The sequence below is a fragment of the Diabrotica undecimpunctata genome, chromosome 1 (assembly GCF_040954645.1).
Source record: "Diabrotica undecimpunctata isolate CICGRU chromosome 1, icDiaUnde3, whole genome shotgun sequence".
Classification (NCBI taxonomy): Eukaryota; Metazoa; Arthropoda; class Insecta; order Coleoptera; family Chrysomelidae; genus Diabrotica; species Diabrotica undecimpunctata.
This window is the reverse complement of record NC_092803.1, coordinates 187,807,923-188,096,280: the sequence shown is the minus strand read 5'-3', so window position 1 is coordinate 188,096,280 and position 288,358 is coordinate 187,807,923. Positions and strand designations below refer to the sequence as shown.

Sequence of the window (288,358 nt, the reverse complement as noted above, 5' to 3'; positions counted from 1 at the left end):
TTTTCGGGTGTTCAAAAATTCTATATAGTTGACATAAATTCTCCTTTTGATGGAATACTTGGTTATGATTTTTTAGAAAAGGATAAATGTGTTATTGACTTTGGTTTAAATACTTTATTTGCTAATCGCGAGGAAATCCCATTGTTTCAATCTGATCAGGAACATAATATACTTAGTGTAAATAATATACACGAACATCAAGTCCGAAGTAATAATGTTATTGACGTAACTGAAAAAATCGATACTATTGTAAGTAAACTAAAATTAGAAGCTCTGCCAAGAATTCGATTAAACCATGTCCATCAAAAACAAAATGAATATACCGAATTTGAGAATATTAAAACTAACTTAAATTTAAATAATTTCTCCTACTCTAATGAGCAAATCTTAGACGTTAACAATAAGAATATTTTATATCTATACGATGAGAATGACAGAAATGTATATCATTTCGAAAATTTCATTTTAATAATGTAAAACCATTTTATGATGCGATTAACTAAACGAAGTTGAAGTGTAACACGACAAGTAGTAGATATGAGCTTTAATTATCCATATTATAAAGGAATTTTAATTAATAATGACTGCAATATATAATTCGATTACCTTGTGGTACACTTCATCTACGGCTTTCTCATAACAATAAAAGTAGAATAAGTTATTGCCGGTTGGTTTTTTTGTTCCATGTGGACCTACCTGCCCTGTACGGAGTATGAGAGGCTCTTCACTACAAGTCAAAACTTCGAAGCTGCAAAAGAAGCCCTTCTTGGACACCCCAGCTTCGGTCTTCAGGAGGGAGGTGTTATGGCGAGCACGCCACTGTGTGTGTGTGTGTTTTATCTCAATATTCAGACTACTTAGAAGATGATAAACATCCACGCTGAGTATCTCGAGGTGTTTACGATATTATCAAGAACTATGAGAGGTTTTTAGGATAGTTTGTAATTCTTAAGTTAGTATAGTCTTATACCCTAAACTGTTAACATCTAAATAAATTTGTGCATTTCATTCAGAGTTACGTTATTTAATTCTCCAACGAACACATATCATTTTATAGAGAATAAAAGTTATCTTTCCTTTTAGCCCTTCCCCGATTTTTCGATCACAAAGTACCCCGCTGATTCGCTTCCAGTTAAACTAACCAGCCTGTATCCTGTGGGAAATTTCTCGATGTAGTGTCCTATTTTCCGTTATGCAAGAGCCAAGGTATTTAAATTCTCCAACTTTTCCTAGTTTTCTCCAAGCAATTCTTTTCGACCTGCCAATTCTTAGATTGAAAAAAATAAGCTTGAACACGTTCTCAACAGAGACTAACTTTATTCATGAAACAGTAAATATGGTTACCAACCTTTACAGATGAATAATACCAACCATTCAATATAATATTTTTAGATATTCCAACACTCCCACTATCACAAAATATTATCAATTAAAAATAAACAAAATATCAATTTAATTTCACTATACCTAACTGGTCTAAGAATTTATAATGTTTTATAGAGTTCAGACCTTTAATCACTAAACGCGCACGATATCGCTCTTTGTTTTCACTGTCACATTTCCTTTTCAACACCCACTTGCACTCAACAATTGTATTTCCTTCTGGAGTTCCACCAGCTTCCAATCATCATTTTCTTGAAAGGACTGAACTCTTTCATGACATGTCTCCTCTTCTCCCTATCAGGTGATGACAAAACATTTTTTACTCTGGTTGGGTTGTCCCCAAAGCTAATATTTTCAAAACAAGGGTACGTAACAAAGTTACATACTCAAACTATTTAGGTTTTGTGACTCTTTCTGATGTTCTTAATTATTCGATTTCTACTTCTGGATTTGGCACAATATCACTATCAGTTAACATTTCCTCGATTGTATTACCTCCGTGTGTTTCTTACTGAATCCATACTTACTTCATTAAAATCCGTTATTACTTTTTTATTATCAGTTCCTTCTACGTTACTGTTTATCTTAGCATACTTATTTGGTTCAATATTTTCCATCACAATTATATCACGGCTTGTTGTTACTGTTTTATTTCTAGGATTGTATACTCTATAGACTTTTATATTCTTGCTATAGATTACCAACATTTGTTTCTCAGACTTCTTGTCCCATTTAAGCATCTTTTCCTTTGAACCGTGCATCATTTCTGTGCTTCCAAATATTCGTAGATGGATTAGGTTGGGATTTTTTAACTGTTCAAATTTCATCATCATCATCATTTTGGCTTTATAACCCTGCCTAGGTCCTAGCCTCCTCAAGAATTTCTCTCCAGTCGTCTGTCGTCTCTTCGCCAAGCACATATTCTCATATTTCTTATGTCCTCATCGATGTTATCAAGGAACTTTGTTCTGGGTCTTCCTCTTCTTCTCTGACCAATGGGTCTATCAAGGAGCATTTTTCTAGCTTTGTTATTTTGTTCCATCTGCATTACATGCCCTATCCACCTCAGACGTCCTATTTTAATATGTTTTACGATATCTGGTTGTATCGTCTTCTCCATACTCCATTGTAATTCACTGCTCCATAGCTTCGCCTTTCACCAAATTCCATATATTGTCATTTTTATCCCTCCAGCAATAGACATATTTCTCAAATATAACGCAGTATTCACACCTTTTGCCCAGAACTGTTTATCAAGTTTAGCATCATAAAGTAAACATTTCGCTACTTCTACAATACTGCGATTAAGTCATTTACATATACCATTTTGTTGGGGCGTATATGAGTTTGTTTTCTGCTGAATTATTTCCATTTTTCCATGGTTCAGAAAATTTTTGAATTCATTATTACAAAATTCACCTCCATTATCTGTATCTAAGTATTTTTATTTTTGAATCAATTTGGTTTTCAACTAAGCTTTTGAATTCTTTATAATAAGTGGATAAAATCCTCTAATTTGAGGTCAAATGCTTTTTTAAGATTCACGATGTGGCGGTTTATTGTATTCTATTGATTTCTCTTGCACTTCTTCTTCTTCTTCTACGGCACTACAGCCCAAAATGAGCCTTGGCCTCCTTTATTTTTTGCCTCCACCCTTGTCTGTCTGTGGCTGCTCTTCTCCATACACGGACTCCTAAAAGTGCTTGTGCATCGCTGCTTACTGTGTCTTCCCAGCGCTTTCTTGGCTTTCCAACTGGTCTCTTTCCCTGCATTCTGGCGTTCAGTGCTCGTTTTGGTAGCCTATCCTCTCCCATTCGTATCACATGTCCGGCCCATTGCAATCTTTGTATTCTAATGAAGTCTGACAGGGGTGTTTCCTTATACAGTTGATAGAGCTCGTTGTTATATCGAATTCTGAAGATTCCGTTTTCCCTCACAGGTCCTAGTATTCTCCTCAGTACTTTTCTTTCGAATGTGTCGAGTTTGTTTTTGGATGTTTCTTTCAGGACCCATGCTTCGCTGCCATAACATGCTATTGGCCGAATTAAAGTTTTATAGATTCTCATCTTTGTATTTCGGTGGACACTTTTAGACCGAAATATATGGGAGAGGGCAAAATAAGCTTTGTTTGCCTGCGTTATCCTTTTTCGTATTTCTCCATCCTCTGCTCCATCGGCATATATTTCTACTCCCAGGTATGTAAACTTTCCAACCGTTTCAATGTCATCTTCATGCATAATGATTTGTGGGATTATATTTCTTCTCGTCTGTACCATTATTTTTGTTTTTTCTGTGTTAATTTCCAGACCTAGCCTTTTCGTTTGTGTTTTTAACTCTGCGTATGCTTCCTGTGCTCCTGTTGATGTTCTACTCATAATATTAATATCATCGGCGTAGGCAGCCAGTTGAACCGTTTTATTGGTCAGTAGGTTTTCTCGTCCAGTTTGCATTTGCCTAACCGCATACTCCAGTGCCAGGTTAAACAATGTTGGTGCCAGCCCATCTCCCTGCTTTAGTCCCTGCCAGATTTTGAAAAAGTCTGTCCGGTTGTTTTGTATTCGTACACATGCCTGAGTTTCATCCATTGTGGCTTTAATGAGTCTAATCAGCTTATGTGGTATTGCTAATTCTGCCAATATATAGTATAGTCTGTCCCTTTTGACTGAATCGTATGCCTGTTTGAAGTCTACAAACACGTTGTGAACATCAATGTCGTGTTCCCACGATTTGCTCAAGACCTGCTTGACTGTAAATATTTGATCCATTGTCGATCTTCCCCGTCTGAAGCCCGTCTGATATTCTCCAATAATATTTTCTGCTAGTGGTTGGAGTCGCTGGTTTATAATATACGTGAGGACTTTATACGCTGTACATAGTAGAGAAATTCCACGGTAGTTTTTGCACTGGAGTTTGTCTCCTTTTTTATAGATTGGGCATACTATACTTTTCTTCCATTCGTCGGGTATTTTCTCTTCTTGCCATATTTCTTTGATAAGCGCGTGGATATGACTTGATAGGTGGTTGCCACCTACCTTATACAGTTCTGCTGGAATCTCGTCAACTCCCGGGGCTTTATTGTTTTTCTGGGCCTTAATAGCTTCGAGAACTTCCTCTATAGTTGGAGCTTCTACTTCAACTTCGTTCTCTTCTACATGGTTCGTACCCATTCTCTTGCACTAGCTCATTATAAATATAGCTAACATATCAAAAAAGAAAACCGTATTGTTTAGAGAGGAAGTGAAGACAAAATGTGAAGAAAAGAAGAAAGCATTAAGAAATACTAGTTAGTGTTTCAATACATTTCTTCTTAAAAAAAATCCCATAAATATTTTGTGCTAAAACTTTTAAGACATACGTTAAAAATATGAAACTCTCTAGAGCGGCCCTGGATGGCAATGTACTAATAATGGAGGTTCTAATATAGTACAGAATATCAGAACTTCAGACAGAACTATAATAAGTAAAAAATTTATATTCATTATTAATTAATTTTACATTTCTATATTATGCAATTCTGTAATCAATCTAATAACAGGTGATAATCAGTTCCCAGACCTTATCTCTCACACATAATCCCACTCACCTTAGTCGATTTTTTGCCTTGCTGTTAATTTATCTTTTCCTTTCACAATTGATCCAGTTCCTTTATTTTTATTGCGCGATAGTTGGCCGAGCCAGCAATTTTCCTGTTTCATTCATAAATTCACGTCGTGATTATATACAGGATGTTAGGATTATTATCAGCCGTTTATCTGTAGTCAACGGAAAGGAAAATGGTATAATTGAAAATATTGACGAGGACATCAAATGGACTTTAGTTATTTTTAGATGATTGTTTTGGCATAGTATTGATATTATTTGTTTGTACTGGATTTTTTTTCTATTAACTGTTCTCCCTGCAGCAAGGCATTAAGTAGTCGTTCAAGTTTAGCTCTTGTGAATGTTCATGTTTGACATCTATATGTCAGGATCGGAAGAATACACTGGTTGAATAGAATATGTTTCTTGTGTTTAATATTTTATTCATGAACATATTCAAAACTTGTAATTATTCAACAGTTTTTGACTGTGAACAATTATTTCGACTGTAATATCATCTCTTCATAAGAATTTGTTGAACTTCATTTTTCTAAAAGTATTTTTTATTTTTTACTTACTAACCTCTGGATTTAGCTCAGAATTCCCAGTTATGGTTTAGTATCAAAATCACATCAAAGAGTGAAAATATATATCAGAAAGAATAGTAACAGCAAAGATAAGAATGGAGAAGGAAGACCTAAACATCATCGGAGTATAACGATTTTAACGCTCGAATAAGCAATCAAGTAATACCCGGCATTAAACAAAAACATAACGAGAATGTTAAATACGAAAATGGAGAACTGATGATCAATTTCTGCACGAATAACGAACTAAGAATAAACAACACATTTTTTGAGCACAAAGACCAACACAATAAAAACGAAACACATTCAGAGGGAAACATGGGTAGACTACTTTCGATTCCTATTTGCTAAAGCTGACGATAATGAACCACCAACACCAGAACCACCAAACGAAGAAATAAATATTGAGGAGGAAGAGGTTAAGGAAGCATTAAGGAAATTAAAAAATAGAAAATCACCAGGAGAGGACAGAATACCGAACGAACTTCTACAGTACGGAGGACCAGATCTGACCAAACAACTACTAAAACTAATCCAAAAAATAATAGAACAAAACAGAATTCCTCAAGAATGGAGATCAAGCATCCTAATACCTCTCTTCAAAAAGGGAGACAAATCGTATACGGAAAATTACAGAGGAATTAATTTATTATAACACTAGCAGAAGAATTAATTTATATTTAAATGGGAATAAGCCACAATTAAAGGTTAAAATACGTTTATTGACGTTTCAATTTCCACTTCGGAAATCGTTCTCAAAATACAAACATTAGTAAATTAAACAAATTTTGTTTTTTGTTACTTAGTGAAAAATTCTTCTAATAATTTAATTTTATCTGACTCATCTATATTGACAATTCAGACATACCTTATACATTTTAAAGTAGACGACTTTAAAATGATATTGCCAATATTGTTGAGTTGCGTTCCTGGGACGACTTTACTTATAAGATAGTTCATTCGATTACATGAAATCAACTTTAACTTGAGAATATCCGTCAGAAAAGATCATAACATGTAATTCGTCTTTAAAAAGACAAATACATGCCATGATGACAGTAAAATTCTCCTGTTAGTGATTCCATAGTAAATTATGAGGGAAAAACCAGGAAAAAAAAACCTCATAATACTATCCCGACATGGTAAGTATTTGATCGTGCATTTAGTTTACCTTCAATAAACACCAAATTCCGATTTTATATGTTTGTTATTTAAAAAACATATATGATGTATTCTCTATATGTTACTGACTTACCAATACTGGTATTTTCCTTTTAATAACTTCCTCTTTTAATATGGGTAACCAGATCCTACTACATTCTGCCGAGGAATTCGCGACACAATTGGTCTCATTTAGCATAATTAGAGCCGCTTCTTTGATTTTTCTCTTTTTACCATCCGTTTATTTTAGGACTATATTTGAATCATTCCATTGAACCCTATGTTCATTATCCCATGCGTGTTTACAGATTTGAGATCTATCAAATTCTCTATTTTTAATATAGGATTGATGTTCACTTATTCTAACATTTAATGGTCTGTAATGGCAAGTATTTGTCTTTTTAAAGACGAATTACATGTTATGATCTTTTCTGACGGATATTCTCAAGTTAAAGTTGATTTCATGTAATCGAATGAACTATCTTATAAGTAAAGTCGTCCCAGGAACGCAACTCAACAATATTGGCAATATCATTTTAAAGTCGTCTACTTTAAAATGTATAAGGTATGTCTGAATTGTCAATATAGATGAGTCAGATAAAATTAAATTATTAGAAGAATTTTTCACTAAGTAACAAAAAACAAAATTTGTTTAATTTACTAATGTTTGTATTTTGAGAACGATTTCCGAAGTGGAAATTGAAACGTCAATAAACGTATTTTAACCTTTAATTGTGGCTTATTCCCATTTAAATATAAATTAATTTAAAATGCCACAAGAAAATAGCTTCAGAACAATACTAGCAGAAGAACAACAAGGAGGGAAGGTCATGCACCGACGCTTTATTTATAATGAGGCAAGTGCAAGAGAAATCATTAGAATACAACAAACCGGCGTATCTATGTTTCGTGGACCTTAAGAAGGTATTTGACAGGATCAAATTAAAAGACGCTATCCACTTACTGTATGCAAGAGAGATACCTCTAGGAATAATCAAAACGATGGAAAATATCTACCAAAACAACACAAAAAAGGTAAAAGTAGAAGAAGAACTAGCCGACCCTATTGAAGCTGGCAATGGGATAAGACAGGGAGATTCCCTGAGTCCTCTATTGTTCAACCTGATTATGGAAGAAATAATAAAAAAAGTAAGAACTAAAAAAGGATACCAAATGGGAGAAAAACAACTTAAAATAATCTGCTATGCAAACGACGCAATACTACTATCTCAAAGTGAAGATGATTTACAACGTATGCTGCACCAATTTAATATAACCGCCAGAAAATTTAACGTGTTAACTTCCCCAAAAAAATGCATGGTTACAACAGCAACATTACTAAGATGTAAATTGGAGCTGGAAGGTCAGATAATAGAACAAGTGATGGAGTTTAAATATCTAGGCATCACAATATCTAGCTACGGAAAGCTCGAAACCGAAGTGGAAGATCAAGTGAATAAAGCAAACAAAACCGCAGGCTGCCTAAATGAAACAATATGGAGAAATAAAAATATCGGGAAAGAAACGAAAGGCAGAATTTACAAAACAGTCATCAGACCAATAATGACATACGCGGCAGAAATAAGTCCTGACACAGAGAGGACAAAAAAGATGTTAGAAACAGCAAAGATGAAAACACTTAGAAAAATTGATGCTAAGACACTATGGGGCAGAGCTAGAAGTACAGATATACGACGTAGATCTAAGGTGGAGAACATCAAGAACTGGGTAAGAAATGAGTAGAATGGAACGTTCATATAAGCCGTATGACAACAAATAAAATAGTAAAGACGGCAAGAGATTTCCCAATAGAAAGACGATTAGTAGGAAGACCATGAAAACGAGGAAACGACAACTTACTGGAGGCACATTGAAAAACAGACAGAGTCATGTCTATATAAAAAGAAGAAGTAGAAGGTTTAGTACTCAATTTTTAACGAATTTCTTTATTTCTTACGATGCGATGGTGCTTGTTTTTCTTGATATATATTTAAATAATATCGTTGTGTTATTGCTATTATGTCATTTATTTTTGAAATAGTTACAATAAAGTTCATTATTGCGACATACTAGTTCACCAAGTGATTATAGAACAAAATATAGTATTATGATCAAAAATTGATATTATAGTTGTATAATTTATAACCATTCATTATATACACTTGCAATTTATCGTTCCTCTGTTTGGCAGCCTTACTTAAGCTAATATTCTAAATGATTATTAAACACAATGAAATTCAAAATATATAATGATGCTTGTTATAAAAACAATTAGTAATTAGCTGTGAGAAAATAGAAAAATATGCAATTCTTATAATACTTATTTCATCAGTTCATTGCTAATCCGTTTTTCTTTTCATGAATGAATGCAAAGTGACGTAACACTTAAGTTTGATGGACTTTGTTTTTAGTTCAGTCACATACGCTTATCGTTTCGATAATTTCTTTTCTAGTAAAATCTGTTAGTCACAGTTAAATAAAAGTCATCGCTTTTTTATCTGTTTTATATAAATTCCAAGCCAAAAAAAGAATTGCACATGGTAAATAGTGACAAGGTCCGTATCTAATATCTAAAATGTTGGTAAACTTATTACAATCTCAGTAAGTATATTTAGATTTTTTTAATATGTAAAAACATCAAATGCTTTTTGTTTATATAACAGTTTACTTATAATAAAACCGTATACAATATATTCAATTAAACCAACCGTATTAAAGAAAGTAGCAAAGAGGTTATTACAATCTTCTGTTTGTTACGTAAAAATACTCTTGGAGTTTCAGAAGACCAGACTCAGGGTAAAAAAGCGTAAATTGGGCAAAATGGACGTGTATTTTGTGAAAATGTAGAAAAAACGGCAGAACATCGTCTACAACTGTTAGTCCAGTAACTCGGGCAAAAAATAGGACACCTCCTAATTCTGTTGGACTGCATGGATTAGTTGAAAATTTAAATTTAAGCTTGTCTTACCCTCCTTTGCAAAATTTATATATGGGCGAAGTGTGCCTTTAGTTTTTAAGGGGTTAAAACTACCCCTAAGTGGAAAAAATAGGAAAACACGTATTTAAGCGTTTTATGCATTAAAATCTGATTAAATTAAGTAAAATAAATATATATAATGATAACGTACTTTACTTGTACTTTAATACAAATTTTCAACCCTTAAAAACCATTGCTTATGATGTAAATAAAGTTAAAAATAATTTCTTACGATGTAAAATGCTTAATTTAACCCTATTTCTTTATGTGATCCAATGTTATCCCCAACACTAGAATGGGACGTTATCCCGTACCTATACGGAAGTGACCACTATCCCATTAAAATTACGTTTCCACAACAAAAAAATAACAATATTACCACAACCCCATCGAAATGGAATACAAAAAATGCAGACTGGGAGAACTTTACAAAATACATACAAAATGAAATAAACAACATAAAAGATATTACTCTTAATGACATAGATAAAGACCTAAAAACCTTCATATCAATAATTAAAAAAGCAGCAGAAAATCATATTGGAAAAACAAAAACACTAAAATATCATAAACCTTTACCATGGTGGACCACAGAATGCAAAGAAGCCGTAAAAACGTATAAAAGAGCCTTCAATAGGTATAATCATCACAAAACTAGTGAAAATATGGTAGAATACAAAAAACGTCGAGCAGAAGCTAGATTTATTCTCAAAAAATGCAGGAAAACATCATGGCAAAAATCCGTTGCAAGTATAAATAGTTCTACCCAAGCAAGTAAAGTGTGGCAAAATATAAGGAAAATATCTGGAAAAAAATGTTCAAATAAAATACCTTTCCTGGCAAAAGATAACAAAATTATAAGCGACCGAAAAGAAATTGCGGAGCTATTCGCCGGTGAATTTGAGTCAAATTCAAGTAACGATAACTATTCACCGGAATTTAAGCTCAAGAAACAAAGCATAGAAAAAACGAAGTTGGAATACTACTCTCAAGATGATAATATACTAAATGTGCCAATTACAATGCAAGAACTAAGGGATGCCCTAATGTCAACTAAAAACTCCGCTCCAGGTCCAGACGGCATACCATTAATTTTTTTGTTAAACCTACCAGAAAGTGGAATGTCTTGGCTGCTAAAATTATACAATTTTATATGGACAAATCAGGTCTTTCCATCTGTATGGTCGGACAGCATTATAATTCCTCTGCTCAAGCCCAACAAAGACAGAACAAAGGTAGACTCGTACCGTCCTATATCACTCACTAATGTATCCTGCAAAGTTCTAGAAAAAATTATAAACAAAAGACTATTGTGGTACTTAGAACAAGAAAAACATTTAATTCCACAGCAAAGTGGCTTCCGTCAAAATAGATCATGCGTAGATAATCTATTAGATTTAGAATCAGAGATACACGAGGGTTTTGCAACTAATCAAGAAACCATCGCAGTGTTTTTCGATATTACCAAGGCGTACGATACAGTTTGGAGGTTTAACATTATATCAAAATTACACAAATGGGGAATCAGGGGTAATATGCTAAGATTCATAGAAAACTTTCTTCAGTCAAGAGCTTTTTCTGTGCGCGCCGATAATTCCACTTCAACAAAAAGAATTCAGGAAAACGGAAAACTTCAGGGATCAGTTATGAGCCCAACTCTCTTTCTTGACGCTATCAACGATATACTGGATCATTGCTCCCCGCTAGTTAAGGGAAGACTATATGCCGATGAGCTGGTTCTATTTGCAAAGGGCAAGAATATAAAAATGTTTCAAAAACACTTACAAGAATCCATTTACAAACTAGAGATATGGTCTACATCAGTAGGTGTACAATTCTCCACACTAAAAACAAGATGCATGATTTTCTCAAGAAGGCACCGGATGCAAAGAACTACACTAAAGCTGTGTGGCAAGCCGCTGGCATTCTCAGACAAAATTAATTTTCTCGGAATGGTATTCGACCAAAAACTAACATGGAAACATCATATTTCAGAAATAAAAAACTCTTGCCAAAGTGGATTAAACGTAATGAAAACATTATCAAATAAAAAATGGGGAACCGACGAAACCACATTATTAAATATTTATAAGTCACTTGTTAGATCAAAAATAGATTATGGGGCTATTGTATATGACTCGGCTAAAAAACACGTTACCAATCAACTTGAAATCATTCAAAACACAGCACTTCGGATCGCCACAGGTGCATTTAGAACCACACCCGTTAAGAATCTCCAATGTCTTACAGGAGAACCACCTCTTACCCTACGAAGGAAGTATCTAAGCCTTTCGTATGCATCTTCAGTTGCCAGTAACAAATTCCACCCAGTGTTTCGAAATACATTTACGGACCGGTATCTAGAAGCTTATAAAAAAAGTAAGTTCGATCCACCTTTCTATGAAAGAGTCCGAAGAAATTTAAAAGATCTGCAACTGCAAATTCCTGACCTCTATCCTTCAAATCTAAAAACTCCCCCTCCCTGGTTAATCATGATTCCCGAGATCAATACGACACTACTCCAATATCACAAATCAGAGACATCACCAAATGTAATCAGACAGTCATTTTTAAAAGAACTCGAGACTTGCGGGGAAAGTTTTTGCATTTATACAGATGCCTCCAAATCTGCAAACGACGTAGGAGCAGCATTTGTCACTCCACATGCATCCTTCCAATTTAAATTAAGGTCGGCCACCTCTATATACTCAGCAGAGTTATATGCAATATTACAAGCCCTCATTCATATCAAAAGTACAAAACAGTCTTCCTCCGTCATTATCTCAGATTCTCTAAACTCGTTAACAACAATTGATCAACTATTCACTAAGAACCCTATAGCCTTACTTATCAAGAAAGAAGTTGCAGCCTTACAAGAAACTGGTTCCGAAGTCAAATTTATATGGGTTCCATCTCACATGGGAATACAAGGTAATGAAAAAGCAGACCTCCAAGCAAGGGAAGCTTACAAAAACGATCATGCTACAATAGTGTCAAAGACTATTTCCAGTGATATAAAACAGTTCGTCAAAGAAAAAGTGATCAGTGCGTGGCAAAATGAGTGGAATTTATCGGAATCTAAACTAAAAGAAATTAAATCGACAGTGAGCCCGTGGCGCCTAGTGAACTTAAAAAGAGCTGATCAAGTCAAAATCTCTCGACTTCGATTAGGTCATACCAACATTACACATAAGTACCTAATGAATAAGGAAGACATTCCAGTGTGTGAATACTGTCAAATCAACATTACTGTTAAACACCTCCTAACAGAATGTGGAAAATATACAGTCAACAGACAAAGTAACAATATTTCCAACAATTTAAAAACAGTATTAGGTGAACATTTAAACATCAAAGACATTTTCTTAAAGATACATCTTTATATAATTTAATCTAATGTAAAAACTAATGTCGCTAATGACCCAAGTGGTTGAAGCGACTATTTTCTTTGTAAATAAAAAAAAAACCCTATTTCTTTGGTTTAAACTGTTCAACACCTAAAAATCACACCTAAAATTTTAAACTTATTTTAAATCAATAAAAAATTGTTCCTTGCTTAGGAAACATTATTTCTTTGGTTGCAACTTTTTTAACCCATAGAAACTACCCCCTATGTTAATAACACTGCAAAGCACTCAAAAAGTCCGTAGAACTTATGGTAAAGTACGTAAAAAATAGTACAAAAATCAGACCTACCACTATCACTTGATACACCTTCATGGACACCATCTTCTCTTCTTCAATAATTGGAGAATGGTATTGGTAATACAGTAAAACCTCCTTTAACCGAAATAATTGGGGGGGAGGCCGTTTCGGATAACAAGAATTTCGGTTAAAAATAACATTGTTTTTTATAATATTCTTGATCAAAGTATTGGTATTAAAAAATACTATGAGTTGATTTCGTAATGTTTTCTAATAAGTAAATCCAAAATAAAGTAATAAAATTAAGGAAAATGAACAAGTTTAACATGCTTTTTTAAAGAAATCTGATATTTTTTTTGCGTTTCCTTTGACAACGATGTTTCTCTCTCCCTCCATCGTTAATTTGCAGAACGTCATGAGTTTGCCTCATTCGATTGTTCAACGAAACGTAAAGCAATCTGAAAAGGACAAAACATTATGTAATGACAACAAAAATTAAGAATTTAGTCGTGTACCTAACTAATTAGGCCTACTGTATAAAATTCTTTCATCTAAAGCATTGAAAATCTCGTCGACGGTGTTGTGCTGCCTGTTGCCTCTTAGGTCGTCATCTTCGTCATCTGATATGCTCAGGTTGTCTTGATAAAGAACCATATCAATGATGTCCTGGTCGATGAATTCACGTTCTGAGTCATCAGCTGCTAATCAGTCACGTATCTCTTCATAGTTAATTCCGTCATGTCCCGGCAAATTTTTAATGAAAGGTTTAATTTCTTCTGTCGTTTTCTTACCATTTTCTTCTTCAGGATCGTCAATCAAAATCTTATCAAAAAGTTTGTTCCAGCATTTTTCCAAAGTTGAAGATTTGATCTTGGCCCACGACTCAGCTCACCAATAAAAATGTTTTATTGTTAAAGATTTGAGAATTTCGGGAACACTTTTGGATTAATTCGTCTCCTGTAATAACAGATGTCTTAAGAATGCTTCTCTATAATGTCTCTTGAATGTCTCTATGACTCCCTGGTCTAACGGCTGGATTAAGCTTGTGACATTCGGTGGCAAAAATCTGACAATTGTCACCATTTTGTAGATTTTGAGTATTATAAAATAAAACTAGCCTCTTACAACCACACGAAGATCTGCAATCTTTTGTGCAATTACAAAAAATCATCTTCAACAGGAAAACTTTGCATTCTTACTGATTGTTGAGATTCTTCATTTTTGAACTATCCCCAATCAATTATATTTTTTTCTTATTTCCCAGCCATAACTGGGTTTGTAAGTATCTTCTTTTAATGTGCTCATTAAGAGCACCAACTGTGGTTACAATCGAAGATAATTTCACAGCAGTATCCTTTCTAGTGCCTTTTATAAATGACTCGCATAACATTTGCTGTAGAAACAATGTACGTTGGTACGTGCCCTTCCAAGCACGGTGAACGGCTCGTATCATTTCTAGATGTCGAATAAAAACGTCCAGTGGCGCACCGAGGGGGGGGGTTGGGGGGTTAAACCCCCCCCCCCCCAGGACCCTATTCCGACACTGTTACTTACACATTTTAAGGACTCAAAAGCGAAGTAACATCATAAAAAAAATTTTGGTGACCAACCAAACCCCCCCCCAAGAGGCAAATCCTAGGTGCGCTACTGAAAACGTCGTTGTTGGTGCCGAGACATTCATCTACAAAACTATTCCAAAGTACGTACATTTTTCTCGCTCCAAAATGTTCATTGGTTTTTTTTCAACCAGTTAGTTAATTTTCAAGTTTTGATATATGTATACAAAACCAATTTGAGTTAACTCAAATTGGGATCAAGCAAAGGAAATACGTATAAGAGTAGAAAAGGCAAGAGCATCGTTCACTAGCATGAAGCAAATTTTCACCTCTAAAAGCCTCACCCTACCTCTCAAAATTCGACTTCTGAAATGTTATGTATTCCCGGTTTTGTTATATGGAATGGAGGCGTGGACAATAACCGCAACAATGATAAAAAAAGTAGAGGCCTTCGAAATGTGGGCTTACCGACGTATATTACGTATATCCTGGACTGAGCACGTGACCAACGAAGAGGTACTACGCCGGATAGGTAAAGAGAGAGAGGTAGGAATAAGTATAAAGAAAAGAAAGTTGGAATACTTGGGTCACGTTATGAGACATAATAAATATAGAGTACTACAGCTGATCATTCAAGGGAAAATAGACAGCAGAAGGGGTCCAGGGAGGAGAAGACACTCGTGGCTCCAAAACTTGCGGCAATGGTTCGGATTGTCATCTGCTGAACTATTCAGATCTGCCGTAAACAAAGTCAGAATAGCCATGTTGATTGCCAACGTTCGGAACGGACAAGGCACATGAAGAAGATACAAAACCATTTGAAAGGGTATTTCAAGGACTACAATTTTGAAAAATTAAGATTTGAAGTACTCGAAACTGGGGGTGTTCACACCAAGACATCTTATATACTAAAACGCTAAGCCCTTTTCTTGTCCACCACTTTACTCAAAAACCATATTAGATAATTAAAATATTTTTTCGGAATATTATTAGTATTACGTATGAGATTGTCAAGATATACTTTTAGTACAAAAATTCACTTCCGGTTTTGAGATGACCGGAAGTTAAAATAAGTTTTAGACCCCACAATGTATATATGGATCGAAAGGTCTCGTCGAGACGAATCTAAATATGTACTTCCGGTTGCGATCCGACACCGGAAGTGACCCGAAACGCGCATAAAACGTCAAGATAGAGCAAATCTGACACCTAATTCGTGATCAGCATGCAAAATTAACTACTAAATGATAACATTGTAACAAAAAACATTGTTTTCGACGAAATATTTCGTGTTATTTAATACACTTTTTACTTGCATTATTATTATTGATGAAGTAAGTAAGTAAGTAAGTATTATTGATGAATGTTATGTATATTCTTGCTTATATTGTTTGTATTGATCTCTTAATTTTTCTCACAAAATAAAAATTTCATTTAAAAAACTCGATGTCGAGTTGTTCCGCTAGTACATTTTAATCGGTGATATCTCCATTTTTTACGGTTTAGAAGTTTATAAAAAACGAGAATATTAACTGAAAAAAGAACTTCATTTTTGTACTGTATTATTTTTTACATATATATTATATTTTTTGAAAATTTTTATGTTATTTTGAAAAAAAGAATAATTTTTTAGAAATTTTCAAAAGAGACTATACAATTTCCGCGTTTGATTGAAATATAGAATTTCTGGCATACCTTCCACTATATTCTGTAGCCGCTTTGTAAGTCTTCATCCACTCGGCTCCTTCATGTTAGTCTAGACTGAGAACTGAGAAGTTAGTACGTTAACTTATTTCCAAATTATAAGCAAATGCGGATTGAGAGTCCGCGCGCGTGTACTGGTGTAACTGACATAGGTTTTATATTTATTGGAGTATTTAACTAACAAAAGGTAAGAACATATTTTTTTCAACTTATATTATTCTAGTTAGTATGTGAGCATATATTACCATAATATTCATCTGTAAATTAATCATTTTTCTGCATAATCTTATAATCAAAATCAATTCTTTTTATAAACAAATATAATCTTTGCAAGTAATTAGAAAGTAACACAATTTTTGACTAAGTTTATTTTTTCCAGATGGCGTCTTACGAATCAGAACAGAACCGTCTTCAAAAGTTGATGGAGGAATCATTATTAGATAATAAGGAAGAAGAACCTTTCTATGATGATGATGATCACCCAGAAAAAGATTTTGTAGAAGAAAGTAATGATAATTCAGAGAGCGAACAGGAGATTTCGGATATTAAAGTGGAAGCATCTCCTGCCACAGAAGCATTTTTTATTGGCAAAAACAAATCTACTAAGTGGAAAAAAGATACACCATCACAGATTGTTAAAAACCAGATCTGTAAATTTATTGAAACATTTACCTGGTCCGAAAACTATAACTAAAATATTGAAAGATCCACTTGAAATCTGGAAATAAATTTGTTAATACAGATATGTTAAAAATTATTGTCGAATATACAAATCAGCATATTGCTTCAACTGCAGCCAATTATTATCGTTAAAGAGATACATCAACTACGGACATGTGCGAGCTTCAAGCACTCTTTGGATTGTTGTACTTAGCCGGCGTCTTAAAATCAAGCTTAAATTTACGAGACTTATACAATACCCAAGGAACAACAAGGAGTTATTTCAACGGGTGATGTCTCTAACCAGGTTTCAATTTCTTTTACGGCACTTAAGATTCGACATTTTTGAAACTCGCGAAGAACGCAACAAGCTGGACAAGTTAGCACCCATACGGAAAATATTTGATGCCTTCGTTAGCAACTACAAAACTGCTTGTAGTCCTTTTCATTAAATTTGATAACAGTGGATGAAAAACTGTAAGCGTTTCGGGGAGTTGCTCATTTGGGCGGCAATATATTCCAAATAAACCCAATAAATATGGGATTAAAATTTTCGCTCTAGTTGATGCCAAGTGTTACTTTACTTCAAATATTGAAGTCGATGTAGGGCAGCAATCTAATGGCCCTTATCCTGTGAGCAACTCTCCCAATGCGGTAGTCTTGAGATTATGTGAACCCATATATGGATCAGGAAGGAATATTACTACCGATAACTGGTTCACAAGTATAGATCTGTTAGTGTCGTTGTACGCGAAAAGCTGACGTTAGTTGTTACAATTCGTAAAAACAAAACAGAATTAGCACCTGAGTTTGTCAACACCCCGAAGCCACGGTTAGTGAGCAGCAGTTTATTTGGCATTCGACAAAATGCCACTCTTGTGTCCTACAAACCCAAGCAAAATAAAAACGTCCTACTGGTATCCAGTCTTCATTACTTCATAATAAAATACACTGCTCCAAGAAATTAACGCACCACTTTAAAACTTACCATATAACTGGAAAATATTAACCGAAATGAAAAGCATTTTATTTCGTCGTATTACTTTACTTTGTAAAACGAACACATTTAGTGATGTTGTCACTAACCGTCTTCAATATTCATAAACTTAACACAATCTTAAAACAATTAACAACAAAATCTCTAATTCTAAAAATAGAAATTGTTCAATTTTTTTTGCCTAATAAGACGTATTTCCACCCCTGCTAGAATCGACGATTCATACTTAAAATAAACGGTCTTAAGTTCCTGCAGAGTGTTTGGTTGATTAGGAAAATTCCGTAGACGTCTACCAAACAAGTCTTAAACATTCTCTATAGGATTGAGATGGGCACTATTCGCTGGTCATTCCATAACGTCGATTCCAACTTCCTCTAGATAATTTTGCACTATATTTGCGTGGTCTTGAAGAACGTCAACGATATATCGGTGAGCGTTGATGGTACCGTTATTCAACACCACCAAGTCTGTAAGACCCGTAAAACGCCACCCCAGAACATAACCGACCCTCCACCGAAGAACGTCGTTCCTCGCATATTACAATGTGCATACCGTTCGTTCTGATGTCGGTACACGCGAATACGCCTATCACAACTGTATAGACAGAATCTGCTCTCATCTGTAAACAGAACGCTATTCCAATCAGCCTTCAACCATTGGATATGATTTCGTGCAAATTCTAATCGCGTTCTGGCTACGGTCAAAGCTGGCCCTCTGGCAGGTGTACGATTCACCAAATTACCTTCCTTGAGACGTTGGCCACCAGTTTCACAGCTGATTTGAACATTATGAACATCTTCACGTTGGGATTGTAAGCTTCTGGTAGTTACAAATCATTGTCTTAGCGTGCGAAGTCGTAAAAAACGGTCTTGAACGGACGTTGTTACACGATGTCGACCTTGTCCTAGACGCCAAAAGTGACTACCGGTCTGTCTGTACCGTTCCATCATTTGTGAGACCGATGTATGGTGTACGCCGAACCGTTCCCCTAAATGTCTGTAACTCCAACCTTCTTCGTGCAAAACCACTATTTGAGCACACTCTTCATTAGTCAAATTTCTCGATTCGCGTTGCATTTTGATTAAATTAATAGCAAAATGTTTCCAAAAAACAGCAATAGTTCACACAACGACTGAAAAATGACACTAACCTCTTATCGACATTAACAAATTTACAGCATCTATGTTTTGTGTTCCTTAGAAACTGGTTGAAACAAAAAAACAATACAAGTAACCTGACAAAAACATACCAAATACATGGTATATTCCATACAAAAATAAATACAATTAAATTTAAAACACCAATGTATCGCTTTTTTGTTTTTGTAAATGGTGCGTTAATTTCTTGGAGTAGTGTAGATGAAGTAACAGGTAAACCCGAAATTATAATGGATTATAACAATACTAAATGGGGTGTTGATACCGTGGACAACCTGTGTGCTGCCTGTAACCCTGCAAGAAATACCAGTTTAGCTATTTGTATTATTTAATTAGTTGATAATCACCTTCGTGCTCGTGCTACTCTTTCTTGTTTGCCATCATTAATGAAATTAAGAAATGGTTGAATCTAGATCCAGTACCGCCTCCAGCTGCTAATATTGGCCAAAAAAGAGGACGCTGCAGTTACTGCGACAGAAAAAAGAGTCTTCCGACCAAGTATTCATGTGTTAAATGTGGAAAATATATGTGTTTACAACATTGCACAAATATTTGTAATGAATGTGTGTAACATTAGTTCATTTTATTTTATCAGAAGAATTTTTAGTCCATCTCATACTTGCTATTTCAATATGCGGACTCACAGTCCGCCTCGTGTACTGATGCAACTTTTTGCGGCGCATGTACTGAAATGTTAAGAGTACTAAAATCAAAGAAGGAAAACGATTAATTTTGATTCTGGTGGATATTAGGTATAGGATAAGAGATAAAACGTAGAATCGAGATAGCCCGCACGACATTTTTAAAAATGAAGTCATTCTTCTGTAATGATAACTTGCAACTTCAACTTCGAAAGCGCATGGTTAAATGCTACATTTGGCCAGTCCTCTTATACGGTGTCGAAGCATGGACATTAAAAATATCCACCATTAATCGTCTGGAGGCCTTTGAAATGTGGCTGCACAGACGTATACTAAAAATTCCATGGACGGCTATGCTGACAAATGTGGCAGTCCTTGAGAGAGCAAATGCTGCTCGCGAGCTGCTTGATAACATCAAATGTAGAAAGATGGCCTATTTTGGACACGTAGTAAGGGGAGACCGATATAATATTCTTCAACTTATTATGATGGGTAAAATCGAAGGACGCACAGGAATTGGTAGAAAGCAGGCCTCTTGGTTGAAAAATATCAGGGAGTGGACAGGAATGAGGAAAGCTGAGCAACTCTTTAGAATAGCTCAAGACAGAGACAGTTTCGCCATGTTAATGGCCAACGTCAAGGGGACTTGATAGGGCACGTTAAGAAGAAGGATATTAGGTTAATTATACTCCCCTTTTTTCCTTAAAATATTCGAATAGTCCATTTTTCACGAGCTGTAACTTAATCAGTTCATATACAAATGACTTTTTGTAGTGCTTATTTTAGAGATGTTTTCATGGACTATAAAGAACTTTATAGTCTTCATAACCCCCGAAAAAAACCCTTTTCTTGCCATTTAACGTTGAATACATTGATTCAAATATTCGTAAAAAACCTCTCAAATAATTTTTACCACAAAAAGTACTAATAATTTTTGTGAATAAAAAACATTTACTTGGTTTGTTACGTTTATTTGATCTAAATATAACATTTTTTATGGCAAATGTTTTATATGAATACCAATACATATTAACATTTTAGGAGCAGTTTATTGGTTAGAATATAGAAATGTAACACCTTCCAACTCTACCATATGTGATATTTGGTCATTTATGATACACATAGATTACAACTACAACTGACTATATTTTTATTCTGTTATTAAACTGTGGACCTTCTAACGGACGGCAACAAGTTTTTGCATGCCACCATCGTTTTATCGCAAGCAATATCGATTAAAAATAATACAAAACAACCCCTGATTCAAAACCAGATCACGCATTGACAAAAAATGAAAGAAAATTTACATTCGCTTCGTATGCAAAAGTACTAACCCCATCAAATAACGGCGTAATAGTCGTTATAATTATCATTACAATGGAATTTTAGGGGTAGTATAATTCTTGTTAACCTCGAACTTTGACACGGATAGTAAAAACATTACGTTTTATGACCCATGAATGGCTATGGATGGTTTATAATACGTTTCAAACTAGAAATGCCCTCTTAAGATGGGGAAAATAGGAAAGAATATATACTAAGGGTGAAATAAAGAATCAAGAATAGTGTACAGTTTTTATATTGCTTTATGAGTAGTATTTTACCGATAAAAACATGACTATTAAGAAAAGTGAAATATTTCTCTTGATACCGCTTGCTAGCGATCAGTTTTGAGAACTACATTGGATTAAATCGTTTAGTATAAAATACGAGTATATTATATTTTGCTTGGGCTATAAAAGTACTTCATTTGATTGATATGAAGTCTTTATTATTATAAATTGTAATATAACTTGGCCTGGAAGGGATATTGGTGATTTAAAGAGAAATGAAGAAATCCAGGTTCAAGTATGTTCACTTTGCAAAATGGCACAGGTGTTTTGAAGAACACATCGGACTCGGGCGAAGCTTTTTAATTGGGTCTATATATCTAGCATGGGGAGTATTTATATCAAAAAAGTTGGAAATTGAAACGTACCAACTAAAATGGAAATACCCAAATAAAATTTGGTACAAAAAGAAAGGGAAAAATACAGGGCGCCACCGTATCTTTTTAGAGAGACAAGGAAAACTCGACACTTGGGACATGTGAGAAGATTGCTTTAAGAATTATATGTCCCAAGTACTGCACCTTGCGGCCCTTCACGATGTTGACCAAGTCGGCGGTTGTGTTCATCCTCTGTAGTTTTCTTCATTGGTGACTTCGTCTGTCCATCGTAGCTTCAGGATCCTTCTGTGTAGCCAGAGCTCAAAAGCCTGAAGTTCTGATAGAGTTTCCGCCATCAATGTCCACGTTTATACTCCGTATAGAAGCACTGAGTACACGTAACATTTAAGGAACCTTATTTTTGTTTCTAGGCTGAGGTCATGGCTCTTGAACACAAAGCTCATAGTCAAGAATGCGCTTTTTGCCTTTCCGATGCGACATTTAATCTCTTGTGTATTGTCCCACGATTCATTGATTATAGTTCCCAAGTAGTTGTACTGTGAGACACGTTCAATTCTCATTTGGTTCACATACAGATTTGCTCGAGTTATGTTTTCCTTACTGATGATCATTAGCTTGGTTTTGCTGATCCATATGCTCTACTTGTTTCCGTTATTTTGTTCAATGGTATTGGAAAACACTATTATATCATCTGCATACCGCAGGTTATTGAGCTTGACTCCATTTATTGAGATGCTCTAATCAATATCTTTTAGAGCCTCTTCAAAAATGTGCTCCGAGTACAGATTGAATATCAGCGGTGAAATTATGCGCCCCTTAAGATTTTGACCTGATTTGTATATTCTCCATCTATTCGGAGCACCGCTGATTGATTCCAATACAGGTTAAATATTATTTTTAGGTATCTTCCGTCAATCCCTGTCCTCTTCAGCACTTTAATCATTTGTTCATGCCTATCGAAACCCTTCTTGCAGTCAATCAGGGATGCAAAAACATAACAGCTGGCATCTCTACATTTCTGAAACAATACCTGCACGCTAAACATAGCTTAGCTCGTACCAACGGCGTTCACAAGTCCAAACTGATTGGGCGCAATTTGTTCCTTGCATTTTCGGTAAATTTTTGTGGATGACTTTTAAAAACAGCTTCAGCAGATAGCTAGCTCGTTAGGTTTATGCTCCTATACTCTTCACAAACTTTTGCTCCTGTTTTTTTTTGGGCAATGGTACGAACTCCGAATTTCATCAAGTTCCGCTGCCTTTCCATCCTTCTTTTGTCGGACGGCTACCGTTATTTCTTCTGGTAGGATTTCGGGACCTGAATTTTCTTCAATGGTGGGTTCTTGTATTGTTCTAAGGTCGTGGAAAAGTTTCTCGAAGTATTCTTCCCATACTTTCTTTTTATATTCTTTGGTTATGGCAAGATTGCCTTCATCATCTGTTATTTTTCCGCTGTTGCGTTTTCGGAACTTTCCAGCTATTTCCTTCACCTTTCGATGGACATTGAAGTTATCATATCGACTCTGATACTCATCTATTTCTTGACATTGTTCTGTTCTTTGTTTCTGTTTGGCTTCTCTTATCTTTCTTCTGACGATGGTATGTATTCTATTATATTCTTGGAGATTTTCTTTATATTTTTTCTCTGATCCATAAGTTTAAGTATTTCATCGGTCATCCACGATTTCCGTTTCTCTGTATTTTCCTTCAGGTGTTGTTTTTTATTTCTCTCACTGTTTCTTGTATGATGGTCAGATTTTCCTCTGCATTTTATCACCTTCGTATTGAGGTTTTCAGATGTACAGCTGTTCCTATACCTCTTATTTACTAGCGTGTAACCAATCTGATTTCTTACAATCCTTCCCACAGAATCCTGTAGAGATTTCCAGGTGTACAATTTCCTTGGGTGTAGCTTAAACCAGATGTTATGTCGGGGAGAATGTATCTCCCCGATCGTTCCGGTTTCCTAGTACAAATGGTCCAACTGCAGATGATGTTTTTCAACCTTTTCACGACTTGATTATTGCTATGGTATAGTTCTTTTACCTCTTCTTATGTTTCATCTGTTGTACTGGTATACACTTAAATTACATTGATGTCGATTGGTCTTGCTTTCAGTTACGATAGATACGATATTAGAATATTATTGTTATATTATGAGTATATTACGAGTATATTATTAAGTATTAGTTTAACCGTACATATGATTAACACAAATAACTTAAAAGAATTCGTAAACACACAGTTTTTTGCAAAAATGGAGTAACTAACCTCTTTTTGCACCAGTATCTTCAATAGAATTTATAAGGAATTTTTACACATGATGGAAATATGTTTAACAAATAGGTACGATTGCGGTTGTGGCAGTTCAGGTAAATTATTAATCTAATATTAAAACTATTATTAAAACAACTCTAATTAAAAATTAAAAATTTACTGTAACATAATATAAGCTTTATTACATATGTATCTCCGGTGGAGATAGAGTCTCATTATTAGGGTCATGTTTTAATTCTGAAATGTTTAAAAGGGAATTTGGAAGTGATGGGTCTGATGATATTGTCGAAATATGTAAGCTAGAATGGTTAATGGAGGTGGAAGGAATTATACTAAACAATGGATTTGTCATTTCTTCGATAAGAATATTTTGAAATTTACTTCTTATACGTAGTTTTTGAATTGGATTCAATTTTTTTATGTAAGGAAGTAATGATTTAAAAAACATGAGATCATCATCTTCTTGTTTGTCCAAATTTGGTGGCTCCTTCGATTCAGTTTCTAGCATTTGATGCTCAATAAAATGTTCTGGACTTCCATTTTTCTTTCGTTTCGAGCAGCAAGGTGCCTGCATTGCTTGTGGAGAGAAGAAATTGGAAGAAACGGTCGATTCAGCTGTTACATCTAATGATAAAGACTGATCGTCGTGATCATCACTCAGCATTTCACCGTTTCTATCCAAGTCAAAGTCTTCGATATCTTCTTTTTGGACAATTGGTTCTTGAGGCTCTGGTATATTGCTTTTTGCGTCTCTATGTGAAACGGAATCTCTTAAAAACAAAAGAGATGTAAAATATTGCCATTTACCTTGATAGTGGAAAAGTTCACCTGATTCGCTTTTGGGTAATTTTTTCAGCTCTTTTGCAAACTGATCACGTAAACTTCTCCATTTCTTTCTAGCTTCTTCTTCTAAAACAAAATTTTGTTTTTAGATGATTTTAAAGCTTTTTGAATTGATATAAATAGTGTAAATAAAAGCTAATTTTGGGCAGGTCTAAGAAAATATTTCATTAAGTAAAATTTGAATTTCTAGGATCATTTGATATTAAGTGGCCTAATGATAGATACAGTAGATACAGCTAATACAATAAAATGTGCCTTAGCATTTTGTAAAATCATCTTTTAATAGATTAAATATGGCAGTACAAAGATTTGCAATGTAAAAAAACGTTAAGAGCATTTCATTTGAAAGAAACACTAACTGAAATCAAAACATAATATAATAATAATATAATTTATTGACCTTTTGAACCACACAAGTATGAAGGTAAGTTATAAAAAATAAAATAGGTAAATTATACACTTATGCACATGTACGAATATAGAGGACAAACAAGTCATCACATCAGTAACTGTAACTATCCAGTAGCCTCGTGCAAAAATTCCTCTGCGGAGTACAACGTTTTATCCAATAAATATTTTTTGAAGTGTTTTTGAAAATGTTTTTCATTATTATTATTATTATTTTTTTAATGATGACGGTAAATTATTATATAGAAAGGGGCCAGCATAGTAAAGGGTCTTGGTAGACCATGTAAAATTTTTTTCGGTCCTACATATTTCAGTTTATGCTAATAAAGACATTAAGAGAAATTCGCCTATGATGGCATAGGCGGGCATATGGGCATATGGTATGATGCCATAGCGGGGGTATTTCAGAACGCAGCCCATTTATTCTAACAACTGATCTGTTAGTATACAGTACCGTATATTTTGAAAAAACTATAAAGGTCAATTTACATCATTTAGTAGGAAATATTTTGTCCCAGATAAAGCTTCTGACAGTTCCCAGATATCCTTTCATATCGAAACCAAACCTGAATGACCGCTTGTATCATTTTTATTTTTGTATTACAGTCGATTTTGCGCAGTCTAGCTTTGCAAATGGCCTATAAATTTTCAATAGGGTTGAGGTCTGGCGAATTACTGGGTCAATCTAAAACATTAATGTTCTTATTTTTGAAAAATGCCATCATTTGCTTTGGCTTGTGATAGGAACTGTTGAAGAATCGCTCCTCGTTGGGGCTGATATTTTTTGATTTCTGTGTCCAAACGCTGTTCCAATATGGATTTGTATTTTTGGCTGTTCATCATGCCTTCGATTTGTAGCAAAGATCCAACGGATGTTTTACGGTTTGATCAATATGAGATGGTGTAAGGTTTTCATTGTCAGAATTCCTGTCAGAATTCGACCGCTGCTCTGAACTATAAAGTGAGTTTCATCTGTAAATAGGATTTACAGATGAAACTTTTCTCCAGTCGTCTACAGTCTAATTAGAGTATTCTTTGGCCCAAAATAACCTTTGTTTGCTCATTCGTTCAGTTAGAAGCTGTTTTTTCTGTGGACGCATTGCCCTTCTGCCATTCTCCATAAGTCTTTTCCAAACAGTTGAGTCATAAATCACTACACTTGATGCTGCTAGATCTTGTTGGAGATCTTGGCTTGTTTTCCTTGGGTCTACTTTGCTCTTTCGAAGTGAAAATATTTCATCTGCAGGTGTTGTTTTTCTCTTTCTTCTACATGTTCCTAATATTTTCACATTCATTGATCCCGTTTCTCGTTTACGCTTCAAAATCTTGCTTACTGCCCCGTGACTCACTGCACACGTTCCTGCGATTTCTCTTTGTGACATGGGAGTGTGTTCACTTAACGTCATAATCTTTTCACGCTTCCTAGGCGTAATATCGGCAAAACAAACTCACTAATTACCGATACAATACAACATATTCAACGAATACAACACAAAATAGTACAAAATAACACAAACTGAGTGGGAAATGTCCTGAGTCCTAAAACACCCTCAAATAAAAGGCAGATAAAAGTAAGGTTATGTAAACTTTTCTACTACCAGTTTTTATTTTCTCCAAAAAGCGATCCAAAATTGAACTTATTGACAATTCACTACCTAGAAGCAAAGCATTTTGCAAAGAAAAAGGATAGATGACGAGTGAGTTATTTTTAAACTGGATTGAGCACTTCTCATTATACCAAGCCGTCTCTTGATAATCCAATTCTGTTGCTGTTAGATGTTCATGACAGTCACAAAAGTTGAAGGGTTTTGCAATTTACCAAAAATGTCGGCATTGTGTTATTTTGCTTTCCTGCTCATTGTACACCCCGTGTACAACTATTAGACGTAGGGTTCTTTGAACCCTTACAAACATATTATGACCAATACATTCAGTTATGGCTAAAGCAAAATTCAGGCAAAATCGTAACCGATTTTCAAATAGCTGGTCTTTTTAAGAATGCGTTTTTAAAGAGCGATACACCATCCAGTGCTATTAACTCGTTTGCCAAAACAGGAATAGTGCCATACAATCCAGAGGTTTTCGAGGACTGGATGTTTGCTCCAGCATTAATCACAGAGAGAATTTAGGCTCAAGAGAGACTTGATGAGAAGGTAAAGGAATGTACAGAAGAAGAGCGCTTAGAAGCATCCATTATTCACTCAGAAAATACTAATAATGAAATCTCTTCGAAATCTGACATTAAAATGCCAGAAGCTAATGTGCCTGGACCTTCATTTATATAAAAAATAAGGACCAGTATTGTAGAATGGTCACCGCTTTCAGTAAGCTCCCGTAAACCAGAAAATGAAAAAAAGCGAAAACGTGGAACGACCGGTGTGATCACTTCTAATCCACAACTGATTGAGCTCAGAGAGAAGGAAGAAGAAAAAGCAATTAAAGAAAGAAAAAACTGGCAAGAAGGATCAAGAAGACAGTTTTAGTGGAAAAAAATAGCAGTGACGAAGAAAAAGAACAAGAAGCAGAATTCTAGATCTTAAAGATGACAACTCTGATGTCGGTTGTTTGTATTGTAATGAAATGTACTCCCAATTTAAATCAAAATAAATATGGACGACATGCCATTCATGGCACGTAAAACAGTTTATATGCGAATGGTGATAAACAATAGTATTTGCTTAATAACCTTTTAGTTAAGTTAGTAGAATATTTTAATGCATTTATTTTTTAATTTTTGTTTTATTGTCATAAAACATAAAATATTAAGTTCTTTTATTTTAAAATAAAAAAAATTAAATTAAATTATATTAAAATGTAGCTTAAGTTAGAATCACTTGGCACTATAAAAATTCCTCTAAAATATTAAATAAACATAAAAAATTGAGTTAAAATTAGGTGTGCCATCACAGGCGACTTTCTCAAATATGTTTTCATAGTTTTATTTTTTTTACAAAAATTCGGCCACAATATATATAACAAACCCAGTAATCATAAATAAAATATATATCACATATGATATGTATATAATACCCATTAATATAGAGATGATTTAAATTTTTATATAAGTTTTAAAATCAAAGGAAATCTAAAAAAATAAGTAGGTATAATTAAAGAAAAAAATTTAAGATTGGCAACATCGCGCGACCGCGTGTACGCGGATTTCAGAATCATTTTCAGTGGTGAATGCACCTAAATTATCCAGTTGTGACAAATTTACTTACTTGTAAATCCTGTGCTTTCAGCAATATACCCCCATTCTTTGTCTGCATAAATTCGATCTTTATAACGAATGTTTCGCTGATTCCACAACATATTTCGTTTTTTAATTTCTGAAATTAGCAATTCCATCTATGAGAACAACTTAAAAAACACTCGAAATAGACTACGTGCGATGCGACATCGCAGAATCGTGCGGACTAAACGTCTTTCTAGGACGATAGGACGACAGCTTTGTTTGTTTCTGTAGATTCTACTTGTTCGGATTGTTACATCGCAACGCACGCATCGCATGAACGTAGAGAATAGCTTTACGTTATTGAGGGAATTGTTGGTTGCCGAGATTCAAACACAAAAGACTTTGTTAACAGAAATTCTTCAGGATTAAGTTGCCGTGAATGGAGAATGGAATGGCTCGATGAATACACTTTAAAAAATTCAGTTTGCAATTTTTTGTTATATACATTATGGAAAATTTATATAAATGTGTACAAGCAGGAAACCTACTACCGGTAAACAAATTGAATTTAAGGAATCCTATAATTATCCCTAATATACAATTTTAATGTAGAGAAAATCATTAAATTATTTACCAAGAGCACAAGATCACGTCAGCGAAATCATCCCAGATTTCGATGCTCCCTATGTTGTTTGATGTGATACAGGCAGATGACACATTAGAGCTAAAATTCACAAGGAATTGTCCTGGGACTAATTTTGTACGTAATGGATAGGTAAGCAATAGAAGTGGCGAGGAATATTATACGATCAGCACGTCTTTAAACCAAAGAGGCCGATGTACCGACCAATTAAAGAGAGACCAGAACTTAAACAATTTGGAAGAAATGGAAACAATATTGCCCTAGAAGATAAAATATTCTTGCTAGAATAGAATGTTATTGAAAGCATTTCTAAAGAACGCTCATATTAAAATATGATGTAACACTATTAGTGAAGATGGTATACTAAAGATATGTCTAAACCAAGTAAGAAGTACTATTGGTATAGTTCTACCAGAGATCTAAGAGAGTCCAGAGAATTCATCGCCAAGAAAAAAAATCTTTAGCCGGGCAACAATATTTGTTCCAAAAAAGAAGTAATGAAATGGAAACAATGGTGAAGACTTTATATGAACTCTCGCTGTTATTAGCACGCAAGAAAAAGCCATATTCCGACGGAGACGAGGTAATTAAAAATAGTTTACTAATATTCGCTCAAAATGTCAGTGATTCAAACATTAAACATATGGTGGACCAAATCGCTTTGTCCAGAAACACCGTCATGCGCCGAATTGATGATATGGGCCAGGATGTTGAAACACAAATTATCGCCGGACTACGAGACTGCAAATATTTTTCACTAGCTTTGGAAAATGCAAATGAGGGCATAAAAATAAACGGCGAGTTAACAAACAATATAAGATATGCCGACGACACGGTGATCCTTGCCAGTACCATAGACGAATTACAGCAGGTAATGGAAAGAGTTTATTCAGTTAGTGAGGAATACGACCTGAGCCTCAACTTCAAGAAGACAAAGTGGATGCTGATAAGCAGGAAGCAACAGCCTGCTCGACAGTTACGGATAAGTAACATACTAATTGACCATGTAGAATCTTATGTGTACCTTGGCACCAACGTAAATGCAAAATGGGAACAGGCCACAGAAATTAAGGCGAGAATAGAACGAGCTAGAGCAGCATTTAGCAATATGAAAAAGCTCCTCATAAGCAGGGATTTGTCTCTTCCCCTAAAACTACGTCTAGTTAAATGCTACATTTTTCCGATCTTACTGTATGGTGTGGAGGCCTGGACGCTGACGGAGACGCTCACGAGAAAACTAGAAGCATTCGAAATGTGGGTGTACCGACGCATTCTTCGTATATCCTGGACCGAACATGTCACCAACACAGAGGTAATCCAAAGAATCGGAAAGGAGAAAGAAATCGTGAATACAATTAAACAAAGAAAGCTTGAATATCTAGGCCACATATTGAGACACGATAAGTACCGTCTACTGCAATTGATTGTCCAGGGAAAAATAGACAGTAAGCGAGGGCCAGGCAGGAGAAGACACTCGTGGCTCCAAAATCTGAGGAAGTGGTTCGGGCTCACATCGGTCGAACTATTCAGAAGCGCCGCAAATAAGATCAGAATTGCCATGTTAATAGCCAACGTTCGCAACGGACAGGGCACTTGAAGAAGAAGAAGCTTTGGATGAAAGTTGTGACATCACAGGTAATGCGCAGTTGAGCATATTTGTACGCTTCGTGACAGATAGTTTCGATGTTGTGGGGGAGCTATTAGATTTGCGCCAACTGGTCTCCATAACAGGTCAAATGAAAAATGTTATTGAAGGTAGCAAAGTGGAGTGGTCGAAATTGGAGTCAGTTTGTACAGATGGAGAGCCTTCCATGGTTGGTCGAATCAAAGGATTTGCAACGCTACTTGAAAACTTTTTAGGAAGAAATGTTTTCAAATTCCATTGTATAATCCACCAAGAAGCGTTATGTGCCAAGGACCTCGATCTATCCTCGGTGTTTGAGCCTGTATCGCGGTGTATCAATAAAATACATGCTCGAGCTAGTAATCGACGACGATTCCGAGAACTTTTTCAGGAAGAAACGAAGGAGGCAGGTGAATTATTTCTTTATTGCAGTGTTCGATGGTTGTCCAAAGGGAATGCACTGGCAAGATTTTGGAATTTGAAAGAGTGTGTTTTGCAATTTTTGAGGGAGAATGAGAAATTGCCAAACGAGTGCTCGCTGTTGAAAAATGAATACTGCCTATGGGATTTAGCTTTCCTTGCGGACATAATGGGACATTTGAACATATTGGGAAATACGTTTCCACAGCTGATTTTAAATATCTTCACAATGTTGCTTTGCGGTATTGTTGTCGTTTTGGTTCGACGTATGTTTGTGAAGAAATGTTTTCAATTATGAATGTTATTAAATCAGAATATCGTTAAAAATTAACCAATAATCATTTGAAAAATCTAATTTTATTAGCTGTAACAAAAATTTACCCCAAAATTACAGATTTAATTAAGAAAATTCAGATTTACAGGCCACAATAACCACATCAACCATAAACATGTAGTGTACTACTAGTAATAAACAATCTCGAGTAGTTGATAATTATATTTTTTTACTATTTAAAATAAAAAAAGTCATAGAAAAAGAGCCATCATTACATGCTCGTGGAATAATATTGTAGCTACATATATTTTTTGTTATTTCATACAAATTCCACCTACCTATTGAATTTTTTGTTAGAAAATTTTTGGTGGCACGACTAACTTTTCATAAACAGATAGTGGCACACTGTTAAGAACGTTTGGCCACTCCTGCTATAATGTTTGGATAGTGAATAAAACCAAACAATATTAATTTCATTAAAATTAATTTTTAGCATAGCATAGGTATACATTTTATTATATTTTATCTTTAAGTTTCTTATGTTGTACTTAGGTAGTTTCTATATGAAGTTAAGTCTTAGCTTTTTCTTATATTGGGGAGAGGGGCCTCTTCGGTTACTTCCGTCCTGGGCCTCCTGAATTGTAGTTACGCCACTGGGGATACTACTATATTATTATGAGATTCAATATTAAGGGATATAAATATTGCATTTCAAAAATATTGTAATTAATTATAGCTATAATTAACATTGCATAACCACAATCTACTTGATGTGATATCGTTTTCCGGAAACTAATCAACTGATAATAAATCTATAAAAAGTTCTTGCAATATAAGTAATTGTTTCGTATTTATTTTCAATTTACACTTACCAGCATAAGTCATGCAGTAATTTTTCCTTTTTCTATTGGTTGTTTTTGTGAACCCGGACGCAGACATCACCAGAAAAATGTTTTAATAAATGTCAACATATCAAATCAAAGAAATTACTAGACATTACACGAAGAAACATTACACGTTGCAAAATCTGCAGATATAACTGTAATAAAATGTGGCTAAATAGTAGGACCATACTACCACATGGAATTAGTGTTCGAAATGGCAGAGGAGATCGAGATCGTCTCCTAGAATTCCGTCAAGAACATAAACTATAAGTTACTACTGGTTAAACCGATAGAGGAAGAACAGTTAGACTACAGAAAGATAGCACAGTATGACAAAAGGCTAATTGAAATATGTGAATTGAATCTGTTTAGAATAACAAACGACCAAATATATATTTATTACAAGATGAATTTATAAGAGTTTAAAGGAGATTGTACCAAAAATTACCGGAATTTGATTTCAGTATCATTTTGTGATTATAATTTAATTAGATATTTCTTTTTTCATTAACTTCCAAAGATTGTTTATGGGATTCAAGTCTGGCTAATTGCCAGATAAGTCGAGCTCCTTTATTTATTTGCCTTGTGACAAGGCGCCGAATCATGCATAAAAGTGAAACCTTTATTCGGTAACCATTTCTGGACCTAGAAAAGTATTTTTGTTTACAGTACTCTCAAACTGTCGCATTGTTCCTTACACAATGTAAAGCCTACCAGTTCCTTGACTACTTATGATGGACGACATCAGAGAAATGTTTAACCGTCCTTACAATACAATCCTCTTTGTATTGTTCACTAGGTCTTCTCACAAATTCAGCTGTATCCATGAGGTCTGTACGGTAGATTCGTCTAAAAACAAACCTGGAATATTATTATTTTAGACATTGTATTAATTTAAAACTATTCTAACCTACATAAAGAAAAATCTATTTAATTACCTGCTTCCAATCATTAATAGTCCAATCGTTGTGATATTTAGCCCATTGAAACCATTTTTTCTTCCTAACTGGTATGAGCAGCGACTTTGATGCAAGGCGATTTTGAAAACTCCAGATTCTTTATTTGCCGACGAGCTATCATTGGTGAACTGTCGACGCCAGAGTCCTGTGTTATTTTCGTTAAAATATTGCGAGGTTTTTTTTCTGTTTGTGAAAACAATATTACGAATTATTCTTTCATCTCGTTGTGTTGTATTTTTTTTTCCAAAATCCAAATCCAAAATTTCATCAAGTTTTTTGCTTATAAGGTACACAGTTGCCCTTGAAACTTTAGAAATGGATGCTATATTTCTGTTGGAATGACCAGTGTTCAATAATAAAGTGCTACAACATGATCAAATGGAAACAAACGCATGAATATATTACACCTATAGCTTAATCACATCGCCCGTATGTAAAAAAGTTGAACTTACTAGCTGGCTCTAATAAGACGAGACATGAGAAGAAATTGTTATTGAAATTTTCTTTCATGCCGTTTTTGGGGGGAGATATAATGTATGCACGTTCCCTTATCGGGAACTAGGTATTTTACATAGTTATTTTGTTAGAAAATAATTGTTTTGTGTAAATTATTTATTAATCCACTTACAATAAAAACACAACCTTACATAATCAAATTCCGTAGCTCAGCGAAACGATGGTTCTGAAACTTTGAACCAGTTTAGTAGATATAAATCGAACATCCCGAACAATCCCGGATCTGCTTAATATTTTGTATATACCTGAATGATATATCCTCGGATGATAAGTTAAAAGGGATCATCATACCTGCCCCTGATGTCATGCACGTACTAGGTTCCAACATCATAATAGGATTTCTTACGTAGTGCATTGATTAGTGATCAGCCGATACTTCGGAAGCCCTGAAGAAGACATCAGAGAGGATGTCGAAAGCTCGAGGCAGTAATAATCGACGCGGTTCAACCGGGAAGTCTGTTGAGTTTCATATTAATTCTTATCTATTATAATGCTAGATGGGCTACTATTAATGTGTCCCATTTTGAGTACTTTCTGCAGGGTATACACAGTTAAAAATTAAGAAAAAAATAGTTCATTATTTTTGACTGCGAATGTAATATCCACGTTACGCGATATAATTATTGTTCCGTGACAAGTGATATTTCTAGTTTTAACAGAAATGAAAGCAACTATTATATAGTTGCTCTATCGCTGTTTACTGTTCACTGAGGTTCCCACAATTTATGCAATGGCATTAGCTTATTATAACAAAAAACGAAAAAACGGTACAGGTTGTTGTAAACTGCTTGAAAATCTAGGTTTACATATATGTTCCGTGAAATAACTCACGGTTATTGTGTTAAACCAATAGTTTACAAAAACAATTATTCAAATTGATTGATAGGTCACAGAGGTCTATGATACACTACTCTTTTATAGTTGTCTGCTTCTATGAACTATATTTACGTAGTCTACTTAAAATTCCTGCCTTTACTATGCGATCGCTGAGTAATATTTTTCTTTCATCACAACTACTTTTACTTTTGATACTGCAGCTTTTAATAAATCAACAGAAATGCAAGTATGCATACGATTTCGTCAAATTGTTTAACCAGGAATTGCCCCTTTTTCCAATACTACTCTTTCCTTATAGGCATTTCCTAGGAATAATATCTATCTTTATTATATATGGTATTACAATTACACAGATCTACCAACACACCTAAATGTTCTTCTGATATTAATTTCTTTATTTCAGCTGGAATTATGTCAGGTCCAGCCGCGTTATTAAATTTTGCCAAGTGTATTGTATGTACTACTTCAGCCTTTATTAGATATATTTAGCCCCATATTACATTATAAAATGAATTAAAAAAAATTTCTCCTTGGCGGGAATCGCTTGAAAACTAAAAAAAAAATAAATAGACATGAAGAATAATGAAGATAGTCACGGTTTTAGTGAGGATAATCCAAAGGTGTATAATGCATATAACTGTTTTTAAGTGAAAATAAAATTGTTGTTTTTACTATTTTCCTTACAATTTAATAATTTTCTCATATTTTAAACCTTGGCTTTCTACAAATATTTCAAAATTAGCCAAATCGATCCAGTAGTTCTCGAGATGTTATAAAACAATTATAAAAAATTGAAATGACGTTTGTTAAACATCATTTTATCGTTAAAATTGTATATTATGTATGTATATTATGTTGTACTAATAAATACTGCAAGGTTGCTAGACGTGTCTCGATCACGCTAAATATTATTTTGGGTACGTTCGAAAATATACAGGCATACCGAGCGATCAAAAATATTCACTTCAAAATGTTTTGTGTCATTATTATTTGCAAATGATTGCATAATTCATGGAAGGAGAATTCATTGTATAATTCATGGTATTTGTATACAAATAGGCCTAAGTGGTGTATTCGCTTTATGAACTTTTGGTACTCCATAAAAATTGTTACATTCTAATGATAATAATAATTATTTAATCCCATAATAATTATTTAATTATTCATAAAATTTATCATTTAGGGCAATAGGAGCAATCTAATTGGATGTATAAAATAAAAGCTATATTAAAACCGTAGGTATATGCTTCTCAAAAACTCCTCTATTTTAATTTAATAGATAACATCACAAGAAACTTTATTCTCCTATAAATCACTTCTGCATTACAACACAACCCAATTTATTTCGGTTGGACCTGACTTAGTGCTTATTTAGTAAAATACTTTGTATTCCTTTCTAATGAATGATGTCTTTTATTTTTATGTAGGCAGTGGTTAACGGCTCCACTCGTATGGAATTTTTCATTTGTTTATTCATATGACAAGGAATGTGCATGAATAAACAGATGAATAACGTTTTCTTTAGGAATGCAAGTGCAACAAAATATAAAAGTATTTATCAAGTTAGTTTGCGCTTATCAGAAGAGAATGAAATTCGTTGAGATATCGTAATAATTATCGTAATCAGGATTGGAAAGATAGCTATAAGTATATTTAATTATTTAGTCTATCAATGGAATGGGCTAGCAACTGCAGATATTTGTTTGGTCTGTATCATCGAGCAAAAAGACAGAAGAGGGAATGTAAAGGTAGTGGGGGCAAAAATGTTGTTAGACAAGAAGTGCCATTTTGAGAGGCCACATTAAACAAGGAAAGAGAGACTCCGAAATCACATTTATTTGGGTTATGTTATTGTTTGTCCCAATTGTCACATGAAAACTTATTTATACCTATTGAAGTTTTTTAACAATTGTGTCACATTTTAGACTATTATCGTTATTTAATTAAAACTTTATTATGCTCTAGTGTTAAAAAAAGCATTTTAAGTGTTTGGAACATAGTGCTTTTAATAATATTGGAACATAGTCTTAAATTTGGCGCCTTTGCATTTTCGGATATGTCCGCCATATTAAGAGGCCACTTTAATGAATTTTGGTCTCCTTTTCATAACAATTAGATTTCCTCTTTTGTCTTTTTGCTCGATGGTCTGTATGTACATAATGACAGTGGCGTTCCCAGGGGGGGTTTTGGAGGTTAAATCCCACACTCTATTGACACTGTTACTCACAAATTTTAAGGACTTAAAATGGAGGTAGCATAAAAAAAATTCGGTGCCCAACCAAACCCCCCCCCCCAGGTGCGCCGCGCCACTGCATAATGATTTCTAAAACATGCCAAAACGTGGTAATTTGGAAAAAGTTAAACATCGAGTCGATTTTAACCAAAATAAAGTCTCCTACTACTATATGAAGAATTAATTCTGATTGCAACTCATGCTCATTGACTATATTATCAGAATCCGTTATACATGTCACAGAAGGATATTTGATCGTCATCTTCACTATGAGATGAAGAACTAGAAGGAAGTTTAACAGCTTCTTTTTTACTTTTACCTTAGGTTCTTTTTCTCGTCGTTGATTTTTTTTAATCGTGGTTTTTAGATTTTTTCGAGCATCTCTCCTCCTGTTTTGATAATTCACTTGTTCTTCTTTCTCTTGGCGTTGATTTTTTCTGTTTAGCAGCTCCGATATAATAGCAAGTTTCTCTGGTGTACTGGTTAAAATTCTAATTTTTCCTCCTTTACGCATTTCTATGCCTTGTAAACTTTACAGCTACAGGCTACAGGTGACGTAAATTCACTCTGTAGTGCAGCTAAAGACTGAAGTTTAATCATCAGCTTAAAAAGAAGTGAACGGACCAGGAATAGAAACGAAAGTAGGCCGGGTATATAAATGTTTAGGTAGGATTAAAGTCAAATAATTGAAAGTTTGACATGTTTCGGTAGTCATCTGAGTGGACGGCACCCGGAAGAAGCCGTCCAAAGCGATCAAAGACACACCAAACCACCGAAAAGGTTACGGCCTCTCTATTTTGGGATCCGCATAGAATTATTTTCATTGACTATTTCTAACAAGGAGAAACTATCAACAGCGACTACTATATTGATTTATTTAAGGCCTTATTTATTTGAAAACAAAATTTTTGTTTCATCAAGACAATCACTGTGTAACAAGTCGATGAAACGATGGCAAAAATGCACGAATTGGACTTTAAAACGCTTTCGCACCTACCTTGTAGTCCAGATCTGGCCCCGAACGATTACCGTCTTTATTCCGACCTAAAAAATGCTCCGTGACAAGAGATATTGCTCCGATGAGGAAGTAATTGCCGAAAATGAAGCCTATTTTAAAGACAAAAATATCATTTTATAAGGTTGTAACGAAATATTTTGCCTACCACATAGGGTATTATTATAGGTGGTTGAAAATTGGGGACAGAAGTTATTGGGGCAGAGATAGGGCAAGCAAAATAAATCGAAACTTATGCGAACGGCGCTGAGGGTTTATTTGGAGTAGCTGCGTCGTGGATAAGTTGAATGGCAAGGGGATTAGATTGGGGCAACTACAAAAAAATTAAACAAAGGGGCACTTAAATGAATCTCCTGGACAAATGGACAAAACAAAACAACAAGAAGGACCTCTAGCTATTTAAAATGGGACGCTGCTTCGAGGAAACTTCCTGCTGGAGGAAAGAAAAGGTTCTTCCGTCCTAAAAAACACAAAATAGAGGTTAGGAGACTTTTCTAAATAAATAAACAAAATGGTTTAGAGAAATAAATTAAACAGTTATGGTTGTCTCACCACAAACAGTTACAAAAATAAATGGCACAAAATACTATATAGATAGTTACAGAGATAAATACCAAAATAGCAAAGAAACACTTACTATGTCCTATACGTTTACAATATCCGTTTACAAGTGGGAGATACAACAAAACTACAATAAATTGATACTGGGCTATAATCTGTGGCAGAAATAAATTATTACAAATAAAGAATTATCTTTTTAGATGAAACTATGTAGAGAGGTTAACCTTCTTTAAAAACAAAACAAAGCTAATGTCAAAAAAATAATAAAGCTAGCTGTCATATGTCAACATTAAATTTTAAAACAGAGAACAAATAAAATGACAGCAATGGCCACACCCTAAAACATATAATTTTAATTATTACAGATTCTTAAATTTTAATGAAAGCAATTATTAAAAAAAATGACTATCTTCACTTTAAAAATTCAAACAAAACAGTTACCTGAGTTTCACTAAAATTTCTTTACTTTAAATTTCTTGTAACTGGACTTCACTGGACTTTCTGGAATTTCTGGGAGAACTGGAGTAAGCTTCACCGCTAAGCTAACAAATTCATCTCCAAATGCGATAGGACAAGACAAAATTGAGGTTGAAAGTTGGAGCACTGGAACACAAACCTTGGACTGGGCTTCTTAAAAAACAGGAAACAGGAACATGTTGTTACCCTTCAAAATTGATGCAGGCGACACAAATCTCTTAGATACTTAGAAAAATAGAAATAGTGATTACTCTTTTAAAACTGACATATTACATAGAGTATAATTCACTATTTCTTCAACAAGTTTGCCGGTTTCTTGACCAATTGAATTAAACACGACTTCTTCAATCGCCCATCTTTTCAAACCTCACTGTAACTACACATGAACTTTACACTGCTACACATTTTCCATGAAAAGGAACAAAAAACGAGAAAACATTACAAATTTGACGTAAAATTGGGACAAACGCTGAAGCCAACTGCCCTAACAGCGACCTCAGCGAGAGTGTCGCAATTATCTTTCTGGCAAAACCTTCTCAGCGATCCAAATGGATGTTTATTTGAACGCAATATCGAGCAGCTTAAATCAAAGAATATGCGTCCGTGATATAAACAAACTTAAAATGTGTTTATATCAACTCGGCGACGCAAAGAGGATTGAAAATACTTTTTGGTATTTTAACATATACGAGGGGATTTCAATATATACCAAGGAATTTTAAAATACTATAAGGACAACATCGAACAATTAAAAAAGCGTTGGAATGATTGTATCGCTCCTGAAGATTATTTTGATGAATAACGAATAATTTTTGCAAAAAAAATGTTGTTTTACTATTTAGTTAGGCCCAGGACTTATTGACACACATGTCATGAACAGGTAGTGCCAACCCTTAACACTAAAAAGTTCCAATACAGTATTGTAATACCAACAATGCATGCCTTAATTTGTAAGATAACTATAAAAAAACTGTTTATAGATAATGGTAATGGTAATGATAATTATGTTGGTTCTGCGATAAGACCTACTATCAAGCGTATTTGAAGCATGCCTGGAATATATTTATATCAACACATCATCGATCTTATTACTGATTCTTTCATCAGATGATATGTTTTAGATGTTTTATCGAATGTTCGAAGCAGGTACTAACTACTATCATATTTACTGATGAAGCAAAATGTATTAACCTCAAAAGTATCAAAGGCATGTTTCATAACTTATTTGTGAACTCATATTTCGAAAAATTATCTTAACATCCTTTCTTGGGCAAAGTTTATAGTTTCTTCAAAGTTCTCAGTATAAATGTCCTTTTTCTTCGTCAATCTTATACTTGATTCGGGTATATATATTAATTGTGCTGAATTGCTCTTATTCTAATATAGCAAATTACATGGTTAATTCCCAGTACTCATTCTAGACACAAAGTAAAAAAGAGTGTAGAGGGTTTTCTTGTTGTCGTCCTTATTTAGTCCAAAAAATGTCTGAGAGTTTACCGTCATATTTGATCTCTAAGTGATTACAGTAATAATCAATTACAAAAGTAGTGCACAAGTAATAAACTAGATTTTTTTTGACTTATTACTTTCAATTAGACATTTACCAAGTTCTTGGGAATGTGAAGAATGCAGGTACACCAAGTACCATTATTTCACGCCTTGCAGACTTCATTGATAGTCACTTCAGATAACGAGATACCAGTATCTATGCACTTTTCGCATCAAATCGACCGTATATATTAATGCCAGTTACGCAATTTCTCCAGTCTCTTGACATTTTAACATTTTAACCGGACTTACCCCACCATTTCAATTGATCAACACCTTCGTTCATTCATACTTTTACACCAAGTCTCATAATTCTATAATGACCTTCTAGGCCACCTTCACACACATTTTAAAAATTATAAATAGCTGGTTGCAGTCTCCTGGTTGCAACCTTGCGGTGTGGTGATTTCATCGCGATGATTTTTTTCTTGTTTGCAATAATGTGGCGTTTAGAATGCCGCGATTAATTGATTAATGCAACCATGTTGAATATCATTAAAGGATTTTCTGTAATTATTAGATTTGACTTACTTTTCAATGAAATTGTGCAGGTCCAGAACTAATACACGAGACCTAATAAAACTACATTATAATAAAGTTATATACATTATAATAAAGTTATATACATTATAATAAAGGCAATAACAATGAAAGTAATTATTAAAATTATATATATATATATATATATATATATATATATATATATATATATGTATATATATATATATATATATATATATATATATATATATATATATATATATATATATATATATATATATATATATATATATATATATATATATATATATATATATATATATATATATATATATATATATATATATATATATATATATATATATATATATATATATATATATATATATATATATATATATATATTTGTTTTTAGTACAATCCTGAGCCTTCGATAGTAAAACTTAAGCACAAACCTGAACCCCGTTTACGATCCTGAACCTGTATATTGGTTCAGGATTGTTTTCCTTTTATAACTGACACTGATTTAAAATTTACAAATTAAATCATTTTTTTAAATTAGCGGTGCCATCAGCGGACAAAACTGCCTAACTTTCAATTCAATATGTCATTTGGAATCCAAGAGAAACCTGTTTGTATTGTGGTTCAGGATTGCATTTTTTAGTTCAGCCATTTGCCACTTTGGCTCTGGAAACAATTTCTTGAATATACATGATTTTTATATACATTATCACAATTAGTACCTTCCTGATCCATACTATGTGGCAACATTGCTTTGTCGTTATTTTGTTTAGAGAATTGGGGAATTCTATTTTTAGCCAAGGCCAGAGAGATTTCTTTTCAATAAGTGGTATAAGATATTATTATTTAGTTGCAAGTTGCAACAGTCGTTTGTTTTGGTTCAGGAAGGTGTGTTTAAAAATGAATAATAATTATAAAGGACGTTGTAAACTGATGGTTGATATATATTTAGGGAAAGGTTAATTATACAAAAGGTATTAAACTAAATTGTCATTTTGAGCACTTTGGCTTAAAAATCTAGCTGAATTGTCCTTATTTATATAAGTTAATATTAACAGAGGTACAGGGTATCCAAGTAAAATAGTTATTCTTGATTTTAATTTATATTTACAAAAAGACTGTGACAGAGTTTATTAAAAATTATTATAGGCGATTTTCTTATCGAAAGAAGCTGATTTGCAATTTGGAATTATCATGTTATTTAAAGATATATTTAAAGATTAAATGTATAATTTTTAGACAAAAACGTAGAAAAAATACAGTTTGATTATTGCTCGAAAAATTCGAAGAGCAGCTTGTATCCAATTTCTCAGATACACGTAACAAAAGATTCAAAAGTTTAAAGTTCAAAAGAGAAAAATGGAAAGGGGAAAGACGAAGAAGAGCAACGTATGGGTAACGTTTAAATAATATTTTACTTAATAATAATGGGTCTGAAATGCTTTTTTCTAATCTATTAAGCTCGAAGAATAAAATATATTCTTTTAAATAAATTTCCTGTTCATATTTTATTCAAAAATGAATGGGTGTCAAAATAGGTTAGTTGTAAACTATTGAGTGACAAAAAATTTTAAGCTGATTTCTTCTATTCAATATGATGAAAGTGGGGATATCTCGAGAACATACAAATCTAATAACATAGGGACCCAGATCAAGCAATAAATATGGATTTTTTATCCGACGAGTATGATTCCTATGCGGAAAATAATAATGCTGTGTTTCTACAGAAAAAAAATTAATAACTCGTCTAACACATCCAAAAGCAAATTTATAAAGGATGACGACGATTCCATAAATATCCTAATTATATGCCATCAGAAGACGGCCGAGCTAAAAAAATGGGTAGCTATGTTTTTGTTTAATTGTTCTTAAATTTGGTTAAACTTTGACTCTTTCTTGCAGTTCTCAGATTTGAAAATGCCACAAAAAAGAGCCATCCACAAATCTGTGACAGCAAACAGTGTGAGAACGATTCGTTAATACTTGAAGAAGTGATTGATGGGAATGATGTTTCCTCAATTGTATTTAAAGAACCGATTGAAAGAGAGAAATGCGAGAAGGACGAATCCCTAATAATACGGAAACTCTTAAATTTCGATAATAAACAAAAAAGTGAACATCAAATGGAGAAGGAGACTGAAAAAGAGCAAAACACAAGCAGCAGTACTGTAGCTCAAAGGATATCATCTCTTGCTCTAGAAGTGAAAGTAAGGACTCGATTAAATAACCATATAAGCAGTATACGGTATTCAAAACAATTTGATACTTTACATTCCCCTAAACTCCAATAATTCTTAAATTAACAATCTGTGAGTAAGCATATAACGTACGGAAAGAGACAGAATTGATTTTAATTTATTAGATATGACATACTGTGGTAAGGTTGTTTTGTCGTTTAGGTCTCGTCAGACGGGTTTTTTTGTGGCCAATAAAACAAACCAAACTCAGCTACATGTATAAAAAAGCCTATCTGACTAGTTGTAAAGGACGAGACAACTGAGTCACAAGATGTCGTGTCTTAAGTTAAAATCAATTATGTTTCTTTTTTTTTTAATGTTACTTTACTTAAATCTTTTCTTTTTCTTTTAACGTGTTTGATTCATTCTACTTCTTTTTTCAGCCACTTGTTAAAAAAACGTTGAGAAAAAATTACAAAGATCGAAGGGATTTTTGCTTCTATTGCGAAAAGGATGTTTCCCATTTTGCTAGACATATTTCTAAATGGCACTTAGAAGAAATTGACGTAGTTAACATATTATGTCATAAGGTTTATTTAAAAGGGAGATAATTGGCTTTATGAAACTTGAAACTATGATGAGAAAAATAATAGAAGACAAACGTCCCAAAGCGACGGACAAACTACTTTGCTTCTACACCATTTTCTTAAACGTAATGATTTATTAAAATCAAAAATTTTCTTCAGAATGCGTGCAGACGACATAAATCTTATTGTTAAAAAGATCTCTCAATTTGCCAGTACGCATATTCGTACATAAAAGGCTGTCAGAGTAAAGGCAAAATTGATTTGGTAAGACAAAATATGCTAAGATTCCCAAAACTCTTAGACTTTACAAGACTACAGAATCCTGATATTAAGAAACTTATAGATATTCTTCGCCCAAAGCATTTTCAACTAATAATTTCTGGAGTTAATAAAATAGCAAAATGTAACCCAGAAACAGATAATTATGAGTCACCAACGTTGGCCATAAATTTTGGGACACTTATGAGAAAATGTTGCGACTTAGCATATATTATTCTTGTTCAGATTGAAAACACAAGCGATGAGAGAAAAGAACTTAAAATATTAAAAACTCTTTTAGAATCCCAATGGTGTAATGAAGTTTCTGCTCAAACATGTACCAATTTAAATCAAAATTAATGGAACAATGAAGAACTTTTGCTGCCTACTAACGACCTCAAGAAACTTAATATTTTTTTGCAAACAGCTGCAGAAGAATTATTTCATAAATTGAAATCAGGTGAATACGCCAAAAAATGTCAGTTGGAGAGACCTGCGAGTATAACAGCAACAAAACTTCGAAAACATTTGGCCACCATTATTCAACTTCTTCAATTTTTCAATAATGATATGAAGCAATTAAGCAAATTCATTACAAATGACACACATTACAAATGCATTGCAATTATTGTTTATTTATCGTTTGTCAAAGTATATCAAACGGCTAAAATTTCTAAACTTTTACTTTTAATGATGGAAGGCGGAGCTGAAAAATACAAAGGTAAAACATTAGACGAAACTAACATTAACTTAGCTCCTCTCTCTGATGCGGAAGAGGCAGAAATGGAAAATATCTTGGATACTCTAATCTAAACGTCGATTGTGAGATTCCATCTACTTCAGCTAACTTAGATAATAATAAAGAACCTCAAAAAAATGGGCAATTTAAAAAAGAAAATATTTATTGATAGAAGACGACCATGGACAAAACAACAAAAAAGAATTATCGCAGAATACTTTTCCGACGTTAAAAAAAGAAAGCTTTCCATTGAGGTAAAAGTGCAACACCTTATTAAAGAATATCCCGAGGTAATTAAAGAAAGAAAATGGACATGCATCAAAGCTGTAGTTTATAATATGTATACAGGAAAACTTAAACATTAAACACCCATTTTCTAATATTTTTTAGTTGGTTTTTAATTTTTTTTTCACTGTTTTGAAAGGCTTTCTTGTTTTAGTTTTGATCTGATCTGTATCACATTATTCTTATGTTTGTAGGCAAATTTAATTCCTATTACCTAAGCTATAATAAATAGTAGAGTAAAGTTAATGTACCAATGTACCTACTTTTGATAATAAATGAATGCAATACTTTCCTGATTTATTCTTTTTTTTTAATATAAATCGCCGTTAACATAAGCTCATATTTTTGACATTTATGAACTGGAACGTATGGTTTATTCTGTTAAAATAATCGGTAGACAGGACGTATTGTTTACATATTTAGGATTTAGGATATGTACAATTAAGGGAAAGTAAAAATATACTGCTTCTGACTCTCAAGCAAACACATACGAAAATTTCCCTAAGAAATCCCATTTTACTTAAAGCTGGCAACATCTCTTAGGCTCAGGTTTGTGTATATACACGTATGTTTAGGTTCAGAATTGACTGAAATAACAAGGGGATCAGGATTATGTCATTAATAAGTAAAATCCCCATTTATATATCTTTTAAAATATTAAAAATTTCTTTTGTATATATACATTTTTGAAATCCTTGCTAGAATTAATGAAGATAAGCGTGCCATAGGCAGCTCTAAATACTCTAGATATAGGAGGTTCAGGACTGTATGGTTTTTCAGATGGTTCAGGTATGGTATAAAGATGTATATATATATATATATATATATATATATATATATATATATATATATCTACGGCATAAAGTGGACTCCGCCCATGTTAAAATTCAGGTTCAAGTGAGCTCCGTGGTCAAGTGGCCACCGATATACGGAGCTCACTTGACCATTCCATAATATTGGCTCTGTCGATTCGATAACATGTATAGTTTCACAATTTTTAAAAATTTTGTGGAGCCCCTAAGTACCCCTGTATCATGAATGTATATCGCTTAGTTCACATGTATATATTATAGGGGTCGTTCAGATCTTGTTCCGTGTATATTGGAACCATACGTATATCGGTTTAAGTAAGCTCTGATAGTTTGGCAACTATGGGATTAAGCCGTTTATTTCCAGCGTATATTCTAAACGGTTCATATAGACTCCTTACTTTTGTTATCATTCATACGCATTACAGTATGTAACAGATATGTGTACTACCAAATACCTGTTTTTGGTAGGTACATGCTTTTCTAAAAATAGATTTATAGATACAACAGGATTTCATTACCAAGTTGGATGTGTTTTTTCATATGCGAAAATTTCCTAATGGTTTTTGTTAACGTGAGTATGTCTTTATACGTTTTATTTAAGAATCCGGTTAATAAGAACTTCTTTTATTTCATCTATTGTTTCATGATATCTTATATATAGCTTTTTTATTATTTTATTTATTATATTTTATTATTTTATTTTTTTCTGGATTCTATTTCTTATTATTCTATTTTTTAATTCTGGATAGAAGGTTATCTCAAAATAAATATTTATGTGCTAAAATAGGAGTAGATATTTTTTTTGTTAAAATGGGTAGTAGTGCACAAAAAAGGGAAGAATGATTAATTTTTCTAACATGAATTATACCACTTCACCAATATTACATATTTCTGAATGTTTTATCTCGTATTTAGGGGTAATATGTAATCAATATAAGTGGAGTTAGTGTCAAATTTGCAATGGTCTTTATAAGTAATAGCTTACTGACTGTACTTTACGTGTTCAGTTCACATAAATGAACCTTGTCCCTTCAAAAAGAGCGATTTGAACGGTAAAGTTAACTAAGAAAGTGTGATAAGTCTTGTACCACCCCACATGCACACAAGTTAACCGGTGTTTGCAGGCAAGAGTCCTCCTGGCAGATTTAAGGAAGATAACTACCATAAGGAAGTTCCGTTCGAGGGATCAGATGGCGAAGAGCAGCTTATTTTTGTTTGTATATCTTGCAGATGTGTTGATATAGCCAGTTTTTCCTTGATTCTAGTCATAAAATGGGCTGGTATTCGTGGAGTGGATGTCACGAATCTGGACTTTGTTTTTTTTTGCTCTCTAGCTACTTATCTTCGGATATTAGGTGGATTGATAGCTACGATATTGTAGAGCTTATGTATGGATGTGAGTCTTAATATTCCCTGAATTGGGCTGACTAATTTATAACTAAATATTTTATAAGTTATTTAAATAACTATTTAAGCGGCATTTAGATTAACAAATACCACTCCTCATACCTGATATTTTTCGTACTTCTCTTCGCTGTGTTGGGCAGGATTTAGTATTTGTGACATATATGATCTAACCTGTCATATATAGCCACTTTTGTCTTTTAATTTGAGTTTTTCTTCTATTATCGGTTTATATTAAGGATCATGTATAAAAGTATTCTGTATAGCTGACAAAATAAATAGATATATTGGCCGATAGCTTTTGTGGTCGTTGGAGTTTTTGCCAGGTTTAAGCAAGGCAACAACAACTTTGTCTTTGCTTTGCTTGTCTAAAGACTTTGGATATTAGCCATTGTTGTATTTTTTAGTTCAAATTTTATAGTTAGTTTTGTGCTCAGATCCTCAGCCAGGAGCCGTAATATTGTTCATTATATACGTGGATAGCGGATCCAAGCTCAACATCGTTGAAAGGTTCTCTCAGCTGACTGGTTTTGTTTTCTCTCATTATAAGTTTTTCTTTGCTTCTTTGCCTGCATTTAATATGTAATTTTCAGCGATTAGCTTAATACCAAATACCATAGGATTGGCCATCTATGTGCTTCCTGCATTTTGTTAAGCGCATATGTAAAGTGGAGTGTCTTTATCTCTAGATATACTCTTAATATTTTTACACATAATTAGAATAGTTGGTCCTAAAAAGGACCGATTTGACAAAAAACATATTGAACGGGTGATTTAAGAATTAACGATTACTTAATTATTCATTACCCAGGGTACGCCCGATTGCGGTGGTCTTATTAGTACTTCAATTTTCGTGAACGCTTCTACTTTAAACTTTATAAAAAATGACTAATCTTTCACTTTTCTGTTACTGTTATTTTAAGACGATATTTCGAGTCAGATTTGTATAGTAATAACTATAGTCAATATAAAATATAGTCTCTATAAGTAAATGAGTTTGTGGTATCGGTTACAACTCATATATATTGATAATGAGGAAATAAACAGGTTAAAATAGGTGTAGAAAATTTTACCTACATATATCGGCACCATTGTTCAGGAGATGGGTTTATCCCAGAGATCAAAGGTTACATACTTTTACAGGCGTATTCTAGGTTCTATTTATATATTTTTATTACTAAAAAAGTGTATTTAAAATAAAGGCCTTAAGCTATCTGTAGATTCCATGAATATTAGAATCTATGGAAATTAGCAAATTAAAAAATACAGACATAATTCTGAATGACCAACTTGAGACAAACAGTTATCCCCTCCTCAACTTATTCAGTTACAAAATATGACGTGTAAACGCATACCTGTTTAATTGTTAGATAAAATGAATTTCCATCAAGTAACGGTCGAATCTATCACTTACTAAAAGAGTACAAAAAGACCTGCTTATGTTTTAGAGTATGGGTACTTTAGTACAAAGTACCCTTTGCTTTTGCCAATTGCTTTGTCACTTTCTCAGCGATGGGTCTCTCTTTTGCTCATCAATAATGTTCCCACTCGATATAGTTATTCTAAGATATTCAGATTTCACTATATGCTCTACATTTGGTTTTATCTCCTATTAATTTACAACTACGACGAAATCTTTATAATATATCTGATGCATTGATATTAAAGTGGAGTAGAATACTTGGTAGATAATAATTATTTGTTTTGAGTATACTTATTTTACGACCTAGTACATAAAAAAATAAATACTTGTGTGCTCAGTGCTTTCTAAGTCTGTAAAACATAAACATGCTACCATATTAGATTATACATTTATTAAGAATGTCCACTCTCTGAATTGAAGTTTTTATCTTAAAATATGACTGTGTCACACAATCTTTCACAAAAGTTATTCTTTTCTGAAAATTTCTGAATAAGGTTCAATAGGTTTTTATATTTTGTTTTACGTTTTAATCTTTAAATCGGAGTTCATTTTTTGAAAAACTATAAACATGTGACAACAAATTGCTATATGAACGGCGTTATGCATCACTAGACCCAGCCCCAATTTCTTAAATTGTGGATTATGGCGTTTTCTGGTGGACAAGAGGAACAACAGGATAACATCAGATGTAGACCAAACAAAAGAAATTAGGACACGCATTGAAATAGCACGTGCAATATTTTTTAAACTTAAAAGGTTTCTTTGTTTTCGGGATATAAAGTTAGAGCCTGAGAATGCTTCGATGTTACGTGTTCTCTACTTTTCTTTATGGCTTGGAAGCGTGAACACTAAAACAAGTCCATCTGAATAAGTTGGCCGCCTTTGAATTTTGGTGTTACAGAAGAATCCTACGAATATCATGGATTCAAAGAATGTAAAACGTGGAAGTAACTAGAATGATAGGAACTGGGGCGGAAATATTATTAACTATCAAAAGACGAAAACTTGGGTACTTAGGACATGTGATGAGAGGGCAAAAATACGCATTATTACAACTTATTATGCAAGGCCAAATCCGAGGAAAGCGAAATGTGGGAAGACGAAGAATATTCTGGCTTAAATACTTAAGGGAATGGTTTGAATGCAGTAGTGCAGAACTTTATAGAGCGGCAGTCAACAGAGTCCGTATAGCCATGATGATTTCCAACCTTCGATAGAAGATGGAACTTAAAGAAGAAAATAGGAAAAAGCATAAACTATCTACGTAATAAATCCCATTAACCTGTTAGTAACGGATAACCAGATATATTTAAAAAGATTAAGTACCTTTCTTTTTATTTTGGATTTTGAATTTTGAATAACTAGAGCAAGCGACTAATTTTTGTGTATTAGTTTTGGACCAAGCGCCTCTTGCGAGCGCTTTAATGATTGTAAATCGAATATTTGGCAACATATGTACATAAACGTGGTTAACAATGGTGACGTTGGCAACTTGTTGAGGCGTTTAGGTTAAGAAGTAGTTTCAGTTATTGCTTAAATTTTTCTATAATAGTCACATTACAGAAGAGCTAACACAGAAAGAGAATACTTAACAAAAGACATAACATTAAGTAAAATGTATGAATTGTATATTGAAGAAGCAGACAATGACCTTGTTAAATTTTCGTTTTACAAAAAAATGTTTTTAACACGATTTAATCTTCAAAGAAAAAAGTTGAAAAAAGATACTTGTAGTAAATGTGATTGTTTCGAATTAGAAATTAAAAATTGCGCAGATAACGAACAATTAAGCGTTAAAAAAAGAAAAAATGTGCACTTAGAAGAAAGAAAGCTTGACATGAAGATAAGCAACGATCAACCAGAAGTGGAAACCTTTTGTTTTGATTTAAAGAAAAACTCTTCCCCTTTCGAGAATTCTAATAAATATTGTATATTATAAGCGTCAATTACGTATTTACAACCTTGGTATCCATAGCGCCAAGGATAAAAAAAGGTCATTGTTATATTTGGATAGAGGGTGAAGCTGGTCGGGGAGCCCAGGACGTAGGCATTTGTCTTAAGAAACACATTGAAGAAAATGTTACTTCTGCAAAACATGTAATTTTGTGGTCAGACTCTTGTGGCGGCCAAAACCGCAGCATTAAAATAGTTTTGATTCTGAAAATGATTTTGGAAACTAATCCTACCATTGAAAAAATTACATTACGATATTTCTTTCCTAGTCATAGCTTTTACCCAATGGTAGTGATTTTGGAGATTTTGAAAATGCCCTAAAATTTCAACAACGTTTATATACCGTTGATGATTACCTAAACGTGATGAAAAAATTCCGTAAAAAGAACCCACTAGTAGTTCACAGAATGAAAAAAGAAGAATTCGTCAAGCTAAGAAGAAATACAAGCGAATCAACAGAAGAGACCAATTACATAGATCTTGATAAAATATTAAAGTCAACAACTACAATTTCGTAAATATGGAACACTTTAAATATCTTAGATAAATAATCACGGTTAATAATAATGCCACTAAAGAAATACAGATCATAATTTAAACTTTTTACCTATTTTAATACATAGATGCTAATCATGGACAATGACTAAAACGGATAAGGAAGAACTACGAATATTTGAAAGGAAAATAATAGGAAAATTGTTTTAACCTCATTATCATATCGCTACAAATCCGTATAGAAGAAGAACACATACTGAATAAAGAAAGCTCTTATAACGATATTGTTTAGAAAAATAAATTGCTTAAGGTAGATCGTACACATGCATAGACGCCAAGATGTCAAACTTGTAAAACTGGTATGGAAGGAAGTTAGCACAGAAGAATACCACTTGGCCGTCTCAGTATGCAATGAAGAGAAAACATCCAATCATATCTCAAAAAATTAACATCGTGAAGGTTCTCCTCTGAACCCCATAACAAATGTCTAATCTTTTACTTTTCATTAAAAATTTAAATTTTAATAAGTCACGTAAATAACGTTTTAAAAGTGCCTTTCCTGAGATAACTTTTTTTAAGCCTGGTTTGTTTGATTACATGTAATTGATTTGATAGTCCCCAACAGATGAGTATTGACTATAGGTAGGATAGCAGGTAGTTGAACAGGCATGTGTTGATAAATATGATGGGTCGGTAGATTCTTCCTCCTTCATTTGTGGTCCTAAAGGCATTTTTTCTCTTGGGGCATCCTCCCAATTTAACTTGGCAATGCAGTTATTATAGAGTCTTTGGATAAAGCCAGCGCAACTTTAGCACTGAGATTTAGTTTCTTGTACGACGTTGCTATCTTTATATATGTGTTTGACCTTGGAATTAGCTCTGTTCGGTATTGGTTAGTACTCGGACCTCTGTAAGTCGAAAAATACCTCTGATGGCTTTTCTAGCAATCCTGGTCTAATTAATACGTTCTCGTCACGTATCCACACATTAGCACTGGTTTGATCACTATTTTATATATCTTGATTTTAGAGATTCGAATTAGACTTCTGGATTTAAAAGAGGGTTATATATACATAAACATCAGTTAGCTACCTAAATATTCTCTTTTATTTTTTATGTAACAACATTACCTACGACATCTAAGACGCTGCAATCTTTCAAAATTATATGGCTTTATTGTTCCGTTATGCCCTACTCTCGATCCTCTCTTTTGTATGTTAAAGAACATTTATTTGATTTTCTCATTAGTGACTATTAGACCATCAGTCAGACTATCAGTCAGTCCCACGGATTCTGGGGGGGCAAAATTCTGACATATTTTAGAAAACCATCTAACAGATATATATCTCTAAAAAGTGCAACTTTCAATGCAAGAACCCTGCTATCAGAAGAAAAATTCATAGAAATGGAATCTAAACTTAATAAAATCAATTTTGACATTGTTGGAGTCGCTGAGGTCAGAAGAAAAGAAGAAAGCCTAACCACTTTAAAATCAGGTCACATTTTCTATCATGTAGGAGAAAACGATGGGAATGGAGGCATTGGGCTCTTTATTAATAAAAAACTAGCTGAAAATATCATATCAGTAAAAGCAGTTTCCACAAGAGTTATACTTGCAAAATTACAACTAAACACCCGTTACTCCATAAAGATCATTCAAGTCTATGCACCAACATCGAGTCACGCTGACGAAGAAATAGAACAGTTCTATGATGACTTGTACACAGCTTTTTCAGAAGACCAAGAACATTTTACATGTGGCGACTTTAATGACAAAATAGGAATAAGCACTGACCCAGCTGAAAATGCCCTCGGAAATTTTGGCACACCAGGTAGAAACGAAAGGGGCGAAGTACTCTTAAATTTCCTATTAGAAAACAATCTATATTTAATGAATAGCTTCTTCTATAAGAAGATCCATAGAAGATGGACTTAGAAGAGCCCCTATGGTAAGACAAAAAATGAGATCGGCTTCATCATCACTGACAAAAAACATATAGTCAAAGATGTTACAGTCTTAAATCAATTTTCGGTTGCAAGCGATCATAGAATGGTCCGAGCAACTGTAGAAATCAATATTAAGCAAGAAAGACTGAAGATGATAAAAAGTAAAAAATTCAAACCTTGGATGCACCCAACGAATGAACTTGAGTTTGAAAAATACATCACCAGTAACTTACTCAGAAATACAACAAGAGAAGACATAAATAACCTAAACGAAGAAATAGTAGATACATTAACACAAGCTCAGGAAAAATTTGGCCCTAAACATGGAAAAGAACAAAAAAATAGTAAAGAAACGAAACAAAAAATGGAAGATCGTAGAATGCTGAGAAGTCAAGGAAATGTTGACTCACAAGATATAAACAACATAAATAAAGAAATCTCTAAAGCCATCAGACGGGATATTAGAAAATACAACAACGAGAAAATTATAAAAACTATAGAAGACAACAAAAGCATGAAAGCATTGAGGAGAAAAATAGAAAATGACAAAAAAGAAATCTTCCAACTTAAAGACAAAAATGGAAATATTATCTCAGATAGACCAAGCATATTACATAGAGTGGAAAGTTTCTATGAAACATTATATAAAAGTCAAGTTATTCCAGAGCTCATCGAACAACCAATAAAAAGGTACATAATGTAGTATCGGAGGATATACCAGATATATCACGAGAGGAAATTCAACATGCCCTCAAAAATATGAAAAATAATAGAGCTCCGGGAGAAGATGGTGTAGTCATTGAAAAAATTAAACTAGGAGGTCCACTTTTGATGTCCCGAATCCAAACACATTTAAATCTATGTCTGCATAGTGAAAACATTCCAAGTAAATGGAAGAATTCGGTTACAATCCTCCTCCACAAAAAGTGGATAAATCAGATCTCGAAAACTATAGGCCAATTAGTTTGCTTAACTACCTATACAAGCTCTTTACTCGAATACTGACAAACAGATTAGAAGCAAAACTCGATTTCTATCAATCAGAAGAACAGGCAGGATTTCGAGCGGGACACGGAACAAACGACCAGTTGCAATGCCTTAAAACTCTAGTTGAAAAGTCTATCGAATATAACAGACCCCTTGCTCTTATCTTTGTCGACTTCTAGAAAGCATTTGACACAGTCGAAACAGTTGCTATCTTAAAAGCACTATCAGAATGCAGAATAGATCACAGGTATGCAAATATTATTCGAAATATATACGAAAATGCGACAACAACCGTTAACCTACATTGCACTGAGAAGATAAAAATTGGCAGAGGGGTGCGGCAGGGAGATACCTTGTCGCCAAAACTATTTATAACAGTTATGGAGTACGCATTTAAAAGGGAATCAAAGGGTATTAGAATCGATGGAAAGATATTCAATCATCTCAGATATGCCGATGATATTGTTCTCATAACAGACAACTTAGGAGAAGCCAGAGTTATGCTACAACAACTACAGCAAGTAACCCAGAAAATCGGTTTAAAAATAAACTATGAAAAAACAAAAATGTGGAAAAATATGTGTATTTGGGTCACGAAATAAGGTTAACGCGAGATAACCAAACATGCGAGCTACTCAGAAGAATAAGTCTGGGTTGGGCTGCATTCGGAAAAATGAGAGACGTATTTAAAACAAATATACCGATCAATTTAAAAAGAAAAGCTTTTAACCAGTGCGTTCTACCAGTCCTCACATACGGAGCAGAAACCTTAACTCTCACAAAAACATCAGCTGAAAAATTGAGAAGGACACAACGAAAGATGGAGAGATCAATGCTTGGAATAAACTTAAGCAATAGAATAAGAAACGAGGAAATTTCATAATAATTGTTGGATAATGAGAAGCATGAGTGTAGCAGTTTTAATGTTTTTGGGACTGCTACCTGGTATCGGGGAGCAGAATTATCATTACCGAGTTAATGCATATAGGAATTGTTGCTTGAACTTTATTATTATTAAACAACACTATATTTCCTAGTAAAATAATCATAAATTTACAGTAAGAAAAATTTTTGAACGTTGGTTATGAAAACATCATGTACATACCACCGGGTTCACTATGTCCATACCCAGCAAAATCCTTGTAATAATGATACTGGAAACCAAAGATGAAAATATGCTCCAAGAAACTCTGTGTTATAAAACAGTCGAATAAAATACAGATTCTCGATTCCAATAATCAAAAAATTAATGAACAGCTTACTAAAATAGAAATAACGCCTATTTAAGATGTAATCCATTAACGGCCCAAGGGACAAAGCACTCCTAGCATATGCTAATGATATAGAACTCATAACTCTAATGAGAAACTCTTCCGTCCACAAACTTCAATAAAGTGAAGAGAGCACAAAAAATGTTTGACTTAAAATCAACGAAATGAAAACCAAATATGTACAAGCGAATCAACAGAAAACCAATCAACCAATTCAATAAATTTAGAAAAAACATTAAAGTCAACAACTACTATTTCGAAAGTATGGAACACTTTAAATATCTTAGGTCACTAATCACGGTTAATAATAATGCCACTATAGAAATACAGAGCATAATTCAAACTTCAGACCTATTTTAATACATGGATGTGAATCATGGAGAATGACTAAAACAAATAAGGAAGCACTCTGAATATTTGAAAGGAAAATAATCAGAAATTTTTATTTAACCCCATTATCATAACTACTATTTAAATGGGAATAAGCAACAATTAGAGGTTAAGGTTAGTTTATTGACGTTTCAATTTCCACTTCGGAAATCATTCTCACTAATGTTTGTATTTTGAGAACGATTTCCGAAGTGGAAATTGAAACGTCAATAAACTAACTTTAAGCTTTAATTGTGGCTTATTCCCATTTAAATAGTAATTACTTTAAAATGCCACAAGAAAATAGCTTCAGAACTCATTATCATATCGCTACAAATCCGTATAGAATAAGAAAACATACTGAATAAAGAAAGCTTGCATAACGATATTGTTCAGGAGAATAAATCCATTAAGGTATATCGGACACGTGCATAGACGCCAAGATGTCAAACTTGTAGAACTGGTGTGAAAGGAAGTTAGCACAGAAGAATGCCGCTTGGGCATGTCAGTATACAATGGAGAGAAAACATCCAATCATATCTCAAAAAATGAACATTTCACTTGATTGCAGATTCGTGGAAAATGGATCAACTTGGAGATAAGTTGTAATCAGCGAAGACCTACCCAGTGTTGTAGCGCTACGTATTGATAATGATAAAGAGAAAGGAGAAACAGTGACAAAAAGCAACAAAAATGGACTATGGAGCAAAGCTGCTTCAAAATCTTTGATTGGAGAGGATTTAAATGAAAGTATAAGAAATACAATGGATGATTGATGGATTCGAGAAACTTGAGACTTGAGAAAGGCACTCTCCGAAACAGCTGTAGTGATAAGATAGAAATAATTTTGTAGAAGTTTTGCTGTTTTATTGTTAAACAAAATGGAATTAACATACGACATTATATACGCTAAAATAACTAGACAACTTATATGATACGGACATATAAGGAGAAAGTTTAATGATACAATAATCTACCCAATATTTGTTATGAGTAAAAACGATATGAATAAACAAAATAAAGAAAACCATGGCAAAAGGCAAAAAGAGTAATGATTTAAAAATGAGAGAGGTATCCTGTGGATAACATGTGCTTAATTAGGAACGAATGGAGATGAAGATCAGAAAACAACAACGAACGTTTTAAATTGATAAATGTATACAATTTTTAACAATGTATATTTATAGGTCATTATTAGGGCCAATGTGCTAATTTTATGTAAAATAACACTTTTCAAGTTGGATCGGTTACAGCACGGTGGAATCAAATACACCCAAAGTTAAAAACTATCGATGTTTATATGAAAGATGAAACCTTATGGCACATGACCGTGCAATATTGACACCTACACATTATCACATAATTGTGAACGGTATATTGTACCTAATTACTAAGAAGTTTGTTATTTTATTCTAAGAATAAGTTTAATAATTTACGGGAGATTTAATGTATTTAAAATTTTACAGGATCCGGTATCGTAATAAGAAGTCAAATTTCACTACAACTCCATTAAAACGTGTTAAATTTTACTTTGGATATTCTTTTTGTGAATATAATAAGTAAAAATACAGTAAGTTTCATCTTCTTATTGTGCCGTATTCTAATTAAGGTTAGCGATTACTTCTTTAAACGCTTTCCATAAATTATTATAGTTTAAATTTAACTACTTTATGAAACAAATATTGCACGTCATAAATTGCAGGAATTGAAAAATTACAAAGATCTCCTGTTTACAGAGTTTCTTTTAATTTTATGTAGTTTATTATAATCCTACCGAAGGGCTTTTACTTTCTTAAACTGTTACACGACTACTCTACTCGATGTTAGTACATTTAGAGACTAAATGTTTAAGTGCATATATACATTTTAACAAAAAATAATAGCAAATAAAACGAAAACTAGCCATTTCCAAGTTTATAATAAATACTTTTTTAAGTTTGAAAATAATTAAAGCAAGTAATATAAATAATCACCATAAAATATTTAACTACATTAACCAAGTACCTATTTGTGAAATTTCTCGATGACTAAATTGATTGATATTTAAATAAATTTGAAGTTCCAAAACGTACCTGCTGTAAAATTTAAAAATCTACGACTAATCAAATTATTGGCAACATCGGAGGAGTTTAGTTGTGTAAGCAAAGAAATGTATACGGATCCCAAAAGTGTTTTAACCTATTACGGAGTCCACTTAATCCGACGTGTTGGTCGGAGTCCACATAAAGCGCTACCCAGATAATAATATACACGATGTATATTCGCCTGGAGTTAGTATAATACCGTTTTAGTACGGAGCCCCCATTAACCGCTAGATCTATATATATATATATATATATATATATATATATATATATATATATATATATATATATATATATACATCTAGCGGTTAATGTAAGCTCCGTTCTAAAACGGTATTATACTAACTCCAGTAGAATATACACCGTGTATTTTATTATCTGAGTAGCGCTTTATGTAGACTCCGACCAACACGTAGGATTAAGTGGACTCCACAAAAGGATAAACCATTTGTGGGATCCGTATTTACGATATTGCATATACTTCTAAACTCCTGCGATGTTGCCAATAATTGTATTAGTAGTAGATTTTCAAATTTTACAGCAGGTACATTCTGGAACTGGAAATTTATTTAAATATCCATTAATTTAATCATGGAGGAATTTGAGGACTATTTGGCTAATTTATGTAGTTAAATATAAATTGTTAACCGACATATACCTTTATTTTACTTTTTAGTTTTAATAAACAAGGCGGTAATTTATATTACTTGTTTTATATATTTTTAAACATAAGAAAGTGTCTATTATAAACGTGGAAAAGTTAAGTTTCCATTTTTATTAATTAGTATTTTTTATTAAAAGGCATTGTCACTAAAACATTTAGTTCATAAATGTACGTACATCGGATAGAGTAATCGTGTAACAGTTTATGAAAGTAGAAGCCCCTTTGGTAGGACTATAATGCTTGTTTTCCTATTAATTTAATTAAAGAAAACTCAAACAATAGGAAGATCTTTGTAATTTTTGGATTCCTGCAGTTTAAGACATGCAATGTTTGTTTTATAGCGTAGTTGAATTTAAACTACAATAATTTATAAATCTATCTTTAATAACATACTTTTTTACTGCCTAATTTCAATAGATATGTCGATTTTTAATTAAAATATTTAATGCATTAAAGTCGCGTAGAGATTTTCACTAAACATTTAATTTTAAAGCTATTATTCTAATAGTCCAAAAAAAAGTATAAAAGTCTAGGGAATTCAATATCCCACTATGGATTTGTTTTATAGATTATCGTAAAGCGTTCGACAGAGTCAAATGGATACACTTATGACTGATACTAAAAGAATTAGGTGTACAACAACACCCAATTTTGCTTATAACTGAACTGTACGAACACACTACTGGACCATTTAAACTAACATTAAAAGAAGATTGAAAATCAAAACGAAATATAAGTATCTGGGAAAAATTTCTCAAACGATATTAATATTAAAAGGGACTTTAAAGAGCATCTGATAAAGCATGCTAAACCTTAAGGCGACTAAACCACACAAAATGGTTATTTGAGAAAAATTATAGCTCGTTCCAGAAAGAATTGTAAATATAAACATTAATGTAGATTAAGAAGAAACGCTGAAGAAAAAAACAGTAGCGGTTAGCCTAAATAAAGAAAGGCAAAAAGAAGATGTAATTTGATGTTTTGAAAAAATCTGATCCGAAAACTGTATGAAAAACATCTCATAGTATAGACATAGAGCGCGGCGGTGCCTCTGCCGTTTGGCGGCCTATATCGGAAACTTTTACTACCATTTGACTATTTGTGTACAATTTTGTGTATGGTTAAGTGACACACCACAAAAAGTGTTTTTATTTTCTCTTTTGTTCAACAATTAAAATGTATTGCTATACTTCTAAATGTTCCAATACAATAAAGGATAATAAACATAAAGCACAGGGTAAAAATTTTTATTATTTTCTATGCGCTAGTTATTATAAACACATAAGCTATACTACAATTAAAAACTATGACCACTATGAAAAATATACGGTAGACTATGACTACATTTGTGCTTTAGAACTATAGTAAGAACAAGATAAAAATCTAAATTCCTTCATAATTATATTAACGAGAAGTTTATAAAACTTTTGTTCGTTATCAGTAAGAGAAAGCGCATTTCAGAATATATTATGAAAAATGTTGTTGATATTACAATATCAGATGATAGGAATACAAAAATAAAAAACAACTTACCTTTTCAAAACAACAATCAATCACTTCATTTTATCACGAAAAATTTAAAAATTGCAATGTAATTGAACCCATTTTGCGAGCTATAGTTACATTGATACTTATGTGGCAATTAGCTGTAAAGTCATTAGTCTTTCGCGTCGTATCATATTTTCCTAATATTTTTGTAGGCAAGCGGTTTAGTTTGTGTAATATAATATCCCCAATTCGTCTCATAATATTTAGTTTTCAAAACAGCTGTTAATAATTCGTTCACATTTTTTAAAGCTCTTTGCAATACATTTGAAAATAAGTCGACAGTAAGTTCTGCCATGGTATTTCATAGTTTTATTCTTATGATTATATCAGTGTTTGTTTAAAATCTATAAATAACTAATTTAATGTTTTTTTTTGTATTCCCAACATTTCTAATTAACTGCCTAATAGTCAATAATTGATTATTCACTCAATCGTTCCAGGTGTATTAGAAAAAATATTGTATATCCTAATAATTAATAGATATATAGCTTATATATAGCTTATATCGCTATAGTTTGTGCAGTACATTTTATTATCCCTTTTGTGTATGGTATGCTTTTCAGCAAGTTGGTACTTGCTCTTACTTCTAAATTGACAGATCAGCTGTTTAACTGCCTGTACTGAACTTTCTTCTTCATTTTGCAAATATATATAAAAATTAATAAAACTCTGACATACCGTTAATTAAAATATTGGATACCCTATACTATTCAATCAACGGAAATACTAAGATCACACGGGGAGAATCTGTCCCTATCTAATTAGCCCTTTTCGGTCCATCTTTGGACATAGGCCTTCCCAATCCTTTTCCATTCTTCTCTGTCTGTCGGTATAGTCATCCACCTAGAGCCCACGTGCTTCTTGATATCATCTGCCCATCTCATTTGGGGCCTTCCTCTGCTTCGTTTATATTCCCACGGTCTCCAACTTATAAGAATTTTGTTCCATCGGTCTTCTTTTTGTCTTATATTGTGCCCGGCAAATCTCCATTTCAATTTTGCAACTTCTTGTCTAACATCCCTCACTTTTGTTTTCTCTCTTATCCACTCGTTTCTCTTTTTATCCATTAGTCTTATGTGCAACATTTGTCTTTCCATTGCTCTTCGGGTTTTTATGGTTATGTCCATGTTTGCTTTTGTAAATGTCCACGTTTGAGAACCATAAGTTAGAACAGGGAGTACGCATTGATTGTATACTTTAGTCTTAAGATGCTGTGGATATCTTTTGTTTTTAAGAATGTAGCTTAGTTTGCCAAATGCCGCCCATGCCAGTCTAACTCGTCTTTTTATCTCGAAAAGCTATCTTCGAAAGCCTTTTCGAAATCTATGAACGCTATATATAGAGGAATATGGTATTCATTTGCTCGTTCTATAAGTATTTTCATACTTAGTAAATGGTCACTTTTGCTGAATCCCTTTCTAAAACCAGCTTGTTGGGTATCCATAGAATTTTGTCGTCAATCTATTGGTTAAAATTTTTGTTAGGAGTTTATACATTACATTGAGGAGTGTTATGAGACGGTAGTTTTTTATGTCTGCTTTATCCCCTTTCTTGTGTAGGATAATGGTTACGGATTCCTTCCAGTTGTTTGGGATTCTTTTTTCTTTTAATATCTTGTTAAAAAGGGAATGTAGAGTGTTAATTACCACTTTTCCACCATATTTCAGCGTATCTGCAGTTATCCCATCTTTTCCAGGCGATTTGTTGTTTTTCATTTCTTTCAATGCCTTCTTTATTTCTGATTTGCTTATTTCTGGCTATAGCTCTGAGTTGACATTTTTTACTTTAGCCTTAAGTTGGTTTTTAATTGTTTCTGGTGGTTCCTTTTTTGTTTTGTATAGTTCTGAGTAGAAATGGTGGATAATATTTATAATGTCATCTTTAATGTTTGTTTCTAGTCCGTTTTCATCTTTTATTTTGTTTATTTCACACTTACCTAATTTCGGTCTTAAGCATTTCATATTTTTGTTGTTTTGTATTACCTTTTCTATTTTTATTTCTTGTTCTTTTCTCTTATTTTCTCTTATCATTCTGCTTATTGTTTTATTGATTTCTACATATTCTATAGCGTCCTTCTTTTATCCATAAGCTTCTTTGTTTCTGTTGATATATAGTTGTTCTTTTTTAGATCCTTTTTTGCTATTTCTTTTCCTGAAGTAATCATCGTTGCTGTAAGTATGTTGTCTATTTCATCTATATCTTTGTCATCACTGTCTAATTTTTAAGTAAGTTGTTCTTTTAATAGGTCTTTGTATATCTCTTTATATTGCCCTAGTTTGTTTCTATCTACTAGATCCCAGTTTTTAATTATTTTTCTTTTCATTTCATAGTTACCGTCAATACTAAGTTTTGCTCTGACCAACCAGTGATCGCTACCTGTTGTGAATCTGTTAAGAACTGTTACATCTTTAATGATATATCGTTCCGTGGACAGTATGTAGTCGATCTCATTTTTTGTGGATCCATTAGGGCTGATCCATGTCCACTTTCGTTGGGGCTTCTTTTTGTAAAAGGAGTTCATTGCGTATAGATGCTTTTCTTCTAGGTAGTTCATCAAAGTAGCACCTCTATCATTTCTCTGACCATACCCGAAATCTCCTATTTTAGTTTCTTCCTTGTTTAGTTTTCTACCCAGTTTGGCATTGAAATCTCGAATTACTAGTATAAGACGATTTTTATGTTCTTCCATAGCCTTTGATATATCTTCATAAAATAGTTCGATATCTTGGTCATCATAAGCTGTCATGGGGGCATATACCTGGATAATTTTAATTGATGTTCTTCTTATTTTAAGTATGACATAGGCTGTATTCGGGTTTCTTCTTTTCGTCGAGTTTCTGATAGGCCTATGATATCTCATTTTATGTTTGTTAATTCTTCTTCCAATTCATGTACTTTTTCATCCGTAGACATTGATCTAATATTGTATGTCCCTATTGACAGGTTGACGGATTTTTTTTATTTATGTTGTGTTCGTCTTAGTGGGTTTTTGTTTTTATCTATCAAAAGCGAATTATTGCGTCTCCCAGATACCGCGAGGCAGACGTTTGAGGTGTGGGATAATATTATGGGTTATTTCTGGTTTCATCATAATTTACACCGAAATTACTAACAAGAGAGTTCTCTTACTTCCACATGTTCAAATTGATATATAGTACCAACAGATGCTAGTTATATACCATCAGTACTAATAAAATGAAAACTATCAAATTAATGTCAATTTCATTGAATAATCAAAACAATCGAATATATATACCAAAACAACACAATAAAAGTAAAAGTAGAAGAAGAACTAACCGACCCTATTGAAGCTGGTAATGGGATAAGACAGGGAGATTTAATGAGTTCTCTATTGTTCAACCAGATTATGGATGAAATATTAAAAAAGTAAGAAATAAAAGAGGATACCAAATGGGAGAAAAACAAATTAAAATAATCTGCTATGCAGACGACGCAATACTATTCTTTCAAAGTGAAGATGATTTACAACGTATGCTACACCAATTTCATATAACCGCCAGAAAATTTAACATGTTAATTTCCTCAAAAGAGACAAAATGCATGGTTACAACAGCAAGTTTACTAATATGTTAATTGGAGTTTTAAGGTCAGATAATAGAACAAGTGATGGAGTTTTAATATCTAGGTATCATATTATCTAGCTACGGAAAACTCGAAACTTAAGTGGAAGATCCACTGAAGAGAGCAAACAGAGCCGCAGGCTGCCCAAATGAAACAATATGAAGAAATAAAAATATCGGGAAAGAAACCAAAGGCAGAATTTACAAAACAGTTATCAGACCAATAATGACATACACAGCAGAAACAATACCTGACACAGAGAGAACAAAAAGGATGTTAGAAACAACAGAGATAAAAACACTTAGAAAAATTGATGGTAAGACACTATGGGACAGAGCTAGAAGTACAGATATAAGATGTAGATACAAGGTGAAGAACATCAAGAACTGGTTAAGAAATAGAAGAGTAGAATGGAAAGATCATATAAGCCGAATGACAACAAATGGAGTAGTAGACATGGCAAGAGACGGTTACCCAATAGGAAGACGATCAGTAAGAAGACCACGAAAACCATGGAACGGCAACTTACTGGAGACACATTGAAAAACAGACAGAGTCATGTCTATATAAAAAGAAGAAGAAGAAGAAGAAAAAGATACACAGGATTGACAGGATAAACAATAAAATAGCTGCAAGAAAGAGAAAATGAATCAGTCATATTAATGTAGAATAGCAGAGGACAGAGTATTTGTCATAGCCTTAGACAAGTGTCCAATTGAAAAAAGACCACAGGTCGTTCAAAAAAGACGGAACTCTAGAAAGAAAATAGAATAGATTTAAAAAAAAAATAAAAGCATAAACATGTCTTTTCCTACTCTTATAATATTGAAAATACGCAAATAGAACCTTGAATTAAAATGTAACCTTTGATATCTGTGATAAATTCATCACCTGAACAATGGCGCCGATGTATGAAGTTGAAATTTTTTACACCTATTTTAACTGTTTATTTTTTTATTATCTATATATGAGTTACGAGCGATATCACAAACCTATTTATTTACCACAAACAGGCTCTTTAATACCTTAAATTATTACTATACAAATCTGATTCGAAATATCGTCAAAAAGTAATACACGGCATGTAAAATTTAAATTTTCAATAAAAAGTAAAATATTAGGCATTACTTATGGGGTTCAAAGAACGAGCCTTTACGAAAATTTAAGTACTAAGAAGATCACCACAATCGGGCATACCCAGGGTAATGATTAAATAATTAATCGGCTAATTCTTCAGTCACCCCTTTAATATGATTTTGTTAAATTGGTCCTTTTTAGGACCAACTATTCTAATAACATATGTTTATAACTGTTAAGGGTATATCTAGAGATCAAGAAACTTTGCTTTACTTAAACTTATCAGACATATGCGCTAAACACGAATCTGACTTATTTATAGTGCAGGAAACACATATAGGGCCTAACGTAGGGTATTTGGTATAAAGCTTATCGCTGAAAACCACATTATAATTATAGACATGCTATCTCTGTCGGAAAAAAAGCAAAGAATAACTCAAAGTAAGAAAGGACAACACCAGTCAGCTTTCAGAGAACCTTTCAACGATGTTGAGCTTGGATCCACCATTTACATATTTAATGAAAAATAATACAACTACCGACATTGAGGATCTGAGCACAAAGCTTATTACGAAATCTAGACCAAAAACACCACAATGGCTTTTCCGGATGATGAACAACTGTATTCAAATTATGGAAACACCCAAAATCTAGAGACAAGCCAAAGTTGTTACTTCGCTTAAACCTGGCAAAAACTCCAACGAACACAAAAACTATCGGCCAATATCTTTATTTTATCAGCTATTTAAAATACTTTTGCACAAGATCGTTAATATGATTTCACCGATATTTTAAGAAAATCTCAAATTAAAAGACAAAAGTGGCTATAGATAGGGAAGATCATGTACATTACAAATGCTAAATCTTACCCAACACATCAAAGACGGGTACGAAAAATATCGGGTATCAGGGGTGGTATTTTTCAATCTAAATGCCGCTTATGACACCTTAAATTACCAAATATTTCTCGAAAAACTATATGATATTCCCTTAGATAACAAACTCACTTATATTATTTGCGTATGCCTACACAAGAGAATATTTTTTGTATCACTCAATGTTAAGAATAGCAGATGAAGAACGGTCTCGCTTGGGGTAGCATAAAAGCACCTACACTGTATAACATTTACCCAAACGATCAACTTATACCAGTAGATAATAGGACTAATATTATAAAGACGATACACCTATTATTGCACAATAAAAATAAACTATGAATCAATTTTCAGCCAAAACCCCTGAAAAACTCATGTGCGCTCCTCAATTTCCCTAACATAGACGCTTTCACAAACTGAAACATGAAATAATGTCATGAAATTGTTGAACTGTAGACTTCCTATAAATTTCTTGAAAATAGTTTGTATCCCACGGGATCAGTCACAGATCATTGTTTAAAACTAAAAGGTAAATTGAGGACCAGAAATAATATTCTTCGCAAGCTTGTCAGCTAAAAATGAGGCGTACGTCCTTCCGCCTTTAAAACATAGACGCTTGCACTATATGCTTCTGCTGCCGAATATACCTTGATAGACAAATTAACCATTTTTTCGTTTTGTGCACAACACTACTACCCATTTTAACACAAAAATATCTATTGCAGCACTTAACCATATTTATTTTGAGATAACCTTCTATCGAGATATAGTATACGAGATATCGAGTATACAAATAAGACCAGAACTAAAATAATAAAAAAGCTTTATACAAGATATCGCGGAAGAGTAGATGAAATAAAAGTAGTTTTTATTAATCGGGTGCTTACATAAAACGTACAAAGACATACTCACGTAAACAAAATACATTACGAAATTTCTGTAATAAAAAAAAACATCGAATTCGGCATTGAACTAATAAATTATATTAAATAAAAAAACAATATTTCTAAAAATGCAGAAAAAATAAAATTTTCTATGCAAGCAAACATTCCATTAAATAATAAGCCGAAATCCTTTTGTATCTATATACCTGTTTTTTAAAGAACCAGTTACCTTTTAGTACGTAGTTATACCAGGTAATAAGATATCCTCTGTTACACAGTGTAATGCATATGACATTACACTGTCTACAAATAGTAGATAAAAATAAGGAGCCCATATAAACCGTTCAGGGTATATGTTGAAAATATACGGTATAATCGCACAGTTGCCAAACTCTCAGAGCTTACTTAAACCGATAAACGTATGGTTCAAATATACAATGAAAAAGATCTGAACGACCCCTATAATATATACTCGTGAACTAAACGATATACATTTATGATACAGGGGTATTTACGGGCTCCAAAAATTTTTTATAAATTATTAAACTCTACGTGTTGATGAATCGACAGAACCAATATTATGGAATGGTCAAGTGAGCTCCGTATATCGGTATCCACTTGACCACGGAGCTCAATTAAACCTGAATTTTAACATGGGCGGAGTCCACTTTATGCCGTAGATATATATATATATATATATATATATATATATATATATATATATATATATATATATATATATATACATCTAGCGGTTAATCTGAGCTCCGTTCTAAAACGGTATCATACTAACTCCAGTAGAATATACACCGTGTATAGTATTATCTAAGTAGCGCTTTATTTAGACTCCGACCAACATGTAGGATTAAGTGGACTCCACAACAGGATAAATCATTTGTGGGATCCGTATTTACCATTTTGCGTACACTTCTAATCTCCTGAGATGTTGCCAATAATTGTATTAGTAGTAGATTTTCAAATTTTACAGCTGGTACATTTTGGAACTTGAAATTTATTTAAATATCCATCAATTTAGTCATGGAGGAATTTCAGGATTATTTGGCTAATGTAGTTAAATATAAATTGTTAACCGACACATAACTTTATTTTACTTTTTAGTTTTAATAAACAAGGCGGTAATTTATATTACTTGTTTTATATATTTTTAAACATATATAAAACATTTATCTATTATAAACGTGGAAAAGTTAAGTTTCCATTTTTATTAATTAGTATTTTTTATTAAAAGGCATTGTCACTAAAACATTTAGTTCATAAATGTACGTACATCGGATAGAGTAATCGTGTAACAGTTTATGAAAGTAGAAGCCTCTTCGGTAGGATTATAATGCTTGTTCTTCTTCTTCTTCAGCCTTCATTCATCCATTGTTGGACATAGGCCTCCTCCAATTGTTTCCACGCTTCCCTATCTTTTGCAATTCTCATCCATTGCTTTCCAGCTACAGCTGTTATATCGTCTATCCATCTCTTTTTGGGTCTTCCCACGCTTCTTTTTGTTTCTCGAGGTCTCCAGAATGTCACTTTATGAGACCATCTGTTGGTGTCTTGTCTTGCTACATGTGCTACCCATTGCCATCTCAATGTCGCTATTTTTTCCATGATGTCGGTTACTTTAGTTCTTCGACGTATTTCGGTGTTAGGAATTTTGTCTCTGAGGCTTATATTTAACATGGCCCTCTCCATGGCCCGTTGAGTTACTCTTAATTGTTCTGCCATTTTTCTTGTTATTGCCATAGTTTCCAATCCATAAGTTGCAACTGGTAGTATACAAGTGTCATAGGTTATTCGTTTTAAGTGTATTGGGATTTTTCTGTCTTTTAAAATGAAGCTCAACTTCCCAAAAGCAGCCCATGATAATTGTGTCCTTCTTTTAATTTCTAGGGTTTGATTTTCCTTTTCTTTAAGGAATTTTCTAGGTTTTTAATTGCATGTCCTAGATATATATATATATATATATATATATATATATATATTGTTCTACCTTTTCTACATTGATGTTATCTATCGTGATGTTTTCTAGGCTGTTGCTTAATATCTTTGTTTTGTCGAGATTCATTTTTAATCCTATTTGATTCGATTTGTGATTTAATGCTTGTTACCCTATTAATATAATTAAAGAAAACTCAAACAACAGGGAGATCTTTGTAATTTTTGGATTGCTGCAGTTTATGACATGCAATGTTTGTTTTATAGCGTAGTTGAATTTAAACTACAATAATTTATAAATCAATCTTTAATAACATACTTTTTTACTGTCTAATTTCAATAGATATGTCGATTTTTAATTAAAATATTTAATGCATTAAAGCATTTTAACATTTAATTTTAAAGCTATTATTATAATAGTCAAAAAAAAAGTATAAAAGTCTAGGGAATTCAATATCCCACTATGGATTTGTTTTATAGATTATCGTAAAGCGTTCGACAGAGTCAAATGGATACACTTATGACTGATACTAAAAGAATTAGGTGTACAACAACACCTAATTTTGCTTATAACTGAACTGTACGAACACACTACTAGACCATTTAAACTAACATTAAAAGAAGATTGAAAATCAAAACGAAATATAAGTATCTGGGAAAAATTTCTCAAAAGATATTAATATTAAAAGGGACTTTAAAGAGCATCTGACTAAGCATGCTAAACCTTAAGGCGACTAAACCACACAAAATGGTTATTTGAGAAAATTTATAGCTCGTTCCAGAAAGAATTGTAAATATAATAACATTAATGTAGATTAAGAAGAAACGCTGAAGAAAAAAACAGTAGCGGTTAGCCTAAATAAAGAAAGGCAAAAAGAAAATGTAATTTGATGTTTTGAAAAAATCTGATCCGAAAACTGTATGAAAAACATCTCATAGTATAGACATAGAGCGCGGCGGTGCCTCTACCGTCTGGCGGCCTATATCGGAAACTTTTACTACCATTTGACTATTTGTGTACAATTTTGTGTATGGTTAAGTGGCACACCACAAAAATGTTTTTATTTTCTCTTTTGTTCAACAATTAAAATGTATTGCTATACTTCTAGATGTTCCAATACAATAAAGGATAATAAACATAAAGCACAGGGTAAAAATTTTTATTATTTTCTCTGCACTAGTTATTATAAACACATAAGCTATACTACAATTAAAAACTATGACCACTATGAAAAAAATACGGTAGACTATGACTACATTTGTGCTTTAGCACTATAGTAAGAACAAGATAAAATTCTTAATTCCTACATAATTATATTAACGAGAAGTTAATAAAACTTTTGTTCGTTATCAGTAAGAGAAAGCGCATTTCAGAATATATTATGAAAAATGTTGTTGATATTACAATATCAGATGATAGGAATACAAAAATAAAAAACAACTTACCTTTTCAAAACAACAATCAATCACTTCATTTTATCACGAAAAATTTAAAAATTGCAATGTAATTGAACCCATTTTGCGAGCTATAGTTACATTGATACTTATGTGGCAATTAGCTGTAAAGTCATTAGTCTTTCGCGTCGTATCATATTTTCCTAATATTTTTTGTAGGCAAGCGGTTTAGTTTGTGTAATATAATATCCCCAATTCGTCTCATAATATTTAGTTTTCAAAACAGCTGTTAATAATTCGTTCACATTTTTTAAAGCTCTTTGCAGTACATTTGAAAATAAGTCGACAGTAAGATACTTTATTAATTAGTTTATTAGGTAAGCCTAGTTTTGCCATGGTATTTCATAGTTTTATTCTTATGATTATATCAGTGTTTGTTTAAAATCTATAAATAACTAGTTTAATGTTTTTTTTTGTATTCCCAACATTTCCAATTAACTGCCTAATAGTCAATAATTGATTATTCACTCAATCGTTCCAGGTGTATTAGAAAAAATATTGTATATCCTAATAATTAATAGATATATAGCTTATATATAGCTCATATCGCTATAGTTTGTGTAGTACATTTTATTATCCCTTTTGTGTATGGTATGCTTTTCAGCAAGTTGGTACTTGCTCTTACTTCTAAATTGACAGATCAGCTGTTTAACTGCCTGTGCTTAACTTTCTTCTTCATTTTGCAAATATATATAAAATTTATAAAACTCTGACATACCATTAATTAAAATATTGGATACCCTATACTATTCAATCAACGGAAATACTAAGATCACACGGGGAGAATCTGTCTCTATCTAATTAGCCTTTTTCGGTCCATCTTTGGACATAGGCCTTCCCAATCCTTTTCCATTCTTCTCTGTCTGTCGGTATAGTTATCCACCTAGAGCCCACGTGCTTCTTGATATCATCTGCCCATCTCATTTGGGACCTTCCTCTGCTTCGTTTATATTCCCACGGTCTCCAACTTATAAGAATTTTGTTCCATTGGTCTTCTTTTTGTCTTATATTGTGCCCGGCAAATCTCCATTTCAATTTTGCAACTTCTTGTCTAATATGCCTCACTTTTGTTTTCTCTCTTATCCACTTGTTTCTCTTTTTATTCATTAGTCTTATGTGCAACATTTGTCTTTCCATTGCTCTTTGGGTTTTTATGGTTATGTCCATGTTTGCTTTTGTAAATGTCCACATTTGAGAACCATAATTTAGAACAGGGAGTACGCATTGATTGTATACTTTAGTCTTAAGATGCTGTGGATATCTTTTGTTTTTAAGAATGTAGCTTAGTTTGCCAAATGCCGCCCATGCCAGTCTAACTCGTCTTTTTATCTCTGCTGTTTGGTTTTCTTTGTTACGTTTTATAGTTTGACTCAGATATATATAATCCTGAACTTGTTCTACTTCATCTTGTCCGAACCTCATTGTGATGTTTTCATCTGTATTTGTTATAATTTTGGTCTTGCTGTAATTCATAATAAGGCCTATCTTTCCAGCTTCTACGTCCAGTTCTTTCATCATTTCAAATAATTCTTCTCATTTATCTGTTATCAATGCGATGTCATCAGCGTATATTAGATAGTTCAAGTATTGTCCACAAATTTTTATACCTTTTTCTTCCCATTCTAATCTTTTAAAAATATCTTCCACAGCCTGATTGAAACGTTTCGGTGATATTGTGTCACCCTGTCTCACGCCTCTATTTATTTGTATTGATTTTGTTTATTCATATACTTTAATTGTTGTTTTGGCTTCCTTATATATATTGGCTATTAGTTCCGTATATCTGTGGTAAATTCTGCTGTTAATCAAAGAACTTTTCACTGCCCAATGTTCGACACTGTCAAAAGCCTTTTCGAAATGTATGAACGCTATATATAGAGGAATATGGTATTCATTTGCTCGTTCTATAAGTATTTTCATACTTAGTAAATGGTCGCTTTTGCTGAATCCCTTTCTAAAACCAGCTTGTTGGGTTTCCAACGAATTTTGTCGTCAATCTATTGGTTAAAATTTTTGTTGGGAGTTTATACATTACATTGAGGAGTGTTATGGGACGGTAGTTTTTTATATCTGCTTTATCCCCTTTCTTGTGTAGGATAATGGTTACGGATTCCTTCCAGTTGATTGGGATTCTTTTTTCTTTTAATATCTTGTTAAAAAGGGAATGTAGAGTGTTAATTACCACTTTTCCACCATATTTCAGCATATCTGCAGTTATTCCATCTTTTCCAGGCGATTTGTTGTTTTTCATTTCTTTCAATGCCTTCTTTATTTCTGATTTGCTTATTTCTGGCTGTAGCTCTGAGTTGATATTTTTTACTTTAGCTTTAAGTTGGTTTTTAATTGTTTCTGGTGGTTCCTTTTTTGTTTTATATAGTTCTGAGTAGAAATGGTGGATAATATTTATAATGTCATCTTTAATGTTTGTTTCTAGTCCGTTTTCATCTTTTATTTTGTTTATTTCACACTTACCTAATTTCGGTCTTAAGCATTTCATATTTTTGTTGTTTTGTATTACTTTTTCTATTTTTATTTCTTGTTCTTTTTTCTTATCATTCTGCTTATTGTTTTATTGATTTCTACATATTCTATAGCTTCCTTCTTTTATCTATAAGCTTCTTTGTTTCTGTTGATATATAGTTGTTCTTTTTTAGATCCTTTTTTGCTATTTCTTTTCCTGATGTAATCATCGTTGCTGTAAGTATGTTGTCTATTTCATCTATATCTTTGTCATCACTGTCTAATTTTTAAGTAAGTTGTTCTTTTAATAGGTCTTTGTATATCTCTTTATATTGCCCTAGTTTGTTTCTATCTACTAGATCCCAGGTTTTAATTATTTTTCTTTTCATTTCGTAGTTACCGTCAACACTAATTTTTGCTCTGACCATCCAGTGATCGCTACCTGTTGTGAATCTGTTAAGAAATATTACAACTTTAATGATATATCGTTCCGTGGACAGTATATAGTCGATCTCATTTTTTGTGGATCCATTAGGGCTGATCCATGTCCACTTTCGTTGGGGCTTCTTTTTGTAAAAGGAGTTCATTGCGTATAGATGCTTTTCTTCTAGGTAGTTCATCAAAGTAGCACCCCTATCATTTCTCTGACCATACCCGAAATCTCCTGTTTTAGTTTCTTCCTTGTTTAGTTTTCTACCCAGTTTGGCATTGAAATCTCGAATTAGTAGTATAAGACGATTTTTATGTTCTTCCATAGCCTTTGATATATCCTCATAAAATAGTTCGATATCTTCGTCATCATAAGCTGTCATGGGGACATATACCTGGATAATTTTAATTGATGTTCTTCTTATTTTAAGTATGACATAGGCTGTATTCGGGTTTCTTCTTTTCGTCGAGTTTCTGATAGGCCTATGATATCTCATTTTATGTTTGTTAATTCTTCTTCCAATTCATGTACTTTTTCATCCGTAGACATTGATCTAATATTGTATGTCCCTATTGACAGGTTGACGGATTTTTTTGATTTATGTTGTGTTCGTCTTAGTGGGTTTTTGTTTTTATCTATCAAAAGCGAATTATTGCGTCTCCCAGATACCGCGAGGCAGACCTTTGAGGTGTGGGATAATATTATGGGTTATTTCTGGTTTCGTCATAATTTACACTGAAATTACTAACAAGAGAGTGCTCTTACTTATACATGTTTAAATTGATATATAGTACCAACAGATGCTAGTTATATACCATCAGTACTAATAAAATGAAAACTATCAAATTAATGTCAATTTCATTGAATAATCAAAACAATCGAAAATATATACCAAAACAACACAATAAAAGTAAAAGTAGAAGAAGAACTAACCGACCCTATTGAAGCTGGTAATGGGATAAGACAGGGAGATTTCCTGAGTCCTCTATTGTTCAACCGGATTATGGATGAAATAATAAAAAAGTAAGAAATAAAAGAGGATACCAAATGGGAGAAAAACAAATTAAAATAATCTGCTATGCAGACGACGCAATACTATTCCTTCAAAGTGAAGATGATTTACAACGTATGCTACACCAATTTCATATAACCGCCAGAAAATTTAACATGTTAATTTCTTCAAAAGAGACAAAATGCATGGTTTCAACAGCAAGTTTACTAATATGTTAATTGGAGCTGGAAGGTCAGATAATAGAACAAGTGATGGAGTTTAAATATCTAGGTATCACATTATCTAGCTACGGAAATCTCGAAACTTAAGTGGAAGATCCACTGAATAGAGCAAACAGAGCCGCAGGCTGCTTAAATGAAACAATATGAAGAAATAAAAATATCGGGAAAGAAACCAAAGACAGAATTTACAAAACAGTTATCAGACCAATAATGACATACGCAGCAGAAACAAGACCTGACACAGAGAGGACAAAAAGGATGTTAGAAACAACAGAGATAAAAACACTTAGAAAAATTGATTTTAAGACACTATGGGACAGAGCTAGAAGTACAGATATACGATGTAGATAAATGGAGTAGTAGACATGGCAAGAGACGGTTACCCAATAGGAAGACGATCAGCAAGAAGACCACGAAAACCATGGAACGGCAACTTACTGGAGACACATTGAAAAACAGACAGAGTAATGTCTATATAAAAAGAAGAAGAAGAAGAAGAAAAAGATACACAGGATTGACAGGATAAACAATAAAATAGCTGCAAGAAAGAGAAAATGAATCAGTCATATTTATGTAGAATAGCAGAGGACAGAGTATTTGTCATAGCCTTAGACAAGTGCCCAATTGAAAAAAGACCACAGGTCGTTCAAAGAAGACGGAACTCTAGAAAGAAAATAGAATAGATTTAAAAAATAAATAAAAGCATAAACATGTCTTTTCCTACTCTTTTAATATTTAAAATACGCAAATAGAACCTTGAATTAAAATGTAACCTTTGATATCTGTGATAAACCCATCATCACCTGAACAATGGCGCCATGTATGAAGTTGAAATTTTTTACACCTATTTTAACTGTTTATTTTTTTATTATCTATATATGAGTTACGAACGATATCACAAACTTATTTATTTTCCACAAACAGGCTCTTTAATACCTTAAATTATTACTATACAAATCTGATTCGAAATATCGTCAAAAAGTAATACACGGCATGTAAAATTTAAATTTTCAATAAAAAGTAAAATATTAGGCATTACTTACGGGGTTCAAAGAACGAGCCTTTACCAAAATTTAAGTACTAAGAAGATCAGAACAATCGGGCATACCCAGGGTAATGATTAAATAATTAATCGGCTAATTCGTCAGTCACCCCTTTAATATGATTTTGTCAAATTGGTCCTTTTTAGGACCAACTATTCTAATAACATATGTATATAACTGTTAAGGGTATATCTAGAGATCAAGAAACTTTACTTTACTTAAACTTATCAGACATATGCGCTAAATACGAATCTGACTCATTTCTAGTGCAGGAAACACATATAGGGCCTAACGTAGGGTATTTGGTATAAAGCTTATCGCTGAAAACCACATTATAGATATAGACATGCTATCTCTGTCGGAAAAAAAGCAAAGAATAACTCAAAGTAAGAAAGGACAACACCAGTCAGCTTTCAGAGAACCTTTCAACGATGTTCAGCTTGGATCCACCATCTACATATTTAATGAAAAATAATACAACTACCTACATTGAGGATCTGAGCACTATTACGAAATCTGTAAACAAAAGTGGCTATAGATAGGGAAGATCATGTAGATTACAAATGCTAAATCTTACCCAACACATCAAAGACGGGTACGAAAAATATCGGGTATCAGGGGTGGTATTTTTCAATCTAAATTCCGCTTACAACACCTTAAATTACCAAATATTTCTCGAAAAACTATATGATATCCCCTTAGATAACAAACTCACTTATATTATTTGCGTATACCTACACAAGAGAATATTTTTTGTATCACTCAATGTTAAGAATAGCAGATGAAAAACGGTCTTGCTTGGGGTAGCATAAAAGCACCTACACTGTATAACATTTACCCAAACGATCAACTCATACCGGTAGATAATAGGACTAATATTATAAAGACGATACACCTATTATTGCACAATAAAAATAAACTATGAATCAATTTTCAGCCAAAACCCCTGAAAAACTCATGTGCGCTCCTCAATTTCCCTAACATAGACGCTTTCACAAACTGAACATCCAATAATGTCATGAAATTGTTGAACTGTAGACTTCCTATAAATTTCTTGAAAATAGTTTGTATCCCACGGGATCAGTCACAGATCATTGTTTAAAACTAAAAGGTAAATTGAGGACCAGAAATAATATTCTTCGCAAGCTTGTCAGCTAAAAATGAGGCGTACGTCCTTCCGCCTTTAAAACATAGACGCTTGCACTATATGCTTCTGCTGCCGAATATACCTTGATAGACAAATTAACCATTCTTTTTTTTTGTGCACACTACTACCCATTTAAACACAAAAATATCTATTGCAGCACTTAACCATATTTATTTTGAGATAACCTTCTATCGAGATATCATATGAGTATACAAATAAGATCAGAACTAAAATAATAAAAAAGCTTTATACAAGATATCGCAGAAGAGTAGATGAAATAAAAGTAGTTTTTATTAATCGGGTGTTTACATAAAACGTACAAAGACATACTCACGTAAACAAAATACATTACGAAATTTCTGTAATAAAAAAAAAACATCGAATTCGGCATTGAACTAATAAAATTATATTAAATAAAAAAACAACATTTCTAAAAATGCAGAAAAAATAAAATTTTCTATGCAAGCGAACATTCTATTAAATAATAAGCCGAAATCCTTTTGTATCTATATACCTGTTTTTTAAAGAACCAGTTACCTTTTAGTACGTAGTTATACCAGGTAATAAGATATCCTCTGTTACACAGTGTAATGCATATGACATTACACTGTCTACAAATAGTAGATAAAAATAAGGAGCCCATATAAACCGTTCAGGGTATATGTTGAAAATATACGGTATAATCGCACAGTTGCCAAACTCTCAGAGCTTACTTAAACCGATAAACGTATGGTTCAAATATACAATGAAAAAGATCTGAACGACCCCTATAATATATACACGTGAACTAAACGATATACATTTATGATACAGGGGTATTTACGGGCTCCAAAAAATTTTTATAAATTATTAAACTCTACATGTTGATGAATCGACTGAACCAATATTACGGAATTGTCAAGTGAGCTCCGTATATCGGTATCCACTTGACCACGGAGCTCAATTGAACCTGAATTTTAACATGGGCGGAGTTCACTTAATGCCGTAGATATATATATATATATATATATATATATATATATATATATATATATATATATATATATATATATATATATATATATATATATATATATATATGGTTTCAGTTGTTTTCCGGGTTTGACTCCGCGTTAAATATTTTTGGTTTTTAGAAAAACCATTGTTTTGACGACGTTTCGGCAAGGTCACACTTGCCATTGTCAAGTCAGATTCTGCTTCGTCTTGATGTTACAGGCGAACTGATTTCTCGGTCGCTGCACGCTGAGTTTAAATATCTTGTTGCGCTTCTTGTCATTGGTCCTGTGCGCAGAGTGGGCGTGGTCTTCTTCGCTATTTTAATTTTTACGTTTTTCTGCAGAATTGTTTTCCACGTATTTGGGAGTCTTTGGGCATCATCTCTGGTGTTTAAATTTTTCGGATGTTTTTCGATCTCTATCATCCGAAAAATTTAAACACCAGAGATGATGCCCAAAGACTCCCAAATACGTGGAAAACAATTCTGCAGAAAAACGTAAAAATTAAAATAGCGAAGAAGACCACGCCCACTCTGCGCACAGGACCAATGACAAGAAGCGCAACAAGATATTTAAACTCAGCGTGCAGCGACCGAGAAATCAGTTCGCCTGTAACATCAAGACGAAGCAGAATCTGACTTGACAATGGCAAGTGTGACCTTGCCGAAACGTCGTCAAAACAATGGTTTTTCTAAAAACCAAAAATATTTAACGCGGAGTCAAACCCGGAAAACAACTGAAACCACATATAGCTCCCGCGGAAATTTCAAATTCAATATATATATATATATATATATATATATATATATATATATATATATATATATATATATATATATATATATATATATATATATATATATATATATATATATATATATATATATATATATATATATAGTAAGAAAAAGTAGTCCAAAATTTTTTTGACTAGTTTGGAAAAAAAAATGTAAATACTTCATCAATGCACACAACCCTTAACTTAGCTAATATCAAAAAACTCATTTCTTTTGTTTTTGACTCTAATGTTTTTATTTTTAATGATTGTTACTACAAACAAGTCTTTACAAATACCGTTCATAAAGAGATACGTAGATGACTTAATCTTGGCACTACCTGCAGACTCTATACAATCTACGTTAAATGTTTTCAACCAACGAAACCCACACTTGCAATTCACGTGCGAGGAGGAGCGGGAGGGATCTTTGCCTTTCCTTGACATGAGATTGCATAGATGTGAGGATAATGTTGTGAAAACACAATGGTATAGAAAACCCATATGTAGCAATAGATTCATAAGCTACCATTCTTACTATCCTCCTAGGATGAAAACTAATTTAGTCCTAGCGATGAAAGAACGTGTCAAAAGGTTATCACATCCGGATTATCTCCAACATGATCTCAACCTCTTACGTAATATTTTTGTTGAAAATTCATATCCTCTAAGACTGATTAATAAATTAATTTTTAATGTTCCTTGTGTTAATAGAAATAACATTCTTACTATCGGTGCCCTCAGCACAAAATAATTCTGCTCCAACAAGTGTGTATTTTTATGCCCTTCCATATATTCCGAAACTAACCGTTGAACTCACTAAGATTTTCAAAGAATTTAAGAATATCAAAATAGCTAACAAGAACATCAAAACCATACGTCAGCTGTATAGTAAAATAAAACAACCCCTAACTACTTTAGAGACTACAGATGTTGTTTATTGCATTCAATGTACTGAATGTCCATCCACGTACATTGGTGAAACTGGAAGAAATCTGTCTAGTCGTATCATTTCTCATAAGAGTGACTGTAGATTAAACAAACCTACGTGTGCTTTGGCAGAGCATACTATCGATCTAGACCATAAGATAGATTTCAACAATGTAAAAATATTAGCCAGAGAGAAGAATAAATTTAAGAGAACTTTTTTAGAGATGGTACATATCAGCAAGAGTGATAATAACTGAATAAAAGATCTAAGATCCAGAATCTTGGCTATTTTGCATCTCAGAGTTTTCTTTTCTCTTTTTTAAAATTTCTTTATTAATTGAATTTTTTTGATCAAACTTCAGTTATTAATTCAGTTTTGTTTTGTTTGGTTGTTTTTTCTAAACCTATTTACTAAATACTATTTTCTTTTTATTGTTTATGTTATAAATAATATTTGTAATTTCCCGCTCAATTTCAAGTTGGTAATACAGTTGGTAGTACTCAAAATTTCATAAACAGTATTTTGTTAGACATTAGTTTGAAAGTTGTTTTTTGTATTTTCTTCAAACTATTAAACAATAATTGTCCTCCCACTTTCTCTTTCTGCTCGTGAAATGTGACTGAAATCAAGTTTGCAAAGACGACTGTTTTAACATGTCGTCTTTCATTTTGTTTTTTAACTTTTTAACGTATGTATTAATTTTCAAAGTGTCTTTTTAAACAGTAACATTTTTAAGGTTAGTTGTAATTTCAGTACATATCATGTTATTTACCGTTGTTATTTATGCCACGAATCTTACATTCGGGTAAGTTTTTTATAGCTTTTTTTATATAGCTTTTTTATTGCATCATTCAAATTGTTACAACATAGTAATTTTCTTTGTAGGCCTTGATAAAGGTGGCAAAAAACCACCGAAAGCTTGGATTCAGAATAAATAGTACGCCTTAGTAAAGCTCGATTTTTTATTGACTACCACACCCAAAAAGAAAAAAGTATTTAAATATATATATATATATATATATATATATATATATATATAATTTTAATAATTACTTTCATTGTTATTGCCTAACCCTAAAAGCTGTAAAATATATATATATATATAATTTTAATAATTACTTTCATTGTTATTGCCTAACCCTAAAAGCTGTAAAATGCTGTTGCAGGTGACATCTCTCCCCTTTTAATGTCTATTTTCAACCCCTGTAAAATTAGGAGGAATTTATGATGTTTAGTACATTACAACAGCATAATTACGGCGTATCCTATAAAATATTATAGATGTCAAATTCCTTGTAAAGGAAATTTATATCTGCTGTAAACATAAACCGTGTTTACGATAATGATTAGAAAATAAACTCATTTATTCTCAATCACACTCAACACTCAAACTCTCTAACATCTGAACGTAACTCTGTTACGACCGTTATCAAACTTTCCCATTAATTTCCAATATAAAGAAAATTTACCTCTTTTAGTACAAACAACCGAAATTCTCCTCAATGATTCTCGTTTTGATATGCTCCTCACTAAGTTCTGGGAAACCACTCCACTAAAAAACTGTCTAATAAGGATAAACTAGCTGGACCTAAATCCACAACTTGTCATCAAATTCTCGAAAATGGTCTCCTTCAAGTTTATTTAGCGTTGAATCCCCTCCGAACATCTTAAGCTATTTTTATTTTATGTAGAAAAGAAACGGTTTGAATTACCTGAAAGAAGATTTAACAGCAACCCTACACTCTTTAATGATTTCAAGAAATTCATCGATAAAAGAATATCTAAACTTAAACCATGCTAAATATGTACCTTTATCCCTGCACAATTTTCACTCTCTAAATAAATACTTCTTCCCACACAAAGAGAAATACCTACTCGGTACTGACGCTTTATTTAATCAAACCTATTGTAGAAAGAATGTCTTCAATTTCTTAAGAAATAAAAATAAAACACCAACATGGTTCACACAACTTTATTCCAACTTCATGTCTTAGTGTTCTTGTCGTCTGTCATCTGTGATTACACATTGACAACCTTGACAGAACATCAAATTTAAATTAAAAAAAAGCGGTAACAATAAGAAGCCTACACTATGTTGATGATGTTCTCTATAAAACCAATGATTTTTCTACTCCTAAAACCGTACACTGCACTTCTTTAAAAAAATTTTAACTAAAACTACGTTAAAACTAAACGCTCAACACCTATTTCTAATAAATATTTGCAATCTCTAAATCCATTTTTAAACGATGAAGGACTTACAAAAAATTGTAAATAGTTGCCAAATATGCTTTGCAACAAATTATGGTTGCTCTGCTCAGATTAAGAGTCACTCCTTCTCGTCCAATTACTAAATTACATTTTCTACCCCAATAGTTTTTCGATTTCTTCGAGCATCTCTCCCCCTGTTTTGATAATTCACTTTAGTTTTAGCTCTTTAGCTTTTGCAATAATATACTTTCCTTACTTAAGTGTGGGGGCCCAGTTATATTGAAACATCAACATACTTTGTTGCTAATTTAGTTTTCTTTCGTAATTAGTCAAAATTTCGCTGAGAAAAACTGTCCGCTATCGAGCGATATACACTTATTACTTTGATGTGATTTTGGTACCTTTGATGTATTAGTAAGGCTACACCTTCTTTGGCCCTGTTTTCTTTTGCTACTCCATTCCTATTCAATCAGTTGCAACATGGATTCAGACAAAGAAAGATTACTTCTCATTTTTTTATTACGTAAACGAAGGCACAGAAAACGTTGTAACGTTGTATATTGCAATCTAGAGAGCAGACTGGAATATTTTATACCCTGTATCCCCAGCTCAGAGAAGATAATAAAACGTTTTTGAATTACTTTAGGATGTATGTGTCATGTTGTGATGAATTGGTCAATATTTTAAGTGATAAAATACAACGGATGGATACCATAATAAAAAAACCATTTCACCTGAAGAACGGATTGCAGGAACGTTAAGGTAAGAAAAAACACGTTTTTACAAATTGTTTTATTTCACCCAATTACACATCGTAATATTTCAACTATTCGAAAATGCTGTGTATTGATGACTGGGACATCTCACTATCGACAGATCTAGGAGACAACAGGCTAGTCTCCACAGTTCCTGTAGTGCTAAGAGGCAGATTGGTATGTTGTATGTTCGTAGTAGTACAAGTAAGTCCTGAATCCTGAACCTAATAGATTCAGTACTGTACCCAGAAGTACTAAGACCAGTATTGTAGCCACTACTAAGATCATCATAGTGTAACAGCGAGTAGTGTGACGGTGACGGATGATTGATGAACAGCGAGAGGAACGCATGAATGGACTGGTTGGGGTGTAAATTCTTGCCCTATGATAATTCTTTGTATTTTTTTAAAACTGTTAGCATTTCTATCTTAGCATCTAATTTGTAATCATCTGAAATTTTCTTAAAATCACCATGTAATGATAAGAGAAATAATTTATCGTCATCATCTGCTTCTCTCGTTGACAGATTTTCCGTGTATTTTCTATTTAAATTGGTTGTTAATTGGTCTATTAAATTATCTTCTTTCATCGCACTGCTTCGCTTTTGGCCTCGTTGAAATGTCGACTCTTCGAAATTGGCTTTTAGTACATCATCAGTCTCAATTTCTTTTTCGAAACTATTTATAGCATCTGCTTTATCAGTTGACAATGCTAGTAAGAATGACAGCTGTTGATAGTATACATATTGGCGTTTTTTATTAGCTCCTGAGCCACTTTTTATTTTTTTTTGTATTGCTTATGTACCGATTGAATCCGTCTCTTAAAACTTTCCATTTTTTCTGTAGAACTTTTACTGAAAAAAAAAACAATAAACATGATTTTTATTTTTTTAAGATACCTGACAAGAGGGTGAACTTTTGATGAAGAGGAATGTAACTATAGAATCTCGACATCGACAATAGGGGAACTCGTCAAAGATGTATGTAAAAATATTTGGCTCTATATGACAACCACGTGTTTTGTAGATTTGACTGAAGAGAATTGGCAAAATATCAAAATTGGTTTCCAAACACGTGCTAACTTTCCAAACTGCTTGGGTACGATTGATGGTACAGACGTGAGAGTTATAAAACCGACTGATAGCGGGCCACTGTATTTTATTACAAACACTACTTTTCTTTGGTACTCATGGCCGCATGTGATAGTAATTATATATATTCAGGGATTCGACAGTATTCACTGCCTTCCCTCGCTCAACCGTTTCCATCTCTCTCTGTTGTCTCATTCTGCATCGTTTAGGCCTCTCTTACTTATGGCGTCGTCTACTTCGTTCCTCCAGGATCTTCGGGGCGTCCTCTTTTCCTCCTTCCTATGGGCCTCCATTCGGTCATTCTCTTTATCCATCTACTGTTGCTAGTTCTTTTTCTTACATGTCGATACCACTTTAGTCTTTTTTGTTCTATATAATATATTAGTATGTCTGTTTCTATTAATGTTCTTTGCTTTATTTCGCCATTACTTCTCCTATCCATTCTTGTTACTCTGCAGCATCTTTGCAGGCATTCCATCTCTGTTCAGCCCCATATGTCATAATACTTCGCACTAATGTTTTATAAATCTGTGTTTTTGTCTCCATATTTAGGTGTCTATCCCACCATACTGAGTTAAGTTGTCAGATTGCTGTTCTTGTTTGTTCAAATATTTGCTTAATTTCTTCCTCTGTTGTTGCCTTTTTCGTGATTATAAACCCCAAGTATTTGAATTTATCCTTTACTTTGATTGTTACGTTGTCGTCAATCTGTATATCTTCTTTGTAGATGGATACTCTGTTTTCGTGAGGTTAATATCTAGGCCAGCCTTGGTATATTCTTCGTGTAGCTTCTTCATCATGTAACTGAGGTCTTCTTGGTCTTGTGCAATCACTACTTGATCGTCTGCAAAGCTTAACGTATACAGGTTATCGTTTCGTACCGGTACTCCCATGCCTTCGCATTTTCTTTTCCATGTAGTCAAAGCTTTCTCAAAGAATATTTTGAATAGGGTTGGAGATGTGGAACAACCCTGCAGGAGCTCCTTTGTTCCCATTTTAATGGACACTTTATTTTCTTTATACACAGCTTTTGTAGCTTCTTTGAGTTCTGTCTGTATTTCTAATCTGTACATTGCCTCCCATAGTTCTGACCTTGGTACAGAGTCATACGCCTTTCTCAGGTCCACAAATTTCAAATGTATATCTCTATTTTTTGCTTTTTTCTTTTCCAACAGTTGTTCCAGTGTTTATATGTGGTATATGCGTGATCTTCCTGCCGTAAAGCCTGCCTGATCCTCCCCGATTTTGCCTTTTATCGCTTGCTCTATCTTTTCTTGCAGTATCTTCCCATATAATCTTTCTATTGATGATATTACGCTTATTCCTCTGTAGTTTTCGCATCGTTTTCTATCTCCTTTCTTAAATATAGATGTCATATATGCCTCCGTCCATTCCTTTGGGAGCTGTTCTCCATTTATGGCTTTCTGAAATATCCATTTTATCATCCGGTGTAATTTTTTTGAGCCGTACCTACTTTATAAGCTCAAGTAAGATGCCTCCAGGTCCCGGTGCCTTCTTATTTTTGATTGCTTTTATGGCCGTTTTTATTTCCCTATCTGTTATTTCTATTTCTTGTTGTGGGGATCTGCTTCGTCTCCGCCTGTTTTCTTTTCCAATGAATTGTGGTCTTTGTTCTGTTAACAGTTGTAATGTTGTATCTTTTCTTCGTTTTGATTTTTGATTGAGCTTTCTCTGGGTCTTCCGAAGTCTTCGTATCTGATGGGGCTCCCTCTATCAGAGGTGTGGATTTCCACCCGGGGATGTGTTTTCGTATTTGGCTTTTTCATCTTACGATTTTCATTCTTCTTACCCTTACGTTTTTCTGTGTGTTAGGTTGCTAATTCCTAACGCCACAGCCCTTGTTTGAAGGACCTTTTCTTCAGCCGCCCATTCTGGATCAGACGCTGTTGGTTCTTCCGCCCTCTCGACCATTGTGACTTTTCCAGTCATCCTCTGCTCTTGAGACCGTTGACCGGTTTTCACCTGTACCCCAGACAGGGACCTTCGCAGGGTGTTATCAGCCGGGTCAGCTGAACCCTGGTTTTTTTAGAGGTGTTACTCCTCTGTCCCTTTTTTATCCCCTCTTTTATCCGGATTTGGGGCCGGCTGCATCGGTTATAGAACTACTCAATTCACCCCATACCAATACAGGCAGAGTTGATAGTAATTATAAATTTACGTTTGTGAATATTGGGTAATATGGAAGGCATGGCGATTCAGCAGTATTTGAAGACAGTGAATTCTATAAAAAACACCTGAACATTCCCTCTCCCATGAAAATAACAACCACAAGAGCACCATTGCCAAACGCATTTGTTACCGATGAAGCATTCAGTTTACAAGAAAATATATTGCGGCCTCTTGCAGGAAAATAGTTAACTGAGAAAAAAAGAATTTTCAACTATAGGCTATCACGTGAGCGAAGATACATTGAGTGCACTTTCGGCATACTTTAAAAACAAAGAGCCATAGGCCATTAAATGTATCTGTTGATTTATCAAAATCGATAGTAAAAGAATGTTGTACTCTTCACAACTTTGTACAAGAGAGAGATGGTTATTGGTTTAAAGCATGTTTGACTGTCGCGGGTTTTGAACATCAATCATAGCAAGAACAAGTTCCACAAGGAGGGCCTGCATTGAACTCTATCAGGGACACATCGCCGACTACTTCGTAAGTGAAGGACAAATAGATTGGCAGTGGAAATTAATTTAATTTGTTCTTAATTGAACCTGTATAAAGTAAATTGAAATTAAACATTGTACGTACTTACTAATTTCGTTTTTTTCCTTTTCAGTTTTGGCATCAAAATTCGTTACAAACTTCTCACAGACAGCAGTCCAAGCACGATTTTTAACAATTCTATCGCTGTATGTTTCACATCGATAATTCCATATACATTTCTGTGATTTAATTTCATTTATAAATAAGTTATCGTCCAAATCAGCTATATTTTGCATTTTTCTTAAAATCAGGTATATCACCAAACTATAGTTTGGTAATGAATGAATGATCATGATCAAAGACCAAATCCGAAAGCGCGAGAGAGAGGAGTGAGGACGCGGCGAGCAGTCGCAGTCGAGTCGGAGCAGACAGCTATAAGCGGTTCGTGTGGGACGTGTCGAAGTCAAGCGGTCAAGCAGCTCTTTACTGCTGGGAACGTGGGAACACGGCAAAACTCCACCGCACGCAAACTTTATTTTTGGGTTTTGGCTGCGACTGCACTCGATCTCGATCTGCTTGAGCGGTCCGTATATTGCAAATGACAATTTTATATTGAAACTGCAGATCGCCCAACGGCGACTGCCTGAAGCTGTTTGCACTGACTGCATTATCTACGGTTAGATAAATATTGAATAAAATCCTTTATAAAAAGGTATATATTTTTTTATATACCTTTTTATAAAGGATTTTATTCAAAATTTTTTAATATATGGTATACAGCCAAATACAGGAACTTTGTTTCCTTGTGGAGATAAATATTATTTAAAATGCACAATTCGAAATAAATTGACGTTTATGCATTTTATGAAATTTTCTGTATAAATATATAAAAACCCCAGATATTTGCAAAAAATATGCAATATATGCATTTTGCGTATTTGCTTAAATCTACTTATAAATATAAATGTCGGGTCGGCGGACTAAAGCACATAAGTCAAAATTTGTCAAATTTGGTTTTCTACATAAATGATCGCATTTCGGTCCGACTCATCAACTGACCAAAGCAGTATAACCACACTGAAAATTGTACCTTTTCAACATACACTTACATTACAGTTCTAATACCGACTAAATCACATAACTCGACTTATGTTATAAGGTACCTAAACGAAATGGCGTCTGTATATATGACTTATGTTATAATGAAATTGTAAGATATGTAATTCATATTTCAACATTGATTCGACTCTGAACATAGTAGCTAATACGTGTTTTAAATCGAGCTCTCATAGTTAATTTAAAAACTAGTGAAATACTAAAAATATTTTCGTTAATTAGTGATCCAGCAGTGAAATAACAAAAATAAACACAACAGAGATAGTAAGTTACTTTAAACATAACAGTTTTTACTATTATCAAATATTATTTTGGATAACCTACAAAATCTAGGACAGGTATTTATACCAAACCTGTTCCACTACAGACTAAGAAGGTTGTTTGCCAGGACCGTACTCCAGTTACAAATGATAATTAAAAATGGATAGTTCTATTCAATCTGAAATTCCTACAACTAACAATACACCAAACAGCTCCTCATCATATCAATTTAATGGATCACCTACATATTCTTCCGTAACCAATCAAACACAACAATCCAATATATTTCCATCAAGAAAACAAGCAATTATTTTTGATTCAATTGAAAATACCAAACTAGATGATTACTTGTCCGCTTTGAGTCATCTGATACAACCAACCCAGATATCCTTCTGTTCAAAATTATCAAATAATAGAGTATGTATTTATTTAGCAAACGAAAAACTAGCTGAGGATTTCATAAACAGAAATGAAAAAATTCAAATAAACCATCAACTCCTACAAGCTCGTAGACTAATTAGCCCCAGTCAGCGATTAGTATTGTCCAATGTCTGTCCCTCAATCCCACACTCAGTCCTAATATCCGCATTAAAATCACATGGATTAAATCTTCTGTCACCTATAACATTCCTAAGAATAGGCACATCAACACCACAATTCCAACATATTTTGAGTTTCAGACGCCAAACATACATATCTCCACTAAATAACCAGCCCTTACCTGATTCTTTTCTTATCACATATGAGGAAACGACATACAGAATTTTCCTTTCATTAGATAACCAAGCTTGTCAAACATGTAAACAAACCAACCACTTAACAAAAAATTGTCCAATGTCTACTGCGATTACAACAGATAATTCAACATCAAATAATCCAGTTCCAAATATAAACCCAATTGAAAATACAACTAATCTATCAACTCAAAAAACCCAGACAAACACTAAACAACAACAATCAAAAGAAGAAAGCACACAACAAGAAACCCAACCACAAAATAGCCAACAAGAAAAACCACACATGCAGCTAACCAAAGAAGATTCAGAAACAACAAACTACCCAAAAATAGATATAGAAAATAAGGCAACGCATATAAACACAGGGAAAGCACAAAACAAACGCACAATCTCCCAAGTCTCTCCACCAGCTACTACATCTACAGAGGAACCTACTTTTATTACACCAAAAAATAAAGAGAAGAAAGTAAAATCAGATCAAAATGTCAAACCACAAAAAACACTAGAAGAAATGCTAAGATACTGTAAACCTTTATTTGAGAACCCAAATTCCAACTACCCTATAACTTACAAACAGTTATTAGACTTTTTTGAAAACTGTGAGAACTCACCAGACCCGTTAAGTGTCACCAAAATGTATACAGAAGAAACAGCAGATTTCACAGATCTATTAACTAATATATACCCTTACCTAAAGGACCGAAAAATTAAAGTCAAATGCACTCGAATAAAAAATAAAATATTAAAGCAAATCAACTTAGACCTTCAAACAGACTTAGAAAGCGACGCATCAATAGAAAATTAATAACACATCATTTTCAACTCTCTAATTCAATGGAACATAAATGGGTATTACACCCATTTAGAAATGTTAAAATTACTAATTTCAAAACATAAACCTAGTCTGATATGTTTACAAGAAACCCACTTCAAAAACAACAAAGCTCATGACTTGAAGAATTTCAATTGTTTTTTTAGAAATCGAGAAAATTCGAAAATTGCAAGCGGAGGGGTAGCAATCTACATAAAAGATAGCTTTGACGCTAAACTGATAAAACTCACAACAACTATTGAAGCAATTGGAATTAGAGTCACAGACACAATTTCTTTTTCAATTTGCAATATTTACATTCCCCCCAATAAAGAACCCGATTCAAAAGAAATTTCAAACTTATTAAATCAACTACCTGCTCCAAGGATAATAATTGGAGATTTCAATGCACATAATCCGTTATGGGGTTCAGCAAAACTAACATCTCTAGGTCGAAAAATAGAAAAAATAATAGAAGAAGTCAACCTAAATATTCTTAACGACGGACAACATACGCGCTTTGACACAAGAACAGGTGAAGGCTCTTGTATAGATCTATGTATTTGCGAACCATCAATTACACATACTCTTACGTGGGATGTGTTACCAGATCTATATGATAGTGATCACTACCCTATCATAATAAGCAATGAACTACAATCAACTACCCCGCAACAACTAAAATGGAATTTAAAAGGCGCAAATTGGACAGAATTTCAAAATTACGTTGAAAACAACCTGCAAAACCTAAATGACAATGTAGATATAGACAAAACAATATACTCTCTGACAAACGTAATCACAGAATCAGCAAAAAAGTACGTTGGAATAATTAAGTACGATCACAAACATCAGTCGGTACCTTGGTGGAATCATGACTGCAAAGAAGCATTAAAACAATCGAAACAAGCTTTTAATAAATTCAAACGACAAAAAACTCAAGAAAATTCTATAGAATTCAAAAAATTAAGGGCAGTCGCTAGGTATACCATTAAAAAAGCCAAACGTGACTCTTGGAGAGAATATGTCACCACAATACATAGTTCAACTCCTATAACAGCTATATGGAAAAAAGTCAACAAAATGTCTTGTTCCAAACCCCATAAATCAATAAACTTTTTAACTCAAAATAACACTATTTATAAAAGCCCAGAAGAAATATCCAATATACTAGCATCTACTTATGAATATAACTCAAGTAACCTAAATTATACTTCCAATTTCTTAAAAATCAAAATAAAAGAAGAAAAAAATCCTATAGAATATTACGATCAAAACAATAACGATCTCAATATACAAATAACAAAGGAAGAATTAGAAAATGTATTTCAGAATTGTAAGAACACTTGTCCTGGACCCGACAATATACCGTTTATATTTCTTAAAAATTTAGGCCCTCAATCTAAAGAACACCTACTCAAAATCTACAATATAATCTTATCCAGAAACGTATTTCCTAAATCATGGAAAAATTCAATCATAATACCTATTCAAAAACCAACTAAACCAAAATCAGATCCACAAACATATCGACCGATATCACTCACATGTAGCATAGGTAAAATATTAGAAAAGATAATAAACAATAGGCTTATGTGGTATTTAGAAGCAAACTAATTATTCCAGAACAATGTGGTTTCCGAAAACATCGCTCAACTTTAGACAATCTCGTTGACTTAGAATCAGAAATCCACGAAGCATTTGCAATAAAACAGCATTGTGTTGGAATATTTTTTGATATAAGCAAAGCATATGATACAGTTTGGAAATATTCAATCATTAAAACACTCAGCAGCTGGTTAATAAGGGGTAACATACTAAAATACATTTCAAATTTTCTTGAAAACAGACAATTTCAAGTTCGAGTTGACGGAACATATTCTCAAACAAAAATTCAACAAAATGGTATACCACAAGGATCAAATTTAAGCACAACTTTATTCTTAGTAGCAATAAATTCGATATTAACACAAATTGAAAACCCCGTCAAAGCTAGATTATACGCTGACGACCTAGTTATTTTCTGTAGAGGAAAAAACATAGCAACGATTCACAATCACATTCAAAAAGCGTTAACACACATTGAGAAATGGTCAGCTACAAGTGGACTTCAGTTTAACACTACAAAAACGAAAGCAATCTGTTTCTCAAAGAGAAATCAAATCCAAACAAAAGAATTATATCTACACGAACAAAAACTAGATTATGTAGAAGAAATCCGATTTTTGGGTATGACGTTTGATAAAAAATTAACTTGGAAGACACATATTCAACAGCTGAAAAAATCCTGTCTACCTGGTATAAATTTACTACGATCCCTTGCCTTTAAAAACTGGGGTGCCGATTATTCAAGTTTAATACTTATTTACAAATCCATAATTCGATCAAAACTTGACTATGGAGCCATCGTCTACAACTCCTCCAAAAAAACACATTTGAAGTCACTGGATATTATCCAAAATAGATGTCTACGTATTTCTTTAGGTGCTCACTACACAAGTCCCATTCAAAGTCTTTATTGGGAAAGTGGAGAACTTCCTCTTTCTTTCAGAAGACAATATCTAAGCCTAACATATGCAGCGGCAGTGTCATCAAACCGAAATAATCCAGTACTGCATAACGTTTTTGCTGATCGATTTACAAATAAATTCCAACAAACACATCAAATTGATCATCCTTTTTACTTCCGTATAAAATCATACTTATCCAAATTAAATTTTCAATTTCCAAAAACCTATGATACCTCTTCAATCCACAACCCAGCACCATGGACAATATCTATTCCTGATATCGACATCAGTCTAACAAGCCTAAGAAAATCAGAGATATCATCAACCGTCATTAAACAAAAGTTTTATACACTATTAAACAGATATGGCAATACCTACAACGTATACACCGATGCGTCAAAAAATGAAGACAGAGTTGGAGCAGCAATTTATTCGGAAGACTCCTCAGTTAGTTTCAAATTGCCATCAATTACAACCATCTTTTCGGCTGAATTATTTGCAATCCTAAAAGCACTATTGTTAATACAAAACAAAAACAAAGAAAGATATATAATAATCACAGATTCTTTAAGTTCATTATCCTCACTGACTCAATTATACTGTGACAACCCCCTTCTACTTCTAATTAAAAAAGAACTTAAAAACATTGCAAATAAAAACATCCAAGTTCACTTTTTATGGGTGCCTTCTCATATAGGAATTGAAGGTAACGAAGTTGTAGATAAACTGGCTAAGAACGCACCAACTAACCCGATGTCCGAAGAAAGTAATATATTGGTACAAAACGATTTAAAACCATACCTAAAACAAAAAATACTTCAAAAATGGCAAGAAACTTGGAACAACACTCCATCAAGGCTATACGAAGTCAACAAACATTCACATCTTTGGAAACCAAAAATAAAAGACAGGAGAGAGCAAGTGATACTTACCCGTCTCCGTATCGGCCATACACGACTTACTCATGACTATTTATTCCAGCGCAAAAATAAACCAGTGTGTGAAGTGTGCAACAGTGCTCTAACGGTTAAACATTTTTTAATACAGTGTCCCAAATATAATAGTGAACGACTCAAATATAACATACCCAACTCCCTAAGAGATGCCCTAGAAGAAAATACACACACCCGAAAAATATTTTCCTATCTTAAAGACTGCCAACTCCTCCAAAAGATCTAAAATGAACATTGTAACATACAAAGATATTATTATTATTATTATTGTAAACTAATGTATATTTTACTTATTGTATCTATATTGTATTAATCTAAATACGCTAATGACCCTGCGTGGTTGATGCGTTAATAAAATAAAAAAAAAAAAAAAAAAAAAAAAAATATTTCAACATTTTGTGTGCGAATGTGGTGATATTGCATATTGAACATTGTTTAGTTAGTTATAATAGTTATCGTTAAACAGCGGCATGTTGGGACAAAGAGCCAGACGTTTGGTTAAAATGTGTTTATCTAAAGAAAATAACGAAAGTAAGTATTTTTATTAGTATGTAATTATTATGTACGTGTGTTTGGATTTCTTGGGTTACTAATGAATGAATCATGCAGCAATAGAATGCTAAGAAAACATTGTACAATTATTCAGTACACAGGTTAATATCATATTATGATTGTTAGTGCCATGTCGATTTTTAATTTACAACTTCTAAAAGGAATGATTTTATTTTAGAAAATTTACAATAGGTATTTTTTTATATTCTAGCTCTAGTTTAACTCTAGAAAATTTATTATTGGATATGTTTGTCGTTTCTTATAAATTTTGAACGGTTTAGAAGTCTTTTACATTGATAATAATTATATCGTAGCAGAAATTTGTAGGGTTGTTTGTTAACAGTGGCATGCCGATATGTTATAATTATTTTTTTTGTTTTAGGAGGAGAAACAGAAGAAACCTCATCAGGTGGTTTTGCTAAATGTATTGAAGAAGGAGCAACAGAAGACAGATCATCAGGTGTTTTTACTGAATGTATTGAAGAAAGTATTGAAGGAGGAGAAACAGAAGAAACCTCATCAGGTGGTTTTACTGAATGTATTGAAGGAGGAGAAATAGAAGAAACTTCATCCGGTGTTTTTACTAAATGTAATGAAGAAAGTGACTTTTCTAGTGATGATTCGACAAAAGATCCTCAGTATCAACCATCGGCCGATGACTCAACTTCTTCAGATGAAGAAACCGTGGAACAGCCCTTACATCCGCCACAACTTAGCACTGACCCTACACAATCACGTATATTGAAAAAAGAAGAAAAATTTAAACGTAACGTAGGTCTGGAATATAAAACGCTTAAAGGGAAAGTAATACCCGAGAGACGAGTTAAAGAGTTAACAATATGTCGAATGAAATGCAAAGAACGATTATCAGCTGAGATACGGCAAGCTATATTTACAGAGTACGGGAAATTGGGATCATATTCCAAACGTGCAGCATTTATGGGACCATTAATGGAAATTCAAGATAAAACTACAGCAAGACAGCGCACACTTGATCCAGAAAAGGAAAAGTTTAGACTGAAAACTTACAAATATTTTTTGCTTGTCAATGGTAGTCGTCAACCAGTTTGTCGAGGTTGATTATTAAAGATTTTGGATGAAAGTGACAACTTCATAAAGACAGTGGCGTTAAAAAAAAGAGCATCTGTTGCTTGTACACAGACTGATGATATGCGTGGCATTAATTTCACACCTAAACATAAAATTTCAGATGAAAAACGAGAGGAGATAAAAACTCTTATAAAATCATTTCCATCCTATGAAAGCCATTATACAAGAAACACTACTTCGAAGAAATATTTACCATCCCACTTAACATTACGAAGAATGCATGAACTGTACAAACAATGCCACCAAAATCCAGTTTCTATCAAGATCTATGGACAAGAATTCCACAAAATGAAACTATCATTTAAAAAGCCTAGAATTGACACTTGTTTCACTTGTGATAAATTTCACATGCAAATACAACTTTGTACAGATAAACAATCTAAAGCCGAACTTATTGGTGAACACGACAGGCATAAAATATCAGCAGATCAGGCATATCAGGAGAAAAGATTTGATACACAACTAAGTAAAATGACATCACGGTGCAGACTTTCACATTTGATTTGCAACAGTGTCTGCCGACACCATCATTAAGTTCCTCAGTTGCTTTTTATAAAAGACAATTGTGGACTTACAACCTAACAATACATGACAACAGAACTGGAAAAGCCTTGTGCTATGTGTGGTACGAAACTATTGCTGCTCGAGGGGCTAACCAAATTGCCTCCTGTTTATACAAACATTTGCAGACCTCCTTATCGCCAACCGTAAAACACGTCATCTTCTACTCTGACACATGTGCTGGTCAAATAGAAACTCTCACGTAAGTGCAATGTTCACATGGGTTCTACAAACACTCAATATCGATACAATAGACCATAAGTTTGTGATACCGGGGCATAGTCATCTAGAAGTGGACACCGACCATAGTATAATTGAAAAGAAAAAGAAAAAAACCGAAATACAGATTTACCATCCCCATGACTGGATGCAGCTAATAAAATCTAGCAGTCCCAAATTTGATGTAGTTCATATTAAGATAACAGACTTTTTAGATTTTTCTTCTCTTCTTAAAGGTCCGTTGGTTCAAAGACATAAAGATGTAAATAATGAACAATTTAAATGGCTACAGACAAAGTGGTTAAGGTACGAAAAAGATTTTGGTGTTATTTTATTCAAAGATTGCTTACACAGAGATGTGCCATTTAAATCCTTAAATCTGAAACGTAGAGGAGATGCTGCGATCCCTGATACAATATCCGTAATTTCTAATCAGCCAATGCCAATTTCTAAGGAGAAAAGAAACGACTTGTTGTCACTGCTGCCTTTGATACCAGATATTTTTCACCAATTTTATAAAGATTTACCTTCAACAGAAAATTTGCGTAACACAGATACAGATATTGTGGAAGATGATCAAGAACCCGAATTTTAAACAAACTATGTTAATAATATGTATTATTCTGTAGAAAACTTAAACAAATAAGTCATTCTGTTGTATTGAACCAATGAACATAAGTCAAATAAAATACTGTCCAACTGTTTTGTATTGTGTTTTATTGTAGGAATAGTTTGAAGCCAAGAAAGTAACTTATAACACACAAAAATTATTTGTTACGTAATTGTCAATAAATCACAAATTACTTTTTTGTGTATCCTGAAAAGTAACCTATTTTGACTTATGTGCTTTATTCCGCAGACCCGAGAAATTTTTCCCTTTCGGGATAACTTTCAACGTTTTGCAATTACCGATCGTCATTCATCTCTGTTGTTGCCATCGGTATATTCCAGAAACCTGTGACTTCACGGGGCCATGTGTGTTCTTAGTCTGAGCAGATAGAAGTTCTTCAATACTGCGCACAGGACAGAAGAATCCGGAAATTATTATCCCAAACACGGCGCATCCTATTGGCAAAAAATAAACACACGCGAATCACAACCGTTAATCTCTTCTGATCAACATTCATATATTTGGGGATCCATCGTGCGAAATTTTTCTCATTTCCTAATCGACGTGAACTGAATGATGGTCGTATGATATATTATTTGCCTGAGATATTTGTGTCATATAATTTATATCAACTATTTAGGGAGTGTATACAGAAACTCTCCTTCCCGGTCTTCGTTTTCATTCGAAAATTTACTTATTTTCAATCTTGAGCTGTCAAGCGTCGCATACGAAGAACATTTGTATCACCAAGAATACTAAGCATATCTTCATAAATCCGCTTACTTCTTAACCTCTTTAAATACAGTTATTTCATGTTGGCTCGTTATTCCAATTTTTGAAGTTTCATCATTATGTATACTGGCGATTTGTTTTCAAATTTTGTTGTGCAACTCTGGTTTGACTTTTTTGTTCAGCAATATTATATTTATCAACAAATCGTGCTAATATTCTACTTGGAACTATCAGCAGGGTTATTCCCCGCCAACTGTCGCATTTTATCACGTAACGTTTATGAGAGCTATACAGATCACTATAATAATTCTTTGTTATCTTCATTATTTGAATGCTGAGTGTTCCTATTTGGTCTTTGTTTATGTACTCTTAAAAGTTGTACAAAGTCGACTACATTCAATTCGACATGAACGTGTAAATATATTCTTGTTTCATATTTCATCGCAAACCTTTTGACTGCGTCTACATGAAAGTCAAAGTCATTAAGAGAATTTTATTGATGATATTGTAGGTTATAGTTAAAGGATATTGTTATACTATTTAATTTAGATTTAAAGTTATTTTTGGTTTTACAGATTATTATTAATGTTATAATTTATTATTGATAAAGGGTAGCGGGTGGATACTTCTCTGTGATCCAGGCAGGGTATAGATCTACTTCAGGAATAGCACATATGCCCACACGAGCTCATGGATTTCCTCAGCCTCCCATCCCCGGAGAAATCATGTCCAAACCTAAAGCATTCCCATCTCCACCCTTTCCTCCCCCCACTTCCAAACCAACTCGCCAACACGCACTAGCCAAGCGTGGCGTTTTAATGGCTTAAAACCCCAAAAGTTATTTTCCATGAAAGACGAAACTATTGAACGGCCCCCAGTCTCCGGCGGCTCCAACCCCCCAACCAAGTTAGCGGTTGGAAGAGGTTTGGAGCAGAGAGTGCTAAGAATCCCCGGAAAAAATCAGGCTACTACAAAGAGCGACAAATGCATATTACTTCATACAATGTTAGAACTCTTATATCAGACCAGAAGATGATGGAACTGAAGGAAGAGCTGAAAAACATAAAATGGGACATCATCGGCCTCAGTGAAATAAAACGAAGACGAAAAGGCCAAATTCCTCTTAAATCAGGACACGTATTTCATTTTAGAGGTGAAGAAGACACTTCAAATGGTGGAGTAGGATTCATTATACATAAAAAGCACACACAAAATATAGTTGAAATTATCAGCATAAGCCCCAGACTTGTATATCTCATCTTCAAACTAAATGCAAGATATAACCTTAAGGTAATCCAGACATGTGTTCCAACGAATACCCACTAGGATGAAGAAATTGAAAAATTTTATGAGGACCTAGAAACAGCGTTACACAATTATGGGCGACTTTAATGCGAAAATGGGGTTTAAACAACATTATGCCCAAGTAGCAATGGCCGAAGTAGTATGGCTATGGCGAAAGAAATTTACGGGGGCAAAGATTGCTGAACTCCTTACACCAGGAAAATTTATTCATGATGGACTCTTTTTTCGATCAAAAACCTCAGCGTAAATGGACATGGATCAGCCCAGATGGGCAGTGTCAAAAATGAAATAGATTATATCAAAGCAAACAGAAAAGAAGTAATCGAAGTACTCAACAAATTTTCAATAGGAAGCGACCACAGATTAATCTAACCACAGATTAAGATACTATTAAATGTCAAATTGGAAAGAACAAAGATGATCCTAAAAACAAGAAAAAAGAAATGTAAGTGTAACTGGTAAACATTTTTTAAACATTTTCGTGATCGGTAAAAAATATGGGTCTATAAGACGTAAGATCTTCAGCTGATTGGTTTGATTTTGGGATTAATATAATTTGCGCAATATAAGTTATGTAGTATAGAAGTGCTATTTATTGCCCATATAGAGTATTCGGTTGCTTCTGAGGCAGAACGGTTTCCAAACAGTTTCAATTCTAACATTTTTGTATGGAGTTCAAAGGGGTAGTGATGCGCATTACAAGGTGTTGCTTTCAGATAACACATTTAGCGTCTCCTAATCGATTCCTATCCTAACCTCCAGTAAGTGTGGCTTAACCACACGGATGAACCTGAGAATCTGTTAATTACTATTTAACTGGGAATAAGCCACAATTAAAGGTTAAAATACGTTTATTGACGTTTCAATTTCCACTTCGGAAATCGTTCTCAAAATACAAACATTAGTAAATTAAACAAATTTTGTTTTTGTTACTTAGTGAAAAATTCTTCTAATAATTTAATTTTATCTGACTCATCTATATTGACAATTCAGACATACATTATACATTTTAAAGTAGACGACTTTAAAATGATATTGCCAATATTGTTGAGTTGCGTTCCTGGGACGACTTTACTTATAAAATAGTTCATTCGATTACATGAAATCAACTTTAACTTGAGAATATCCGTCAGAAAAAGATCATAACATGTAATTCGTCTTTAAAAAGACAAATACATGCCATGATGACAGTAAAAATCTCCTGTTAGTGATTCCATAGTAAATTATGAGGGAAAAACCAGGAAAAAAACCTCATAATACTATCCCGACATGGTAAGTATTTGATCTTGCATTTAGTTTACCTTCAATAAATACCAAATTCCGATTTTATATGTTTGTTATTTAAAAAATATAAATGATGTATTCTCTATATGTTACTGACTTACCAATACTGGTATTTTCTTTTTAATAACTTCCTCTTTCAATATGGGTAACCAGATCCTACTACATTCTGCCGAGGAATTCGCGACACAATTGGTCTCATTTAGCATAATTAGAGCCGCTTCTTTGATTTTTCTCTTTTTACCATCCGTTTCTTTTAGGACTATATTTGAATCATTCCATTGAACCCTATGTTCATTGTCCCATGCATGTTTACATATTTGAGATCTATCAAATTCTCTATTTTTAATATAGGATTGATGTTCACTTATTCTAACATTTAATGGCCTTGATGTTTCACCTAAATAAAACTGATCGCATTCACAAGGTATTTTATAAATGCAATTCTTTGTCCTTTCTTGTTCATTGTTAGGTTTGGTTTTGGACAAAATAGATCTCAACGTGTTTGTTGTTTTGAATGTTGTTGAAATGTTGAATTTATTTCCTATCCTTTTAAGCTTTTCCGATAATCCTTTTATATATGCGTTGATTGAATAACCCAAATTTGGATTATTCAATCAACGATATATGGTATTATTATTTTCCTCGTATTATCCCTTGTATATGAGGTACGATCTCGTTCTAAGTTGTTTTGTTCTATTCGATCGATTGTTGAAAATTCCTTATTTATAAACGATAAAGGATAATCATTTTTTAATAAAACAGATGTTAACAAATGTTTCTCCTCCAAGAACGAATTTTCGTTAGAACAAGTAATTTTGGCTCTATCGTATAAGGATTTAATGATTCCCTTTTTAATATTGGCAATATCATTTTAAAGTCGTCTACTTTAAAATGTATAATGTATGTCTGAATTGTCAATATAGATGAGTCAGATAAAATTAAATTATTAGAAGAATTTTTCACTAAGTAACAAAAACAAAATTTGTTTAATTTACTAATGTTTGTATTTTGAGAACGATTTCCGAAGTGGAAATTGAAACGTCAATAAACGTATTTTAACCTTTAATTGTGGCTTATTCCCAGTTAAATAGTAATTAATTTAAAATGCCACAAGAAAATAGCTTCAGAACAATACTGAGAATCTGTCTCGGAGAATGGGTAACCAATGCCCAGTGTATGGTAGGGTCAAGATGAGGAAGAGAGTAACGGTCCTTGGAAAAGCGGGTGCACACGTAAGGCCAGCAACCTGGCTGGGATGAAAGCATCAAAGACGCTCACAGAACAAAGAGGGAGTAAGTAGCCTCAGATAATAGTACTGATAAAACTTATTATAAAACGGGAACAATTATGGATGGCAAATTGGAATGTTACATCACTAACCAATAATGCATAAGAAATACTAATCAAGTTGAAAAACCATAACATTGATATATGTGCATTATGGAAGACGAAAAAAAAGAACAAAGGAAACCAACAATTGGAAGAGCAAATATTCATTAATATACAGTGGAAAACCAAAAGATCACAGAGCTGCTTCAGGAGTAGGTCTATTGCACAAGAAATACCAGAAAAGCAGTAAAGACATCATTTATATTAGTGATAATCCGCAGGAAATGAGAGATTATTTTCTACGACGAACTTCAAAACCCCTTTAACTAAATACCAAAATCTGATAAAGTCAGGATTGCCGGAGATTTTGATGGGTGGCGAAATTATGAGGAAAAGGCCGAGAGGCATGGTGAAAGAGGGTTCGATAGTTCAATTAGACCGATTAATATTGGTATGAACCAAGATAGAAACATAGGAGAAATGCAAAGTCGACTCTACATAGCGGCAAAAGTAAAGAAAATCATTATCCATAGATTAAGATGGATTAAGATTTATTCTTAAGTTTTAATTGAATACTTTTTATCTGCAGTTCATTCTCCGTATCATAAACTAATATTGCAGGATAACAACACTAAAACTACAGCATGATTTCTATTTTCTTTCATTCTGTCTAACAATAACGACCGTTTATGGTTGCGATAATGATTTCTACTCCCTATAAAATGTTAACAGTCAAACAAAAATTACTTCAGAAAACAATAGTAATTGTTATGGTCTATTTTATTGTTTCGTTCTTGTAATGTAGAACGTGCTTACTGCTTGCTCTTTTAATTATAGATTTTACGTGTCGTTGGAGGTGGCTGTGTTTGTAGACTTGTTATAAAAATTAAACGAAATCGGACCTACACGGTTGGGTATACAGGGCGAACTACATTAAGTACATGAGCATAAAAGTATTAAGATTTGGATGAGTAACGATATAGTTTTTGTAAATCTGAATTAATCTCTCTTCCAGAAATCAATTTTTTTCATTTTTTACGTTCTATGTTATTAAAAAATAATGTCCAGCGCAATTTTAGCCCGCTAAAAAGACATGCAGCCATCCTCCAAAAAAGTTATGAGCTCTTTAAAACAAAATCCATTTTATGGTATGTACACTTATGCTACAGGTCTATAAAAAATAGACAAGTTTTATAAAAGCCTCAACTATGCGTGTGAATTTTTTGAAATTTTTAAATTGATTGTAACCTACCGAAAAAAAAAAAAAATTATGTTTTTGTGGAAGGGGGAGAGAGGGTAACGCGCTGTCTTATTTTTTAATTACATAAAACGTAAAAAATGAAAAAACTTATTTGGGTTGTATCGATCTCAAAAAATATGATTAACCCCGCAGAAATCCTTAAAAGCCATGAAAAGAACATGTTTGTTGGCATTGTAAAGGTGTTTCGCTCAATTTTTGAATACCCTAAAAGCCTCATTTAAAATAAAATATATATATATATATACATATATATATATATATATATATATATATATATATATATATATATATATATATATATATATATATATATATATATATAACCTGTAAAAACCTTAATTTGATCTATTCTAAAAATCTATAAAATTGAGAAAATATTTCAAAACCTCTATAAAACAGTTTTTCGGATTTTTGAAGATGGCGCACCATACGGAAAAATCTGAAAATCAGAGATATAGTTTTTGATCCAATAGACAAAATGAAAAATTGGACCTGCAGCTACCTCGAAAAAAAATGGGAATCTGGTGATCTGCGGCCATCTGGTGATTTGATGACTGGGGATGGTGTCGACATGTGTTTATGTGTATTTTATGTTTGGATTTATGTGTTTGTGTATGTGTGTGTATGAGCGTGTTTGTGTGACTATGTTTTATGTTAACTCAACAAATCTACAAATTTAACATTTGACATTTGTATTTAGGATGAGAAGTTCCTCTCCCACTCTGATCTACCTGGTGTACTGGCGAATTAAGACTCAAGGTCTCGGACCGACACGGTCGTCTGGCTAATAAATTTGCTTATAATGTCTAGCCTTTTTGTTACTTCTATTAAATTATATCTCTTGTTTAGAATCTCTGAAGAGAGAACCTTAAGAACTAGAAGAAGTTATATTTAAGAAGAAGTTAAGATTAAGGGGACAAAATAAGAATATTAGTTTCCTTTAAACTCTTGCATATTACATTTATCAATCTACAAAAACACTGGAAGAAATTAAGTTCTAGTTTCCTTTTAAAAGATACAGTTTTTGTCTGCTGAACGATTCTTTAGACCAGTATAAAAAATACTTTGAAAACAATCCAAAATCTTAACAAAAAGATATATTTGTTTCCCATTATAAAAAATATTGAGAAGGTATTTTGATATTAAATCAAACTTCGAAAACTATTTTAAGAATATGGAGAATATTAACATCATGAATAAAGTATCATATAAAGAAGCGCCTTTATCTCAGTATGGCCGAATACAACGTCTTCGTATATAAATAAAACAGACTTCTAAAAAACGGAGTACGGGGAATGGGAAATCCTGCATATAGTAAACAACAAATGGCACGACTACCCCTCTGCCCTCCTTCATCAACTGTCGAATATCCAGCCCATCTATGAGAGGCTCTCCTCTTTGAGCAGGAGTTACACAATCAAAACCATGGCCAAAACTTCAGAGTCCAAAATATCATCAAAACTACCTGCTTATCCTTCGGCAATATATTCAACAGACACCCCAAAACGCAAACTCCCATTCTCACCCACTAAATTGCTGACCGTTGCAAGCAACGAACTCCCTGATGAATATATTGATATCCTGGAGGCAACTCCACTCTATTATCGCCGTAATTATTAAATGGCTCACTTCGAACTTGCTGTGACAGGGAGGGATCGGTTTTCTGTGGTTTCTCGATCCCATTGTACAATGATACCTGTCTATTGTCAAGGCAACAGACACAGCTGCCCTCTCCGCGATTTATAACTTTATATACTTACTAATTAAATTCAGTCAAAATTCATAACCATATATATTTTTACTAATAAAATTCTGAAAAGGACCGTTTTTGCTCAACAACCCTTTCACCTATGATCACCCTGGATTATACCTCCTCCGCAGGACAACAGCCACCGAAGCGTACCACCAGTGAGCACAAAATCATCAACAAATAGCAAAGAACAACGAGACAATGATTGAAAAATCGATCACTTGCGAAAGGCACTCTGCCGAAACAGCTGTAGTGATAAAATATTATAATAAATTTTGTGGAAGTTTTGAAAACAAAATTTTCATTGTTTTATTGTTCTAAAAAACTGTTGAATGCAAGAATACAGGAGAAAGGACCTATGAGAAAGCGATGATGTAGATGAGGCGCAATAAATCTTTTTGGCAGTCGATCGTGGAGAAGAATGGCTCAGACAGTAAGGAATGGAGAGGTTTGCTGAGGAGGTCAGGGCTCGAATTGGGCTGTACAGCCATATGATGGATGGAACAAGAGTCTTTTTCACGGTATGAGTGCTGTAAAAAAAACGATTACGGTGGTATTGAAAGGATTAAGAGCATTAACGTTTGCGGGTAGATTTAATAGAAAACAAGTTCTTAATCATTTTCAGGGAGTTTATAGTGATTAGGTATGTTTTGTTAATTTCAGGGAGCAAATTGTAGATTCTTCCTTGTAAATACTCACAATTTCGTTTTCCAACTGTTTTCTTTGCAATATTCAATCTAACAACAGACTTTGCTCTAGTTCTCGTATTATAGGTGTGTTCAAATGGTATGAGTACAATGTATATTTTGTATATATGTAACTCTATATCATGTTCATACTTTATATCATTCCTGGTTTGCCGTTTTAGCTGTGGTTTGCAGATTGTTAGACAGTTAGACAGTTGATACAGTCTTACATTCTGTTCCAAATTATTGTAGTTCATGTAGTTTCAAAAAACTGGAACAAGCTGTTCCTTAAGATTTATTTCATATAACAAAGTCCCTTGACGAAAAAAAAGAAGTATTAAAAATCTAGAATATTCTAGATGTATATCTCGAAATATCCAGAAATGTCTCGTAACGTTTGGAACGTCAGAAAATGTATATAAACAGGAAGTTGACAGTTCAAGAAGTGGTAGTAACTGAATTTTTGAAGTTATGTCATTAAACTAAAGTTGTTGTACATCACCCTGTACATTTTATTTTAAAACGCAACCGTTTAATATGATGCCACAGTCACTTAATTAAATTCCAAGAACGATAAAACGAACCAGAGCCCTTAATTTTGTAAGAAACCGTTTGCAATTGGAGATTTGTGATCCATAAAATATATCGGTTTTAAACATACTCTTTTGATTGGTTCCGTTCTCGTTTCTAAATATACTTCAGCGTAGTCGCCATATTCCGTGTCTCGTGTTTTATGGAGTAACTTGATGCTGTCAATTGATACTCCTATTTTAACTCAAAAACAGCCATGGGTGGAATTGTTTCGAAAAGTCGTAAAATATGGGACCATGAGAATTGGACACCAAAATACAGAAATGTTTATTATACTTTTACTTTCTATGAAAAACTTGATTTAAAATTTTACAGAGAAAATAACTTCTTTGCGTACTAATTTTGCCATTGATACCAAACTAACTACTACAGGAGAGAAGTTTGATGCCAAAATTGACAATGAATATCTAAACACTGGAGTGAAGAAGAAGACTATTTCACCGAGTGAAATTTCAACTGGTAGGGGTAGGGGTAGGGGAACATAATACTTAAAATTAAATTTTGACGTATTTTTATCAAAATAAAAATATTTTTTGCAACCTTATTAGGTTTATACATTTTTTAACATACATATATTTTTTTTTGTATAAAATAAAATTTTTTTTTTAATTGTTGGCGAACTTTAAATCTAGAAAAAGTCCAGAAAACAAATATTTTCGGAAAAACGCTATGAGAACTTGTCGATTCTATAAATATATAATAAAACTCGATAAAAAAACATTTGCACACAAATTTATTTAGAGACTTTTATTTTAGGGACCTTCTAAACATCATACAGGAAGAACAGCACAAAGAAGAGATCTATAGCACAGCTCATGCCCGTCAAAAATCCCTCCTTTGAAGAAACCCTAAATAAGCTGAAAAATCACAAAGCGCCGGGTATGGACGAGATACCAGCAGAACTTCTGAAATATGGGGGAGACGCACTACATCGCCAAATCCACCAGCTAATAACGCACATATGGTTAGAAGAAAGGATACCAGCACGATGACGATGGAAGGAAAACATAATAGTGCCCATCCACAAAAAAGGGGCCAAAACAAAATGCGAGAATTATAGAGGAATTTCACTCCTAAACACGACATATAAAACCCTCTCAAACATCATTCTAAGTAGACTAATCCCTTATGCTGAAAATATCCTAGGCGAATATCAAGCCGGTTTTAGGGCAAACAGATCAACAATAGATCAAATATTCACGCGGAGACAACTTCTAGAAAAGGGATGGGAGTATAACAGACCCATACACAATATTTTCATATATTTTCGACAGGCATATGATAGCATAGAAATATGGAATGCCATGGCGGAGTTCTCAATACCAAAGAAACTCATTCGGATGACCAAAGACTCTATGGAGAGTGGAATATCTAAAGTACGTGTAAATAATAAACTGTCTGGCAGCTTTGAAATCACCAGTGTACTCAAACAGGGTAATGCGCTATCTCCACTACTTTTTAACCTTGTATTAGAGAAAGTCATGAGGTCGGCCGAAATAAAAACAGAATTGCTATCGGTTCAAGGTCCCAAGCTATTACTCGCATATGCAGATGACATAGACCTCGTTGTAGACTCCATCCTATCCACGAAAGACATCTTCAACAAGGTGGAAGGAGCAACAAGTGAAGTAAGGCTGAAGATTAATGAAGAGAAGACGAAATATATGTGTATAAATAGAACGACACGAAGAGACAGAATAGGACAAAATGTGACGGTCAACAGTTTCGAAAGATTATAACGTTTTAAGTATCTGGGGGCCGTAATCACAGCTGACAACGATGTTACTGAAGAAATAAAAGACAGAATCGAATCTACAAACCGCTGCCTATTCGCACTGGATAAGCTCATAAAATCAAAAAATCTTACAAGAAGTTCAAAGATAAAAATCTATAAATCCATCGTCAGACCTGTAATAACATACGGATGCGAAACGTCGACCATGACCAAAGCAAACGAAGAAAAGCTCAGACGCTTTGAACGAAAAATACTTTGAAAAATTTTCCGACCTCACCATGACATCACCACAAACCAGTATAAGATCAGAACCAATATCGAATTAAAAGCACTCTACAATGACGCCGATATTGTCCAAGAAATTAAATTACAGCGACTAAGATGGGCAGGCCACGTGCACAGACTGCATAACGAGAGACTTGCAAAACTGGTATGGGAGGAGATTCCCACAGGCAAACGACCACTCGGACGTCCCAGAATGCGATGGAGAGATGACATCCAAGCAGATCTCCGGAGACAGTCTTGAAGGTCTGCAGATACTTGTCTCCAGTGTGGCAGAAGTAAGTAGCAGGTTTGGGCTTGATTTTAACATCAAAAAATCCAAATACATGGTTATAAGCAAAAATAGGATACCACCTGGTCAATTACTAGTTAACCAACAACCTATAACACAAATCACCAACTTTTGTTATCTGGGTGCAAACTTAAATGAACAGTGGGACCAATCGACGGAAATTAAGATAAGGATCGAGAAGGCAAGATCAGCTTTCGTCAAAATGAAAAAAATCTTTAACAGCCACGATATAAAATTGGAAATAAAAGTTCGTTTACTAAAATGCTACGTATTCTCCGTTCTTTTATATGGCGTGGAGTCATGGACCTTAACTGAAGCATCACTGAAGAGACTCGAAGCATTTGAGATGTGGTGCTATAGACGCATGTTGAGGATTTCCTGGATAGACAGAGTTACCAACGAAGAAGAACTACATAGAATGGGTAAAGAGCGCGAACTAAACGTAACCATAAAACGTCGCAAACTAGAATACCTGGGCCATATAATGAGCAATGACCTACTTCGGACCATACTTCAAGGTAAAGTGCATGAGAAAAGAGGTCCAGGACGAAGAAGAATATCCTGGCTGCATAACCTGCGAAAATGGTTTAACTTAACCACTACCGGACTTTTCAGGGCAGCAGTCAACAAAGTCAGAATAGCCATGTTAGAGTCCAACATCCGTAACGGATAGGCACCATAAGAAAAATAAGTGGGCATGGTATTAGCTGTAGAAGTCTGTCGTTGACCACACGTCTAAGAGTATTGAAGTGCTACGTCTGGTCCACTTTGTTCTATGGATGTGAAACCTGGACAACAAAAATAAAAAATCTCAACAAATTAGAAGCGTTTGAGTTATGGTGTTACCGTAGCATGCTTAGAATCCCGTGGACAGCACACATATCTAACGAACGCGTGCTAGAGACCGTGCACAAAGAGCGAGAATTGATCAACATCATCAAAATGAGAAAGGTCCAATACTTCGGTCATATAATGAGAGGACCTAAATATCGCTTACTCCGGTTAATCATTCAGGGCAAAATCGATGGAAAACGTTGGGTCGGAAGAAAACAACTGTCCTGGCTGCGTAACATTAGACAATGAACAGGTCGAACGGTCGAGGAACTGTTTCATCTAGCTGTCATAAAATCTGTCAAGCTGTCAAGCGTCATAAAATTAATCCCGTATTCATCCGCTACTGGTCTTTCAATTTCACCACGCTTAGTTTTTTTCTTGTAGGTTCTCATTTTGATCTATTAAAAATTTACAACTTTATTTACAACAAAATCTAGGTTACTAATAAACCTACACACAAATTTCTTGAGATGGAGTAGGTTGTTACAGTAACCACTTGTCCCTTGACAATAGTAACAACCTGTCCCAGGACGCCCTATTAAAAATAAATTGTAATTACTCATGAATCCCATATATTTGATATTGTACATATAGACAATAATTAAGCTAACAGTCAATAAAACATGCTGTGAAAAAAATAAGTAAAAATTACTGAGTGCTACTAAAAACATAGAAATGGTCGGTCTACGGCAGAGCCTTAAACCACACTAACCAAAGTTTGTTAAGATGCAGTGAGGCATGCACCGCATTGGCTACGTAGCTTTAAATGGGCTGCCATCTCGTTAAGTTGATTAAAATAAAATATAACAACTTGCCCCACGTAATAACTAACCCCGGTCTCCCCCAAAGTAATCCAAATACAGCTTTGATTTCTGGTCGTTGACTGGTCTTTGTTGTAATTCTACCTTACTGAACTGATCTGATTAGTAAATTGTAGAGTACCAGCTATGACTTGATCATCCATAAATTATTCTAACTATCAATTAGAGTTTTAGCTTCTTTAGCGTCCCGCTTCACCACAGGGAAATTATATTTTCGGCTTAAGTGCGAACCGACCTTACTTCTTCCTTCTCGGCCTATTTTACCCCAGTTCCAAGACAATACACCTGATAGGAGATTATTTTCCTTTTCTTGTAGAATCATTTTCATCTTCTTCGCCATCTTGTTCTGTATCTGTGACATGAGAACTTTCACTAACATTGTCGACCTCATTTTTAAATCATCAAAAATAGGTTCATCTTTTTCGTTTTGTATTTCCCCTTCATTACCTTGCAACCTCTTATGCTCTTGTTCATAATTCCCCCGTATAAAATTTGTGATGCAATAGAGTCTTCTTGATATTATCGTGACAACACCATAAATGAAATTTTCCATATTTTTTTGAAAGTAAACTTTATATTTATCAACTATGCATTGCCCATTTTCGAGACACATCATTTTGTTTACACCCATTATGTGTATGTGTATGGACATTTATTGAATGTAATCTTTTCTGTCTGGAATAATGTCTTAACCTTCCAAATAGGTATGTATATATTGATGATATGTTTTGTACGCTTACGGTTTTTTCTTTTTCTTTCTTATTTCCCCCATTGTTAATTTTCCTAATGTCGTTGTTTCTACGAGTTAAAAATAAATAATGAGATAACGTTATTATTAAGTACTTGATGCAGACAAAGCCGCCTAACTAATGAAACTGAAGTTTCAATTTTGTCACAAAAAATAGTGATTACATACATCACATAAGAACCATATACATAAATAAAAGCCCATCTCCCAGACGCCGTGCATCGCAGAAGGTACCGCAATTTAAAAAAAATCTCTATACAGTCGGCACACGGTCAGAAAGGCAGATGTTGCCTCAGGACAGGTGTAAATGGAAACAGCTGTTGGATGGACTAGAATTACACGATGCGGTAAATTCTCTTGGCTGGTAGGTTCTCTATCAGCTGCTTTGGTTCTCGAAGGTAACATATTGAAAGGTGATTTTATTATGAACTCGTGCGAGGAATCGGTATTAGGTACGAGGGTTACTCTTTGTATAAAATATTAAGTTATTCCAGGGAGACAACCCATAAATACGAATTACTTCTCAAAATTAACGCACCACTTTGTCAAACTTAATAACTATGATAATATTTAATATTTATTTACAGATCTATCAGAAAACTATAATGTAGTTATAAATAATATTTTAGCAAAAAAATGGAAAAAATTAAAATTAATAAAACTGTATGTTATATATAATTAAACCCTTTCTTTCATAATAGAAAATATTTGTATAATACGTTATCATAAGAACGTATTAGATAGATTGTAACAGCCAAATAGAATAAATTCGATAATGAATAAATGGGAGTGTGTCTAAAAAAAACACCCTCGCACACGTCGATTGGTATTGTCAGTTGCGTATTTTTAGCAATAAAACTATTTCATACACAATGTGTCATGTATACTTCATTCACAATTATAAGAACTGACTTATGCAGAATTTAAAAGTATCCCGCTGATAAAGTCGAAGCCATAAATGGATTTGCCTCTTCAGGTAAATAGTAAAAAGGACCGGCTTAACGAATTTTATGTTTTATTTGGCATTTACAATACATATTTAATTTAACTAAATATCTAGATAATTAAGGAAAAATACATAAACTGATGGAGTATTAGAATTAATTAATTATTATATTTTCTGTCTCTATTCTTTATTAAATATATCCAAATTTTGAAAGTGATAAACAATTTTTGTTTTGTTAAAAAAATTGCAAGTGAAATAATAAAAAGGTGAAGTGAAAATTAAAATGAATTAATGTAGATATATACATATAGCTAAATATGAGTATATTTTATACTTCATGTAAGGAAAGAAGTGTTTTAATTGTTAGTAAGCTATAAAGTATGTCTGAAAAAGTTGGCAACAAATGGGAAATTTCTTTATTATTAATTTCATGAAAAAAACTATTCCTCATAAACATTTCTGCATTTCATAGAAATCAATAATCAATAATCAAATTTATAAAAGTTTAAGTGGTATACACCGAAAATTAAAAATATTGATTTATGCTTAAAAGTGAAGTGCTTTTAAATTTAGGTGCAGCATAAAATGTTATTTTAATTTGGTTGTAGGATTTAAAAATTATTTTTAAATTTAGATTCATGGCCTTTTAATGATGTATCAGTAGGTGCATTAATTTTTAATTTTATTTCTAATTTACCTTATTCAATATACAAAATCAACAAATGCAAAAGTATTTTTTTATTTACTTTTTACTTTAAATGTATTATTTAATTATTAGAAGGCCATGAATCTAAACTTGGACATAATTTTTAATAGCTACAAACATTTTAAAATTACATTTTCTTGCATATCTAAATTTAAAATCACTTTCCTCTTCAGTATTAATTAATAATTTTGATTTTTCCTATCTACCACTTAATATTTTATAAGATTATCTGTTAATGATTTCTATGTGATGCATAACCTTTAATGAAGAATAATTTTTTTTCGTAAAATTATTAATAAAGAATATTTCCCATTTTTTGCCAACTTTTTCAGACATGAAACGGAAAACTTAAACATAACAAGTCAACATGAATAAATATGAACCTTTTAAAACGAGTAAATCGGTACTCACTGAAGGGACCTCAGACGTTAAGATACAATTAGCGTCTCTTTGTAAAGACAATGAAGTCGACTTTACTAAAGTAACAAGACATTTACTTAACACAGACACTACACAGTACTCCCCTAGAATAACAGAATTGTTCTCTGGTACTCCCCTGAGTTGGTGATAAGTTATAGTCTAAAAAAATCATTATGAAATTGACTGGCCAGTGTGAAAACTAGTGCCAATAAAACACAAAACATTTTCTTCGTTGAGACTTAAAATAATGATTAATAACAATAATTATGGGAAATTTGTATGTTTATAAAAAGAGTTTTTTGACATTATGCTTGAATGATAATATTTGATCTGATTATATATACATATATACAGTTGTGCTATGCTTGGCTATTATGCCGGTCCTGGCAGCTTTGGTAGCTGTGATAATTATACAACAATAGAGTATTTACAAGGGATTATTCAGTTTTACAGCTGTTATTAAAATAACTTTTATAATGAAACACTAAATTTCTGGATACAGTATAACAGTGGACAATACAAACTTTCTTATTTCAAATACAAAATTTGCTACAACACACATGTATATTGCCCGATAAGTTTTTGATAATGAGAAAGCAAAACTATTTGGATTCAACTCGAAATAGTAAAATTAAAGTCTCAAAACAGTAATACCATAAAGTCTAGCCATTGAAACAACAGCATATCGACGATATCTACCATAATGCTCCTTGATTATTGTCATTAATTCTGCTTTGGCCATATCTTCTGTAAATGAAATACATTTTTCTCGTAGCCAGCTCTGCATGACGGATTTTCTATTAGACATCGTTAGAATGTGTCCGAAATATAGCCCAGTATTATCTCCAAAAACTTCAAAACCTACCAAAAGGAACAGGAAGACCAGCTTCGTCTAATTTTAGTAACTCCAATAACAGAATTTCAGATTACTTAGATATTATGATGGTCAAGACCATTTATTAATGTATGTTCCAAATAATAAAAGAAAACGCTGTGCTTGTGACAACTGTTATTCATGTACAAGAACAATGGTTTTAAGTATATTATGTCAAATTTGTTCACAGTAGTGCCTATCGTTAGTTTTAACACCGGTTTTTGACTTCAATTCAATAAAGTTTTTTATTATATTGTAAAATTTATTATATACAGGGTGAGTCATAACTATTGGGCCATAAACTAAGGACAGGTTATTTGGACCAAAATATGGCTATTGGGCCAAATATGCCTCAATAAAATGTTGCTGAGAAAAAAGATATAGGGTGTTAAAGTTAATTTTTGTTTTTCGTTTTTTGCTAATAGTTTCCCTGTATATTTATAAATTGCTATCAAAATTGGCACAGAGGCATAATCTTAGACGAGAAATAGTATTGTATTTGCAATTCCACTATCAAATACCAAACTAATAAACAAAGTTGCAACTAACGTAAGGTTTCCGTTTTGACGATAAATCAAAACTAAACACACTTTAACTTAAAAGAACTCACAAAAACTCAAACCAAATGTTCTACATGGTCTCCTCCGATTTCTATGCCTTTTCTAATTCTTTTTATAAAGGATTTTCGGACGTTAAAAAAATATTATTCTGTCCCCTTATAAGATTAGCTGCATTTTGAATGTATCTCCAAAGTTCGTCTCGTGTATTAATTTCATTGGCATAAACTAAGGACTTCATATGTCCCCAAAAATAAAAATCTAGCGGGTTGTACTCAGGACTTCTTGGTGGCCATTGAAAATCACTGCCTCTGCCAATCCATCGTTGAGGAAATACGTCATTAAAATGATTTCTAACAGCTAATGAAAAATGAGGTGGCGCTCCATCCTGCATAAACCACATTTTTCTTCTTACATCCAGTGACAGATCATCTAAAATATCATTAAGAGTATTTTCCAAAAAGAATAAATAAGAATCTCCATTTAAATTCGGAGGAAGAACATAAGGCCCTAGTAGTTGGTCGCCTATAATGCCACACCAAATATTCAATTTAAACTCATGCTGAAAATGTCTAGCTTTAATAGCATGCGGGTTTTCTTCTTCCAAATAATAACTATTTCGCCAATTAAAAACCCCTCGTCTGGTAAAAGTTGCTTCGTCGGTGAACATAATATTCTTAATAAAGTGTCTGTCATTGCGATGTTTATTCAGAATACGTTAGCAATACTGTAACCGTCGTGGAAGATTTGTTGGAAATAAATTTTGAACAGAAGTGAAGTGATAAGGATGGAGGTTCTCTTTTTTTAGAATTCTAACAATAGACGACTGACTTACTCCTGTTGCTGCTGATAGATGTCGTGAACTTATTTCAGGATTTTCATCTACTCGAACCAAAAGTTCATCTTCTTGATTAGGTGTGATTTGTTTCGGTAGACCACCCCGATTTTTAGTGTGAAATGTCCCAGTTTCACCTAAACTACGATATAATCTTGCAAAAGTTTTGTGATTTGGTTGCCTTCTGTTTGCGTATAACATTCCATACCTTCTGGCTGCCGAGCGACCGCAAAAATTTTCTTGTGCGTATACGCAAATCATATCTCGCATTTCTTCATTAGTAAAATGATTGTGACGAGGCATTTCAATAAAAAAAAGTAATGATTACTTTTAAAAAATTCAACATTACACTACACTGTCACATCAAAAATAATTTACTCTGAACAAATGACATTTACCAACAACAGTCCAAAGCATACTTTTCATAAATGAAATATTTGAAATCCTTTTTTAAGACTCTAAGCAGTTCGCCTGCGTTTTTATCGAAAACGGTTGAAATTATCATGTTTAAACCAGAGTACCAATTTTACGTAAAAATGATGTTTACGTCATATTTTCTAATAAAAATTACTAAAAAGTTTCATCAGAAAAAGTTTAGAGTCAATTTGATCATTAGGAATAATCCACGTGGCGCCCTCTATGACAAAACGTAAAATTGTAAATAAAATACTATTTCTTGTCTAAGATTATGCCTCTGTGCCAATTTTGATAGCAATTTATAAATATACAGGGAAACTATTAGCAAAAAACGAAAAACAAAAATTAACTTTAACACCCTGTATCTTTTTTCTCAGCAACATTTTATTAAGGCATATTTGGCCCAATAGCCATATTTTGGTCCAAATAACCTGTCCTTAGTCTATGTCCCAATAGTTATGACTCACCCTGTATAAGGTATTTTATTAACAGGTCATTTTATTTCATTCAACCGAAAACTTGGTAAAAATTAAATCCAGGCACTAATGGATTAATTTGAAAAAATACTCTTAAATAATTTTCCTCTTCAAAACTGTTTAAAACACTTTAGTATACCGTATAGCCCACACTTAAAACATTTTTGTATATTATTTTAACGTTTATTAGTTCACTCAACCTATACAGTAATTTCATTTCTTTGCAAGGTACTTATACTTTATGATGATTTATATAAACCAATTCATTTAGGGTGGTCATTACTGGCAGTGGATTTGGTAATTAATTTGTTTATTTCTAGATTCATTAAAAAGCGCTCGATGGATAAGTGGCGATGAAAGGTTCCATTTATTCTGAATTGACATGATACAAATTGAAAAATAAAAGTAGACTGTGTTGAGTTAAGAGTGTCTGTCCTTTACTTCATTTTATGGTGTTTTTTGAAGTGTCGATCGACAAGATCCATGATTTTTTTCTAGACATAGACAATTAAAAAAATATCGTTAATTACTAGTTTCAATAATATAGGTCTGGATGCACGGGATATTCGGATACTAGCCGTTATGCACGGGAATCAGACAGATGAAGTTAGAATTAAAGGTTAAACGTCCGAAAAAGTTCCTATTATGAGAATAGTTCAACAGGGATATGTGCTTTCTCAGCTTGTGTTTAATTTATATACAGAAAAGATTTTTGGAGAAGCTATGAAAGACAGAACAGGAAGTATAATTACCAACGGACTTTTGCTAGCAGCGAAAAAATATTATTTACAGATACTTTTATCAGTGACAACAGATTATAGTAAACAAATGGGTTTGAAAGTTTGCAAAAGAAAACAAATCTATAGTTATCAGCAACAACAAAAATATAACTTACAATTTAACTGATGTCAATATCAGGATAGAATAGTGAAAAAAAAGAGAAAATTGTACTTTGCCCACATGATGAGAAATTCTAAATATGAATTACTCCATATAATTATTCAGGGAAACGTGGTCCTGGACGAAGAACATCTTAGCTAAGAACCTACATCAGTGGTATGGAGTCAACACCACGATATTATTTAGATCTGCTGCTGTAATGTACCTACCTACTCACATGTAAGATAATTAAAGTATCTATGTATTTCTATATAGTTTTTAGTCACCTGGTATATGTTATTTACAATTATGAAAAGTTCTCATGTATAATCACTAATAATTATTTGCTGTTAGAAATCAGAATCAATACTCTTCATAAATATTTTCCTATTTAGAATAAATAAGTTTCGCTAGTTTATTCACCTAATACTTCGTATCTATGGAATAATAATAATTTATTTCTCTTATTTCTTTGTTCGATAAGCTATCCGTATTTGCTATTTTAATATTAATATTTGAGTCCAATCTCTTGTACTCAAATCCATCCAGAAACATCGTTAAATAATTGTAGATAACAGAACTTATATATTCATAGTTTTAAGAAATAACAAGCAGAGTGTAATTTTCATCCTCTAATATAATAAATTTATACATGTCAATATATTCTGTTTAATTCCAAAACAAAGAGTTAGTCCGGAGAAGAAATAAACGCATAGTATTCCATAACAAAATTTGGTGTCAGAACGTGGGATATTAGTAGCAGAGTTCCTCTGATTGCTGATAGAAGGAGAGCTGAGGAATTTTTGAATTGACTTGTTTCCTTCGAGGAATCATTCAAAAAAAAAACTGTCAGTGTGGAAAAATCGCCACTACAACTAATTACATTGGGGTCCAGTACATCCAGTTCGAAATCCAGTTCCAGTCATAACCCAATTGTAGTTCCATCGGAAGTAGAGGTGAACCCGTGGAATAATAGACTATGCGACCAACAACAATATTCTACTTGTAAGTACATTCTATCTTAAATTCTGTCTCATATTTTAAAAATCTTGTAAACGTATGTCTACTTTATATCCTGATATAAGTAACTTATTTGACGAACAAATACCTTCTCCCGACTCAAATTCTCTTTCAAATTCTTCTACTTCTAATTCAAATAAAATGTCAGTATCAATTGAAATAGCTGAAAAACTTCTCATTCGATTTGATGGTACAAAATCAAAATTATACGAATTCATAGACAATTGTGATAAAGCATACAATTTAGTAAATCCGCAATCCAAACCCATCTTATTAGCCATTATAGAAACTAAATTAACCGATAAAGCTAGGGCCATAACTAGAAACAGAACATTTGACGAATGGAAAGATTTAAAAGACTTCTTATTAGATGCTTATTCTGAACGCCGAACTGAAGGTCAGTGGCAATTGGAATTACATTCCTTACGTCAGATGCCCAGTGAAAATGTAATGTCATTTGCAAATAAAGTTGAAAATTGCTATATAAAATTAATAAATACACTTGATCCAGACTTATCTCCAGATGCAAGAAATGCATGTACTAAACTCTTAAAAACTCAAGCACTAAATGTCTTTATTAGAGGATTAAACAAAGACCTCTCTATTTTAATCAAAGCCCGAAATCCAGATTCCTTAGAAAGAGCTGTTGCTATAGCAATTGCCGAAGAACAAGAACAGTTATCAAGACAAGAAATTTTCAGACCATTCTGTAATATTTGCAAACGAAATAACCATTCCTCAAATAACTGTCGATATAAAAACAATTCAGATAGAAATGTTAGACATCTTCAAAATTCTAGTTTTCAAAACCCAAAATATCCTAATTCAAATCTTCAAAGGTCAAATTCTCAAAATCAAAATTATAAACCTTCAAATTCAAATTCCAATTCTGATTTTCCTCCAAACTTAAGAAAAGAAAATACCAACACTTCCCAACGTTTTTGCAGATACTGCAAAAAACCAGGTCACGTTATAGAAGAATGTAGAAAACGCGAATTTAACAATAAAAACAAAAATCCAACAAATTCTTTAAACTTCCAGAATCCTCGACAACCAACGGTCGATTCTCGAGGAGTTCGTTCAGTTCAGGCCGTATCACAACCATCAACTTCTCAGTCACTTCCTATGTAGATTTACCCTTAGTAAATAATTCTAATCCATCCTCTTGCAAGTTTCTAATCGATACAGGCGCAGATATTTCTTTAATTAAATATTCAAAAATACTAAACATTCCAAAAATTTATTCTAAGTCTATTACTCTACGAGGCATTGATAAAAATGTCTTAAATCCAAATAAAACTATATGTAGTTGTAACGTAAATTTCAAGATAAAAGATTTTGTCCAAACTCATGTTTTCTATGTCGTAGAAGACGATTTTCCTCTTCATTTCGACGGTATATTAGGTAGCGATTTTTTTGAAATAAATAAATGCCAAATTGATTATAAAGAAAATAAATTAAACTTTAAAAATTGTTCTATTTCAATCGAATATATAAAATCTCCATTAAACAATGACAATGACGAATTTCTGAGAGATCAAAATATCGAGACAAGTTCTAATATCGATGAAATATTTCCTTATGATGCTAAATCCATAGAGGATCATTCTTATTTAGAAACCAATGATATCCAAATAACCTTAAGTAGTGAAGAACTACTATCCAATCCAATTCAATCTAAATCTAACTCTAAATCCAAAGAAAATTCAAGTCCAAAATGTGTAAAATCCACTGAGATATGCACAAATAAAACTTGTAACTCTTCACGAAATCATAAATCAAAATCCTGTTCAGAAGAAAAATCCTGTTCAGACGATCTTATACTAAATCAAAACTCTAATTCTAACTCAAGAAGTAATAAAACTATTCTATCCGCAAGAACTGAAACAATTGTTCAAATTAAAGTAATAAATAATGAATTAAGCGAAGGATTATGTCCCGAACGCGAAATCTTTAAAGGTGTATTTTTATGTCCTAGTGTTGTTAAAGTAAAAAATGATTTCTTTTTAACCTCAATCGTAAACACTACTGAAACGGATGTTGAATTAAACGATATTCAAGTAGCAATAGAAAAAATTCCAAATTTACAAAACAATGCAAATATACGAAAAATGTCTTCTTATAAAGATAATACGAATTCTAACAGAATTGCTAAATTAAAAAATGCCTTGAGAACAGATCATTTAAATAGTGAAGAAAAATCATCTTTAATTTCTATTTGCAAGGAGTACAATCATATCTTTTATCTGGAAGGAGATCAACTTACCAGTACAAATGCCATAACTTGCAAAATTCCTTTAAATTCTAATGTACCTATTAGCACTAAATCATACAGGTATCCTGAAGTACACAAACATGAAGTCGAAACTCAAATAAAAGGTATGCTAGATCAAGGTATTATCGAAGAATCAACTTCGCCATGGAATTCGCCCCTTTGGGTTGTGCCAAAAAAGGCCGATGCTTCAGCAAAGAAGAAATGGCGAATTGTTATAGACTATCGACGACTAAATGATATTACTATAGGAGATTCATTTCCACTTCCGAATATAGTCGATATATTAGACCAATTGGGTCATTCAAAATATTTTTCAACAATAGATTTAACATCAGGATTTCACCAGATCAAAATGGATCCTGAGGATTCTCCAAAGACTGCTTTCTCAACTCCGTCTGGACATTATCAATATTCACGAATGCCATTTGGATTAAAAAATGCTCCCAGTATTTTTCAAAGGCTAATGAATACTGTCCTCTCAGGAATACAAAATTACAGATGTTTTGTCTATCTCGACGATATAGTCATTCATGCCGATACATTAGAAAATCATAATAAAAGATTAAAAGAAGTATTCGAAAAATTGTCTACATTCAACTTAAAAATACAACCAGATAAGTGCGAATTTTTTCGTCGCGAAGTAATGTATTTAGGACATTTAATAACTGAATTTGGTGTCAAACCGGACGAAAAAAAGGTATGTGCTGTTACAGATTTTCCTATACCCAGAACACAAAAAGATATTAAGAGCTTTTTGGGTCTCACTGGTTATTATAGACGCTTTATAAAAAATTTCAGTGCTTTAACACAACCTTTAACAAAACTGCTGAGGAAAAATGTTGAATTTAATTGGACAAGCATTCAACAACAGTCATTTGAGAACCTGAAATCAATACTTTGTTCAGAACCAATACTTCAGTATCCAGATTTTACCAAACCCTTTGTCTTAACAACGGATGCTAGTAATTATGCAATAGGGTCCATACTTTCTCAAGGTAAAGTACCAGATGATTTACCTATTGCTTATGCTAGTCGTACCTTGAACAAAGCGGAATCAAACTATAGCACAACAGAAAAAGAATTACTTGCAATTGTATGGAGTGTTAAACACTTTAGACCATATTTGTACGGAAATAAATTTTTCATTTATACGGATCATAAACCACTCACATGGCTATTTAATGTAAAAGATCCCGGATCAAGACTCGTTAGGTGGAGATTAGCATTAGAAGAATATAGCTATGAAATTATTTATAAACCAGGTAAATTAAATCAAAATGCTGATTGTTTAAGTCGTCCTCCTTTAACCATATCTGAAACAAATATTTGCGAAGAAAACAAAAACCCGGCAACAATCACCTTACAAATAAACAAAATGAGTAAAGAAAATAATGACACTTATTCACAGTTCTTATCTAAATCCGAAACTATATTAATAACAAATGATAATATAAAAGAAACAAATGAAAAGATTACATCATTTTCACAAAATTTAGCATTGTTTGTTTCCGTAGATTTAAATTTTAATGAGATCGTTCAGAAACAAATAAATAAACAATTCAGTCATATAGAAAAATTGAAAGCCAAAAATCCAAGACTAAATGACATTATATATATTTCTGATCAAAATAAAAACTTTTATTACATATTTATAAAAAATAATTATTGGGACAATACCTCTTATGAAGATATATTTAATTCCCTAATAAAATTAAGAGACTGGTTATTAAACGATAAAATATTAAAAATTTGCCTACCCAGAATAACTTTTAGCTACGATAAATTAAGTTGGGGAAAAATTAGATCTATGATTAGATTTATTTTTAGAAAAACTGATATATCTATTATCATTTATCATGATATACTAACAAATCCTGAACCTGAGGAAATAACTACAATATTACAAGAGAATCACACTAGTCCTACGGCTGGACACTCTGGTTTTCATCGGACATACAATCGTATAAAAAAACATTTCAAATGGAATAATATGAAAAATGATATTAAAAACTTTATAAAAACCTGTGAATCTTGTCAGAAAAATAAACTCGTTAGAAAAAAATTCGTAAAGCCCATGGAGATAACAACAACAAGCTCAAATCCATTAGAAAAAATATTTTTAGATATAGTAGGTCCTTTACCTTTAACCGAGTCAGGTAATAAGTTCATATTAACATTACAAGATGACTTAACAAAATTTTCTCAAGCTTATGCAATTCCGAATCATGAAACCAAGACTATCGCTGAAAATCTGGTTCGTGGATTTATTTGCAAGTTTGGAAAACCCGATATAATAGTTACTGATCAAGGCCGAGATTTTACTTCCAAATTATTTTCTCAAATCGCCAAGCTTTTTAAAATCAGACATATAAATTGTACTGCTTATCATCCAGAATCAAATGCTGCATTAGAAAGGAGTCACGCTACTTTAGCAGACTACCTTAAACATTATATTAAAGCTGATCAATCCGATTGGGACGAATGGCTAGATTTTGCTATGTTTTCATATAATACAACTAATCATACTTCAACCAAATTCACACCATATGAACTAATATTTGGATATACACCTAATCTACCTAGCAGTATAATACGACCAGTAGAACTCAAATATACATATGAAGATTATTTAGATAATTTAACACTTAAGCTTAGAAAATCTCATGAGTTAGCAAAAACGAATCTATTAGAATCTAAAGTAGTCAGTAAAAAATATTATGACCAAAAGATTAATGACACCGTTTTCTTAGAAGGACAATTAGTATATCTCCAAAATGAGCAAACAAAGAAGGGTCAAACCAAAAAACTTATACAAAATTATAATGGACCTTATAAAATTCTAGAGATAAATTCTCCTGTCAATTGCACAATTTTAGTAAATAAAAAACCAATAAAAGTTCACATGAATAGATTGAAACATGCTTTTGTTTCAGGTATGCAATAATATGGCTGACAAATAGTGAACAAATTCACAAGAAATATACCAATACTCCTATCAACAAATCACCTGGAATCTATTACGAACACATAAAAAATGTTCAATTTATTGAAACTCATTGGAACATATTAAGTCATATTCCTTTACAACCTTTTACAGACAAATTAAATTTTGTAGATCTCACCTATCAAAAAACATTAAGACTGTGTCAAAACAAACCAGTTCTTATTGAATTACGATTATGCGATACTTCACTAAAACTCTTAGGACAAATCATACCTAGACTCTTTCAAGATGAACAAACTTTAAAAAACATAATTCTGCATGAACATTTTAGACCAAAACGCGCTCTATTTAATGCAATTGGATCTGTTTTCAGGACCTTATTCGGTACCTTAGACAGTGATGATGCTGAAAATTTCAATAATGCTATTAACAAAGCTGAAAGTAACGAAAATCATCTTCTTGATTTACTAAAACAACAAATTCATGTAGTAAAAGCCACGATTGCAAATTTTAATAACTCTATTACAAATCTAGACCGAAACAAAGTGATTTTTGATAAAAATTTTGAATCAATTACCAATTACACAGATAAAATGAATAATAAATATTTTAATTTAGATTTAAAACAAAAAATTGAAGAACATTTTACCTTACTAACTTTCTTTATAACAGAATTACAACAAGAATATTCTACTTTAATAAACGTTATTCTATTTGCAAGAAATAATAACCTTCATCCTTCTGTTATAACACCTGAGCAACTAATTCAAGAATTATCTAAAACGGTAACGCATTTACCTAGTACATCGACTTATCCATTTCCATTGACTATCGATTATGCTCATAAATATTTCGATATCATTTTACTTAAATATATATATTTTGATAACAAGATTTTAATTACGGTTAGTATACCTTTGGTTAGTAATACTCCTTATTCTCTTTTTAAACTAATATCTCTTCCTATAATTCATCCAACATTAAAGAGACTTACCTTTATTCTTCCATCTGTCAAATATCTTGTTCTTTCAGAAAATAGAAACATTTATGTTACTATTGATACATTAGAAGACTGTTATTCATTAGATGAAGAAAAACTTATTTGCAAAAATCCTGATACTTTCCGATTTACACACACTAATCCAATTTGTGAAACTGAATTGTTAACTTCAATAACAAACATACCATCTAGTTGCGATACTCGTATAATTCAAACAGAATATGAAATTTGGCATAAATTAAACAAACCAAATTCTTGGATATATGTTTTACCCAAACCAACAGATTTAACTTTAAGCTGTCAGACTAGTACGCCAATATCTATTGTTCTTTCAAACACAGGTATTTTTTCTACTTCGAATAATTGCAAAACTTACACCGGATCAACTATTTTGATATCTGTCTCAAATCCAAAAGAAAGTAATTTTCAGTCTATCATTCCAGATTTATCCCTTCCAGAAGTCTGTTGTGATGATATTAAGATAAATAATGAATCCAAATTACACCTTGTTCCCTTACAATTAAATAATCTCGATCGAGATGCATTAAATTTAGCAAGCCATAAACTAGATAATTTAGAGAAAATGACCTCAGAAACAAATATTAATTTTTCAGACACAATAAAAAATAGTTCTTATTTCACTTATGCAATCTTATTTTTGATAAAATGTATGTTACTTTATATTTTATACAGGATAATTAAATATTTTTACCGACGATTTCGTAGAAATCCGTCACATAGTTGTCAACAAATTACAAATTGTTTAACACTAAATATATGTCAAAGTAAACGAAAACATGTACATGAGACAGATTTAAGTATAGATTGTAAACATAATAAAGACAATAATTATAGTGAATCCAAAAAGTGTGAAGAGACTAGTTTCACAGAGACTACACCGATAAGACGAAGTGAAAGACTATCGAGACTAAAAGAAACTATTTAAATGTGTTAAAATAAAATAATAATGTATACAAATGTTTTATACCATTTAAATGAAAATTCATTTTACAATTATTTTCATTCTTACAAAAGGAGGTGTAATGTACCTACCTACTCACATGTAAGATAATTAAAGTATCTATGTATTTCTATATAGTTTTTAGTCACCTGGTATATGTTATTTACAATTATGAAAAGTTCTCATGTATAATCACTAATAATTATTTGCTGTTAGAAATCAGAATCAATACTCTTCATAAATATTTTCCTATTTAGAATAAATAAGTTTCGCTAGTTTATTCACCTAATACTTCGTATCTATGGAATAATAATAATTTATTTCTCTTATTTCTTTGTTCGATAAGCTATCCGTATTTGCTATTTTAATATTAATATTTGAGTCCAATCTCTTGTACTCAAATCCATCCAGAAACATCGTTAAATAATTGTAGATAACAGAACTTATATATTCATAGTTTTAAGAAATAACAAGCAGAGTGTAATTTTCATCCTCTAATATAATAAATTTATACATGTCAATATATTCTGTTTAATTCCAAAACAAAGAGTTAGTCCGGAGAAGAAATAAACGCATAGTATTCCATAACACTGCGGACAAAGTAAAGATCATGCGACCGGTCGCCAATGTCATTGAAGGACAAGGCACTTAAAGAACTAGAAAAACAATGAAGGAGTCACAACACCCAGTGATCTGAATTTTTCTTATTCTCACGTTATTAAACTAAGTAAAGCACAACAATAAAAAAATTACAAAGACTGTGAGTAAAAACTAAAATGGTCCAAATGTTTATTGCCTTTTATCGACGCATCTCTATCTGCAAGCTAGAACGAACTTCATACTTAATCAATACTTAAAACTTTTTCGAAAATATTGTTTTCCTTTTTTTGCAAAATTTACAATGTCCTCGTTTAGCAAATGGACGGTTCTTCGGAAAGTGTTACTCCGCATAATCAAATCAAATAGATTCTTCTCAATGTGTTCTGGGAATGGTCTATGGTATATTAGTCCTTAGGTATACATATCACAGCAGAATTGCCAATACAAAGAGGAGTTCGTCAGGGCTGTGTACTTTCTCCATTGTTATTCAATATATATTCCGAAAAGATCTTTCAAAATGCCCTCGAAAATATTGAAGAAGGAATAAAAATCAACGGAGAATACATACAAAGAATTTATTAGAGCTAAAACAACTAATTACAATAAGATCAGATTCTAGACTGAATAAAAAATTAATTAAAAAAATCGGTTGCCTGTAAAGTCGGTTTTACGGGCGAAGATTTTACGTGACAACGTCTTTTCCCAGAGACACAAGCACGCACCGATTCAACGCGCCTAATTCTCTAGTACTGCGCGCGCAGCGGACCGATCATGTTTGAGTGGGAGAGAAAGGCATTCGCCGGTCCGGCGGGCCTCTCTCTCTCGTTCGGTGACTCATCGTAACAGACGTGAGCGGGCGTTACACTTTTTCATGAATGACTCTGAGCCACAACCTAATTTAAGACGTTGTCACGTCGTTGTAAAACAAAAGTAATGGCTGTTACACGTGCACCAAATGTCGACATTAATATTTGTATCTATAACAAACATATAGAACCAGTACAAAGATTCCAGTATCTTGGTTGCTGGATAATAAACGATCTTGACCACGAGGTCGAAATACGTGCTCGTATAGAATATGCTAGGTCCGCATTTCAACGAATGAAAAAATTCGTAATACGTAAACTCTACGTTATCGTTGGATATCCGATACCAATTTGTAAAACCGTTTATTTAATTTATTCAATATTGCTATACGGAGTGGAAACATCGGAATTATGAGGCGTATAGAAGCCTTTGAGATGTGGGTTTTTCGAAGGATGTTGAAGATCTCTTGGACAGAGCACGTGACCAACAACGGGGTGCTAAGAAGAATGGGTACTGAGAGAGAACTCCTAAATATTGTAAAAAACAAAAAAAACGAGTTATGTAGGACATATTTACAGAGGAGAAAAATATAACTTCCTACGACTTATAATGGAAGGGAAAGTAGAAGGAAGAAGAGGTCCAGGAAGAAGAAAATGCTCCTGGTTAAAGAATGTAAGAGACCGGACAGACATGGACACACATTCGATACTTAGAACAGCTCAAGATAGAGAGCAATTTGCTGTAGTTATAGCCAATAGCCATAATGCCTTGTAACTCGGATTCAAAATATTTGATATGTATCATAAAGTAGATCAGATAGTTGCGGGACTATTACAGGTTAATTAGTTCAATAATTAATTCATTATTAGTACTTAAGTTGTATTACGGTAGTACAGTAAGGTCTCGTTTTATGGGGTGGATACGTTCCACAGAAAAGCGCATATAAAAAAATCGATTAAAAAGACAATACTTGCCTTGAAAAAGTAGGGATACGTGAAAGAAATTCATACAAAAGTTTAAAAAAACCGATGCATATTTCTATTCGTTTTTGTCACTATTTATCTTCTTCTTTTTCCTTTGCCCTATCCGTTTCGGACGTTGGCTATTAACAAGGCTATTTTGACTTTGTTTACGGCACCTCTGAACAGTTCGGTCGATGTTAGTCCGAACCATTGTCGCAGGTTATGCATCCATGAGTGTCGTCTTCTTCCCGGTCCCCTCCTACTGTCGATTCTTCCTTGGACTATTAACTGTAGCAGCCGGTACTTAGTATTCCTCATGACATGTCCGAAGTACTCAAGCTTCCGTTTCTTTACGGTGAAGATTATTTCTTTGCTTTTGCCTCATATTTATATATATAACTATATATATATATATATATATATATATATATATATATATATATATATATATATATACTATTTATATATATATATATATACTATTTATATTTATTCATATCGTGTCGATAAACAGGAAAACAGGGGAACCTGTTTATTTTACTATTATTGTTGTTAAAAGTAAACTAATTATTTATGAACTTCGTCTGCAGGTGGATGTTTATCCAAGTTGTCTCGTTCTAAAACGTCTTTAAAATAGCTTAATTCTTCAATACTCTTTCAGTTTAAGTCATAATGTTTTTCTATCAATTTTCTAACATCAACTGCTTTTTCTTGTTCTAATTGTAAAGTAAATCTTTGCCTTTTAAAACACGTGGTCTAAGAGATTTATTTATTAAGAGCGGTTTCAACATCCTATCTCCTGATGTATTACTACAAAGTATGTAATAATGTACTTCATCTTTTCTTGCTTTATGTCCACTTGCAGTGTTTTATCCTTTGCGATGTAAGTACGGTTAGGCATTTTTTTCCAATACAGTCCCGTTTCATCAGCGTTAAATACTTGATCGGCACAATAGTCCACATCTTCAATAATTTTCGCTAGCTCCCGTGAAAATAATTTTGTTACTGCTTTATCTGCTGTAGCACTCTCTTCTGTGATGTTGATATTATGAACTGCATTTCTTTTTCTAAACCCGATATCCTTTGCTAGCTGAAAATTTTTTACCAGCTTGGGAAGTATAAGTTCGTGGCTCTGACTCTTTCATTAACTCATAAAACTGAAGAGTTTTTTCCTGGATTAAATAACCACTTACAGGAATTCTTTGAATTAGTTCCTCAATCCAAACTGCGATGATCTTATGTTCTTTCTAATAATACATCCTTTGAATAAGATGAAAATTTGGCGCTTAATTTTGTACCAGAAATTATGGATTTTCTTATAGCAACTTCATTCTTCTTAGTTGCTCTTACAGTTGATTCGCCTAAATTAACCCTCGGTTAGTGTTCTGGGGTATACTATACCTCAGGTACTCCTTTTATTTCTATAAAATCGAAAGTAGATGAAATAGCGACTTCTAGCGCCTAGTAGCTGTAGTTTATACATGCTTTCTCACGATGGCCTTGTTACCAGATGTACATACAATTTCAGTTTAAATTAGGAGTTGCTCAAAGACAGTTGGGGTGTGTGATACCCCGGTACACTACTGTTGTAACTTTTAGTTGTTTTGTGCTCTAGAGGTAAATTTACATATTTTTGATATTTTTTCGAGATGTACTATGATTTTTATTTTTCTTTCAGCGATACTGAATTATAGAATAATTATGTCTTACGAACAAGAGCAGGAAAGGTTAAAACGTTTATGGGCGGAGTTTGGCAGTATTTCTGACGATGATAAATCGTTCATTGATAGTGAATCTAAGGAAGAACAAACCGCATTAGAAAGTCAAGAGATAATCATATTGGAAGAAAGGGCTCAAGGAGAGACAGCACACAAAAGGGAGGGTTCTGAAGAAGTGCAGGCTGAAGAAGAAAGTGATTGAGCCAGTTTCTGGTACTAAAGGTAATATTACTTTCGATAACTGGTTTACCAGTTATCCGCTCATCATCAATTTACTTCAAACTCATCATCTTACATCGGTTGGGACAGTTAGGAAGAACAAAAGGCAAATTCCAACTGCACTTCTGAACACACGAGGAAGAGAAATTCACAGTTCAAAATTTGCCTTCATAGAAGATGTAACGGCTGTCTCATATATACCAAAAAAGTCAAAAAATATAATCCTCTTTTCTAAATTGCATCATGATGATACTATAATTGAAGAAACCGGTGAAAAGAAATTACCTGAAATTATCGACTTTTACAATTCAACCAAAGCCGGTGTAGACACATTGGATGAGCTATCTGTTAATTACAGCGTACCAAGAAATAGTCGTCATTGGACTTTGACACTATTTTTTTAGTTTTTGAATAAAGCTGGAGTGAATGCTCAAGTTATATATAAAACAATTACAAAAAACGACAAATTAAATAGACGAATTTTTTTGAAAGAACTGGGTGTGCAGCTGATTTCTGAGTTTTGAAACCAACAAAGACAAAACCCTTCCTTGCGTCGTCCACTATGTGATAATCAGCAACCAGAGGTACATCAGTTGGGACCTACGCGACGTAGGATAAGCAGTAGATGTTCTATTTGTCCAAGAAATAAAGATAGGCAGACTTTTTACATATGCATGCGATGTGATACTCCAATTTGTTTGGAACACGCAATAATGACGTGTTCAAATTTCGACAATTTTGAGGAGTCGTAACTTTTTTATTTTTTAATGTATTTTGGCAAACATTTTTTCTGTAGTTTGTAGAATCTTAGGCTATAAGTTTATTTAGAGTTGTGTGATCAATAAAATTTTTCATAATATCTAAGTGTATCACTCGTGTTTTTTGACTAGCATAATTGCAATATGTTGGATAAATGATGTTTACCATTTAAATATAAGACTTTTACAGTACCATATTTATTTTTTTTTTTTAATCATAAATAAGTAAAAAACCAAGATTAACCATTTTAAATGATTAAATTTAAAAATTACATACCCCGGAACACCTCTCGTGCTAATTTATCTAGGCACACTAACGCAGGGTTAAAATGTTTTCCAATTGCCGTAGATCCTTTTCCTAATCGATCTAAAATTGCAATTTTCGTTTCCAACGAAATTGATTGTCTTTGATGTTTTTTTTTCTCCATTGTGCCAAATAAAATCTTACAACTTATTATAAAACGAAGCACCACCCCTAAGAGAAAAATTATTTTAAAACAATAACAGGTTATACCTTTCAATGCGAAACTCGCAATGATGTAATATGGACAAATGGACATCATGTAACAAAGGAACCCCTGAATTGCAAAGGCTCACTTTACTGCCATCTGGATGTGAATAGTTATTATTTAATTATAATAGTTAATAATAGAAATTTTTGGATGATATACAAACTGCACAACTTTAAAGGCTCCCCCAAACCAACGCGGAAAATTCGCATTACCTGCGGAATTCGGTACTGCATACGATTCGCATTGAATTGTTTCCACTGTGGTAAGTATACAAGTTCAGACAAGTACGATTTTCGTCGTTCGGGCATGCGTTTTGTCTGCGTATTTATTCGTCCGGAATCTTAGTTCGCACTCGACAGCGTTTTTATCAGTTTCGCAGTGGTTTCGCATGTGAAAAAATTGAAAATGGAGAGAATTATTGAGTTGGTTCGAAAGTATCCTATTCTCTATGACCTTTCTCATGAAGATTATAAAAATGTAAGGAAAAAGGACAAGATTTGGACTAGAATAGGAGAAGAAATAGGCGAAAATGGTGAGTAGTTTTACGATTTGTATTGGTTTATTTTTCTACATCTAAGACTAAAGAAAAGCAGAGGCCTAAACAATACTATATTTACTGCAAGAAGAGTCCATTATTTTCATCGTGAACAATCTATTCATAGTCCTGAATTAAAATACGTGGCAAATTTTTCTCGAACAGAAAATGCCAGTCTTGCAGCTCTCCTTGGGTCATTGTCCAAATTTTGAAATGCTCCAAGTTCAGGCTCTGGTGGATCTAAAAGTTCTATGAATCTATCATCACATTTTTTTGTCCTTAGAAAATTATGCAAAATACATGCAGTTTTCACAATGAGAATACTAGTATCAATTTTTGTTTCCATTGGTCTGTAGAATATACGCCATTTTTGTGCCAATATTCCGAAAGCGTTTTCTACTACTCTTCTCGCTTTACAGAGCCTCACATTATAATTTTCCTTGAAAATATCTGTTCTGCTTTGACTGTATGGAAAGGGCCTCAACAAGTATGGTTTTAGTGCAAAGGCTTCGTCTCCAATTAAGACATGGGGGGAAAGTTCATTCTGGCCTGGGAGATTTTTCGGCTCAGGTACACCCATCTGATTTGTTTCAAATCTTCTTCCCATGTTGGAAGCTTCGAATATTCCACCGTCGCTGTTTTTACCAAAACCGCCAATATCAAATGAAATGAATCTATAATCTGGGCCAACAATAGCCATTAATACTGTAGAAAACTTATTCAAATAACACCAATAATTAGATCCTGTTTTGTCTGAACACTTGATAGTAACATGCTTGCCATCGATGCTACCAGTACAATTTGGGAATCGCCAGGTATTTCTAAAACCTTCTTCAGATTTTTTCCATATTTCTGTAGTTGGTTCGGGCAAGTAAATATGTTGCAAATTTCTACATAAACTTCACAAACTTCTACAACTATGGCACTTACAGTCGAAAACCCGACTCTAAAACTATGGCCTATTGTATAAAATGTATCTCCGGTAGCCAGATACCTAAAAAAGAGTATTTTGTTTCAGGGGATGAGATTAAAAAAAAATGGAGGAATCTGCGCGATACGTACGCTAAGTACATAAGAACTAATAAAACTAGAACTGGACAAGCGGCAAGCGATAAAAAAAAATGGATATGGGCAGATCATATGGAATCGTTCAAACCGTTCCTAAATTTTGGTAAGACTGCATCCAATGTCACAGATGTTGATACACAAGAATCTGAAGCATTCCCAAATATAGAATCACCCGAAAATATATTTACGGATGAAAATTCCGCAGTACAGAAACCAACGTGTAGTAAAAATCTACTAACAACTCAGACAGATGATTCCCAGAATAAGATTCAACCCTCCTCATCGAAACCTACTCGAAATGAAGCTCCTAGGGTTACTCTTTCAAATGAAACTCCTTCTACAGGCAGAACAAACAGAAAACGCAATTCTGAGCCATCCACATCTGTGAAAGATATGATCAGTTATTTTGAGAGCAAAAAGAGAGTAGTGCATGATGCTACCGATCAACTGTTTTTGGCTCATGCTTCTACGGTAAAATCTTTCTCTCCTAGAAGGCAAATTGAAACAAAAATGAAGATTGCGCAAGTTATCATGGAGCAGGAGTTGCTTCAATTGGAGGAAAGTTCTTTAAATAGCCATCAATCTAGAGCTGAAAGTACAGACACCTATCAAAACCTCTCTTCCGTCGGAAGTATTTCGGTTGTATCCCTACCTTCACCAAATGACACTGCATTACCTAAACAATCGAATACTTCTGGGTTCTATGAAGTGAATTGTGAAAATAATTATGTTACACTACACAACTTGGCGTAGAGTTGCAACCAAGCAGCTTCCCATAATCCATCAGTTTCCAACTATGTCAATTCCTTTGACCCTTACAATACATAAAGTATATTTTAGAGTTATTTTGATCCTTATTCTCTTTTACTGTAGTAAATTACTGATATAAATAATGCCTGCAGTTTTTTTTTTCATTTTCTTACCTTAATGTTATGGCCAACCGTTCTTCGGGAGAAATAGCTTCTCGGTAATTCGTGTCTGATTTTCTAATATCATTTTCTACAAGGTGCAACAGTTCATCGAAACAATCTATTGTCATTCTAAAATAAATGTAGCATCTTTTATCGTCTTTTCGTAATTGAGGCATCAGCGTGTGATATTCCCCACATTTCAGTCTTTCTAGATTGATATCATGAACCCATTTTCTTCTTTTCCTAAGATTAAATTCATAATATAGTCCATATTGTTGTTTTAGGATAACTATAGATAATAATTTTACCTTGAATTGTCGTCCTCCATTGCTAACATTACAAGAGCTTCTTCTTCATCTGATGATGTATACATTTTTGTGAAGAATTGAGATCACTGAGTAGTATTCTTTGTTTTTCGTTGTCACCAACTCTTCTCAATACTAGACACATACGAGTATGACGCGAATATATTCGCTTCAATATGAAGTTCTTTACGAATTCCGTCAGGAATTCGACTGCGAACTTTCCGTCACGAATCCGCTGCGAATAATTCGCGTTGGTTTGGGGGAGCCTTAAAATCGCATAAAAATAATCCGCCTAACTATCTCATCCTCACATGTCCGTATGTCCAGATCAGAACAATCATTGTTTTGTAGAGAGTAACAGAATACTTTTGGTAACTGAAAATGTTTTTCAATGATTCTTTTACACATTTTTCACCTTTTTATTTATTTTCCATATCTTTGGATATAAAGATTAATATTTATTGCTAAGATCTACATATTTCCGAATCCAGATCTTATGAAAGAATCAACATTTGAAGTTTTTCCTTCTATTCGATTATTTTATGAAGTAATAAAAAAACATGAACGCTCCTTCTTATCCCTTTCCTTTAGGTTAATGGTTAAATATCAAATAAAAACAAAACATATATGGAAACAATTATTTTAATACCATCGAATAATTATGAGAAAAACGTTCGCACAGTGGCTTTAATAGTAGATCTACAAACAGGACAATCTTCTAAATTCGGGGCGCAGTTGACGCAGGTCGCTAGGTGACCACACGGTAGGAAAACAATTCCCACCTCGCTGTCCATACAAATCTTACATAGTCTAGCTTCTTTCAGAATCCTATTTTCTTCTTCCAGCGATACTGTTTTTACCAGTTGGTAATGCAACTGCGGAGTGCCATCTGGAGCGGTGGTGGGGGATACTTCAAACGCCTCGTCCATATCTGACTGCTGTGCAGGTTCGGGTTGCTGGTCCTGCTCAGGTTGTCGATCTGAAACAAAACAGGGAAATGAAATAAAGAATAGTTGCTATGTAGCAAAAAGAAAGGAATAGGTACAAGCAAAAATCAACAGCAAAGGAAAAAACAACCAAAGTCACCATGGGAAAAGAAGAGAACAGTTCACTTCCTTTTCTGGATATATTAATCACAAAACAGGATACAGGATATGCAACCAAAGTTTACAGAAAACCATTATATGATAGAGCCCAAAACACCTGATCTAATGAAAATGCATTTCAGGGAAAAAAAACTTGCTAATAAAAGTTTGTGTAATTAATTGACACACATTTTTTGTTCCTAAATGTAATTTATACAGGTACAAACAAACTCACCGATACACTCTTCCATTGCTGCACACACGACATTCCTAAGACTTAGATCTATCGGAGTGTAATGTTCATGTGAATTGGGATCCTCTTCTTCGTGTTGTAGATTAAGAGCTGCCTCCACTAAAGCGTCTGGTTGGGAATAGGCTCTTCCAGTCTGTTCCAACTTTTCTCTTATTGCACGTTTCACCCTTTCGACATTGAGGCCTATACTGAGAGCGGCCAACGCCTGTGGACTAGTCAAGTAACTTTGGATTTCTCGTTCGGTAACTTCTCGTCGAATTCGAGTCGTCTGTAGTCTTTGAGCGGAAGGTCTCTGAAACAAAAAAGGTAAGTTCAATAAAACTTTAGCATATACTCCAAGCACATATTTGGGAAAATCTAAGAAAATAACTAAATCAATTGGAACTTCAATTAACAGAAGGACTATAACCAATATAAGATACGTTAACAGCACTATTTCAATCGCCAAACTATAAGGTCTCTAAGACTAGGGAATAAAGTAATACAAATCAAAAAAGAAAAGTGACTTCAATATAAATACCAAAAAACGAAGCGAAAATACGTCGTTTCGTTTTTTTTTTAATTTAATTAAGAAGAACAGGAAGCTAGGGTCCCTGGGGTATATTTATCATCCAAAATGTGAGATAACTTGTAATTCACGGTAAAATCTTAAGTCGAAGAAGTGTAGGATGCTGTGAATTTGGAAGCCACCCCTTCTACGAGGTGAAAAGTTTTTTAATCAAAATAAACATAGATTGATCAGTTCTAAGCAAAAATTGTAGAGGAACTACAGATCAAGTAACAAGTAAAAATGCTGATGTAGTTTTACTCAAATGGATGGATAATCGGAGTGTGTTTCTGGCTTCTAACTTTGTTGGAATTGGAAATACTGATGTAGTTAAGCGGTGGGACAAAAAAGAAAAAAAGTATATGGATGTAATTTATATTCGTTCAAAAAAATGGACTCTTCGAATAATTTTTCATGCCGTAGACTTGGCTGCAGTAAATAGTTGGTTTGAATATCCACAAGAATGTGACACACTAAAAATTTTAAATAAGGGCCGATTAACCTTTCTAGATTTCAAAACGAGGCTTGCTGAAAGTCTGATCAAGGCAAACAAACCAATTTCTCGCATCAAAAGAGGCACTCCAAGTACTTCAACACCACCCATAGCACGAAAAAAATTAAAATATAAGCTTGAAGAAACTAGACCAGTTCGTGAAGTTCAATATGACTTCTTTGACCATATGCCTCAACTGGATGGAAACAAATAAGAAAAAGGTGTAAGCATGTCAACACTAACAAAAAGACTAACTTTTTTTGTGAGAAATGCAATGTAAACCTTTGTATAAAAAAGGATCGAAACTGCTTTTCTTTGTTTCACAGAAACAAAGTTTTGCAATACATTTTAGTCTTTATCATCATCATCATTGGTGCTACAGCCCTATAAAAGAGCCTCGACCTTCCCAAGTCTATTACGCCAGTCAGTTCTATCCATTGCCAACTGTTGCCAGTTTGCTGCGCCTATTTGTCTACCATCCTCATCTACACCATCCCTCCATCTGAGTTTTGGTCTACCCCTACTTCTACTTCCCACAGGTTGTGACATAAGGATTCTTCTATGAGGGTTGTTCTGCTGTGATCTTACCAGATGTCCTGCCCATCTTAGTCTTCCTATTTTTATAAACGATACTACGTCTTTACCACCAAATATATGTTTATATCTGTGATATATCGCGTAGTTGTACCTCCTTCACCAAACACCATTTTCACAGATGCCACCAAATATTCTTCTCAGGATCCTTCGTTCAAATATAAGCAGGAGATTTTCATCTGCCTTGGAAATGGTCCATGTCTCCGACCCATATGTCAACACTGGTTGTATAAGGGTTTTGTATATGGTTATTTTTGTTTTTTGGCTTAAGTTTCTGCTTCTCATATGTCTTTTTAGTCTTTACATTTTTTATTACTAACTAGTTTTTGTGTTTTAACTTAATTTCTTTATTAAAAGTTTTAGTACATCTTGCCAGTTTTTGTTCTCTATTGTTCTCTATATTTGACAATACTTTAATAATTCACTATTTACTTTTGGCATAAATATGTCGCTAGCTCTAAATGGATCGATATTATACGAACAACTTAGCAATCTCGTTCGGTAGATCCTTATCAGTCTCAGTATAGGATATCTTCTACTAAAATCAATGTACGCAGGAAAATATCTTGCTCAAAAATTATCCTCTTAAGTTAATTATCTGCTCCATACACGATTGATCTGCTTCTTCCTCTTTCAATATAATAATATAAAACATGTTTTTGTGAATTTTTCCTAGTGCATTTCATGATAAATCGGTAAAAAATCAAAACCATAAAATTAATAAGAACAGTAATTACTGTCAACATTACCGCATTTAACAAAGATATGGGGATTTACAATATAGACGACAGATAAGAATTTAAATTAATGCATTGGTGTCGTCTTTGTTTTCCAGATTTATCATGACAAATACAATAAATATACCTATTCATTACTTCAAGTAGCGATAAACAATCAAATATAATGTCACACAAAAATCAAATGTGTACTATGCTAATATTTTCATGACCTACCTATATAGCTGATTAGAATGTAAATGTGTAAGAAGTTGACATATTTTTAGATTTTTTTTTGTGACTCGACGAAGGTTATGGTAAGATAATGTAACCACCCCTCGCCAAGTTTTCTTAGATAGACTATTTACACTAATAAAAGTGCTCTTTAGTTAAGGAAAAAGATAATAGTCTACCACTAGGGTAGATGGCTTTTTGATTGGTATTCTGAATATTTCAGTCAATATATACCTGTGATTACCACGAAGATATGGTGATCTAATTCTTCGCCAATTTTAACATATATTCCGTAATTGCATTAGACAATATTCATTCAAAATCTGAAAAATTCCCTACTAAAAGACTGCTTGCATTAAATGTAAATTAATGTAATTATAAAAGCACGAAATGGCTTTGCAAAATACGTTATTGATCATGATCATCATGTGTTGCTACAACCCTAGGTAAATTTTGGCTGACTGTAAATTTTTTTCCAAAAGGCTCGTTCTTCCTTAAATGTGTTGTCCAGTGGAATATTCATTTTTTTGAGATCTGAGCGGACATTGTTTGTCCATCATATTCTGGGACGCCCAATTAGTCTTTTTCGGAACCTCCTCCCAAACCAAATTTTTTATTACCAAGTTTATGTACGTGTCGTACCCATTTTAGTCTCTGAGATAATCTGGTGGGCAATCATTATCACTAAAAAAAATGTTTTATTTCTGTTTGTTCTCATTCTACGAGGTTCATTCGTAAAAAATGACTCCCTATGCCGCTGAGAAAGAATGCAACGTGCTGGGAAAAATCTGAAAACACTGCCTTATGCATCAACTCTCCTCTCTCACCCCGAAACCAAGGAGCAATCGTGTGAATGGCGTCAGTCAACTTCGGCGAAGGCGAAGAAGTGTAAACAAACGCTGTCTACTGGGACAGTCATGGCAACCGTCGTTTGGGACAGGAAGAGCCTAGTGTTGCTGTTGTTGACTTGTTGCCTATGGAACAACAGTTAACTTCGACAGATATTGTGATACATTAAAACGACTGAGACGTGCAATCCAGAACCCCTACAGACCGGACCTAGCACCTAGCACCAAATGATTATCACTGATTCTCAAAATTAATGGAACACTTAAGTGGTTTACGCTTGAGTACCGATGTTTAAGTCAAGGAAGAGGTTACTCGATTCCTTGAAGGATTCGCAGTGGAATTCTGTAACATGGGGATAGAACGAATTATTGAAAGTATTGTCTGTAATAATTAGTATTATGGGGAATACCAGCAATAGACATTATTATTCTTTTTTGTGCAATAAACACTTCATTAATTTTTGAAATTTAATATATCAAATCCAACAAAACTATTCAAATAAAAAATCAGATACTGTAGGCCAAGATAGCATTTATTTCCTAAATATTTGAGTTATTTATTACGGTCTAAATCTAAATTACACCGAGTACGTCTCTGAAATAAACTTAATTGATATAAACTCATCTAATCGACATTTGTCGTGCCGATTTTTGGAACCAGTTGACAGTTGATTACTAAACGGACTTTGCATTTATTCTTGTCATGAAAATAAACAATCACTAACAATGATAAAAATTTAAACAAGTCTTCGCTTGTTTAAACAAACTTCCAGTTTATGCTTTGGTGGGCAAGCACCCTACCATAAAAAAAGAACCTGTAAGGTGCCCACTAACCCATTCACTCCAATTTTGTACGTTCTACCAGATTTATTTTAACCAGTAGCGTACACTAAAAAATAAGTATAAATCTTTTATACCGATGCTGATCATTTTCGCGAACCATACATTACTTTTATATCTAATATTTACTTTTACGAGTAAAGATAGAAGACTGGAAACTTTGCGTGAATAAAACAACAAATCAAGTATGAAAGAAAAGCTTTCTGTGAACAATTACTGAGTAATTTTGCATCAGAGGAGACAGTCATAATATAATAGGAGGTGATTTTAATGAACGTGTGGGCTAATCCAAGATAGGATACGAAGCCAAAAAATTGAAGTACTAGGCTTTGGAACTAGAAATCATAGACAAGGCGAAGCTCGGGTTCGTTCGGAAAAATATTCCCATAATTTTTTTGCATATTCACCTTCATGAGATACCCCAAAATAAGGTTCAAGAAGTCACCCAGCCGAAAAGTTGTTCAAATTTTTTTAAGCAATTGTTTTGAACAAATTGTGACAACAAATTTTTTAATTTTTTGGGAAATTCTGAACACAATAGTAATTCTTCTGTAAACTTGAACGTTTTCGAGTTATAAACAATTTAAAACTGAAAAAAAAAAAACACAAAATTGCGATTTTTAGGGCTCAAAAACACAACTAAAAATATTATTTTTGAATTCACCAAGGCCCTTACAAAAACAAGTACCTAAGCAGTTTACAAATGATGTACAAACTACAGGGCCATAAAACTACTTAGTCACGCCATGAAAATATGAGAGAGAAAGAGAGAGAGAGAGAGAGAGAGAGAGAGAGAGAGAGAGAGAGAGAGAGAGAGAGAGAAAGAGAGAGAGAGAGAGAGAAATTAATAGACGGATACGTGAAGAAATATACGAATTATAAGGCCAACATATATGGTGCAAGAGCACAATTCGTCAAACCTTCCGTGTATGAATCGAGAATCTTATAACGTTATTTCTAGATATCCCTGAGTCGTCAGAGACTCGGGCTGATACAAATGCGCACACAGAACGGTCGGTGTATGTATCTTGCTTATTTCCCACTTCCAAGTGGATAGCTACAAAAGTGCCATCTACTCTGATGGCCATAAACGAAATCGATTTAATAATGTCATTTTTTGCCTCTTGAGCTAAACGAAATTTGCAAAAGTTTACGATTTCAGTAAAAGCTTTGCTATCGCTTTCCAATGTTCACCACTATTTTTGTCAGGTAATACAAACTGTTATTGACTATGGAAGATGTGGACATTGTCTGTCGTTCATTATTTCCTAAATCTTATTTCGATCAGCTCGATCTTTTTCTGATTTATCTCTCTGATTTTTCTCGATCTGATTTAAATGCTTCATGCCACTGTATATGCTTTATATCATGTCCTATGTTGGGTCTTGTGTGTAGGACTTTTAGATAAGCATTCCGTTTATCGTTTATTGTTGTTTTTAGTTCTTCGTTCTACAAATTCTAGTTTTTAGATGTAGACTTAATCTATTTTACGGAAAGATCCGCATTGAAACTTCTATAGCTCAATTTCGAAACAACAGAAGATTAATTGGAAGAAGTAAACACGGAAAGAAAACGTCACTTAAAGAAGAAATATAAAAAAGATTTTTGTTGGTCCTTTGTATAAATATGATAAATAATATCGTTGAAAATATTAGATCGACAGAAAAACTGAAGCAGTTTAACATAATTAGATCATATTGTACACCACTGTGTTAAAAATGACATTTACTTTTTTAAGTTGACTTCTAAGTTAGTTCCAGCCCACGATCATTTATTAAAACGAGCAGTGACACAGAATACAGATGCTGGCGCTTTTTTCTTCTTAAAAAACAGTAAGATATTAAAATAGCGATTCTTGTTTAATGCAGTGAGTCATAGTGTGTTTGGACCAAAATATGATTTAGCTTTGTTTATAGGAGCAATGTTCAAGGATAATACATTATAAAATTTCTTTATTTAAAAAACACTGTAAACATCTCGGTGTTTAAAAAAAATGGAAAACAAAATGTATGCGGTATACTCAAAAAAAATATCTAGAATATGCTGGTATCTGATCGGCCTATGGTGGAGCAGTACGGCAAGAGATAAGGGCATGCGGCTAGGTGATACTCCTCCATAGATCCCTACCGGAAGGGCGTCGAACGCCTAAATACCGGGTATATATATATATATATATATATATATATATATATATATATATATATATACTCAAAAAAAAAGGATTTGTACATGTATATGTACACTAATGGCCATTACAAAAATTATCGTTTTTTTTAGCAAGACTCGTCTCATGATAATGTTTTATATAGTTTACCATTACAATTACATTTTTATATTTTTATCGAAATTTGATTTTTGCGTGGAAGACTTTCGAAAACGGGTTATCAGAAGTAAAAGTGAAGCATTACATAAAGATTGCCTCAAAAGAACTGTGAAGTTTCCCAAAGGAATTATGATTTGGGGGGTGCATGTCATCAGCGGGTCTAGGAAAATATGACGTGGTGGAAGGCACAATTAACGCAGCAAAGTATCAAGAAATTTTAAAAAATAGTTTTTACCAAATGCTTGTTGTTTTCTTTTTCCATAGTAAATTTGATTGATTGTTATTTACTGTTGATGTCCATTAGAAATTTATTCAACGTTTCTGGTTCGTGAGGCCAAATAGAGAACACATATCCACAATCCTGTGGGATGGTCTTGTTTATGCACAATGTTATGCATCACCGTATCGTCCGCGTATCTGATGACATCGATAAATTCTCCTTCAATTCATCATAGAGGCTTTAACATCCTCTACTGATTCTTGAAAGATTTCTTTAAAGTATATTCGGAACAGCAGGGGTGGTAGTATATACCCCTGTCGGACCCCATGTTTGATTTTTATATCATCGGATTCTTCTGGTGAAAACGAAAAATTTTATCTTGAAAAAGTTGCGGAAAATTAGAAAAATTTGATTGTCAGAAAACGCGCAAATCAAATTTACTTTGTTTTTGCTTATCTCTTATGACATTTTCAGTACACAAAAAGGCATAAGGGATAAAATCGTGAAAAAATGTAGGAAAGAGGTTGTTCGGACCTATTATCGTCATAGTTCTTGTATGTATTTGGTCCATAGACAAATTTCTTAATTTTTATCTGTGATAATGTTCTCCTCACAGTTGGCTAGATATGTTGGAAGTCCAGCTGCTTATTTAACCTTTTTATGGATATTAAACGTATCGTGTTTTTGTTCCAACAAATATATCTCTTCACACTGTGATTTTAACCAATTTTCTTTGGCCTGTCGCCGTAGTTGTATCTGAATTTTGTTATACATTCTTTTGCTGTTTTTTTATTGTCTTCTTTCTTCCATGAGTTGCAGAATATTGTCTATTAGATGTTCTTCTCTGCTCTTGTTAAAGGTTTCACGTATATTCTGCAGTGATTGCAGAGAGAATGGATGTGCTGGATAGCCTACATTTTTGACGAAATGCCCCTGAAGATGCTCTGAGAGCGAAAATACTTAGAAAATGTTAATAGGAAACTGTGCTACCTTTTATTTGTAAATTTCATACATTAGAGCATTCAACATATTCTTTTTAAAATAAATCTGATTTCAAAAGTCTATTGTACGATCGATTTGCTTAATAGATTCTGCGCTAAATTTCTGTCTCTGTCCTGATGATCAATAAAATTAGTAGAAATAAACAAAACTATTTTATGATCGCATATTTATGAAGAAAAAATATTGATACTATTTGTTATTTAAGTGTACATTCAAAAACGCCGCAAGCAAACTTCTATTAAAAATAATGAGAGTCTATCCTAGTCTCCTTGTTTAACATTTGAATACAAATGGCTATTTAAATCTAAAAAAAATACTTATTTTTTTGTTTATTACGTCATTAAAAATGATTCATTAAAGATTACAAAATCCACAAGTGGATTCGAAGAACGAGAAAAAATTAAATAAACACCAACACCACGAAGACTTTAGACGATCAAAAGCAATGGACATTTAAGGAAATATACACATTATAGAAGATAGCCTCTCAGACGCCATTTTTGTTTTTATTAACGGCATTACGACCGATTACGGGAAATAGCTCAAGCCAATCATCCTCAACGAGATGGTTATGATATACTCGATTTTTCCTGTTTCGCCTTAGTTTATGTTTTCAAACTTATACGGGGTAAGTTTTAAAAATCGTTGTATCGTTATTTATTACTAGGTTTTCTGTGATATCCATTCTTATCAGATGACCTGCCCAGCGCAGTCTTTGTATTTGTATTACAATTAACTGTTGTAACACTACGCTACACGACACGTCTAAAAAAAATACATTACTGTACGACGATGGTCTATCAGGACCCAAGATGATGACGCAATATTTTTTGTAATACAAAAATTTTACTGTAATCTATTTTACAAGAATTTTACTAATTATGAATTGAGAGAAATACATTTTGTGGCAAGTCGGATTATATAATAAAGAATAAATACCAAAACCTTACTATTTTTACATTTTTATTTTAAAAAATTATAAAAATACATAACAAAAAATTTAACAGTTTTTTATTAGGGATCAGTAAAAATATATTTGATAAAATAAAGAAACGTAAAATATAAACAAAAAAAAATTGGTGCAGAAAATACAATAGCACAAAATTACACAATGATTTTACGTCATTTTGTCTACACCAGGGGTTCCCAAACGGGGAGGCGCGAGACAAGCCGAAAATTAAATTAAATTTAGGTAATCTTTCTAAAATTCTAAATTAACCATGATGTTTAAAAAACTAAAACAAACCACTGTAACATCTGACTTTCCACATAAATTTGGAATCGAATCAGACTTTTTTAAAAAACATCTGCTCTTTTGGCAAAAATTGATCGGTGTATGTACGGATGGCACGCCTTCAATGCTTGGTTCTCGCTCAGGATTTGTACAATTAGTAAGAGAGAAAAATGCTGATGTGACTGGATACATTGTGTTATACATCGACAAGCCTTGGCAGCAAAAACTCTTTCAAATGAACTGAATGCTGTCTTAACGTTGTGTATTAAAGTAGTGAATTACATACAAAACAGTGCGTTGAAGACTCGACTGTTTAAAACTCCGTGAAGATTTAGGGAGTGATCACAAAACACTGCTATTTCATGCAGAAGTACGATGGCTCTCAAAAGGAAACATGTTGGCAAGATTATTTGACCTTCGAGATGAAGTAATCACCTTCTCGGAACAGCAAAAACAAAATGAACTAAGCGTGGCCTTCAAAAAACATTGCATCCAAGTAATATTGGCTTATTTGTCAGACATCTTTGACTCGTTGAACAGCCTTAACCTAAAACTGTAAGGTGGAGACTCAAATTTAGTTACTCATCGTGATGCGATCAAGATGTATATTGAGAAATTGCAACTTTGGATTCGTAAAATATCAGCAAACCCCTGCAATTATTCGAGTTTTCCTAAAGTAGAGTCAATCTTAGAAGAAACACGCTTCAAGGACATTTATGAAGGATCAAGTTTGAAATTAATACTTTGAAAATCCAATTATCAAACAAATTGGAGATCCTAATTGAACAGTTCCAGAAATACTTTCCAAACACTTGTGACGATAGTATTTTCAGAATGTCAATTGACCCATTCCATGTCAACATAGACTCCCTGCCTGACTCACTTACGGTGGGTTCGTTCCTTGCCACAAGACAATGTTGGAACTCGAATTTGTCTGTAGAGAACTTACGTAACTGCCAGGAGGTGGCACCTGATGTAAAGCAGTTTCCACACTGCGATCTATTGAGACTCAACTTAGGGATTCGTCATGTCTGTTAGACAATATTTCTAGTATATATTAAAAACGATGATATTTTTAGTTTACTATTATATATAGCACATTCTTTACCACGTATTTTTAACAAATCTTTCTTTAGCTCCACTGTATATTTAACGTTCCGTAAACTTAGAACATCTACAATAAAAGTCTATTACAAGATAAAAAATAGAGTTGTATTGTGAAACTTGGCATTGTCTGCCCCATGCCTCAAAGGAAACGATGGACATCTCTTTGGTTTCACGTAGCTATAAAAATCTAATTGATTGGTGTTAGTTTTATAGCTTCCTCGATAATAAACTGCCTTTTATAGCGGTTTATAAAAGAGAATTTTTTATTGCAGGAATATTGTCGGTATGTAACTGAAACGTCAGGCTATTAAAAGTTTAAAGCGATTCTATCGAATCTAGGTAAGTTAAATATAACTTTTAATACAGAATGTTAGGAATATTAAAAGTACATCCGTTGCACGTCGTACATTCAATCACGTTATAAATAAATTGTTACAACGTTTCTATAGGACATGTGGCAATTCAACCATTATAACGCCTAAAAATTCAACGAATTTCCCGAGAGCAGTACGTGCTGTTGCCAAACAATATGTAAAGTCAGTTCGGAAATATAGTATCCTTACTGATCGTTTATATAATTTAATGAAATCATATAGTGGACACAGCAATTTGTTAGCGTATGCTATACTTATTTCTTTAAACTAGTTTCATATATGTTTGCAAAGTTTGGTCTGAAGTCTGAGGTTCTTTCTTGTAATAATTATTGAAAAAGTTTGTCATCATGAAAATCGCTCGACTTCGTTTTAGACTTATAATAGACTTTAAACTTAAAATAAACTCTCATGGAAAAACTACATTTCCAATTTAACTCATAATACTGCCCCTTTTCAAGTTTGGAAGAAAATTAATCAAATTGGGGGAAAAAATACGCAACCAGAATTCCAGCTCTTTTACATAAAAGTAATTTAGTAACCGATGATCAACAAATCGTCAATGTAATCGCCTAAAATTTCTATCAGCGATTTAAAAACAAGAATGTACTCAAAAAAACAAATCCTCCTGTACAATATCCTTCCCAATCTCACAAATTTGACTTTACTGTCTTAAACACTCCATTTACACTACAGGAACTCTTAAATATTCTTCCAACTTGCAAAAATTCAGCTGCAAGTCCCAATAACATCCCCTTCATATTGCAAAATAAATAAGAATTACACAAAATTTTAGACTCAGCTCAATCCGGATTCCGTCCATCACGAAACACGGCTGACAACTTAGTAATGTCACAAACAGAAATCACAACCGCCTTTCAAAATAACCAAGATTTAATAGCAACATCATTTGACATCGAGAGCGCCTTCGACACTCTATTAATTCTACTGTATTGACCAATTTAAAAAAATACAATACGACGGGAAATACATTATCTCTGTCTGCTGAAAAATCAAAAATACTCAAATTCAGTCGAAGAGCACGTAGCATATTATTACCTCAAATTACATTAAATGCTACTCCGCTCACAATAGCTTATGAACACAAGATACTAGGTTTAATTTCTGATAGTCGACTAACATGGAAACCACAGATTACAAACCTCAAAGGTTTGTAATCTGTGGTTTCTAATTGCATACTCTTAATCTAATTTCTTACGTAGATTAAATCTATTGAAATCTCTAGCAAGCCATCACTTCAGAGCTGATGAAGCTATCCTAATTAAGGTATACAGATCTCTCATTCGACTGGATTATGGATGCTTTGTATACATGTCAGCATCAAAGACTTATTTAAAGGACTCTTGACATTATACAGAATACCATATTACGAATATGTCTCCGAGCTTTCAGATTCAGTCACGCCGAAAGTCTTCGCTGTGAAACAGGTCAACTTCCCCTTTCGATTCGCAGACAACAACTTCTTCTAAAATACTTTGCTAGAGTGTCTTCGAATAATAAATACCAGACATTACCTCAAATTTTACTTCCCCTATCACGACCTGTTGATTTTTCAATAACAGATACTCATATACTGTCATCAACTCCTCCATGGATTAATAACATACCAAAAATTAACCTTTCGTTTAATAATTATCACAAAAATGAAATCAACAGCCAAATTCTGAGGCAATCTTTCCTAGAGCTGGTCAATACAAACTCATATGACGAGATTCTCTACACAGATGCATCTAACAGTGAGACAGGTGTCGGATATTCTGTAACAACTTCAAATAGTATCATTCAGAAGTTCTGCCTTCCACAATATTATATCTCTTTGATAGTTGTAAGGTTAAGCTAGCTACTCTATCTGAGATACTAGTTATTTCTACTATGATACTATTTTGATTCCATTTCTTGTTGATTAGAAATCCAATACCTGTCCTGTCTCGGTAGTAGAATGTGTTTCCTGACGCTAATTCCAATAGCTCTTCATTATATATATATATATATATATATATATATATATATATATATATATATATATATATATATATATATATATATATATATATATATATATATATATATATATATACTAAACTTGATAGGGTGTGGAACGTAGAATTAGGAGAGAAATGGAAATTGGCCTACATATAATAGATACTATCGAAGCCAAAAGACTAAACTGGTATGGACTAGAAAAATGGACTCCACCCATTAGAAGAAAACGAGGTAGACCAAGACGGTCATGGAGAGATGTCGAAGATGCAATGACCGTCAGAGATTTTTTTCTGAATCTTAACGGCATTTGTGTACATTAAGTTAGGCGTGTATGCCCGGAATTGATTTTACGCATACGGGCATTGTTTCTTTAAGACACTATTCACACTCTAAAATACAAATGAAACATCTACAGTTAATGTTACATTACGACTTCTATTGTTTATTGTCGTATCCTGTACGTGAATTTTCTTTCTCGAAGTTTCTAAGAACGCACATATTACATTTCAAAACAAACACAATAGCATGAATTAAAATTTTATGTTGTGGGTGTACCCGTATGCAATTCGCTGCAAATTGCAAATGAATCAACTGGAACGATAATTTCGTCATTGTTAAGATTTTATGTTTATGGTAAGAAGCATGTATCCGCTAGGCGCCTTCTGGACTATCAACATGAATTGCTAGAGAGAGGAATGCGTTTAAAACTGATTTCATCTCATTCGGTTGTAGTTTTTATAAAACAATAAAATTGTAATAGCTATAATAAATTATAATCTGTGCGGTAAAATATATTTTCCGCATTTGGCCTACTTTTATCGCAGTAAACTTGTAATTGATTTTACACTTTTTCACAATCTTACGACATCATACTACTTGTATGTGTTAAATCTCAAGCAAAGCCCGGGAGTAAAAGTGGTAAACTTTTTTGCATTTTTTTTGGGGTCCCAAAATAAATATTCTCGGTAAAATTCGCTTGTTCGTATGATTTTTAGAGGTTGAGTGTCATTTTCGTCTCTGGCGATTGGAGTAAAAGAGTTACTCATTTTTGAGTCGTCTTCTGTGACATCTTTTTTTTTTATTTTGATGTGTCCAGCATATCCATTTTATTCCCACGACTTGGGACAAAATACTGTCAGGCAGTTCGTCCGTATCGTACCTAGGCTACAAACAACATTTTTTTTCTGTAGAATCCATCTTCTGGGCACGATAGTGTTACACCTCGTTACTACAAATTTATAGTTAATGACATAGCTGTCTATATTATATTCTCAGTCCATCCGCGGTTGTTTATTTAGTTATACCTTATTCACACCTGTCATATGATATTCTCATCGCCGTTTCGAACGTTTGATTAGAAAGCAAAATTCACTGTGTACCTTTTAAATATGTTGGTGGTACGATAAGTAATTAGCTTCTTCTTCAAGTGCCATCTTCGTTCCGAAGGTTGGCGATCATCAGGGCTATACGTATTTTCGAAACTGCTGACCGAAACAATTCGTTGCTGCTACAGCTATACCATTCCCATAGATTCTTTAGCCAGGAGTTTCGTCTTCTTCCTATGGACCTTTTTCCTGCTATTTTCACTAATTATTCGAAGCAGTTCATATTCGCCTCCTGTTATGTGTCCCAAGTATTGCAGTTTTCGTTTTTTGATCGTAAATATGACTTCCTTTTCTTTATTCATTCTTCTCAAGACCTCGACATTTGTGACTCTCTCGGTCCATGATATTCTCAGGATTCTGCGATACATCCACAGTTCAAATGCCTCTAATTTTTTGGTATCAATCTTTTTCAACGTCCACGACTCCATTCCGTAGAACAGCACAGAAAGTACGTAACATCTCATCAGGCGAAGTTTCATTTCAAGGCTCAAATCTCTTCCGCAGAACACTCTCTTCATTTTAGTGAATATGGATCTGGCTTTTTCTATTCTTATTTTGATTTCTGCTGAGCTATCGTTGTCTTCATTTATAAAAGTGTCTAAATATTTGTATTTGCTAACTCGATCGATAATTTCATTGTGTAAATATAAATTTTGGACATTCTGTGTTGATTTCGATATTACCATAAATTTAGTTTTCTTTATGTTCAAAGATAGTCCATATTCTTCGCTGCAGTCTGCTATCTTATTCACCAATGTCTGTAGCTCTTCAAGTGTTTCTGCGATCAGAACGGTGTCGTCGGCAAATCTCAGATTGTTTAATCTAACATCATTTATTTTAATACCCACGGATTGCTCAGAGAGTGTTCTATTCATTACGTCTTCGGAATAGAGATTAAATAGGGTTGGTGACAGTATACACCCTTGTCTCACACCTCGCTTTATTTCAATTTCTTCAGTGGTATTATTCTCTACTCTCACTACTGCTTTCTGATTGTATTACATATTTGCTATTAGTCGAATGTCTCGTTTATCTAAATTCTTTTCTGTCAGGGGTCTGATTAGGTGATCATGCCGCACTTTATCAAAGGCCTTGTAATCTAGGAAACACATGAATACATCTTGATTTATGTCAAGACATCTTTGAGACATAACGTTCAGTGCAAACAACGCCTCTCTTGTTCCAAGTCCATTTCGAAATCCAAACTGGGTATTATTGATATCCATTTCCAGTTTTCTGTGTACTCTAAAGTGTATAATTTTCAGGAATATTTTTAGTACACGGCTCATCAGACTGATTGTACGGTAATCACTACATTGTTTGGCATTTATCTTTTTTGGTATAATAAGAAAGGTGGATAAAAGCCATTCTTGTGGTATTTTTCCTGATGTATAAATGCTATTGAAAAGTTCAACTAAAATGTGAATCGAGTCTTTTTCTATTAGTTTAAGGATTTCCGTTGGTATTTCATCTGGACCTGGGGCTTTACCATTTTTCATTCTTTTTAGTGCGTGCATTACTTCTTCTTCCATTATTTCTGGACCTTCGTCTCCTTGTATGTTACTTAGCTCAGATTGTTGTATATCATCTGCAGAGTTCTTCAATATAGTTTTTCCATGTCTTCAACTGTTCTTCTAGTTCCGTTATTATGTTTCCGTTGACATTATAACGGGTATTTGGCTGCTTACGTTTTTGTGTACCTGCAAGTAATTAGCTACAAAATAAAAACCAAAGTTTTGGAAAAATGACGATTTATATTACTCAACAAAGTCTTCATTTAGCTCAATATACTTATAGCTCTGCGATACTCCTAACTTTTTTACACTCCGTGGCGACAATGACCTCCTTATTTGACTCAAATTTCTGTCCAACGAGTGACTTTTTAAGTTTGAAAACAAAAAGAAGTCGCATGGGGACAAATCTGGAGAATAGGGTGGATGTGGCAGCAGTTCTAGGTGTGAGCTGGTGTGTTGTCATGGTGGGTGAGCACTTTTTTCTTCACCAAACGGGGAAGTTTTTTCTGCAATTTGCCGTCAAATCGGAATAATAATTCGACAGTAGAGCCCTGTGCGTCAAATACTGCTCTGAAGTGATCTTACGGTTATGCTTGTTGTCCGGAGTGAACCAACGCGACACCCACCGTGCCCACAGCTTTCATATGTCCAAAATTTGATGCAGAATATGACCTTTGCGAGACCTACTGTCTCAGCTATCTCCTGCACGTCCAATCGGCGGTCTGCCAATACACTATCGTGGAGATGTCATGGTATCCTTCGTGGTAGCAGTTTTCTGGGTACCTGGGCGAAGCCCATCAAAAACCGACGTGCGACCACGTTAAAACATGTTAAACCAATTTTTGATGGTCGCTATCGAAGGAAAAGAGTCACCATACACATCATCCAATGGCCCTTTGATTTCGCTACGCGATTTCTCCTTCCAAATCAAGAATCGAATCACAAACCGATATGGTTTGTGATTCGTTAACTAGTTAACATAAAATATATTTGGTATACAGATCTTTTTGGACTAAAGCATCTATCTGAAGACTTTAACAGCACTAAATAAGAAACAAATCCAACGTGAACTGTTTCCTACATTGCGATAACATCTTTCTAAAACTACATAGTATCATCAAAAGCTATAAACTTTTGTTAAAATGTGGTGATGGATGTAACAATGAACATGACAATATAATGCTAATTACCTGCCGAACTACTACTATTAGAGTTTCTCTATAGACTACAAGTTTAATTAATCCCTAATAATCTCCACTTGCTTGTAGGTATACACTAATTTACATATTTCAGAGGGGTAACATGCAAATCTTTTGTTTACCTATTTTAAATTGCGTTGTCAACTAAAGAGACATTTATTTTACAATTACATTACTTTAAAAACTATTTCTTTCTCAACCGTAACTACAGACAAATTGACGATAAAGATAATAGAAATAAAGATTGAGTGAGTATACCATAAATACACTTTAAATGATTTGGGCTGACACAAAAACCTATAACAAAAATCCTTCCCACTACAAATCGTTTGTGTAGATTAAATTTAGATATTTGTAAGAGGAACTCATAGAAACTCTAAGGAAAAGAGAAGCATTAAACATATGTAAAACAAATGGATTTGAGGGCAAATAATATGTTAGAGGACATACTCATTAAAACAAGGAATATAGAGATTTAGGAAAAATTTAAACTAACTTTGAAGAAACTGTGTCCCAATTTCACGCATAAAGAGTCATGAAAAAAATCCAGTCCATGATAACACTTTTTTCCACACAAAATTGTTTTGCAAAATGTAACAGAAAGTTTAGAAGGTTTGTAGTGGACCAGTTCTCTCGGAAATATTCATATTACGTTTGAAAGCTTCCACTATATTATTACAAATCCAACGCAACTCCAATAATGTGGAAGAATTCTATCGAAAAATGTAGAAGGGAACTTTGAGAATAAAGTAGAACTTGCAGACAATTTGATACAAAATTCATGTCTGTATATAGTTCACTTGCAATGAAACTGATGGCAATAACTGGTAACTGATGATAAAGTGGGCTCGTGTTTTCCTGCTATTATTTACCCACAAAACAACAACATGGAACAATACCAAACAAGGTATAAGAAAAGCCAAAGATCAAAATTATTTCAAAGATATTCGAAGTTCAAAGAAAAAGAATAGTCAGGAAAACATGGCAAAAAACTGAACAGCAGAAAATAAAAATGTATTAAACAAATTCAACCAACAGTTAAAAAGATAAATATATATATATAATCAAAAATGAATTAGACCAAGGCAACAGATTTCGTCGATTAGAAAAGAAGATGAAGCATGGGCACGTGACGGAAAACAAACAGCAAATCTGTTCGCTTCATACTTAGAGAATATATTCTAAAATCCAAAATGAAAGGAATAATAAAGCCTATACCAGTATAGAAGTAACCAGAGTAATCAAAAACAATATCAATCCCAGAAAGGCTTCGGGATTTGAGTTAATAACAGGAGAAATACTACAATTATCTAGGAACGCCATCGTAACACTCACAAACCTTATAAATAGAGTATTCAGGTTACAATATGTACCAATGACGTGGAAAACATCTGAACTAATCATGGTTCTCCAACCAGAGAACCCAGTAAATAAAGTAGAATCGTACAGATCAATATTATTGCTACCAACTATCTCCAACTTATTTCAGAAGATATTCCTAGAAGGAATACAACCTATACTCGACCCCAAAGAAACTATTCCATCCCATCAATTTGGATTCCGCAATAAACACTCAACAATAGACCAAATACATGGCATAATAAATATCATAGAGAGATCTCTAGAAGGGAATAAAATATACTCAGTTATTTTCCTAGACCTAGCAAAAGCATTTGATAAAGTATGGCACAAAGGCTTGTTACTAAAAGTTGTTACAGGAAAACAGTTAAATATTTCTTCTTCTTTTTATATAGATATGAATCTGTCTGTTTTTCAATGTGTCTCCATTAAGTTGTCGTTCCATCGTTTTCATGGTCTTCCTACTGATCGTCTTCCTATTGGGGAACCGTCTCTTGCCGTCTTTACTACTCTATTTGTTGTCATTCGGCTTATATGATCGTTCCATTCTACTCTTCTATTTCTTACCCAGTTCTTGATGTTCTCCACCTTGCATAGCTTCTAGCTCTGTCCCATAGTGTCTTACCATCAATTTTTCTGTTTTCATCTCTGCTGTTTCTAACATCCTCTCTGTGTCAGGTCTTGTTTCTGCCGCATATGTCATTATTGGTCTGATGACTGTTTTGTAAATTCTGCCTTTCATTTCTTTCCTGATATGTTTATTTCTCCATATTGTTTCATTTAGCCTGCGGCTCTGTTTGTTCTATTCACTTGATCTTCCACCTCAGTTTCGAGCTTTCCGTAGCTAGATAATGTGATGCCTAGATATTTAAACTCCATCACTTGTTCTATTATCTGACCTTCCAGCTCCAATTTACATCTTGGTAAATTTTCTAGATACAAAAATGAGACATTTGAGATGCTATGTTTTCTCTGTGTTGTTGTACGGGGCGGAGGCATGGACGCTTACAGACACCACTATTAAAAAACTTGAAGCATTTGAGATGTGGCTTTATAGAAGAATGCTGAGAAAATCATGGACAGCAAGGATCACGAACAAGGAAGTTCTAGAAAAAATGAAGAAGGAACCAGAGATTGTGTTTACGATCATAAAATTGCAATATCTGGAACACGTTATGAGAAATCAGCACCGTTACTCCCCGCTGCAGTCAAAGGTAAGCGAGGACCCGGTAGAAGGAGAATATCATGGCTGCGGAATTTAAGAACATGGTTTAAGAAAACCTCAACGGAGCTGTTTCGAGCCGCAGCGAGCAAGGTCATGATTGCCAATATGATTTCCAACATCCGAAACGGATAGGAACCAGAAGAAGAAATTTGCTGTTGTAACCAAGCAATTTGTCTTTTTTGAGGAAATTAACATGTTAAATTTTCTGGCGGTCATATTAAATTGGCGCAGCATACGTTGTAAATCATCTTCACTTTGAGAGAGTAGTATTGCATCGTCTGCATAGCAGATTATTTTAAGTTGTTTTTCTCCCATTTGGTATCCTTTTTTAGTTCTTACTTTTTTTATTATTTCATCCATAATCAAACAGTTAAATACCTGTGGCAAAATTTTTATTGCAAATTAAAATGGCAGGAATATAGGAAAGGCAGAATAAAAAGACAACTGAAGAACTGAAACTGAAATACAAGAAATTATATTGATTATATGGCTTGTAGGTTATCGAAAATGAATCAGTGAGCTACAATGATGACCTCGAAATCAAACAATAGTCAATAGTTTGAGTGACTAAAAATCATATTAAGCTAACATAAGTTATGTAGACAAAGAGTGAAAACCAAAAAATGGTTTTTGATGTCAGTAATGCAAGATCTATAACTTAAATTAAAGATTAAGTTGTTTGTGACACATAGCTAGTTGATTGGCTTAAATAGGTAGGAATATGTGACACTATATTGATAATTTGAGGCTGTAAATATTGTTAAACCGTTAGATTTGCTCACAATACATTGTGGGGTTCTGAAAAAACATTCGGCCGAGGAAAAAATGTCGAAAATATATTGAATATTACCTATACTTGTATGATGAATAATCATTTCAAAACTCATTTTAATATTGTTAATAAATAGATTGAAGTTTGTGCCATCCAAGAATATATCCTAACCTCAAATGGAAACTAGTTGACTATCTTTATGATAGTAATCATTTCCCTATTTTAATATCAGAAAAATCAGAAAAACATTTCGACACCTTTAAAAAATGGAACATTTCTAATGCCAACTGGAATGACTTTCGATTATATACTGAAACTAAATTAAATGAGCTTCAGTTATCAGAAGATGCAGATGAAAATATTGCCGCTTTCAAAAACTGTATAATTTCTTCGTTCTAAAGAAAACAACAAATAGACATAGTTCAAATTGGCAGCTTCCCATGTCTACTAATCTAAACTCAAGTGTGTCTGATAGCAAAAATCCGATCAAATTTCTCTAAATATGCGTTTTACATTAGAAGAATTATCAGACACATTGTTCTGTTGTAAAAATCCATCTGCAGGTCCAGGTAACATTCTCTTTAGCTTTATTAAAAATCTTTGTAGACCTAGTCTAGCTAAACTACTTGAAATTTACACTTTAGTATAAACCAAAAAATCTTTTCCAAATTTGTGGCAAATATCCATAATTATTCCTGTTAAAAAACAAGGCAAACCTTCAACTGATCCAAATTCTTCTTCTTCCTCTTTATAATCAATTCTGCTTGTTCATTGGCGGATTAATACCTCTATGGAAGGTTGTCACTCCATCTTTTGCGCGGTTGTCCGATGCTTCTTCTGCCGATTGGTGACTTATCTCTTGCTATTTTGACGACACGGGTCTTCTCCATTCTGCTTATGTGGTTATTATATTCTTTTTTTCTATTTTGTGTCCATTTATTTATACACTGTACATTACATTTTATTCTAATGTCTTCACTTCTCTTTCGATCTCTCAGCGTATATCCTTTAATTCTTCTCAGTACTCTTATCTCTGCCGTTTCCAGTAGCTTTTGCGTTGTGGCTTGTGTCGGGTCTTGTTTCTGAGACATATGTCATCATTGGTCTTACACTGGCATTATAAATTCTTGACTTCGTCTCCATGTTATTGTGTCTGTTTCACCAAATAGTGTTATTAATGCATCCTGCCTTGCTTTTTATACTTGATCTCTCACTTCTTTTACCAGGTCTCCATAGCTTGGCAGTGTAATTCCCAGGTATTTTATTTCTATTACTTGTTCAATACTGATGCCATCAATCAATTTCTATTTTACATCTCGTTGGTTCTTTCCTGACTACTATTGTTTTAGTTTTCTGAAATGAGATTGTCATATTAAATTCTTTTCTCTTATGTTAAATCTGTGGACCAAACTTTGCAGACTATCTTCATTTTGGGCTATCAATATTGCGTCGTCTGCGTAACAGAGTATTTTTTTCTCTTTGTTTCCCATTCTGTATCCTCTTCCGTTGTTAATGCTTTTGATGATTTCATCCATGATCAAATTGAAGAGTCTCCTTGTCTTATTCCGCTGCCTATTTCTATAGGTTCTGTAAGTTGTCCATCTATTCTGACTTCCATTTTGTTGTTTTGGTAGCTGTTTTCGATAGTTTTTATAATATTTACAGAAACTTCTCTATTATACAGAAGATGGATTACATCTACCTTGATAGTAAAATGCAGGGCGCAAGACCAAAAGGAAGGCCACGGAAAAGATGGGAGGATGAAGTAGCAGCGGACGCGCAAAATTTGCTAGACATGAGAACCTGGAGAAGATCGGCGCGGGACCGACAAGGTTGGAGGCATAGTTTGGAGGAGGCCAAGGCCCGATTTGGGCTGTAGCGCCATTGGAGAGAGAGAGAGAGAGAGAGGATTACAGAGTCTTACTATGCAGAAATGCTGACCAATTTCTCTCACATGCACAATATGCAAACTTAATGAAAAAATGATCAATAAAAGACTCCTGTGGTACCTAGAAAAATTTTAAATAATAAATTTGGCACAATCAGGTTTTAGGTCACATCAAAGTACAGCAGACAATTTAGCAGTCCTCCAAACATCAATCATATACGCCTTTCAGTGCAAGCAAGACGTAATGGCTGTTTCGTTTGATATCTAAAAAACTTTTGATACCCTGTATATGCTTCTTAGTATAGCTAAACTCGCGGAGTATAGTATATCTGGAAATATATCTTCATTTATTAATCAATTTGTAACAAATAGAACCTTTACCGTAAGAGAAAATGGCAAAAGTTCTTCTCAAGTAAATGTGGCAGTTTAGGATAATATTCAAAAAAAAAGCGTTAATTCATAAGTTGACAGAGTAAACAAATATGTTAAAGTGACTATATTATAAAGTAATAAACCTATTAACAAAAAATCTTTAGTGCCTGTATATTTTTTATCAGTGAGTCGAATAATGTGAATGTCGTGTTAACCGATCTATCTGTTAGAGATAGGCGCATATAACAACCACGTATTTTTTATACTTTAATTGATTAACGATCTTAAAACGTTTATTTAGGAGTTGTGCAATGTGGAGAAAAACACTGATACGAGCGACGCCCACCGAGGATTAAATTAACACTGGATTTTCCCAGAATATTAATTACTTTACTAGGCATGGCAAATAAATAAAGTATTGTATTACAAACGATACTGATATTATGTTTGGTAAATATAAAAACATGTTATATCACGCTCGTATCATGTACAGAGTTTTCAATGAAAAAAATTAAAAAAGCTTCATATCGAATATATAAATGAATCGAAACAAAAGGTCGTTATAATCTCAATGTAATCCAAGAAAGGAATAAATATTCAGATCTCGTTAAAACTAAAAGGTTCAACGAACATAATGTAATTTTAATTTATTTAAATCTTCTAACACTAACACTAAAACACGATGAATTTATAATGTTTATTTATTTAACCGGACAAATATATTTATCCAGACTAACTCATTAAATTCTAATTGCCCTTATATATAATTCGCCTCTTTCTTTGAAATATTTCTAATAACGTATGGTCCTAAAGTTTTGGGAAAAATTTCAAAAGCATATAACTCTGACCACAATAATCTTATATTTTTATTAAATTATTCAACAATTTAACTTAACTATCCTTATTATAAATCAAAATTCAAATAACAGACAAGGGACCATTATTTTCGATTTGCCTAATAATTCCCCTGACACGTTGCATCATCCTTTGGACGACCCCGGCGTCAATTTCTCTAATTTTTGTATATATGCGGCGTCTTAACTGTTCCTGATTTTGTGCTTCCCATCCATTATTATAGACTTTCCGACTTAATATTGCCCAGAACTCTTCAATTGGACGAGCCTGAGGTAGGTTGGGGGGATTGTCTACTTTCGGTACAAAGGTAATGTTGTTAGTTTCGTACCAGTCCCTTGTGATCCTCGCGTAATGACATGAAGCAAGATCTGGCCAAAAGACTATTTGATCATTTGCATGATGTGTGTTCACAAACTGAAGCAATTTAGAGAGACATCTTTGAATATAAATATTTGCGTTTAAGGCTTCGCCTCGAACAACACCAATGTAGGGCTGTGAGATAAAGCCAGCCCCAGAAATTGCACACCATACCAAAATTTTGTCCTCAAATTTTTTCTTACATTTGAATTTTATTTCATCAGGTACATTTTGGTAATCGTTCGTGTAAAACCCATCGTTACCCTTCATCTCAGAGTTGGACAAAGTAAAATATTTTTCATCGTCCATCACGATCAACTTGTTGGCGAAATGCACTCGCCTTAACGCGCGGCAACATTTCGGAATTCTCTCTAATTGATCCTCTCTGTATTTTGGAGCTTTCCTTCTTTTTTGGTAGATAATACTGTTACTCGATAGGGTCCTGTATACTGTAGTCTTTCCAACATGAAATCTTCTGGCCAGTTTTCGCTGTGAGACCCAATTTTGTGCTTAGCTGCTTCAATCAGTCTTGCCTCTCTTATATGGTTCAAAATCCGCGGTCGGCCACTTTTACGCAAGTTAACACATGGTATCCCTTCTTCACATTCTCTGATTGTGCGATAAATTGTCGATTTGCTTATGTTTTGATCTCGATAAGTATTAACAATATCTCGTTCGCCCAACCATATTATAAACACCTCGACGAATATCAATTTTATACGACATTTTGCAGAGCACAAACCAAAATATTCTGCTTTGTTTATTAAATGTCACTAACTGATGACATTTCAATTCCATGGCCTCTTTGTTAAATGCATTTTGCTTCTCAATCAGACCAGGTGAAATTTTTCCCAAAACTTTAGGACCATACGTTATACGGTGGAACTCTCGTGACGTTGAAACAGCTGTAAACACCTTCTGCGAATCGCCTAGTAAATTCGATCAGGGGAGAAGCAGGCTGGCGAAACAATATAACAAAATCTTCTTCTTAGGGTACCATGTTCCTATGGAACGTCGGCGACTACCCTGCTTATAATACTCTCATATTGATCTGTCTTGGGTTACATGTAGCAATTGGTCTGCCGTTAAACCCGTCTACTGTCACAAATTGGTCAACCAGGAGAGTTTCTTCCGCCCTATCCACTTCTTTCCTTCAATTTTAGCGTTGTCGATATTATATTCGAATTTAAACAGTTGGCTATGAAAAATCAAAAAATTTATTAGGACAGTTTTAAACTAACAATATTGTTAATTTAAAAAAAAATTGTTTTGCTGCTCTGCGTGTGTTAGTTAGTTGACATGGGCAGGGCCTGCATTAGCCTGCGACTTAACAGAATTCCACATGAAAGAGTCTAACGGTATCAAATATCATGACCTCGATGGCCAGTTCACACCAACTCCACCTGAGATGACCATGTGCTCAAATCGCTCCAGCAGAATATCCAACGTGGCATATAGGCCCGTACTGTTGAAACCACATGTCGTTGGTGCCCGTAAAAGAACTTGGCAATCATCGACCTATAGCATTTACACTGATGGCCTGGCTAATGTAGTTCTTGAATAAAGATGGAAATATGACGCTGCCAGCCCTACACCCACACCAAACTGTCGCTTTTTCGAAATGCATTCAGCGCTCTTGGATCTCATCTGGATTGGTATCATCTCAAAATCTACAATAAATTATGATTGTTGACGTACCCATTTATCCAAAAGTGGACTTTAGCTAAAGGTGAAAATTAACTTGAATGAGTTCCTATTATATCTAAATCCCTGTATATATCTAAAAGGGTATCCTAACTAGTTGGTATTGCATTTCGTTAAGTTAATGACGCAGGTTATAAAGCCACAATCCCTATTTATACATACATTCATTCTCTGTAAATCACTCGCTCTGCTTTCTGATCTTACTTGTTCTTTTATGGATTATTTTATTCCTGTATCTAACTATCTCACTGGGTGTCAGTAGTGGTAAGCACTTATTTCTGTCAACTATTAAATACCTTTTACGACTAGGCTATACGTGGACACAATTTCCTCCTTCACGGTAATTGAAGAAATTACCTATTTGCATCCTACCTACGAATCCGGCCTACTCCTTTCGGTAATTAACTCTCGAATTCAAAGTCACGTTTCGGTCCCACACATTCGTCCGCTCGGCCCTATCGGTTATGTTCATTCAGATTCTCCGAATCGGCAGCTGCAAGTCGATATTTCGGTTCTTTTGAAAAAGTTATATGGCGGAATTCGAGTTGTTCAGACCAAAAAAGGATATTACGAAGATATAATACGATTCAATAATTACGCTGGTCCAGTTGGGTCGTCATTAATGACGGCAGCTGAATTTCTTAAGGATGATCGTATGGAAATAGGATTATTAGAATAGGGCAACATCACGCAACCATTATATTCAATAAAAAATTAAAACAAAATAAAAAATTGATTGTGACAATTTGTTTGAAAAAAATTGTTTCAAAAATTTTTCACGAAGTGACATAAATGCCGGACGAATGAAAAAAAATAGTACCTGTTTACAAACCCAAAGGGATGTTCAACAAAGTATAAACTATAAGGCCATTATTACTTTAATTATAAATTATAGTTAAATGTATTTCAACATTTGTTATCATAACTCGTCAAAGGACGTGTTTATTGGATTACGAGAAGTGAATTCCCTAGCTCAAAACAAAAGTCATTATCAAATATCAACTTGAAACTCGTGACGAATGGATTATTTTTCCGTTAATGTACTCGTGCTTGGTACCGGCAATGTACTGGCGACACATCATAATCATAACTAATTAGTAATTAGGTAGATCACCATGTGGCTAACCAATCCGCATACCTTTGCTTTTCGTGCAGTGCCGGTTTAGCTAAACTTGTCTATGTTTATCCATATTCTACAATTCAGATTCGCTATTATGTATTGGAATAGATTTAATATCAGTAGAGAACTGTTCAATCCTCAGGTAACAATCAAAATTGCATTAGGTGTAAGCATTTAAAAGCGCTATTATTGATACGTATTAAAATCAGATGTCAACAGAGTTGTTTTGTTAACTACGAAAAAGCTTTAATACACTCAAATAAACTCTCTATAAAATCTCTTCTCTTTTCCTGTGAGATTGTTACTAAACTTTTCATGGGATGCGTGGTACAAAAGAAAAAGTGTTGCCTTAAGCGATGTTCCAGAGAGCTGGCGAACTGTGGGGAACTATAGCCTTACCACGGTAAAGACACACCTCCGGGCTTGACAGCATTTCGTCTTAACTCGTGGAAACAGATGGCCAGCGACATTAATACAAAAAGAAATTGATCAGAAGAGAGCTCAGAAATGAGTAACCCTTCTGAGCTTATAAATATAAACTATATAAGGATCAGAGAGACAACTCATGCGGATTTTGTCTCCTCTCCAAATACTGAAAAGTGGAACAAACTTCGTTGCAGGAGCAGCAATAGATTAGTATCTGTTCACAAATATAAAGGAGATGTTTAACAATGTACAAGTGCACTAAAAGGTGATAAAACTGCTTAATCAAGCGATAAAAATACGAAAGAGAGTAACTGATAGACAGATACGTAAATAAACCGAAAAATCTGTTTGGATTTATGCAAGGCAGATAAACAACAGATGCAATTTTCATTATAAGGCAGTTGGTTTGAAAAATGTAGGGATAAAGAAACAAATGCTTATATGATAAGTTCCTGGATAGGCTCTATGGTGACCTTTTCTTAAGAAAAGAGTTCCCGGGTGAGATAGATATATATGAGGAAGTAAATACTAGTGTTATAACAGGTATGGGAGATACTAATCAATTCTGTAAGATTGACATGACCAGCCATGAGGTACGGAACTGAATTTTGGACAGTTAAAAAGGATGAGGAACAACGAATGCATGTGGCAGAGGTTAAATGAATGAGTGGAGTGGTAAAAAAGGATAAAATTAAGAATACAAGTTTTAGGGGAAGTCCAAATGTAGCACCAATCGATGCCAAAATGAAAGAGAATAGCTTAAGATGCATGTTCAACGTGGCAACGCTAACACTCAACACGAAAAGTTTCTGGGAGTAATAAGAGAGGAATGCCAAGGAAGATCTAGTGAGAGTCCTTAGTCTCTGACTATTGGTATGACTAAAGATAGAAGCTTATGGAGAAATGTAATTAGGAAAGCAACCCCGCATAGGGATAAGAGCGACGAGAATGAAGAATAACAGTATAGTAAACCCAACTTACTACTAAGGTAATACTAAGGTAAATATACCATATTGATGGTGATCTACATATGTGACGTCTTAATTTCTTTAAATTTAAAACCTTTAACGAAACTGTACTTTCAGGTTAACTCTGTCTGCAGATTAATATTTTTTATCGCTCTGAACACAGATAAGTATTCATACTTTCCCATAAACATGCATGTGTTCATTCCCTTATTTAAACTACTTCATTCAAGTGTTAAACTTACATAACCACTCTTAAAATTTTATTAGTTTTGGTCTATAATTAATTTAAGGTGTTAAGATCTTCCCATGTTAACGAAAACCACCACACCACTTCTTTCAATTGGCTTTGGCCAGAAGTTATAAAAAGAAATAGCAAGGCCCAATTTCGGTCAGTTTTTAGTCTCCTATCGAAATGCATTGTGACGTAAATATTTTAGTTGTTTAAAGTTCAGTGGTGAAACCTGCATTTTATGTGGGTTCCACTGGGATTACTTGATTAATATCGACACGAGGTCTTGTGTCAATCTTTTTGCTGAAGAGGGTAAAAACCTACTTATCGCATACATCTAGAGAAGCCACCTGTTTTCAGGACTTTAGAAGCCAATGATCGATTTTTGATGTGACAACGTCTTAAATTAGGTTGTGGCTCGGAGTCATTTAACAAAAAGTGTAACGCCCGCTCACGTCTGTTACAGTGAGTCACCGAACGAGAGAGAGGCCCGCCGGACCGGCGAATGCCTTGCGTCTCTCTCCCACTCAAACATGATCGGTCCGCTGCGCGCGGCACTAGAGAATTAGGCGCGTTGAATCGCTAAAGTTGAAAATCGTTGAAAGTATCGTCAGCTGTGTCTGTAGTGAAAATGTGGAGTGCTTACAGTGTCCTATTTTAGGGGGAACCACCAGTATCAGATATAATTTTAGGAAATTACCTAGGGACCTATATTCTTTTATAATATTGCTATGGATTTATCCATTTAATATTGAGCAATGATTGTAAACATTCTTTATAGTTTAAACTTCAATGAAAATTATTAACTGTGTCTAAAGACATATATGATATGAGGTATTTTACCCAAGAGTATTAAGTATAATGAATATACATAAAAACATAATTTTGTTTTCTTAGGATTTAACATTTTGTCAGCACATTATCTCAAATTCACACTTAAGTCAATATGTTTTTACTATTAGGTCTGTTGAATGTTTGTTCTTTACACAAAATTTAGTCTATACTTCATATTTATTAAAGGCGGTAAAATATACATTACAATTCAGTTGTTTGTAAACCACTTTCAAAGCATAAAGAACCTTTTAAGCTTTGTTTATATTATTTTGTGTATATTAATTGAGTTAATTGGAGTAGCCCACTTTGATACAAAAATACAGTCAATTTATGGATATTTCAAGGTGACAATCTAAAAAAAGCTGATTTCCTCCCATGCATTTTATTAGAAACACTTGAAATTTAAAAAAAATTTAAAAATCGTAAGATGTAAGACCTTAATCGTGAGATCGTGAGATTTGTCTTCAATTCGTGAGTAGATTCGTCATTTACAACAACTACAACAATAAAGGTAAATAATTGTACACTAATATTTCATTATCGTAAACTATGATTGATTGATTAATTGTTAGATTGACACAAAAGTTGAGAAACTGAGTTTATAGCGGCAATTCCTTGTTCCTATTGTGCAATTTAATAATATTCATATCAATAAATATTCTACCGAGAAAAAGACGTTGTCACGTAAAATCTTCGCCCGTAAATCCGACTTTACAGGCAACCGATTTTTTTTTTCTCTTGATTTTAGCATATGTTCCCTTCCGAGGCCACTGAATTTATCATAATGTGAGTGCCATAAATGATATTGTGTTATTTTTGTGTGCAGTTAATTTATCTTATTTTACCGAACTTTTTTAAAGAACATAAATTTTTATGAACCAGAATCATTATTGAGTTTTGTATGAGACTATTTTTAATGTGTTGAATATATTACGTTATATGGTTTACTTAAACAAAAGCCACGTATTTTTTTTGTTTTTTAACACGTTCACGCAGCTACCAGATACATGGGTCTGGTATGAACTTTACGTTCAACCGACACTAAAATTTGGAGACCTTGCGCTAGCGCCGACAACGATAAAATGGGTATTTATAAACTAAATATTATGATTTAGGTACCTACAGAATCGTCATGATGTGCTTTATATTTTAGTTCTGTTTTAAGTTACCAGATGCCAGCACCTGGTAATGTTTCACAAAGAAATTTTTTACGCTATGGGATTTACCGGAACTCCGTATCTGGTTATTAGTGTTGTAGTAAACATTGTACAAGTGTGTTGTTTTTTTATTAAAATCCATAAAAATGTCATCTAGAGGCGAAAAAATGGTTAAATTGGTGCTGAACAAGCACCAAAATTCTTGGATACAAACTGAAAGTGAATCTGATAGTGATCCATTTGAAAACTTGTCTGATGAAGATCCTGAATACACTCCTAGTGAAGATAGCGACAATTCTGATGGAGACGAATTCATATATTTGAACGAAGAAGTATCCAGTGATATAGAAACTGATAATTATGAATCGGAAAAAGAAATTGGTAAGAAGAAAAATAAATCTTATAATTTGATTCTCATTATCTTTATTTTTAGGTGATGCTGAGGAAGATGTATGGACTAACATTCAGGAAACAGATAAATTAGATTTTGATGAATATCCTACAGATTCTAAAATAAATATTCAATGTGAAAATATGAGCCCGTTGGATATTTTTTGTCTATTTGTCACAGATGAAATTTTGGAATTAATTGTTCAAGAAACCAATAGATATGCAGAACAAGAAATTGGTGTACACAGTATCAAACAAAAATCGAACAGTAAGTGGGTTCCAACTAATAAAGAAGAAATTAAAAAATTCTTTAGTATCGTGATCTGCATGGGATTCGTGAAGGTCCCTAATATTCGATTATATTGGTCCAAAAATGACCTTTATAATAATAAGTTTATCTCCTCAGTTATGACTAGGGATAGATTTTTATTAATTCTACGGTATCTACATTTTCAAAATAACGACGGTATACTAGAACGCAACGATAAATTATACAAAATCAGAAATGTTTTAGACTTACTTAATGACAGATTCATGAAAATCATGACTCCAGGAAGGAATGTAGTCATAGTCGAAAGTATGCCATGGCATGATCGTTTGAGTACGCGGCAATATATAAAAAACAAACGCCATACATATGGCGTTAAATTATATAAACTATGTACCGTCAGTGGATATAAGTAAGTATAAGTAAGTGGATATAAAGTGATGGTTTACTGTGGAGAAGAAAACAATATGATAAACAAAAGCCATTCTCAGAAAGTTGTGCTGACCTTAATGAATAGCTTGTTAGATGCGCGACAAACTTTATATGCTGATAACTTTTATTCGGGCATTCCTCTTGCAAAAGATCTATTAGATCGCCAAACTTTTTATTGTGGGACTCTTAGAAGCAATCGGAAAGGTATTCCAAAGGGAATAGTTCAAAAGAAACTAAAGAAAAATGAAATAATTGGCATCAAAAATAAGGACAATATAAAGGTAATCCGTTGGCAAGACAAGAGATTGGTATTAATGTTATCCAGTAAACCTGAGCATACCCTAAACTTCTGAAATACGGGCAACAAAAAGTAATCAAAACCAAGGGAGGAACCAGTGGAATATATTTTTAAACCGCAAGTTATCCAAGACTACAACAAAGCTAAAAAAGGTGAAGATTACAGTGACCAAATGGAAGCTTATTATTCTTCCTTACGAAAAGGTCTTAAGTGGTATCGTAAGATAGTCTTCGAACTAATCTTTGGTGCTACAATAGTCAACAACTGGATTATCTATAATAAAACAAACATCGAAAAAAATATACCAATGCTAACATTTCGTGAACAGTTAGCATTACAACTTCCAAATCAAAATGAGTGTATTTCTGAAACCAACTTATCAAAACGAAAACATTGTCTGCAACGAGAAGAAGGTCCTGGTAGAAAACGTAGACGAAATTGTGTTGATTGTTACAAGAAGTTGAGACAGACTATGAAAAGTAAGGAAGCTGACAAGAAGGTGACCAAAGTAAACACTTTTTGTGAAAATTGCGAAAATAAACCGGCTTTGTGCTTAACTTGTTTTAATGATAGACATATCTAATTATTAATTACTATTTTAATTATTATATATTTTTGTACACTTTAATATTATTTCAAATAAAAATTGATCAATTTATTTATTTTTTAAAAGTAAAATATTTCAAATTGCCACATCAGTATCAGTATATTTTTTTATATGCCGTAAATACTATGTCTGCCAGAAATGGATTAGAATGTTAACTATGAGATGGCAGTGTTAGATTCAAGGTAATTTCAAATACAAACTCACAGAAACCGTTTATTTATAGATATGTTTACCAGACCCATAAGTCTGATATCGTCCTAACAGTGGACAGTGTTACCAGATACGGGAATCTGGTAACGTCAGTAAATGTTACTGACAAATTTAATACCGTCGTGAACGTGTTAAGTATGTTACTAGGTGTAACATGTAATTTTGTAACGTATTTTAGTAAGAACGAAAGGTAGGCTTTTTTTTTAGATTCGATTCGTGTTGTAGTCAAATATTCACTTAATTGTCATTTTGCTCTGTCGAGATGTTTAAAGTTTTAATTAAATTAATTTACTAATTAAGTTTATTTCAGTTATTTAAAGACCCTGTTTTAGTAATAGTCTCCCGTTTTGTTGTTAATGGTTAATTGTTAATAGTCTCAAGACCCTGTTTTATTTATTAGATTATTGATGACAATATGGTCACATGTAAATTGTTTGTTGAGTATGTTATAAATACATGTTGGCTAATTAGGCTAATTAGCCAACATTAGTTGGCTAATAATAATATTTTAGAGACGATATAACTTTTTAAAAGTATTTTATTGGCTATAATATAATCTTTTTCAGCTCATGAGTAAATAAGTTCTTCTTTGAAATGTTTTTTGACGTATTTTTTTATGCTTTCGAGCGAAATTTCGATCTAATGTTTAATTTACTTAATCTCGAGTCATTTATGACTCTCAGGTTAAGAGCCATTGACGCCCTTTTTTGCAGTTTAGTTGTATTCCATGTTTCTTATTTTTCTTTTGTTAAAGTGTTATCTAATTATTATCTTTAGTTGATCTATCTGTCTTTGGTCTGTTATTTCTTTATCATTTCTATCCTTACCCACCCCCAATGAAGCTCCCAAACTGAGCAACGTGGTTTTCGTTAGGTCTTGATAAACGATCAGCTTTTTACCATCTACTCTTGTTAGCTTTTTCGTTACACATATTCTACGGAATGTAAAGATGGTATTACTAAAAATTCCTATCAAATGACAACAAGCGGTACATAGATATAATTTAAAGAAAACAACAAATCAAACAATATATTGCATGTGAAAGTCTTTTAAGAAAAAAAATATATGTCAATAGTTTAAGTAAATTAATTACGTATGTTGTTACATGAACAGTTTTTACTCCCACAACTTATACATATACAAGGTAAAGGTCATTTTCAATCATGTACATGTAGATGTAGATACGATTCTGCGACGATATATACAAATATGTATGCATAAGTGGACATGCAATTGCGATTCTCGCGAAAACAAATATCATTCGTGTGAGTCACAGTTGAATCTACATTTACATTTTATGTGTAATTAATCTTGCTATTGTCCGTAATTGAAACGTGACAGCTACGCAACCGTCAATACGGTCCTGTAATATAAAAAACATACTTCAGCAAAATAAACATGGTAGATATCAGAAGAATAACGAAAATCTACAATTTTCAAAAAATAATAATAATTTGAGTTACATACAGAAGAATGGAAAGTTAAAGAAAAGCCAAATAAATATGAGTAAATACGCAGAATACATTTAAAATAACAAGTTGGAATATTATGAAGAAAGCAAGGTTCATCGAATATTTAGGGATACCTATATGAAAGAGAACTTGAAATATCAACAGAGTAGGTAGCGGCATAATTTTGAATTTGATAAAGAAAAGTCTGCAGTGTTCTAGATAACTAACCCATGCTAAAATCCTGACAGCTTTCTTTTGCATTCCAAAAATTTGAAGTGCACTTGTTAAATTGCCGCATAATATGATTAATCCATACAAAGTTGACAACCCCTGCTAGTTGGCGAATAAGAAATAATGAACTTAATAGCTTTTTCTTTAGTTGTGAGATATGAGCTGACCAGTTCAGTCGATTATCTATGGTTGTTCCCAATAGTTTAACAGTTTCTTTGTTATCTGGATCATTATGTAAATTACTTGCAGATGTAACAAAATTTTGTGTTTTATCGAAGTTAAGTTTCAGTTTGCTTGCAGCAAAACATGCGCTAGATTTAATAAGACATTTTTATCATCATTATTTTTCCCGCTATAACGTATGTCGTATCATCTACGAATTGTACGGATTTGTAAGGTGATATGAATTTAGGCAAATCGTTGACATAAATAATAAACAAAAGAGGTCCTAAGACCGAACCTTGGAGAGATGACCTTTAGACACTACCGCCTGGTGTCTGCCACATAGATAAGAAGTTATAAACTTAAGAGGGATATCTCTGATTCCATAGTATTTTAATTTGTGGAGCAAAATGTCGTGTAAAACGCAGTCAAAAGCCTTCGATAAGTCGCAAAGGAAAATGGCTATGGGATTGCCGCATTCAAGCCCCTCAATCACCTCGCTCAGAACATTATATACCGCGTTCGTATTAGAAACAAGCACTTCTAAATCCATATTGTGAGTTGCTAAAGTAATTATTGAACCCAAAATAGGAATAAAATTGTTGTTTGATGACCTTTTCAATCACTTTCCCAAAGTAGAAACAATGCTTAAGGGTCTGTAATTGTCAGTTTTGAGGAATTACCTTCTTTGTATATAGGTAGTACTTTTGAGTATTTTAGTACTTTTGTAAATAATCCAGTTAATAGAATTAACTTAATTAGATGAGCAAAAAAGGTGTTAAGATTATTTGCTAAGTTTCTTTTAAAATTTTGCTATTAATTTCGTGAACGTCTCTACAATTAGAATTACTAAGAGACTTTATTATTTGAGAGACCTCTTCTTCCACAAGGGGACGAAAGAAAAGGACTTGCTCGGAAAAGGATAATTTCTATAATTGAAGAGGATATCGATTAATATTAATCGCGGGAAAAGATTTAATTATATTCTCTAAAATTGTAGTAAAAAACTGATTTATTTCGTCTGGAGGCAGATCAAGTTGTACCGAATTGGATCGTGTATTGTTTCTTTCGAAATTTACTATTTTCCAGCAGTCTCTAGTTTTATTATTGGAATTAGTAATAAAATCGCAGTAAGCTGACTTTTTAGCATTTTGTAATTGCCGATTATATTTAAATTTTTGTTGTTTATATATTTTGAACAAATCGGGATCCTTAGTGACATCTACAATGTGTTTAATAAGAGAAAGATTAGATCTGTAAGAGCTTAATTCATTATTAAACCATGGCACGGGTCTTTTTTCAGCAGTTTGTCGTACTTTTTATAGGGAAAAATGCTTTAATATTAAGTTGTTATAAGTTTCGTTAAGAAGTTACGTAGTAAAGGTTGGTAGGTTGCTAACCATGCAAATCACCCTCCACATTTTATCCGGGCTTGGGACCGGCTGCGGTAACCGCAGAGCTAAAGAATATCGGAGAAGATTGCTGGGAATAAAATATTAGAAAACGGAAAACGGATGGAAATTATTTCCATCTAGGAAAGCTGGAAAAAACTCAAAAATAACATAATTGAGGCAGCAACAGAATCACTTGGAGAGAAGAAAGCAACAAATACTAATATACCAAAAAAGAAAACCCCATGGTTTACAAAGGAAGTGAAGAAAAGAAGAAAGCCACTTTTAATTCCTATTTGATAAAGGTGACGATAATGAACCACCAACACCAGAGGTGATGGTAAACGAAGAAATAAATATTGAAGAGGAAGGGGTAAAGGAAGCATTAAGGAAATAAAAAACAGAAAATCACTAGAAGAGGACAGAATACCGAAGGAGCTCCCAAAGTACGGAGGACCAGATCTGACCAAGCAACTACTAAAACTAATCCAAAAGATAATAGAACAAAACCGAATTCCTCAAGAATGGAGATCAAGCATCCTAATACCTTTCTTCAAAAAGGGAGACAAATCGGACACGGAAAATTACAGAGGAATTAATTTATTAAACATAACACTAAAATTAACAACCAAATTGATAACAAATAAACTGAATGAAAGTATAACACTAGCAGAAGAACAACAAGGTTTCAGGTCGGGAAAATCATGCACCGACGCTATATTTATAATGAGGCAAGTGCAAGGAAATCATTAGAATACAACAAACCAGCATTTCTATGTTTCGTGGACCTTAAGCAGGTATTTACAGGGTGAAATTAAAGGACGTTATTCACTTATTGTAGGCAAAAGAGATTACCTTTAGCGATAATCAAAACAATCGGAAATATCTACCAAAACAATACAATAAAAGTAAAAGTAGAAGAATTAACTGGTCATATTGAAGTTGGCAGTGGGATAAGACATGGAGATTCCTGAGTCCCCTGAAATAGAAGAGTAGAATGGAACGATCATATAAGCCGAATGACAACAAATAGAGTAGTAAAGACGGCAAGAGACGGTATCCCAATAGGAAGATGATCAGAAGACTACAAAAACGATGGAACGACAACTTACTGGAGGCACATTGAAAAACAGACAGAGGCATGTCTACATAAAAAGATGAAGAAGAAAGGAAGAAGAACTCAATCAATGATCAATCACTTTGTTCATAGCTTAAAAAGCAACAAACATATTAACTTTAGTATTCAGTGCTATGTCAAATCCCTATTACGACGACAGCTTTATAACAGATACGTATACTCGAGGATATGAAGAAATAAGAAGTTCCCAGTAATACGAGTACTCGGTTGGTACCTATGACCTCTTGATTCAAAAAGTACCGACGACAGTACCTAGTTTATTAGATATACCGTTACGTAACGTCTTAGAAGACGACCCACGCCGGTTCATCGGGATCACAAAGTCGAGCCGCACAGTCCAATTTTTATATAAACGCTCACGATACGTCGCCGCCTGTCGCGATTTTCCTACTCTGGATTTTAATTAGGGAGTGACTATATTACCAATCCGACGGTTCGTTGAACATTGAAGTACTTTGGATTATAAAGTGCTTAAAAATTAAACAGTTCGTAATTTTAAAGTAATAATATAAAATAACAAAAATGAATGTTTAATTCCAGTTTGGACAAAATAAATTAAAAATATGAATCAACAAAAAAAAGATAAATAGCTTTTCTACACAAAGAAAAACTAAATACTACTAATACACTCAGTTTGGGTTTCGAAATGGCCTAGGCACTCGTGAAGCGATGTTAACACTTAATGTAATGTCCTAGAGATGCATAAATGAAAAAATCCTAGATACAAGAGATACCAACATTATTTCCAATCTCTATTAAGGACAAAGAACTAGAGTACCATACTAGCTATGGTAAAATGTAAAGGAAAACTATCGCAACCTGTCAAATATGAAACTGGCATTAGACAAGGAGATTCGCTGAGCCCATTAATATTTAATCTAATAAATGGATGAAATCATAAAGAAAGTTAAAAAAAGAAGAGGATATAGAATGGGAGAAAAGGAAATAAGGATAATATGCTACGCCGACGACGCCATAATAACAGCCGAAAATGACCTACAAAGATCAATTAAAGAATTCGAAGATACGGCGCTCATATACAACACGGAGATCTCAACAGAGAAAACTAAAGCGATAGTGATATAGAATATAGAACAAGTGATGAAAACTGAATACTTGGGAATAAAACTGTCAAGCTACGGAAAAGTGGAAGAAGAAGTACAAAAACAAGTGAATATGGCAAACAGAGCAGCAGGATGTCTCAACAACACAACCTGGAGAAACAAATACCTCACAATGGAAACAACAGAAATGAAAGTCTTACGAAAAATAACAAACCAAACTCACAAGAAGTGAGGAAATACGAGCGAGATGTGGTATAGAGGAAATAAACGCGTGGACCAAAAGAAGAAAAGTGGAATGGAATCAACACATCGAAAGAATGACAGAAAGTAGAATAGTACAAATAGCAAGAGACAAATCGCCAAATGGAAGAAGATCATTGGGACGACCGAGGAAAAGATGGTCAGACAACGTCAATTGAGGCTAAGAACCGAAGTAAAACAGGCATTTTGCCTATTTATAAAGTACGAAGAAGAACGACTACAAATAGATGGAAAGAAAACCGAAGATTAAGAAATAAATAGAGGGGTTCATCAGAGTTGTATGCTCTCGCCAATCCTTTTTAACGTATGATCGGACGAAATTCCGGCATATGGCATTAAAATTAACGGAAGCCCAAGTAACAATCTGAGATATGCAGACGACACAGCAATGATAGCCGAATCGCTTTAAGATCTACAGGCGCTAGTTAATGTAATTGTGAAAGCTAGTCAAGAGTATGGTCTGTCACTAAAAATGAACAAATCCAAAGGGTACTCCCCGTTAAGATAGGCAAAATGCTCTCACTACCAGAATTAAATTTTTTTTTCATTTTTTTACGTTTTATGTGATTAAAAAATAAAGCTCAACGCAATTTTAGCCCGCCATCCCCTTCCTCACCCACTACTCCCAAAAACGTCAATTTATCGTGTTTATTTTTTTTTATGTGGGATACAATTAATTTAAAAATTCCAAAAAATCAAACGTATAGTTGAGGTTTTTTCAAAACTTAAGTAGGTGGAGTGTACATAACCTAAAAATGCATTTTTTGTTGTTGAAAAAAGCGTGTAACTTTTTTTATAGGCTACAGGGTCCAATTTTTTTTATGTCTTTGATCAAAAACTATATCTCTGATTTTTTTCAGATTATTACGTATGGTGTGCCATATTCAAAAATCTGAAAAACTGTTTCTTTTAGAGGATTTGATATATTATAAGGTCTATAAAATAGAAAAAAATTCTCCAAAACCCCTAAAAAACAGTTTTTTGGGTTTTTGGAGATGGTTTTCCTTACTAAAAATCTGCAAAAAATATAATTTTTGATCAAATACACAAAATAAAAAAAATTGGACCTGCAGCCACCTCCAAAAAAAGTTATACGTTTTTTTCGAAAGAAAATGGACAGAAGAGCTGAGCTTTGACAGTTCAGCTCTTTTAACAAACAACTTAGGTTAATTACATTAGTTCTGTCGAAGTAGCCTGAACGCATGGGTGTGCTCCGAAATATATATATATATATATATATATATATATATATATATATATATATATATATATATATATATATATATATATATATATATATATATATATATATATATAAATGTCACCCAACTGATGACACACTTAGATAATTCCTTGTACTGTAACGTTTCAATCAACCAATTGAACGTACACCAAGCTCCGCTTGGTACTTGTCCCCCGTACTATATTATTTTTAGGAGCCGTTTCATCTTATATAAGCCGATACAAATTTTTATTCGCTCTTTTTAATCATATAACTACAATCATTCTACAATAAAACTTTAGTCACACAAATTGGTTAGTGTCTTAGCCGTATACACGGGTAGCCACTACCGTGGGGAGGAAGCAATAGCCAACCCCACTACCTTGGGAAGCAGACAACGGCCAACCACACTACCTTGAGGAAACAATCAGCAACCACCCTTACTACCTTACATCCACTGATGCATCAGATAATTTGAAACCCATTTACCAATCTGGGGACAAAAATGATCGCTATAATCTAGACCATCAACCCCCCTTAATCCAACCAACAACCACCGACAGCAGCTAACTTCCACAAAGATCGGAACCCTTCCTGGAGAACTGAACGACTCCTTCAGAACGAACTAAAGCTGAGTACTTTTTTATACTTTAATTATTTTATACCGGCAACCGGCAGAATCTTTGAGTCTCAGTTTTAAAATTTATTTTTGTTTCACATTCATAATAATTTGAATTCTGTTTATTTTTATTTAATAAACGGGGAACGAACCCAGGGCTGAGCAGTCGGGCAGAGCACCATTCTGATGGATGGGACGGTGGGCGTTTTTCTCTTGAATATTTTTTTTTCTCTTGTTAAGCGTTGCTTAACGGCCTGGTCTTAATAAGACCAAGACGTTACAGTACTGATATGTAAGTACCGTTATATTTTTGTATTACACATATATATATATATATATATATATATATATATATATATATATATATACATATATATATATATATATATATATATATATATATATATATATATATATATATATATAAACAAATACGCAACATATATACCAGTTAACATCAGACTGAAGGTGGTTCTTTTGAAACACACTTCACGCTATCTAGCTAACTACTGTTGTATCAATTTTATAGCATTATTGGACTTTTATACTACTTTTGTGTCAATTGATACTGTATATTGCTGACCACCTTTTATATTTTTTATATTTTTATATCACTGACTGTTGACTAAGTCCTATATATTCTTAGTACCACTTTTAATGAATTTTTCTGGTTTTATACATACGAGCCCCTTCCCATATCAGTTGGCCCACCTATGGAATTTGCAGTTTAGTTTATTTCGATTACCATAAACAAGTTATACTCTGCATGTTTTTGTAAGTTCCCATATTAATTAATATGGCATTTTTATTATTATTTATTAAAAACATTACCCTTATGGTTTTTATTTATTTTCAACAATAAAAAAAAATTCATTAAACCCTGGCTATGCATTCACTTATGTCAACATACGATGCATTTTTCATAATTACGTTAAATATAGAGATAGCTACGGAAAAATGACATCAAAACAATAATATTGTCAGTTAATGTCGAATGTATTTTGTAGTATTGTAAAGCTTTTTGTCGTTTGTAGATTGGTAAAGTTATCGATGGGAAAATTTGTTCAATTATTCTTAGATTTTTTAATTCTGGAAAATCCAATTCGGAAATCGCGAATATGATGCAATTGTCACGCTATAGTGTAAGAACTATAGTTAGAAGATACAAAATTACAGGTTGAGTTCAGTCGTCACAAAACCTAGAAATTTACGAAAAAGTAAAATAACCGAAGCAGATCGAAGCATTAGAGTGAATAATCGACGAGCAAATTATATGGAGTTAAGCGTTTTATGGAGTGGCGTGATTGGAAGACACGTTTATAGATTAACATGTCACCGAGAGTTCCACAAATTAGGATTTGGCACTTACAAAGTATTTTTTGTAGTTGAAAAAATTAGTACGAAGTGTTTGTAATACATATAATTTTATTTTGGGATAAAAAAAAGCCAATTTTAACATTACAACAAAAGAGAAATAGACTAAGATAGTCAAAAGAGCATAAAGATTGGACTCAGTCGCAATGGGATTCAATACAATGGAGTGATGAGTCCAGATTTGAAGTGTGTGTTGGAGATAGTAGGAGTCGCGTCATTCGCGGGAAAAAGGAAGCTTTCTATCCCGACTGTCTGAAGAGAAAAGTCAAATTTCCTGCATCTGTCATGATCTGGGGCAGCATGACGTCTAAAGGTGTGGTAAAGTTACATTTTATCGAAGGGATTGTAAACACGGACAAATATTTGAATAGTTTAGAAGAATCTCTTTTACCGTTTGTGGAAAACCGTTTAACATCAGCGGAAGATTTTGTCTTCCAACAGGACGGCGTAGGTTGTCACACCTCAAAAAAGAGTATGGATTGCAGACCATGGCATACCACTTCTTGAATGGGTTTCTAACAGTCCCGACTTGTCACCGATAGAGACTTGTGACGCAAAATGAAAAAAGCTTTAAGAAAACATCCTGTCAGGTCCGTCATCGATTTGAAGGAAAAATTGCAAGAAATATGGGATTCGTTTACATTAGAATTTTGTCCGAACTTGGTAAAAACTATGCCTCGAAGAATTGTGAATGTTATTAAAAATAAAGGGAATGTAACTCAGTGGTAAACTTTCACATTTTTTGTTGTTAATATTAAGTCCCTAAAATTATTTATGTACTCTTTTCAACGAAAATATTGGCAACTCTCAAGAAATAAAACTAGAATTGAAATGGCCCGGATGAAATTTATGAAAATGAATCCAAGCATTATGTAATCGAGATCTAAGTCTACAATTAAAGATACGGCTTACGAGATGTTATGTACTAACAGTGCTGCAATATGGCATTCAAATCTTGCACACTAAAGAATAATCCGATTAATAGTGATACTCCAGTAGCTGACTTATTTTAATTTAAGACTGAATACTCTTTATACTGTAACAGGTATCTTCCACCATTTTTAGTTAAAGTTAAAAAAGATCTCATTGTCTACTACAAGACTGGACTCGGTTATTTAGGATTTATTAACAACTCTTATTTCTTATTACTTCTAATGCTCTCTAATCTAGCTATTGGTACCACATCATATTATCACAATTGCTAAAGTTTAATTTTAATTCAGTTTTAACTCTGTAAAGTTGAAATCACACTCAGGCCATAGCAACCAAATTCAGGGTTGCCTAAATAAGAATGGAACGTTCGTCACTTGGACTGGCTCTCAGAGACAGGGTTATAAACCAGGAAATTGTCATTGCGTGCCATAGTCATGGACTAATACGCACTCTGATGCGTATCGCCCCACTTCAAAACATCTACACTTTTCACTATTGGCCAACTGTCCTGAAAATCCCCACATCGAGACAAAAGGAAATGTATAAATATAGCACATTTTCAAGTCACACGCTAGTCTTGCTCCGGCTCCCATATAGGGTCTTCTGTACTCTGGGAGCTCTTTGCCGGGGCTCTGATCCTAACCTAGACTCGTGACTGGAATCTTTCCACCTTAAAAATGTGTTAAAAAAAAATAGTCCACCAAAGATGGAATCTATTCAGAGGGCCTATGCAATTCCCTCTGTAAGGCACCGCGGGAATGAATAAGCAGCTGTAGTATTCCAGGCTTCCTTCCATCTTGGTGATAAAATTAGAAGAAACATTAGAAGATTAGACAGAGTGAATGACGGACAGTGGAGCCAAAAAATTATAGTGTGGAGACCACTAGCAGACAGAAGAAGTAGAGGTAAACCATCTACGCGATAAACAGACGACGTCAAAAGAATCGCTGGTAACTGACTGTAGGAAGCTCAAGACCACAGAACTGGAAGAAATTAGGGGAAGCCTATGTTCAACGTTGGACGCAGAAGGCTAGATGATGATGAAAGTTGAAATCAGGAGAATTTGGAAGAAACAAAGAAGCGAAATTGAAACAGATTGAAAAACAAACAGTGATTGAGCACATTATTATTCATAATCATGATGATCTGATTAAACAATACCAAATACAAACAGATAGACAAATAAGAAGTAATTTAACGCTAGAAACAAAACATTCTCATGACTTGTTTAATAACTATATACAAATATTATGGAAATTTTATTACTCGTGGACTTGCCGGCATGTTTTCGATAAAAATTTTCGTTTAATATACCGATCTCTCTACAATTTTCTTAAAGAGCGATTTATATAAATTGAGCATTTAGTCACGCTGCCGATATCTGAACATAACAACTTCATATCAAATGAAGTACCATTAAAAACCATTGCTTAAACTGATTTAGCAGACAAGAACCGTAAAAAAAAAGATAAAAATGTTTGTTTCACCTGTATCGCAATTTTAACTCGCTACACAGGATTTGCAGGTCACGGTTATTTTAAAAACAATTAAATCTACACATAAAACGGAAAGTTGGCAACGTAGCTTGGACCACCAACGAGCCACGAATTCTTCAGTCGTATTTAACAGAAAGTCATGCTCGATGTTGCCAGAACTACTACTTTGGAAGCAGATCAATTGTTGGGAGTCTTCCAGATAAATTTCTACCCATGTTTCGGCTTTCACATCGGAATAAAGCGTCCTTATTATACCTTATACTTTTATCGGATGGGTATTGTTGTTATTGTTTTCCCAAAAACAATAGTACAATTTTTCTATCAACGGAAATTTGATACGAAGCATTGATCATAATAATTAGTGAAGGTTTCTCTAGCTATTTTTTTTTTAATACTGAATATTTACAAGCATAAGTTTGATCGAAAACATATTAGGTACCACCATAATCAAGCGAGACCGTTGGCATGTATGTCGGCAAAATCGAATTTGATAAAAAGGATTTTAACAGCGCAGTCGGTGGGAATAAGAAGGAACAGACCAAAGCTAATATGGATAGATGACATAAAATACAGGATGCTGAGAAGATCGGTACCACCAACTGGAATACTCAAGCAAGGGACAGAGCAGAATGGTGAAGAAAATTTGAGAAGGTCGAGATCCTAAGAGCTGGAGCACCGTGATGATGATGATTATCTAGCTATTACATTAGCTGCTGGGAATTTGGTATACATTTTTACAATAACATATCAGTCGGAAACTTACACAAAAAAAACAAGGAAAAAATTGTAATAAAACATATGTATAGGCGAGAGGAACAGTACAAAAAGTTGGAAACGGATTAAAAATATTTTTTAAGAGAGGAAAAGATAAATACTTTCCTCGATTACCTTAGAAACAGATTTACTCTCTGAGAATAGGGTAAAGTTCTTGAGTAAGAACAACAAATTACACAAAATTTAACTACATATCTAACAAAAATCTTTCAGGATTATATAAATGGTGCTAATATACCAAAAAGTTATAAGTTGTGCCGATTATTATAGAGGTAATATCTGTCATTAGTAAGGTAAGTGGGATCTATGAAAATATTTTGAACAAAAAATAAAAAAATACACGGATTAGGAATCAAATAAACAGGATGTATTCAAAGCCGAAATATTAATTGTAAAAAGAAAACAGCATTCAATCGGGTAGTCAATCTAATGTTTATAAATTTACAAAAGACCTACGATGTATTCTTCTGAATCTCCTTTGGTAGTATGTATCTAGAAAACATGATCATTAATGTTTCATTGAAGAAGTGAAAAAGCTAAACGATAAAAGTGAAATAAAAATTAAATTAAAATCAGAACATCAACTGGTTTTACTTTTTTCACAAGGATATTGCTTGGTCTCACCGTTGTTTAATATATATCTAGAAGAAGTTCTACAAACACAGAAGAAAAGGTGCAAAGAAATGGAAATGAGATGGATTTTTGAAAAAGAGCTGTTAGAAAATCCCTTTACGAAAGAATAATAAATGACAAAATACCAGACACTGTGGACATTAAACAAACAATAGTTGATGACATACAAACAAAACAGAATGGCCACATATAAGAATGGCAAAGAAAAACTAACAAAATAAATTAATACTGACATAGACATCACAAGACGAGGTAAACCAAGAAGTTAAGAGTATAAGACATTAATTTTTATTCTAATATTAGCTTTTCAGTACATACTTCATTTTTTTAATAATACTATCGGTGACAGTCGCAGCACTCTTCGATTTAATATCAAATAGCCAATCCAGTTATCCAGTATCTTTTCAAAAAACCTTTTTAGCACTTTACATTTGGCAACACTGTTCCAATCCTAACAGTAACTCAAATTTAATTGGTTCAATTCTTTTCATTTAGTTTGGGTATAAGATAAGACGAAATATTTCTTTCGATAAAAGAGTACCCTAAAAGTACTTAAAAAGCCCTACCCAGTCGATTTACTTGGAATTCCATATCGGTCCACATACCGACGCTAGACTATGATTAAAATTCCTTTCTAGTTCATCCTTGGGAAGATGTGAGTCATCGTTTAAGGTTCTCAGAACCAGTTTATTTATAAAATACTACCGATTAAAGACTGAGTTTCTTCGAAAAGCGATATTTATTTGTTTAATGTGATTTTATCCTTGGGGTTTGTGCAAAATTTCCACATTGCAAATTATTGTGGTAAACAATAGTACGAGTTCCAAAGATAATAAATGTACCGCATAAATATCGGCGAGCTTGGGTATCGCTCGTTTAGCTTGGAACTAGTAGGTAGGCAATCAAACATACACGAACAGAAACCAAAGAATATAGGCGCATATGCTTTGCAGAAACTATAGACATATACATGATTTTAAAAATACGGGATGTTCCATAAATTCAGGTCAAATAAAAGTTATGTTTTTTAAGTAACACATTAATTATTTGAAATTTAAATTTTGTTTCCCATTTCTGTTTTACAGTAACAGAAGTTTTCAAAAATTGAACACATTTTTAGGGCAAAAATCTTTATGTCAAAAAACAAAGTTTGTTTAATAGAATTATGGAAGTGTGATTATTTATATAACGAATTTGCTCAATTCTATATTTGCATAGATTAGTTGAGGTTTGGGTGGTATTCTTGATTTTGGGTTGAGTACTTTGTGTGTGTAAGGTTTTTGTGGATATTGACAACCTTGGTGGAGTTTGGCGTTTTATTTCTGACCTATTTGGAATACTTTCGATGGGAGAGTTGTGGGTGGATGTGGTTATTGGGCTGGATTGAGCCCTGATTCGGTTTTAATTATATCCTGGAAGCCTTTATTGGGACATTTGGAATATGAGAAGTGGGGTAAAACTTGTTGACCTCGTTGTATTTTTATTCTTATAAACCATTCACCAGCGGATTCACTAGCGAGGAGAGCTCTAGACCTCCCTGGTAAAGGAGTCTTGCCAACCGATTTATCCGAAGGTAGATAACCGAAGTTATCGACCAGCATTTCCCAATCAAATGCCTTTTCATGCACTAATGGTGGAAATGAACTTGTCTGTTTTCCTTCGCGCGTCTTACTAGAAGTAGAAGTTTGTTTAGTAGAATTATCGAAGTGTGAGAGAATGTGAATGAGAAAGTGTGTAGAATTCATATAAGGAATTTGCTCAATTCTGTATTTGCATAGATTAGTTGAGGTTAAGCGGTGTTCTTGATTTTGGGTTGAGTACTTTGCGCGTGTAAGGTTTTTGTGGATATTAAGGACTTTGGTGGAGTTTGGCGTTTTATTTCTGACCTATTTGGAATCATTTTGATGGTAGAGTTGTGGGTGGATGTGGTTATTGGGCTGGAGTGAGTTCTGATTCCGTTTTAATTATGTCCCGGAAGCCTTTACCTATTGGGGAATTTGGAATATGAGAGGTGGCGTAAAAATCTGTTGGCCTAATTGACTTTTTATTCTTACAAACCGTACACCAGCAGATTCACTAGCACGAAGAGCTCTAGACTCTAGACTCCCTGGTAAAGGCGTCTTGACAACCGATTTATCCGAAGGTAGACAACTGAAGTTATCGACCAGCATTTCCCAATCAAATGCCTTTTCATGCACTAGTGGTGGAAATTAACTTGTTTGTTTTCCTTCACTAGTCTTATAAGTTTGTTTGGTACTATTATGGAAGTGTGAGAGAATGTGAATGAGAAAGTATCTAGAATTTATACCGGGTGGTGAATCGCCAAACGAGTCATAGGAAACTCAATGGGAAATTCTAAATTGTTAAATTCCTGCTTCCCTAATTATTTTACAACAAAAGTCAGAAGAAACTATAATATTTGTAGAGGACTGAAATCTGTATTAAATCTAATACATTTTTCAGGTCACCCCTAAAAGGCAGACCACACGTAGTGCAAGAATTTCATATGATGTGCTGTGTTTGATCATATTGATGTAGTAAGATGTTTGACAATATTTGAATTTTCAATATTTTTATTTTATGATTAAGTAAATTATAAACAGAAAATTTGCCCAAATACTACTACCACTAGTAAACAATAAATTATATTGTTCGAAAAATCGCAATAATGTTGTATTCAGGCAATAGTGCGGGCACTGTCAGATCTTTATTTAACGTAAGATATTAATACATTCCAATTCAATACCAGGTTATACAACAATTCAAATAATTTCCATATAGTTTTACTGAACATAAAACTATAACAAATGTTCAAACAATAAGCCATTTCAATCAAACAATTCATCTGGAGTTATTTCTGCAAGTCTCGGTAAAATCTCTTCATGTAGCAAGTCTAAAAACTTTTTGAATTTAAATTTTGCTCATAGAAAAATGGTCCAATAATATTGTGTCTAAATATTCCTAACCAGACATTTATTTTTCGACGATATTGGGTATGGCTTTCAATAATATCCTCAGGCTTTCTTGTCCAAATCCTATAATTTTGAATATTTGGTTCATTATTTAATGTAAAAACGCATTCATCACTAAACAAAATGTAACAATAAAACACTGAAAACTTTGTTTTCAAAACTAAACAAAATGTTTTTTAAAAATTGTCTGCATTAGCCCTCTCTAAAATTTCAAAACAAAATTCCGCTCGTCGCTCAGCATCTCCTTCTCTTAGTTCTTGATGACATTGAAATTTATATGAACGGAATTTATTCCCTTTCAATTTTTTTAAGGCCGTGGAATTATGAATATTAAACTGGTCTGCAATGGCCCGAGAAGTTATTCTAGGATTTTCTATAACTGCTGTTAATACATTTATTTCATTTTGATTTTTTAAATTTCTTGGAACCTCAGCAATATTGTTTATACAGCTACAATAATTAGAAATCACGATCTCAGTATTTTCAAAATTTTGTAAAATCCTTTGAATTATTGAATGACTTAGAATTGGTCTATTGGGATATCTTGCGCTAAATAAAGAACTGACACTTCGCGCACTATTGCCTGAATAAAACATTTTTATTATTGCTACTTTCTCCTCAACTGAGAACATTTTTTTTTAATCAACTTTATTGTTTTCTAAACAATAAATCACAAAATACAAATTTTGGCAATTCAAATATTGTCAAATATCAGAAACATCAATATCACCAAATGCAACATGTCATACACATTCTTGCACTACGTGTGGCCTGACTTTAAGGAGTGGCCTGAAACATGCATTATATTCTTGTAAAATTTTGAAATACGTTTAATTCGTTGAACAATTTTAACGTTTGTTTTCGATACAGATTTCAGTGCACTACAAATAGTTTTTCTTGACTTTTGGTGTAAAATAATTAGGGCAGCAGGAATTCAACAATTTAGAATTTCCCATTGAGTTTCCCATGGCCCGTTTGGAGATTCACCACAATGCATAAGGAATTTGTATGTCATATCAATATCATTTGACATGTTCTAACATTATTTGTGACGTAACTGTGTGTGAGAATATTCGTTCGACAAAAAAATTTTATACAAAACATTTTACTTCTAATATATTTTTTTAAATAACTTATCTTCAAGTGTCCAACAGTTGTCCAAGAAAACTCATTAGGAAATTATTTATCGAGTATAGCAATATCCTGAGTCCTTATGGATCATAAAATTTTTGAATAATGTATTTTTGAATAATTTTTTTCATTCATATGGGGACAAAAATCGTAATTTTTGTTTGTTGACTTGAATTTAGTGTTGTTGTTGACTTTGTGTATGAAACATTCAGTATTTAAATCTATATGTTACATATTAATATAAGCAATTATTGATAACGCTAGCTGATTTGTCTACTCAGCTATTTATTGAATGGTAAATATTTTTATTGCTTAGTTTGACGAACATTATATAATAATTACATATAGCAAACTTATCTCTGTATACATTGTACCACATTCTTAATAACATAAACGTTTGTTTATTTATTATTATTCTATCGGTTCAAATTAAAATATTTGCTTTTAATGTCTCGCTTAACACCTAAAATTTAAACTTCTACAAAAAAAATTCAGTCTACGACAAAAATGGATATAGTAGAGTAGTATAGTAACATCCAGTATACAGCCAGCTACAGGAACTTAGTTTCCTTGTGGATTACAGTAGAGTTGTTCACAATTAAACTTTTTATCAAAATTTGATTGCGCAATTAGTAAAAGAAAGTTCCAGTGCGCTGAAATGATAATTCACTAATTAAAAAAGGATGTTATAATAACGCTTTGAATTTTTATGGACAATCATTATTCTGATTCTAATCAAAAATATTATGCAAAAACTGAGAACTTCTTCTTCTTCATGTAGCATGTCCTTTCAGAATGTTGGTTACCATCATAGCTATCTTAATTTTATTCACTGCCACCCTAAATAGCATGCTTGTATCAACACCATACCAATCTCGCAAGTTCTTCAACCATGAGGTTCTTCTTCGTCCTGGACTGCGTTTTCCTTGTATGATATTTTGTAGCAACCTATATTTGGGACCTCTCATTAAATGTCCGAAATACTCCAGCTTTCTCTGCTTGATGCTTTTTATGATCTCAGTAGTCTTGCTGAAACGTTCTAGTTTGCACTGTTCTAGTAACAGCTAGACTGCAATATTTTGTTGCATTTTTATTTACACAAGTGTTTTGAAAATATCTTCAAAATTTACAGATGATATTTCAGAAACTTTAAATAACTTACCGATATTACATAAGGACATTTCCAAAAAAGTAAAAAAGTTCTCGGAAATTTATTGAATAGCTAGATTGCAAAATTGTTATAGAAAACCTGAAAACTTGATTGCAAAAATATGCAAACATTAAAACGGACAGTCTATTTTTCTTTACACCAGAATTTTGCAGATATCTTCAAATTTTACGTACAAAATTTTCAGAAACTTTAAAAAATCTTATTCCCATATTACATAAGCACATATCCAAAAGTGTTAAAAACTTCTTGAAAATTTTTTGAATAGCTAGAGTGCAAAAATATTATGCAACAATTGAAAACGGGCGGTTCATTCTTCTTTACACCAACAGATACCTTCAAATTTTACATACGGAATTTCAGAAATGCTAAAAGAACCTTCCGATATTACATAAGGACATTTCCAAAAGTGTTAAAAATTTCCTGGAAATTTTTTGGATAGCTATATTAAATAAATATTAAGCAAAAACTGAAAACAGGCAGAATGTTTTTCTTTACACCAATGTTTTGCAGATATCTTTAAATTTCACATACGAAATTTTTAGAAACTTTAAAAGGGTCTTCCAATATTACAGAAGCACATATACAAAAGTGTTAAAAAATTTCTCTGAAATTTTTTGGATAGCTAGATTTCAAAAATACTATGCAAAAACTGAAAATACTCAGTCCATTTTTCTTTAAACCAGTATTTTGGGAAATTTCAATGCTAAAATAGGTAACGGAAAAGAAGGGCAACATAAGGGCTCCTTATGGATTAGGAGAGAGAAATCAACGAGGAGAAACAAGGAGTATCTTTGCAGCTGAACATGACTTAATCGTGCTAAACACATTTTACAAACTACCACCTAGACCCCTGTATACGTGGAAATCATCTAGAGACAACGGAGAAAACGTTATAAGAAATCAAATAGACTATAATATACTTGTTAACAAAAGATATCGAAATAGTTTCAACAGTGTTAAAACCTACCCAGGCGCTCATTCAATCTGATCACAATCCTTTAGTGGGTCTGTATAGAACCAAGTTAAAGAAAACACAAGGAAAAACAGAAAAAAAAATTGCCATGAGAAACATGAAATGTAGAAAAATAGTCAGCAAAACAATAAATAGTAAATTCAAAGAAATCGATAATACAATGGAAAGCACAGAAGAGAAGATAGAATCCCTTAATAAAACGATAGACGACATTCAAGACAATTTCCATCAGACAGCTGATGGAAGAAAGAAGGAAAAACAAGAACAATAACTCTATGTATAAAACATTACAACGAGATATAAAGAGAAAGATCGGAGAAGCCAAACAGAAAGAACTAGAGAAAAAATGCCAAGAAATCTATTCAAAGCATCAGTTAATAAAATAATTATAGCCAGAATAATCGCCAATATTCAAAACGAATAGACACCAAAAGAAGAAAGAAGTGTTTTGCAGATATCCTTAAATTTTACATACAAAATTTTCAGAAACTTTAAAAGAGCTTTTCGATATTACATATAAGCAAATTTCCAAAAACGATATTTTTAATAATTTTTTCTTTTCGTGTGTAGAAGTTTCATTTCTAGACGCTGGAATTTTTTTATTACATGAACAAACAACTTTTGTTATGAAATTTAATAGCGAATAATTCTACTTTATCTATTTTTATCGTAGATATGTATGATATCTATGATAATTTCCTAGATATTTACGATTAGCATAACAAAAGATTTTCTGAATTTTCCACAACTGTGTCAGCTAGAACATAATCAAATTCTAGTTATAGACTACTTTTGGAACATTTTTACAAAAACCCAAGGTCTAACTTGCAGCAACCAATTCTATAGAGCTCCCAACTGGACTAAATGTTTTTATGGTTATTATTATAGATTCGATTTAGTTTTATTCGTTATTATATCAAACAAAGTACATTGTAATAAAAAATTTAAAACAAAATAAAAATATAACATAGGTACACGAGACTAGGTGCAACCGATGATCATATAAACTCATCAACGCATAGGTCAAGCATCAAAAAATGTAGCTAATACAATTAAAATCACACTGCCATAAGATAAGTAAGGGTCCGGTGTGTAATACAATGCACCCAGGCTAGATGTATACTGTGCCCACCACGTCCATTAATACAGAAAATGTTGGTGAGTCCATTAAGAGCCACCGTGACAATTTAGATCACTTACCAAACAATAACAAATGATACTGTTTGTATGATCCTGTACAACATCTGCACCGACTCGATAATATATTTGAAAGAAATATCTAACGATGGGTATGGGGCCAGAGGTAAATGCCAATCCACAACATGCTATCGAAGCACAAATACATCATTTTTGTTAATTTTGTATCTATAATAAGCTCACTTTAATTTAATAAATTGTTATCTAAAGTTATGTAAAATTCTTAATAAGATTTTTATAAACTCCACATCTCGATGATCAAAAAGAAAAACAACTTACCACACTACTATCCGTAGTTTGTCCAATAGTACAAGCCGTAACAAAATCTTGTCCTTTGACCAATTTCACGAAAGAACAATTCGAAAACCATCTCGCATGTTCAGTCCATGGGTCGTCGTGTGGATCCCATGTTCTTAGCCCTCCATCACAATGAAAACATCTAACTTGGTCGCCCATTCCTAAAACGATACAAAAATTATGGCTTGTGTAGAAAAGAAAATGTAAATATATAGTCATTTAACAGTAACACTTATCTTCAACATTATTTGGGGGCTTGTTCATTTGGCTTGGCTTGGCTTGGCAAAATTACTATCTAAAGCAGATTTTCCAAAGTCAGCTGAAAGTCCGATATCAAACACATAACGAAAGCCTCCAAGAAGTTGCAGCCGATATTAAAAGACTAATCTCAGCCCAGGAGTACGAAGCAACCAAAAATCTTTCCAGATCTCGCTCTAAATTAAACTAAATAATATTTCGAGAAAATGAGGAAGTCACTACCTCAAAAACCTACTTTATGCCAAATGTTAAGCATACTGGAAAATCTCAAACAAAAATCTCAAAATGAAAACAGAAGACGTTTTCATTGTGGAATGGAAGAATTGAACATTTGCAAAATAATTGTAGAAGCCAATCTCAGGCAAGGAAAGAAGAACCAAAGAATGATGTCAGAATAGTAGATATAGCTCTATAGGTACGAAATCTATTTCCCACAACTGACCACGGAAGAGAAAAAGATACTCTGGGATCTGAAGTTGCTCATTTGAAGGAGCAACTAGCGATTAGTAAAAATGAAATAGAAAAGTTAAGAAAACAGGTGTCAATTTTGCTACGCTACACAGTCCGATCTGTAATTCAAATGTGAGAAATTGGCGAAGGAGAATAATGTGCTAAATGAACAATTATAAGAATTCCAAGATGCTTTGAATGAATTACAGGTTCCAAGCCAATGTCAGCTTGAAAAAAAAAAAGAAAATGTAACCGAAGAAGTAAATCTCCAGAGGATCAGAGTTAAACAGGAAGAAGATAATGATCAGACTTTCCTGGAAACCTTAAAAAGAGACAAAAGAAATATATTGACTTAAAAGTCATACAAAAATGGCTTAAACATGGAGTAGACCTATTTGCCAGGAAATAACCAAATATAGTGGAACTATAAAGAAGTACTGGGCTCAATGGAAATCTCGTTATCTTTCCAATGGTCTATGATATAGGAAGTGGGAAGTTCTTGTTGGAGAAGGTACAGTTTAACAATTGGTAATGCTAAAATCACACATTAAAACTTTCTACAGGACACTTTGAATTCAAAAGAACCCTTGCCATTGTTCGAGACAGATTTTACTTAATCAAGTGTCGCCAAGTTATACAATATTGGTGCAAAAAATGCGATTTATGTAATAGTAGGTAAGATCCTAGAACAAGAAGTCGTGGTAAAATGGTATATCTTTCCGCAGAGACTTTTGAACGACTTTCAGTGGATATTCTCGGTCCACTTCCGATAACAGAGAGAGAAAACAAGTACCTAATGGTCGCACTACAGTAGCAGAAACATCCATAATAGACATCGTATTAAGACATGGAGTTCCTTTAGAATTACATTCCGTTTAAACGAAATTTTAAATCAGAATTATGGCAAGAATTAATGAATATCTTGGGAATGGTCCAAAGACATAATAGAACTGTTTGTCAATACCTTTCAATGTTTGTCGCTGATAATCAAAAAATTTGGTTACTTGAATTCCTCTATTCCTGCTAGCCTATAGAAGTTCCGAACATGAAACGGTCCGTTATTCTCCATCGATGATAAAACCGGAATTGGATCACCGGAAGAGAAATAAAGTGTAAAATTCAAAGACAATAAAGCCCCAGGAATCAATGAAATCTGTTCGAAATGTATAAAAAGGGTGGTGATCAACTTTTTGCAGCAATCCATAAACAAATAGTACTTATATGGCAGAATGAATTGGTACCAGAAGAGTGGCTAAAGGGAATAATATGTCCGTTGCATAGAAAGGGTGATCAACTGGAGTGTAAGAACTATAGAGGCATTACTCTGTTAGCATCTGCTTATAAAATCTTCGGCAATGTATTGTTTGAAAGACTTAATTATACAAAGGATATTGTTGGTCAATATTAATGCGGATTTACTGCTGGAAAGTCAACTACATATCAAATTTAAGCACATAGGCAGATTCTGGAAAAGTCACTAGAGTGTAACATAGATACACACCATCTCTTCGTCGACTTCAAAGTAGCCTATGACAGTGTGAAAAGAACTGCATTATATATGGCAATGATAGACTTTGGGATCCCACCTAAGTTAGTTAAGTTGATCCAACTAACAATGCAAAACATAAGCTCGTGCGTTAGAATTGAAGGAGAAAACTCTACGTTCTTTGAATTGGGCTATGGCGTCGAAGATACAACTTTGAACTATATCAGTTATACGATCCAGATATTGTGAAATTCCTTAAAGTGCAGAGACTTAGATGGACTGGAGACATTGCTAGAATGTTCACGAATACACGAAGAGATTAACATTTTCAAAATCAGAGGGCACAAGAAGTAGAGGATGACCACGAAGGAGATGGATTGATGATGTGGAAGAAGACCTACAGATTCTAAGAGTCAGAAGAAGGAGGGACGTTGCCAGAAATCGACAGGAGTGGCAACTTCTTTGTGAGCAACTAGCTATAGTAGCATGTAGTAACATTTAATTCAAACTCACCTTCATAATAGAAGCCCGCTTCGGCGAGGACTTCTGGTGTTTGAATCAAATCCGAGGACCATCCAACATAGGAACGTAATCGGGCTTCTACAGTAGCAAAATTCGATTTCTTGGGGCCTCTGTGAGCTTGAACTCCCAACTCTCCCAGGTTTTGTTCGCTTCCGACTACATTGATGTTTGGGAACGAATCTTTAACAATTGGATTACTTCCCGGATTATTTCTATCATTACTACCTCTCCTCGCTTGCAGCCTGGAAAGGAAAAGCGTATACTTTATATTCATGGTGGTAGAACTAGTGATGGTATATTGTTTATATATAGGTCTCCAATTGTATAAAAAGCATAAAAACACTTTATTTCTATATAAAAAGGTTATAATTTAAAAAGCTTTTAAGATATTGATAGAGGTGGGAATGTATGTAAGTAAAAAGTAACATAAATAACCGCAAAATAAGGCAGACTAGAAGAAAATAATAAAATAATAAATAGTACTTCTTCTTCTTTAAGTATCCTGTCCGATTATCGAACGTTGGCGATCATATTGGCAATAATAACTTTGTTTACGGCGGCTCTAAATAAATTAGCGGTAGTCTCTTGATACCATTCTCGGAGATTTCGGAGCCAGGATACTCTTCTCCGGCCTGGGCCTCTCCTTCCGGTGATCTTACCCTGTATTATGTCTACAAATTTCTTTTGTTTAAATTTGTGTAAATCTATCAGCTCTTTAAATATGAAAGTAGGTAGTACTCTAGATTAGCGCGAAGCTGTATCTGTAGAGTAGGGGGGGGGGACGAGTTCCCAGCTCTAGACGTTCAAAAACAAAATACTTTCAATACCAATTAGTACTAGGTCAGGTATGGGAAAGACTGATCAATTTCTTATAATAGTACTATGATTATAGTGTTACACGGGAAATACTAAAAGGGAATTAGAACAAAGGCTGGAGCAGTGGAGGCAAACTATGGAAGAAAAAGATTAAAATCATGGTGCAAAAACTGTTAGTAGTACAAAAAAGAAGATAACTTTGGTCTTAAGTATCTAGGATCGCATTACAGAGTAATAGGTAGTTGGAAGTAATGAAGGGGAGATAAATGGGGACGTTCCATCCTCTATTCTGTTCCCACATAATTTTAAAGCATTCGAAACCCATCTCTCACTTCTTTCATAGTATACAAATTAGCCACAATCCTTTATTTGCAGATATTTTTGATATGCACATATTTGAACCATCTGCCCATCCTTTCTTAACTGGATTATGGGTATCATATCATAGTTTCGTCTAAGTAGTAAATTCGCCTACTTTCTTGCCTATATTTAGTAATTTGTTCTAGGGATATATTACGTGGTCGGTCTCAGCTTTTGTGGAGGAAGAGTTCTGAACTAAGTAGGGATTCTTCAGCACTCCGCATAAGACAAACTGGGCGGAGAAGTCCTCAACCCCGATACGACGCGTCCCGTATGGCTGATAGGGGACGCCCTGTATATTATACAGGATAGGTGCAAATAAGGTTCGCCAAATAAGCACCCGCGGATCAACTGAGAACATGGTATAGGGCAGCAGCTATGCCATTACTAACTCCAAGGCTAGAGAAGAATGACTTCTTAATAGGTTAGGCGACAATCAGATATTGGTTTAATCGGTTGTAATACTGCGGTGTGTAAGGCAAGGAGAAACCAATATACTAAAAATATTCTCAAGATATTATGACTATGGCAAGTTATGGAAAACAAAAGGCCCCCTAGTCCATGGCAGACCTTAAATGGTCAAGGGGTGCTAAGAATCTCCACGTTAAATGCTAGGGACCACACGAAAGTGGAAAACAAAAATGATACATTGAAAATTGGAACCTGAATGCAAAATGTCTCTTTATGCCAGGAAAATCTCATAACATCGCGAGAGAAATAAAAACAATAGGAGTCAACATCTTCTGAGTCAGTGAAGTTAGGTGGCCTGGATCTGGACAGACAAACATCGATAACCACGTGATATACTATTCTGGTAATGAAGATCCTTATCATTATAACGGAGTGGCATTTATAGTTGACGAGAAAAGCAGCAAATGTGTAAAGAACTTTATACTTATATCTGATAGAGTAGCTATGCTAAAAATTAATACCACTCCTCGAAATATTAACTTTATTCAAGTATATGCTCCCACAGGAGAAAAACCAGAAAGAGAAATACGAGAATTCTACCAAGAGATCAAACAGCTAATGAAGATCGCAAAGAAAAATGCTGTAAACATTATTATGGGAGATTTTAATGTCAAAGTAGGTGAAGTGCGGACCGAAGACGTAGTCGGAAACTTTGGTTTGGACCAAAGAAATGATAGAGGAGAAATACTGGTCCAATTTTGCCGAGAAGAAAATCTAATGATCGCAAACACCTAGTTTAAACTACCAAAAAGAAGATTATATATAATTAAGATTTAAACGCATTCATTAGAAAAGGATTAACTTAAGAACGCATCCATTGGTTGCTTCATTTTTTCGTAGTGGTAATTAAGTGGCGCGGGCGAGATCGTGTCGCTCGGGGAATTCCAGTATTTTGTTAACCGAGAAAGTTCTTTTTTCATGCCGCTGGCAGTGTAGCGTCGGCCGCATGGTGTTGGGGAATCCCAGATTTGTAAGCGTTTAAAGTAATTTTATAAAATAAAATAGCCATATTAATTTTTTTACACACCGATTCCCTTGGAAAATACGACTATTTATTTAGGGAAGTTTACCCAGAAATGCAAGAAAATCATTCTGCACATCAGAAAAATGCAAATTCTCATATAAAATTACAAATATAGAATCTTTTATCAAATGAAAACGTAGAATTGATGAACTATTTGCCGTGCAATCCCAACTTAAGTCGTGTTTTCTTTTCATTTCGAAAAGACAAGCTCCATTGCATGTTCCACGATTTTTAACATCAAACGAAGCCACTGAAGCATTGTAAAATAATATTTTGCTTATACTACATACTATATTTTCTTATTGAAAAAATGTTTTGACAATTGGTTTAACTGCATGCAAAAGTTTATAGAATGCAACGATGAATATTTTGAATAACAATAGACACATATTTCCATTTCCAACTGTTTTTGTTTTCTTTTATGTCAACATAAAAGCCACAATCTTTGTATATATATCACAAAAAGGCAGTGTTATTGTACAATATTAATTATAGTACAATCAACTACTAGTACTGTACAATCTCATATGACTATCAACCATCTTTGGACCTCTTAAAACTTAAATGATTCTTTTGAAACCTACAAATCCACACATACCATTTCCAATATCTAAAAATAACTATATCACCTCTAATAGTAAACCAGCACAATAATTATTTTCAAATCAATATGAAACCCTTTATCGTTGTCATTATACTCCTACTAAAATATTAGCTATAAAAAAAATATTAGCTTATATACATTTACAACATCAATTTGAACAATTTGAAATATTGAATAGTCCAATCGAGGATATGTATTCTATAAAAACTATTAGACATTGTATTATAAATCAAATATATACTTAATTATAATATACAGAGAGCGGCAAAAGTCTGGAATATTATCAATAACAGAAAAACCGACTATTTTTGTGGACAAATTCCTCCAAGAGATCGATTTTTATTTTCAATATAAATATTTCTTGTGCTATAAGAAAATGTACAAGGTACAACCTTTAAGTAAAATGACGTCATTGCCATATTTTTAAATGGAATGCCTTGTAGATTTTTATAACCATAAAAAGAGGACTTTTATTGAAATTCATTGATGTTAATTGAGTAAATGTTCACAAAATAAAATAAGATTTTAATACAAATACTACAAATAGCATCAAAAAATTTCAGATGCCCAAAATATCTTCCAGCTACAATCAAACTTCCTGACAACAGCCTAGTCTATTTTGAAACTCATTTAACACATTGATAATTGTATCTGGTAGAATTCTGCTCTAATTCGTTCCTTCAGCTCTTCCATATAATCCGTTGTTTTAACATTTACTTTTATTATAGCCCACAGAAAAAAGTCTAAGAATGTTAGATCAGGTGATATCTCCAGCCCCTTCGTCCGATCCACCTATTGGGAAACAAATAATTGGATGAACATCCATCTTCTTGGAACCATAAACGACCATCATGAGTCAAGATGAAAATATGTCAAAGCTAACAAACATATATAACGACATTTATGAAACAGGGATAATTCCACAAATATGATTGGAGTCCAATTTATCCCACTTAAAAAAAAACTAATACATTATCATGAAAACGCTTCAAAATCCCTCTTCAAACGAAGTATATTGAAAGCAATAAACATGCGACTGAGTCGGCAGCTAGTGAAAATTTATTTAACTATCGCAATGCCAAACAAAAAAGATTTAACAACTAAATTGACAATGCCTATTTTAACGAAGGGGGTTTATTTTATTTTTTGTACTTCGATAGCATAACTCTTAAGAGTATCCAGTTAACATTTCAGAGTGAACAGAGCAAAATTGATTAAGTTACAGGCATTTAGGGGTGAGTGAGTTGAATGAGTGAGTGCAGTGCCTGAGTGAGGTTGGCTACCTTTGAATTTTGGTGTAACAGAAGAATACTACGAATATCATGGACTCAGCATCATAGAAGCAACTAGAAGAAAAATTAATGAAGCGGAAATAATACTGGCTGTCAAAAGAAGAAAACTTGAGTACCTAGAATATATGATGAGAGGGCCAAAATACTCATTATTGCAACTTATGCAAGGCAAAATTGGAGGAAAGTGAAATGTGGGAAGATGAAGAATATCATGGCCTAAGAACTTGAGGGAATGGTTTGAATGCAGTAGTGCATATTGTGTTCTTGGCAATCTTGGTCCATTGCTGTCTCCCAGGCAATATTTCCCTAGTTCTAATCTAGACCAGCAAATGAATGATTTCAGGATGCAAATCCTTAATTAAAAATATAACATTGACTTTATTACAACTTCTCATCAATGATACTCCACGAAACAAATTTTAAAGATCAATTATCATATATTTAATAAATTTTAAACACTACAAGAATAAATGAAATATGAAAGTAGCAAGACCTTTTGAAAAAGCTTATTAGAAATCTTTTCAATGTAAGGCCTACAGATCTTCCTACATATCTATGCTAGAAGATACTAGCGAATTTAATATAACAATAGCTTCAATGACTCATTTAAAGCTTATATAGGGCTGGAAAAGTTGTACTGTAACAAAGCCCTGGGATTCCCCAAGATTCTACAAGCAGCTTGCAGTATCTAATGATATTTCTAACCACGTTTTAGTGTGAACAGGGATTTTCTACTCTATCCTGAATTAAAAACAAACACAAAAATTGATCAAATGCAACCAGTGATTTGAGAGCAACCAGCTTTGGATTTGGTTACAATTGATAAGATATATGTAATATGTGTGGTCCATGGTAATGCACTTCCAGAATTAATGATCTGCAAATATATGTGGGTTAGGAACCACTGCTCTAGTCAATATGTCATCAGTTTATTTGTTTATTTTGCACTAGGGTTACAAAGATACCACAAAGATGACATAATTTAACTTTGCAGATTTGTTGGTTAATTATTAATAGAGCCATATAATAATCATTAATAAAGCCATTTTATATCAAAAATTTTAGAAAAACTAGAGGCTTTCAATAGTCTAGATCATGTTCTTTTATTACAAAAATTACAATTGTTATGGAATACAGCAACTGGCATTGAAATGGATGAAATCATTTCTTACAGATAGATCACAAACAGTATGCTTGGAGAAGCAGGGAAGTAAGGTTTACTCTAAACAGATCAACTTAAAGTTAGACATACCACACAGGAACATGTTAGAGCCTATTTTTGGTCTATATAAACAACCTGCCAAACTTTGTGGTTAGTGGTTCTTCAAACCTTGTAAATTTTGTTGATGACTCAAATGCTCTGTTCTGGGAAAAACATTAGAAACACTCCTCACAGTGGCAGAGCAAATTCTAATCAAGGCTGAACAGTGGTTCAGTGGAAGCAGGCTGTTGCTCAATACTGATAAGACTGTTTTTGTATACTTTAGCACCAGTCAGTCACAAGAACAGTTCCTGGATATAGTGAATTTTCTGTCACAAAACACAGAATCTGTTAAACCAGTCAAATTTCTTGGTCTTCATATTGACCAGAGCCTAAATTAGGGGGAACAATTACAAAATGCGACAAAAAAACTGAATAGAGCCTGCTAAACACCTTCTTAAAGATGCGACAGTTACTCACTACCTGTAATCTTGATTTGTCCCTACAATACCGCATGATAAAGTGTTATGTATATAGTGTACTATTACACGGCGTGAAAGCTTGGACGTTAACAGTCAGCTTGTTACGACATTTAGAGAGCTTTGAGATGTGGGCATTTCGTCGTATGCTGAAAATTCCATGGACCGACCGCTTTAAAAATGAAGAAGTTTTAAGGCGTATGAATAGAGAACGTGAACTCACAGAAATTATCAAGAAGCGTAAAACGTCTTATCTTGGACACATATTTAGACACGACAGGTATAACTTCCTTCAGCTTATTATAGAAGGGAAAATAGAAGGCAGACGCGGCCCGGGTAGACAACAAATGACCTGGCTGCGCAACATCAAAGATTGGACAGGATTAGACTTTCAAAGTTTAATAAGGAAGGCCCAAAATAGGGAAGACTTTGCAGAGGTCATCGCCAACCTTCACTAAGAGGATGCCACCTAAAGAAGAAGAAAGAACCTGCTACTCATTATGAATATTGAAGATCTATCTAGACCTGGGGGTTTCTACTAACAGTACTCTTATATTATGCAAACTTTTATTCTGTTATGCAATTTTCATTATAAGGCAGCTGATGGAAAAATAAAGAAATAAACAAAAACCTTAAGTAAACAGTATTCATTGATTTTGAGAAATTATATGATAGAGGCCCCAAGAGGATCTGTGATTAGCAATCAACAAGAAAGAATTTATTAAAAATCCTTTGTAAAAGGTATATAATTTTTAAAAACCCAAATGGGTTGTTATAGACAAAACGTTTTCGGAATCCATTATTCCATCATCAGTGTCTAGGTGCACATGAGTGTAGCCACTAAATACATGGGTAAAAACCCGTTAACAAAAATTTTGGTTACATTTGTTTTACATTATATTATATAAATTGCTAGGATGCTAAAGTTACCGTTGGATTAGGTAACATGGCGACATATGACTCCACGTTGAAGTTGCAAGTCCTGAGACGGTGTGTCTACGAGGACTTAATGGAAGCAACTAAGTTGCTTAGTTGCTATATAATATAATGTAAAACAAATGTAACCAAAATTTTTGTTAACGGGTTTTTACCCATGTATTTAGTGGCTACACTCATGTGCACCTAGACACTGATGATGGAATAATGGATTCCGAAAACGTTTTGTCTATAACAACCCATTTGGGTTTTTAAAAATTATATACCTTTTACAAAGGATTTTTAATAAATTTTTTAATATATGGTATACAGCCAAATACAGGAACGTAGATTCCTTGTGAACAAGAAAGAAGTTTCCAGTGAGTATATGAGGAAGGGAAATTTTAAATAAAGAAAAGCACAGGAAAAACAAAAACTAGGTTAAGATAAGACAATGAAACACAATGTTACATATGCAAAGAAATATGTCCCAAGAATTTGTTTACACTTTGAACTTGGTACTTAATTTTTTATATTTTATGTAATAGCAAAACAGGTATTAAAAATATGTCAAAAAGTTTATGCCTGTATTGCCTGTTGAGGCTAATAGTGACATACTAATAAAGCAATAAATACTACATTTGTATTTGTAGAAAATATATTGTATTGACATGATTATTATTGTTTATCATCTTATATAACTAATAAATTAACAGTAAATAGGTGTTTAAGTAACAAAGTTTAAATAACTTACCTAGGATTAATAACAGCCATAACAAATGGGCAATTTGGAAAATGTCTCTGGTGTTCAGTATCTGGATCATCGCCAACCTCCCAAGCTCTCACAACGCCTTTGCAGAAGGCACATTGTGTATTATCACCTTCTTTAAGGTAATAAAAGCCAGCTTGAACCAAACTATCTGGTGTAACAATATCAGCAGCAGGCCAATTTTCAAAAGAAGCAAGTCTAGTCTCATAGGACCTGTACATGTTTATTGAAGTGGAAGGTACACGATAGGATAATATAGGAACGTTTCCTGAGGTAGAGGGATTCAGTACGAAGGGACAATCTGGGGTTAAAGCTATATGTCTAGTCATGACTTGATCGCCATAATTCCATTCTGATATCTTTGCATGGCAAGCAAAGCACTCTACTTCTAAGCCTTGTTTAGTGGCAAAGAAACCGGCCTTTGCTATTCTTTGGGGACTTACTTGTGCGTCACTGGGCCATTCACTAAACGTTTGAAGACGGTTTATTTCTTGGTTCATTTTGAAGGACTAGTTCTAATCATGCTAAATAACTATGTAACTTAATAAACAACATTTTAGGAGCTTCTTCCGTGATAATCATTCCTAACACAAAACAGACAACTGAACCATTTGATCTTTTGGGAAATACTTAATTTGATTAGTTTTGACTCTTATCCCGCACCACACAGCTGATGACAGATAAGGGAATTATTGCAGATTGCACCACAGCATAGACACAATGACAGACACAAATGTCCTTGTCCTTTGCTGTGATTGCACTGACAAGTGTATTGACAAATAAAAAAAACTTGACAGGTGACGCAATACATCGCAATAAAATTTCTCATAAAAAAAATTCTTATAAAAAAACATCTCTGAGTAATTATTGAATTACTCATTATTATATTGTTCTAGAAAAATTAAAATGGAGATGAATTACAATTATTCTGTACCTTAATTAAAGAACATTATATTTTTTTACTGTCTTCTGTTAATTTAAAACATAGAACGTAAATGAGAGTGACACGATCAGAGCGGGAAGTTTTAAATACAAAATGTTTATTTGTGTATAAAAAAAGTCACTATATTAATTACATTTTTCTATAAAATAATGTCTAATGCAAGTAAATATGAAAACTATACTGAACAATTAACACCACTTAACAGTTTGTAAATGTTTCCTTTTATTCACTACACCAAACACTAACCTGACTTTTTCAAATGTTGCTATTTTAGTTTTATTTTAAGTACATTTATTATAGCGTTAATTTAAAAATTTATTTTTAAAACAAGTGTTGAAATCGTTTAAAATCGTATTTTTATTATTTTTTTATATTAGTTGAACAAGGCAAGGGTCAAAGTGTAATCCAAAGTGGTGGGGAATACTTTATCACTTATTTGTTCTTGGAATATTTTAAGAATTGTTGTCCACTTATTTTACACGATAGGCTTAAAAATGATCATGTCAAAGCCAACTAAGGTAAAAATTGTATTCAATTAAATTACTTACAATGAAAACCTCCAATCTCATGTTTTTGTTTTAGGTTATCCAAATGAGCCGAAGATTCTACAGCTCTTCCTCTAAAAACGATATTGTTATTATTTCTGCAGTTCGAACGCCAATGGGTACGTTTCTGGGACCCTTAGCACCTTTATCGGCTACCAGACTGGGAGCAGTCGCCATACAAGCAGCTGTTGAAAGAGCTGGAATTCCCAAAGAAGAAGTCAAAGAAGTTTTTATGGGCCATGTTTGTCAAGGAGGCGCTGGACAAGCACCAGCCAGACAGGCTACAGTTTTTGCAGGTATGTTCATATTGTATACAATTTGTGAAATCATTAATTCAAAATGGAAGATAAATTGCTACTAATCTAGTATATTATGATATGCTGTATTTGAATAAGAAGTGCTGGTTTAGGTATTTCGTTTGATGTTTCTTTCAAAGAATAATGTGAGGCCAGTTTCATTGTAGAGCTTTTTTAGAAAAATTATTGTAATTGCATAGGGTAAAATGTTTTGGGATTTTGAATAACGAGTAGATATTTTTCAAGGATGTGTTTCTCTGTATTGCCACTTTGAAACTACTATTCAATAAGCTTGTTGAGCCATTTATAAATCTTCAATACTATGCTAGCAACAAAAATGGATCTACAATTAGATAAGTACTAAAGTTACTCTGTGTTTTATTAATGTGATGAACTCATTTTTAAACTATTTGTAAGTTACATCTGCTGTTCTTTGATCCCAGGCTGCGATTAGTAAATTTATATTTTGTAAAGTTTTGCTGTTTGAATAGATACATGTGTTATTTTGATTTTACTTCAAATCCAGATATTTCTTATTCTATTGAACAGTTTGATTTTCAGCATTTGTTTTTCATATTATATCAATGTGTTTTCTATATATACTTTCCTTGGTAAAAGTCCATATTTGAGAGTTTTGTTAGTATAAGTAGTATAAATGGATCAAAAATGCCTAGTACCTATATAAGAAAGGTGACCAAATGAGCATGATGGCTGTGTAATTCTTTATTTTGGATTTGGTAAATATGTCTGTATTATTGTGATTCATAAGATAATATAACTCATGTTTTACTATATCTTATACAGATGCACTTTTTTGCATTACCTTATCTTTGAGCTACAAACCCACAGACTCTTCAGAGGATTGATATCTGTGTTCTGCATAGAACTACAAGATCCATAGAATTTTTAGCAGTTACACTGCAACATTTTTTAACAACCATATATTGTTCATTTGCTGGTCCATAACAATACTCATATAATGGGAATGGATATATACACCATTTAGTAATAATCCATTTCAAATAAAATGTTCTAGAATTTTAATAAAATTAATTATATTATAAAAACTTCTAAATTATTCTACCTAATAAAGTTTTTATAAGTTTTATTTCCCTGTTATATTATTTCTCGGTTATTTGGATTCTATTTATGGAATCTGAGGTCATAAATTGCTAATGTAGTAATTGCTAATGTAACTAAAGAGGAATTGTCCAAACACAAAGGTGACTTTGTGTTTGAGTAATGTTATAGTTTCATCTATGTTTTTTTTTATTTTGCGATTCACTTTTTTATTTTGACATTTAAAATCATGATATGTAAATAATTTTTAAGGGTTTTGTCTAACTTGACTGTAAATCCAAATAAATTCTTACATATTCGTTGATAAAAAGACCCATCAGACTCATTTTTCCATTAGACTGTGAGTGTTATTTCCAAAGTATTGCAAGGATACTTTTTCTGGTTCTGGCTAGATGTCTTGCCCAGTGTAGCCATGCAATTTTTATTGTTGTGATTACATATCTTTAGCTTTTTCTGTAAGGTAGATGGTTTGACTTCATTCTGATTTAGATCAAAGTTTAGTTGTGTGGGATAGTCTGAATTATCTTAATTAATTATTTTAACCTTTAATTGTGGCTTATTCCCATTTAAATAGTAATTAGTCTGAATTATCGTCATTAGTGCATAGTGTATCTTTAAAGTGCTCCATATATTTCTTTAGGATATCCTCCTTCTTACCTGCTATGCTTTCCTCCGTGTCTTTATGTACATTTAGTCTTTATTTATAATTTATAGTATCAAAAATAGGAAGAGATGAATTATATAAGGAACAGTAGGCATAGATAGCCTGTATAAAATAAGTAACGGCAATGGGCAAAGAATTATAGATTTCCCAGCAGACAAAAAAATGGTGATAAGCAGTACAAAATTTCCACACAAAAATAAAAAGAGCAAGATGTGAAATGAAAAGAGACAGAAATATCGAAGATAAGTGGAGCGTTTTAAAAGAAGCAGTTATAACAGCTGCAAAAGAAGGAATGGGGAAAATCAAAGAACCTAGCCAAAAAAGGATGATGTGACAAGACTGTCAGTGGCTAAAGGAACAAAAAAAATCAAGCTAAGCTTAAAATGCTAAAGAAATATGGAAGAAATCAAAGAGGGATATATTGCAAGTAGATGACAATTAAAAAACGTCTAGATTTAAAAAGAGGAAACAAAATAAAGAAAATATTGAAAGACTAGAAGAACATGAACAGAAAAATGATATGAAATAATTCTATAAGGAAATAAGTTTGGAGAAAAAAGGATTCCAACCAAGAACACAGGAACATGCCAGAATTGGTCACATTTTAAATTAATACACAAGAAAAACCTCTACAAATTTTCTTCTTTCTGTTCAAGCATTTGGTTAACTAATTCCGGCAAAGATCTGCCCAATCATTTAATTTCTAAGTTGCTATACAGCTATGCTATAAGCTGATACAAATTTTATTGAACATTGATTTCGCGCGCGTAACTGACATGTAAAATCGACGGTCGCTTCAAGCGCTGTTTCTAAGAGAACGGTTCATTCTACACAAAAAATTCTTATAAATATTTTTGTTTAAAATTATCTCAGCTACATTTTTATTTGAAACATTTTTTTCTACGGTTTGCAGATTCTTTGTAAATCGATTTTTTTTTGGGTTTTTCCTCCTAAAACCTCCCCTGCGACGGGTTTTAGGGGTAAACCCGGGGGTAAAAGTGGTAAACTTTTTTGCATCTTTTTTGGGGTCCCAAAATTATTATTCTCTGAAAATTCAGCTTGTTCGTATGGTTTTTAGGGGTCAACTCACTAATGACTGGACTAATTTACAATCACACGATTCATTGACAAAGTTTAATAAAAATCAATTGAACTAATTAAATTAAATAATTAAAAACTGTCATTGTGTGTGCCAATGTATGTTCATGGGTCAATGATAAAAAATTTATCGGTAGCATTAAAAAAAAAATAAAGCATAGATAAGCAGTTAAAAAAAACTGATAAACCGTTAGAAGTCATGAAACAGATTATACATCAAAATACGACCGGTCGGTTATTTTGCCTTTTTATAATTTTCGTATTGGCAGAATCTATAATAATTAAAATAAGATTACAAGAGTGTCGTCTTTGTTTAGTAGTCTACAAGACAAATGCGTCAATAGTGGAAGTGGTAAAGATCAAGACAATGTTAACAAGGTGCATACCATTACCAAAAATAGTCTATTTTTGTAATACGGATTTTTAGAGAAATTAATTGAAGATGTACCAATACATGTATCAGGTTACTTACTAACATTTAGTACTAAATATTGTGATGTCATATGCCAAATAGGTAAACTTAAAGACAAAGATGGAAATCTTATTGTAGATCTAGAGAATAAAATAAAAAGATGGACAGAATACCTGAATGAATTATTTGAAGACGATAGAAACAACTTAACTCAGATAATCAATGCAACTGGGCCAGACATATTGGAAGAAGAAGTAGAATACGCAATAAGAAATGCTAAAAATGGAAAAGCAAATGGACCTGATGAAATTCCTACAGAACTGTTGAAGCTTTTGAATGATAAATCCGTAACCATAATATTACATATATTCAATACAATATACAGTACTGGTATAATACCTGTCTACGTTTATCACCATAACGAAGAAAACTAAGGCAATGCAATGTTCAGATCATCGAACAATCTCCTTGATGAGTCATCTGCTTAAAATATTTCTTAGAGTCATCCACAACCGAATCTATCAAAAGTTAGATATCGATATTAACGATACATAGATGGGATTCAGAAAAGGATTAGGTACAAGAGAAGCTTTCTTTGCCTTAAACGTCCTAACACAGAGATGTCTAGATGTTAACCAAGAGGTACACGCCTGCTTTATAGACTTTGAAAAGGCCTTTGACAAAGTACGCCACAATAAACTCAAAGAAATCCTGGAGGATAAGAACATCGACATCAGAGACATACAAATAATATTAAATCTGTACTGGAATCTGCGAGCTAATATAAAAATAGAAGACCAAACATCGGACGAAATAGAAATACGTAGAGGAGTACGACAGGGTTGTATATTGACACCGCTCTTGTTTAATATCTACAGCGAACAAATATGCCAAGAAGCTCTCTCACATGCAAACAAAGGGATAATAATCAATGGAGAAGTTATCAATAACATTCGATATGCTGACGATACGGTGATAATGGCAAGAACAGCGGAAGATCTACAACATCTAGTTGAAAGTATGAATGAGATATGTAATAACTACGGCATAAGGATGAACGTCAAAACAACCAAATATATGACCTTCAGTAAGAATCCAATACATGACACTAGTATCGCAATAAACGGTACCCAATTCGAAAAAGTAAGCGAATACAAATACTTGGGAACCTTCATCAATGAAACAGGTGATCAAAATCACAAGATAAAAAGACGTATTGAAATTGCCAGGTCTACCTTTATAAAAATGAAAAAATTATTTTGTAATCGTGATATTAGTATTCAGCTACGAACTAGAATGATAAAATGCTATGTATTCAGTACTTTGCTTTGCGGTGTTGAGGCTTGGACTCTTAAACAGAGGAATGCTAAAAATCTTGAATGCTTTGAGATGTGGTGCTACTGCCGTATACTAAAAATAAGTTGGGTGGATAAAATTACAAATGAAGAGGTGATACGCAGAATAAATAACGATCCAGAAGTTATACTGAATATAAAAAAGAGAAAACTTGAATACTTAGGTCACCTGATGAGAGGACAAAAGTACACATTCCTACAAAATATAATGCAAAGAAAATTAGGAGATAGGAGAGGCACTCAAAGAAGAAGATTGTGATGACACGTGGTCGGGCTTATAGGATAGGTTAACTCTGGAGAGTGGAGGGTAGGTTATAATGAAACAACTTGTCTCTATCGTGTCTAGGTCCAGCCTGGTTTTATTTCCTCTCCCTTGCACCTGTCCGTCACGTCACTATTACAATGTTACCAACCTGAGTGCGTTCCGAATATTTACTTATTTACATATATCACAAATATTATCTCTTGCAATCATTTTCGTACTGAATGATATAAATTTATATTATTTTAAATATTTTAGGTCTTCCAAAGTCAACAATATGCACAACTATCAACAAAGTCTGCTCTTCAGGCATGAAATCCATAATGTTTGCAACCCAGAGCTTGCTACTCGGTGACCAAGATGTAATTCTAGCCGGAGGAATGGAATCGATGTCGAATGTACCATACTATATGAAACGAGGCCAGACACCATATGGAGGAGTCCACCTTGCCGATGGAGTTGTAGCCGATGGTTTATGGGATGTTTACAACAAATTCCATATGGGTAACTGCGCAGAAAACACAGCAAAGAAGCTGAACATCTCCAGGGAAGAACAGGATGAGTATGCTATCAACAGTTACAAGAAAAGTGCCGAAGCATACAAAAACAATGCTTTTGCTTCTGAATTAGTATCAGTTAATGTACCACAAAGGAAAGGACAACCTGATTTAGTGGTTTCAGTAGATGAAGAGTACAAAAGGGTTAACTTCGAAAAGTTTAACAAACTGCCAACAGTGTTCCAAAAGGAAAACGGTACAGTAACAGCAGGAAACGCTTCAACTTTAAACGACGGTGCAGCTGCTTTAATCTTAACCACTGCCGAACATGCCAAGAGGTTAAACGCTAAACCTTTAGCTCGGGTTGTTGGTTACCAAGACGGTGAATGTGACCCAATCGATTTCCCAATAGCCCCTGCCGTAGCTATTCCAAAATTGCTCGAAAAAACCGGAGTCAGCAAAGACGAAGTTGCCATGTGGGAAATCAATGAAGCATTCAGTGTTGTTATTTTAGCTAACCAAAAAATCCTTGGGCTCAATCCAGACAAAGTTAACATCCACGGAGGTGCTGTCAGTTTAGGCCATCCCATCGGTATGTCTGGTGCCAGACTCATCACCCATCTCGTTCACTCTCTCAAGGCTGGAGAGAAAGGAGTCGGTGCTATCTGTAATGGTGGAGGAGGAGCTTCTTCCATGATGATAGAGAAATTGTAAGTGGATCTTGGATCTCAGAACTGAATCTTAGGTTTAAGTAAAATCATATTTTTTTATGGATTTTAGATGTGCATTTATGAACTGCTATTATAATTTATAAACGATTTTAAATTCTGAATATAGTATATACCTTAATACATACTAAGTGTTTGCTATACCATAGTACCACAATTGTAGCGAGTGACTCATATTTTCAATGTAGGCCTTTGCGGGTCTGAGAGGAAAGGAAATCGACGAGTCATAGGCGTGCTGTTATTATTAAAAATAATCAGGATTTTTGAACGATTTAATTGTCATACAAATTGTTTTCTTATTTTATAGATGAAGAAAACTAATCCTTGTTATTTATATATTTTTTTGGAAAACCTGTTTCTGTTTAAATTAATAAACTTAAGACTGATTCAAGGAATAAATTTAATTCCTATTGTCAAATGATATTCAATGACATAAAACTTTTAGCACAGGTAAAACTGAATTACCTAAATAGTTCTTGGTACGAAACAGTACTAGAAATAAATGGTTAACCTTAATTGAATATTATTTCCATAAAATATAAAAAATATGTTTAAATAAAAACTAATATTATACACTGCGTGTCACGAAAAAGAGGCCACCTAAAATTTTTGCCATTTTTTAATTTTTACGAATCATACCACAAAGTGATTGTCATTAGATGTTTGTGCAATGTTTAAGAATATGTTCTAAAGCAGTATGCAATCATTTGTTAAATAACAAATGTCAAAACATAACTTCTTCCAAAATAATGATTTCATTGAAAAATAAAATAAAATTAACATTGTACATTATAAATGTTTTCTTTATAAAATTACAATTAAGTCGTGATTATTAATACTGTGTATTACCACCTCTATTGTGAACTACACTCCTCATTCGATTTGGCATTGAATTGATCAAATTCTGGATGTCGTTTTGAGGAAAAGCTTCCCATTCTTCCATGAGCTCCAACCGAAGCTGCTCACGATTTATTGGAGCAGGTATTCTGTTTCTTACCCTTCGTTTGAGTTGGTCCCAAACATGTTCAATCGGGTTCAAATCTGGACTTTGAGCCAGCCAGTTCATTTTTGGCACATCTACAGTTTCCAGATATTAAGTTGCCATCCTGGCTACGTGTGGCCTTGCGTTGTCTTGCATAAAAATAAAGTGGGTCCAAAAAATGATGAACAAAGAAACTGCATCAAAAAATTTATAGAATCCATAACATGTACAGACCCTCATTACGGTAGAAGCAAGACAAGCGTGAGGGTCTACTTGCCATGTGACTTGAATTTTAAAAAATTTTTCGACCATTATCTTCGAAGTATGTGAATGACGAAAAGTATGTGAATGTTTACTACAGCATCGCTTTTTGAACTCCGCTGACTAACTGTTGCTCCACTTGCTTGAGAACAAAGGAGCAGTTGAAAGTAGCAACTTTCATTAACAGTATAGTATAGTAAACTATTAACAGTAAATACACTTAGTTTTAAGACTACTGCAACACACTAAAATACATAAGAAAACATTTTAATACAAAATTATATATTCTAAATTTTAAACCTACCATTTTTAGAGCATTAATAGTAAAAACGTCCCGCCATTATCTCTTGTTAAAAATAATCTATCTTATATGAAAGCTTATCAGCTTTATACAGACTATTTAGTTGTTTTGGCATAGCACAATCACAATACAGAACAATAATTAGTTTTTAAAGCTATTGATCTAAATTTAATATGTATTTATAAATACAATTTATTAATATATAATATATTATGATCAAATTGTGTAAGAAATCAAAACAAACAAAATACTTACTCTAAAAAAGCGGCAACAATGTAAACAATTTTGCCACACGCTGAACTGTCATTAAAATTTAAGTATTCCTGTATCAGTTGCGTAAAATTGTCTAATCTATATAATTAAAGTTAGTATTTTGTGGAATATTAGACATAAAGAGTTATTTCATAAAATTTATATTATTAATAATAACAAATGTTTTTGCTTATTTAATCAATATAATTCTAAAATTCCCAATATAATGATGGTTACATTTTTCTGATTATTATACCATGTTGACGCCTATGAAAGATCGAGTAGTTCCGTATGAGCTTCGTATTATTAGCTGTGTTGAAAATTTGAACTCTAAGGTTGACGTTCTGGAAATTTTAAATATAAGTGACGTCACTTTATTTAAATTGTGACGTGCAACATTTTTACTTTGAAAAATGGTATACACTTGTATTTCTGAATTGATTCGGCGTAATGTTGACACAATACTGGACAATTTTCAACCATAACTCCATTAAATTTTTAGCACATTTAAAATTTTGCCGATAAATATTTGGTTTAAGAAAGCCCCAAAAAAAGAAACCATTTGGGGACAAATCTGCCGATCTCGAAGGCCACTTGATTGTACCGTTTGTTAAAATTATGCGGTTGGAAATGTCCTTTGGAGAAATACGGTAACTGATAAAAAACAACAATTTTATTTAATTTAATTCCCAAAGATTATACATTTGAATAATTTTAGTACAGCCAATTAGTATTTTTTCTATGTTATCTTTTCTATTAATTTGATTGAAGAATTTTTTTAAAGGTGTGACGATCTACCTGCAGGCGAACGTCCAACGTTAACTTTATACACCAAAGAACCCTGTCCCTTGTGCGATGAATTAAAACTAGAGCTTAATACTTATCTGAGTAGAATCAATTTCAGTACCGTCGATATATCCAAAAAAGAAAATCTTCGGTATCTGAGGCTCTATCGTTACGAGATTCCTGTCGTGTTTCTCAACGGTCAGTATTTGTGTAAGCATAGATTGGATAAGAATCTTTTGGACTACAGACTGCAAGAAATCGAAAGCAGAAGGTAGATATTACAAAATGAGTGTACTTGGATGAACATAAAGGTAAATAATTGCAGTGGCAGTTGACGTGTTTAAATGGTTTATTGTTAGAGAGACTTTCTGATAAGTTGGAAACTGGTTACTGATTTTAAAATGTATTATTTCTATAAGAAAATAACTAATAAGAATAAATGAATATAATAAAGTATTTTAATTGAAGTATATACCTTTATTATAAAAACTAATATAAACAATGAGGGGCAAAATTAAGGCATAAATTCTTTTTTCGTTGTTTAAAAAATAACATCCTGCGTTGCCAGGCGTATGATAATTATTATCAGTTGTACAAGTTAATTTTAACGTTGTCTGCAATGTACGATAGATAGTACGTATACCATAATAGTAAAATATACAGTAATTTAAGTTGATGCTATGAACATTCTCTTTATTTTTAAATTTTTAAACAAACTTTCTCGGGCGCTAAATTCCAAAATTTTAACGCAACTTAAGTAAGTAAAATAAAATTAAAACTAGTGGATGAATTTTAATTGCAACTCTTTTTACCTATTTTTGAAAAGGGTTTTACCAAAATTTGTGGAATTATCATAAAGTAGTTATCACAAATTTCCACAGCGAAATGATCAGTTTATAAAGATCTATTGCTTACTTACAGCTGGTTCCTAACAGTGGCGGCTGGTGTGTTAAAATTTTGGGTAGGCCAAGCCAGCAAATTACAAATAGCTATGTGTAATCAGTGGCGGATCCAGAGGGAGGGGTTACGGGGTCATGACCCCCCCCCTAAAAATATTTGAAAACCCACTTATCCTATTGGTGGTTGACTAAAAGTGACCTTGCATCAGGGAAAAGTAATCACCCTCAAGATCCATGACCACCCCAAAAAAAATTCTGTAGCCGCCAGTGTGTGTAATACATTTTTTTTTGAGAGTGGGAATCTTTTTTTTCGAATTTTACGATTTTTTTAAAATTTATTTGGGCAACCGTGCACTTGTGTTGATTGTTTAAAAATATGTTACAATTATAGATTGTTACATATTTTTTTATCATAATTTAAAAGAAAATTTATATTACAATTCGATAATTACGTTACAAGTGACAAGGATGATCGGCATAGGCCCGATCGTCTGGTGCCTAAACAGCAAGCATAAACACGACAATATAAACCGTTGTTCGGCAAGCTGCTTAACTTCAAACGCTTTTTGTACGGGGATCTTATGTGAGCTGGGTCGGCCAGTTCCGATCGGGCCTATTAATGATATTTAAAATGCCTGAATACGATTCGATGCTTTCTGTGGTAATATAATAACATAGTTGTTTTAACGGACGCTAATGTATCAAGTGATTTAGTACATTTAAAAGTTATTTACATGCATTAACATAATTTTTGAATATGTTTTTCAATTTTAAAGCTCTTAAAACTATTGGGTAGGCCCGGCCTATCCTGCCTACCTCTAAAAGCCGCCACTGGTTACTAAAAAAACTGATATGACTCTTAGTAAGATTTGATCAATTTCAGCAGTGTATTTGATTGGTTTGACATTATATTATATTTATTATGACAGACAAATAGTAAAATAAACAAAAAAAACAACAAACAATTGATTACATATGTTAACCCCTTAACATACACATTAATTTTGAAGTTATCAAAAAATGATCGAATTTTTTTTTAGTGAAAATGTTTTGTTTTGGTTGTAATTAAATAAAAAAAATATTTTCAGTGGCGTAGAACCTTTACTTTTCCTGGGGAGTTAGAAGAAAAATTTATTTTTGTTTTCATACATACACTAATAATATACGCATTATATATATATATATTGACAATGGTCTTACAAATTACTATAGATGACAGTGGCGCACTATTTTTGAATGCAAATCTATTGAAATTTAAAAATTTTGTGCAGATTAAATACTGTGAATAGGTAAATAGTAATATGATTTATATGAAAAATACAAATAATCCAAAATATTTTATTGACACACCACAATATGGTATTTTAGATGAATTATAATAAAATTTAGTAAAGCAAATATGATGCAAATAAGGCACAAATTAGTTCAAACGCAAAAACACAATAAATATCGACTTCAGACGACCTTACACCGGCAAGACAGAAGGCTTGTACAAAAACAAAAGTTCGACAATAATATCGGTTATTAATGGTGACGATTGCAAGTTATGAGATAATAAATATATTTTAAAGTAACTAAATACTGACTGAGTCATCTATTTTATAATAGAAAAATTATTTAGATATATGCTTACATATGTCTCTTATTCTAAAGCTATTTTCGTGTGGCATTTTAAAGTAATTACTATTTCAATGGGAATCAATATTTAATTTGATCGTCATTAAACTTACTTTAACCTTCAATTGTGGCTTATTCCCATTAAAATAGTAATTACAATGGCGTGTTATAAAAAAATAAACTTATTATAAAATAAACCAGCACGCCTTTGTTGTAGTAAACATACGCACAGCCTCTAAGCGATAGATCTTCGACATGCAATAAATCAAGCATAGCTTACTGCTGGGGTTATTTATTATACGTCATTGGTCGATATGCTGTGGGAAGCTCGTAGCGCAAAATTTTATTTCTCAGCGGGATCGTCATTTTACCTTGAAATGGGGTGGAAAGTAAACAACTATGTAGGCAAGAAACATATATTATTTAAATATTTACATGGTGCCCAAAATTTCAAAAAATACAATAAGAAAAGAATAATAACCATAAATATTGCAAACAAAAAGTTTATTTATTTATTTACATAAAGTACCTCTACAACTATGGCCATTGGTACAAACAAAAAGTAGATAACAATGATAATCATAATAAACAATATGAATACAGTAATATTTAATTTAGGATTTATCTTCAATTATTCATATATGTAGTTTATAGAAATATACATAGGTAAAACGTATACGTTTTCTGCAGAAATTTCGGTGAGATATTTAGTAATAATTTAATTTAATGCCAAAAATGCGATTATTTCGCTTACCACCATTAAAAGTTATCTATTTATAATTAGATATAAACATTTTATTTGATAAAAGTGATAAAAATCTTCAGAATTGCGTATTTTAAATTAATTTGTTGATTCAAACAAGAGAATAAGGCAAAAGGAATTGCCAGAACCGACTGGCAAACATTAACTGAGAAGTATTCTTGGACTATGTATTTACTATCGGAGATTTATTAAGAAGTTCTCCCGCATTAACGCGACTTACCAAGGAAACAAGAGATTACGCTGGGATGGAGACTGTCAAACTGCCTTTGAAACCTTAAAGAAGCATTTAATCACAACACCAATATTAGGATATCCACTGTCAGAAGAACTTAGATACAGATGCAAGTAATGTATAAATTGGAGGAGTGCTATCTCAGATTCAACGAGGACAGGAACGAGTCCTTGGATATTTTAGTAAAGTGCTTTCAAAACCTGAGCGGAATTATTGCGTCACAAGAAAATAATTCTAATATTAATGAAATCAGTAGAGCACTTCTATCAATACCTCTATGGAAGAAAGTTTTAAATCCTAACCGACCATGCCGCCCTTAATTGGTTAATACGATTTCAAGATTGAGCACCGGGCCGGAGTTAACCACAGACACGCTGATTCTCTTTCTAGAAGGCTGAAAAGATGCAACAAACAATCGAGCTTCCATAACAGGAGTCCTTCTAGGGAAAGAGGTGTTATAGACCCATAAATTACGAACTAAGATGACCTTGATGATAATAGGACAATGACCTAAGTCCAGTCAACTATACAACACTGATTAAGACATCATACCTTTCTGAAAGTTATATGTTGCATTTTAATATTATATTTCATTCTGTATTAAAGTTGTTATTGTAAGTTAGTCAGGAATTTGCCTTTATGATAGTAAAACATCTTTGTTACGTTTTTATTTGTGTTAAATAAAATATTTTTTTAAATAAATCTTTGGAAAAATCTATTTAAATTTATATATACAGGGTGTCCAGAAACTCTCCAGACAAACGAAAACCGCAGATTCCTCAGATAATTTTAAGACTATTTAACCCAATTCACCTAGTCCGAAAATGCTTCATAAGGGAGTTAGAGCTCTTTGAAGATGGCGCCTTGTAAGTAGTTTTTTTTTAATAACTCCAGAACTCTTCTATTTAGAAAAATAAAAACTGGTACGATTAGTTATCGTCCAGAGTTGAATCAATTCCATTAATTGGGAATTTCTAGTACCGTTCATAGGCGTCCGTTTTTAGCAGGTTAACGGGTATTTTAACGCATAACTTTTTTATCTGTAACTTTTAAGCATTTGTGATATTAGATTATTAAATTTTTAGATATTCTAGTACTAAAAGGTACTACTACTTTAAGTCGGTAGGATACACCGTTTTCGAGAAAAATTTGAAAACCGTTCTGTAGTTATTAAAAAAACTACTTATCTGAGGAAAATCTGTCAGGAGAGTTTCTGGACACCATATATATATATATATATATATATATATATATATATATATATATATATATATATATATATATATATATATATATATATGAAGACAAAACCAATTTAAAGCCATTTTCAATGAATATCTTTAAAACTTTTTATCTTTCTGATTTTTCAATATTTACTTTATTGGAAAACAAAACTTTAGAACATTTTACAAATGAAATCTACTCTTGAGTTGAAATGGTAATGACAATGATGCCAACAAACTTCATTCACAGTTACAAACTTTTCAATTCTGAACAGAAAATCACTGACCTTTCCTTCGTAGATTGTATTTGGAGCATACCCAGAATCGTCCACGCCCCACAGCAATGTGATCTGCCACTATTCGCCTCGTCTTTCTTCTTTTCGTATCTGCAATCCTCCTGCAGCGACTGTACGAAACACCTGACTCAATTCTCCAACAATTAATACTTGAAATTTAATTCTCCAAAACACTCAGCTACTTCTCAATGACACAAGGACCTCTTTTTGTCAACTTGGTGCCACCAAACTATTTCCTATGTATTCCAGCAACTGTCCACTTTAGATCCAAGTATATATTTTCATCGACTTTTAATCTCCTTCCACAATTCTGCTAACTTCCTTTCACAATGCCGGTATCCAAACTCACGAAAACACACCCTCTATCAAGATGCGGCCTTTCCTTTCGATGATTAAAAAACAACTGCCCCTTTCTCTCATATAACAACTATCAATTCTCCCATTCAAACAACAACTGTCCAATCAAAAAGTTTTATTTAGTTTACAATCATTACGAAAAAACCCCATTACTGTTTCCAGAGAAACTAAAATTTTTGCTTTAAACTTGGATTTCTCTTTGGTTAAAAATACCTAATTCATTTCTATAACAAAAGGTTAATTTCAATATCTTAATCCTAGCTCATATACAAACAATGAAAAGATTATAATGAGTATGGGCTTTCTAATTCTATATAAAAATATTTTACCTGCGATTGTTTTACAAAATCAGTCATTGACAAGCAAAACTTTCTGTTAATATAATCTTATCGTAATATAATACATAAATTTTGTTTAACAGGATGTCTTGAAAATTTATTTACTTGGTCTATGTATTTATTTTTATTTTTCTCCTTGGCTGATAAAATGAATCATAACAATATATATATATATATATATATATATATATATATATATATATATATATATATATATATATATATATATTATCAATAATATATTTATATATAACACAAATCCCAAAAAGTGAACAAGTATTCTTCAATTGACCTTATGCAGAAATCAGCTTAAAACAATTTCTCACAGTACTAAGGTTTTTGTCACTCAGTGTGTATTTTATAATGTGCCATTAAATTACTGCTTGAAACAAATATCACACTTGTAAGGCTTTCCGATTATTCAAATATTCTTCAAATGACCTGCAGAAAACAATTTCTTATGCTACTAAGGTTTGTCTTGCTCGGTGTGTATTCTGTAATGTGTTTTTAAATTACCTGCTTGAGTAAACTGCTTAAAACAAATATCACACTTGTAAGGCTTTTCTTTAGTGTGTGTTCTTAAATGTATTTTCAAATTAGATGCATAAGTAAATTGCTTGAAACAAGTATCACACTTGTAAAGTTTTTCTCCAGTGTGTGTCATCAAATGTGTTTTAAAATAACTGGAATTAGTAAACTGTTTGAAACAAATATCACATTTGTAAGGTTTTTCCCCAGTGTGTGTCATTAAATGTCGTTTCAAACGACTTGCATAAGTAAATTGCTTGACACAAATATCACACTTAAAAGGTTTTTCTCCACTGTGTATATTCATATGTGTTTTTAAAGTAGATGCATGAGAAAAACACTTTAAACAAATTTCACATTGATAAGGTTTTTCTCCTGTGTGTGATCTCAAATGTGACTTCAAATTACCTGCTAAAGTAAACTGCTTGGAACAAATATCACACTTGTAAGGTGTTTCTTTAGTGTGTGTTATCAAATGTATTTTTAAATTGCATGCTAAATTAAACTGCCTATAACATATTTCACATTGATAATGTTTTTCCTTGGTGTGTGTACTTAAATGATTTCTCAAAGCACTACTTTGAGTAAATTGCTTAAAACAAATTTTACACTGGTGAGGTTTTTCTCCAGTGTGTGTCATCAAATGTGATTTCAAAGTACTGGCATTAGTAAGTTGCTTAAAACAAATTTCACATTTGTAAGCCTTTTTTCCAGTGTGTCTTCTCAAATGTGATCTCAAATTACCTGCTAGAGGAAACTTCTTAAAACAAATGCTACATGTGTAAGGTTTTTCTTTAATATGTGTTAGCAAATGTTTTTTCAAGATACCAGCCTGAGTAAATTGCATGAAACAAGTATCACACTTGTATGGTTTTTCTCCAGTGTGTGTTCTCAAATGTGCTTTTAAATTATATGCTTGATTAAACTGCTTAAAACATATTTCACATTGATAATGTTTTTCCTTAGCGTGTGTATTTAAATGATGTCTGCTCAAAGAACATCTTCGAGTAAATTGCTTAAAACAAATTTTACACTGGTGAGGTTTTTCTCCAGTGTGTGTCATCAAATGTAATTTCAAAATACTGGCTCTAGTAAGTTGCTTAAAGCAAATTTCACATTTGTAAGCTTTCTCTCCAGTGTGCACTATCGAATGTCTTTTTAAATCAGTGTTTCGAGCAAACTGCTTAAAACAAATGTCACACTTGTAAGATTTCTCTCCAGTGTGTTTTCTCAAATGTAATTTCAAATTACCAACCCGGGTAAATTGCTTAAAACAAATTTCACATTTGAAAGGCTTTTCTTTAGAATGTGTTTTTGAATGTATTTCCAAATTAAGTCGCTGAGAAAATTGTTTTAAACAAATTTCACATTTGTAAGATCTTTTTCCAGTCTGAACTTTTCTGATATTTTCATTTAATGTTTGTTCTTCAGCCTGTCGACCCACATATTCTTCTTTGTAAGATGACTGTTCAGTGAATGTTTTCATAATTGTAATTCTGTTCTTTTTCTGCAGGTGACCTAAAATATAAACCAACTATACATGTTACTATCAAGCAAAAATGAAAAGTACACAAATTTAGAAGAAATCAATGCAATAAACAAACTAAAAGCATGTTTTTGTTTTATATGTTTTCAAATCTAAATTTTATCTTTATTTTTATTTATTAAAGACAACTTTAATATGGCTCTAATTTAACCATCATAAAACTGCAGGCTAGAAAACCACAATTGAGTCTTGAACCTAGTAAATTTAAGGCCAGTACATTTTCCTCTATTCTAGAATTGTATTTGTTAGAAAAGAGAAACATTTTTTTAGGTGAATTCAATATTTGTGCTAGTTTTGTGATAAGGATGCTAACAGAAATTTATCTAGTTAACATACTAGACTATGTATGTTGTAAATATTTAAACAATATACAGTGTGGTTGATAATTAATGAATAATTTAAAAATATGCCAAACATTCTATATTGGTTATAATTAAGAAGCAGAAATCCATTAAATGATTAAGTGATTTAGAACCATTGAGTGATTTAGAACCCATTTAACCCATTAAGTGATTTAGAACCACCCAATGGTCCATATCTGACTATCTAATATATATCCATTTCCCAATCACATATAATTTGCTCAGTAATGGAAAAAATTGTTCTAATTATTTATAAGGAAAAATAGCAGCCCTAAAACAAATGAATAAAACGAAAATGAAAAATAATAAATGTCCAGAAGACCAAATCACAATAGAAGTTTTACTAAAAACCAAAAACTAGAAAAAAACCATTACACTTATTTTGAATAAATCAAAAGTCTACAACAAGGTGATAATACCTAAATTGAAAATTTTACCTACATCACTTTTATCTGAATGTGGATAAAATTTTCCGGGCAATACTCAGTTTAGGACACTCGCTAATTTACAATATTTAACTGCATTTAAAAGAAAATATTTGTTTTATACTTATTCAAAACTTGTAGCTTCTCATAATACAAATTATAAGTTCATAAAAAGGAACTTATATTTTAAACCTTCATATACATTCCACAAAAAAATATGGCAAGTTTTATACTTATTTAAAATTTGTAGCTTCTCATAACACAAATTATTATTTCCGAAAAGTAACTTTATATCTCTAACATTCATATACATATTTTACTAAAATAAATACGGCAACACTGTGCCTTGAGGAAAATATATTTGGTTATGTAGAGTGCCCTAAACTGAGTATTGTGGGAATAAATTATATTTTTGTAATATTTTTATTTTTTCATGGTTTAATGTGCCTATTTAGGAACCATTCGTTTACCTTTGAAACAATGGAGTTAAAAGTGATCACAAAATTCATGTAAAATGCAAGAATTTATTAAAGAAAGTTGAAGTTATAAAGTGACTATACATCATTTTTACTATTTATTTTTATGACTTAATCTATCGAGTTAGCTCAATCTCACCTGGTTGTTCTTCCTCTGGTTCATCCTTTAAGTCTTCAAGATCTAGTGATGTCGATATATGACCAATATGACTCTCTATACATTTTTGGTTACCTTCAGCAAACTCTTTCTTAACTTCAACTTTAACTTCCATAGCTGATAAACAAATTTAAAACTAAAACTATTCCGGAAAAATGCCGATGTAACAAAAATAAAACATAGGAAACAAAAACCATAGGTATAAGAACATACTATATTATTATAAGAACAAGAACATACTAGTGATACTATATTATTATTATTTATCTATGGTGGGTGGCGTGGTTAGAATCTGTGAGGTTAGGACAAAAACGGTTGAGTTTACCGAAAGTACAAGCTGATCATAGCCGCAAATGCCAAACATGGAACAAAAAATTTCGGATTCTTTGTTTATACTGTGAGCAGAGTATCTTTTTGTGGTTGAGTTTACCGAAAATACAAGCTGAATATAGCCGCAAATGTCAAAAATATTTCGGTTTGGCAGTGTTGGCATATTTTTAATGCATATGTTGTATGCTTCAAATATAAAGAGATAAAGCTTTTAAAAAGTACATTTTAATTATACTATTTTATGAATTCTCCAATTTTTAATTTATACGAAGCAATAACTAGTAAATATTTGTCTCTTTCGAGATTAGTTGTAAACACCTGTTGTAATCTGGCAACTGCTGATTTGACGATTGCCAAATCTATCCCCTAATCTATCAAATGGTAAATGCTAAAAAAATTTCTATTAATTAACTCCAATTAATCTACAAAGAAAAAAATATTTACTCATTGTTGTTTTATTTCAATCAAAAATTGCAGAATTCATAACATAATATAAACAAAATGTACTTTTCTAAAGCTTTATCTTTTTATATTTGAAATGTGCTCTGCTGAACAAAAATAACCCTCATCCTTTGTTGCCAGATTTCATCCTGTCAACATCAAATTTATTTTTCGCCATGAATTATTCCACACAACACACATTAGGTAATATCACAACCACCTGTGGTAATATACTTTCGGTTTACTCAATGGTTTTTGACTGTGGTACCGTTTTTGTACTTTTATATCATGTGGCTGTTTATAAAATAATATAACTATAAATATTATTAAGAGGACTAAAACCGACAGAAATGCTCGTCGAAGATATATAATAACACTTCTCAAAAAGGTACAAAAATATCCTTGCAATACTATAGAGAAAAAAATTATCGAGGTACCTAGAAAGAAGAGGAATTATAGGTATATGTGAATGCTGCCATAGATAAAGAATATATATTACTGAATGCTGCGACATTTAACATCGAGCAATGTGCACAAAACAATCTCCTTATAAAAAAAAAACCTTTATATTGTATAAAAATAAAAACGTATATTACCTCAATATTAATATAGCATTGCACATCGGCCAGTAGAAAAAACAAGGAAGCGGTGGATAGACGAAGTAAGAACTGTTGCTAAAGAGATAATGAGCGTGGATAACTGGAGGAGAGGATAACTGAAGCCGATCTCATTATATCAGACAACAATAATATTGTGCATACATATGAATATGTAGTTTTCTAAAACATTAACTTCCTATAGTGAAACCATTCGGAGCTATATAAGATGCTAATAAATATTGTTTGGCGTTTTTAAAAAAAGTGGTTTACTTTTATTGTCAATGAAATACATTAAAACAAAAAAGCTGTACTTACATTTTTTTCCAACTACATAATGTATAAAGCGTATTTTGAAGGATAACATAAACTATTGTTTCTGCAATTGGAAGAAGTCTGTCATTTTTGACTGCTTTAAATTGTCCAGTATCATTCAATCTATCATATTTTCTAAAGATTCTTCTTCTTCAATTCAAAGCATATTTTCTAAAGGTGGGAAACAGTTGTATTTATTGTAAAGAAGTTTATTGAGGGCGGCAGTTAAGTTTATTGCGGGGCAGTTAAAAAGGGTATTTATTTATAACCATCGCCGGATCAAAAACGTAAAAAAACACGTTTTTCAATCTTATTTTCTCTCGTTATAAACACATTTGTCTCGCTATAGAGAGTTATAGTTCAACAGAAATTTCACGGGACATCTAATGTACCTCATTATAAGCGAAACCTCGTAATAACCCTGTTCGTTATCTTCTTATGGTGCCTATCCGTTACGGATGTTGGACACTATCATGGCTAGTCTGACTTTGTTGACTGCTGCCCTGAAAAGTCCTGTAGTGGTTAAGTTAAACCATTTTCGTAGGTTATGCAGCCAGGATATTCTTCTTCGTCCTGGACCTCTTTTCCCATGCACTTTACCTTGAAGTATGGTCCAAAGTAGGTTGTATCGTTGTTCATTGCGTATTATATGGCCCAGGTATTCTGTTCGTTATAGAGAGTATACTGCATATATATATATATATATATATATATATATATATATATATATATATATATATATATATATATATATATATATATATAAGACTAAATAATGTAAACTAAATTGTAACCTATAACTTTCAACGGGTTTTTACCCAGATATTTAGTGGCTCAAAACATGTACACCTAGACACTGATGATGGAACATGGTTTCCGAAAACGTTTTGTTTTCATGACATAGCCCGATTGGGTTTTTAAATTTATATACCTTTTATAAAGGATTTTAACAAATTTTTTGTAATACATGGCATACAGGCAGCTACAGGAACGTAGTTTCCTTGTGGAAAATAGTCAATGTTTTTATGATTAATTTTTTTTCGGGTATGCATATTTCAAAGGTTTATGAAGTTTTGAACTAAGTCTGTTAACACTCATTACTTTTAACACTTAGATTTTACTTTTAAAATCGAGATGTGAAATTTATTAATAAAAATATAACAAATTAGATTTTTATAATTATGAGGTGATAACATCGATTACGTTAATTGGATTTTAAGTATCACACATCTACTCACTATGATGAACCTAAAAAGACTCACAAACATTAACGATATTCTGGTAGCCTTTTTGCCTAACAAATAAAAGATATTTGTCATAAAATTATTATATTTTGTTTAAAACACTATTCTACACAACGAATTTGTATAATTGTTCAATCTATGTATTTTCACATCTAAGATGTTTCTCTATTCGCTCCGTGCGTGACCATGGTAGGGGTACCTTGAAACGATGCCAGCGTGCGTAACGGCGAAATATGACAAAATTTGAGTCTTTTTACGCATAAATTTTATCAAAAATGTGTACAAATACATATTGCGTATTTAATTGTGCTAATAATAATAAGCAATAATAATAAATAATAGCAAAAATAACGCAAGGACTGAAACAAGGCGACGGACTAGCTCCAACGCTCTTTAATCTTGTTCTGGAATATGTAATTAGACGGTTGACGGTGAGCGGAAATAACATACTTACAAACAAGTCTACCCAATTAGCAGCATACGCAGATGATATAAACATAATGAGCAGAACAATGAATGTAGCGGAAGAAACCTACGTTGAGTTGAAACAGAGTGCAGAAGCAGTAGGGCTAGCAATAAATACAAATAAAACAAAACTACTCATACAAACCAGATCAAATAGACCGATGCAACAACACTTTATTGACGATATAGAACATGTAAATAGATTCACATACCTAGGAATGGATCTGGTCGCAAGCAATGAAGAAGAACCGGAAATAAATAGAAGGCTTGTGCTGGCAAATAAAGCCTATTTCGCGATGGGCCACATATTCAAATCGCGAGACGTACACCGGAAAACAAAACTCCGGGTCTATAAAACAATAATCAGGCCCACAGTAAGTTATGGTTGCGAAACATGGGTTGCGAAACACAGAAATCTGCCAATGCATTAGATGTGTTTGAAAGAGAAATATTACGTAGGATCCTGGGCCCAATAAGTGAAAACAACAACTGGCGAATTAGGTATAATAGAGAAATATACGAGCAATATAGCGAACCAACTCTAGCACAACATACTAAACTGCAGAGATTAAGATGGGCAGGGCACGTGGTCCGCATGCATGAGAATAGAATCCCCAGAAAATTATTAAATGCAAGAATGCAGGGAAAAAGACCTGTTGGAAGACCTAAAAAGAGATGGGAAGATGAAGTCGATGAGGATGCCAGGAACTGCCTGGGAACGCGTTCATGGAAAAGAACAGCGGTAAATAGAGATGATTGGAGAAGCCTGTTGAAGGAGGCCAAGGCCCGACTTGGGCTGTAGCGCCATTGGATGGATGGATGGAATAATAGCAAAAATAGTAAGTGTAGTTTTTATAGGTTCCCAAAGATTACATATAAATTAGAGAAAAGAAAAAGATGGATCCGTGCTATTAATATGAAAAAGTAAATATAACATAAAATCATTTTTATGCAATTAAAATAGGAAATATTTAAATAATCTACCTTAAATGATATTTTATAAGGCTTCAAGCTAACTGCAGAGTGCCTGATGACTTTAGCTTTTATATCATAACTTTTACTATTACTGTTTTTAATTATATGCTCTTTCACGTGAAAAACTTGATTTGTCAGTAATAGATTTGTCCCTTTCTTTTCCGTTTGGGGTTAAAATGATATATTATGATGAATTTTGAGAAACCCAGTTTTTATTACATTTATTTTGTACATAAACTGAAAAAATTTAATTAAAAAGTGAATTATTAATAATTGTCATTTTCGCCTGTATTTAACAATGTCAAACATATGTCATATGTTTAACCTGAAAATTGGTAGGTCCAAAACTTTCAGATGAAGGCGGTAGGTGTCGCGTCAGTCACGCACGGAGCGAATATATGTACTCCCAAATGTTCATAAATAGCCCACTAGAGTAAACTGCTTAAAATAAACGTCACATGTAAGATTTTTCTCCTGTGTGTTGTTTTTTCAAATGTGTTTTTAAATTACCTAATTGAGTAAACTGCTTGAAACAAATTTCACACTTGTAAGGTTTTTCTCCAGTGTGTGTCATCAAATGTGTTTTCAAATAACTGGAATTAGTAAACTGCATAAAACAAATATCACACTTGTAAGGTTTTTCTCCAGTGTGTACTCTCAAATGTGTTTTCAAAGTACTGGATCTAGTAAAGTGCTTAAAACAAATTTCACATTGATAAGATTTTTCTCCAGTGTGCACTATCGAATGTCTTTTTAAATCAGTGTTTCGGGGGAACTGCTTAAAGCAAATTTCACACTGGTAAGGCTTTACTCCGGTGTGCAGTCTCCAATGATTTTTTAAACTTCCTGCTTCAGTAAATTGTTTAAAACAAATTTCACACTTGTAAGGCTTTACTCCAGTGTGCAGTCTCGAATGCTTTTTTAAATTTCCTGCCAGGGTAAATTGTTTAAAACAAATTTCACATTTATAAGGCTTTTGTCCACTGTGCACTACCGAATGATTTTTTAAATCACGCTTTTGAGTGAATTGAGTAACACAAATTTCACACTTGTAAGGTTTTTCTGATGAATGTGTCCACACATGTAGTCTCAAAGAATTTGCTACAGTAAACCTCTTAAAACAAATTTTACACCTGTATGGTTTTTCTCCAGTGTGCAATCTCGAATGTGTTTTCAAATTAGAGGATGTAGTAAACTGCTTAAAACAAATTTCACATTTATAAAGATTATCCCCAGACTCTATCCTAAAATGTCGTTTCTTTTCAGCTTGTCTCACATGTGGAGTTTTATTACAGGAATGATCAGGTAATCTTTTCCCAATTTCCATTATATTTTCCTCTTGCTGAAAACCTAAAACAATAACCAAACAAAATTATTTGATGCCTAAACTATAAAATTGGAAATTATTAAATGCAGAAGCAATAAGTGTAGCAAAAGTTTAAGAGCGTAGGCGCAAAATTTCGGGCCAATGCTTTTTAAATGCATTCATTTTTTTCGAATCCTGAAAAAACCAATAAGTATTTTTGAAAAATTTAAACGCAGAATGAAAGACTACATTATTACTGAGGGCCGAAAGTCCCTGAAAACTTCTATAATGTTTATTTTAATAAGTTACAGGGGTGAAAAAAAAAGAGAAAATTTAGTGTGATTTTTAATTTCAAATATCTCATTCAAAAAAACTTTTTGTTTATTCTAAGGGACTTTCAGCTCTCGGTAATAATGTAATCTTTCATTCTGCGTTTAAATTTTTCAAAAATATTTGTTAGTTTTCTCAGGCTTTGAAAAAAATGATTGCATTTTAAAAGCATTGGCCCGAAATTTTGCGCCTACGCTCTTAAAGTAAAGAATCCAATGGCTATGGCTTTTGCTAGAATTATTGATAAAAGTAAGTAACATAAATGGATGGGACAAGGTATCATTCAAAAAAGGGGAACCAAAAATTGATTCAACTCTTAGATAATATATATTATGAACAAAAGAAAATTTGTAGTAAGTACAGTAAAATAATTAAAATATATCTAAATGGTAATATTAATAATATTACCATTTAGATATATTTTTAATTCCTTCTTAGAATCTCTAGCCAAGTACACTGATATTACAGTCACGATACATATTTCATTATATACCTAGAAATAATATTTGAAGATTTAAAATGTAAACTTAAAGAAACACACCATAACTGGTTTCATTTAATTTGTATTAGTGAATTATATAGCGTTTTTATGAAGCACACTTATCGAGATCACACTTTAACAGCAACCGAACAAAGGTGACATTTTAACATAAATTGGTAACACTTATTTCACAGTTGCAGTGTTGACACTCCAGATTTGTTTTTGTTATTTACTATTAATTAAACTCAGTTTTTTTTTAGTACAAAATTAGTTTGATTTGTTGTACAATGGACTATTTGTTGTACTGGATTGTCGTTGACCTTTTTAACCATAACATTCAACAAAGTAAATATACACATACACATGCATGTACACATGTACAGATAAATAGTATTTTTCATATAAAAATGCGTGCACGTTACAATTTATATAAAGTGACGTCACTTATATTTAAAATTTCCAGAACGTCAACCTTAGAGTTCAAATTTTCTTAACACAGCTAATAATACGAAACCCATACGGAACTGCTCGATCTTTCATAGGCGTCAACATGGTATAATAATCAGAAAAATGTAATCATCATTATATTGGGAATTTTAGAATTATATTGATTAAATAACCAAAAACATTTGTGATTATTAATAATATAAATTTTACGAAATAACTCTTCAAGTCTAATATTCCACAAAATAATAATTTTAATTAAATATATTAGACAATTGTACGCAACTGATATGGGAATACTTCAAATTTTTTGACAGTTCAGCGTGTGGCAAAATTGTTTAAAGTGTTGCCGCTTTTTTAGAGTAAGAATTTTGTTTATGTTTTGATTTCTTACACAATTTGATCATAATATATTATACATTAATAAATTGTATTTATAAATACATATTAAATTTAGATTAATAGCTTTAAAAACTAATTATTGTTGTGTATTGTGTTTTTATTATTAATGCTCTAAATAGAGCTAAGTTTAAAATTTAGAAAATATAATTTTGTATTAAAATGTTTTCTTATTTATTTTAGTGTGTTGCAGTAGTCTTAAAACTAAGTGTTATATAATAGTTTGGCAAATATTTCACATTTTAAAAATTCCTCACTTACTATTCTGATGTATTGGCAACGCTATGGGGTTCTGACGTCGTAAATCTTGAATGACCTGCACGCATTTTTATATGAAAAATACTATATACACATATATACACAAATATATGTATAATAAAATCTTAAAACCTATAAACCCAGCAGTTAAGATCCAGCACTATAAAGATGGAAAAAAACATTAAAAATAAAAAAATATATAAAGTATTACCTAGTTATAATAAAAACATAAAGTATTATTAAAATTAAGTCAAGTTTCAAACAGATCCCTCCTCACAGTTAAAGCAGGGAAGCTCATAGACCTCTCCATGATAGTGTAGTCATGGTCTGTTATTCTAATCACACAGGCCGTAGGAATTTATGCTGAACCCTCTCATAAAGAATCAGAATGTATCTGGAAATTAGCCGACCATGTGACTGAACAGTACTACAGCATAGATCTGTCCAAAGAACAATAGACCATTCTTGTCGCTGCAATGGAGAAAAAACTAGAATTTCTAGTAATAAAGCCCAACATCTTTGACCCCCTAATTGATATAGAATTAATGAATGATCGACAAAAGTTAATTTCTCATCGAAAATAACAACCAGATCTGTTACTGTAGATGTGTTTTTTAGTGGCTGGTTATCAATAAAGTAACTTGACTTAAGCCCGGTAGTTTTCCTAGAGAAACTTATAAATTGCATTTGTTGATCTTCAAATATAGCTTATTTTTTTGGCACCACTCTGACAAATGATTAAGTCCTCCTGAAGCAGTTCCTAATCTGAAATACTTTCAATGGTTCTCAAATAGGAGAGAAGAACTATTGTCTCTCTGTGGAACTGCAGATGTGACAACAATTTCCTCAGAAAAATAAAAACCTATTTTAACTCTTTGAATGCGACCAGTGAAAGAGCTTTTCCACCAAAAAACAAAGTTTGGGTCGAACCCATTTCAAAATCAGCTTAGTATACAGTATTTCCTGATAAACACGTTCAAACGCCTTAGAGAAATCTGTGTTGGGTTGGCTTCATTCAAAATCAGCTTAGTATACAGTATTTTCTGATCAACACAATCAAACCCCTTAGATAAATCTGTGTAAATTGAATCAGTCTGCTTCCTGCTTTCAATGTTGTTTAGAATATCAAGTTGACAGGTTGATAGATTAGTCAAAGTTTATTTGTTTTTGGAGAAGCCAGGTTGCCCCTGACATATAAGACCCTTATCCAAGAAATCTGCTTGCTAACTAGACAATCAAATAATTTTGGTATTGCAGATTAGATACAGATACAGCAATAGCCTTCAATGTTACTATTTTGTCTGGTTTTAAAAATTGGAACAACATAGTGTCGCCAATAGCAGGATTCGGGCTTTACGATTGGTCAAATTGCAAAAGTAATTGGAAGTCAATTGTATTGCCCGAAACTGCTGCTCAATTGCGGAATTACCATTGGTCAAATGGCAACATAATTGCAGCCAATGGTAATATCCAAAATTGAGCATTGGCTATCGTGCAGGTCCAACGGCAGAGCGCCAGAAACCGTTGACCCAATTATTTCTAAATAAATACGGGTGCACGATGGCCAACAATTCGTTCTGGTCAGGACAGGGCTCCGCAGAACCATTTTGGCATATAAGAGACCTTCTGGTTGATTCAGTTCCTAGAAACTCTTGACTTTTACTTACCTTTACCTATACTGTTTTATTGCAGGATTTTCAGGATCTCTGAGCGAGACTTAGTGCCGAATTTTTATTTTATTTATATTTATTTCAGCTTTTCGACTTCTCGTTCGACGAGATTTCGTGTGAAATCTTTTATTTCGAATTAAATCCGTCTTTTTGACTTAGACGGATTTTTGGTAAGAATTATTTGGTATTTTCCAGGTATTTTCGACTTAGTAGAATTTTGGTAGAAACTGTTTTCTCTTTCAGATTTACTAAGCCCCTGAGCGGGACTTAGCCGAATTTTTGATCTTTTTATTTTTCTCTTAGGTTATTAATTTAACTTAGAGAATTTAACTAAGAAAAATTATAATAATTTTATATTTATTTTTTTATCTTTTTGGGACTCTGAAATATTTTCAGCCCGAAAATAACTAATAGATTATTTTTCTGATATTTATATGCTGTTTTGGGACTTTGAAACATTTTTAATATAAAAATATCTTAGGATTATTTTTACTTTTCATTTAACTTTTTGTTGTTTATAACTTGATTGTTAATAACTTTTTATTTGTTTATATTTTGTTGCATGTCTTTGTTGAGTAGTCCCGGAGGCACTACAACAAATACAAATTTCGCATTTTGAGAAAAATCTGACATTTATAAATAACTTTTGATTTCCGAAATTTTTGGGATTTTGGGAAAAATTTTCACTTTTTTTCAATTTTTACTTTTTGCATTAATTAGTCTTAGGTGTCATAACTAACGACCTTCTTTTACAGATTCTTAGTTCTAAGACTAATTAACACTTTATTTTCAGATTCTTAGTATTATGATATCTAACCCCTTTCCTTACAGATTCTTAGTTATAATAATAATCAACTTTTATTGCAGATTCTTACTTGTAATAAACATTTGGTTGTATTTTAATAAAGATATTTTTCCCGCTACCTAGTGTCCATATATAACCTATATGTCCACGGACCGTGATCCCTATATGCTCCGGTCCAACAAGCTATGGATAGTGCAACTCGACCACCTTCCCTCATTCCCGAGGGTCTTATCCAGCGACATAGCTTTAAATGATTTGTAGATTCCATATTTTTGTTTTCAATGTATTCATTTTTACGATAGTTATTTATATGTTTTTGCTGTTTATTATTTTGATTATTGGTTAATATAGTTAGTTTGGGATTCTTTATATTTATATTTGAAATTGATTTGTAAAAAGAGGTTCTCCCGTTAATAAATAAATAAATTGTAGTTAATATAAATTTATTCTAAATGGGTTATTCTACTTCATAAATGATACAGAGTGAGAAGTCCATATTATCCATAGTCCATATTCTTATTCAACCATAGTCCATATTATTAATCAACCACATTTAACAAAGAGTATAATATTCAGGCCCTCTTGAAAATTAGATATTAAATAAAAGTCCCTATATGATACCAGAATTAAGAGTTTATACATAATACATTTTGAGTAAGTTTTTAAAATATTTGCCTTACCTGAGTGATCTTTTTTTTCTGTTTCAATATTAAACACTTCAAGATCTATTGATGACAGCTGATTCTCCTGATATATATGATCATTTTTCTCAAACTCTTCTTTAATTTTAATATTTACTTCCGTAACTATAAATAAATAAAATAAAATTAGGTTAAATACATAGCATAGAAACCCTCATATAATATAAAAAGCTTTCTATACACAAATTCCATTATAATATAATCTTAAACCCTATTGAAAATAAGAGATTAAATAAAAGTCACTACAGGATACCAGAATTAAGAGTTTATATAACATTTTGGGTAATTTTTTAAAATATTTGCCATACCTGAGTGATCTTCCTGTTCTGTTTCAATCTTTAACTTTTCGAGATATATTGAGGTGGGTAGCTGATTCTCATGATATATATAATCATTTTTCTCAAACTCTTCTTTAATTTCAATGTTTACTTCCGTAACTATAAATTAGTTAAATAAAAATGGGTTAAACACTGTATAATCAAGAGGAATATGATTCCGTTCGAGTTCGGGGTCTCAATCTGCCTACTCCCCTCACTCGTGACATACCAGTAGTATCTTGTTCTTCAGAAATACAAGAACCGTCAAACGTCACTAAGGTCTCAATCTACCTACTTCTCACTGTCCAGTGACTGAGAAGTGGGCAGTGTAGTCAGGACTAGGAGTGTAAGTGTAGACATATATACCAGCCAAAGACCGCAAGACAATTTCCCAAAATGAGTAAGGACTCTCCATGGTTTAGAGAGGAAGTGAAGACAAATAAGAAAGCCTTTTCACAATACAGAAAATAACAAACACAGCAGGCATATAACCACTATAAAGGAATCAGAAATGAAAAGAATACTTTAGTTAGACAGGTAAAAAGGGAACACTGGCAGAGCTTCTTAAGCAACAGATGGAACACGACTTCTACGGAACACAAAAAAATATGGAGAATGATCAGAGGACAAAGAAAAGAGATGAACGAACTAATAAAAACGAAACATACAAGAAGAAATAAATATTGAGGAGGAAGAGGTAAAGGAAGCGTTAAGGAAATTATAAAATAGGAAATCACCAGTAGGACAGAATTCCGAACGAACTCCTAAAGTACGGAGGACCAGATCTGACCAAACAACTATTAAAACTAATCCAAAAAATAATAGAACAAAACAGAATTACTTAAGAATGGAGATTAAGCAACGTTAATACCTCTCTTCAAAAAGGGAGCCAAATCGGACACGGAAAATTACAGAGGAATTAATTTATTAAACACAACACTAAAATTAACAACCAAAGTGATAACCAATAAACTGAATGAAATTATAACATTAGCAGAAGAACAACAAGGTTTTAGGTCGGGAAGATCATGCACCGACGCTACATTTATAATGAGGCAAGTGCAAGTGAAATCATTAGAATACAACAAACCGCCATATCTGTTTCGTCGACCTTTAGAAGGCATTTGACCGGGTCAAATTAAAGGACGTTATCCACTTATTGTAAGCAAGACAGATACCTCTAGGAGTAATCAAAACGATCGAAAATATCTACAAAAACTACACAATAAAAGTAAAAGTGAATGAAGAAGTAACCGACCTTATTTATGCTGGCAATGAGATAAGACAAGGAGATTCCCTGAGTCCTCTATTGTTCAACCTAATTATGGATGAAATAATAAAAAAAGTAAGAACTAAAAAAGGATACCAAATGGGAGAAAAACAACTTAAAATAATCTTCTATGCAAACGACGCAATATTACTCTCTCAAAGTGAAGATGATTTACAACGTATGCTGCATCAATTTTATATAACCGCCAGAAAATTTAACATGTTAATTTCCCAAAAAATGACAAAATGCATGGTTGTAACCGCAAATTTACTAAGATGTAAATTGGAACGTCAGATAAGAGACCAAGTGGTGAAGTTTAACTATCTAGGCAGCAGATTATCCAGCTACGAAAAGTTCGAAAATGAAGTGGAAGATCAAGTGAATAGAGCAAACAGAGCCGCAGGCTGCCTGAATGAAACTGTATGGAGAAATAAAAATATTGGGAAAGAAATGAAAGGCCGAATTTACAAAACAGTCATCAGACCAATAACGACATACTCGGCAGAAACACGACCTCAGACAGAGAGGACAAAAAGGATGTTAGAAATAGCAGAGATGAAAACACTTGAAAAAAATTGATGGTAAGACACTATGGGACAGAGCTAGAAGTACAGATATACGACGTAGATGCAAGGTGGAGAAAATCAAGAACTGGGTAAGAAATAAAATAGTAGAATGGAGCGATCGTATAAGCCGAATGACAACAAATAGAGTAGTAAAGACGGCAAGAGACGGTTCCTCAATAGGAAGACGATCAGTAGGAAGACCACAGAAACAATGACAGACACATAAAAAGAAGAAGTGTAGGCACTCTCATAATTCAGGAATCCGAAGTACTTTTACCCATCACAATGTGAGAAGTAAATGCGGCTTTAAAGGAAATAAAGAACCATCAGTTACCGGATGCGTGCATCTCCGATATAAATTGACAATCGAAAAGGTAATCGAATATGAGGAGGAATTCGATGCTATATCACAAATACACAATAGCAGAAGTAAAATAGAACGACAGTGAACGAGAGACGATTAAAAACAAGTAATCATGCTCGTACCGAAAATTCATTAATGCAATCATATAAATTAAAAAAAAGAAGAAATTTTTAATTATCCTTTAAAAGCAGACAATAATTACCAAATCGTATAAAAATCAAAGATTACTTAGTGGTAGAAAAGTGTCCGACAGGTTCTTCGGTATTATTGACCAGAGAAAAGTTTATGACATCAGGAGAGGAATGGCAAGAGGGTGAAGAATACGAAAGATACAGAAAAATAAAGCCTTTATTTAGTAGAGTGCGCTAGAGTCATTATTCGGTATTAATCATCATAGAAAAAGTACCTTATAATATATGAAGTGGAAGAGCAGTGAAGAATCAATGTAACGGCGTGACAAAAGTAGAAATGATATCTTGCCAAAAAGGAGTTACAGGGAAGGTTTGGTATTACAACCAGGCAACATAAAATATCTACATCGAATGTATGGACGTATATTTGGAGAAGCTATATATGAAAAGCATAAATAACACAAAAAAGAAAAAACGCATTCCTCACGAGTGGACCGCAAGAACAAAAAAAAAGGCCTCTTCTAATTAAAAACTCCGTTGAGATGAAATATGCTTCACAATTCGAGGTACCGTCGTTTCTATGGCACCCAACCAAAATCCCTTACAACAAACACCATCCTCCAGGTTCTCATCCTGGTCAATTTCAATTCTGACATTCAAAATAAGTACTTACACATCAACTGATATTCAAAACACTGACGCGACATACAACACACAAATTACTAACATACCACAAAGACAACCCACGGATCAAAATACACAACAAAACTCATCATTCATAGCCACCCGACAATTACAGAGTATTACCACAACTACAAATTTTACAAAAACACGTTAAACACCGGTAGCCATTCAAAATAAGACATCGAGCACATAACACAATACATAAACAACTTTATGTCACAAAACCCTCATCTCAACTTAGAGCTCATAAAAATACTTACAGTATTTGGACAGCAGGTTGATAATCAGTCGGTATGCTCACGCTCATCCCGTTTGTATGGAGTGTCCATTACTATAGATGAATTCAGTAAAACCGATGAGAAATTATAAATTTTTAGAAAGGTAAATTAAAATCTCAAAAATATTTTCAGTAAAATCCATGAAAGAATTTAAATAAAAATAGTTAAAAACGTTTTTCGGATTGAAAATCAAAAGATTATGTAATATTTATTTCTCATTACAATCAATTTTAGTTTAATCCTATATAATAATGCTACAATAAAACAGTTACAGAACCTCAAAGTATCTATATAAGCTGTACCTATTCATTAAGTATTGATCAAATCCACAATTGGTACAACATTATACTCTACCGCTGTATGGTGATTTGAAACCGTTGTTTTTAATTTTTGTATTCTTATTATGTACAGAACGATTGAAGTAAGGGGATGGAGAAGACAGACACTCGACAAGGAAGGATAGAAGGATATTTTGAGGCAGACCAGGGCTCACAAAGTCAAAGTCAATGGAAGACAAAGAGATAGCAATGGCCGCTTTTTTAGATATAGCAGGGGCATTTAATAATCTTACTACCAGCTCTCTGATAGGAGCTGAGTATATGAGGTGCAACTGCGGTAATATGCAGATGGATAAGGCATTCCTGGAGAATAGGACAGTAATGTCCACTCTGGGTAAAAGCAACCATCAAGCAAAAGTAGATGGAGGCTTCCACAAGGCGGAGTTCTGTCCCCTCTATTTTGTGCAACCTTGGTAGATGATCTCAGAAATCTATCCACAGAAGGCTTTTATTGTCTATTATTAGGTTTTATTGATATTTGCTTAATTCGCTCTCTTTTGCTTAATTCGCACTATGCTAGTATTATAGTCAAGTAGAGAGTAATTTAGTAACTAAATGTGTTTGAACAACAAAAATTTAATCGAGTAGATTAGTAAGTCATATAGTTTAGTTGATCCATTTTATTCTATATTTTTTGGGTGAGTAGCACCTCCCACCACGCATTCGTGTTCACTGGATCACCTGCTAAACAAGTCCGAACCAGTCGAATTAGATGAGTTCATTAGTTGCCATAAAAATGCATTTTGCTGGTGTGAAGAAACAAATTTAAAATTTGTATAGATTTAATAAAGTATAGAACTACCTGTAATTTTGTTATTGTAGGAATCACACAACTTAAAAGGGTATCATTCAGCTTCATTTGAGAGTGAATTTTCATTAACAGAAAAGACATCTTTCAGACATTCTAAAAGTACCTATCTAAGTATTTCCAATACTAATGCCTTCAAAAGACAATTGGTAGCTACTAGTTTATTTCCTCTATCGATCCATTTTCATATCCATAGCTTCTTTTTATTAATAGCACAAATTTCCTCATCCATCTCTTCTAAAATAGCTGTTATGATTAGCTTAATCAGTTTGTTTACTTTATTGTGTTATAGGCTGTTCATCTTGCAAAACATACCCTTGTGAACTGTACAAGTGCAAAAGATTTGTGGGCAGTAGTGTGATTTTAGTTACTAAACTACTCACTACTCAACTAAAATACTAGAATAGTGTGAACTAGACTTTAAAAAGTTAAAACATTACTTCCCAGAATATCAGCCTTTTTTTCTTTCTTTGGCCTACATATACAATTACCTTCGAACAATTCTTGTTTGACATCCATTATAAACTCTTTTCATTCAGTTGAATTTCTCCAATTACTTGTGAATTGTTCTTAGAATTACTTATTTAACACCACAAAATATAAAAAAAACAGACTCTAAAATACCCAGCAAATATAATATACTAGCAAAATAATAGTACAAAAAGGCAGTTAAATATGTGCAAATAATATAGACACTATATTCTTCATTGCTATTTGCTATTGAGAATGCCATTGCAATGCACTTAAAAACAGATCTGCTCTGGTCTATATTAACAACAACAAATTAAAAATGCAAACCTTATTCAGAATTATTAACCCATGGAACAAGATATACTTAGAATTAGAAAACACTTTTTCTAAAATACTAGCAAACCAAATTTTTATTAGAAAAATACATGAGCCTATTCAGGTACCATTCTTCATTACCTTCGAAACAATAGAATTAAAAATACAAGAATTGTTTAAAGAATTTTGCTGTTTAAAGCGAGTTAGTATCATTGTTTTACTATACTCATACCGCATTGTTTACTATTTATTCTAATCTCACCTGATTGATCTTCCTCTGGTTCATTCTTTAGGTCTTGGAGATCTAGTGATTTACCTATATTATGACTCTCTATACATTTTTGGTTATCTTCAGGAAACTCTTTCTTAATTTCAACTTTAACTTCCATAGCTATTACACAAATCTAAATTTAACTAAAATTATTCAGGAAATATCCATATTGCCCATAAGTCAAGTGCTCCTTTCAAAAAAAAAGTTTTATTTTATGTAGTATGTAGCGTTGCAGATTTCACTCTGTCAACTCAACATAAAATTTATTTTTCGCCATGAATTACTCCACACAACACACATAAGGTGTCATGTCATTTATAGGTCATGGGTAATATACTTTTTGATTTACAATAGGTACTAATGTAACCGTTTTCAGAATGCCCACTCTGCTTGAAAAAATAAGTACGCGCAGGCAGACGGAATCAATCATGTTTTAAACGGAACCAGTGCTGTTCAGTGACATTTTATCTGGTGTGCATAGAAAAATTAACCTGGTTTAATTTATTTACGGCAACTATAGACATAATATGCACTATTTTATTCGTACTTTTAGTTGAAGAATAGATTTAATTATTTCAAATGTACTAAATTATTAATATCTAAAAATTTAAATTACAGTTCTGTCGTAGCTTGTCAGAAATTTCTCATTTCGAGTCTATGTTTCCATTTAAAATATGGCGATCGCGTGCTGACAAACTTCAAAGGTGGCATCTGAGAGTGGGCATTCTGATTGTTATTTATTCTGTGCCATGTGTCTACTTTATAATAATAATTATAAAATAAGTATAATTTGGTATTGTTAAGTCGACTAAAACTGACAGAAATGCTCATCGAGATATAAAAACACCTCACAAAGGTACAAATATATCCTTGCAGTACAGTAGAAAGAACAAAATTATCCAGGTACCTAGAAGGAAGAGGAATCTTCTAAGGAATATACATAGATGCACATGCGTATTATAGCATAACACTCCTTACGTGGGCTATTTTTAAACGGTCATGGGGTTAACCGAAAAAAGGTCGCCCTTTATTTCGGTTAAACGAGTCTCTACTGTATTATTAATGCATGTTTATTTTATGTACTTATCAATATTTGTATACTTCCCGCAACGATTTTAGATTTTTAAACGGTCATGGGGTTAACCGAAAAAAAGGTCGCCCTTTATTTCGGTTAAACGAGTCTCTACTGTATTATTAATGCATGTTTATTTTATGTACTTATCAATATTTGCATACTTTCCGCAACGATTTTAGGCTGCGTCTTCATAGATATGTTTAAAATAAAGAAATCTCGACCTGTGATATTTCACAACAAAAAAAATGAAAATTTTAAATTCGACTGATAAATGTAGCAGCTTATTTACCAGATGTTCAAAGAAATTATACAAGATGCAGGTTTTGCTCAACAAAAAAGAAGAAAACTAACTAACTTTATATTATATTAGTTATTGTTAAGTATTTTTATGTTCAAATAAATTTCCATTGCACAAATATTCTTTAAGGAATAACGGGAGAATTATCGAATACCTGAGTCACAGAATAATAACACAATCAGAATGCCCACTCTGCTTGGCGAAATAAGTACGCGCAGACGGAATCAACCATGTTTTGGAACCAGTGTTGTTCAGTAAAATTTTATCTGAAGTGCGTTAGAAAGTTCAGTGGTAGCGTGTCCACTGTTTGGGATTTGTGTTATAAGGAGGGTTCAGAATAGAAGTGAACAAAGTCCACTTTTTGTCATTTACGAGTTCAATTTTGTTACAGTTTAGTTTAGGATTGCTACTCGAAGTGTTTGATATTGGTTGAACAGTGTTACGAACAGAAAGTTTTGTCTATTTATTTCTCTTGACTGTCTTGGATATTTTTTGTAAGGGAAAATACGTTTTGCAATTTAATTTGTTTTAAGGTGCCAAAAGAATGTTGAATCGTTTATAACAGCGGTAAAGAGTACACAACTCACAGTAATAAAGTAACGCATGCGAAGATATTTCCCTCTGCATATGACTGTAAATGCCCCAAAAAGTACCGTAAGAAGTTCTCTTCTGAAAATACATCGAAATCATTTTTAAATTCATCTTGAAAACTGGCAGATTACTCAAAACAAAATAATTTTTTGCAGGGCTTAGTTAAGGCTTAAATAAATAAAACTTTCAGAAAATGTTCTTTTTTCCATCCTATATTCTAATTCAGTACATTCCAAGTATATATTAATCCAGGAATAGAAAAATGAAGCCGGTTTAGTTTATTTACGGCAACCATAGACATAATATGGTTTTCGTTAGATCACCGAAGTTAAAAAGTGTTGAGCGCGGTTACTACTTGGAGGGGTGACCGCTGGGGGGAACACCGCATGCCGTTGCTTTTCTTCTCCATAACGACAGAACCGATTTTGATGAAATTTTACATGTGTATTCTGTAGGTCTGAGAATAGGTTCTTATTTATTTTTCACACTCCTATTGGTAAGAGTGGTTGAACCCAAACATTTTTTTTTATTTTTTAAACAAAATTTTTTATTTTTGTTTTTATGATGTGGCATTAAAAATACATACAGACCTTAAGTTTCACCCCTCTATTACCAACCCCCCCTTTTTTAATAGCCATATTGGTGTCACAGAGTAAGTTGCCATACTTCTCCGAAATGGCATAACCGATTTTTATGAAATTTTACATGTGTATTCTGTAGGTCTGAAAATAGTTCGTGATCTATTTTTCATAGCCGTAAGGGGTAAGAGTGGTTCATCCCAAACATTTTTTTTTATTTTGTTTACAAATTTTTTTTATTTTTACTTTTTCATGATGTGGAATTAAGAAATACCATAGCCCTTAACTTTCACTCTTCTATTACTAACCCCTATCTTTTAATAGCTATATTAGTGTCACAGAGTTAGTTGCCATAGTCCTCCGAAACCGCTTCACCGATTTTGATGAAATTTTATATTTATATTCGGGAGGTATGAGAATCGATCGTGATCTATTTTTTGTACAAAATTTTTATTTATTTATGACGTGGCATTAAACAATACATATAACTCTTAATTTTCACCCTTCTGTTACCAATCCCTATTTTTTAATAACGAAATTAGTGTGACAGACTTTTTTTATGAAATATATTCGATTGAACGTACTACTCGAAAGTTTTTTCCAGGAATTTTTTTTTCATTCAAATCAGTTTTCACAGTTATAAATCAGAATGACGTAGTCAACTATTTTACAGAATTTTTGAATTCATTGGAATTGCCTGAACACCCACTCAAGTAGGATCAGTTGTCATTATGCTGTGCAACATTAATCAACCTCGACTGTGCAGTGAAATGAGACTGTAAAAAGTCTAATATATAATGTCATTGGGACAACGATCAGCAAGGAAAAATACAAAGAAGAGAATGTCTTGACCCCGCATATACAGATGATTTCAACGAACGTACCATTTGATTTTAAACGTTTACAATTTCCCGTGCTTTTGGCTTCTGCAATGACAAAATAAAAATCACAAAGCCAATCGTTGGAAGTTTACGAAATTAACTTAGAGTTGCCTTGTTTCGGATATATGCAATTATTCGCGTGTCGGAAAACCGTCATCGTTGTATATTTATTTAACGCAAAAAAAATAAAAATATTTTTATCAGAAAGCATTAAATTGATTCTACTTTATTCGTGCATAATATGTTTAGAGTGTTCTTTTTTTGGTTTTATTTTTTTAACACATTATTTCATTTTAAGGCGGTACGAAGTTCGCCAAGTCAGCTAGTTAATTTGTAATGTATCAGCCACATAACCAAGGGAAACAACCCCACCTCCCAAATGCAATCGTTAATCAGTTAGCCCGGTGTGGAACAAGTCAACATAGCAAGAAAATAAAATAAGGGGTAGTTAGCCTAGAAAAGAATAATTAGAATTAATTAAAAAAAATCATTATATACTCCAAATTAAATAAAGAATAAATTCGACAGAGTTTAACGTATACATTTCAAATTAAACAAAGAATGAAAATTGACCTAGTTAACGTGTATTACACAAGTAAGTTTCGATATTAGGTCAGCTCTGAATGTTTAAAAATTACGACACTTAGACCTTCGTCGGAAATTAATACATCAAAGCGACACACCAGCGATAAGAATTGAGCTGAGTTAGGAGGTTTCACATGGCATGATCCATTTTAACACGTGGAGCAGACGGCGCAATCAGCAGAAATTCTAGGGGAAAACGGTAAAAAGCAAAGCTCCACTTCGGACTGTGACGAAGTAATTTAGGGTACTCGTTGGCGGTACATAAAAACAAAAGAAGTTGGTCAACCAGGCAGTAGAGTTCTGGCAACCGAGCCAGAGAGTGGTGCCCGGCGACCGGCGCTCAGTCAGTCAGTGCGGGGCGACCTAAGGTGTGTTAATCGGTCAGCCGTCCCGGTGTGTTCAGCTCAATTAGCGTGATATCGTGTCCGACACAAGGTAGCGAGATAGCAGCGAATTTTCGTCCCTCCTAGTACCGCCAAAACGTACAGTGCATTCCAGCGTTCATTCAGACTGTTCCTGAGTTCCAGTTTGGACTACAAGGCGTATTCTTTAGCTAGGGCCTAAGGTAACGAAACAATAAATACTAACCATTGGGGAAAACGAATGATGGTAGGTTGTCTGCCTTTTAACTCTCTTGGTAAAATATCTTCTCGTCTCCCTTCGCAAAATTTGATAAACGATACTGTGAGTCCTTAAATGTATTTTCAAATTAGTTGCATAAGCAAAATTCCTTGAAACAAGTATCACACTTATAAGGTTTTCCTCCAGTGTGTGTCATCAAATGTGTTTTAATATAACTGGAATTAGTAAACTGCATAAAACAAATATCACACTTGTAAGGTTTTTCTCCAGTGTGTACTCTCAAATGTGTTTTCAAAGAACTGGATCTAGTAAACTGCTTAAAACAAATTTCACTTGTATATCTTGTTGTATTAGTTGTATATTTACGATTTGTTAAATACGTAGTAAGTTGAAAGTGGCTTCTTTTTTTTTGACCGTTCAGGTAGAGACTAGAAGAGAACACGTTTTCGCTTTGTACATCTCCCCGGCTTCTAACGCAAGCCAGTAACCTATAACTCTTTACAGGGCCTACATCTGAGTGTCCTTCAGTCCCTATCCTATTTTTCCTACCCTCTTGTAAATCCGCGAGGGCGAAATCACGACAAATTCGAACTAGTGGACCAGTACGACTCAAATCCGCTCGCAGAGCTAAATCTCCTTTAACAGTGGTGACAGAGCTAAGCAACCCTTAGATCTGCACATTTATTACAAATTTATAAAAATATAACAAATTAGTTTTTTATAATTATGAGCTGATAACATCGATTACGTTAATTGCATTTTAAGTATCACACATCTCCTCACTATGATGAACCTAAACCAACTCACACCCATTAACGATATTCTGGTAGCCTTTTTGCCTAACAAATAAAAGATATTGGTCATAAAATTATTATATTTTGTTTAAAACACTATTCTACACAACGAATTTGTATATGTAATTATTCAATATATGTATTTTCACATTTAAGATGTTTATCTATATGTACTCCCAAATGTTTTTAAATAGCCCACTAGAGTAAACTGCTTAAAATAATTGTCACGTGTTGTTCGATTTTTCTGCTGTGTGTTGTTTTTTCAAATGTGTTTTTAAATTAACTAATTGAGTAAACTGCTTGAAACAAATTTCACACTTGTAAGGTTTTTCTCCAGTGTGAGTCCTTAAATGTATTTTCAAATTAGTTGCATAAGCAAATTGCTTGAAACAAGTATCACACTTATAAGGTTTTTCTCCAGTGTGTGTCATCAAATGTGTTTTCATATAACTGGAATTAGTAAACTGCATACAACAAATATCACACTTGTAAGGTTTTTCTCCAGTGTGTACTCTCAAATGTGTTTTCAAAGAATTGGATCTAGTAAACTGCTTAAAACAAATTTCACATTGATAAGATTTTTCTCCAGTGTGCACCATCGAATGTCTTTTTAAATCAGTGTTTCGAGCGAACTGCTTAAAACAAATTTCACACTTGTGAGATTTTTCTCCACTGTGCACTCTCAAATGTGTTTTCAAACCACTGGCTTGACTAAATTGCTTAAAACAAATTTCACACTTGTAAGGCTTTACTCCAGTGTGCAGTCTCAAATGATGTTTTAAACTTCCTGCTTCAGTAAATTGTTTAAAACAAATTTTACATCTGTATGGTTTTTCTCCAGTGTGTACTCTTAAATGTGTTTTCAAAGAATTGGATCTAGCAAACTGCTTAAAACAAATTTCACATCGATAAGATTTTTCTCCAGTGTGCACTATCGAATGTCTTTTTAAATCAGTGTTTCGAGGGAACTGCTTAAAACAAATTTCACACTTGTAAGATTTTTCTCCAGTGTGCACTACCAAATGTCTTTTTAACTCAGCGTTTCGAGGGAACTGCTTAGAACAAATTTCACACTTGTAAGGCTTTACTCCAGTGTGCAGTCTCCAATGATTTTTTAAACTTCCTGCTTCAGTATACTGTTTAAAACAAATTGTACACGTGTATGGTTTCTTTCCAGTGTGTAAGCTCGAATGTGTTTTCAAAGAACTGGATCTAGTAAACTGCTTAAAACAAATTTCACATTTATAAAGCTTATCCTCAGACTGTATCCTAAAATGTCGTTTCTTTTTAGCTTGTGTCACGTGTGGTGTTTTATTACAGGAATGATCAAATAATCCTTTCCCAGTTTCCATTATATTTTCCTCTTGCTGAAAACCTAAAACAATAACCAAACAAAATTATTTGATGCCTAAACTACACAATTGGAAATAATTAAATTCAGAAGGAATAAATGTAGCAAAAGTTTAAAGTAAAGAATCCAACGGCTTTTGTTAGAATTATTGATAAAAGTAAGTATCATAAATAGTTGGGACAAGCGCAATTCATTGTCTACTTGTTCAGTATTTCCTTTACTTCATAGTAAAGTTTGTTAAAAACAGATTCAGCATTTGATCTTTTATTTTAAAGAATGCATTTAGTGTCCTCTATGGCTTCAGTAGCCTTCTTCAAATCTAATTTTGGTGACTGAAGAAGACGATTAAGTGATACAGTTGTAACTAAAACATCACTAAGACAAACTACTGAAATGAGAAATTCTGGGCTCCTAATAGTTTGCATTCATGAAAATGCATCATTTTACTGTCTTTCCACGTAGAAATTGTTTCAAAACCGTGGTATATTTTGATGATTGCTTGCAGTACAATAGAAAGAACAAAATTATCCAGGTACCTACAAGGAAGAGGAATCTTCCAAGGACTATAGATGCACATGCGTAGCATAAGACTCCTTATGTGAGCCATTTTGAAACGTGTATTATCAATGCATGTTTATTTTATGTAGGTACTTATCAATAAAATACTTCCCTAAAGGATTTTAGGCTTCGCCTTCATAGGTATGTTTACCATAAAGAAATCTCGATGTGATATTTCACAACAAAAAAAAATTAAAAAATTTTCAAATTCGGCTGAGAAATGTAGCAGCATATTTACCAGATGTTGAAAAAAATTATACAAGATGCAGTTTTTGCTCAACGAAAAAAAAAGAAAACTAACATTATAATATATTAGTTATTGTCAAGTAGTTTTATGTTCAAATAAATTTCCATTGCACAAACATGCTTTAAGGAATAACGGTAGAATTATCGAATACGTGAGTCACAGAATAATAACACAACCCGAATGTCCACTCTGCTTGGCGAAATAAGGACGCGCAGACGGAATCAGACATGTTTTAAACGGAACCAGTGTTGTTCAGTGAAAATTTATCTGGTGTACGTCAGAAAGGTCAGTGGTAGCGTGTTCACTTTTTGGGATTTGTGTTATATATAAATATATTATTGATAATATATATATATATATATATATATATATATATATATATATATATATATATATATATGTTATTAATTTTTTTACTTAATTAATTTAGCAAATCAAAAACATAACTTAATTGTTCTACGGGTGAAAAATCTCCTTATATTAATCTATGTTATGTGTGTTCAAAGATTTCCTAGTTGTCGGGATAGAGAAAAAAGGATAATAAAAATAGTATGTTACAAAAAAATTGGTATTCTTTATTTTATTTTACTTTACTTTATTTTAGAGTGGTTTTTTGTTTTATTTTTTTAACACATTATTTCACTCTAAGGCGGTACGAAGTTCGCCGAGTCAGCTAGTTTATTTATAAAAATATAACAAATTAGTTTTTAATAATTATGAGGTGATAACATCGATTTCGTTAATTGGATTTTAAGTATCACACATCTACTCACTATGATGAACCTAACCAACTCACATATCTTAACGATATTCTGTTAACCTTTTTGTCTATCAAATAGAAGATATTCATCACAAAATTATTATATTTTGCTTAAAACACTATTATCCAATGTGGATTTGTGTAATTGTTCAATCTAGATATTTTCACATTTAATATGTTTCTCTATATGCGCTCCCAAAATGTTCTTAAATAGCCCACTAGAGTAAACTGCTTAAAATAATTGTCACGTGTTGTTCGATTTTTCTGTTGTGTGTTGTTTTTTCAAATGTGTTTTTAAACTAACTAATTGAGTAAACTGCTTGAAACAAATTTCACACTTGTAAGGTTTTTCTCCAGTGTGTAGTCTCAAATGTGTTTTCAAAGAATTGGATCTAGCAAACTGCTTAAAACAAATTTCACACTTGTAAGGTTTTTCTCCAGTGTGTACCCTCAAATGTGTTTTCAAAGAACTGGCTTGACTAAACTGCTTAAAACAAATTTCACATTGATAAGATTTTTCTCTAGTGTGCACTATCGAATGTCTTTTTAAATCACTGTTTTGAAGAAACTGCTTAAAACAAATTTCACACTTGTAAGATTTTTCTCTAGTGTGCACTATCGAATGTCTTTTTAAAGCACTGTTTTGAAGAAACTGCTTAAAACAAATTTCACACTTGTAAGGCTTCTCTTCAGTGTGCACAGTCAAATGACTTTTCAAATCATATATACTAGTAAACTGTTTAAAGCAAAGGTCACACTTATAACGTTTTTCTCCAGTGTGCACTCTCAAGTGTGTTTTCAAATTACTGGCTTGATTAAATTGCTTAAAACAACTTTCACACTTGTAAGGCTTTACTCCAGTGTGCAGTCTCAAATGATTTTTTAAACTTCCTGCTACAGTAAATTGTTTAAAACAAATTTTACATCTGTATGGCTTTTCTCCAGTGTGCACTATCAAATGTCTTTTTAACTCATAGTTTCGAGGGAACTGCTTAAAACAAGTTTCACACTTGTAAGGCTTTACTCCAGTGTGCACTCCTAAGTGTGTTTTCAAATTACTGGCTTGATTAAATTGCTTAAAACAAATTTCACACTTGTAAGGCTTTACTCCAGTGTGCAATCTCGAATGATTTTTTAAACTTCCTGCTTCAGTAAATTGTTTAAAACAAATTTTACACCTGTATGGTTTTTCTCCAGTGTGTACTCTCAAATGTGTTTTCAAAGAATTGGATCTAGCAAACTGCTTAAAACAAATTTCACATTTATAAAGATTATCCCCAGACTGTATACTAAAATGTCGTTTCTTTTCAGCTTGTCTCACATGTGGGGTTTTATTACAGGAATGATCAAATAATCCTTTCCCAGTTTCCATTATATTTTCCTCTTGCTGAAAGCCTAAAACAATAACCAAACAAAATTATTTGATAAAATTCGAAATCATTAAATGCAGAAGGAATAAATGTAGCAAAAGTTATGGCGGTTGTTAGAATGATTGTTAAAAGTAAGTAACATAAATAGTTGGGACAAGGGATCATTCAAAAAAGGGAAACCAAAAATTGTTTCAACTCTAGGGTAAATACATTATTTAATGTGGCAGTATATTTAGCATAAACGCTTATACTTTAAACAAACATTCACAGTCTGGAAATTTTAGAATAAAAGAAAATTTATAGTAAGTACAGTATCACACTTTAACTGCAACTGAACGAAGGTGACATTTTGGCATAAATTGGTAAAACTTATTTGACAGTTGCGGTGTTGACACTCCAGATTTGTTTTTATTTACTATTACCATTAATTAAACTCACGTTCTTTTAGTACAAAATTAGTGTGATTTGTTGTACAATGGAGTATTTGTTGTACTGGAATATCTTTGCCCTCTTTTAACCATAACATTCAACTAGTTTTTTTATTTATTTATTTAATATATGGGACAACCCCATTAGATGTTACAATTTACAATACACAAAATAGTGGTTAAGTACACAGTATTTTAAGATAATAAAATTAAATACTCACTAAATAATGTAGACTAAAAATAAATATCTAATATTCTCTAGAAATATATTGTCTAGAAAAAGCAGCGAAGACAATGGGACTGCAGGTCAAGGTATCCAAAACAAAATACATGAAGGTCACGAACAGCACACAAATAGTGGCACCACAAGGGTTCACAGGATGAACCCTCCCTACGGAACCACAATTTCCTCAGAAAAATAACAACCTATTTTAACTCTTTAAATGTGACCAGTGAAAGAGCTTCTCCACCAAGAAACAAAGATTGAAAATCAGCTTAGTATACAGTATTTCCTAATCAACACGATCAAATGCGTTAGAGAAATATGTGTAAATTGAATCAGTCAGCTTCCTGCTTCAATGTTTAAAATATCAAGTTGATACATTAATAGATTAGTTAAAGTGGATTTAGTTTTGGAGAAGCCATGTTGCCCCTGTCATCTAAGACCCTTACACCTCCAAGAAATCTGCTTGCTAACTAGACAATCAAATAATTTTGGTATTGCACATTGGATACAGATACTGCAATAGCTTTCAATGTTTTTTTTTTGTCTGGTTTTAAAAATTGGAACAACATAGCTTTAAATGATTTGTAGATTCCATATTTAAATAAACCAGAGTTTATATCACATTGAGTATTGTTTTAAAATATTTGCCTTACCTGAGTGATCTTTTTTTTCTGTTTCAATATTTAACACTTCAAGATCTACTGATGACAGCTGATTTTCCTGAAATATATGATAATTTTTCTCAAACTCTTCTTTAATTTTAATATTTACTTTCGTAACTATAAATAAATAAAATAAAATTAGGTTAAATACATAACATAAAAACCCTCATATAATATGAAAAGCTTGCTATATAAAAATTCCATTATAATATAATCTTAGACCCTATTGAAAATAAGAGATTAAATAAAAGTCACTACATTATACCAGAACTAAGAGTTTATTTCATATTTTGAGTAATTTTTTAAAATATTTGCCTTACCTGAGTGATCTTTTCGTTCTGTTTCAATCTTTAACTTTTCGAGATCTATTAAGGTGGGTAGCTGATTCTCATGATATATATAATCATTTTTCTCAAACTCTTCTTTAATTTCAATTTTTACTTCCGTAACTATAAATTAATTAAATAAAAATGGGGTAAACACAGTATAAAAATTTTATATAAATACATAAAATTACTGCTCATATCATTTATTTGTGTTATCATATCAACATTTATTTTGAAAATTATATTGAAAAATGTATGAGGTTTGTTAAAAAAAGTGACTTTTCTGCTAGTGACAACACATGGGTATGCAGTTATGACATCAAAACCAAGTGTTTTTTTATATATAAAAATTTACACTTTGTATAAATATGGCAGCAATAATTGTCAGAGTTATATTTGGCAACTGTCAGTATTTGTGACTTCATAGCAATCCCAGTGAAAAATAGGTAAATGATTGTAATATCACTTATATTTCAAAAAGTGGGACCTTCTCTCTTACACCTAGTTCACACTGTGCTAGTATTTTAGTCAAGTAGCAAGTAATTTAGTAACTAAATGTGTCTGAACAACAAAAATTTAATCAAGTAGATTAGTAAGTCATTTAGTTGAGTTGATCCATTTTATTCTATATTTTTCGGGCAAGTAGCACCTCTCACCACATGTTTATGCTCACTGGTTCACCAGCTAAACAAGTCCCAACCAGTTGAATTAGTTTCATTAGTTGCTGCAAAAATGTGTTTCACTAGCACAAAAAAACAAGTTTAAAATTTGTATAGAAATTTAATAAAGTATAGACCTGCTTGTAATTTTGTTATTGCAGGATTCGCACAACTCAATAGGTTATCCTTCAGCTGTATTTGAGAGTGAATTTTCATTAACAGAAAATGTACACATCTTTCAGACATTCTGAAAGTACCTATCAAAGTATTTCCAATACTAATTCTTTCAAAAGAAAATTGGCAGCTACTAGTTTATTTCCTCTATCAATTCATTTTCATACCCATAGCTTCTTTTTATTAATAGCACAAATTTCCTCATCCATTTCTTCTAAAATAGCTGATATGATTAGCTCAATCAGTTTGTTTACTTTATTGTGTTGTAGGCTGTTCATCTTGCTAAAACACAGCCTTTTGAACTTTACAAGTGTGAACGATTTGTGGACAGTAGTGTGTATTTTAATTACTAAATTACTAATACTAGAATAGTGCAAACTAGACTTTAAAAAGTTTTAAAGTCTAGTTCATTACTTCCCAGTATATCAGCCTCTTTTTCTTTCTTTTTCCAGTGTATACAATTACCTTCAAATACTTCTTGTTTGAGATCCATTATAAACGCTTTTCATTCAGTTGAATTTCTCCAATTACTTGTGACTTGTTCTTAGAATTACTTATTTAACACCACAAAATATGAAAAAAAAAACAGACTCTAAAATACCCAGCAAATATAATATACTTGTAAAATAATAGTATAAAAAGGCAGTTAAATATGAGAAAACAGTATAGACACATTTGCCTCTATATTCTTCATTGCTATTTGCTATTGAGAATGCCATCTCAATGCACTTAAAAACATATCTGCTCTCGTCTATATTAACAACAACAAATTAAAAATGCAAACAATATTCAGATTTTATTAACCCATGGAACAAGACATATTTAGAATTAGAAAACACTTCAGCAAACCAAATTTTGGTAGAAAAACACATGAGCCTATTCAGGAACCATTCCTTACCTTCAAAACAATAGAATTAAAAATACAAGAAATGATTAAAGAATTTTTCAGTTTAAAGCAAGTTACTATCATTGTTTTACTATTATACCGCATTGTTTACTATTTATTCTAATCTCACCTGATTGATCTTCCTCTGGTTCATTCTTTATGTTTTGTAGATCTAGTGATGTCGATATATGACTCTCTATACATTTTTGGTTATCTTCAGGAATCTCTTCCTTAATTTCAACTTTAACTTCCATAGCTAGTACGCAAATTTAACGAAAATTATTCAGGAATATGCCCTCGAGCATGATTATGTACTATGCATGAGTGCTCCTTTCAAGAGTCCTTTCTAAAGTTGATTCTAGATTCAGAGTATAGCCGGAGAACTAAGAACACAGTGTGTTTGTAGTTCTCTGATATAGCGTCTATGTTCTTTGGTATATACAATATTGGATAATGATTGGATATGTATGATGTATTGCTGCTATTAGACTCAAAGTCAGATCTGGATCTGGTATTGGATTGCATAAATATGTATTGTGAGTTGATTAGGTTTATTTTATGTTGCGTTGCCAGATTTCACTATGTCTGTCAACAGTGTCAACTCAACATCAAATTTATTTTTCGCCATGAATTACTCCACAAAACACACATTTGGTCATGGGTAATATGTAATATCACCAGATATCACATCATAACCATCTAAACCAGTGGTATGTGGGTAATATTGTGTTTTTGCTGGATGAGTAATATACACATCCAGTGGCGGATCCAGAAATTTTGTCTAGATTTTTGCACCTTTCAGTGGCTGATCCCCAGAAACTTTTGACGGAGAGGGGGAGGGCCATGGATCTTGAGGGTGATTTTGATATAGGATTTAAATTTTTGCACCTTTACGATTGATATGATTTGTGCCTTATTTAAGAGAACCATTTTCTCAATAATTATTTTAAGCGATATATTAAACTAATGAGAAGTTATTAAAACTCAAATACCCCACGGGTGCAAAGAAGGGTACAACATTAATAGGTCTTATATCCGATATAAAGTAAAAACATTAATTTATTCCTTATTGCTATACGTAGTGGAAACATGAACCTTCGGAATTAGAAGTATGAGGCGCATAGAAGCCTTTAAAATGTGTGTTTTTCGAAGCATGCTGAAGATTTCGTGAACTGAGCACGTGACCAACAACGAGGTGTTGAGAAGAATGAGGACGGAGAGCGAATTCCTAAACATTGTTAACAACAAAAAACGAGTTATCTAGGGCATATTTACAGTGGAGAAACATATAACTTTCTACAACTCATAATAGAAGGGAAAGTAGAAGGAAAAATAGGCACAGGAAGAAGAAAATGCTCCTGGCTGAAGAATGTAAGAGACTAGACAGGCATGGACACACATAGATACTTAGAACAACTTAAGATAGAGAGCAATTTGCTGTAATTATAGCCACCCTTCCTTAATGAAGAAAAACATAATATAATTTAAGAATAGTTATTTCTGGAATTAGACTTATTAGGCTACAAGTGAGTTAAATATTTTTTTACTCGGTATTGAAACTTTTCTTACGAATTGTCAGCAACAGCCGGCAACGAGTGGTAAATAAAAGTTCATTGATTAAAAATACTAAAGAATAAGATAATTAAATATTATATAATTTTATAAAATGTATTCTTTTCGCCTATCCGATTTAGCAAATCGTTCTATGATTGCATCAACATCTAGAGGAATTTCAGGATGCACGTTGATGAGTGCTAAACGAGTTAACCTTTCCTCTGAAGTTCTATTTTTAAGTCAAATCTTTAGACGCTTAAGCCTAGAAAAACTACGCTATGTTGATGCTGCACTGACTGGCAGTGTAATTAATATTTGCAGAAAAACAACTAGAAGATTAAATAGATTCGTAACTTTCAGTAAAAATCGTTCTTCTAAATCAGTTAAGATATTGTCTAAAAGGGGTAAATAAATAGATCTTCCGAAATATTCTTCGCAAGAGTTAGCAGGTTGGTTTTGACGACAGGTTTGATGAGAAACTATACGAGGCATCTTCAATTCATTGTCTACTTTTTCAGTATTTCCTTTACTTCATAGTAAAGTTTGCTAAAAACAGATTCAGCATTTGATCTTTTATTTTAAAGAATGCATTTAGTGTCCTCTATGGCTTCAGTAGCCTTCTTCAAATCTAATTTTGGTGACTGAAGAAGACGATTAAGTGATACAGTTGTAACTAAAACATCACTAAGACAAACTACTGAAATGAGAAATTCTGGGCTCCTAATAGTTTGCATTCATGAAAATGCATCATTTTACTGTCTTTCCACGTAGAAATTGTTTCAAAACCGTGGTATATTTTGATGATTGCTTGCAGTACAATAGAAAGAACAAAATTATCCAGGTACCTACAAGGAAGAGGAATCTTCCAAGGAATATAGATGCACATGCGTAGCATAAGATTCCTTACGTGAGCCATTTTTAAACGTGTATTATCAATACAGTTATATGTATATATAATTGATAATATATATATATATATATATATATATATATTATATATATATATATATATATATATATATATATATATATATATATATATATATATATATATATATATATATATATATATATATATATATATATATATATATATATTGTGACAATTAGGGTTTATAGAAAATAATTTATAAGTTATATACTACATAATATTAGATATTTGGTTGTTTTAAATAAGTTATATACTAGAGAATTTAATAAAAATATATTTATGTGAGGGCATTTTAAGAAATTAGCATATAATAATTGTAAAAAGTTGTATTTTAATATTGTAAATATATATAAGTGAGCCATGTGCTTAGGCAACCAAAAATACTCTCGGAGATTGACAGATATTTATACTCTGAAGTGACGTTTAAGAATATTTACGAATATAAAGTGGGTTACATGCCCGGGTATCTCTTATGGGAGTGATAGTCCTCTGAAATTTGTATTTCCTAAGGACACCAGAGGGCGTAGCATAAGACAGTGACTGCGCAATACCGCAACCAACAAAACAAGTACGCCATTTTTATTGTGGTTTCGACACAGTGTTTCGAGTTGTATTATTTGCGATTAATAATTGTTTGCTTTTTTGCCATCATATTTAAATAATTACGGTTTTTAACTGTTGCGTTAATGGTTGTAATAATTACAAAAAGGATGCTCAAATGCATATTTTTCCAAAAGATAGGGCGGTAAGTAGAAAATGCTGACATAAGATTTTATTTATTTTTTAATAATTGCCTTAAAATGTCCGATGTTGTCCCAAACTTCTTTCTTTCACGTTATGATGTGTATTAGAATTGTTGCCGATATAGAATTAGGTAAAAGTTTTTTAGGAATTAAAATTATCGCCATTAAAAATGTGACAATTCTTCAATGTTTTAAGAACTTTTTCTACAAAACTTTTGTTTATTTGTCCTTTTGTAAAGCACCTCTAGAAATATACTATGTAACATTATTTCACAGAAAATATTAAAAACAAACTATTTATTTTTTAGCTTTATGATATTTGGATTAACAAAATTGGCAGAGAAGACTTGCACAATTCATTTTGGACCAGAAGCCCGCTATATTGGATTGAGATATAAGTCCACCTTGAAATGTGATGCTATTCCTTCTCTGTTTCTGTGTTGTAATTTATAGAAACTACAGAATAGCCACTGTTTAACCAACTACATTTAAATACATGTAATTAATGTTTATATAAAAACGTAAAAAAGAAAATAAAGTAGAAAAAGAACCAACGTTTGTTTTATTTTTGTAATCAAACCCTCAATATTAATCTTTATATTTGAAGAATTACGGGAAGATTTTTTAAAAAGATGTTGCTTTCCTAAGGCCGCCAGATGGCGCATTGTCCAGAAATAACCTACACAGTTTCCTATCTATTCAGTAATATATATTCTTTATCTATGGTGGGTTATAATAATATATTGTTTGAAATGTGTATTTTATTAAATTAGAATGTTAAGTTACTAATTTAATTATATATTCTGATCTGAAAAGCCTAAATGTAAACAAAATTATTAATAGAAAAGAATGGAATTCTCTGGATCTCCGGAGATGGCCATGTTTGCGAAATGGTTTGTTCCAGAAAATTCAGACATGTATTAAATAGAACTGAATAGAACATGATATCTTACGAGATGGTTCTAGAAATCCAAAAACATATAAATACCCGTGATTTGGATTCAAGATGGCAGTTTTTAGTTAGAAGTCAAGAGTTTTTAAGTTTTTTAGTCAGAAGTCAAGCAGTTTATTATGAAAGTTAGTTAGAGTCAGTGAATCAAGTACAAATAGTCCAATAGTTTAATATAGTGAGTTAAATGAAGATTAAAAATTATGCATATAATTTAATGCACATTTATAATTATACACAAATAATTATTGAAGATAAAAAAAGGTATATTGGAAGAAATTAAATTATATTATGGTTGGAGATTAGTATAAATCAACTTATAATAATTGGATATTGGTATATTGAAAAGAAGAATAAATATAAATGCTGTTTGCTGGTTTGGTTGGTGGTGTATAGATGCTGGTGAAGAAAAATATATCTTAAATTGGTAGAAGCTGATAATTGAAAAAAGTAATTTCACAAAAAACAAGGATAACTGAAGTACGAAGACATTCAGTGGTGATTAGAATCTATATACTTAGTGGAAAATAGTTCATTTAGGCATTCAGTGAAAGAAAGGTACAAAATTTTGTTAATATAATTTAGTTAATATCATAACAATTTCAATTTTGAAGATAGTTTGTTTAAATTTAACATTGTCTATAGAATTTAATTAGTTTTATAAGAACATCAATTTAAAGATAGTTTATTTTAAATTTACATTGGCTAGGTTAGATATATATGTGTGTTTCATAATAGTTATAATAAAGAAAATTTTAAAAAGTACTTACAAGCTAATTCTTTGAGAACCGCGATAAAAACCCTATATTATTAAAAATACTCATTGCTCATCATTCAAACAAAAAACACATCATAACAATTTGGCGCCCAACGTGGGGCTCTCTATTTAAAAGAATTAGTTTGGGAAGATAAGTGCTCTCATATAATTAAATTAATTTTCATTAGAAAGAAAAAATTATAGATTTTATTTTTAATTATATTTGAACAAGTAAAGTCTCAAAATGTCTCAAGGAAAGAAAGGTACAAGAAGCAAAAAGAATGAAGAAGATGTGGAAGTAGAAACACAACCTATACAAGAGGAGAGTTTAGTTCAAGTTCCACAAGATACTGCAGAAATGAATCCAGAAAGAGAGGAAAATGTCAATATGGCAGCTTTGATGTCATTAATGATGCAGATGAACAAGACAATAGAAGAGAATTCAAAAGAAATCAAAGAAGACATAAAAAAATTGGAAGAGAATTCAAAAGAAGTCAAAGAAGACATGAAAAAAATGGAACAGAAATTGGAAGAGAATTATAGAAAATTAGAAAAGAAAATAGAAGATAATAATAATAAAATTGTAAAACAAATGGAAAAACAAATGGATAAAAAACTTGAAGCTGCAGAGAAAAAAGTTGCAAATGAAATAAAAAGTATACGGAATGACTACAAGAAAAGGATAGACAATGAGAGGACAGAAGTAAAGAGGATTATTCAAGATAATAAAATAGATATAGAACAGAAAATAGAGTTACAGAAATGTAACTTGGAAGTAAAAATTAACGAAGACAGGAGAAACACACAAGAAAAATTAGACGATATACAACAAAATATCCAAATAAATAGTAATCAAATAAGAAATGTGGAACAGAGAATAGATGATATTTCACAAATGAGAGACATAGGTAGACCTTACTTAAATTTAACAAATGAGACTGGGATTAAATTCTCTGGTAATATAAAAAATTTGCATCCTAGAGTATACATAAATAGTTTAAAACATAAATTAAGATTTGTGAATAATATTAATGATATTAAAGATTATATTAGAGTGACATTAAATGACAATGCAGCAACTTGGTTTGCTAGTATTGAAAATGATTTAGATAACTTTCAAACATTTGAAAATAAATTTTTAAATTATTATTGGGGTGAATTAGAGCAAGCAAAGTTTAGAGAAATTCTATATTTTGGAAAGTATAATCAAAATTTAAAATCAAATATGGTAGATTATGCATTGAAATTGATAACAGTTGCAAAATATTTAGAACCACCACTTAGAGAGGATGAAACAGTCTTAAATGTATCTAGACATTTTGATGCTGATGTTGTGCAAACCGTAACTGTACAAAATATTCAAACAATAGATAGTTTTATTAATTTTATTCAAAGAATACAAAGAGGCAATATGACAAGTAATAATAACAACAGAAAAAACAATAATAACTTTCAATATAATAATGATAATCAACAATATAGACAATCATATAATAGATATGGTGATAGTTTACAAAATTTTAATAATAATAACAGTAATCCAAATAGACAGAACTTTAATAATAATACTAGTTATAATAGACAAAATTTTAATAATACTAATTATAATAGACAACATTTTAATAACAGTACTAATAATAATAGACAAGATTTTAACAATAGAAGAAATACAGAGCGACCTAACTATAACAGACAGGTAAATTGTGTTCGAAGGAATAGGAGCTGCGAAGACAGGGAACGAAATCGTACAAGGCAAGAAAATGTGAGTAGAAGTCATAGTAGGGAAAGACATAGTACATGATCCAAGTGGTCAGATACAATCTGACAATTCTAATAATCAAAATTTTGTGCAGTAAACTTTCTGAATTACAAGTTAGGCCATTGCTATTATGAAAAACCTTCTGAATTTATTTCTTTAGATGAAGAGAAAATTATTGAATCTATTAATTTAATTTATATAAATGCTTTGGCCAAAAATAAAATGATTAAAATTATGATAGATACTGGTTCAGAAAGTACATTAGTCTCGGAGAATTTTATTTTTAATACATTAAAACTATCAGATATAATAAAGATTCCAAAAATTAAAATTATTGGTGCAAATAATAAGAAGTTGGGTGAAATTGATAAACTAGCCAATTTTAAAATTAATATTCTTAATAAAGAAATTAATATGCAAGGATTTATTGTCAAGGATTTATGTGTTGATATATTAATGGGAAATGATGAATTGGAAAAGAAGAAAGTAAAGATAGATTTTGAAGAAAAAATGGTAACTTTGGAAGGGCAAATAATTAAATTTATGCAGAAAGATGAGGTAGAAGAAGGAATAAGAGTTAATAGGATATTATTAAAAGAAAATAATGATGTTTATGAAGAAGAAATGTATTTTGATGATAGGGAAATGTCCCAGAAGAATGTAAAGAATAATTATTGTAGTGAATATTTAAGGAATGGAAATTTTAAGCAGATGGATGCCTACGAGGCGGAGTGCGTAAAATTGGAAGCAAGGAATAATGAGTACATAATGAAGAATAATTTTATTTGTAAAGAAGAAGATATAATGAAAGTTTTAAATTGCCCTGAAGAATATAAATCAATAGTCATTTCCATATTGCAGCAACACAGGGGACTTGTCAATAAAGAAAATAGAATTGCACAAAATTATATCCATAGTATAAAAGTTAAAGAAGAAAAAGATTTTAAAACAAAATCATACCCAATACCATATAAATACAGAGAAGAAGTAAACAAAACAATTAATAATATGTTAGAAGATGGGATCATTGAGAAGGCAGACACACGTTTTATTAACCCCATAGTAGTAGTACGAAAAAGATCAGGTGAAATCAGGTTATGTTTGGATGCAAGGAATATTAACAAGATTACTGAAAAGCAATTTGAAGCACCAATGAGTATAGATGGAATATTAGGAAGAATTACAGGAATGTCATTTTTCACTAAAATCGATTTACAGCATAGTTTCTGGTTAATACCTCTAGAAAGAAAAAGTAGACAGTATACAGGATTTCAGATAGATGGAGTAGTATATCAATTCAAAGTAGTACCATTTGGACTTCAATCATCTTGCAGTGCTCTATGTAGATGTCTTCATGATATTTTGGATCAATATGAACATTTTGTAATTCACTACATTGATGATATATTAATTTTTTCTAAAACGGCTGAAGATCATGAGAAACACCTAAAAACTATAATAAATAGATTAGACAAAGTTGGACTAAAAATAAATCAAGAAAAATGTACATTTTTTCAAAAAGAAGTCATATATCTAGGTTATAAACTTAACACTAAGGGAATCGAAATGGATCCAGAACGGACACAAGTCATTCAGGAATATAAAACACCACACAATTTAAGAACTTTAAGAGGATTTATTGGAATAATTAATTATTATAAAAGGATGATACCAGATCTAAGTATAAAAGAAATTCCATTACTTGAACTACTGAGAAAAGGTGTAAAATGGAGATGGGATCAGAGAAGAGAACTAGCATTCCAAGAAATTAAAAACATTTTTCTGTCAAATTTGAAAATATACTATCCTGACTACACACAGCCATTCATATTAAGAACAGATGCATCAATAGAGAGATTATCAGGGGTATTATTACAAATACATGATGGGGTCGAATACCCAATACAATTCATTTCAAGAATTACAAAGCCACATGAAAAGGGTTACTCAGTTTCAGAATTAGAACTAGCAAGTATAATACACTGTGTCACAAAATTAAGATTTTATTTGTTGGGTAATGAATTTACTATAGAAACAGATCACCAAGCTTTAACGTCTATATTAAATAACAAATATGGAAACAGTAGAATACATCGGTGGAGTCTAATACTTAGTGAATACTGCTTTGAAATCAAATACATTTCTGGAAAATCCAATATAGTGGCAGATGCTTTATCAAGGTTAGAAAATACACCACAAAAAGGGCAGCGAACAATAAAAATTGGATTAAATCAATTAGTAGAAAGTACTGGATTATATTCTAAAGAAGAAATTATAAGAGATCAGATCAATTTGAGTGAAAAACAAAAAGTCCTTAGGAAAGATGGAGTATATTATAAAATAATAAATGGCATAGAAGTATATGTAATAACTAGAACTTTAGCAAAGAAAATATTGAAAAATTTACATAACGATTATATGCATATTGGTTCAAGAAAGCTATGGATGCTATTTAGGAACAATTATTTTGCAAAGAATGACATAAGTATAGCAAAAGAAATTACTACCCAATGCCCAATATGTCAACTAAACAAAAAAAAAGAATTTAAAAAAAAAACTTACTGATAGATCCATTTCATAGATAGATGGTAGATTTCTTTGTTGTGAATAAATTTGACATCATACTTGTTGAATTTTGTACATATGGAAATTGTTTGGTACCCTAAAAATCATAATTTGGGGTTAGATACAGAATTGATTGTGTAAATGTCTGTATAAAAAGTGTAAAACTTACCAATTTATATTGATGAAGTTATTTTGAATGGAAATAATTCCTAGATTTTGTCTATAAACAAACAGAACACCATATCGATTATATTGTAATTAAGGTTATATTTTATTCTCTCCATTTGACATGACAGTTTGACCATAGAATAGCCGAACTGTGATCCGTTGTTCTCTGTTTTGACATAGACAGCGAACGATGTATTTAACACATTTTAAATAAAAAAAAATTTTGATTTATTAAATTTAATAAGGTATGAGAAAATTAATATTTAAAAAAATAATAAGTAAATTATTTATTTTAAATATTATTTTTGGGGTATTGTGACAATTAGGGTTTATAGAAAATAATTTATAAGTTATATACTACATAATATTAGATATTTGGTTGTTTTAAATAAGTTATATACTAGAGAATTTAATAAAAATATATTTATGTGAGGGCATTTTAAGAAATTAGCATATAATAATTGTAAAAAGTTGTATTTTAATATTGTAAATATATATAAGTGAGCCATGTGCTTAGGCAACCAAAAATACTCTCGGAGATTGACAGATATTTATACTCTGAAGTGACGTTTAAGAATATTTACGAATATAAAGTGGGTTATAATAATATATTGTTTGAAATGTGTATTTTATTAAATTAGAATGTTAAGTTACTAATTTAATTATATATTCTGATCTGAAAAGCCTAAATGTAAACAAAATTATTAATAGAAAAGAATGGAATTCTCTGGATCTCCGGAGATGGCCATGTTTGCGAAATGGTTTGTTCCAGAAAATTCAGACATGTATTAAATAGAACTGAATAGAACATGATATCTTACGAGATGGTTCTAGAAATCCAAAAACATATAAATACCCGTGATTTGGATTCAAGATGGCAGTTTTTAGTTAGAAGTCAAGAGTTTTTAAGTTTTTTAGTCAGAAGTCAAGCAGTTTATTATGAAAGTTAGTTAGAGTCAGTGAATCAAGTACAAATAGTCCAATAGTTTAATATAGTGAGTTAAATGAAGATTAAAAATTATGCATATAATTTAATGCACATTTATAATTATACACAAATAATTATTGAAGATAAAAAAAGGTATATTGGAAGAAATTAAATTATATTATGGTTGGAGATTAGTATAAATCAACTTATAATAATTGGATATTGGTATATTGAAAAGAAGAATAAATATAAATGCTGTTTGCTGGTTTGGTTGGTGGTGTATAGATGCTGGTGAAGAAAAATATATCTTAAATTGGTAGAAGCTGATAATTGAAAAAAGTAATTTCACAAAAAACAAGGATAACTGAAGTACGAAGACATTCAGTGGTGATTAGAATCTATATACTTAGTGGAAAATAGTTCATTTAGGCATTCAGTGAAAGAAAGGTACAAAATTTTGTTAATATAATTTAGTTAATATCATAACAATTTCAATTTTGAAGATAGTTTGTTTAAATTTAACATTGTCTATAGAATTTAATTAGTTTTATAAGAACATCAATTTAAAGATAGTTTATTTTAAATTTACATTGGCTAGGTTAGATATATATGTGTGTTTCATAATAGTTATAATAAAGAAAATTTTAAAAAGTACTTACAAGCTAATTCTTTGAGAACCGCGATAAAAACCCTATATTATTAAAAATACTCATTGCTCATCATTCAAACAAAAAACACATCATAACAATATATATATATATATATATATATATATATATATATATATATATATATATATATATATATATATATATATATATATATATATATATATATATATATATATATATATATATATATATATATATATATATATATATATATATATATATATATATATATATATATATATATATATATATATATATATATATATATATATATATATATATATATATATATATATATATATATATATATATATATATATATATATATATATATATATATATATATATATATATATATATATATATATATATATATATATATATATATATATATATATATATATATATATATATATATATATATATATATATATATATATATATATATATATATATATATATATATATATATATATATATATATATATATATATATATATATATATATATATATATAGATCTAGCGGTTAATGTGGGCCCCGTACTAAAACGGTATTATACTAACTCCAGGAGAATATACACCGTGTATATTATTATCTGGGTAGCGCTTTATGTAGACTCCGACCATCACGTAGGATTAAATGAACTCCGTAATAGGGTAAAACACTTTTGGGATCCGTATGTATTCTTCCCCGTACACAACTAAACTCCTCCGATGTTGCCAATAATTTGATTAGTCGTAGATTTTTAAATTTTACAGCAGGTACGTTTTGGAACTTGAAATTTATTTAAATATCAATCAATTTAGTCATCCCGAAATTTCAATACTTGGTTAATGTAGTTAAATATTTTATGGTGGTAATTTATATTACTTGCTTTAATTATTTTTAAACTTAAGTTAGTGTTATAAGCTTGGAAAAGGCAATTTTTATGTATAAGTATTTTTTTAATGCATTGACACTGAAAAATTTATTATATAAATGTACGTTCCGATGTTTCGATTGCTACGTTTTATGATGTACAATATTTGTTTCATAAAGTAGTAAAATTTAAATTATAATAATTTGTAAATCAATCTTAAAATTATAATTTTTTACTGTCTAATTTCAATATTTCAATTTTTAAATGTAGGGAATTCAATATCTTACTATAATACTTTAGTATGTAACTTGTAACAGATACTAAAATAATAAGGAGGCATAACACCTAATTTCGCTTTTAACTATAAATGTATCGTATAACGTAACGTAGCAATCAGTAGTGAGTCATTACTCAGATAAAATATTTCGGTGACTTTATGGTAATTTGATTATAGCCAACATATCTATTACAATTATTACATATAATATGTTCGGTTGTTTTAAAAAAATACTTTGTCGCTTGTAAATTTTGTATCTTTCGTTATCAGGCATACGAGTATTTTATTTTTAATTTAGAAGTAAATGTATATAGGTATAATATTCTTTTTTCTGTCACTTATTTTAAATATGGTTCACTTATATTCTTCTTGCTTATTTATTTTTATTCGCAATACTTATAACGTACGTAATAACGTACCCGTTGTTGCAAAAAGCAACAACGGGTACGAAAGATATCAAGTATCAGGGGTGGTATTTGTCAATCTAAATGCCGCCTACGACACATTAAATTAGAGGACATTTCTCCAAAAACTGTATGACAAACTGTAAACATCGTTTTATCCGCGTATATCTACAGAACAGAAGATTTTTCGTATCATTCAATGGTAATATGGAGAACGCAGACAAACGGTCTCGCTTGGGGTAGCGTAATGGAACCTACACTGTATTACATTTACACAAATGATCAACAGATACCAGTAGATACGAGGATTTTCATGTAGACCATACATTGCACAACCAAAAACTTTTGTTGCTGGAGTGGAAAAAAATCTAGTAGATGCCTTAAATATAATAAAAATGAACTACGATTTAATTTTAAGCCAAACCCCGAAAATCTTAGGAACGCTCCTTCAATTTTCCCAACACAGGCGCTTTCACAAAACTGAACATCCAATAGTGTGATGAAATCCTTGAACTCTGAATTTCCTATAAATACCTTGTAGATAGTTTATATCGCACGTTGTCAATCACAGAATCTTGTTTAAAACTAAAAGGCAAACTAAGGACCAGAAATAGTATGCTCCGCAAGCTTGTCAGCTAAAAATGGGGCGCACATCCTTTCACCCTTAAAACGTAAATGCCTTGCACTTTTCTTCTTGCTTAACTGTCTTTTTCCTTTTATTCCGATATACTCTGGACGAGTACTAGAAACCAATTCGTTAAGGATTTTTGCTTAGTTGAGGAGATATGTTTTGGAATGCAATTTTTAGATTCCCCATGTCTCTAATAACAAACAGTTTTATCAACGTCTGTTTTTCCTTGCAATTCTTAGAAGGCACAGATTAAAGCAAAATACTGAATTTGGTTTCAAAAATTAGTTTACGTTTTTTAACCAAGTTTGACATCTTGGCGTCTATGCATGTGTCTGATCTACCTTAAGCGATTTATTTTCCTAAACAATATATTTATAAGAGCTTTCTTTATTTAGTATGTGTTCTTATTCTATACGGATTTGTAGCAATATGATAATGAGGTTAAAAAAGTTTTCTTATTATTTTTCTTTCAAATATTCGGAGTTCTTCCTTATTTGTTTTAGTCATTGTCCATGATTCGCATTCATGTATTAAAATAGGTCTTAAGTGAATTATGCTCTGTATTGAATTGCTTTCTTCTGTTGATTCGCTTGTATTTGGTTTTTATTTTGTTGATTTTAAGTAAAACATTTTTCGTGCTCGTTTCTTATAAGATCAATATCATTAGCAGATGCTAGGACTGCTTTGTACCTTGAGCCATTAATGAATTGCATTTTAAATAGACGTTATTTCTATTTTAGTAAGCTGTTCATTAAATTTTTGAATATTTGAATCGAGAATCTGTATTTTATTCAACTGTTTTATAACACAGAGTTTCTTGGCGCCTATCTTCATCTCTGTTTTTTTTGTTTAGCGTATCATTATTTTTCTTCCTATGCCGTCCCCATTAACGGAGGTTGGCGACCACATTTCTAAAAGTATCTCTGTCTTTTGCAACGTGGAATAATTCGTCTACAGTCATGTTTGTCCAGTCACGAATATTTCGCAGCCATGACTTCCTCTTTCTACCTATTCCCTTTTTGCCATCGACTCTACCCTGCATGATGGCCTGCAGAAGACTTTATATTCCTTAGTATGTGTTCCAGGTATATCTAAAATTCAAAGGCTTGAAGCTTCCTAACTATTTGCGCTTTTACTGTCCATATTTCTACTCCTTACAATAGTTGAGACCAGACGTAACATTCAACAAACCTCAGTCTCAGCGCAGTAGTAAGATTTTTGTCACAGAACAATTGCTTGAATTTTAAGAACGCTGCCCTTGCCATTTAGTCTTAGTCTGAATCTAATTCTTTGTTGATGTAAGCTCCCAGATATTTATTATTAAATTAGGGTATATATTCAGGTAGCTAACTGATGTAAATATAACCCACATAACACTTTTAAATCCAGAAGTCTAATACAAATCCCTAAAATCAGGATATATAAAACAGTGATTAAACCAGTGCTATTGACTGAAAATGTGACGAGAACGCTGACAAAACAATGTAAGTAAAACTTAGGTATTAATTAGATCAGGATTACTAGAAAAGCCATCAGATCTACAAAGCCATCCTCTTACAAAGGTCCGAATACTAACCAATACCGAACCGGAACTAATGCCAAGGTCTAACAGACATATAAAGATAGCAACGTCATACAAGAGACTAAATCTCAACGCCAAAGTTACGCTGGCTACATCCAAAGGCTTTCTAATAACTGCATTGCCAAGTTAAACTGGGAGAATGCCCCGAGAGAAAAAATGCCCTTAGGACGTCCACGAATCAACAGGGGAGGTAACATATGGTCAGATTTAGGAATAATGGGACTACCTACCGCCCCATCATATTTATCAACACATGCCTGTACAACCAACTGCTATCCAACCTACAATCAATACTTATCTGTTGGGAACTATCAAATCCATTACATGTAGTCAAACGAAGTAGGCTTAAAAAAAGTTATCTTAGGAAAGGCACTACAGAAATATTGATATATATTTTTAAAACGTTATTTAGGTGGCTAAGTTTTCAATAGGAATGAGGAGACAAAAAGCAGAAAATCCAATAGAACCTTGTTGCGTTCTGACTATACTATGACGATAACCTTTACAATATAAACAATGCTTGGGGCAACTGTTTGTCTCAATTTTGTCATTCAGAATAATTATGTATGTATTTTTTAATTTGCTAATTTCCATAGATTCTAATTTTCATAGAATCTAAATATATCTTAAGGCCTTTATTTTAAATATACTTTTTTAGTAATGAAAATACGTAGATAGAACCTGGAATATACATTTAACCTTTAATCTCTGGGATAAATCTATCTCCTAAACAATGGCGCCGATATATTTAGTTAAAATTCTGTGCACTTATTTTAACCGTTTATGTCCTTATCATTCATATATGAGTTGTGACCGATATTACAAACTCATTAACTTTTCACAAAGAGACTCCATATTAACTATACTTATTACTATACAAATCTGATTCGAAATATCGTCTAAAAGTAACAGTGTGTAAAATTATTTTTAATGAAAAGTTAATTAGCCATTTCTTATGGGGTTCAAAAGAAAAGCCTTTACGAAAATTTGAGTACAAATAAGACCACCGTAATCAGTTGTACCCTGGGTAATGAATAATTAATTAATCGGCTAATCAGAATCACCCGGTCAATATGATTTTTGTCAAATCGGTCCTTTTAAGGATCAATTATTCTAATAATGTCTATAAATATTAAGGGCATATCTAGAGATAAAGACACTTTACTTTACTTAACCTTATCAGACATATGCGCTTAGCACAAATGTGACGTATTTCTAGTGCAGAAAATACATAGAGGGCAAAAAATAGTGTATTTGGTATTAAGCTGATCGCTGAAAATCACATAATAAATGTAAAAGTGCTATCTCTGTCGGCAAAGAAGCAAAGAAAAACTTAAAATGAGAGAGGACAAAACCAGTCAGCTGAAGGAACCGTTTAACGATGTTGAGCTTGGATCCACTATCTACGTATATAATGAAGAATAGTACGGCACTGACTGAAGATCTGAGCACAAAGCTTATTATAAAATTTGGACCAAAAATACAACAGTTACTGATATCCAAAGTCTTCAGACAAATAAAGCAAAGACAAAGTTGTTGCCTTGCTTAAACCTGGCAAAAACTCCAACGACCACAAAAGCTATCGGTCAATATATTTATTTTGTCAGCTTTACAAAATACTGCTCAAGAGGTAAAACAGAAGAAAAACTCAAATTAAAAGACAAAAGTTGCTATAGACAGGAAAGATCATGTACGTCACCAATACTAAATCTTGCCCAACACAGCAAAGATGGGTACAAAAGATATTAGGTATGAGGAGTGGTATTTATCAATCTAAGCAGCAATTTGCAGTTTTCATTCAACATCTAAGTTACGTTATGCCCTACTCTACGTCCTCTCTCTTGTATGTTAAAGAAATTTATTTAGTCATCTGGGAAAAATTTCTCTAACGATATTAATATGAAAAGGGACTTTAAAGAGCCAAAGCACGCTAAACCGTAAGGCGACTAAACCACACAAAATGGTTATTTGAGAAAAATTATAGCTCGTTCCAGAAAGAATTGTAAATATAACATTAATGTAGATTAAGAAGAAACGCTGAAGAAAAAAACAGTAGCGGTTAGCCTAAATAAAGAAAGACAAAAAGATGTAATTTAATGTTTTGAAAAAATCTGATCCGAAGACTATATGAAAAACATTTCATAGTATAGACATCGAGCGCGGCGATGCCTTTGCCGTCTGGCGGCCTATATCGGAAACTTTTACTACCATTTGACTACTTGTGTACGATTTTGTGTATGGTTAAGTGGCACACCACAAAAAGTGTTTTTATTTTCTCTTTTGTTCAACAATTAAAATGTATTACTATACTTCTAGATGTTCCAATACAATAAAGGATAATAAACATAAAGCACAGGCTACAAAATTTTATTATTTTCTATGTGCTAGTTATTATAAACACATAAGCTATACTACAATTAAAAACTATGACCACCAGGAAAAAATACGGTAGACTATAAATTCATTTGTGCTTTAGCACTATAGTAAGAACAAGATAAAAATTTAAATTCCTACATAATTATATTAACGAGAAGTTAAAAAAACTTTTGTTCGTTATCAGTAATAGAAAGCGCATTTCAGAATATATTATGAAAAATGTTGTTGATATTACAATATCAGATGATAGGAATACAAAAATAAAAAACAACTTACCTTTTCAAAACAACAATCAATCACTTCATTTTATCACGAAAAATTTAAAAATTGCAATGTAATTGAACCCATTTTGTGAGCTGTAGTTACATTGATACTTATGTGGCAATTAGCTGTAAAGTCATTAGTCGTTTTCGCCGTATCATATTTTCCTGATATTTTTTGTAGGCAAGCGGTTTAGTTTGTGTAATATAATATCTCCAATTCGTCTCATAATATTTAGTTTTCAAAACAGATGTTACGCTAATTCGTTTAAATTTTTTTAAGCACTTTGCAGTACATTTGAAAATAAGTCGACAGTTTTCCTCCTATTTGATAGTTCACCTATTCACTCAATCGTTCCAGGTGTATTAGAAAAAATACTGTATATCCTAATAATTAACAGATATATAGCTTATATATATATATCTTATATCGCAATAGTTTGTGCAGTACATTTTATTATCCCTTTTGTATTTGGTATGCTTTTCAGGCCAAAAGGTAAATCTACCTAGGTCAAATCCTGAGACTTGACAAAGAGAACCAAAGTGCGGAAATTACTAGAAGAGCAAGACTAGCATGGGCAGGATTTGGAAAACTTAGTTGGATGCTTAAGAACCGCAAAATACCCCAATACTTGAGGAGCAAAGTGCTCAACCAATACATCCTTCCTATCATGACATATGGAATGCAAACCTAGACCCTAACCAAGGCAAACATGAATAAACTAGCCACAACAGAAAGAACAATGGAAAGAGCAATGTTAGGTATACGACTGTCAGATAAAAGAGGAGCGACTGGGTAAGATTAAAAACAAAAGTCGAGAACATAGCAACAAAAATTGCCAAACTTAAATGGAGCTTCGCGGGCCAGACTGCTAGACAAAAAGAACAACGTTGGAATACTACAATACAGCATTGGAGACCTTACGAAAGTAAACGACCAAGAGGAAGACCACAGATGAGATGGGTTGATGATATTAAAAGAATAGCCGGAACAAACTGGAAATATGTTGCTCAGGATAGAGACCGATGGAAGGAGTTGGGAGAGGCCTATGTCCAAACGTGGACGACACAAAGCTAAGAAGAAGAAGATGCTTTTCAGCAAGTTGGTACTTGCTCTTACTTCTAAATTGACAGAGCAGCTGTTTAACTGCCTGTACTGAACTTTCTTCTTCATTTTGCAAATATATATATATGAAAACTAATAAAACTCTGGCTTACCGTTGATTAAAATATTGGATACCCTATACTATTGAATCAACGGAAATACTAAGATCACACGGGGAGAATATTATGGGTTATTTCTGGTTTCGTAATAATTTACACTGAAATTACTAACAAGAGAGTGCTCTCACTTCCACATGTTCAAATTGATATATAGTACCAACATATGCTAGTTATATACCATCAGTACTAATAAAATGGAAACTATCAAATTAATGTCAATTTTATTAAATAATCAAAACAATCGAAAATATATACCAAAACAACACAATAAAAGTAAAAGAAGAAGAAGAACTAACCGACCCTATTGAAGCTGGCAATGAGATAAGACAGGGAGATTCCCTGAGTCCGCTGTTGTTCAACCAAATTATGGATGAAATAATAAAAAAGTAAGAAATAAAAGAGGATACCAAATGGGAGAAAAACAAATTAAAATAATCTGCTATGCAGACGACGCAATACTATTCTTTCAAAGTGAAGATGATTTACAACGTATGCTACACCAATTTCATATAACCGCCAGAAAATTTAACATGTTAATTTCTCCAAAAGAGACAACATGCATGGTTATAACAGCAAGTTTACTAAGATCTTAATTGGAGCTGGAAGGTCAGCTAATAGAACAAGTGATGGAGTTTAAATATCTAGGTATCACATTATCTAGCTACGGAAAGCTCGAAACTGATGTGGAAGATCCACTGAATAGAGCAAACAGAGACGCGGGCTGCCTAAATGAAAAATATGAAGAAATAAAAATATCGGGAAAGAAACCAAAGGCAGAATTTACAAAACAGTTATCAGACCAATAATGACATACGCAGCAGAAACAAGACCTGACACAGGTCATAGAACACATAGAAGCAGCAGAGATAAAACACTTAGAAAAATTGATGGTAAGACACCATGGGACAGAGCTAGAAGTACAGATATACGACGTAGATGCAAGGTGGAAAACATCAAGAACTGGTTAAGAAATAGAAGAGTAGAATGAAACGATCATATAAGTCGAATGACAACAAATAGAGTATTAGAGACGGCAAGAGAAGGCTACCCAATAGGAAGACGATCAGTAGGAAGACCACGAAAACCATGGAACGGCAACTTACTGGAGGCACATTGAAAAACAGACAGAGTCATGTCTATATAAAAAGAAGAAGAAGAAGAAAAAGATACACAGGATAAACATTAAAATAGGTGCAAGAAAGAGAAAATGAATCAGTCATATTATTGTAGAATAGCAGAGGACAGAGTGTTTAGAGAAAATAATGAATCAGTCATATTAATGTAGAATAGCAGAGGAGAGAGTATTTGTCATAGCCTTGGACAAGTGCCCAATTGAAAAAAGAACACAGGTCGTTCAAAAAAGACGGAACTCTAGAAAGGAAATAGAATAGATTTAAAAAAATAATAAAAGCATAAACATGTCTTTTCCTACTCTTTTAATATTGAAAATACGCAAATAGAACCTTGAATTAAAATGTAACCTTTGATATCTGTGATAAACCCATCACCTGAACAATGGCGCCGATGTATAGAGTTGAAATTTTTTACACTTATTTTAACTGTTTATTTTTTTATTATCTATATACCTATGAGTTGCGAACCATATCACAAACTTATTTATTTTCCACAAAGAGGCTCTTTAATACCTTAAATTATTACTATACAAATCTAATTCGAAATATCGTCAAAAAGTAATACACGGCATGTAAAATTTAAATTTTGAATAAAAAGTAAAACATTAGGCATTACTTATGGGGTTGAAAGAACGAGCCTTTACGAAAATTTAAGTACTAAGAAGACCACCACAATCGGGCATATCCAGGGTAATGATTAATTAATTAATCGGCTAATTCTTCAGTCACCCCTTTAATATGATTTTTGTCAAATTGGTCCTTTAATTTAAATTGCTAGTTGAAGCTAAATATTGCCAGCTTCAATAGGGTCGGTTAGTTCTTCTTCTACTTTTACTTTTATTGTGTTGTTTTGGTATATATTTTCGATTGTTTTGATTATTCAAAGAAATTGACATTAATTCGATAGTTTCCATTTTATTAGTACTGATGGTATATAACTAGCATCTGTTGGTACTATATATCAATTTGGACATGTGGAAGTGAGAGCACTCTCTTGTTAGTAATTTCAGTGTAAATTATGACGAAACCAGAAATAACCCATAATATTCTCCCCGTGTGATCTTAGTATTTCCGTTGATTCAATAGTATAGGGTATCCAATATTTTAATCAACGGCATGCCAGAGTTTTATTAGTTTTCATATATATATTTGCAAAATAAAGAAGAAAGTTCAGTACAGGCAGTTAAACAGCTGATCTGTCAATTTAGAAGTAAGAGCAAGTACCAACTTGCTAAAAAGCATCTTCTTCTTCTTCTTAGCCTTGTGTCGTTCACGTTTGGACATAGGCCTCTCTTAACTCCTTCCATCGGTCTCTATCCTGAGCAACATATTTCCAATTTGTTCCAGCTATTCTTTTAATATCATCAACCCATCTCATCTGTGGTCTTCCTCTTGGTCGTTTACTTTCGTAAGGTCTCCAATGTTGTATTGTAGTATTCCAACGTTGGTCTTTTTGTCTAGCAGTCTGACCCCGCGAAGCTCCATTTAAGTTTGGCAATTTAAATCCAGAAGTGTAATTCGAATCTCTAAAATCAGGATATTTTATATAAAATAGTGATCAAACCAGTGCTAATGTGTGGATACGTGACGAGAACGTATTAATTAGACCAGGATTGCTGGAAAAGCCAGCAGAGGTATTTTCCGACTTACAAGGTCAAACACATATATAAAGATAGCAACGTCGTACAAGAAACTAAATCTCAATGCTAAAGTTTCGCTGGCTTTATCCAAAGACTCTATAATTACTGCATTGCCAAGTTAAATTGGGAGGATGCCCCAAGAGAAAAAATGCCCTTAGGACTTCCACAAATGAAGGGGGAGGTAACATACGGTTAGATTTAGGAATAACGGGACTATCTATCGACCCATCATATTTATCAACACCTGCTATCCTTCCTACAATCAATACTTATCTGTTGTGGACTATCCAATCAATTGCATGTAATCAAACGAACTAGGCTTAAATAATTATCCTAGGAAAGGCACTTCAGAAATATTGACATAACTTTTATAAACGGAATTTACGTGGCTTTATTTTCAATAGGAATGAGGAGAAAAAAAAATAAGAAAAGGCAATAGAATCTTGTTGCGTTCGGACTATACGATGACGATGATCTTTATATAAGGTATAGGGAGAAAGAGAGAATAATGTTTATGTTCAATTTAGAACTCGCTGATTTTCACCCTTTTGAATTGGGTATGTATATGTATTACCATAGAAAATAAAAGGAAGAAAACTATAATTATGAAACGAAAAGAGTACGAAATGAAAAGATTATATAAATCCCTTATATTTACACAGACTGCTTTACAAAAGGTGAACGAATGAGCATAAAAACACAGCTGTTTTAAAAACTTAATATTATTAGACGAATTTAGGATCAATTTCACTCAAAATATGATATGCTAAAATATGATACGACAGGAAAAAAGGCAATGACTTTTACAGCTGATAGCTTATGAATATTGTCTCGTACTGTTATATAGCAGTTTGTTGTCACATTTTAACCTGTTTATTTTCTTATTATCCATATATGTGTTGTAAACCGATATTACAAGCTCATTTCACAAAGAGACTATATATTAAGTACAGTTATTACTAAACAAATCTGACTCGAAATATCGTCTAAAAGTAACAGTATGTAAAATTAAAATTTTTATTGAAAAGTAAAAGATTAGTCATTTTATGAAGTTCATCGTGGAAGCCTTCACGAAATTTGAAGTAACAATAAGACCACCGCAATCGAGCGTACTCTGGGTAATGAATAATTGTTAAATCGGTTAATTCTTCAATCACCCGTTCAATATGATTTTTATCAATTCGGTCCTTTTTAGGACCAACTATTCTAATTATGTCTATAAATATTAAGGACATATCTACAGATAAAGACACTCTACTTTACTTAAGCTTATGAGACATATGTGCTTAACACAAATGTGACGTATTTCTACTGCAGGAAGCAAATAGAGGGCTAAACCTAGGGTGTTTGGTATTAAGCTGATCGCTGAAAATAACGAAATAAACATAATAAATGCCGGCAAAGAAAAACATAAAATGAGAGAGGACAAACAAGTCAGCTGAGGAAACCTTTCAACGATGTTGAATTTGGATCCACTATCCACGTATATTATGAACAATATTACGGCTCCTGACTGAGGATCTAAGCACAAAACTAATTATAAAATTTGGACAAAAAAATACAACAATGGCTAATATACAAAGTGTGTAGACAAGCAAAGCAAAGACAAAGTTGTTGCCTTAAACCTGACAAAAACCCCAACGACCACAAAAGCTATCGACCAATATATCTATTTATTTTTTCAGCTATACAAAATACTTCTGCATATGATCCTTAATATAAACCGATATTAGAAGAAAAACTTCAATTGAAAGATAAAAGTGGCTATATATGACAGGATATATCATGTTCGTTACACATACTAAATCTTGCCCAACACAGCAAAGACGCATATGAAAAATATCAGACATGAGGAGTGGTATTTGTCAATCTAAATTCTGCTTACGACACCTTAAACTAAAGCACATTTCTTCAAAATCTATGTGATATCCCCTTAGGTAATAAACTCACTTGTATTATCCGCGTATGCCTACACAACAGAAGATTTTCCGTATCACTCAATGATAAGAATAGAAGATGAAGATGGAGAACGTAGTAGAACGGTCTCCTTTGGGGTACCGTAATGGCACCTACACTGTATAATATTTACACAACCCATACCAGTAAATACTAGGACTTTTATTTTGTAGACGATACATCTATTGTTGCACAACCAAAAAATTTTGTTGCTGAAGTGGAGAAAAATCTAAATATCATATCTTAAACAAAATAAAAATAGATTATAAATTAATTTTAAGCCAAACCCTGGAAAAAGTCAGGCGGGCTCCTTCAATGTCCCTAACAGAGACGTTTTCACAAATTTGAACATATACCTGAACCAATAGTGTCATGAAATCCTTAAACACACTTTGTAATTCACAGAACTTTGTTTAAAACTAAATGGAAAACTAGAACCAGAAAAATAATATTCTTCGCGAACTTGTCAGCTAAAAATGGGAAGCACATCCTTCCACTCTTAAAACGTAGACGCTTGAACTCTATGCTTCTGCTGCCGAATATACCTTGCTTGTATGGGTGATATCAATACATACTTAACACGTAGATTTAGCTATAAATTAGTCAGCCAAATTCAGCGGATATTAAGACACATCCATACATAAGCTCTACAATATCGTAGTTATCAATCCACATAATATCCGAAGATAAGTAGCTAGAGAACAAAAGAAACAAAGTCTAGATTCGTAACATCCACTCCACGAATAACAACCCATTTTATGACTAGAATCGAGGAATAACTAGCTAGACCAACACATCTGCAAGACATACAAAAAAAAATAAGCTGCTTCTCGCCATCTGAACTCTCGAAAGGAACTTCCTTATGGTAGTTATCTTCCTTAAATCTGCAATGAGGACTCTTGCCTTCAAACACCGGTTAACCTGTGTGAATCTGGGGTGATACAAGATTCATTACACTTTCTTAGTTGACTTTGCCATTCCAATCGCTCTTTTCTGAAGGGACAAGGTTTATTTATTTGAACTAAACATGTAAAGTACAGTCAGTAAGCTATTACTTATATTGATCATTGCAAATTTGACACTAACTACACTTATATTGACTACATATTACCCCTAAATAGGAGACAAAACATTCAGTATGTAATATGGGTGTAAGTATGTAATATGGGTGAAGTGGTATAATTGTTGTTAGATAAATTAAGCATTCTTCTTTTTTTTGTGCACTACTATCTGTAGTACACAGATAAAACAAGAAATAAAATAATAAAAAATCTGTATAAAAGATATCATAAAACAATGGATAAAATAAAAGAAGTTCTTATCTATCGAATTCTTAAATAAAACGTATGAAGACATACTCACGTTAACAAAATACATTAGGAAATTTCCGCATGTGAAAAAAATCCAATTTGGTAACAAAATCCTTTTGTATCTATAAAGCTATTTTTAGAAAAGCACGTACCTACCAAAAACAGGTAGTTAATAGTATTCATATCTGTTACACAATGTTATGCGTTTGAATGATAACAAAAATAAGGAGTCCATATAAACCGTTCAGACTATACGCGAGAAGTATACAGCTTAATCGCAGAGTTGCCAAACTATCAGAGCTTACTTAAACCGATATACCTATGGTTCCAATATACAATGAAAAAGATCTGAACGACCCCTATAAGATATACACGTGAACTAAGCAATATACATTCATGATACAGGGGTACTTAAGGGCTCCACAAAATTTTTAAAAATTATGAAACTATACATGTTGACGAATCGACAGAGCCAATATTATGGAATGGTTAAGTGAGCTCCGTATATCGGTGTCGACTTGACCACGGAGCTCACTTGAACCTGAATTTTAACATGGGCGGAGTCCACTTTATGCCGTAGATATATATATATATATATATATATATATATATATATATATATATATATATATATATATATATATATATATATATATATATATATATATATATATATATATATATATATATATATATATATATATATATATATATATATATATATATATATATATATATATATATATATATATATATATATATATATATATATATGTAAGGTTTTTTATCAGCAAACTTTAAAATAAACTCAACTGCGTTTCTCTGTAAAAAAGTAAACTTTATTATTTTTTGTACAATAATAATTATTAACAAATACATTACCTGTAAAAAAGAAACAACATTTAAAGCTTATATTCTAATTTTACAAATTACAGGCAAAAGTAATAATGGCCAGACAATTGACAATCCTAAGATTAATGAATTGTCACTGTCAAAACACCTCACAAGTATGTCTAACATAAAAACAAAAAGAAGAACTTAATGTTTTGACAGTGGCGTAACAAAATGAGAATATAAATAGAAACATTATTAAAGGAAAACAAAACAATAGTTTTTCTTTACATATATATATATATATATATATATATATATATATATATATATATATATATATATATATATATATATATATATATATATATATATAATGTTATTTATTTTTTTACTTGATTAATTTAGCAAATCAAAAACATAACTTAATTGTTCTCCGGGTGAAAAATCTCCTTATATTAACCTATGTTGTGTGGGTTCAAAGATTTCCCTAGTTGTCGGGATAGAGAAAAAAGGATAATAATAAAAATAGTATGTTACAAAAAAATTGGTATTCTTTATTTTATTTAAAGAATAAAACAATTATCAAATTTTGCCGTTATCTTATCAATCAGCGTAAATGAATACAATAAAATTTACACAAAAAGAATATTTTAAATCTTCTTGAAAATAAAACCAATTTAAAGCCAATTTCAAAGAATATTTTTAAAACTTTTTATCTTTCTGGTTGTTAATATTTACTTTATTGCAAAAACAAAACTTTTAAACATTTTACAAATGAAGTCTACTCTTGAGTTAAAATGGTAGCGACAATGATGTCAACAAACCTCATTTACAGTTACAAAATTTTTAATTCTGAACAGAAAATCACTGACCTTTCCTTCGTAGATTGTATTTGGACCATACCCAGAATCGTCCACGCTCCACAGCAATGTGATCTGCCACTATTCGCTTCGGCTTTCTTCTTTTCGTATCCGCAATCCTCCTGCAGTGACTGTGCGAAACACCTGACTCAATTCTCCAACAATTTACACTTTAAATTTAATTCTCCAAAACACTCGGCTACTTCTCAATGACACAAGGACCTCTTTCTGTCAACTTGGTGCCGCCAAACTATCTCCTATGTATTCCAGAAACTGCCCACATCCAAGGATATCTTTTCATCTACTTGTAATCTCCTTCCGCAATTCTGCTAACTTCCTTTCACAATGCCGGTATCCAAATTCACGAACACACCCTCTATCGAGACGCGACCTTTCCTTTCGATGATCAAATGACAACTGCCTTGTTTCTCTCATATATCAACTATCAATTCTCCCATTCAAACAAAAACTGTCCAATCAAAAAGCTTTATTTTGTTTACAATCATTAAGAAAAAACCCCATTACTGTTTCCAGAGAAACTAAAATTTTTGCTTTAAACTTGGCTTTCTCTTTGGTTAAAAATACTTAATTCATTTCTATGACAAAAGGTTAATTTCAATATCTTAATCCTAGGTCATATACAAACAATGAAAAGATTATAATGAGTATGGGCTTTGCTTATTTCGACGTAGCCCATATAACGGTTGCATCTCGAGACGACGATGATCTGTCTTCGAGAACCTTCCGGATATATTGACTGGGATGGAATCGAAGCGTTAATGCAAGTAAATAGAGATGGACTATTCCAGAATATTCTAGCACATAATAACTTATACATATAAGTAGCGCTGATATTAGCTAGGTTAGTTGATAAGATATAATCGTGCTGTAAACTTATAAATAAATATATTTATATAAATTTGAACCGTTCATTTTATTTAAAAACGGTACATTCTAAAGTAGAAAATAGTCGTACCCGAGTATACAGCTTTAACATATAAAAGTGGAAAATTTTGACAAGGATTTCACAGTCTCTAGATGGACAAAATCTGAAAGTAGTTTTTTTACATTATTTAAGCGAATATTTGAATAAACTTCTTTTCTCATTGTTACCAATTGATCTTCTAGTTCCCAAACTATCGCCATTATTTCTCAGATGTTTGATATTATTTCAAAGACGCTGATTTTTTGGAAACCAGTGAAATAGTATGGGTGAAGTTTGCGCAATCTGTGTTGATGATCTGGGATTGAGGTATGTTGGAGTGATGAAGGCTGCAGCTGCGGAAAACTGACCTAAAGAAAGGAAGTAGATACATCCAACACATAAAGCTAACAAATTATTCTTTGAAGGTCAGTCATAATTAGACTTCGGCAAATATGCAAATAAAAATGTAGAAAATATGCGCATAAATATGCACGTGTTTACCCGAAAATATGCAAATATTTTACAAAATATGCATACAAATAAATAAAAAAATCGTAAAATAGTAACAATTTTATTTAAAAAAAAAGTGTACATAACTAAATATTTCCTACTATTCATTAAGATTTACATTTATTTTAAGTAACTACATCATTTTTAAGTATGAATAAACTTATTTAGAATTATGGTAACAATAAATGACCAAGTGGTGTTCAAAATTTTCTAACAAAAACTTGTGGCTTCTGTCTGAGTACATATATTTATATATGGAAAAACTTCGTTCAACATCAACTGATGTAACGGGAGCATTTTTCAAACTAACCAAAACATTTGGTTCCAAATTAATTGTTTCCGAAATATTTCCAGCTAGAACACTGACTACTTCAGAAAGAATATGGTAACCTTTATTTTTTTCCATAGTATCTTCAAATTTTTTTAAAATATCTTTTCCAATATTACCTCTAACGTTCCGACAACATGACGCAAATTCTTTTATTAATGCTGTACTTTCGAACAATGACAGTTTTGGTGATTCTAACTGAGTAATTGTTTTTTGAACAAAACTAAAATTTGATTTGATAAATGAAAGTTCTTGTTGAAGCAAGTTACTCTGAAAAGTTTGTTTAGAATCCAAAAGAGATTGGGAACTTTCATCTGTTAACGTATCAATTATGTTCTTTATTTTAACAAAATGATCTGCATAAAAATTAGCTGCTTCTAACCATGTTCCCCATCGCGTTAAAATAGGTTGTGGTGGAAGAGGAATGTTAGGTAGCATTTTTAAATAAATAGTAGCATAAACTTTTTTCGTATTTCCTCTGCAACTCTGTTTAATCCATGCGCTACACAAGTAACATGTATTAAATCTGGGAAAAATATTTTTAAATTTTGTCCTGCTTTCACCATATAAGGAGCAGCATCCGATAAAATAAGCAGTAATTTATTAGAAGGAATAGTTGTCGGAAGAAAAAAAGTTGCTAATGTTTCTTGTATAAAACGCGAAATTGTTAAAGCATTTGTTTTCTCAAGTTGCTGGCATGAAATAAGATGAGATTTTGGTAAGGTATCTTCTTTAAGAACACCAATCAATAAATGAGCAATATACTTTCCTGAGGAATCAGTGGTTTTATACAAGAATTGAAATAAATTGGTATGTTTAAAAATTTTCAAATACAGTATAAAAATCTGAACTTTTATGCACTTTATGCAAACTTTTATACAAATATGCCAAAATATGAAATATTTGCATAAAATATGCACAATATGCAAAATGCATATTTGCCGAAGTTTAGTCATAATACTTTTTTGTCATAACTTTTATTCAATACTGTATTTTATCTTATAACTTTATTTTACTAAAAGTGAGTATTCACTTTAATTCTTAAAACTTCGGAAAAGTAAAAAAAACTTTCATTTCATTTCGAACATGTACTTTTACAATTTTAACGGCACATGTATCCACAACTTGTTTTCCACGCGTATTCATTTTACTTCTAGAATAGTCAAAGAACCGTGTAATATACACAAAATACTCACGAGTATCTTATTATTTGTAATTGTTTATTAGTTGTGAAAATTAAAAATAAACCATTTATTAATGACGTATGCTTTTTATTTCTAGTAATTTCCCTCTCAATTAATAAATTCCATTATCAGCTGTTTATTAATTTTACAGCTAAGAATTACTTATATTTGTATTTCCAATTTAAAACTATGTCAGTGCAATTATATTTAACATAAGAACATCGTCCTATGTCGTGTAACCGCAAGTTTGTATCTTAGGTGATGTTCACTTCACACTATCAAAAATATTTGGACTATGTTCACTACGGAAGTAATCCTAATCGATCATATGTATGTAGCTACTTCTAGTATTGTATATAACTTTCAGAAAATGTTTTTTTTTTCATACTATATTCTAATTCAGTACATTCCAAGTATATGTTAATCCAGAAAAAGAAAAATGAAGCCGGTTTAATTTATTTACGGCAACCATAGACATAATATGGTTTTCGTTAGATCACCGAAGTTAAAAAGTGTTGGGCGCGGTTACTACTTGGATGGGTGACCGCTGGGGAACACAGCATGCTGTTGGCTTGCCTTCTCCGAAACGGAAGGACCGATTTTGATGAAATTTTACATGTGTATTCTGTACGTCTGAGAATAGGTTCTTATTTATTTTTCATACTCCTATTGGTAAAAGTGGTTCAACCCAAACATTTTTTTTTTATTTTTTAAACAAAATTTTTTATTTTTATGTTTTTATGATGTGGCATTAAAAAATACATACAGACCTAAATTTTTACCCCTCTATTACCAACCCCCTTTTTTTAAAAGCCATATTGGTGTCACAGAGTGAGCTGCCATACTTCTCCGAAACCGCTTCACCGATTTTCATGAAATTTTATATTTATATTCAGGAGGTATGAGAATCGATCGTGATCTATTTTTCATCTAAGAGTGGTCCATCAGAAACATTTTTTTATTTTTTGAACAAAATTTTCATTTATTTATGACGTGGCATTAAACAATACATATAACCCTTAATTTTCACCCTTCTATTACCAATCCCTATTTTTTAATAACGAAATTAGTGTGACAGACTTTTTATGAAATTTTATAGATATGTATATTCGATTGAATGTACTACTCGAAAGTTTTTCCAGGAAAGTTGTTTTCATTCAAAACAGATGATACAGTTATAAATCAGAATGACGTAGTCAACTATCTTACAGAATTTTTGAATTCCTGTGCTTTTGGCTTCTGCAATGACAAAATAAAAATCACAAAGCCAGTAGTTGGAAGTTTACTAAATTAACTTAGTTTCCATGTTTCAGACGTACATAATTATTCGCGTGCCGGAAAACCGTCATCGTTGTATAATTAATTAACGCAAGAAAATAAAAATATTTTTATCAGAAAGCATTAAATTGATTCTACTTTATTCATGCATATGATGCTTTTTTTGCTTTATTTTTTTAAGACATTATTTCATTCTAAGGCGGTACGAAGTTCGCGGAGTCAGCTAGTTTATTTATAAAAATATAACAAATTAGTTTTTAATAATTATGAGGTGATAACATCGATTACGTTAATTGGATTTTAAGTATCACACATCTACTCACTATGATGAACCTAACCAGCTCACATATCTTAACGATATTCTGTTCACCTTTTTGTCTAACAAATAGAAGAGAAACATAAAGAGAGAAAGCTGTTAAAAATTGCATTTTGATTATACTATTTTATGAATTGTGCAACTTTTAATTTATATGAAACAATAACGAGTAAATATTTGTCTCTCAAGATTAATAGCAAACATCTGTTGCAATTTGGCAACTGCTAATTTGACGATTGCCAAATATATCCCCTAATCTATCAAAGGGTAATTGCAAAAAAAATAATTTAATAATTAACTGCAATTAATCTCCAAAGAAACAAATATTCACTCATTCGTTTTTTATATAAATCAAAAATTGCAGAATTCATAACATAATATGAACAAAATGTACTTTTCTAAAGTTTTATCTTTTTATATTTGAAGCGTACAGCATCTACATTATAAAAATATGTCAACACTGCTAAACCGAAATTTTTTGTTTCATGTGTGACATTTGCAGCTATAATCAGCTTGTACTTTCGGTAAACTCAACCTTATCCAATGTGAATTTGTATAATTGTTCAATCTAGGTATTTTCACATTTAATATGTTTCTCTATATGCACTCCCAAATGTTCTTAAATAGCCCACTAGAGTAAACTGCTTAAAATAAATGTCACGTGATGTTAGATTTTTCTGCTGTGTGTTGTTTTTTCAAATGTGTTTTTAAACTAACTAATTGAGTAAACTGCTTGAAACAAATTTCACACTTGTAAGGTTTTTCTCCAGTGTGTAGTCTCAAATGTGTTTTCAAAGAATTGGATCTAGCAAACTGCTTAAAACAAATTTCACACTTGTAAGGTTTTTCTCCAGTGTGTGTTGTCAAATGTGTTTTCAAATAACTGGAATCAGTAAACTGCATAAAACAAATATCACACTTGTAAGGTTTTTCTCCAGTGTGTACACTCAAATGTGTTTTCAAAGAATTGGATCTAGCAAACTGCTTAAAACAAATTTCACACTTGTAAGGTTTTTCTCCAGTGTGAAACCTTAAATGTACTTTCAAATTAGTTGCATAAGCAAATTGCTTGAAACAAGTATCACACTTATAAGGTTTTTCTCCAGTGTGTGTCATCAAATGTGATTTCAAATAACTGGAAGTAGCAAACTGCTTAAAACAAATATCACACTTGTAAGGTTTTTCTCCGGTGTGTACCCTCAAATGTGTTTTCAAAGAACTGGCTTGACTAAATTGCTTAAAACAAATTTCACATTGATAAGATTTTTCTCTAGTGTGCACTATCGAATGTCTTTTTAAATCACTGTTTTGAAGGAACTGCTTAAAACAAATTTCACACTTGTAAGGCTTTTCTTCAGTGTGCACAGTCAAATGACTTTTCAAATCATATATACTAGTAAACTGTTTAAAGCAAAGGTCACACTTGTAACGTTTTTCTCCAGTGTGCACTCTCAAGTGTGTTTTCAAATTACTGGCTTGATTAAATTGTTTAAAACAAATTTCACACTTGTAAGGCTTTACTCCAGTGTGCAGTCTCAAATGATGTTTTAAACTTCCTGCTTCAGTAAATTGTTTAAAACAAATTTTACATCTGTATGGCTTTTCTCCAGTGTGTACTCTCAAATGTGTTTTCAAAGAACTGGATCTAGCAAACTGCTTAAAACAAATTTCACATTGAGAAGATTTTTCTCCAGTGTGCAATATAGAATGTGTTTTTAACTCAGCGTTTCGAGGGAACTGCTTAAAACAAATTTCACATTTGTAAGGCTTTACTCCGGTGTGCACTATCAAATGTCTTTTTAACTCATAGTTTCGAGGGAACTGCTTAAAACAAGTTTCACACTTGTAAGGCTTTACTCCAGTGTGCAGTCTCGAATGATTTTTTAAACTTCCTGCTTCAGTATATTGTTTAAAACAAATTTTACAGCTGTATGGTTTTTCTCCAGTGTGTAATCTCGAATGTGTTTTCAAAGAACTGGATCTAGTAAATTGCTTAAAACAAATTTCACATTTATAAAGATTATCCCCAGACTGTATCCTAAAATGTCGTTTCTTTTCAGCTTGTCTCACATGTGGTGTTTTATTACAGGAATGATCAAATAATCCTTTCCCAGTTTCCATTATATTTTCCTCTTGCTGAAAACCTAAAACAATAACCAAACAAAATTATTTGATAAAATTCGAAATCATTAAATGCAGAAGGAATAAATGTAGCAAAAGTTATGGCTGTTGTAGAATGATTGATAAAAGTAAGTAACATAAATAGTTGGGACAAGGGATCATTCAAAAAAGGGGAACCAAAAATTGTTTCAACTCTAGGGTAAATACATTATTTAATGTGGCAGTATATTTAGCATAAACGCTTATACTTTAAACAAACTTTCACAGTCTGGAAATTTTAAAATAAAAGAAAATTTATAGTAAGTACAGTATCACACTTTAACTGCAATTGAACGAAGGTGACATTTTGGCGTAAACTGGTAAAACTTATTTGACAGTTGCGGTGTTGACACTCCAGATTTGTTTTTATTTACTATTACTATTAATTAAACTCACGTTCTGTTAGTACAAAATTAGTGTGATTTGTTGTACAATGGAGTATTTGTTGTACTGGATTATATTTGCCCTCTTTTAACCATAACATTCAACTAGCTTTTTTATTTATTTATTTAATATATGGGACAACCCCATTAAATGTTACAATTTACAATACACAAAATAGTGGTTAAGTACACAGTATTTTAAGATAATAAAATTAAATACTCACTAAATAATGTAGACTAAAAATAAATATCTAATATTCTCTAGAAATATATTCTCTAGAAAAAGCCGCGAAGACAATGGGACTGCAGGTCAACGTATCCAAAACAAAATACATCAAGGTCACGAACAGCACACAAATAGCGGCACCACCAGATCTGGTAACAGAAGCAGACACATTCGAAGCGGTCTCGGAGTTTATATATCTTGGAATACAACTAAATAACAGCAACCTAGTAAGCGTAGAAATTAAGAGAAGAATATACCTGGCGAACAGAGCTTACTTTGGACTAAAGCAGCTCTTAACATCACACATAATTAACAGAAAAACCAAGATACTAATATATGAAACTCTTATTAAACGTATCCTGACATACGCATCAGAGACATGGACTATGGTAAAAAGCGACGAAGAACTGTTAGGCCGCTATGAAAGAAGAATACTTGGGCACATACACGGAGGAGTACAAGAAAGCGGGATATGGCGCAGGCGCTACAATTTTGAGTTTTATCAATGCTATGAAAAATGCAACATCATCCAGTCTATTAAAATTAATAGACTAAGGTGGCTAGGACACCTTGAAAGAATGGACACTGGAGACCCCCAAAGACAGATATTATATCAAGAGCCAGTAGGAACCAGGAAGAGAGGCAGGCCAAGATCTAGATTTAAAACTCAAGTCAAAGATGACTTGAGGAATCTAGGGGTCAGAAGTTGGAAAGCCAGGGCGAAAGATAGGGGGGAATGGAGACTAATTCTTGAAAACAGGCCAAGACCCACACAGGGTTGTAGAGCCAAAGATGATGATGAAAAATAAATATACACATATACATGTACACTTCATCTAATTTAGTTAACGATGTACGTCATCGGCGTCATAGCCTGTGACGTCACATGATACCAACACGAAATATTTAGGGTGTAGGTGTGTTCTTTTTTAGAATCACTTTACCGAGTACACTGGCATTACAGCCACTAGACATATTTTATTATATACGCGTAGAACTAATATTTAAAAGTTTCTATTAATGTTAACTTAAAGAAATACACAATATTATGTTTCATTTAATATGTATAAATGCATTATAAAGCGTTTTTATCAAGAACATTTGTTCGGAACACACTGTAACTGTAATTGAACGAAGGTAAAATTTTGGCATAAATTGGTAACACCTATTTGACAGTTGCGGTGTTGACACTTTTTGTACTTTATTATTTTAAATCTTAAAGTGAATACCTCTTGTTTTATATTTTTACCTATTTAATAAAATCTGTTCTTTTTAGAACAAAATTAGTGTGTTTTATTTCAAAAATGTCATGTAAGTATTTAAATAGTCGTTGTAAAGAGTATATTAATAATTATGTGACCTATTTGATTTAAAATGGATTCAGGATTTTTTTATACTTTGGCAACTATGTCAACTTCAATCTCTGACGTATATAATGACGTAAATCGTTATCTAAATTAGATGGACTGTATGTACACATGTGCATATATATATATATACATATATATATATATATATATATATATATATATATATATATATATATATATATATATATATATATATATATATATATATATATATATATATATATATATATAGTGTAGGTAAAAGTTTATGGTCGGTATGGTAAAATTTATTTTACCATACCGACCATATTGTATTTTATTATAACTTAAAAAATAAATTAAACAATACAAATAGTACTTACATTTACATGACACATTATTAAATCGCGAATCGTCTAAATTGACATTTAAAAACATACGTTTTTCCACTTTTCATGTTGTTTCTTCTTTTGTTTAAAATTAAACCAGATTTTGAACATGTGTTCACAAGGAACAGATTTTGTTACAGTACTACAATATTTTATGAATATAGTGGTTAAGTTAGGATATACATGGCGATGGTTTTTCCACCACTGTAATGGACAGTTCCAATCTCCGTTCGAAATTTTTTGTGGGTAATATCATCAGACAAATACATGTCGACTTCTTTTATATCTCTAGATACAGGTGTATGTTTAGATGAGTCATGTCCAATAAATTCATCAAAAATACACCATGGACTTAAGTCATCTTTATCAGTTTCTTTTTCTTGTACTGGTTGATTTTCACTAGTACAATCTTCTTTTTCTTTTTTTATAGAAGTAACCAGCTTCTTAACTCTTTCTTTTGTTTTTTATAACTAGGTATTCTGATTAATGAATGAATTCCGATTTACGATTGATCTGCATTTTCGATTTCAAATCTTTATTGATAGTTCGTCAAAGGATTTATTTATTGTAAATATTCAATTATGAATTATTTTTCTTAGTCAAAATTATTGACCTAGTATTAGAATAATAATTTTATTTTTAAAAAATGCACATTTGTAGAAGATGCAGCTTTTATGGTCCTCTTTCTGAATATTGCAATGATTTAAACTTCTCCTGACGCATTTCTGTCCGTTTCGACTACTTCTACTACAAGTACTGACATACTGCCACCGCCTCCCAAGCGTCAAAAGGTGATGGATACTTCCATTAATAAAAATATTAGTTCAGAACAAAAGTAACAAATAGATATGGATTTACTAAACCTATGCAAAGACTCGTTTCATCCGTTTTCCATAGTTGAAGAACGAGCTTTTAAAAAGTTTGCAGGGTGGATTCCTGGATATAAACCGCCAACAAGAACCGCCTTGTTCATTATGTCAGGTTCATTACTTCAGGAGTGTTATATCAAAACTAAGCAAATTATTAGATCACAAGTTGTTAAAGAAGTAGAAAATATCTGTATTACTATTGACCTCTGGACATATGGAGTAACTGAGAGTTACATCGCATTAACAGGACAATATTTAACCGAAAATTTAGAATTCAAAACGGTTTTATTAGTCTGCTGCCATTTTTCTGGAAACCATAATTCAGAAAAGATCGCTTTTGAAATTAGTGAAATTATTTCACTAATTTCAAATTTTCATTTCTAAAAAACACATTTCAAAAAAAGTACCTTATCTTTATAAAGGCTTTTAAAGTATCAATTACAACATAACAAAGTTACCAAACGGCCAATCCAAGATGTGGAAACTAGGTAGAACTTCACCTATTACATGTTAAAAAGAATGACTGAGTTAGAAGAGGCAATCCATTCCACATTTGTATTAGTTAATACAGACTTAGACTTAGACCAAATCTAAATAATGAAGACTGGATTATTTGTTCTCAACTTTCCCAAATTTTACGGCTTTTAAAAAAATAACAAGTACAATGAGTGGCCAAAAATACTTGAAGGGTAGTTCAGTGATTGTTATGGTACACTGCCTGCAAGAATCTTGCAATAAAATTTTAGCAAACGGTAACCTTACATCCATAGTATCCGACGTGGTACAATTACTAATATCGGGTTTAGCAAAAAGATTTAGAGGGATAGAACAGAGTGGCACATTGTCATTATGTACATTTATGGATTCACGATTTAAAGTGCAGGGATTTTCTGATAAAAATGCAGATAAAAAAACAAAAGAAAGAGTTAAGAAGCTGGTTACTTCTATAAAAAAAGAAAAAGAAGATTGTACTATTAAAAATCAACCAGTACAAGAAAAGGAAACCGATAAAGATAAACCGGACTTAAGTCCATGGTGTATTTTTGAACAATTAATTGGACATGACTCATCTAAACGTACACCTGTATCGAGAGTCCATTACAATGGTGGAAAAACCATTGCCATGTATATCCTAACTTAACCACTATATTCATAAAGTATTGTAAATGCGAACACATGTTCAAAATCTGGTTTAATTTTAAATAAAAAAAGAACACGGTTAACAAGAAGTAAAGTAGAAAAACTTATGTTTTTAAATGTCAATTTAGACGATTCGCGATTTAATAATAACGTGTAATGTAAATGTAAGTACGATTTACTATTTGTATTGTTTAGTTTATTTTTCAAGTTATAATAAATATATCCTTCATTAGTTTCTTTCACTTTAATAAATATACACATAAACGATAATATCCATTATGTTTGTTTATGTATGTACTCTCTTACTTGAAACTACTGTTAAACAATCATAGTTATTGTTTACGAAAATCGGTTTAGTTGCGTTAAGAGCGTAGGCGCAAATATTTCGGGCCAATGCTTTTTAAAGGTATTCATTTTTTTGGAATCCTGAGAAAACTAACAAATATTTTTGAAAAATTTAAACGCAGAATGAAAGGTGACATTATTGCCGAGGGCCGAAAGTCCCTTAGAATAAACAAAAAAATTTTTTGAATGAGATACTTAAAATTCAAAATCACACTAAATTTTCTCTTTTTTCACCCCTATAACTTATTAAAATAAACATTATAGAAGTTTTCAGAGACTTTCGGCCCTCGGTAATAATGTATTCTTACGTTCTGCGTTTAAATTTTTTAAAAATATTTATTAGTTTTCTCAGGATTCAAAAAAAAGAATGCATTTAAAAGGCCATTGGTCCGAAATTTTGCGCCTACGCTCTTAACGATAAAAACATCAAAGACCCACCTCTACATCTGATTCGGTGCTTTGACTACGCGACATGAGACGTCGCCAAATAATTTCGTAGGAAGGTTTATTTATTGTGGAGTTATATTCATTTTATTATTTTTATTGGAAATAAGGCACAATGTGACTTTAAAATAAGATTATTTTGATGTTTAGATTTTTAATTCGGAAATCGTACTTAAAATACGAATCATTATTAATTTTATTTATATAAAACGATTTCCGAAGTGAAAATCAAAATGTTATATTACACTTATTGTAAAGTAAAATTGTGGCATAATCCCAATAAAAAACAGTAAGCTACCATTTAAATCCATTTCGCCCAAATTTGATTATCTTAGAACATTGTTCAAATGCTAAAAAGACAACAGGTCAAATAAAACCAATAAGTTTGGCAACGTTGAATTTCCCCTTTTTTTATTATTTCCACTCATGCAAGTTCGGCGATTTAAAGGGCGGACCTAATATACCTCTCTCTTTTTAAACAAGTGTTTCTCACTCTATCTCACATAAGGTCCATACCGACCATAAACTTTTACCTATACTGTATATACCCATATATACACACATATATGCATAATAAAATCTTAAAACCTACAAACCCAGCAGTTAATTCTATAATTCTAAGATCCAGGACTATAAAGATAGGAAAATAAAATTAAAAATAAAAAAATATATAAAGTGTTACCTAACTGCAATAAAAACATAAAGTATTATTACAATTACGTTAAGTTTCCACACTCTAAGGTACCAGTAACTCTTTTCTACAAATATTTATATATTTATTGAGAGACATATTAAATACATCTACATTCAGGTTGTTGAACAAAGATAAGCATCTATTCAGTGGGCTATTAGCACCATAGGTTGTTCTACAAAATGGAACATTAAAAGTATTTAGATGACACAAAACATGGTTAAGATCAATCTGACTAGACTAACAAGAGAGGGACAATTAATTCTACCATTTATTAATTTAAAAATCAAAGTTAAACCAAACAGATCGCTCGTCACAGTTTAAGTAATCAAGCTCATAGACCTCTCCATGATAATGTAGTCATGGAGACTATATTGGAGATGGTACTCTAATCCCGCACTTTGAAAGGCGCACACCCTTATGAATTTATGACGAACCCTCCCTACGGAACCACAATTTCCTCAGAAAAATAACAACCTATTTTAACTCTTTAAATGCGACCAGTGAAAGAGCTTCTCCACCAAGAAACAAAGATTGAAAATCAGCTTAGTATACAGAATTTCCTGATCAACACGATGAAATGTGTTAGAGAAATATGTGTAAATTGAATCAGTCTGTTTCCTGCTTCAATGTTTAAAATATCAAGTTGATACATTAATAGATTAGTTAAAGTTGATTTAGTTTTGGAGAAGCCATGTTGCCCCTGTCATCTAAGACCCTTACACCTCCAAGAAATCTGCTTGCTAACTAGACAATCAAATAATTTTGGTATTGCAGGTTGGATACAGATACTGCAATAGCTTTCAATGTTATTTTTTTATCTGGTTTTAAAAATTGGAACAACATAGCTTTAAATGATTTGTAGATACCATATTTAAATAAGCCAGAGTTTACATCACATTGAGTATTGTTTTAAAATATTTGCCTTACCTGAGTGATCTTTTTTTTCTGTTTCAATATTTAACACTTCAAGATCTACTGATGACAGCTGATTTTCCTGATATATATGATCATTTTTCTCAAACTCTTCTTTAATTTTAATATTTACTTTAGTAACTATAAATAAATAAAATAAAATTAGGTTAAATACGTAACATAAAAACCCTCATATAATATGAAAAGCCTTGCTATATAAAAATTCCATTATAATATAATCTTAGACCCTATTGAAAATAAGAGATTAAATAAAAGTCACTACAGTATACCAGAACTAAGAGTTTATATCATATTTTGAGTAATTTTTTAAAATATTTGCCTTACCTGAGTGATCTTTTTGTTCTGTTTCAATCTTTAACTTTTCGAGATCTATTAAGGTGGGTAGCTGATTCTCATGATATATATAATCATTTTTCTCAAACTCTTCTTTAATTTCAATTTTTACTTCTGTAACTATTAATTAATTAAATAAAAATGGGTTAAACACAGTATAAAATTTTTATATAAATACATGAAATTACTGCTCATATTATTTATTTGTGTTATCATATCAACATTTATTTTGAAAATTATATTAAAAAATGTATGAGGTTTTTTAAAAAAAGTGACTTTTCTGCTAGTGACAACACATGGGTATGCAGTTATGACATCAAAACAAAGTGTTTTTTTATATATAAAAATTTACACTTTGTATAAATATGGCAGCAATAATTGTCAGAGTTATATTTGGCAACTGTCAATATTTGTGACTTCATAGCAATCCCAGTGAAAAATAGGTAAATGATTGTAATATCACTTATATTTCAAAAAGTGGGAACTTCTCTCTTACGCCTAGTTCACACTGTGCTAGTATTTTAGTCAAGTAGCGGATAATTTAGTAACTAAACATGTCTGAACAACAATAATTTAATCAAGTAGATTAGTAAGTCATTTAGTTGAGTTGATCCATTTTATTCTATATTTTTCGGGCAAGTGGCACCTCTTACCACATGTTTATGCTCACTTGTTTAGCTCACCAGCTAAACAAGTCCTAACCAGTCGAACTAGTTTCATTAGTTGCTGCAAAAATGTGTTTCACTAGCACAAAGAAACAAGTTTAAAAGTTGTATAGAAATTTAATAAAGTATAGACCTGCTTGTAATTTTGTTATTGCAGGATTCGCACAACTCAATAGGTTATCCTTCAGCTGTATTTGAGAGTGAATTTTCATTAACAGAAAATGTACACATCTTTCAGACATTCTGAAAGTACCTATCAAAGTATTTCCAATACTAATTCTTTCAAAAGAAAATTGGTAGCTACTAGTTTATTTCCTCTATCAATCCATTTTCATACCCATAGCTTGTTTTTATTAATAGCACAAATTTCCTCATCCATTTCTTCTAAAATAGCTGTTATGATTAGCTCAATCAGTTTGTTTACTTTATTGTGTTGTAGGCTGTTCATCTTGCTAAAACACACCCTTTTGAACTTTACAAGTGTGAACGATTTGTAGACAGTAGTGTGTATTTTAATTACTAAATTACTCACTACTCGACTAAAATACTAGAATAGTGCAAACTAGACTTTAAAAAGTTTTAAAGTCTAGTTCATCACTTCCCAGTATATCAGCCTCTTTTTCTTTCTTTGGCCAGTGTATACAATTACCTTCAAATACTTCTTGTTTGACATCCATTATAAACTCTTTTCATTCAGTTGAATTTCTCCAATTACTTGTGACTTGTTCTTAGAATTACTTATTTAACACCACAAAATATGAAAAAAAAAACAGACTCTAAAATACCCAGCAAATATAATATACTAGTAAGATAATAGTATAAAAAGGCAGTTAAATATAAGATAACAATATAGACACATTTGCCTCTATATTCTTCATTGCTATCGAGAATGCCATCTCAATGCACTTAAAAACATATCTGCTCTCGTCTATATTAACAACAACAAATTAAAAATGCAAACAATATTCAGATTTTATTAACCCATGGAACAAGACATATTTAGAATTAGAAAACACTTCAGAAAACCAAATTTTGGTAGAAAAACACATAATGAGCCTATTCAGGAACCATTCCTTACCTTCAAAACAATAGAATTAAAAATACAAGAATTGATTAAAGAATTTTTCGAAGCAATTGTATCATTGTTTTACTATTATACCGCATTGTTACTATTTATTCTAATCTCACCTGATTGATCTTCCTCTGGTTCATTCTTCAAATCTTGGAGATCTAGTGATGTCGATATATGACTCTCTATACATTTTTGGTTATATTCAGGAAGCTCTTTCTTAATTTCAACTTTAACTTCCATAGCTATTAAGGAAATATGCCCATGGTCACCATGTTCATGAGTGCGTGTGCAGACATGATGACTGAGTGGAGTGGAGCATGAGTGAACGCGTGGAGTGCCCCTTTCCTTTCACTCCGCACTCCGCAAATCAAATGACAGCTAAAGCGAAGTGGGAGTATGTTGCCAGATTTCACCTTGTCAACGCCGAATTTATTTTTCGCCATGAATTAGTCCACACAACATACATAAAGGTCATTGACCACTACAACATCTTAACCATGCCCGGGATCTCTTATGGGAGTGACAGCACAGTTTAATACTATGGTGACAGTCCTCTGAAATTTGTATTTCCTAAAGACACCAGAGGGCGTAGGATTCATAGCATAGCTTCGTGACTGCGCAATACCGCAACCAACAAAACAAGTACGCCATTTTTATTGTGGTTTCGACCATCGAGCAAAAAGACAAAAGAGGGAATGTAAAGGTAGTGGGGGCAAAAATATTATTAGACAGGAAGTGCCATCTTGAGAGGCCACATTAAACAAGGAAAGACAGACTCTTTCCTTGTTTAAGAAATCAAATTTAGTTAGGTTATGTCATTTCTGATGTTATTGTTTGTCCCAACTGTCACATGAAAGATTATTTGTATTTTCTATTGAAGTTTTTTAACAATTGCTTCACATTTTAGACTATTATTGTTATTATTTAATTAAAACTTTATTGTGTCCTAGTTTAAAAAAAAGTATTTTAAGTGTATTATGTATTAATATTATGTAATATTAATATTATCTAATATAACAAATAAATAGATAAATTAGAA

At 32.6% G+C, this 288,358-nt stretch overlaps 9 protein-coding genes across 16 annotated transcripts; 2 read left to right on the top strand and 7 right to left on the bottom strand.

Annotated features, from left to right (window-relative positions):
- Nucleotides 1–24,412: 24,412 nt before the first annotated feature.
- LOC140441774 (uncharacterized) lies at nt 24,413–29,039 on the bottom strand. The gene is made up of 2 exons (XM_072532692.1): nt 28,744–29,039; nt 24,413–25,180 (listed from the first exon to the last, which is right to left on the bottom strand). The coding sequence occupies exons 1-2, from the start codon at nt 28,868–28,870 to the stop codon at nt 24,453–24,455; spliced, it is 855 nt and encodes a 284-aa protein (XP_072388793.1). The 5' UTR covers nt 28,871–29,039; the 3' UTR covers nt 24,413–24,452.
- An 86,149-nt stretch (nt 29,040–115,188) lies between these two features.
- LOC140432734 (uncharacterized) lies at nt 115,189–123,752 on the top strand. Its single transcript, XM_072520812.1, has 2 exons — nt 115,189–115,972; nt 121,196–123,752. The coding sequence occupies exons 1-2, from the start codon at nt 115,947–115,949 to the stop codon at nt 123,150–123,152; spliced, it is 1,983 nt and encodes a 660-aa protein (XP_072376913.1). The 5' UTR covers nt 115,189–115,946; the 3' UTR covers nt 123,153–123,752.
- A 5,647-nt stretch (nt 123,753–129,399) lies between these two features.
- On the bottom strand, nt 129,400–129,978 carry LOC140436687 (uncharacterized). Its single transcript, XM_072525729.1, has one exon. The coding sequence runs from the start codon at nt 129,976–129,978 to the stop codon at nt 129,400–129,402; it is 579 nt and encodes a 192-aa protein (XP_072381830.1).
- A 2,210-nt stretch (nt 129,979–132,188) lies between these two features.
- Diap2 (Death-associated inhibitor of apoptosis 2) lies at nt 132,189–196,893 on the bottom strand. Its single transcript, XM_072520808.1, has 5 exons — nt 196,125–196,893; nt 188,200–188,450; nt 185,475–185,653; nt 132,883–133,192; nt 132,189–132,541 (listed from the first exon to the last, which is right to left on the bottom strand). Exons 1-5 carry the CDS (start codon nt 196,637–196,639, stop codon nt 132,222–132,224), a joined length of 1,575 nt encoding a protein of 524 aa, XP_072376909.1. The 5' UTR covers nt 196,640–196,893; the 3' UTR covers nt 132,189–132,221.
- A 229-nt stretch (nt 196,894–197,122) lies between these two features.
- Nucleotides 197,123–214,386, top strand: Acat1 (Acetyl-CoA acetyltransferase 1). Of its 3 annotated transcripts, none has more exons than XM_072520809.1 (4): nt 197,123–197,600; nt 197,665–197,923; nt 203,053–204,001; nt 206,600–207,068. In XM_072520809.1, exons 1-4 carry the CDS (start codon nt 197,577–197,579, stop codon nt 206,874–206,876), a joined length of 1,509 nt encoding a protein of 502 aa, XP_072376910.1. In that variant the 5' UTR covers nt 197,123–197,576; the 3' UTR covers nt 206,877–207,068. The 3 variants fall into 3 exon arrangements, with proteins under 3 accessions (XP_072376910.1, XP_072376912.1, XP_072376911.1); XM_072520811.1 differs by lacking the exon at nt 206,600–207,068 and adding an exon at nt 214,368–214,386 and having other exon boundaries at nt 197,138–197,600; XM_072520810.1 differs by lacking the exon at nt 206,600–207,068 and having other exon boundaries at nt 197,141–197,600; nt 203,053–204,146.
- Nucleotides 209,275–216,125, bottom strand: LOC140432731 (uncharacterized). Its single transcript, XM_072520807.1, has 2 exons — nt 215,803–216,125; nt 209,275–214,372 (listed from the first exon to the last, which is right to left on the bottom strand). Exons 1-2 carry the CDS (start codon nt 215,933–215,935, stop codon nt 212,793–212,795), a joined length of 1,713 nt encoding a protein of 570 aa, XP_072376908.1. The 5' UTR covers nt 215,936–216,125; the 3' UTR covers nt 209,275–212,792.
- Nucleotides 216,126–220,444: 4,319 nt separating this feature from the next.
- Nucleotides 220,445–232,629, bottom strand: LOC140432729 (uncharacterized). Of its 2 annotated transcripts, XM_072520804.1 has the most exons (4): nt 232,385–232,629; nt 226,889–227,017; nt 226,560–226,685; nt 220,445–221,536 (listed from the first exon to the last, which is right to left on the bottom strand). In XM_072520804.1, the coding sequence occupies exons 1-4, from the start codon at nt 232,509–232,511 to the stop codon at nt 220,641–220,643; spliced, it is 1,278 nt and encodes a 425-aa protein (XP_072376905.1). In that variant the 5' UTR covers nt 232,512–232,629; the 3' UTR covers nt 220,445–220,640. The 2 variants fall into 2 exon arrangements, with proteins under 2 accessions (XP_072376905.1, XP_072376906.1); XM_072520805.1 differs by lacking the exon at nt 226,889–227,017.
- Nucleotides 232,630–237,788: 5,159 nt separating this feature from the next.
- LOC140432728 (uncharacterized) lies at nt 237,789–246,163 on the bottom strand. 4 transcript variants are annotated; one of them, XM_072520803.1, is made up of 5 exons: nt 245,555–246,151; nt 243,700–243,828; nt 243,371–243,496; nt 241,872–242,088; nt 238,964–239,152 (listed from the first exon to the last, which is right to left on the bottom strand). In XM_072520803.1, exons 1-5 carry the CDS (start codon nt 245,676–245,678, stop codon nt 239,104–239,106), a joined length of 645 nt encoding a protein of 214 aa, XP_072376904.1. In that variant the 5' UTR covers nt 245,679–246,151; the 3' UTR covers nt 238,964–239,103. The 4 variants fall into 4 exon arrangements, with proteins under 4 accessions (XP_072376902.1, XP_072376904.1, XP_072376903.1 ...); XM_072520801.1 differs by lacking the exon at nt 241,872–242,088 and having other exon boundaries at nt 237,789–239,152; nt 245,555–246,163; XM_072520802.1 differs by lacking the exons at nt 238,964–239,152; nt 245,555–246,151 and adding an exon at nt 245,004–245,106 and having other exon boundaries at nt 239,164–242,088.
- Nucleotides 246,164–276,010: 29,847 nt separating this feature from the next.
- Nucleotides 276,011–287,753, bottom strand: LOC140432727 (uncharacterized). 2 transcript variants are annotated; one of them, XM_072520799.1, is made up of 4 exons: nt 287,436–287,753; nt 285,574–285,696; nt 285,244–285,369; nt 276,011–278,482 (listed from the first exon to the last, which is right to left on the bottom strand). In XM_072520799.1, exons 1-4 carry the CDS (start codon nt 287,557–287,559, stop codon nt 276,996–276,998), a joined length of 1,860 nt encoding a protein of 619 aa, XP_072376900.1. In that variant the 5' UTR covers nt 287,560–287,753; the 3' UTR covers nt 276,011–276,995. The 2 variants fall into 2 exon arrangements, with proteins under 2 accessions (XP_072376900.1, XP_072376899.1); XM_072520798.1 differs by having other exon boundaries at nt 285,574–285,702; nt 287,436–287,749.
- Nucleotides 287,754–288,358: the final 605 nt, after the last annotated feature.

Excerpts from the sequence above, each read along its gene's own strand:
- LOC140441774 (XM_072532692.1), bottom strand. The coding sequence starts at position 28,870 with ATGGAATTGCTAATTTCAGAAATTAAAAAACGAAATATGTTGTGGAAT. Across the intron at positions 25,181-28,743 it reads TGAAAGCACAGGATTTACAA|AAGAAGAAGCTAGAAAGAAA; the intron begins GTAAGTAAATTT and ends ATTTTGTTTTAG.
- LOC140432734 (XM_072520812.1), top strand. The coding sequence starts at position 115,947 with ATGCGACCAACAACAATATTCTACTT. Across the intron at positions 115,973-121,195 it reads CCAACAACAATATTCTACTT|GTATGCAATAATATGGCTGA; the intron begins GTAAGTACATTC and ends CTTTTGTTTCAG.
- LOC140436687 (XM_072525729.1), bottom strand. The coding sequence starts at position 129,978 with ATGGCTATTGTTGGCCCAGATTATAGATTCATTTCATTTGATATTGGC.
- Diap2 (XM_072520808.1), bottom strand. The coding sequence starts at position 196,639 with ATGAACCAAGAAATAAACCGTCTTCAAACGTTTAGTGAATGGCCCAGT. Across the intron at positions 185,654-188,199 it reads AGCGGGCTTCTATTATGAAG|GAATGGGCGACCAAGTTAGA; the intron begins GTGAGTTTGAAT and ends GTATCGTTTTAG. Across the intron at positions 133,193-185,474 it reads AAACTACGGATAGTAGTGTG|AGACCTTCCGCTCAAAGACT; the intron begins GTAAGTTGTTTT and ends TTTTTGTTTCAG.
- Acat1 (XM_072520809.1), top strand. The coding sequence starts at position 197,577 with ATGATCATGTCAAAGCCAACTAAG. Across the intron at positions 197,601-197,664 it reads TCATGTCAAAGCCAACTAAG|GTTATCCAAATGAGCCGAAG; the intron begins GTAAAAATTGTA and ends TTTTTGTTTTAG. Across the intron at positions 204,002-206,599 it reads TCCATGATGATAGAGAAATT|GTGTGACGATCTACCTGCAG; the intron begins GTAAGTGGATCT and ends ATTTTTTTAAAG.
- LOC140432731 (XM_072520807.1), bottom strand. The coding sequence starts at position 215,935 with ATGGAAGTTAAAGTTGAAGTTAAGAAAGAGTTTGCTGAAGGTAACCAA. Across the intron at positions 214,373-215,802 it reads ACCAGAGGAAGAACAACCAG|GTCACCTGCAGAAAAAGAAC; the intron begins GTGAGATTGAGC and ends TTTATATTTTAG.
- LOC140432729 (XM_072520804.1), bottom strand. The coding sequence starts at position 232,511 with ATGGAAGTTAAAGTTGAAATTAAGAAAGAGTTTCCTGAAGATAACCAA. Across the intron at positions 227,018-232,384 it reads ACCAGAGGAAGATCAATCAG|TTACGGAAGTAAACATTGAA; the intron begins GTGAGATTAGAA and ends ACTAATTTATAG. Across the intron at positions 221,537-226,559 it reads AGAAAAAAAAGATCACTCAG|GTTTTCAGCAAGAGGAAAAT; the intron begins GTAAGGCAAATA and ends TTATTGTTTTAG.
- LOC140432728 (XM_072520801.1), bottom strand. The coding sequence starts at position 245,678 with ATGGAAGTTAAAGTTGAAATTAAGGAAGAGATTCCTGAAGATAACCAA. Across the intron at positions 243,829-245,554 it reads ACCAGAGGAAGATCAATCAG|TTACGGAAGTAAAAATTGAA; the intron begins GTGAGATTAGAA and ends ATTAATTTATAG. Across the intron at positions 243,497-243,699 it reads AGAACGAAAAGATCACTCAG|TTACGAAAGTAAATATTAAA; the intron begins GTAAGGCAAATA and ends ATTTATTTATAG.
- LOC140432727 (XM_072520798.1), bottom strand. The coding sequence starts at position 287,559 with ATGGAAGTTAAAGTTGAAATTAAGAAAGAGCTTCCTGAATATAACCAA. Across the intron at positions 285,703-287,435 it reads ACCAGAGGAAGATCAATCAG|TTACAGAAGTAAAAATTGAA; the intron begins GTGAGATTAGAA and ends ATTAATTAATAG. Across the intron at positions 285,370-285,573 it reads AGAACAAAAAGATCACTCAG|TTACTAAAGTAAATATTAAA; the intron begins GTAAGGCAAATA and ends ATTTATTTATAG.